Raw genomic sequence first — 213414 nt, forward strand, 5'->3', positions numbered from 1 at the left:
CACACAATATTAAAGTAAAAAAAAAAAAATATTAGTGCAACTTTCATGAAGTTAAATCAATAAAAACCATTCCTTCCGCTAGAAAAAATAGTCCCTGACCATGAACAAAAATGTGTTCCAATGTGTAATATGCATGAAAGCTCAAATAAAAAAAAAACATTGGGTGAATCGGTCATAGCCGTGTTTTATCGTGAATAAAGCTCACCTATTGACCAATCAGAATCAAGGATTGGAACTAACCGTTTTATAATGTATTTTTTTATGGCATTGTGTAGCACCTTTATTTTCAAGAGGGTACTAAGATAATAGGATAAGATCCTCAACACGTTCTTAACTCTTTACCCGCCATTAACAATTTATCTCGTCAATTAAGAGTTTTGTGTGTTTTTTTGCATAAAAAAACGTGTTCCTGATTAGGTTTTATGTTAATCTGTAATACCGTGATTATCCACTAGATCAGTGATTCCCAACCGGGTGTACGCGTACCCCAGGGGGTACTGAAGAGTTTCCAGGCGGTACGCGAAAAGATTTAGATTTTGCTTTGATCTCAATTACTTTTAATAAAAATGTCTTTCGTTTGTCCAGTCATTTACCTAACATTGATTTTTGTGAGGAAAACATTGTAAAAAGGACTACTTTGTAATTTTAATCTTATCATTAAATTATTAGCCGTCGTGAGTAAATGCGCTGCATGCTCCAAAATGCAATAGCAATGTCCAACTCAAGAACGATCTGACTATTTTTAATGAACCTGAAAAGTTTCTAAAGACACAAAGTTTATTAACTATTAATAATCTTCAAATAATGATATTCATTCCCGCTGCCATTGCATTTTCAAATGACGCAAAAAAAAATATATATATATTTTGTCCCGTATGATGTCTTTTGTATTTATAGTGAATGTCTTAACACATGTTGTTTCTCTTTATATTTGAACAGAATAATTTATTATAACTTATTTGCACACTGTAACTTAAATTGAGATTTTAGTAGGGCATTTACTAAAAAGGACGTGAGAGCTCAATTCCAAATAAGCGCCGTAGTGGAACATTTGCGTGTGATTTACTACAAAGGCGCAAATAAAATACACAGGCACAATAATGACATAAGCACATTTCCATAATGACCATTGCAATCTTTAAGTACAGGGTCGCAAATAAGAGACCTCGGCAGGGCATCACAATGAAAATGCGGACTGCGGAGTATGAAATTCCAGCTAAGTAAAAGTATACACTAAGAACCGGAGGACGAAAGATGAAGGGTAAAAGAAGTTTTGAAATACCTGATTTGACTTCTCCTTGTGACTTCTCCTCCTCTTTTCTCCATCAAATTAAACATAGCATGGCTTGGCAAACTATAGATATTTTTTAAAAGTATGTTCCTCTGGCAAAATGTTATACTCCCTCGCATTATTTTAATACTCTCCTCGCATTAATGTTGCTTCTAAAAGGAAAACTTCCACAAATAAGGTTGCAAAAATAACACCTTTTCAGAGCTAAATATCTACTGCGTGTCTTTAGTAAGTTCAGTCGTTATTTAACGCCAAAATGATGGTTTGCGCAAGCTGTTAGCAAATCTGGCCCTTAAAGGGGTCATATGATGAAATTTTTTAATTTGTAAAATAAGTCTTTGGCGTTCCCAGACTCCGTATGTGAAGTTTTATCTCAAAACCACCTACAGATAATTAATTATAGCATGTCAAAATTGCCATTTTGTAGGCCTGAGCCTTTAAAAATGCAAATGAGGTGATAAAATGCAACCACTGATCGCAATGATAGTGGTTTGTTGAAATAAACATGCTTCATCAGTCAATGCTTTTTACTTTAATGTTTAAAATTAATTAATTAATTAATATTACTAATTATTTGTCTTTAAACACAACTTTGGTTTAGTTTTGATAAAAGGGTACTTGAGCCTTACTGATAGGGCTGTGGGGGTACTTAGGGCTAAAAAGGTTGGGAACCACTGCACTAGATGGCAGATACATTTATAAAAAACTTGAATCAAAAAAATTTCTACTAATTTTAAACCCTGTGTATGTTTTGATAATCGTTCTGAATCTGATCTCTAACAAAATTCTATAACAAAAAAATGCAATTATTTCAGCTTTTTCCTAAAAATAATATTTTTTAAGTAAAATACCCATATTAAAGAGTTTATAAGCTGAGAAAAAATATAGTTAGAATTAAAAGTTTTTTTTACCCATTTTGTTTTGTCTGTTTGTTTGAAAGCAGAGAGTCTGTTCTTATATTTTTAGAAAAAAAAACCTGGAAGGCATTTTGGGAAAATCACAAAAAAATGCTGGCGGGCAACATTTTAAAAATTGGCTGACGGGGAATGAGTTCAAAATACTTTCAAATCCGCCTAATCCTGCCCCGCGTCTGATAAAAAATGCTAATTTACACGAAGACATGCCAGACGCACTTAGCAGGTTTTGCATATGAGTTCTTCAGCTTATGCTCCCCATGATTCTTTGCGCAGGTAAACTCTTATGAATACATTAGATCAATAAAATAAACAAAGTTTATTACATTCATGACAACAAATAAATACTTTTGAACTGTATGGACAGGAATCACACATAGTCAAAATATATACATTAAAAAACGAATTTAGCTAAAAAGTTACAAATAATAAAAGGAATATTTATTGGCGACAATATGACAAAAGTGAGTCAGAGCATGTTTTTTAACAGCTACATGTAACAAAGTGCGACAAAGGTGACTTATTGATTGGCTCATTGAGATTATGCAGAAGTGGGTCCCAACATACTGCGTTTCCATTTGACAGCTTTTATCACTTTGAAGCTCTCACTTCAGAGGGAAAATCCTTAGGGCTTAGGATGAGAGCTCTTTCAAATATAATGACTGGTGGGTCTGGTTTAGGTAAGGGGTGGAGTCCCAGTGACCTCCTGGTCGGTTGTGGCTAGAAGGGATACAGCAAAAGCCAAAATCTCATGAAATTTCGCTAGATGGGTGCCAGGGCTCAACCTAAAGCACTGCCCAGCCTGATCTCATTAGAATTCGTACATATTTTACGAGTTGGGTAATTTGTATGAATTAGTACGAAGTTGTTGTGCAAAAACTTACGATTATCATAAAAAACCCTGCCCCTAACCCCACTCCTAACTCCAATGTCACATGCAAATTATTAAAAATGTACAAATGTGGTTGTACAAATGAATACAAATTAGCCACCTTGTAAAATATGTATGAATTGCCAACAGATAGCATTGGAGTGCCTGATTGCCCGGGGCCAGAATGTGAGACGCTTGGGCCAGTAAACATTGATGGGCAAGTGCTTCACCTTCAGTTGCTAAAATATATTTTCTGCCTGTGGCCTTTTGTCTGTATGTATTCTTATGCAATGTTACCTTTGAGACACAGTTTAAGCATTGCGACCGTTAACTTCTCAGCAATAAGGTTTCTCCTTATTGGATGTTGTGACCAGACGCAAATACAGTAGCAAGCATGGTGTCCAAATAGGTTGGCGACAACCCTTCATCGGGTCCACTAAAACTGATAAGACATATCAAAATAGCATATTAATAACACTGTTTTAGTAATATTTTAAATTATTATTTAAAAATGTGAAAAAATTGGTGGGCCAGTGAAATTTTTGGCAGGGCAAGTGAAAACCTGAACCACTATTCGGGCCAGTATAAAAAGTTATTTGTGTTGACCACCGAGTGATGTTTTTATTTTAATCTTACCCTCAAATCTAACCCTAAACCCAACATTTCACAACATTTAGACCGTAGCTACTTTCCAGAACCAGAACCGCTGTTTTCAGCCTAATCTTACACCCAAATCTAACCTATACCCAACATCTTGCGAGATTAAGGCGTTTGCCGTATCCCTTCTAGTCCAAACGCATTTGTGGTGCTTTGTGATTTATTCTGGTTAACTGTTTAAAATCTTCCATTTATCTGTAGACCTCAGGAAACACCCATACTGATATAATGTATACATTAAATGCACTGTAAGTCCCTTTGGATAAAAGTCTCTACCAATTGCATGAATGTAAATGTGAATATCCCCCATAAAGTGCTTATAAAGAGTAACCGACAGTGTTTTACAGTGTGTGTGTGGTACTGTATGCCCAACACTGCTGTGCTATCTTACTGCATAAAATCTCCTCCACTCTCAGCACACTGCAAGATAAGATTAAAGAGTATATTTAATAACCCATCTCATTTTCAGCTGTCTCACTCTGGTGGGACCATAACCCATCAGCAAATCTAAATCGGGATCGCTTCAGCATTTAGAAATGAATGCACTGCACATCATTATTTTCATGATGTGTCCTGGGACAAACAACCAATAAACCTGTGGAAGAATCTCATTGCACAGGAGGAAAAGATGAAAAGATGAGATTGTCTTGCATTATTTTATGCACTCAAGAAATAAAGATGCTAAACAATGCCATAGACATATCATTTTTGACAGAACCTTTAAAGGGACATTTCACAAGACTTTTTTAAGATGTAAAATAATTATTTAGTTTTCACAGAGTACAAATGTAAAATTTCATATAGATAATTTATTATAACATGGTAAAATTGACACTTTCAATTGCAAATTCGTTTTTGGGTGTGTCCTTTTAAATGATCTGATCTCTGCACTAAATGGCAGTGCCGTGATTGGATAGTGCAGATTAAGGGGCTGCATTATTATAACCTAGTGTATGATGTGTGTTTTATGTGTTCAGGAATAAAAAAACAATATTGATTTTAACAGTCAGGAGCTTAGCATTTAAAAGATCCTATTATGCTCTTTTACGAATGTTGATGGAGTTTTTAGCATAACGTTCCCTTGGTAAGTCTTTAGCAATCACCCCCATATGCCCTTATCATCTCTACAAGACCGATTTGAAAGCTACAATTTTTTGTGTAATATACAACGCTAATTACACAAAATAGCTTGTAAAATAAAACACAAACACATGCTTGTGTGATACGGAGGAGTTCACACTGATGGGCAAACTTTCTTTCTATTTCTAGCGTGATGCTCGAGTCTGTCCCAAAATACGACTTTGGTGTGCCCTCGCAAACTTGGATCGAGGGTCCCTAAGGTCTGCAATACATGATGTCATCAAAGTGTGGACTCTGAGGAAGTCCACAAGTCTGAAGTGTGCCATTAGGGACAGGGCCTTTGTTTTCGTGGTGTAAGAGTTCAAGGCCGTTGCATGGCTTTCCCCGCGATGCTGCCAGGGCTAGACTCTGTGGGCGGTTGGTTGACCATCAACTAGCGACACATCAAAGCTTGTTGTTTGTAACAACCATTATTCTCAAAAAAGTTTTGAGAACTGCAGACAGGTGGACTTTGGACATGCTCATTAAGACAGCCTGTGTCTGTGCAAGGATGCTGTCCTTTTCCAGAAGACTTTTCCATTTCCTCAAATGCTACAAGTGTCATTTTAATCATAACACTCTGTCTAAACCACACACAGGCAGTGCAATCCCACTCCACAACCCTTCTTCTCATGGTGTCCACAACTATTTTAATTGCATTTTATAAAATGACAGTGTGGCTGGACGACTGGGGATTCCATGACCCTTAAGCTATAGGAACCCGAAATAAGGATCTTTAACCCCTTAAGTGGGGCAAATACCCTTTGAATGGGGGAAGAGTGAAAATGTGATATACACCTTCAAATTAATATAACTCTGGCATTTTTGGTCTAAAAGCCTAATCTTGGTCTTGTTTTAAAGAAGACACTTTGGTGTCAGCCAGTGAAAATATTAATATAAATAAATTGTTAGAGCAGTTTACATTAATTTAAAAAAAATAAAAATAATTCAATAACATATTAATTGTATAAATAAAATTATAAAACTATAAATTTAGTTCTGATCCAAATTTCAAGTTAAAATCACACAAAAAAAAAATGAGGTTTGTGTCACACTTTTACACAGTTTTTTACCAACAATGGCCACTAGGTGTCAACGGTTTGCTGCATACTCTTGTCACAAATTAATAAATTACTGTCACTGCATTATGATTATTGCAAAATGGTTTTGAAATATGAAAACTACATTTGTTGAGCTTTCCAACAATATATAGTTTGTCAAAATGAAGATTTATAATAGGATATAGTGTTATGAATATATAATAATTAATATGCATTTCTATGGGGGGGTCATGTAACAACAACAACAACAAAAAACTGTCACTACATTATTTCTATCATCAGATGACCTTAAAATATAAAAACTACATTCTGAGAGCTTTCCAGGGATATATAGTTTGTCATGATTTTTTAGGTTTAGAGCAGGGGTTTAGTGTTATAAATATGTAAAACAAATTTGGCCTACCTGTGGCCCCGTGACATTTTAGAAACTGACCCCCACTTCGTAATAATTATCCCACAATGGTTATAAAATATAAAAACTACATACTTAGAGCTTCCCAACAATATGTAGTTTGTCAAGATTGTTTAGGTTTAGAACAGGGTGTTAGTGCTATACATATGTAAAAACAAATTGAGTCCACCTGTGGCCGTGTGACAATTTAGAAACTGACTCTCATTACGTCATAAATTTCCCAAAATGGTGATGCAATATAAAAACTACACTATTAGAGCTTTCCAGTGATAAATAGTTGGTCATGATTGATTAGGTTTGGAACAGGGTATTAGTGTTACAAATATATAATAACAACGTGGGCCCACATGTATACCCATGGTATTTTAGAAAATGGCTCTCAGTATGTCATTCCTTTCCCACAACGGTGATGATAAATGAAAACTACACTCTTAGAGCTTTCAAACAATATATAGTTTGTCATGATTGGATAAAAATTCACATGCAAAACATTGAAGTAAACATAGGCGTCCCGCTGGTGGGACAATGACATTTTGCAGGATATAAATGTTTTGAGAAACACTATCTTTATAATTGAATCAATTTCTCTCCCTACATACTTTATTTTATAAAACACTGTTAATATATATATATATATATATATATATATATATATATATATATATATATATATATATATATATATATATATATATATATATATATATATATATATTCTAGAGGCTTAGACCTTTCCAACAATATATAGTTTGTTGTGATAGACATAAAATTTACATGGAAAATACTGAAGTAAACTTAGGTTTCCCAATCACGGGACAGCACCACTTAAAGGCGTTAACTTCTTCACAAACCAAAACTTTTTGTTTCCAAGTGGTGTTTATTTAAGAAAACATTTTTTTTACAGGACTATAATTGCTCATCTTAGCCCTAAATTGATTTTTACACCCGGTACAAGTCTATACAATTTCCTCTTAGGGACTACAATGTCCGCGTCCTTCCGAGGAGCAAATAATTATGAAATTCCTTGTGTCATCAAAAAAATAAGAAATCCATATTCCGTTTGAAATCATGATAAATAGATAAATACATAACAAAACAGTACAACCTGTCTCAAAAGCCTCACAAATAAATAAATAGGATCATAAATAACATTCAAAAAAATCTTTGGCCAAACAAGGCCTGTGTAGACATTTTCTCCTCAGAAAGTTTTACGCCGAAGTTCAGGATCAAGGTCGGCTACGGTTCGTAACACCGGTCAGCCTGAAGGAGAGTGACAAAAAATTCAAACCATAAACACAAGAATAACAAACCAACTCCATTGAGGCACTTTTATAAGGATGAAAAATGTTGCATCATCTATGTAGTAGTTTGTTTTCGTTTTCTTTCAAAAGCAAAGCTTAATAAATATGACCTAAACCCTCCAACATTCATTTACAGATACGAAAGGCTGCATGTTGATCTGGCTTCCTTTGTCTTTTGTTGTTTCTATCAAGGCAAACGAAAAACCGTGAGGTTCAAAAAGTAAACCAAAGAACTACAAAATAATAAAAACAAATTTGATACGCAAACGCTGAACATCTGTTTTTTTCCAAAGCCAATGTAAAAAAAAAAAACCTAAATCATCAGTGTTTGTTTTCAGGTGTGGTCGTGGATGTTACATCAGACTGGCTCTGTGATTTTTCTCCGAATATCCCTGCGAGGGTTTTAAAGCGAGGTCCCCACTCATTGAGGTAATCGAATTCCTCCTCTGCTTCTCCTTTAACAGATTCTATCGAGCTTAAGCTCTCGGCCACCGAGCCCTCGCCCTCGTATGCGTACGTGGCCAGTGAGTCGTAGGGCGGGGCTGCGGTGTCACCGTCGTGTTCCTGTAGCCTCTGACTTATAAAGTTACTGATGTCTGCGCTATTCTGCGAGGCTATTGGCCGCCGTGGACCCAAGCTCAACTCGGGCTTAACGTCTCGGCGAAAGAGGTTGTCTTTGATGACTTTAGGGTTTCGAAGAGTTCCCATGTCAAAGGCGTGCGTGTCCTCTTCGCCTCCGCCCTCGTCGTCATAATGGATGACGTTGTCGCGGACGTCCTCTTTGGACGTCATGAGTGTCTCTTTCTTTTTCTGTCGCCGTACCCCCACGTACAGCACGACGATTGCTGTGAAAAAAAAATACAGGAAATGAAGTTAAATGGCTTGTTTAAGATGCATACGCTACAGCATGAAAATCTAAGGGGTTAGGATGCTAAAAGAATACGTTACAACAAAGACCCTTTAAAGAAGAGGCTGTACACTGCGTCTCTGACTATAATCAGGCTGGGAGAAAGCCAGCAGAGGCTGGTGAAAACACTCTTCCTTGTTCAATCAAGCAGACAACCCTCTCATTTGTCAGAGGTTTTCATGATTGGCAAACAGCTCCTGGCAAACAGTCATCATTTAGAGACAGATTGAAAGCTGTAGCGGTAATGTGTAGCCTCTCTCTGATGGACTCTCAGCCATCATGTGGGACTATTTCAGAGCCATGTGATGAGACTGCCCATTCCTCTCTTTATGATTCACTTTTTTATTGACTGACCACAAAAGATCCATAACCTTATGCCTACAGCGAGAGAAAGAGAGAGAGAGAGAAATGGTTTGGGTTGGATGTATGGACGGACATATATACACAGACACACATACAGATGAATGGATGAATAGATGAATGGATGGACGAATGGATGGACAGACAAAGACAGACAAACAAACATATTGATAGACTCAGACGGCAGGCAGATGGACAGATAGATAGATAGATAGATAGATAGATAGATAGATAGATAGATAGATAGATAGATAGATAGATAGATAGATAGATAGATAGATAGATAGATAGATAGATAGATAGATAGACTCACACAGACAGATGGATAAATGGATGAATGGATGGACAGACCTAGACAGACAAACAAAGAGATAGATAGACTTAGTTGGACGGGCAGACAGACAAAGGGACAGATAGAAAGACAGATAGATAGACAAAGAGATTGACGGAAAAACAGATAGATGGACTCAGACAGACAGATGGATACATGGATGAATAGATGGACAGCCAGACACATACAGACAAAGAGATAGACTCAGACGGATGGGCAGACAGACAGACGGACAGATGGACAGATGATAGATAGACAGACAAATAGATTGACGGATAAATGTAGAGACTGATACCGACAAAATAACAGATAGATAGACTCAGACAGACGGATAGATGAATAGATGGATTGATTGCTGGACTGACAGACACAGACAAACAAACATATAGATAGACTCAGACAGACAGACAGATGGATAAATAGATGGATGGATGGATAGATGTGCAGACAGACACAGGCGGACAGAAGAATAAATACTTTGGATGGATGGATGGATGGATGGATGGATGAAGGATCGATGGATGGATGGATGGATGGATGGATGGATGGATGGATGAAGGATCGATGGATGGATGGATGGATGGATGGATGGATGCATAGTCGGATGGATGGATGGATGCATAGTCAGAAAGTCAGATGGATGGATGGATGCATAGTTAGATGGATGGATAGATGCATAGTCAGATAGTTGGATGGATGGATGAATGCATAGTCAGATAGTTGGATGGATGGATGGATGGATGCATAGTCGGATGGATGGATGCATAATCAGATAGTCAGATGGATGGATGGATGGATGCATAGTCAGATAGTCGAATGGATGGATGGATGGATGCATAGTCAGATAGTCGGATGGATGGACAGATGAAAACAGATATATAGACACAGACAGTCAGACAGACAAATACTGTAGATGGACGGATGGACGGACGGACAGACAGACAGACAGATATAGATAGAGATGCAGACAGACACAGGCGGACAGAAGAATAAATACTTTGGATGGATGGATGGATGGATGGATGGATGGATGGATGGAAGGATCGATGGATGGATGGATGGATGGATGGATGCATAGTCGGATGGATGGATGGATGCATAGTCAGAAAGTCAGATGGATGGATGGATGTATAGTAAGATGGATGGATAGATGCATAGTCAGATAGTTGGATGTATGGATGAATGCATAGTCAGATAGTTGGATGGATGGATGGATGGATGCATAGTCGGATGGATGGATGGATGCATAATCAGATAGTCGGATGGATGGATGGATGGATGCATAGTCAGATAGTCGAATGGATGGATGGATGGATGCATAGTCAGATAGTCGGATGGATGGACAGATGAAAACAGATATATAGACACAGACAGTCAGACAGACAAATACTGTAGATGGACGGATGGACGGACGGACAGACAGACAGACAGATATAGATAGAGATGCAGACAGACACAGGCGGACAGAAGAATAAATACTGTGGATGGATGGGTGGATGGATGCATAGTCAGATAGATAGACAAATATACCCAGACAGACAGACAAATAGATGGACGGAAAGACGTGCAGACAGACAAATAGATATAAAGATAAACGTACAGACTGACAGAAACAAACAAAAAAAGACGAAAAAATTGATGGATAGATGTATGGATGTATGTATGTGTGTATGGAAAGACACAGACAGACAAACAGACAGATATACCCAGGCAGACAGACTGATAAATAGATGGATAGATGTACAGACAGACAGACACATGAATAGATGGACGAAAAGACTTGCAAACAGACAAATGGATAGACGGATAAACAATCATACTGATACAAACTGATAGATATACCCAGACAGAGAGACTGATAAATAGATGGATGGATAAATGTGCAAACCGACACAGACAGACAGATGGACAAATATAAAAAGACAGAAAGAATGCACAATATATTGACACAGACAGACAGACAGACATACAGAAAGACATAAATAGTCAGACAGATAGTCAGATAAACAGACAGACAAATAGATATATAGATAATGTAGATAAATAAATAGATAGATACTGTAGATAGATAGATAGATAGATAGATAGATAGATAGATACTGTAGATAGATAGATAGATAGATAGATAGATAGATAGATAGATAGATAGATAGATAGATAGATAGATAGATAGATAGATAGATAGAATGAAAGACATTGAACAGCATGATGATTAACACATTAACACATGAACACACAATGTCTCAGTCTGTGCAGTAATGTGTTTGTGGGAGATCTAAAAGGTGGTTTCTACACAGGTTAACACCTGTTGTCTGTTTATTAGTAAGCAGTAAATTAGACAAAACAAACTGCTGTTAAAAATAACAAGGTTATTAATGTACGTATAGATCAGCGGTCTGCACAGCGATGTCTGTGAGATGTCAGTGCCCCCAAGTGACAGTAATTTGCATTACAGCACTCAATATGTCAAATACATCTTTAGTTTGTGTCTGTTCATGTATGGTTGTGATTTGATTTTAGTGACAGGTTATGGAGATGGTGTGAGATTAATAAATCCTTGCCCTCAGCGGACCGTCTGTCATGAGCCGCTTCCCAAGAGCTGGAAACAGACCGAATGGTTTCAGTGCTGTATGTTATGTTGTCTGGTTACTCTTCCAGCATCTCAAAAACATGCTGTCACATGATTAAAGACTAATTGTATTATGTTTCTTATATAATGATAAACATATTTTATTGTCATACATTTTTTAATAAAAGAAAGTGAGTAAAATTCAAGTATTAAAACCTGATGAGACCTTAGATGAGAAGACATTGGATTGTAAAAAGTGGGCAGAGCTAATAAAAATGCAGACAATAGTTTCTTTAACATGACTAACAAATAGAGCAGTTTTAATATATTAAGATATTAATATATCGTATCCAATGTAACTTTCAACTATGAAGGAAACAGCAGGAAATCGCATTGAAGGTTGCATGCTGTCTCTCTCCTTTAGTGAACTCTTCTGCTGTGCCATAATGTCAGAAATAAACAATAGAAATGAACTTTTATTGGGGTATACAGCACATACATCCAACACAGCACGGCAAACAGGAAAAAGTATGGGAATGAAAACAGATTTAGCATCCAACTAAAGTGAACTGTTAGAGCTTATCAACATATTGTGCTTCATAAATTGAAGAGTCAAATGTATAATTTAAGACAATTGAGACTTGCTGTCTCCTGCAGCAGGAAACAACTGCTCCAGAAAACAAATGTGAGGGAGGTGAATATAAATCCTTGTGGTTGTGAATAGCATTAACTCTGGGCTGTAAAAACCCAGCTAAAGTCATTTGTTTGCGATTTACTGTTCACATAAAGCCATTCTAAATAATGTAGAGAACATTCTGTGAAAATATAACCTCGATATTTGGGGATAATTCACACAAAAATGAAAATTCTGTCACCACTTATACCTTTGTTATACAGTATATGAGGTTTTTTTCTGTTGAACACAAACTGAGATATTTTAATACGTAACCATTGACTTCCATCAATGGGTACTGTCGACTGTGTGCTTACTATCATTAACTAAACTTTCTTCTTTTGTGTTTAACATAATTGAAAAATTCATACAGGTTTTAAACAACATAATGTTGCATAAATGATAACAGAATAAAACATTTTGGGTAAACTATCCCTTTAATATAGAATGAGTAAGGTCATGTCAAATTTCATCATTAGATTATGAGACTTTAGTTTGGATTTCACAGACAGGGTCACTAACTGTATCATTTTTTTATCAATTATCAAGTCCCAAATATATCGACAATTGTTGACCTTATCATGAGCTTTTTAACCATACTGATATCTTAGATGTTGATGTTTGGTGGTTTAAATGCAAATTCTTTGTTATAGTTTTTCAAGCATAAATATTTCTCATAGTTAAGTAAATGCTAATTTAGAATTGATACGTCCATAACGGAAAAATGTCACATCAATAACATTGTTTTTCCTCATAAATGCACATACAAAACTTAAAATAAATATATATATATATATATATATATATATATATATATATATATTATTAAAACTCAAATGTGTAGTCAATTTTTTTCTCTCGCTCTCTCCCTGCACTAAATGGCAGTGTTGAGGTTGGATAGTGCAGATTAAGAGGTGGTATTATTATAATAAGATCCCCTTCTGTCATCACAAGGGGAGCCAAAATCTATTTTTTCACATGCTTGCAGAGAATGGTTTACCAAAACTAAGTTCTGGGTTGATTGTTTTCAATTTTTTAGGTTGATAAAAGCACTGGGGACCCAATAATAGCACTTAAAGGGATAGTTCACCCAAAAATGAAAATAATGTTATTAATGACTCACCCTCTTGTCATTCAAAACTCGTAAGACCTCCGTTCATCTTTGGAACACAGTTTAAGATGTTTTATATTTAGTCGGAGAGGTTGTTGACCCTTCATTGAAAATCTACGTATGGTATACTGTCCATGTCCAGAAAGGTAATAAAAACATCATCAAAGTAGTCCATGTGACATCGGTGGGTCATAAAAAAATAATTTCTGTTTTGAAGCGCATACCCGAGACTAAAGTCACGTGAATGCTGTGAAGTGGATGACGTACGACGTGGCTGACGTGTTATTTGGTGCGCCCCAGCAGTTTTTTTTTTGTTTTGTTTTTTTGTGTGCGCCCGGGCTTGGTTTACAGTTTGAGTGAGACACACGCTGTAAGTAAAAAAAAAAAAAAACTTTGCAGACATGTCTGATAATAAAACGTAATCTGCATCACTGCAGTCATGTGACTTTAGTCTCGTGCATGTGCTTCACAACGGACGCAGAAGAGAAGACAATGCTGAATAAAGTCGGATTTTTGGTTATTTTTGGACCAAAATGTATTTTCGATGCTTCAACACATTCTAACTGACCCACTTATGTGACATGGACTACTTTGATGATGTTTAAATTTTTCTGGACATGGATAGTATACCGTACATTAATTTTCAATGAAGGGTCAACAAGCTCTCGGACTAAATATAAAACATCTTAAAACTGTGTTCCGAAGATGAACGGAGGTCTTACGAGTTTGGAACAACATAATTAATGATATTATTTTCATTTTGTAGGTGAACTATCCCTTTAAACATGGAAAAAGTGGATTTTCATGATATGTCCCCTTCAAACATTCCTTGAAGAGGGGTCCCTTCTTCATTTGATGGGTATTATTGCTTCTGGTTTGTGCCTTTTAATTCAAAGTTTTTAGTGCAAATAATCCTGGAATTGCTCATATGTACTGTAGGCTACAGACCTATATGTTAGGCAGGTTAGTTTGCGAACACACAAGCTAACATGTTTTTAATTCATAACACGTAACTGCAATAAATTCTCCAGGTTTTCCTAAAATCTAGCTATACTCAAAATGAATAACATGCACAGATTCAGTGTGGGCCTAATTACCAGCCAATCGAAAATTACAAATTGATTTACACATGAATAAATAAACTGAAGTACTGGTGGGTGGACCACGCTGGGATCAAATGAGGGCTTCAGCGTGATAAGTGTCAATGTGGAGGGCATACGTGTGATTTTCAGAGAGCAAAAACCTGCAGTCCACTGCAGGCTGAGATCCGCATCTCAGGTTCATTCAGGGACGGCTAACCTCATTTTGTTGAGCATGCTCTTACTTAATGACCATCCAGCCCACACAAATTACCATGGAAACGGGGCCATAAAAGTCTCTACCTCAATCCTTACCCCCACTACAGATACTCCTCACACATCCTATATGCAAATGAACCGGATTCATACCTTCAGAGATTCGTTAAGATTTTGGAGGGGTTAAATCAACTCGAGATTTAAGGCTTTTACTTTGGTGTTGGGTAAAGACATTACTCGTTTTAAGCCAAGCTCATTTGCTTTAACAAACAATCTTCCTTCTTACTAGTCTAGATTGGCCAATAAAAAGATGTTTAATTTACACGTGCGTTTTAATTAAACCGTCCCAGAGAGCTTCAGATTAATCCATGTATCACTAATCGAGTAATGCGCAAAGCAGAACCTGCCGCCACAAGTGCCTGAACTTCAACAATTGGCAGACACTTTTATCCAAAGCGACTTATAGTGCATTCAATCTTTGCATTTCAAAATCATCTTACATAATGTAAAGAAGATTCTGTAAAAATAAAACCTTGATATCTTTAATATTAACTGAGTAAGGTCATATCAAAGATAGTTTGTGAAAATCAATGACTATGAGACTATGATAGCCTGGATTTCACGCCTTATTCAGCCTGCCGCCATGTTGATTTCAAACTGAGGCTGTGAGGGATGGACGTCAAGTGCGTTTGCTTTGAACCAATTGTTTTGTAGCCATCAAAACACATAATTTTACAAATTTTCACAAGACAAAGAACCTTAGAAAACTTGGATGTTAAAATTAGAAAGGACGCGGGTCAGTGCCAAAAACAGTTTGGCAAGATGAAAAACCCTTTTTTTAAAGCATGCATCAGGTTTATTTCAATGCACATAGTGTATTTATGTTAATTTTATGCATTAAAAAATTACAGTTTTTTAAAAAGCACAATTTTTATAAAGGTTAAGACTGAATGGACCTGAAAATGTCAAATGGTGTAACCACCAATGGTGCCAAATAATGAGAAAAATTTAATATTTCATCCACCTTGATGGCATGTAAGTGTAATCATCATCATCAAAAAAATAAAAAAATAAATATATAAATAAATAAATAAATAATACTTTTAAAATATCAGTTTCTTAGTTATTTGTAAATGTAAATTTGAATGCGTTTTTGTAATATTTGTTCTGACATATGCTGAAAACAGCTCTGTTTTCTAAATAATCTTTGATAAATGATGTAAAAATGTATGTAAAAAACATATTACACTAAACTAGATGATTATATTTTATTTCACATTTTTTATGAATATATTTATATTTAAAAAAAATTAAATACTAGTTACACCAATTGACACAGACTGGTTACACCACATTGACATTTTTGCAATTTTCCCGCAAATATTCTGTCAAAATGAAATAAAACCAGAAATTTTTTAATTTTATTAAATTTTAGAAAGAGAATGCAAGTAACCTGCAAATTTATTTTGAAATGTTAATAACAAAAAAGATTTTATGTATACATTGCGTTGCTCTAATCTCAAAACTAGGTCATATGTCCGTTCTCATTTTAACCATCAATTGTCCCGTGGAAATTTTTTAAATTATGTATTTTCTGTGTTTTGATGGCTGAATGACCAGCATCCCGGTACAAAACAATAGGTTTAAAGCACACGCTCTGGACGTCCATCCCTCACAGCCTCGTTCTGGAATCAACATAGCGGCAGACTGAATAAGGCGTGTAGTGAGCTGTGTTTTCAGACTGATGCACGCTTGCTTACCCAGCAGTATAATGATGCACACCAGAATAGCGATCAAGGCTCCTGTACTGAGACCCACGGGCAAGAAAACAGCTTCAGCGTTGCAGGTTAATAAAGACCCGTCGGCGTCACAGCCGCATACACGGATGGTCAGGGTGCTGGTGCTGCTCAATGTCTGCAGACCTCCATCTTCAATTACCACTGGAAGGTGATAGATCTCCTGAGAGCGGCGCTTGAAGCCGCTGCGGAGGCTCACAACTCCGGCTGTGTTATCTGGACAGAGCAAAAGAAACCATAGGAATGAATTTGAAGACTGTCATCTGTCCTTAATGTCTTTGGGAGTTTGGGTTTTAATTAACTGTCAGAAGTTAAGGTACAAAAGCTGTCACTAAGTACAACTTTGTACCTATAGAGTGCATGTTAGTATATTTGTACCTAAATGATGCATATTAGGACCGTTTTGAATCGTGCAGTCCCAGTGACAGATTTTGGGATGGTGAATGCTTGGGTTTGGTAATAGGATCAGAATGGGTTTTCATGATGTTATAGATGAGACATGCATGCAATATACAATAGGCAAAAACACATTACATAGTGCGTCTTTCATCAGTACTGTTTTCCATTGATGGATTTCACAATTTTTATATTTTCTGCATTTCGGATTACACTTCATACATTTTATTCTTGGATTGTCTCATCTGGGAAGGATGTGCTGTATGATTTAAATACCTTGTTTTTCCTCTTGGACTTTATGTGCAGTGATCCCAAAAATGTTCTGGACACTTATATAGCATTTACAAATGTACGAAATTCATTCGATAACAAAATATCAAACCAATTGGCATTTGGAAATAAATGCTACCATAACTTTTCTCAACTATCTTGACATTTCTTTGCCATTTTTTAAAATTTCTTTTACATTTTTTTTGTGAATGTAGGAATCACTGGTAACACTGGTGTTCCTAAGACTGACATGACACGTGCTATGAGCATGAAGGAGATTTTATGCATGTTTATGACAACATTCATTTAATTATGTCATTTTTTATGCAAATATGACATTGTTTGAGATGTCTTTGTTATGACAACTTGGCATTAATCAATACATCATAACTTGTCATGACCACTTGACATTACCAAGACAACATAACTGACCACTTTTTACCAGTGATACAAATCAAATTTGTCATTAAAATGTCATTAAGTGTTAATACTCTGTCTTATAGTTTTTTAACAGCGTCATGAATATTTTTCTTGACCTCAACTACAGTGGTACAAATATAATTTGTCATTAAAATATCATTAAGTGTTAATACTCTGTCAAATTGTTTTACAGAATATTTTATATAAATATTCTGCATGTGTTTAAGAAATAAAATAAATGATCCAATAAAAATGATAATTAATATTAATTAAATTATATTTATTGCATTTGGAGACCGATTCACATAAAATTAAATGAAAACAGTACAATATTGCGTAACCATGCAGCGTTGGGTCAATATCATTCGAAACACAGTTAATTACATGAACATAATTAATTTTATTTAATTTAATGTTTTGTTAATTTTTTCTTATGTCAGAAATTTCCAAAACCCTCTGTGTGAGAAAGAACAAGTTCTGTTAGTTGTCAGTTTATTGTGCACATACATAACGTTAATTATAATATTTTGATGTGTCTGTTGCACTTTGTTATGGTATTTAAAAATATTTGACATAGTATTAACACTTAATAATATTTAAATGACAGTTTAATGTAATGTTAACCGATAAAGTCGTTTTATTACGAAAATGTACTGTTATTTTAATAATCTAGTTTTATGTTTCCTATTATTTTCGGGGCATACAGTACAGTATAAACAACAACTAAAATATTTAATATAAAGGGTTTCTGGTTGCAACTTTTATTAAAATATTAGTTTTTTGACAAATTCCCTATCTAATTCACTTAAAAAAAAGAAAACACAGCGCACACATCACTACCGCACGAAGCAGGTGTCCAACTTGACAGCTCCGTCTTCAGCTTATCCCTCGACTGCAAGCGGCAAACCACACCGATCGGTCTGCGCATCGCCGCATGAACTTGAACATTCCTAACACCTTTCTCAGTTGGTGGACTAGCATTTAATAACAACTTTAAAATTAAAATACTGACTTGCTGAGCATATTAAACATTAAATATCTTCTGATTTGTTATAATGTGATTGGATTATGCAGATTCGACATGCATGCAATATATAATTGCACAAACATATTACATAGTGCGTATTTAATCAGGACTATTTTCTATTGATGGATTTCCTTTGTTTAATATTCATTTCCCCTGACATCCTCCATTTCAAGCTTACACTTCACACATTTCATTCTTGGATTGCCTCATCTGGGAAGAAGTGATGTATGATACTAAGACAGTCTAATTTTTCTGCATACTTTCAGAAATGCCTTTATGTCAGAAACCTGCTCATGATGCATAAAAATTAGGCTGTAGTGGCCCAGCGCACTAAATCTTCCCACCTCTCTTTCTATCCAAAAAGCAACGTCAAAGAAAATAGTTTTCACAAGAGTCTTTGCCTTGCAGCAAACTCCCAAACCAGATTTAAAACCAATAAATAATGTAGATGTTCATGTAAAAAAAAAAATTAGCGTGAAGTGCTAGGTGTGTTTAAGTCTAAAGAAATGACATGTTGACAAGGGTTTGTTTGCAACAGCGACTGCATGGTGCTGGCGTGCATGGGCGTAGATTTAGGGTGGGACGCTAGGGACATGTCCCTAGCAATATTCAGGGAAGACTGAATTGTCCCTAGCAATAATTTCGACCAAACAATTAATCTGTATTTATATATAACCACTAATGTCCTTCTTATTCTTGTGTTTTCTATTTTTTACTTATTATATTTTTTTCAGGAATCATTTAAATGAGACTAGAAATCTTTTGCAATCCCGTTCTGTAAAAATGACGCTCTATGTGGTACACAAACGGTTAACAACTTTCGTTCTCTGCAATGCCCGCCTCCGTAACTCACATCGCTAATATGATTGGCTTTGCATTTCTTGAGTCCCGCCTCTCTAATCTTATTGCTAATATGATTGGATTAGCATTTCTTGAGTCCCGCCTCTCTAATTCACATCACTTTATGGGCTTGTCTTTACTCGCTACGTGTGATAGGATGGTTTCACTTTGTACAACGCGCCAAAGTTCACTCAAGACGCGCGTGATTATTCGGGCTACAGGTAAGTGAGGAAGAAAGTATTATTATACCCACTGTAACTGTTTCATTCACAAAATACGGAACAAGTTGTGTCACATAATGATTCAAGGAAAGTATTTTCACCAATACACGACAATCCCATGTTAACCTGAGGAGTTGCAAACTTTTGTCAACCTTTTATAAATGGGGTAGCAAGGTTATTTAGGGGGTCCCTAATCCCTGAAACATCCCCAACATGGTAAAAACATGAATTCATGTCATGATTGCTGAATACTTTACATTACTGCACTGTGGTCATTACTTGCACAGATGTAGACATAATGTAAGGTTGCATTTTAAACTTAAAATTATTTTTTTTCACACTGATTAACTGTCTGTTAATGAAAAGAAGATTTAATGTGAACTACAGAAACGTTAATAAACGTTGTTCAGGAAACAGCATGATATACATACCATCTTCAACACTGGGACTTTTTTGGCAAATTTAAATTAAGAATTAAATATTAATTGCATATTCTTCAATGTTATAAAGTAAATATGGTTATATCTTACAATGTGATTTTCTTTTTTTTTTGACAAAGACTTAAACAGTTACTGTTTATTAGGCTCTAGGACATAACGAATTGTTTATTATAAATTTGGGATGGCCGGGGGTGGAGAGTCAGATGTTACTGAGTAAAGTGCATACTGAGTTGTCTGTTGTTTGTGTCAAGTAAACGGTGATAAACAGTTTTTGCAATGCAACCATTTTATTTATGTCCCCACCAATGCCAGAATCAAACCTACGCCCTTGCTGGCGTGCCTTGACTTCTGTCACTATGAGTTTATGCTGAGAGCATTTTCTTGATGTCCTGAACGTTTTCACCAAAATCTTGCACATTACGGGCTAACCTGTTTTGTTCTGTTTTCGCCCTCAGCAGTAAGTATCACCTTGTCCCAGTAAATCATGTCTTAAGAGAGCATTCGTGCCTGAAGTGAGGACAGAGATTCCCAAAGGCCCAAAAAGTGCATCTATATGTGCTATCTAAAAGGTAAGTGAATAACAGTGTTTCTCATATACTAGCAGAGAAGAATAATGTTAATAAATCTGTATGTTGGGAACCAAAATGGTTCTGCTTTGAGATTGTTTTGAAGAACCTTTCATAGCACCTTTATTTTTAAGAGTGTACTTGCATACCAAATTGCCAAAATCAAAAAGTGTGCCATGCATTAGATTCCCAGCATAAAGCTTTATGAAAAAATGTATTTATGTAAATTAAAACTACTTGTATATTTCTAGTACATTATTTTAAAAAAAGAAATCATTGCAAAAGCTGTGGAGATGATCAAATAAACCTGGACTCACTTCCAAAGTCTCTGATGGTGAAATTTTTGGTCTTCACTCCTTCTTGAGGAGATCTGAAGGAAAATTGCTGGCCAGCTTGAGGGAGGTCTTGATCATTTGCACCGATGACGTGAATCACCTTGATGACACAAAATTATTCGAAACATTACTGACCTGTACAACTTATGAATTTACTTCAATAGTAAACCAATGAACAGACATAAATCAGTGTTTTTTTACCAGTGTAATATACAATTCACGAGGTTGCATTAACATGTAATAAATAGGGAGTGAGATATATCATATTTTGCCTGCTGTCCATGGGGAGGGCTCAGAGCTTGGATTTTAGCCCAAACCCAGAGTTTGCAGGGATGCTGCAAAAACTGTCACGGGATGGATGTGAGGGAAGGCTATATTATATACTGTATATAGACACCTCCTCACACTAATTGGTTGGATTACATGACTATGTTCCTCCTGAACTTAAATAAACTAAGTGTACTAAATGTATTTAAATGTATGCATTTTTAATATGCAGATAAATAAATGTTAACATAATAAATTTACCTAATGTGTATCTATATCTACTGTGTATACTATCTAAGCCCAATTAATCTCTTTTTATGATTATAAATACACAAAAATTACAAACAGATCAATCTTATACAGTATATCTCACACAGGCAATGGCACTGCTTACCCTCCTGCTGTCATCACCTGTTGTAAAGCTGTCATGAGCATCACAGGTGCATGCTGGGTAAGATGATTAGCACTGCGCTAATGCATCACTTACCCACACAAGCTCTTCCTGTCTAATGTATCAATTAAACTGCACAGACAGAAGTATTTCGTATGCAACTTCCCGACAAAAACAGATCCTTGTACAATTAGGATCGATAATTAAATTGCATGCTTACTATAAGTAAAAATCACTCATGCATGCCTCAAGTGTAGCAAAAAACACGTGACCCTGTCTGTGAAATCCAGACTGAAGTCTTACAATTATGAGATTATAAGATTACCCAGTCAATATTAAATATATCAAGTTTATATTTGCACAAAATTACCTTTACATTATATAGGATGTATGTACTATTTCTCATACCCATGCTACGGTTATGGATTTGAACAAACCCTGATACCTCAGATTGAGGTAAGGCAATGATTTTATGCCAAACAATTATTACATTTTCTAAAACATGCTGGGTTATTTTCATCCCATGGTTGGGTCAAAATAGGACAAACCCAATTGTTGGGTTAAATTAACCCATGCAATTTTATATTTGACCCAAACACGGATTAAAACAAAGCAGCATTTTGGGTCAAACCAACCCAACACATGGGTTTGTCCCTTTTTGACTCTATGCTGGGTTAAAATTAACCCATAATGTGAGTGCATGTATATAATATGTATATAAATGTTTTGTGCTTCAACAATATGTGTGAGCTGACAGGACACATTTGCACCTGTATCTAGAACAGGATATAGCTCACTTTGAAGATTTAATGAGTCTGGAGTCTGTCATATATCATCTTAAATGGGTCATTAGAGCAGAATTGGTTTTCGGCATGCAAACATGCACACGCATTTACATCAGCTTACCTGACCGGCTTTGGCGCTCTCGCACACGAAGGTCTCGTACGGCATGGCCAGCTCTGGTGGAAACTCATTAATGTCCAGCACGTGAACTGTTACGGCCACTTTACTGGTCAACACTGGGTTATCTACACACATTACAAAAACATAAGACTGTAAGACGGACAGCAGGAGGACACTTAACTTACTTATGTGACTATGGTAATTTAGACATGTTTTATTAGATTTTAAACATTGTGATTTAAATCTTTTCACCATTTCTAAAACCATTAATAGTCAAATAAATTATAATAAGCTCTTTGTGGATGTAATGCAGTTTATTTTGCATTTAAATGTGACATTTATGTCAAAATTAATATTTTTTCTTTAAGATAGGGTACCTTTCTTGATTCACAAAATGACCGAGTTTATCATTGAATTCACTGACACTTCAAAACTATTGAAGTGTCTATTGATGCTACTCGGCATTTTGCTCAATTTACAGCTAAGGTAATACTGCCACCATGTGGTAAAACACTTTCAAAGGGTGCTGTAAAATGTGTCAATGGACCACAAAACCGTCATAAGAAGCAGATGTATATCAAAAGCCAAAAATACATTGTATGGGTCATAGATGTTTTTTTTTAATGGCAAAATCATTTGTATATTAGGTAAAGATTATGTTCCATGAAGATATTTTGTAAATTTCTTACTTACAAAACTTTATTTTTGTGAGTGGATGCAGTTGTTAAGGATTAATTTGGACAACTTAAAAGGCAATTTTCTCAATATTAAGATTTTTTGCACCCTCAGATTCCAGATTTTTTTATAGTTGTACAATATCTCGGCCAAATATTATCATATCCTAACAAACCATATATCAACGGAAAGCCTATTTATTCATGATTTATAAATTTTAGTGGACTCTTATGACTTGTTTTATTTATTTTTTTATTCTATAATCTGCCTTTATAAAACCATTTTACTAAATTACATTGCAACAAAGAAGGAGTTTTTTATTGCTCCGAGGTTGCTCTTATAATTTAATGGAGTTCAATTTGGGTAAATTTAATGAGAAATGTTTGACTTCGTATAAAAAATATTCAATAATACTGTATAGACTTTTGATTGCAGACTTGACACATCTGAGATCAGTTTGTGACATTGTTGAGATCACTTCTAAAACTCTAATGGAGACATTTGTGAGATTTCTGGGTACAGGAAATATCTGAGACACAGCAGACTTGTGTAAACGTTTCCATTTGATCTCCTTTTAATTCCTTTAATTGAAGTCAGTCAGAAATAATTGAGATATTAAAGTAATCTTATCTGTAATCTGTGATTATCCAGGAAAGTTTTTCCTCTCTTGATCTTCAGACATCTATTGCTAGTGTTGTTGTTTTGTCTGTGTGAGCAGTGTTTATGTAAAGGGGATCGCACACCGGACGCGCAGCTCGGCGCCGCCTATCTGTCCACTGTGATTTAGAACACGGCGCCACAGAGCACCACTTACAAAGTTTCACATTTAATAACATCATATTTGTCCCAAATCGTTAGCGATTAACATTGGCTGCTAAAGTATATTTTGCATTTTAAAGTAGACGCTATCTGACTAAGCTCGCACACTTCCATTGTACGAAACCTCCGAGTTTAGACGCGGCGCTTTGCGGCGCTAAGCGGCGCGTCTGGTGTGCGACCCCCTTAAGGTATAAACTGTATGAGCGGAAGGTAAGATGACAGATCTGAACTCATTGTGGGTGACCTTGATAAGTAACATTCCTAGAGACACAACGTGTGCACATTTTTACTTTAACTACGGGCTTAGGAGTTACTTATTCTAGGTAAGTAAAATATTACTGTCACCACATCCAATCTCAGATCAGAGACATACACATTTATCATTAACACCACTAGCACCATTTCTGCCTATTTTGTGTGTATCCATTATTAGAGTTTTGTAAAAAAGTGTTCTGCCTAGCAAAAAAAGTATTTTACTTATACAAATTTAAAAGGATATTCATAAGGGTAATTATTATTGAATTTGTATAAATGAATATATCATCTGAACAAGCTGAATAAATAAGCTTTCCATTAGGGGTGCTTAACGATTAATCGCGATTAATCGATAGCAGAATAAAAGTTTTTGTTTACATCATATATTTGTGTGAACTGTATATAATAACTTTGTTTAAATAAATGCACACACATACATGTATATATTTAAGAAATGTTTACATGTGTATATACATTTGTACATTTATTTATAATTTATATTATATATAAATATAAATACCTAATATATAAATATTATTTTTTCTTATAATTATACATGCATGTGTGCATATTTATATATACATAATTATTATACACAGTTCACACACATATATGATGTAAACAAAAACTTTTATTCTGCTATCGATTAATCGCGATTAATCGTTAAGCACCCCTTCTTTCTATTGATGCATGGTTTGTTAGCAATATTTGGCTGAGATACAACTGTATGAAAATCTGAAATCTGAGGGTGCAAAAAATCTAAATATTCAGAAAATCGCCTTTAAAGTTGTCCAAACGAAGTCCTTAGCAACACATATTACTAATGATAAATACAATTTTAATAAATTTATGGTATAAAATGTAAAAAATATATCTTCATGAAACATGATCTTTACTTAACATCCTAATGATTTATAATTTTAACCCATACAATGTATGTTTGGCTTTTTTTTTTTCAAAAATCCTGTGCTACTTAAGACTGTTTTGTGGTCCAGGGTCACATATGTCAATAATCTTGACTCGAAAATGTTTTGATCATAACTATGACTTTAACTTGGATTTCACACTGTCACTGGGGTGGTACAGTTTCAAAAAGTACACTTTTGTACCTAAAGAGATGGTTTCCCGGACAGGGCTTATACTAGTCCCAGACTAAAATACATGTTTAAAATATTTAAGAACATCTTGTACTGACATCTTAACATATACCAGTGCCATTGGTTTGTCTCAAGATCATACCAGAGTTGTATTTTTTTTTTTTTAAAGTTTGTTTGTAAAAACTACCCAAATGTCCTAAGGCCTACAGTAGTCCGAGATTAATCTAAACCCTGTCCGGGCAACCGCCCCAAAGAATTTGTATTAGTACCTCAAAGATACACAAATGTACACATATATGTACCTAAATGGTACATATCAGGACCTTTTTAAGAGGTTCTGTCCCACAATTTATTCTGACAGTGCATTCAGAACAGTAAACCTTTCATCATCTCAGCTTAAGACTTTGGATAAGATGTTTCTGTGATACGAACCCTCACAGAAAAAATATGTAATGTCCATCCATTAATGTTAATGTTATTAATAAGAGTTATAATAATGTATTAAAAAATATAATTTACAAAACATTGCTATGCATTGGATACATTCATAGAAAGTACAATTAAAGCTTAAATAAATGTTTGATTATTAAAACACATTACAGAATTCATGATTTCAACACTGAGATTTTTCCACTAGATGGCACAGTGGTTTAAGGAAAGCAATTGCTTATTTCACTCTGCACCAACTGTAGGAGACACTTCCATGAAAAATGTCTTTGTAGGCTTTTGATATGGGCTTACTTTATGTTTATGCTATGGAATGAGTAATGCAATGTGATAATGCTCATTGCTTTCAAACCAATGTAAATGATCCTCTGGTCACATCATGAAAGGCTTTTAACGTTTGAAAGGTGGTCTGATTCATACTGTATATCTGAGCATGAAAACAACATTTTTATTTTAACTTTATAATCATGTCCTCAAACCTGGGTCAGATATTTCAAACGAGGAGTGGATTCTTTATTTTATTTGGTTATCTACTCCTGACGTATTGGTTTTAGGTTCATTGTAGTATTCGGATATCTATATTCACTGTCTCACAGGTAAACATGACTGTGGCATCATCGAAAAAATTGTCTCAGTCGATGATGTGAATTTGGGCAGGATTGTCTGTTGTTTGTCCAACCAATATGAGACAGGGATGGTAACACTTTATTTCAATAGTTCACTTGAGACATTTTACTAATTATAATAAACTTTGCAACTACTTATCAACTATCAATCGTTACATTATTGGTCTGCTTAATATCTATTAACACTTTATTGTAATGATCCCTCAACAAACATTCAACTGGTGCAACTTATTCCACTAACCCTAACCTAGTTCCTAATCCTAACCCTTACAGTCTACTAATACTCTAATGAAAGTTAGTTGACATTAGGTTGCAAAGTTATTTATATAGAATGTCTAAAGTGAATCTAAAAATAAAATGTAACCCTAAAGGGTAACAACTTTTTCTAAGTAAACTGTTTAAAACATTTTTATACCAAGCTGACTGTGTTGTAATTAGGATCACAGTGGGGATTATGTAAATCAAACGAATCCATGCATTTGCTGCCCTAATGGAAACTCGAGAAGTTTTTAGCGTGCGCAACAAGCGTTGCATGTTTTATAGCCGTGCTGACTCACACTTGCCTCAGCAATTTTACATTTAGTACAGTGAGTTATGAAATTCCAGAACATCTGGAAATCCACCTGGCGTGACATTAACATCGCTCACAAACACAAGAGAGGGAGCAGGAAAAACAAGAAGAAACGGTGGAATATGTGTTAGACTAACCTGGGACGCTGTTAAACAACTGTTCCCTACACCTCATAATCAATGTTTCTGATAGTTTTAAAAGCCTCTGAGCACGTTTTACAACACTCGATAAAGATAGTAAGCTTGTTACACATTTCTGGTGAATAAAGAATTACTGATGGCCATTTATGCAAATATATGGCTTGTTAAATAAATTCTGTAATTATGTCATTAACAGCTCCAAATGTTTAAAACGACTAAAAGTTTCAACAAACTAACTTTTATGCATGTGCAAAACTACGAAGTGGTCTGTGGGTTATCCAAGTGACTAGGTTATATGGTTTTAGCTCACATGACCCCTATAATGTGTGACCCCATGGGCGCCACTACCAATTTTGGAACCTATAAAAAGGATATGAGGATGGGTCCTCTACTAGAGGTCTTCACAGGTCTACTTAGATCAGAAAACCTGAGGTCCGACCCAAGACCCGAGTGGGTTCCAGTCGAAAAGTTTTACGTGTGCATCATACATGGTCGGTATAATATTAGCGATATAGGGTCTTGGGTAATACAAAATGAAAGTGTTTTTACGGAACAGACCCGAGAAGACCCGAACTATCTTGTGTGTGTGCGCATCAAATCCTTTTCCAACCCCTCCTCTTTTTGACAAAACAATGTGTGGCTGGCGGTAGGTTAATTTTCATTGAGCCAATACATTTTGAAGGCATATTTAAGAGATTATCTTGGTGTCGCCGTCAGATGAAAAGAAAATAATGGAGCAGTAGGCCAAATTGGTTGCGAGGCCACCAATGTTTCTTTCCGTCTGCACACATATTGGTGCCATTTACATTCGGGTCCAATCGGGTTAAAAGAAATTGCTACTTGGTCGGACTCAAGTCTAATTTTCTCAGGTTTGTCTCGGGTCAGGTCTATCTTTTTAAAAAAAAAAAATTATTTACGTCGGGTTTGGATAAAAAGTGATTCGGGTCATTTCGGGTTGGGTACATTTCTTTGGAACTGAAAAGACCTCTACAATGCCCATGTTATTACTAATAAAATTTATATTTGGGGGTCTCAATAGTGCTTGGGCCCTTGTCTATACCTTCCCCCCCTAGTGACGCCCCTGTGTGACCCTGTCTGTGAAATCCAGACTAATTCCTCATAATCCAATGCAGACGGATCTCACGGATAGTCGTGTTATAGTCACAAAAATTTGAATAATTTATTTGTGTCCATGGCACAAAATTCTACTTTTTCATGCCTTAAGCACGAATGTCTTTTTAGTGTAACTCGCAGGAATTTCTATAAATAGTTTTTCGTGTCTGTGGCACAACTGTCATTTTATGTATTGTTTTATCATTGTTTTTCGTATTTTTTTCCCATTGTCGTTTGGGGTTGGGGTTAGAATCACTTTCTGTTACATTTTTAGATATCCTAACCCAAACTCAAACTACAGGCGAGAATAGTTTTAAAAGCAAAAGAAAAACAAATACATAAAAGTACACCTTAACCCAAACCCTAAATCTAACTCCAACCCTAAGCAACAATGATTTAAAAATAAGGGGGAAAAAAGAAAACGACACATAAAATCACACGAAAAAGAAAGTAGTGCCACGGACACGAAAAACTATTTCTAGAAATTTGTGCGAGTGACACGAAAAATACATCCGTGCTTAAGGCATGAAAAAAGCTAAATTTCGTGCCATGGACATGAATAAATTAATAAAATGTTTTGTGACTATAACACAACTCTCCGTGAGATCACGTTGTCCAATGATGAGAACAGGAGCATCAAAGTTTGATTTTACATTAATTTCAATCTTTGATATGACCTTAAATATTTTTACATAAGTTACTTTATATTATGTACAGTAGGATGCCGGGTTTACAAAGAAAGGGTGACAAATGTGTTTCTCAGAGTGTGTTTACATGACTTTATCTTGCATTGATGGATCACAACAAATCCCAAATCAGGGGTGTCAAAATAACTATTAAAAAGTAATTTGAAATGATTATTTTTGTGCTCAGTATGCTTAAAAAACAAACCGTGCAAGAGAATGTCTTTATGAAAATGCCACATTTCTGGATTTAACAGTGCATATTATTAAACCATGTAAAGTGCTAGACATCTAAAATCTAGGCATAAGAAAGTAGAAAAACATATGAGCAACCACATAGTGGGACATTTCTACTTCAATACTTTTTTTTTGTTCAAAATTCAATGACATCCAGGTATAAGTTATGAGCTCAAACACCCGCTCAGAGTTCAACAGGACTGCCGAAACAGAATGTGTGATAGTGAAAAATACATATTAATAAGTACGAGGAGTCTGACACACGGTGGACAATTCCCACAGCAGAACTGAAGTGAAGTTTAACAGCCCTGACTTCTGCTGGTCTCTCCCAAATTAGCTCCAGAAATCACGATTAGCATTTCACCAGCGTAACCTTGAGAGACAGTAACTAATAAGCGTTACCATGGTGATAGCAGCTCAACTTTTAATGACCCCTCGTCCTCATTCCATCTTAATGAATGGAAGTCGGCACGTTTGTAATTTTGATGGAGTATCACAGAGCCTCCAGGATAATGACATTGGCGACTTCTCAGTGGATCTGATGGCTTGATGACGATGGATTTGCTTGTGGTGATATTATTTACTGTATGGGGGTGGTTTTTTTGTGCATCAACACAATTGAAGAATGACATGTCTGATCATCTTTCAAAAAGCTTGCAATATAAATCTTTTAAAGTATTGATTTTCACTCACAACTTATTTCATTTCTGAAATCTGGTGTATTTTCTGATGAAACAGGATACTGAATAAGAAAAAAAAAACTTTAGAAAGGGGCTTGATTTTATCCATTGATAACTGATTGGATTGTAATAACTGATTACAAAATCAATTGCATATGAACAGAAAAGTGCATAAATTAAAACTGTTTTGATTTAATATGGACAAACCCAACCATTAAGGTTTAAATTACCCAATGCTAGTTGTTTCAACACGTTTGGGTTAAATACTGTATGGACATTTGGTTAACTCTTTCCCCGCCTATGATGAGTTATCTCATCAATTAAGAGAAAACATTTGCATGAAAAAAAAAATGTGTTCCTGATGAGTTTTTATGGTAATCTTTAATACCGCAATTATCCACTAGATGGTGCACTCACACAATTGAACTGAAGCAAAAAAAAATATTTATTAATTTTACACTCCGTGTATGATATGATTATCCTTCCGAATCTGATTTTTATCAAAATTTCTTCACAAAAATGTAATTATTTGAAGAAAAATACCCATATTTAAGAGTTTATAAGCAGAGACATAAATGTAGGATGAAAAAAAATTCCTGTTTTGTTTGTTTGTTTGAAAGCTTTATTGTTTGTTTGAAGTCTGTTGTTTCATTTGATATATTTGAAGAGTTTCGTTGCAAAACTAGATAAATCCGTTTTTAACATTTTGTCAAAACATGTTTATTATTATGTTATCATGTTATTATTTTGTTTTATGGTGCTACTTAGCTGTATTTTTTAAGTTATGAAGGTTTAAATCAAAACAAACCAACTGCAGTTTAATTGATATTAATTGGAATGCACAACCAAAAAAAGAGATTTCTGAAAAATAAAAAAACGGAGTTATCTCGTTTTGCAACGAAACTCTTCATTTGTATGTTTATTTTCAACATAAAAAAAAAAACTTAAAAAAAGGCTGGTGGGGAATGAATTAATTTAAACCTTGGTAACTTTTAACCAACTATGAGTAACAAACAACTCAGCATTGAAAAAACCCAGTCAGAAAAATTGTCTAAATATGTATCTCAGCCGACACTCTTTTAAAACGACACCTTTGCACTGAAGAGTTCATATTAGTACCACGGAGCTACATATTTGTACCAAATGTATACATATATGTACCTAATTTTACATATTAGGAGCTTTTTGAAGGGTACTGCTCCAGTAATCAATTTTTCTAACAGTGTATAGTTCACGATGTTAGGGGGTTTTATAATTCAAGATTAATTTGTTTCTATGAAATTTTCAATGCAATGCAAGCCTCTTCTATAATTGACCAAACTAATGAGAATCAATTAATCTGCCAGCGGTGTTAGAACGTGGGAATACATCAATTGTTAAATTTAGGAGGTCAAGGAGACGGGAAAGTCAGTGTGGTAATGATACATATTTCAGAAGAGTCATCGTATTTTATGAACGCTCATAAAAAAGCCCACAGACTTAATGGAATTTGCCACTGACTGACTGCACCGTGATCGGGTCGTCGTAAATCAGTTAGCGAGAAATACCCACATATTAAAACAATCGTATTTTTATGATTCGCTTCTAAGGTTTACAGCTGTACTTACTAACTTTAGTGGCCACGACAGAAATGTTGTGCTGGGCTATACTCTCCCTGTCCAGAAGCTCATTGGTTGAGATGGTTCCTCTGACGGGATCGATGTCAAAGAAGCTGTCCAGATCACTCTTCCAGTCAATGGAATACCTAAAGAACATAGCAGAAAACAAATTATTTATTTAATACTGTATGTGAACATATGAGACCCTGTCTAATCCAGGATAAAGTCGTATAATCTAATGATGAGATTAGGAGAATCAATGTTTGATTTCAATTATTGATTTCACATTGATTTTAATCTTTCACATGATCTTAGTCAGTCAGTATTAAATATATGAAGGCTATATATTTTACAAAATCTTTTTTTCATTATGTAGTATGGGTTTGCACATACTGAGTCACGTATGAATGGATTGTGGGCTGTGTGACTTACTCATGACCAGTGTTGGGGGTAACACATTACAAGTAACATGAAATTACTTTTCTGAAGTAACGAGTAAAGTAACACATTACTTTATAAATGTACACATTAATATTTAAGTTACTTTTTTAAAAAAGTTATGCAAGTTACTTTTCAGTTTAATAAATACGATGTTTTTTTTTATTATTACTGAAATAAACTAAACGTTGTCACATATACCCCATTCACACAGACCTTTGGTCCGAGAAAATACCCGTAAAATTGCCAGACAAGCTTCTGTGTGAACGCATACACGTCCCGTGAATCTTCTAAGATCGTTGCCGGAAAGAGGACCTAGTAAGATACAGTACACGGAAAATCCTTTGTGTGAACAAGAAGCCGAAACAATGCCGTAATGGGCGTGTTGTAGTGAGGACGCGAGCGTCATCACAACAAAAGTTATGGTTCAGATCCTTACAACGAGATATAACATGCATATAAACATCCACTACGAGAAATGTCGCAAACTAGATTGAAGCAGTTATCAGGAAATGATAAATGAGACGCATAAACAATGACGCACGTGCCATAGTGAGGAGGTGCGTGTCATGGCAACATGAAGTTGGTTCAACTCTTTAAAATGAGAGATTAACAACATTCACGACGAGAAATGTCAGCAAACTTTACTGAATCAGATATCAGGTAAGTTAGCTCGTCATTTACTGCGTTGAAACGGAGATCATTCAGCAGCATAAAAGAATATCTCCTCACGTGCTCATTTGAGCTTATAATAAATAGAAATGCCCGCGTCTCATCCCAACTAGTCTTATCATAAACAAAAAAGCACGCGAGTGAGAGAAATAATAAATAATATGCAAACTTCAGACGCTGCGTAGAAGAGAAGGCAGGACTTTAAACAGATCACGTCTCTTTCCGGGACCTTGCAGATGCCAGCAAATCATGGCAGTGTGAATGAACAAAAAAAATCAAACGATCCCAGAAAATTCCAGGATGCATTTTCCGTTTATTTTCCGGAAAGTCTGTGTGAAAAGGGCTATAGTTTTACACACTCTATGGGTGCGTGCCCAAGCGGGAACAGTTTGAGTTACCCCGGATTTCCACCGACTGCGGAACGGCTGCGGATCCGTTGCGGAACGGCGGCGGAGTCAATCGGTTTCCATTCAAGTCAATGTGTGTATTTCCACTGACTGCGCTCCGAATCCGTCACAGCTCCGGCCATCCGCAGCCCTCCGGCACAAATACGCAGAGCTTCTATTTTTGACGGATGCCGGACAGCTCCGCAGGGCGGAGCTATGACTTTATCGCGTGATCATAACTGAATTCACAAGAACTCGTGTTTTTTTATTAAATCTTTGCAATACAAACATTACAAACACACACAAATAAAGTCATTAATACTGAAACAACAAATAATAGACAGGAACAGAGCCAGGGGCAGTTTCAAATAAATACATTAAAGATAGATCATATATAAATGTTTTAGCAGCCTTCTTATTTTTTGAATTTTGGATGGATTTGATGTACTGCTCTGTCTACGCGAGATCTCGTGTTGTGATCTGGGCTGGTTTGTAAAAACGTCATAATTTAACGGCATAATGGGCAGAGACAGAACTAGGTATCGCGCGATCATCACGTGAATTTGTGAGACCTCATGAGTCCTCGTCACTTCAGCACGCAGCCGCTCTGCAACAAAAACGGAACTGGTGGGTATTGACGGACGGCAGAGTGCGGAGACGTAACGCAGCGGAGCTGATCTGCAGCCGCTCCGCAGTCGGTGGAAGTCCAGTTAGAAATGAAGATGACAGGCCAGAGCTTGACATTTTTGCGATGGAAAATGCCAACTTTTATTCATAAAAAACACCTGCAAGTCCTGAAAGAGATCAAGCCTCAGCCAACTAACTTAACACAAAAGTAACTTAAAAGTAATGTAAGTATTACTTTCAATTTAAAGTAACGCAATTAGTTACTTTTTCTGGGGGGGTAACTTAATATTGACATTCATGACATTCAATTCTGTATGTGTTGGGTCATCACTTGGTCTCCACTGTAAAAGTAAACTGAAGTAAAGTTTAGTACCATAGATGAGGATGAGAATAGTCATTTTATTAACACTGTTTAAAATGTGTTCCTAGCTCAGTGGTAAAGTATTGTGTTAGCAGCGCAAAAGGTCATGGGTTCAAACCCAGGGTTCACCATATGTAATGCATTGTAGTGTAAGTCACCAATAAAAGCATCTTCCATATGCAGAAAGGTGCTATGTGATGTCATAGAAGAACCATTTTTGGTTCTCCAAAGCACCATTCAGTTAAAGGTGCTTAAAAGAAACTTTTTATTTTTACCTTTATATATTAAAACACAGAAAGCATTTAAATGGATGAATGCACATTGGACATTACCAGAAGCAGTTATTATAATTTACAAAGTTTAAAATATGGATATTTTTCCTAAAAAAAAATGCATTGATTGCCTTTAGAAGGCCCACTGGAGCTGTGTGGATTACTTGTGTGAACTTTTTTAGGCTTCTCTAGTCCTGTTTACTACCATTATAAAGCTTAAAATAGCCAAGACATTTTCTAATATGACTCCGATTTTGTTTTTCATATTATGTATCTCGTATGGAATTTATTTTTCAATTAAGTATCCCTTTAACTTTCCCCGCCATTGACAAGTTTTTCCAGCAATCCATATTTCTATTATCCACCAGGTGGCGCTCTTACCCAACCAAACAGTAATAACTCCATGTGTGGTGTCATCCTTGCTCTGAATCTGATCTTTATCAAAAGTCCTTTACAAAAATGCAATTTTCTCGGCTTTTTGCTCAAAATTAATTTTTGAAGAAACCTAACCATATTTGAGAGGTAATAAAAAGAGAACAAATAAAGAGAGCAAATAAAAAAAAAATTAAGCAGAGGGTCTGTAATTTCATTTGATAAATTGTATGTTTATATATTTAAAGAAGCACATTTTCTGAAAGGCATTAAACTTTGTGAAACTTTTTTTGTAAAACACTGGCAGGGAAAGAGTTAAGGGAGTTAAAGGATATTAAATGTAAATGTTTTCCTATGGAAACATACAGCAAAAAAAAAAATGGTTCTTCTATGGCATCGTGTAGCATCTTTATTTTAAAAGTAATGTACAAACTATAAAATGTCACTCTGGATAAAAGCTGACAAATGCATTCAGAAAATCAAGTCAGAAGTTCACAATAAAATGCTTGACAATTCCATATTTTTTCCTTTTGCTTTATAGTTCCATAAATAACCTTTAACCCCCGAAGAGCCTTCAGATATTTGTAAAATATGAAAAGCTTTTTTTAAGAACCTTAATGGTTCTTTAGGGAACCAAAAATTGTTCTTCTGGCATCACTGTGATCCTACTGTGACACAATATGTTTTAAATCGTGTATAATATAACCATTTTCAGTCTATTTTCTCTTCTCTGTGATATCGCACAGTGCTCATTTCATTTGAATCAGTCATGCAGCGGGTTGGCATAAAATATTACGTACTCTAGTGAATTGCTATCTGTGGTCCAGTTTTAACCAGCTGTTATGATAAGCTGTAGTAATAGCCCAGCAACCTTGTTAACAGACCCCATAACCACTCTCAGGGGGTACTTTACAAGTGTCTTGCAGAAGCTAAGCACCACATTATGAATAAATATGAATTTACATTAAGATGGTTAGTTGTCGAGCTTCTTCAGACCTTATAACTGAAGCATCTTGACGTTTCGGACTCGTTGCTTTTTGCAACCTTCTCGACTTTGGATGCACTAATGCAGGTTGTTTATTTATTTGTAAGCTGACCTAGAATTGAGGTAAGAGAAATGTTGCGACGGCTGTTTATTTTCTTCATTTCAGATTCCGGCTCGGTAAATGTACCCGAAAGGTGGTCGACAAAAATACATCTGAGGGTTTATTTGCATTGGACTCTCGACAAAAGCCTTTGATGTTGTGATTTTAAATTGTTAGGGGGAGTCAGCAGCTATAGGAGCAGAATGCATAGAAAACAAATAATCAATTTGTTCTCATTTTAATACAAAATAGATGCAAAAATAGGAAGACTCCAAGGTTCTCATGCGCATGAGAGAGAAAACAGACTGATGCTTTCTGGCATTGGTCATCATAAACTACTTTTTTCTGTCCTTGAAGGCCAAATGCAGATCAAAAGAGATTCAGAGGCAGATCACGCAGTCCTTTTTAAAATATAAAAATGTTCATTATACAATTTTCATGTTTTATTTGATCTTCAATCAGGCCGTTTTTTGCTGCGATGTTTTGGGAATGTGTGTTTTTCCCAGAATCACAGAAATGTTTGCTCATTTCCAGTTAGCAAACATTAACCTTATTTATCCGGGGAAAGCCTTTTCGTGACTTTTTTTACACGGCAAATGCTGTTGCCTCAGGAAATTAACAAAAAACCTTCAAACTGATTTTCAATATGCTGCTCCATTAATCTTTACAAGATTACAAAACAAACACACTGACAAACAAATTATTCATTGTGGAAAGTAGTTAGAGGTCCCTTGTCTATACAGATCGATGAGCCAAAACATTGAATTTGTCTTGTTTTACCAACTAACATAACCCTTTTCTTTTCTTGTACTGTAGGAGGATATCAGTTTGTAATGCAGTCTGTCTGCTAAATAAATGAAACGTTACCTCGTATTCATAAGCACAACAAGACAACAAGGGTCAATATGTAGTCAATACTGTAATAACCAAATGCACATTGGAAAATAAATGTACATTGCAGTGGTTTTAGTGACTTTGTGCTATATTATAAAAATGCTGGTAATATAATTAATAATTATATAAACATTACAACAATTATTGATTTTTAAGTCAATGGAAAATGAGAGCCCATTTCTTAGTGAAACAAGATATTCAATAAGAAGAACCCACAGGGCGGATTTCAGGAACAATTGATCGGCTCAAAAAAGTAGGCTAGGCGTTACATACCAAACTGGAGCCATGTGGTGGGAGAAAAATATATGATTTGTTATTGAATAACATACACAGCATTATAAATAACATTTCTCCTGTATGGATTTTTTTTATCAAACTTGTCGCAATGCATTGTGGGATTGCCCTCTCTGCAAAAGATGCTGGCAAGCAAAGAAATCATCCTAGTATATCAGTACATATTTGTCCTTGTGGGACTGTACGACCTCCTTTGAGTGGTTTAACCTAAGAAATTATTTAGTTTAAGTTCACTTTTTGACAAATTTGTGTCTTTCATAAGTCCATCAATTTCTGCCAGCTATTTTGCAACCCCTGTAGTTCGGAAAAAGCTTTGGAAAAACTGCAAAAACTTTCGAATTACAGGGCACTTTATCTGTTTTGCCTCCTGCATGCAGGCCACATGTGGTGGACGCAGCTTTTAAAAGCTTTGTTTTCCTCGCACGGAGACTCATCAGGGACTATTGTTTCAGATGAGAAAGTGCACATCTCCATTGAACAATGTCAATGTTACAGTACATTGTTTCTAAATAATTAATCAAGAAAGGCAGAACAAAAGGACAATGTTGCACTTTCACACACACAAATCTTTCCTTTGTCCATTTTGCTCACTTATTTTGTTTGTTTATGAATATTTCATCCGGTATAACGTTTGATGTATGAGGCTCTTGGGTAGGTTTGGGACCCCGCAGTGGTGCATCAATGGTCTTTCTTCTTGTGAAACTTTAAAAGCGATGTTTTAAAGTGTAGCTTTATAAAATAATGGACTATAAACCTAAGTTAACTTTTAAACATCCATCTGTTTTACCGCCGTGAGGAAGTTATTGTTTTGTTGGGATAGTGTCTATTTACAGACATATAAATGTACGCTCTCAAAAATAAAGGCACAAAAGCTTTCACTGGGCAGTATATATGGTGTACTTTAGTACCTCAAATGTTGGTACTTTAAAATGTACATATTGGTACCCCAAAGGTATATATCTGTTCTCAAATAGTACATATTAAGACTTTTTAAAGGTACCATTATTTCTGAGAGGATACACACACAGTATTGCAAAAGTCTTACAAGCTACAAAAAATATAAATTAGAAATATTCATATATCCAAATATTTCTTCCCATTAAAGGCGGGGTGCATGATCTCTGAAAACCAATGTTGATATTTGAAATCACTTAAAAAAACACGCCCCTACCCCAATAGAATCTAGACCTTCTTTTGATAGACCCGCCCCACACATACGCAACCCAGGCAAAGATTTCGGTTAGTAGACACGCCCCTTACTGCTGATTGGCTACAAGTGTGTTTTGGTACCCGACTCCCTTTTCCAAAGTGTTTTTTTTTTTTATCATGCACCCCGCCTTTAACTGTTAATCAAGTAAGACTTTTGTATGAACAGAAAAGGATGCCCCCCAAAATGACACAAGCGAAGTGATGCCACTTTCAAGGGCACACTATAATTGCTTGTTATATTAGGAAAAACAGCAATCCTCTGTGTGCTACATTGGCGTACCTGACCGGACTGTTTCCCGCATCCAGATCCTGTGCTGTTACAGCTCCTATAATTGTGCCTTGTGGCGTATCCTCGTAAACATCCATTGTGTAGGAGGATTTGCTGAAGACCGGAGGCTCATCCACATCCAGAACATTTATTTTTACAGTCGCAGTGTCTTTAAACGGTCCGAAACTGTGAAACCGTGGATCCAAGTGTGCGTTTGAAGCCTCCACTTTAAATGTATAGGCTTTCTTTGTCTCATAGTCCAGTGGCTGAGGAAAGAGAAATAACAGAGAAGACAATAAAAAGAAAGTGAATATTTGAACACATCTGTATGTAACAATTATTCATTTCACTACATTAAAAGCCAACGTATCCAGCCAAAAATATATTTTAGTTTATGTACAGAAAAGCAGTGTCATTTTTAGATATTTTAGCTTTTGAAATTGACTTAAAACAAACCCTAGGTTTTATCTCAACGTGTTATTTCTACAAAGCAACCCATTTAGTCATATTTTCCTTAATCTCCAAACAAATTACCCAAACAATAAGATTAGATTGAACTTTATTGTCTTTGTGTACAGTACAGGGTCAATAACGTTGACATAAAAGTGCAAAAGCAATGTGCATATAAAGGAATTTAAATATATGTATATACAATAAAGTTTTAATGGAGTGTAGAGATATGAGGTAGAAAAGCATAGACCAGTGGCCGGTTGCATAAAACTTTAAGACTAGTCTTAAAAGTTAGTCATAATTTTTTTTCTTCAAGATTGATCATAACTGTTTTAAGTATGTTACATAGAAAGGTAGATTAGTCTAATTTAAATCCATATAGTTAGACTGATTGGCCCTAACTAATTGCTAGTTAGTCAGAATCATTCATAAGACGCAGTCTTAATGTCACGGCTATGTTTATGCAACCGGCCACAGGTGACCTAACAGTGCAAATCTAACATTATGTTAGGTCATCATGAGATATGATTTGTTTTTACTAAGTAACTTAGTAAATAGTGAAATTAAAGTAGGAGTAAAATTATAGTTATTAGTTTTAATGGTACTCAAGCAAAGTCAAAATTTCCCATAATAATATTTAATTATAGTAAAGTACAATTCCTGCTGGTGGTGATGTCTCATAGCGAACACAAAGCTCTGAATTCAGTCCTTATAATTTATTTATTTACATTTTTATATTTTGTAGAAATGTCTGCCTTTGATCATTTTGATAATGCAGCTCTTTCTCTGATCTCGTGTGTTGATGTCAGTCTGTCTGGAGTCTGGGGGAGTTTGTCATGATTGCCTTTCAGTCATGTCAGACAAACAACACTCCAAAAATTGTTCTTGTGTGCTCCCTGGCAAATTTTACCCCCCACCCTTATTCAGGGGTATTTATTTATCATCAGTTTCATACTGAAATCCAAGTTCTTCCAAAGCTTGCCTACACTGTCAGGAAAAAATGTCAAAAATTTGACCCAGGCTGTCAATAGGGCAGTGCCCTTTAAAATGTCCTAAGATGTACCAGTGGCAATGCTAGATAAGGGTCAGGGTGGCACTGGCCCACTCATATTGACGGCTGGCCCACCCAGTCAGAAGAGACACAAACTATTTTTTGTGTGGAAAATCACGCATAAATGATAATAATGTATTTAATAATAATTGCATCACAAAATAAAAAAGTAGATGAAAATCATATAATACATAATCATATAAATCTCTCTCTCTCTCCCTCTTTCTCTCTCTCTTTCTCTCTCTCATTTAGTGAAAGATAAAAACAAACACTCCAGGTATAAATGACTGGCACACACAAATCAGTAAATATAAGGGAAACACATTTGATGCTTTTCACATTTGAAGCAAACCTTACATTTCCATAGAATTCCCAAAACAGACAGATATCAAGCCATGTGGAAATACATCGCGTTTGGTTGAGTGGCAACATAAAATCAATTGGGATTCAAAGGTGTCAGATGCCCTTTGCTGAAGTGGCAGAGCCTGAAATCATTTGGGATTTAGGTGTGTCAGGTTTTCAAAATAAATGAAATGAACTGGTGCTAGTTTGATTCCTTATTAAATGAAAGTGAAACTCCAATAACTGCAGTTGCTAATGAACTGAAGTTTATGTGTATGTGAAAAGTGGCATTGTTTGTACTGGAGTCTAAAGTTTCCACTGTTGTAAAAAATATAGACGCTTGTCATGCCTATTTTTATATTGCATAATTGGGCACCAAGTCATGTTATGTGAAAGAGATTCATCTCATTATTTAAACTCGCCTACAAACTAGACTATGGCCTTTCTACAAGTGCTTTGTCCTTAGAGGACAAAAAAGCATTGATATTTAACTACCACAAACCAAATGGCAGACTGGCAATGAAACTTCCTTCGTTTCAGAAAAAAAGATGTATGAAGGTCTTCTGCCTTGTTTTTACCCAAAGCATGAGTAGGAGTTTACAGTATTTCATTCAAATGAACATTAAAGAACTTGTTGCATTTGTCATTCTCAGTTTTAAACAAAAGCTATAAATTGCTCTCTGACTGCTATTTCATGTACTTATTGTCCATTGAGTTCCTCATAAATGAAAGTTTAGTGATGCACGTATTGAATTACGGCTGGATCTTCACTCACGCATTGCATCTGAAAGGATTTACAGATTCTGTGAGGCACAACAGTTTTATTTACATGCCCCCAGAGTCTGTTTTCAAGGTCATGTGGTGGTAAACAACTGCGGCCACACAACAGATTTCATTCTTCATAAATAAACACTCAAAGAGAGAGAGATATTAGGACAAAAATTGAAGCATCTGGCTCACCTCCAGTAAGACCAGTAAGGAGGTCAGCAAAGCAGCAAAAAAGTATCTAAATACACAGATACACATGGCTGACAGAATTGGAGAATGATGTTTTTGTCAAATCATGAAGCTGTACCAGTAGGGGCTGAAGGAATTGCGCAAACAAACCAAACCTTGACTTCTTGGCACTTAGCAAGGTTATAAAATTGGAAATGTGCATTCATGCAAATTTTACGTTGTTTTCTTTGCTAAGGTGGTGCATTCTCATATTACATAATGATACAGCATTTGATAGACTTACAGCCTTGAACCTTACGCACGTGGGCCGGCGGCCCATCAAAATGACAAATAATAAGAAAGAAGACAAATGAATTGCTCCTCTTCTTCTCTTTCGTGTGAGATGAACGTAACCAGAGCGATCATGTGTTCTTTAAGCATGACTGATGGAAAAGAAGCGCACCATTACTTCACACCCACATTCCCGAATAAACACCTGCTCTTATTATGAGGTGCATCAAAATCCCATTTTAGTTGTCGCGACAGGTTGTGATCCAAGGTGGAACCAGACGTGGCGTCTCTCCCTTTGACCGTGTCTGGTATTGATGGCGGATGGACATGAATTAAAATTAAATGTCAGAAGAAGCTGCAGGATTATCGGAGGTGAGGAGGTTTAGCCATAGAAGAATGTCAAGACCATCATTGCCCTTTTGGTATATGCCAATGGCCACATCACCCCAGTAGCCTCGGCTAATGACTTTACAGCAAGACGAGGAATTAAGGGTAAGAGGGAGACCAAAGAGAGAAAAAAAAACATACTGACAGCAACTAATAACTAATTAAATGTTTTTAGTGTTGCCAGTTATGATCAAATTAAATCAAATATGAAGCTTTACTTAGCAACAATCCTTAACCATGAGCATTACTGTTGGACCTTAATATATTAAATACTGTATATGCTCACCTAAAGGATTATTAGGAACACCATACTAATACTATGTTTGACCCCCTTTCGCCTTCAGAACATTCTTAATTCTACGTGGCATTGATTCAACGAGGTGCTTAAAGCATTTTTTTGAAATGTTGGCCCATATTGATAGGATAGCATCTTGCAGTTGGTGGAGATTTGTGGGATGCTCATTGTCATGTTCAAGAAACCAATTTGAAATGATTCGAGCTTTGTGACATGGTGCATTATCCTGCTGGAAGTAACCATCAGATGATGGGTACATGGTGGTCATAAAGAGATGGACATGGTCAGAAACAATGCTCAGGTAGGCCGTGGCATTTAAACACTCCCCAATTGGCACTAAGGGGCCTAAAGTGTGCCAAGAAAACATCCCCCACACCATTACACCACAACCACCAGCCTGCACAGTGGTAATAAGGCACGATGGATCCATGTTCTCATTCTGTTTATGCCAAATTCTGACTCTACCATCTGAATGTCTCAACAGAAATTGAGACTCATCAGATCAGGCAACATTTTTCCAGTCTTTAACTGTTCAATTTTGGTGAGCTCGTGCAAATTGTAGTCTCTTTTTCCTATTTGTAGTATGAGATGAGTGGTACCTGGTGGGGTCTTCTGGTGTTGTAGCCCATCCGCCTCAGGGTTGTGCGTGTTGTGGCTTCACAAATGCTTTGCTGCATACCTCGGTTGTAACGAGTGGTTATTTCAGTCAAAGTTGCTCTTCTATCAGCTTGAATCAGTCGGCCCATTCTCCTCTGACCTCTAGCAAGGCATTTTCGCCCACAGGACTGCCGCATACTGGATGTTTTCCCTTTTCACACCATTCTTTGTAAACCCTAGAAATGGTTGTGCATGAAAATAACTGAGCAGATTGTGAAATACTCAGACCGGCCCGTCTGGCACCAACAACCATGCCACGCTGAAAATAGCTTAAATCACCTTTCTTTCACATTCTGACATTCAGTTTGGAGTTCAGGAGATTGACCAGGACCACACCCCTAAATGCATTGAAGCAACTGTCATGTGATTGGTTGATTAGATAATTGGATTAATGAGAAATTGAACAGGCGTTCCTAATAATCCTTTAGGTGAGTGTATGCTGTATACTTTCTGTTATGATTTATCTTTTATTATGTTAAATTGTTTGTGTCCGAGATTGTATATTAACTAAACATTGTAATGGCATTAACTCATTCCCTGCCAGCCATTTTTTGAAAAGTTGACCGCCAGCTTTTTTTGTGATTTTCACAAAAGTTTTACAAAATGCCTTCCAAGAAAATTTCATCTAAAAATATATAAACATACAAATATATCAAATGAAAAAAAAACAGACCCTCTGCTTTCAAACAAACAATAAAAAAACAAACAAAACTGGGGGGGGGGTTCATCCTGTCTATATTTTTTCTCTGCTTATAGACTCTTAAATAAGGGTATTTTTCTTAAAAAATACATTTTTTAGCAAAAAGCTGAAATAATTTCATTTTTTTTTAAAGGAATTTTGTTAGAGATCAGATTATCAAAACATACACAGAGTGTAAAATTAATAAATAATGTTTTGGCTTCAGTTTCTTTTCATAAATTGGGTAAGAGTGCCATCTATAGTGGATAATAATGGTATTGCAGATAACATAAAAATTCTTTAGAAACACGTTCTTTATGCAAATGTTTTCTCTTAATTGACCAGATAACTCATCAATGGCAAGGAAAGAGATAATAAATGCTAAACAACTATATTGCTCAGTACTGTATTAATTCATGTTAGCTACAACCTTACTGTTGTACAGCTTTATTGTAAAGTCTGATTTATTTGATGCCATTTAATGATAGGCACTTTTATATACACCAGTCTTCCTTTGGCTTTGATTAGTTTGTCAAATATGGTTTCTTATTTTCCCACATGAGACAAATTGGGTGTATGTTGTATGGCTTTATGTATTTGTAACAGATGTCTTTGGTCTGAGAATGTTGCCTAGTTGAAGGCTTTTGGGAACGTTAATCAACACCACAAAGATCAAAGGCCCGAGGAAAGGTGCGAGTAGTTCAGGCGGTACGTGCATGTGTGCGTACGTGAAGGACATACTCATTTCCCTCTCTGTGCGAGCGCACACCCCAACGTTACCGGAACAAAAGACGCTTTAAATTCATCACTTCATGCAGTTGAATCCTTTGATATGGTAATGTGCTCTCTCCTTGCACTGGTGTGAGTTCCAACGGAGAAATCGGAAACGATCGGCGCCCGGGCCATCGACGCCAGTCGTGGGAATTGAATAATTGTGCGGCTGATCCTGGAACAGGCAACATCCATTGTGTAGGTGCAAACGCTCGGAGGCCCTCAATGCGACGTAAATACGTCAGCGGATAGGATCCTCTTCATTATTATTTCCTCAACGCTAAGGGGCTTTTAGAAGAGAGAGTTTTTTTCCGTCGCGACTTCAAGTTCCCCTGGAGAATCTGCGCAAAAGATGTGAGAATGCTTTGATGTGAAGTTCCCTTTATTTCTATTAACGTGTGGCATTTGTGTTCATTCTCAGCAACCAATGGGAGCACCAGACACTTTGCTCACACAGTCAAAAGTTGAATTATTTTTATGTAAGAAGATCTTGGTGAAATCAATAGCTATTATTAAAGTCAGCCCAATAATCCCTAGGGCTTCTCTGCACGATATCAATATAGCAGCCGATTAGTATGCAGAACTCGCTCGAAGCTTTTCATAGTGTAATGCACTGTGCCTTCAACTAAATAAGATTACAATGTGAAGCGCACCAAAAAACGACTTTTCTTGTTGTTACAATCTGCCTGTTAGCCACGTCCTGTGAAATAGCTCAGGGCTTATCAGGGTGTTTCCTTAAGAAGGTTGTTTTATCTGCCGGTGCCCGTCTGACACGTTCCCCTTTCGGAGGTCGAAATAGAAAAATACATTTTTAATAATAGCTGGATTTGTTTGAGTTGGGAACCGTGTTGCACTAACTGCAATTCAGACATTCTTGTGACAGAGGGATTAAAAAGCAAGAAAGGGGCATGGACACGTGGTTTTAAGATTTAGTTTCTGGGGATGTGCACATGTGGCTGTACAGACTTACTAAGCCACGCTTTTTTTATATGTCAAAAGCACCACTAGCTTGATTAATGTATGGAGGATGAATATATATATAGGCTGTTCCCACTATGTACACATCCCTGTTACATTCATCTTAATATAGCGAATGAATATTGAAATTACAGTTTTCAAACATATATCAGATTCATATTCATATTTATTACACTGAATACATTTGGTGTGCATCACAGACTTAAATCATGATTAAAATATGCTTGATAGCCCGACAACATGAGAGGTCATGTAAACATACATTACTCTATATCAGCAAGTCAAAGTCAGGCATCTGCACCCAAAGATTTCTCCCCACTATATAATTGTTTTTAAAATATTTTCATTACTATAGTTTGGTTATTATGTCTCTGTATTTCATAAATAAAAAAATGCCAATGTAATAAAACTGTGGTTCGCTGACCCCAGGTGGTTTGTGAGTTGATGAAAAACAATTAATTAATTACAATCATAAAATGTACTGTATATAAATAATTTTCAAATAAAAAAATCTAAATAAAATACAAAAATATATATATTTTAGTTGTTTATTATGCATGCCATATGACCATCTTAAAAAGTCTCCCAGCCTGGTTTTAACTGGTTAACTCATTCTCTGCCATTGATGAGTTGTCTTGTCAATTAAGAGAAAACATTTGCCTGAAAAAACGTGTTTCTGATGAGTTTTTGGGGTAATCTGTAATACAAAACTTACCCAATTAATAAAAACACCTGAAGCAAAAAAAAAAATTATATATTTATATATATATATATATTAATTTTACACTCCGTGTGTGTTTTGATAATCGTTCTGATTCTGATCTCTAAAAAAATTCCTTCACAAAAATGCAATGATTTCAGCTTTTTGCTCAAAAGTTTGTATTTTTGAAGAAAAATACCCACATTTAAGAGTTTATAACAACATGATCTCACAAAGTTCCGTGGGATAGTCACGGAATTTTGTGCTCATTTTTCTGTGGCATTCTCACGGATTGGTTACTCAACTGCTTTTTCCTATTTTCAAACCATTTTCACTTCGGTTTAGGGTTAGATTTGGTGTTTGCGTTAGTATGTCACTTTAAATATTGGTTTATACTATTTTTTCTGATTTATTCTTTTATATTTTCTAAACTTTAAACAATTGTCGCCTGGCGTTGGGGTTAGAGTTGGGTTTGGGTAAGGATGTCATTTCATGTAAATCTAACCCTAAACCGAAGCGAAAATGGTAAGAAAACAGGACAAAACAGTTGAGTAACCAATCCGTGAGAATGCCACGGAAAAAGACAGTCCGTAGAAGGGCCACGGAAAAATGCGGAGATCCATGAGAATGCTACGGAAAAATGAGCACAAAATTCCGCGAAAATGCCACGGAAATTTGTGAGATTTATAAACAGAGAAAAGATGTTTGTTTGTTTTTTGTTTGAAAGCAAAGGGTCTGTTCTTTCATTTGTTATATTTGTGTGCTTAATTATTTTTAGAAGAACATTAAGGCATTTTGTAAAACTTTTGTGAAAATTAAAAAAAATGCTGGCAGGCAATAAAAAAAAAATGCTCGCGGGAAATGAGTTAAGATGGTGTAGCAGGCTGTTTTAGAGAGGTTTTGGACAAAAGCTGGAAGATCACGGGACCCACCAGCCTAAACCAGCTTGACAATGATGGAAGCTTGGCCAAGTTTGGCTGGTCTTAGCTGGTTTAAAATGGGAGTAGGTGGTTTAAGCCGGTCCTTTAAGCCTGGCAAAGCGGGTCAAGCTGATCTCCCAGCTAAGACCAAAAGTGTCTGCTAAAACTATCCTGCCATACCATCCTAACCAGCTGAAACCAGACTGGGAGACCAGTTAAACCAGCCAACCAGTTTAGGGTGGTTTTAGCTGGACTTTTCATTAGGAACACAACACTACAATATATCAGAAAACTAAGAACTTGTGCAAAACGGACAGTTCCCTTTCAATACGGTTCACTTCGCATTGCGTCAGTTTGCTGACGCTATGGGGGAAACTCCTGTTTACTCCGTGATTGAAGCCTATTGGTTAACGTCTGTAGAAAATACAGACCAATGACGTTTGAGCCCGCGCGGGGGCGTGGCACACGTCCCTATATAAGCCGGTGAAATACGTCAAGAGCTCATTACTTTTCTCCTTCAGCGCGAACCTTCTCGCTGCTCCGAAGAAGAAGCCCTTACTCGCCGTCGATCCAAGCACTGCAGCGGACTACAACACACCAGCGTGTTCCCCTGCCGCTTTCCGGTGAGCCTAAAAGAGAGTATCTAAAAGAGCAGAAGCGCGTTGAGATAATGTCGCTTCGGCATTGCGGCTCCTGCCGAGCCCCTTTGCCTGTGGAGGATTTCCACAAGGAGTGCGTCATCTGTCTGGGTCCTGCCCACGCCGAGGCCGTACTCGCCGAGGCGGGCTGCGCCCACTGCGAGCTCCTTCCTATCGCGGTGCTGCGCTCCCGCCTCGAGATCTTTAAACGGAAGGCTTCCCGTGCTCTCCCGCCTAAACAGCAGCGGAGCCGTGAAGCTGGAAGACGCCCTGAGACCGAGTCCACGCCGGCTCATCCCCCGCGTGCTCTGTCTCCCCGCCGTCACCCTGTCACCTTCGCCCATGAAGACCTGCGCCCCCTGCCGAGTGCTAGCGGCATGGTTTCCTTTGGGTCCGGTGACAACTTGGAAGTGATGTCATCCTCTGAGGAGTTAGAGGATTGGGCGGCTTCGGATGACGACGCCCACGCAGCCGCCGCTGATGAACCTACCGAGTCGCGTCCTCACGACTCTGAGCTCATCCGCATCTTGACGCAAGCTACGGCGGAGCTCAACATCAAGTGGTCGCCGCCGTCAGAGCCTCAACTCAGCCGGTTGGACGAGTGGTTTCTGCAGCCCGGGCGCCGTCAATCGTCCCGCCAACGGCCGGCGCCGTTTTTCCCTGAGGTTCACCAGGAGCTCACCAAATCTTGGCGTGCTCCCCACTCCACCCGAGCTCAGAGCGCCGTCTCCCACGTCCTCTCCGTAGTGGACGGCGCCGACGAACACGGCTACTCCAAGATGCCGCCGCTCGAGGAAACTGTCGCCGCCCATCTCTGCCCGTCTTCAGCCGGCGGATGGAGGGCGAAGTTGAACCATCCATCAAAGCCCTGTCGCCTGACATCGACCCTGGCGTCAAAATCTTACGCCGCTGACGGCCACGCTGCATCCGCTCTCCATACGATGGCGGTGCTGCAGGTATACCAGGCAAAGCTCCTCCGTGACATGGACGAGACAGGTCCGGACCCGTCGACCTTTCAGAACCTGCGCAGCGCGACTGATCTGGCCCTTCGCGCCACTAAAGTCGCCACTCAGGCTGTAGGAAGAGCCATGGCCAGCCTGGTTGTTCTGGAGAGACATCTGTGGCTGAACTTGACGGAGATAAAGGACACGGATCGGGTTGCCCTTCTTGACTCGCCCGTGTCACCGTCGGGGCTCTTCGGCTCCGCTGTGGAGGGGTTCACCCAGCGCTTCACTGAGGCACAGAAATCGTCGCAGGCTATGCGGCATTTTCTACCTAAACGATCTGCCTCAGCGTCTGAGACCGGCCGCCCAAAACCGCCGCCAGCTCAACGCCCTAAGCCAGCACCAGCTCAGCCCCAGCAGAGAGCTGAACCGGAGGTCAAGCGCCAGCGTCCTGCACGACCGACTGGCCCGCCTCGACGCCGCGGTCCCCGTCCTCGGATTACGCTGGACCCGACGCCGGCGCCGCCTCCCTGAAGAGAGTCTGAGGAGGAAAAGAGGCTCTGGTCCCGCTTCGGCCGGCCCGCCCTCGAAAGTTCTGCGTGTTTCAGTCCCCTCGGGCGCTGGACACACCCTCGCTGTAACAGCGAAACACAAATTTTTACCTTTTCACAAAAAGAGCAAATTTCCTCCTCTGTACACACAAACACACACACACGGCTTAACGTCCATAAGCATATCGACGCTCGCCGTCAAATTTCACGTTTGGCAATCCACCCCCGGTATGCCGGGCTGGATTCTAAACGTAATCCAACACGGTTATTCACTCCAATTCGCCCGGAGACCACCCCGGTTTCGCGGCGTTCTCTACACCACTGTCCCAGACGATCGTATGCAGATCCTCAGGGAAGAGGTGCGTTCTTTATTACTAAAAGACGCGATAGAGACGGTCCCGGCGGATCAAAGCGAATCAGGCTTTTACAGTCGTTATTTTCTCGTTCCAAAGAAAGACGGCGGCCTCAGACCGATATTGGATCTACGTGTTTTGAATCGCGCTCTTGCCAAACGGCTGTTCAAAATGCTTACAGCCAGACGAATCATGGCGTTAATTCGACCGGGCGATTGGTTCATATCAGTGGATCTGAAAGACGCTTACTTTCACATTCCGATAGCGCCACGTCACAGGCCGTTCCTAAGATTCGCGCTCGACGGGACAGCATACCAGTACAAAGTTCTGCCCTTCGGATTATCTCTGGCACCACGCACATTTACCAAATGTGCGGATGCGGCTCTCGCCCCTCTCAGACAGAGCGGCATCCGCATATTGAATTACCTCGACGATTGGCTTATTCTAGCACAGTCAGAGAGGGAAATTACTGCGCACAAGACCGTTGTACTCCAGCATTTGGAGAATCTGGGGTTCAAAATCAACCTCCAGAAGAGTTTGCTCACCCCCACGCAGCGAATCGCGTTCTTAGGCACGACGCTCGACTCATTAAAGATGCGGGCATGGCTTACACAGGAACGCGCGCTCACGGTCAGACGCGAGGCGGCATCGTTCAAAGCGGGTTCACATCTCCCTCTCAAACGATTCCAAAAAATGTTGGGTCTGATGGCAGCAGCATCCCCACTAATACCGTTGGGAATGCTGTTCATGAGGCCGCTTCAGTTTTGGTTGAAAGCGAAAGTTCCGCCCCGTTCTTGGTTGTCGGGCCGCTTATTAATCAAAATCACGTACAGCTGCGTGAAAGCGCTTGCGATATGGACATCCCCTCACCTTTTCCTCTCGGGCACGGAGCTCGGCTCCGTGAGCAGGAGGAAAGTGGTGACTACGGATGCGTCTGCGACGGGTTGGGGCGCTCACTGCGACGGCGAGCTCGCCTTCGGTGCGTGGAACAACCAGTTGTCTCAGCTACATATCAACCACCTCGAGATGTGGGCGGTTATCTTGGCGCTACGACACTTTCGACCGAAACTCCAACATCAACACGTTCTAGTGCGGTCGGACAGTATGACGGTGGTTTCGTTCATGAGGGCTGAGATCTCGCTCCCTATCCAGGCTGGCGAAACGGCTTTTATTATGGGCTCACGCGAACGTACGTTCGTTAAAAGCGACTCACGTACCGGGTGTAGCCAATACGGGTGCAGACATTCTCTCGCGCAACGGTCCGCCGCCGGGAGAATGGAGACTGCATCCTCAGACGGTCGAGAGAATATGGACCGTCTTCGGCCGGGCGGAGATCGATCTGTTTGCATCAGACGAGAACGCGCATTGCCCGATCTTCTTCTCGAGACATCACGATGCCCTGTCGCAAGCATGGCCGGCGTGTCTTCTGTATGCTTTTCCTCCGGTGGCCCTGTTACCACAGGTCCTTCAGAGGATAAGAGAGACGAAATGCGCGATAATTCTGGTCGCCCCGTTTTGGCACAATCAACCATGGCTCCCCGACCTATGGCAGCTGAAAACATCAGCACCATGGCCAGTACCGCTGAGGAAAGACCTCCTATCTCAGGCGAGAGGGACGATATGGCATCCACAGCCGGAGCTATGGAATCTACACGTTTGGTCTCTGAACGGCAACCATCACGCCTTTCAGGACGAGTGTTAAATACTCTAACTGAAGCTAGGGCCCCATCTACCAGGCGCCTTTACGCTCAAAAGTGGTCTATTTTTTCTGATTGGTGCACGACGAAAGACTTAAACCCAAACACCTGTGAAGTGGAGCATATTCTCTCCTTTCTGCAGGAAATGCTGGACAGCGGTCGCGCGCCCTCGACGCTTAAAGTGTATGTGGCGGCGATAACGGCGAATCACGCCCTTATCGCCGGTCGCACCGTGGGAAAACATGATCTCATCATTAAATTCCTCAGAGGCGCTCGCAGACTAAACCCACCGCGACCTAACACGGTCCCGTCTTGGGATCTGTCCACGGTCCTGAAAGCGCTGCGCGGTCCCCCTTTCGAGCCCCTCGAACAGGCTGACCTGCGCGCTCTCTCGTTTAAAACCGCTCTCCTCCTGGCGTTGGCATCGGTTAAACGAGTGGGCGATTTACACGCGTTTTCAATTGACCCGTCGTGTCTGGAATTCGGTCCTAACGATAGCAAAGTGATCCTTAGACCGAGAGCGGGATACATTCCTAAAGTTTTGACCACGCCATTTAGAGTTCAGGTGGTTTCACTTCTCGCCCTTCCGACGGCGGACGGCGAACAAACCCCGAACACGCTCTGCCCCGTCAGAGCGTTAAGAATATACACGGACCGTTCTGCCTCATACCGCAAGTCAGATCAGCTGTTCGTAAGCTTCGCTCAACATTCCTTAGGTATGCCGCTCACTAAACAGAGGCTATCTAAATGGATCGTCGAAGCCATTGCTTTGGCTTACGCCTCCCTGAATGAACATTGTCCAGTTGGTTTAAAAGCTCACTCCACGAGGGGTATGGCTTCATCTTGGGCTTGGTCTACGGGGATTTCTATCGTTGACATTTGTAACGCGGCCGGCTGGTCCTCGCCGTCTACGTTTGTCAGATTTTATAGCCTGGATGTCCCTGCCTTACAAGCACAGGTCTTATCGGCTTAATGATTCACGCGACTGCGTTTCTGTATGCCTTCACGGTGCGTTGCTAGCTCACCGTCATGGCTACCTATTAATAATTCACGCACAGCTCGCGGCGCGCTCAGGGAACCCGCCGTCTCGTGCTCTATTGTATATGCATCATGGTGCGTTTAGAAACTTCACTGTATGCGTATTACTGTCTCATATATGGTGCTTACACTTGCGCTCGCTAGAGCTATGTATATGCTGGGTTAGGGCCACATGCAGTGTCTCTCCGGTAAGGGCACCTCAGTCCGTTGTGTATGCACGGCGGGATGGGATTACGTTCCCCCATAGCGTCAGCAAACTGACGCAATGCGAAGTGAACCGTATTGAAAGGGAACGCTTAGGTTACTCACGTAACCCCGGTTCCCTGAAATAACGGGAACGAAGCATTGCGTCGCTGGCCGTGCTACAAACGTCTACGCAGCGAGTGTTATTCGGCTGCGCGCTTCAGTCGAATAATAATGAGCTCTTGACGTATTTCACCGGCTTATATAGGGACGTGTGCCACGCCCCCGCGCGGGCTCAAACGTCATTGGTCTGTATTTTCTACAGACGTTAACCAATAGGCTTCAATCACGGAGTAAACAGGAGTTTCCCCCATAGCGTCAGCAAACTGACGCAATGCTTCGTTCCCGTTATTTCAGGGAACCGGGGTTACGTGAGTAACCTAAGCGATATGTATTGTGTACCAATAAAAGAAAATAGCCAGATGAAAGCCAGAAAAAAACAAATGTTTTTGAAGTTAACCATGCAAACGTGTTATAAAATTATTAAAATATTTACTCAACATCTCAGGAGGTACTTTAAATAAATAATTTAGGTCAAGAGAGTTCGGTTGAAAAAAAGTTTGAAAGCCCCTGTAAGGATTTGGAAGGATTAACATGGCCATCTGTTGCCAGGTTTACACACTACATAGATTTTCACTTATGGTTTCCGTTACATTCATTAACATCTGTCTTTCTCTAATTAAAATGTTTTGAACAAACATTTCCAATTAGGCTGCTTTCTTGGGAGTTATTAGCAATTTAATCAGCTTAGGTTTTTCACTTTTCCGCTTCTGACTGGAAATCACAACAGCCAAAGTACAGTATTTGTTTGTCTCACTTCTGGAACACCACATTCATATCTTATTAAACATGCCGCCCTACATATCATATGCCACCTACTTATTTTAAATGCCAGAATATATGAATGCTAATTTATAAAAACACAATGACACATTTGTGCTGCAGTAGGTCTCACTGGACGCTAATAAAACAATACGACCCAGTTACATCTGCAGGAATCTGTAGTTTGAGTCAGGATCACAAAAGACAGCTGTCTTGGTGATATGAAAGCAAATTTAATCAGCATTTAGTAATGCATTATAGGACCATATTGTTAGCTTGTTGGTGAAGTGGCATTGACAAAACTGCATATTAAATGTAATGCACATACAACTTAAAATGTACTTTAAATCAGTACATATAATTATAATTCAACTATAAATAATAATAAATATTTTTTTTAAATATGCAACCTTCATGCTTCAAATATTACTTGTGTTTGTATTTAACTATGGGATAGTACCACGGTATCCTGCAAAAAGAGAGATGTGAGGAATGTGATGTAACTATTTACAATTTAACATCCTGAAAACGTCCTGTGACAAAGTAGACCCACTAAAATTCTTTATGCAAAGCAAACTCATTGGACTCTGTAAAACATTTTTCGGCTCTGTAAACTTCAGCATCTAATGATGCATAACAAAAACCATTGTAAGTTACTGGAACATGCGTGTCCTGTTCGTTCTGAAAGAAGTGAAGGTTGAGTCAAAGTTATTGTCTGTGGTCATTGGAAGTACACCATAGAAAATAACCTTGAATATTTCGCTAACGCTCTAAGCTGGAAGTACAAAGATTGCAGATTTATATCCATGTATTTACATCAGCAGGGAGGCCTTACGCAGAACTTTAACCTTGAGTTTGTCAGAGCGATTCACAGATTTTACATAACACAAATGATGACCAATCACAAAATGTTTTTGTTTTTTTTTTTATAAAAGAAGTTCAGGAGTTTTCTAATTTTTGATTGTGTTTATGGGATACACTGTAACTTGTTAATGCTTAGGTTTTTTAAACATTATTTTTCATATATTTACCTTAATTCTGCACCGCTGTTTCCATCCTTATAAAAACAGGCTGTTCCTGGGTCTAGAAAGCCTATATACTCAATATGCTCAGATTGGTTACAGTAGCTGTTTCAAAAAGCCCCATTTGCTGCGTGTTCCCAGCTCTTTACATTATGTAGGATGATTTTATATGTTTTTTAAAAAAATACTTCAGATGGGTCTTACAGACAGAGTCACATATAATTTGAATTTGGCCAAAATACAAATAAGTTTGAATGCTCTTTGAAATCAACAACAAAAAATTGCAGCATTTTGCATTTGCTTTGAAGTGAATAATATTTAATTATTTAGCAAAATATTCTGTAATTTAATTTTTTTATAATCTTCCCAATGCTGACCACAACCCAAAATGGACATTAATAAATAAATAAATAAATTATATATATATATTTATTCTTATATGTCTTAAAAAGTCAGATGTCAACACGAACCAGAATAAAACTGCTTAAGAGCTGTATCTAAAAACATCGATACAGTGGATGATATATTCAACTTGTTTTGATTCTGCACGATCGCTGAAAGTAAACAGCAGTGTGTGTTTCGCATTGAATAGAACTTGCCGGAAATAGATGGGAAGGCCTATTCCCTCCACAGCGGGGTTTGGAGAGGCATACAGCCCTTCATTTGAAACCAGTAAAGCATGCAGTGCTCTCTGCTGCTAAAATGAGTTTTCTGTGTCAGTAATTTATGTTGCAGCTGGGCCATTTGATGTCTTCGTTTCCATGAGGTTGTCTCTCCATACTAAAGAGATGAAGTTCGGGCTTACAAAAAGGACATTCTTACACACATACAGAACTGGGGTTAAACATGTTTTACTGTACTCGGCCTGACACATACGGCAGTGAACACACAACTAGTGCCATGATTGTTTTTGGTCTTTGCTGGTTTTTGACATTTAAAGATCAAAAATATCCCCTTTCTCAGTTCACAGCTTTAACACACATACAAAGATACTGACATCTTTTCTCACAGAGACTGCTGCTCAGCTAAAGTTTTTTATATTTTTTCCTTTTCTTACCACATGGCGAGCACAATGATGCACACACACACACACACTGTGAAGTCCTCGGCACACAGTATATCACATAAAATATATGTTATTATCAAGATCTCTGTGGCATATGTCATCTCACATACAATACTTGCCCAAAGGTAAACAACTGTCCTTACTGCTTCCACCTGCCACTTTCACGCCGTTATAATTTGCATGCTATTTTTAAAATAGTTTTGCCGTATAATGTATGCATACTTAGTTTTGAATAAATAATATCTGTGTGCAACACGTAAATTAGTCTGTCTGACATTTGCAATACAGCAAAGCATGCAACATCACACAATGCAATGCTTTGCCTACCGGACTGTCAAGCCTATAACAATGAAAACTATTCTAATGTAATTATAAGTATTACATTATTCTGTACTCTAACGTTGCTTTATCAATTTATTAACTACACCTAACCCATAGGAGGCACTGCACTCCTGTTATCTCATTTATTTCCAGCTCTCAAGTAAAGCACGACGATATAATGTGCACGATAAGTAAATATTGATAAACAAGGGCATCCGAGGTGTTTCGCGTGCCTGCTTCTTTTCTCAACTGTTCTCAGACCAGGTAAGGCTGTCATAAGTTTTTATTTTTATCGCGGAAGTGGTGTGTCATTAGGACTCAGGCAGTTTGAGCTGATTTATAGATGAAACAGCAAATTAATGACACACTTAATGGAGAGAGCAGAAACTGCAGGGATGAGTCATTAGAGTCCTGAGAGCTTCTGACTGACTTAAACCATATTTAACTGAAATGATTCAACTCGTGAAAGACACTCGATCACTAGATGTGTTTTAATAGTATGGATTGTATTTACTGTTATGTGATGTATTACTACCTGCTATTTTAATAAAATATAATAATAATAATAATAATCTGGAAACGCCCCTTTATGTTGAGACCTATACTTGGGGCATTTCATGCCAACCAACATAGTGGGTCATTACAAAAAAGATTAATATAAAAGTTATCCCTTGATTTGTTTGTCCTTGTTTTTTCCTCTTGCATTCTTCTCTGGTATCAGAAATATAACAAATAACTTTGATGCATAATTTAACCCTTATGTGTTTTTTGGCCATTTTTGCAATTTGTTTGTCTTAATTTGGCCACAACTTTTTCTGTGTTTCAGCAGATTTTTGGTGACAAATCTTATATTTACACATATTTTAAGAAAATGCTTTGTCATTTTTCAAAAACTAAACAATATACGGTGGGTAAATTTACTACCCTTACGTGTTGTTAGTGGACAAAAAAGGCCACTAAATTAAACTGCTGTAAAAATTTATTGGATTTTCACTTTTTTTTTGCATAAATCTGTTAATCAACCTTAGTACTGATCAAAACTACCAAATGTTTGCAAAAATTCCATGATTTTAACTCTTTAATTGCCAAGCTCATAAGTGATGCCACTGATTTGAAAAACAAAAAAACAAAATCACTGATTTTCAATATAAAAAGTTATTGTGGACTGGGTTTTTTTCACCCTTTTCACAGTCTTGGGCATGCCAAAAATTTGTAAAAACATTAGCTTTGATGCATTTTTAGTTTTTGTGCAGCATCAGATTAAATTTTTTTCTCCTTCATTTATTGTTTGTGGCCATTTTTCCCCATTGACTTCCATTATAACAACATTTTTTGATTGCAGAGCCATGACACCTTATTACCATGCATTATTGATTCTTTGTGGCTTTTCCTTTTGCAAAGAGGTAAAATTTGTCATTTTTACTGTTGATCACCATGTGGCACCATTAACCCTTTAGTAGCATGTGCAAAAAAACAGAGCTTAATTTCTGGATTTTTGGAAACATTTGGTAGTTTTGATCAGTACTGAGGTTGATTAACAGATTTATGCAAAAAAAAATGAAAAAATATTAATCTGATCCATTTTTACAGCCGTTTAATTTAGTGGCCATTTTTTGGCGCTAACAACACGGAACTGTAGTGAATTGGAATAAGGCACAAAGGTTAAGAAATGATAACTCATCGTTTCTAAATCACCCTTTGTAATTCATCTCCAGCCTGGCTTGTTTTCTTCAGTTTTTGTTTATTTGTTTAAACAAACTTTCTGATAATAATGAGCCATGATCTCTATTGGGTTGGCATCTCTGAGAAAGTGGGAGACTGTGAGATCCAATGGGATCAAACTTCTCTCACCACGCTTTTTTATAATTGTTTTTGTTTACTTACGGGAGAGCATCATTTATTTTTGATGACTTATCATAAGCTGACCCACTTACAGGGATTTTGGGGCCGCTGTAGCTTTACATCACTGCGCAGAATGCTGACTGATGTGAAAAGCATTGCTCCCATAGTGATCACATTATAACTTGAGTTTGTTTGGTTAGCAGTAAAACTGAAAACCAGCACCGGCTGTCATATGGAGAAGTTGTCCCAGGGTAACTTTAAGGTTTTTAAGTAAAAAATAATCACTAATTCTTGATTTTTGGAAATGCTAGTTACAAATGATGAGTTCAAAACTGAGCTGAGTTCTTATATTAGGATGCTTTCGGTAATTGCATCATGCATACTAATATTTTAATATTGTTGTTACATTTTTGTAGTAATTATTTAGTATACAACACTGGCACTGGCCCACATTAGGCAAACAGTTAACCAACCCATGCAAGTAGTTCACATTTAATCTTTTTGCTGTTTATGAATGTGTGTTGTTTAAATTTAGCTATAATTTGCTATTTAATGCCAGTTTGTGACAACCTATCCTTATACAGTGTAGTGTGACAGTGTAACACACAATGGTCACAAAAGACATGCGTACTGTATTCATATCCATTAACTTTTTACTGTTTCATGCATTGAATTTGTGGTTGAAAGCCCCTGCAGTTCTCTAATAGGCAATAATTAAAAAACATTGGTAGGTTGCTGTTGGGGCATGTTGTCACAGATATAATGTGGTTATTGAGTGCTTACTTTTTATTTTATTATAAGTTTTATTTTTCTATAATACTTCCTGTAAAACCCCAGACTGAAAAAAGCACAAATGTCAGTGCATGTCAAAACTTCCCCAGGGCCCTAAAAACCCCTTAGACCCCAGAGGGTTAGGGTATCGTAATGTATTTATGTATGTAAGATATACACAAATTATCGAATTATTGCGAATGTTCAGAATGGTACGCATTAACTGAATTATTTTAATATTTCAAAACGTTATGTATAGTCAAAGTTTTAGGTTGATTCAGATAGCAGAGACACTGGTGAGACAGGGAGAGTTATGCCTTATTTTCCAAAATAAAGCATTGCCGTATTGTATATTATATACTATGTCATTGTGAAAGCAAATTAAGTGCATCCCATTTTATCCAATATCATGATCACAAAACGTTTCTTTTATGCACGCTCACAAAAGCAAAACAATTAATTAACAGTTTTAATAAATCTTTTAAGCAGAAATGAAGATATGTGAGTCTTCGATTTTCCATGCTGCGTGTTTCAGGGTATATGCAAATGCATAAGTGTGTGTATTGTGTTACAGAGTATTTACTTGTTTAATAATTGTAAATAGGGATGTTCTGGTTGCTTGTTGCAGGGATCGGCATGCCCTATTGTTTGCTTTAATCGCTGGTTTAGCCGAGAGGTTGTCTAAACATTTCCATGATCTCTTGTGCCGCCCCATGTTCAGCCTGACAGTAAAGCAGGTAATCACTCAGAATCCTTAAGCCATGATGATCCTCTCTGCACACACACACACGCATACATATTTCATTCGACGGCTGGCGTGAAGCACCATTTATTACCGGTGTAGACGTGTAGTCTTAGATTACCTTTCAGCTCCATATGCTCACTTCTTACAAGCAAAACGGCAACTGTATTTGTTCTAAAGAACATTATTTTTTAAGCATTTTAGACACCTGTTGCCATTAAATCTTGTATATAGCTGGACAAAATGGCAAATATATATGATATATTAGCATACTTATAATGAATTTTACAGGTTCATATAATGTATAAATAAAGAGCCAGATGGATGTTAAAGCTGAAGTGCATTTCTGTGCATCTCTGAAGTAAATTAAAATGAAAAAACTCTTTTCAAATAAGTTTACCAAACTTATCCCATCTAGATGAAGTTGCCAATTTGTGGTGTAAGACTATTCAAACAGCCATTTCTGAATACTGTAGCTTACTAATAGTTACATTGAAACATTTAAATTATATTGTTTTTGTTACATTCTTACACTGGAATTGCGAGGCCAAGTCGAGTGCATTGCATTGTGGGATACAGTACCTCATGCAGCGTACTCCAGCTGTATATTGCATTTTGGCAAATGTTATGTATTCCATGCTTTTGGGAATTTCATGCACTGTGCAGAGTATATATACTGTACTGCTTTATTATAAACAAACCCATTGCAAAAAATTGTTAGTTTGGTTTTGTGTAAACTACAGAAAACACTTCAGCCTGGTCTGCCCACTTTTCACATAACTGGGGCGTCAGCGTGCCCAATTGCTGTTGAACACACAAACATAGTCACATGGGGTAGGGAAACAGATCTCAACTACAGGAAAGGAAATATAACCCTATAGGCCTCTTCACCTCAAAAGATGTGCCTTGTCGAGCATGTAGTTTAGTTCACTCATTGTGGAGCGAGAGAGAGAGAGAGAGAGAGAGATAAAGAGAGAGAGAATGAGAGAGAGAGAGACTGCCAGGATTGGTCCCTGGACCTCCTATAGGGAAGAATGCATCATGTTGTCGTATTGTGGGCACAAAGCACAGTCAAACTGAGGGGTAACAGAGACAACACATGCCTACAATAAATCTCTCAGCTCTACACACACACACACAGGATAAAAACACAAAGTGAAAACCACTGCACTGATTTTTCTAACGTTGTTTACACCTGTAATTGGTGTCAAGATGAATAACACACAGCACTAAAACTAGAAAATTATTTGTCCACGTTAAACCCTCTGAAAAAACAAACATCTTGCTGATGTATTATAGATCCAGTGTTTATTACAAATTTACTCTTTATTATAGATTCAGATTTTATTATAGATTCAGTTTTTATTATAGATTATGCCGTGAGACTGATGCAGAATTTACATTTCTATGGTAACGGTATGGTTAGGCAGATGCATGATGTTTAAGGATGTTTGATGACCTTGAAACATGGTCACAATCAACTTTTGAGCATGCAGTTAAGAGCATATTTTGTATTTAAATATTTTTCTCTGCAGTATATATTTATATAGTTTTAAAAGCCAACAAACAAAGAAATGTATTTATTACTTCAGGTTTTAGAAATAAATTGGGGTATGGAAAGTATGACCAAAATTATATAATGCACACTGTAAAAAGTAAAAGTTCGATCAACTTAAAAATTTACTTCAAATAGTAACCCAAAAAATTAGTTTTTTTTTCAACTAAAATGTAAAAACTTTAAGGTGATTTTTTATTACCTTATTTGGTTACAACTAAAATATTTGAAGGGGACATTTTTCAAGACTTTTTTATATGTCAAATAAATCTTTGGTGTCCCCAGAGTACATACAGTATGTGAAGTTTTAGCTCAAGTACCATATAGATATAGGTTAAAATATTATTATAGCATGTTATTATAGCATGTTAAAATTGCCACTTTGTATGTGTGAGCAGAAATGTGGTGTTTTTGGGTGTGTCCTATTAAATGCAAATAAGTTGATCTCTGCACTAAATGGCAATGCCGTGGTTGGATAGTGCAGAACATGGGGAGCCATTATCCCCTTCTGACATCACAAAAGGAGCCAAATTTCAATGAGATTTTTCCACATGCTTGCAGGGATTGGTTTACCAAACTAAGTTACTGGGTTGATCTTTTCACATTGTTTAGGTTGATAGAAGCACTGGGGACCCAATTATTGCACTTAAACATGGAAAAAGTCAGATTTTCATGATATGTCCCCTTTAAACATTTTCAACTTAAATTCTTCACAAAGTGAGAAAATTGACATTAAAATCATATTTTTTTATACAGTATGTTATCATTTTGTTTAATTTTTTACACTGGATGTTGTTTTACAGTTTCTATTCCTGAAAGTATTATCACAATTCAGCTGTTTTTGCAAAAAATATCAGTGCAAAAATTGTTGTAGGTTATACTTATTGTGAGATAATCAAGTGATTAAAAAATATAACAAACATGACACATTTTATCGAATTTAATTTGTTCTTGATGAATGCAAACTAAGATAATAACAAGATAATTATGTCACATTTTGTTATGTGTAATGTTAAAAAGAGCCAATTAACTATGTTATAAAACAGGTACATATAGTCCAGATATGTCTAACATTGGGTGCTAAAGGTAACTCATTCTCCCCAGCCATTTTTTGAAAAGTTGCTCGCCAGCATTTTTTGTGATTTTCACTAATGTTTCACAAAATGCCTTCCATTTAAATTTTCTTCAAAAAATGTATAAACATACAAATATATCAAATGAAAGAACAAACCCTCTGCTTTCAAACAAACAATAAACAAACGAACAAACAAAATGACAAAAAAAAACTTTAATCTGCTTATAAACTTTTAAATATGTTTTTTTTTATATACAAAAATACAAATGTTTTAGCAAAAAGCTGAAGTAATTGCATTTTTGTGAAGGAATTTTGTTAGAGATTGATTCAGAATGATTATCAAAACATACACGGAGTTTAAAATTAATAAACAACGTTTTGGCTTCAGTTTTTTTTTCATAAATTTGGTAAGTGCGCCATCATGTGGATAATCGCGATTGCAGATTAACATTAAAATTCTTCAGAAACATGTTTTTTTAATGCCACGTTTTCTCTTAATTGACTAGATAAGGTTTGTATCCTGAGATAACTTGTCAATGGCGGGGAAAGAGTTAAACAACAGATTTCAACAATTAAACCTGCATTAAACTTTACCATAACCTACGTATGTGCCCTCAAGAACTTAAATCAAAATCTGAAAATGTACTCATGAGACTGTACAGAGCCCCTGCCCAGAGAATCATCAGTATGTATCAATTAATGATTGGTTCCTTTAAATGGAAGGCGGGACTTCCGTCAACAGAACGACCATATTGAGCATTACATTTTCCCATATTCATAGTAATAGTAATAGGGGTTATATCCAATATATTTGCTAATAGTTCAGACTGTCAGGTGCATTTGAAGTCATTGTATACAAGCATGAAACATACTTAGGCATTGAGTGAATAATGACATTTTATTTAAATCTTTATTGTAATCGATCAAGTGTGAAGTGACATTTGTTTTTCATCAGGGAGTATGGTGTATTTTGTATAAATGCTGAAACTGATGCACAACCACACACAGGCAATAACTGTATATAGACATGACATGAATCTTCTAGCTGTTTTGACAGCATCATTTGAGGCTTGACTGTTGTTGTTTTATGACATTTTTTTAAGCGCTGCTTCTCTGTCTTTTCATGCCCCTTGTGATTCTGTTTGCAGTGTGTTGACAAAGAGAATGTCAGATGATTGTAAAAGCATTTATAGCTCTCGCAATTTAATAAGAGATGTGTTTGCCGTCTAAGTGTGTGTGTGTGCGCGTCACATTTGATGTAAACACTCAGAAATCCTGTAGTGCTTTATTCCTGAAGGTAACCTACGGTCTTTGCTTTCCGGAAAAATAAAATTATTATGTTGTTTATTGCTGTGGTGTTTTGCTGCATACGTTCAATTATTAGTTTCCTTGATGCGATATTGCAACCAAACCAATGGGTCAATGTTTTCTATAAAGAGCCAGACAATATGTCGACATGAAATAACATTGTGATCCCGATCTATTGCTGATCGATACCGAAAAAGCAAGAATATCAAGTCAAAATCTATTTCTGGTTCTTCGGTCATGCACATTGTAGCTTTGCACTGTAAATGTTGTCCCTGCTCTTTGGGGTTTGCTATCCTGTTTTGTACACCAAGATATTTTTGTAAGCAAAATCTAAGACTTTAGTCTCAAAAAATGTAGTGTTTGCTGAATTTATTGTGCATGTACACTCTAAAAAAACAAAAACAAATATCAAATATGTACAAGCCCAGCTGTTGGGTTGAAATAACCCAGAACATGTTTATATTTGACTCAACATAGGGTTAAACAACCCAGCATTTACTCAGCATCTACTCGTCCTTTCTGACCCAACGCTGGATCAAAACATGCATTTTAGATGCAAATAACTTGTATAACTTTAAATATACAGCTAACACAAATCAAGCTCACATCCATCAAGGGCAGTGGTTTTTAATCCTGGTCCAGAAGACCCACAGCAAGGCACATCTTCTAATGTCCGTAACGTAGCACACTTCATTTAAGTTATCAGCTCATTTACAGAGGGCTTCATGAATCAGTCAGATAAGCGGGGCGTAAAAAATGTGCAGGGACCAGGATTAAAAACCACTCTTCTAGGGTGATCCTATCAGATCTGGGCCGTGCTAAATGCAGGTGTCATTTAACTTAATACTCACAATGAGTGCTCGACTTATAATTGATGAGATTTATTATAAATATATTTTTAATAAAATGTATAAATCACATGTATTCATTACTGACTGCAGTCGTCTCTCCCACCGCTCTGCAGGGTACGAGGCGTCTCGCTTGTTGATAGATGTGATGCAGCGTTTATTGTAGAGAGTTCACGTCGATTCCTGCATGTGTTATTGTCATGCATGCTGCGTGCATTTATTGAGCACCATATGGCCACAGTAAGAACTTCCCACCCCGCTAATGCCAACAGTGATCCGGCACTAATATTACAGTACAGTGTTGTCGTGTATACGCAACAACTGCAGTGTTTTTTATTGACAGGGCTCGTCTCATTGCATTAGTCTAAGACACAGCTTAGATATGTACTCGTGGTAATAGGTCCTGTCACTCTGCCAGTATTTAAGTACTTGGCTCATTTTACATTATTGAAGTCACCTTGTGTACTCTCTCCTGCAGAACTGAATGTTCTAGTTAATCTTGAGGGGGCTTGTTAATGCTGGACACAAGTACCCCAAAAGTGCTCTCGACTTAATCCAAGTACACACTTAATGATTGTCAGGCTGATTATGATTTATTGTAGTCATGATGGCTGATCGTGCACAGTGAGACCGGGTTTGTTTCGGTGTCTGTGTTTACAGCAAGCAAATACAGTTGTGCATTGTGAGATTGCCAGTCGAAGATTTTTTTTAAAGGTTTAATATTTGCGACTGACACTGGCGATCGTTAAGTGTTTTGTGTAATGGACTGGTTTAGTCATTAGGGTTGGGCTCCTCTCTGACTGTTAAAGATAGAGTGAGCTCCAGTCGATGAAAACGGTCTTTAAGTGTCTCGAGTCCAGACTTAGAAAGTTGCAGCTAGTCATAAAGTTTGTCTTCAACTTTAATGTGATTTATGGGATAGTTTATCGAAAAATCTATTTCTCACCCTTAAGTTCCAAACACAAAGTTAGATATTTTGAGCAAACAGAATTGGTATTTGTAACCAAACCATAGTATTTTTGCCTATATGGAAGCAAATGGTGCACCTGCTTCCTGCTTGATTTACGTATTTTCCGGACTATAAGTCTTCTTTTTCTTCTTCCTTTATTTCTTAACGCCATTCCAGCATCTACGGCTATATTCATGGCGAGAACCAGGTAATCCATACACAAGTTTATTCAGACAAGTTGATTTATACACAAGTTGGGGGAGGGACAATTTGGTATCTCCAATTTGCCTAACTTGCGTGTTTTTGGCCTGTGGGAGGAAACCGGAGTACCCGGAGTAAACCCACGCTGACACAGGGAGAACATGCAGAAACTCCACACAGAAAGGCCACCTGCCCTAGCCGGGGCTCGAACCGGGAACCTTCTTGCTGTGAGGCAACAGTGGGACTATAAGTCGCTTCGGAGCATAAGTCGCATCAGTCAAAAATGCGTCATGAAATAAAAAATAAGTCGCACTGGACTATAAGTCGCATTTATTTAGAAAATGATTTCACAAAAATCAAGCCCAAGATCAGACATTTAATCTGGAAAGTTATTCAACTAAACAATAGCACAGAACAGCAGCCTGAATAGATGTCCGTACATGTTAAAGTACCATTAACAGTTATTTACATGATACACAATAGCATACAGAACATACCTGGAAGGCTGAATAGGCCAACTTAACATAACAAGCCAAATCAAGTTCACCAACCTCACGAAGTCATTCCAGATCATTGAATGACATTAATACAGGAACAGCATATAGCGGACTCTCGCGGCTATAACAGTAACGTTTTCTCTTGGTTCATATGAATTCATTTTGGTGTATAAGTCACACCTGACTTATAAATTCCTTCCGGTAGCGCCACCATCTTAGTCGCGTCCGCATTTAGGATGAGAGCTTACGCAGCCTACGGAGGCTACTCTGCTGCTGCTCTGTGCCCCCGCCCTCCGAATTTGTCATACTTCACTAAGAAAAGTGCGTACACTACGCTAATACTCTCTCCTGAATACAGAGGAGTCTAAGATGGCGGCGCTACCGGAAGTTATTTATTTTCATTAATAAAGTTTTAAATATGGATATTTCTACAACAACACCGCGCGGATTACCCTCAGAAGACCTTTGTTTATCATCATGGTACCGTTTGGATTTAATTTGTGAAGGATGGACGCACTTTTTTGGACTTGAAGGTCGTGGACTATGGTGGACCCCGTAACATTACATTTAATCAACTGAAAGATCTAAAACATTTTCTAAAATATCCGAAAATGTGTTTGTCTGAAAAACGATGGACATATGCAACCCGGACAGCTTGGGGGTGAGTAAATCATGGGTTTAATATCATTTTTGGCCGAACTATCCCTTTAAAGGGCAAGTGATATGTATGAGTGCCGCGTGCGTGAGCAAATTAGAATAAAGTTATCGTTATCACCCGGTGATGTGGACGCTAATATAGTTATCTTATTAATGTGAACGGCCCTTAATATTGGTTGCTAAAGACTTACTTTTGGCAACGTTAAAGGTGATTTTCTTCATTTTTTTCATCATCAGATTCTAGACTTTCAAATAGTTGTATCTTGGTCAAATATTGTCATATCCTTACAAACCATAAATCAATGTAAACCCAATTTATTTAGCTTTCCAATGCTGTATATATCTTAATAAAAAATGTACCCATATATACTAAAGGTTCCACATGCTAACAAGATGCCATATAATGAATACAACTACTACAGTACAAGCAGTGTGAGTTAGCCGGACAAATCGGACATTTAATTCTGTATAGTCCTTATGGAAAATCTGGTTGGCATGGAAATGTACACTTTTAAAAGATAAAACATTTATGGCTATGAAATTTTTGTTGTAGAACAAAATGTGAAATAATTTCTGATTATGAAAATGGGGAACAAGCATTTTGCGTTGGCCAACAAATTGACGTCACAACTGACCAAGGCTGTTAGGGTAATGTTTGATACGATACACAATACACAACATCGGGCATATTGCCCGTTGTTCATTTAATTTTTTTTGTAAAATGTTGTATTTTACAGTGCTTTGGGGTATTAAACTTACTTGGTATGCTCTATTTAAAGAGCTCACAGAGACAGGTGTGATATTTAAAATCACCTCATTCAGAGACATCTGTCAGGAAATAGGAACATCTTCTGCAGTACCATGATTACTTAGAGAAATGATCAGAGAGCATGTTGTCACTTTTAGCTCTGTAATTTCTCATTGCAGCAATGTTTTCATAGTAATTGTCACAATAAAGAAAAGTTTGTTTGGAACCGATGAGTCATTTTTTATGTAAGCCCCCAAATCCCTCAAAATGTTGTTCACGATCTTATAAACCTTATGATCTGAAGGCATATGCAAAAATGTTTGAAAATACTTTAGTAGACAAAAAATTGTATGTGGGTGCGTGTCATTCGAGAAATTATAATTGCTATCTTACTTTTTTGAGCATGATTATCCCCTCCTGATTGTGTTCATTGGTAGTGATATCAAACATGCTTCCTCCATCTCCAGGAACAATGTTGTATTCCACCTCAGCGTTCTTTCCTGTGTCAAGATCGTGAGCTTTGATTCGGCCGACGGCAGAGCCGACCGCCGAAGACTCCGGTACCCGCAGGTGGAAGATACCTGAAGTTTTAAAACAATACATATTTAAGTTGAGTTTTGAGAAAGCTACTTTGAAACTTAAGCTTGTCAAGATGCAAGATATTCATGTGACAGCATAAGTTGTGTGCATATTCAGTTTACCATAAAAAATGTTTTTTTATGGATCATAAATAGATCATATGTAAGCATAAACGAATTATGCTGATTGCTTAAACTAATGTGTTGGGTGGCCATGCCTGAAAAAGCACAAGAAAAAGAAAACCTCAGCTAATTAAGAAGTCATTAGATGCATTAGTGCATTGCACCAAAAAAGCAAACAAGAGAGAGAGATAGGCAGAGACACGGCCCAGAATGCAGCAGTCATCACTGTAGTCTCCTCTGAGACATTCTGATGGAAATCTGCTTCTCTCTCAGGGTACCATTACCAATATTTAAACTGCGAGAGAATTGCTACTTATAACTACAGCTAAGCATAGTTTCCGTAAAACTAGAAAAAGAGCCTGAATACACTTAACCTAACATAAAATTCAACAGTTATATAAATGCATAAAATATGAGTCTGTTAAATGAGTGTTGTGTAGTTGGCAAAAGCATTTTATTAGCAGTGCAGAAGATACAGATTTAAATCCCAGGGAATACACACAATTATCTTGAATGTAAGTCTCTTTAAATACAACCATCTGCCAAAAGGTGCAGATAGTATTTATAATAAAGGATAAGAGGTGTGCATGCATTTACGTAACTAGAGGACTTCATCCAATATGCCCTGAAATAGTGTCTTACTTTTGGAGAACCGGGGTGGGTTGTCGTTGACGTCACTGAGGGTAATGTTAATGGTGGTGGTCCCTGCCAGACCACCTAACTGGCCCCCCATGTCTTTGGCCTGGATGAGAACTTGATAAAGCTCTTTGACCTCCCGGTCCATGTTGGGTAGAGCCGTCCTGATGACACCTACACCGGGAAATCACATAGGGTGAGAGAGTTAATTGAGAAAAGAAGGATAAAGGAAGATAGTGAGGTTAGAGAGACTGTAGATGAAGCTGTGAATACAGGCAGCCATTGGTGTGTGCAGACAATCGGATTAGAGAAACGCAGGTAAAGCGAGTAGAAGAATAGGGTTTAGCACTAGGAAAGATATTTGACAGAAATCTAAAATTACACACAATGGAGATAAGAAATAGCATTAGAAAGTGAGAAATTTAGTGTGTTTGGTGGAATGGTGCAAATGTGTTTTTTTGATTCATGCACCATTAGCAGCATCAAATGGAATAGGAAAAATAATGACTTTTCACCCCCCACCCAAAAGCTATTGGTTAAGCCAGTTGACATCTCGGATGACATCTGCATGAATTCTTGTCAAAATAAATATGATAAAAACTGTAATTCTTTGTATATGTATACTGCCCTACAAAGGCAAAAGACCTTAACTCCTTAAGAACTGAGAAGAATGACTTTAAAGTTTAGACTTTTTAGTGACTTTGTTATCAGTTATTTTCTTATTGATTTTTATTTTCTCGAAAAAAACAACAAAATTGATTCAAGATACTTATCCATGTGATAAAGGAGGTCTTGAAAGCTCCAAAAATATCAATAACTAAGTTTTGACCAAAAACGAAGTTACTGCCTTTTGGCTTTGTAGGGCATTGTATATATCAGGCTTGCGCATATGTGTGCATGCTTCAGATGTGTCGGTCAATGCAACAGTTTTTGAGTCTTGTCGCTCTTAACAACTCTTTTAACATCAATCCTGCACTTTATTTTCTAGTTCCTGCATGTTTTAAAACCAAAACCAAAGTGCGAAGGCAATGCGCAAGTGACTTAGTGGGCGGATCTTGGGCGCTGTTGCTATTTTCCCGGCGGGAGAAATAACTCTTGCGCCAGGCGCAAATCAATAAGGGATTGGTCTGAAGTAGGTTCATTATTCATAGGTGTGGCTTGGGCGTAACGTCAAATAAACCAATCAGAACGCTATCCAACATTCCCATTCAAACGCAAGGGCGCAAGTTCAATGGCGGGTTGCTATTTTTATGACGGATTTACCAGGCGCACGCCAGGAGCGGTTCACAGCCGAGGAGACCCACTGTAAGAGCAGTCAAAGACAGAGAAGTTGTTTTGTATGGGGATATGAGAAACCCGCCCAAATCAGCGTAGGTTAAACAGGTGTGAGAGCAAATAGCCACAATTGTCTCATCAGCTGGCATCCCCATCATTGCGCCAAGCGCTACAATAATGTCAGGAGACGGGGGAATCCCAAGCTTGCCAGCATAAATCGGGCACGCCGTGTAACGGGAGGTGGATCTGCCTCAGGACCTGACGCCAGCAGAGGACATCGCTGCGTCCACCCTCACCGCTGAAAGGGTTTGGGGGCTTTGAAATCGGACCCAAGAAACGCAAGCAAGGTCCAACCCCAAAGTACTCTTACAAATCAAGTTCATATACATTAAGGTTTCTTATGAAAACATTTTAATCGTTATTTGCATGAGAATTTTTTAACGCAGCCACACAATAAATAAAAATTATCACCACAATGCTCACCACTATGATTCCCCTTATCTCATGTGTTAATATTTTTTATTGTAACAATTTATGATTTGCAAAAATAACTTTTGCATCTGTGTAGATTAGATAAGCACAGTTTGTGTGCGTTGTGCACGCTATACATTATGGTCAAGCATGCGCCCTTAAAATTGCATAATGAACCACACGCAACGCGCCACTGACTTTAGACTACACTGTAAAAAAAATCCGTAGAAATTACAATGTTATTGCAGCTGGGTTGCCGGTAATTTACCGTAGATTTACATTTATGTTATTTACTGGCAAGAGTTTGTTCAAAGTTAAATAAATTTTAAATATTAACAAGTCTTTATCTTTACAGAATAAAAATATACAATAACAGCCTCATGCAAAGCATTCTGGGAACCAGAAATCATCATCAACCTTTTTTTGTTTTTTGCTTCAGATTTTGTTTCCCAGAATGTTTTGCTTAATGCTGTTATTTTAGTTTTACTCTGTAAAGACAATGACTTGTAAATATTTAATGTTCATTTAACTTTGAACAAAATATTGCCAGTAAAAAACATAAATTTAAATCTACGGTAAATTACCGGCAACCCAGCTGCAATTTCTACGGAATTTTTTTACAGTGTAGTTTTTTTTTGGTCAGTGGCGCAATTGTTTTTTGAAACTGCAAAATAGCATCAGGGATGGTTTGCGCCGCAACACGCCTCCTTTTTTGCGCTGAACCGCCCAGGGAGCGCAAGTTTATTCCCTAGTTTGCCGAAGTGCGTCTGTGGAGGGGAAAAACCCGCTGTGCGCCGGTGCAAAATATGAATGATACATGCGTCACTGACAAAGTCAATTGCGCTGGGTGCAAGATAGGGCCAAAATGTCAGACGTGCATTTGGATGCTTGAATAGGTTAAGCATTTAGGATGCTATACCTCTCGAAAAACGTACAAATAAAGATTATTTTAGATGTTTTATGACTATTTAGAGCATTGGGATTGCTAGACGAGGGCTTCATGTACTTTTATGAAAACCTCAATTTCGACCAAAATAGATATTTATACTTTCTTTTGCCTGTAGCTCAAAATTAGACAGTGTGCATTCTGACTCATTTTGTCAGCACGGGTCACATTTTCCATCAGTAATGTTCATCCCATGCCTTATGCAACTCAACCCAAAGGCTTTCCTTTGAATGTACAAGTGCAGTTTATTTTCCAACTCTCCCCAGATTTGCTCGATGGGGGTCGTTCAGAAGGAAAATGATCTGAATCTCCTTTTGATGGCTCTGTTCTATGGTTTATAGAGCATAATGAAGACTTTGTAGATACAGTGATGGCCATCATAAGGAGATTTTTGTCCAGCGATGCCATAGTAAAATCATTTTTGGTTCCTCGAAGCAACATTCAGTCAAAGGTTCTTAAAATACATTTCTTTTTTACCTTTTTATAATCCAAAAAAAGGGCTGCACAATTAATCGAGAAACTAATCGGGATTATAATTACGGGAGAAACAATTAAAAACATAATTTATATTACATAAAACATTTACAAACATCAAGGTAAAGTCTATTATTCAACAATAAATTAAAAAAAAAATAATAACAATAATAACCGCAATTACAATTATGTTTTTTTTTTTTTTTGTCAAAATTGTGTGGCCTTAATCCAAATAACCCTCTTTCACCTTTTTATGAAACAGAAAGGTTTTTCAAGTGTTAAAGTTTTTTATGGAACCATACAGCCAACAATGTCTCTGCTATGGCATTGTAAAGCACCTTTATTTTTAAAAGTGTAGTTTGGGTAGCACTTATTCCATCTATCCATTATAAACACAAACATGAACCACTCCTGGGTACATACTGTAAATGTTTTCCAACAAAACCAAAGAATAAAGGAGCCATCGAGAACCTTTATATGATAATATGCTCATCTTTACCTGAATGTGTGTTTAGCTGAGATGGAGTTAGAGGTCAGTCGTAAAGCATATAATACTCTTAACAAGTTAACAAAGCCTGCATAGTAAGAGTTTTTCTTCTGTATAGCACAACTAATGCATTTTGCTAAGCCATAAAATACTTTTAGCGATCAAGAGAGCACTTCATAGGATGAATACGACATTGTAGTGTGCGGATAGGAAGGTCACAGACCTTCGTACAATGCTCATTTCAGATAAAACTCAAGCAGTATCCACTCAAGTGATTCTCCGACACATGGGTTACGAGCACCATAGAGTTTTTTTTTATTTATTTTATGCTTTACGCTTTTACTTTGTATGTTCACTGTAAGACGCAGAAATATGTGAGGTACTTAAAGCAAACTTCACTTAAACAATGAAAACTCATTTACTCACACTTGTCTCTTTTGTGCAAAAATTAAAGCAATATCTTAGATGGAATGTGTGAAAGTCTTCTAAGAAAATAGATGAGAAATGAATTATATCGCTCTCAAAAGGACAAAACAGCTTTGTGTGAATAAAAAAACAAGGGCCAGATTTACTAAATGGGGCACGAGAGCGCAATTCCAAAAAAGCGCAAATGGGAGTGTTAATATCTATGGGTTATGTATAAAAAAGCGCAAATTAAATAACACAGGAGCAACAGCTGATTTCCATAATGACCAACGCAAGAACCTCGCAAATTCGTTCAGCATCGCAAATAAGCAGAGCTGATCTTGAATTTAGCACCACGGACATCGCAGCGAAAAATTTGGGGTGTTTTTTCCAGCTAACGAAGCCACAGAACACTAAAAAAAACTGGAGGATAAAAAATGAAGGTTGACAAGAAGTTTTGAAACGTCTTCTCCTAGTGACTCTTATTTTATTTACTTCAGTACTTGGCAAACAATATTTCTGAATCATTTGTTCATATGTTAGATGTTAATACAATCCTGCATTGCTTTTTCCTATCCACTGATTTTTTAAGCAATAATTACAGCCATTTCATACGGAGCCCCTAAGGGGACATGGAGCAAAAATTAAATAAAGTTTAGTTTCATGTGCTCACGTGAAACTTTCATGTGCTCATGTGAAACTTTAATGTGCTCACACAAAACCTTCATGTGCAGATTTTTTTTAAAGGATAATTCCGGTATTTAACACTTTGAGTCTCATTTCTGGTTTGTTTTGGATGAACTACAGTGATGGACACAGAAATTTTGACAATGGGTCGTGTCTTGAGATTTTGACTCGTTTAGAAGCGTCTCTTGACTGCTTCAGAATGGAAGTCAATGGCCATGCACAAACATGTCATTAAAACAACACTTAACGTTCATTTTCAAAACTGTGCTACTCACCGAGTGGTGCGTGGTGTTCGTTGATGATTAAAAACAAGTTGTGTAGCGAAATACAGTTTCTGTCGTGTTTTATTTGGCATTTTGTAAAATTCCATTGAGTTTTCTTGGAAGACTCAGTGCTCGCTGATATATCACTCCGCCGCCGGGAAACAGAAAAGGGTCTGTTTATATGTGGTTGTAGTTTTTTCGCTCGGTTTCTCTCAGAATACATTTTTCCCATATTTGTAGGGGTGGACCAGAATATTTAAATATTCGTTACGTGGGTTGACATTCGATTTTCAGTTTTGAGATTCGAATATATATATTAATATTTTACAGCGTTAATGCAGAGCTTTTCCCAAGCAGGAAGTGCGCTTCACGCCCCCGCACGATAGGTGGCGCAGAGAGACCAACATCCATAGCCAACAGCCACCAAACGCCACCAGTAGAAGAGATCGCCTCGAATGGAAAGCGCGCTTCCTGCTTTGGCATTCATGCTAATAGTGTTGTAAATAATGTTCAGTTTCTTGCAAAAACTGATTGATTTGCTTCACAAGACGTCAATATGTCACACGGAGTTATGGGGGATTACTGTTGTATTGGATATATAGCCTATGCTTTAGCTCTTAAAGTGTGCGGATCGGTTGACTTGCATGACGGAGCACTGGGGTTTCTGCAAAATATCTTCTTTATTGTTCTGCTGATGAAAAAAACATATTGGATATTGTAAGTGTTATAAATAAACTTGATTTTGAAAGTATGCTACCGTTTTATTACAGTTTGTTGAACTTCGTTCATTTATTTTCGTTGTTTTATTTAAATAGCCTACCCTTTACGTTGTCAGTAATTACTGTGCTGCTTATTTCTGATACGGGAATGTTTGTTTGTTAGAAAAAATGTTAGGCTACCTTATTAAAAGTATTGCTCTTGTGTTTTGTTTCACTAATGCTGTTCACGCAGGACGCGTGACAGGCACGCCGCTTCCGGCTTGCGCTGTTCTGTAGTATTTTTAAAGTTTATTAATTCTAAACGTGTCGCATGTCCGTATTGCACGAAAAAAATGTACTACACTCCCTTAGGTCCGCAGCAACACATCCGCCACATAATAAAACTGTAGACATACACACACACACACACACAGAGATTCCTGCCTTTATTAAAGAGAAAAATATGTTCAGCCCCTCCTTCCGAAGCTTCAAATATTCAATATGATTTCTACTAGAGCTTCGAAGCTCAAAATTTTTTATTCGGAACAGCCCTACATATTTGATGGCTCAGTGACCAGCTTTAGGTTTGAAGTTGAGCTCGATTGTGACTGTCCATACGCTAGACACCGAGCGTACTTGTACAGCAAAGTGGTGGTTGTCGCCATCAAGTGGTTGGGAGTGTGCTAACGCTTCAGACTCAAATATAGAGCGGAAGTATATACGCGGTTGTGAGGTATCTGAAAAAATAGTTCCACTATAGCAAATAACACGGATTGAAATCATACATTGCGCCAATATATTTGTTTTTAATCATCAACGAACACCACGAACCACTCGGTGAGTAGTACAGTTTTGAAAATTAACGTTAAGTGTTGTTTTAATGACATGTTTGTGCATGGTCATTGACTTCCATTCTGAAGCAGTCAAGAGACCCTTCTAAACGAGTCAAAAACTCAAGACACGACCCATTGTCAAAATTTCTGTGTCCATCACTGTAGTTCATCCAAAACAAACCAGAAATGAGACTCAAAGTGTTAAATACCGGAATTATCCTTTAAAGTTTAGTTTTGTGTGCTCACGTGAAACTATCGCGTGCTCACCTGAAACTATCGCTCGCGCACGTGATAGCGAAAGTTTCATGTGCGCGCGCGATAGTTTCACGCGAGCACCCGATAGTTTCACGCGAGCACGTGAAACGAAACTTAAAAAAAACAAGTTCTGCACATGAAAGTTTCACGTGAGCACATTAAAGTTTCACGTGAGCACATGAAACTAAACTATAGATTTATTTTACTCCAATGTCACCTTAGGGGCTCGGTAATTTCAAGCGCAAAGTAATTAAAAAAAAAGTTTTATAAAAAATGCCCAAATACCAGTCATAACACATGCGCAAAAATTTGTATATTTTGCGTTGCGTGCATCATTTAAATAATCTCCTCCCATAAATTTTGCGTCTGAAAGGTACTCCTAGAAATGCATGGTCAATAGGATAAGTCACAAAAATAACTAGACAACACCTTTTCAGTGCTAATTATCCACTGAACGTCTTTAGAAAAATCCTGATAGTCGATATTTAAAGACACCATAATGGTTTGCACTGGCGCAAGCTGTTAGTAAATCTAGCCTTAAATGTAAGCTGTTATTCTTTTTTACTGCAAGGTTTATGTAAAATTTTAATACATTTTCTGTACATATAATTGCACTTCAGTGCTATTGTATGTGTATTACTATGGTACTACTATTTACTGTATATTTACAGTACTTATGTTTTGCTTTTATTGAATCTCTGTAGCGTAATTCACAATCTACAACTTGCTTAAGTGTTTTCCAGAAGAAAGAGTGTAAAATGAAACAACACGGTGGTGAATATCACCACATGAATTACGGCAATGTTCATTTAACTGTAAACTGTTTCTTCAAGGTGTGTGTTTCCTGAATCCGTTTTCTTTTACACACTTGATTTTCCTTGATTTTACCACCTACTTTGTTTCTCCTTCTCGCCTCTCAGCTTTTGTTTATTGTCGTTTTATGCTGGATTTGTTTTTTATATATGGGTTTAGATTTTTCTTCCATCCTTCTGCACATTTGATTTGTTCAGCTATGAAATGTCACATCCTCAGACCCACTGTCTTTGCTGATATCAGGATGAATGATGTTTTTATTTATGTATTCCTGTATTTGCCATGCTTCAGATTTGTTCAGCAGGGCTATAACCATATTGAAAAGTGAGAAGTCATAGCACATATAGCTCTGTGCGTCAAGTTATCCAACAGCCACATGTTTTACCTCAGTTTTGTCTTTTGCATGTTAAATATTACACTTCATTGAATGCAGAAAAAGCCAATTTGTAGATCTGGTTTTATTTTTCATATTTTGCAAGGGATTATTCAGTTTATGTGGTAATATTATATATAGTTACATACATATAAATGCCAAATTTTCAGCCATATACATAATAAAAATGTGCTTGCTTAAAGCAACACTATGTAGTTTCCATGTAAAAATGACTTACAGCTCCCCCATGTGGTTGAAAAGTGCAACATTGCCTGGTATCAGACACTCTTCTGCAGGCAGGGGGAGGGGCGGGGCTGTGTTTCCTACCCTCCACCGCCACTTTTAGAGTGTGCTTGTAGCAGCTAGGAGGCTGCTCAGGTTGCAGCAATAGTACAATTTGTCCAGTTAAAAGTCGTTCTATCACTGAAATAATTTTAGAGACATTATTTAAAGGTAAAAAAACTACATAGTGTTGCTTTAAAGTAAGTTGACTTTATTTTCTCCTCGGGGTTGGAAATGTTTCACCTGATTGTATAATTATAGATCTTTTCTGGCCTGTTTAGCTTCTCATTGCTTCGACTGTTCAAAATGAATTACGGTTCAGAGTTGGTACTTATTACAAATCTATTTTCCAGGCCCGCCGCATTATTATCAAATCAAACCGCAGAGATTATTTGTCTAATAGGGTCAATGAACGTAATTATGTTGAAACCTGTGTACTGTGAAATAAATGAAACAAATCTGTTGTATTACACAAAGGGTAAGAGCTTGTTTGTTATAGGAATTTCATTTTTTTCTGTGGGTTTATATTTACTGTAAAGTATTCATGAATGTTTACCTGTTTTGGGGTCCACTGAGAAGTATGGCTGCCCGTGAAGTATGCTGTACACCACCCGGGCACTGTTGCCGTAGGTGGGGTCGTCTGCATCTGTCGCTGTGACCTTGGTCACATAGGTTCCTAAAAACAGACAGGAATGCATGTTCACATTAAAGCAGATTGGACATATTTAGAAATACATTTACATTCACTAACTCAAATTGTTATATATTGGTCAGAAACTGAATTCATACATGGGGTGTGTTTAGATTTTATATGAGCATGATTAAAAGCATTGTTAAACAACATTATACTTCTTATATATCCTTATAATTAATGTGAACTTTAGCCATAAATGTTAAAAAATACTATACTTCTCATTATAAGGCAATGCTAACACAAACATTTTTTCTCTTTGACTCCAGCAAACTTTTTTGCTTTATCCAGTAGATGTTACAAACATTCACAGCAGGATTCGCTTCTATATTAAGATACAGTATTAATCTAATCCGACCATTGTCTGCAATGTGCCTTTATTAGCATAGCACCCTGCAGCTAACAGATGGCTAGTGATGGCTTTAAAACATTAGGTGAACCAGATCATGAATTTAATCCCACAAACAAACCTCCACCATATCTGAAAACAAAAATGTGCCATGAGGACAAATGCAGCGACCCTTCAGTGAATATTCATTGAGCACCGCTGACATCACTTGTTTATTTTCTCATATCTTTTTGTTAAAGCAAAGACACATGAGGCCATGGTATTACATTACATAATGTAATGCATAGCAGCACAATATGAAACCGTGGCATAAGATAATACATTTGCATTTTATTGATATTAAAAATCTCAATAAACAATTCTTCAGCCAAGGAGTACAGTTTGTAAGCCTAAGGCTTGTAAGGCTGTTTTCCATCACTATGCAACATAACAATTTGACACATTAATATATACTGTAATGTACGCTCACTGTTGTGTTTATCAGCATATTAAAATGTCTTTGAACACAGATGAGATCTGAAAGTTCAGATTTAGTGGATCTGGAGAGTTTAGGTACATATATTAGTTAATGTCATTATTAATGTTATGGCACTGGTTGGGTCAACAGAATGAAACATTATATAACAAGATGATGATCATTATTGCATTTTTAATCAATATAATAACGCAAAATGTTGAAAAGAAGCATGTTCTTCTTTGGAATTACATGCTGGTTTGAATCGTACACAATAAAGAGGCACATTTATTAAAGAAAGCCCTCGGTCGATTCAGATTTCATGTAAGACAATAATCGCAGTGTGTACTGTTTGTAAAACCTAAAGGCTGTTTTGAGAGAGAAGCAAACTGATTGTAATTGTACAGATATAAATCGAGGCAATGTCCCAGTGGAATCAGCCAAGGTGGAGTCGGGGATTTGGAAAATGTGAACTTTAGCCTGATAACATTTAAGGATTACAATCCCAGACCCTGTAAATCACAGTCCAAAGCCAAGCCTCCTCCAAAACACTTGAATACGCAGCAGACCTGCAGGGACGGATTATGGCGATGATGTGCCTTGGGCACGGATGTCTCAAAGGCCCCCTTTACCAATTTTTTGGGCAACAGCGTTGTACCTGTATGCACAGGGCTCAAGTGTTGGTTCGCATCTGCCTGTATGCCCCATCTTACAGGATTAGGTCTGTACACACCAAAACTTTTAAAAGTGGCTGAAAACGCCTGGACAACGCCGAATGCCAGCTGTTTTTCAGCTGAGTGCCAGCTTTCTTAAGCTAAGGGGTTGTGTACACCAAAACCTTTACGCCCACGGCCGGCGCATGTTTTCAATTGTTTCCAATGGAAGCTCGCCGTTTTTTTAAATAAGCCAGCAGCTAGAGGGTTTTTTCCGCGCTGAAAACCGGCGCTCGGCGAACTTTGGGAGAAAAGCTCCGCTTGTCAATGTCAGTTCTCACATGGCTGCCCAATCACCGTGAGGGAGGGGCGGGACATTACCACAGCAACCAACCGCCTCGCAGCTGAAGTATCACAGCTACCAAAGCGCTCAGCTGAAGAAAGCTGGCACTCAGCTGAAAAACAGCTGGCATTTGGCGTCCTCAAGGCGTTTTCAGCCGCGTTTAAAGGTTTTGGTGTGTCCAGCCCCTAAGCGCTTTGGTATTCTGATACGTCAGCTGTGAGATGGTTGGTTGCTGTGATACTTGTCCCGCCCCTCCTCCACTGTGATTGGACGGCCGCGTGAGAACTGACATTGGACGAGCGGAGCTTTTTACCAAAAGTCGCATATTTTAAACTCTCGGCGCTCGGCGCTCAGCGCTGAGCGCGGAAAAAACGCCGGCCGGGCGCCGGTTATCAGCGTGGAAGAAAACCGCTAATTGCTGGCTTATTTAAAAAACGCCAAGCTTCCATTGGAAACAATTAAAAACATGCACTGGCCGCGGGCATAAAAGCTTTGTTGTGTCCAGCCACTAAATTAAGAAAACGCCGAGTTTTTTACTCTTGCCATTAGAGAAAAAAAAATTAACGTTCTCCTTCACAGTTGCTGACTGGCAGGGTGAGGAAAAGCTGTCCTTTTTGTGTTTTCTTATCATTTATCCAGTTGGTTGTGGTTTTAAACTCATTTTTGTTTTGGTCCTTGAGTAACCATCTTCTACGCATTACTTTTTTAAATTATGCAATGCTTTTTACTCGCCTCTAGATGTCCCTCTCAACAGCGCAACAATACATTAAAATTATTTATTTGATTTATTTAATAGTTAATACTTTGCAACTGAAAAGAAATTCACATTATTCCTCAATAATTAACACACTTTTACTGAAAATAAAATTAAAATATTTATTTGAAAAGAATAGACACAGTAAATTTGACAGGGCCCCCAAGGAGATCAGTGAGTTCATAACGGCTACCATAGTTGCAACACGCATTTGGAAAAGCGAGGCGCTAGAGAGCACTATTCGTTTGAATGCAAAATACAATTTCACCACTAGATGGGGGTAAATCCTACTTACTGTCCCTTTAAAACTGATGCCATTAATCCAAGCACGTCATTAAAGCCCTCTGAAATTCCTTGCGTGCTAGGGAGAAGGAACAACACACTTGCTGGTTATAAACCCCTGAACGCTAAACAAACCTCTCTAGTGTAAGGAAATGTCAGAGCCGAGTGTATTACAGGTTCATGTGAGAGGAAGAGTCTGAGTCATGCACAATAAAGTTCAGGTAGTAGGAGGAGTGCGCTCAGATCCAGGCGTGCAAGAAGGAATCCGTGCACCTTTCATTCGTACAGTTACTTTTGGAGACTCCCAGTAACAAGATGAGCAATGCTGAAAGTGATAGTTGAATGAAAAATGAAAATTACCCCAATGCGCATTATGCGTAGCATACAATGGGTAAGATTTGGTGAGAATAGACCCTCGAGAGAACTGTGCGCTGTGAGTTGTTTTAGCTAACAGAAGCTATTTCTTACAAAATCACATCGATTACCCTCAAAAGGTCTTTGTTAACCTTCTGAAGACATGTGGGTTACTTCTGTAACTTATCTTGGAACAGCCAGGACATTTTTCTAAAATAACTCAAATTGTGTTTTTCTGAAAGATGATGACCATGGGCCCTATTTTAACGATCGCAAGTGCGAAGCGCAATGCGCAAGTGACTTTGTGGGCGGATCTTGGGCGCTGTTGCTATATCCCCGGCGGGAGAAATAACTCTTGCGCCAGGCGCAAATCAATAAGGGGTTTGTCTGAAGTAGGTTCATTATTCATAGGTGTGGTTTGGGTGTAACATCAAACAAACAAATCAGAACGCTATCCAACATCCATTTAAACGCAAGGGCGCAAGTTCCATGGCGGGTTGCTATTATTATGACGGATTTACCAGGCTCACGCCAGGAGCGGTTCACAGCCGAGGAGACCGGTGTTCTTGTAAGAGCAGTCGAAGACAGAGAAGTTGTTTTGTATGGGGATGGGAGAAACCGCCCAAATCAGAGTCGGCTAAACAGGCGTGGGAATAAATAGCCACAATTGTCTCATCAGCTGGCATCCCCATCGTTGCGCCAAGCGCTACAATGATGTCAGGAGACAGGGGAATCCCAATTGCCAGCATAAATCGGGCACGCCGTGTAACGGGAGGTGGATCTGCCTCAGGACCTGACGCCAGCACAGGACATCGCTGCGTCCACCCTCACCGCTGAAAGGGTTTGGGGGCTTTGAAATCGGACCCAAGAAACGCAAGCAAGGTCCAACCCCAAAGTACACTTACAAATCAAGTTCATATACATTAAGGTTTCTTATGAAAATATTTTAATCGTTATTTGCATGATAATTTTTTAACGCAGCCACACAATAAATAAAAACTATCACCACAATGCTCACCACAATGATTCCCCTTATCTCATGTGTTAATATTTTTTATTGTAACAATTTATGATTTGCAAAAATAACTGTTGCATCTGTGTAGATTAGATAAGCAAAGTGTGTGCGCGTTGTGCACGCTATACATTATGGTCAAGCATGCGCCCTTAAAATAGCATAATGAACAACGCGCAAAGCGCCACTGACTTTAAACTAGTTTTTTTTTGGTCAGTGGCACAATTGTTTTTTGAAACTGCAAAATAGCATCAGGGATGGTTTGTGCCAGAACACGCCTCCTTTTTTGCGCTGAACCGCCCAGGGAGCGCAAGTTCATTCCCTAGTTTGCCGACGTGCGTCTGTGGAGGGAAAAAACCCGCTGTGCGCCGGTGCAAAATACGGTAACACTTTACAATAACAGTACATGAATAATCATGTACTAATACATAAATTAATAATCAGTTTAATATGAACTAATGATGAGTTAAGCTATTTACTAATCAATAACTAACTGTAACTATGTTATGAGTCATATGAATTCATGCATGAATTACACCCACCTTAACTACACATTAATACATGTTTGTTAGTTAATGCATTAACTAACACTTTGTGTACTCCATATCAAACAAGCTCTCTAGAAGAACGAAAATAACTTTTGTTAATGCAAAATGTTTAGGTTTGTAATGCAAAACTGTTTATATATTTGCTCCTGCAGGTGAGCTAAAAACATTGAATGGCACTGGATTTCTTGCAACATTTACAGTTAACCTTAATCATTAAATGTGCAATTATGGATTAATAATTAAAATTAGTTCCACTGCTGCCATTAAGAGTGACAGACACTATTCTTTCTAAATTTAAATCAGTGTTAGCATACAGACGATGGTTATTATCGTCTTAATATCAAAATGCACATACAGTATTTGTTTTGTTCTTCTTTTAAGCCATTATTACCCCTTCCAAATGTCTGACTAATTTTCACATTTGCTCCTCTCCTTTAAAACCACCAAAAATTTGGATTTTGATGAGCTGAATTTGTATAGAATGTGTAATTGATAACTTTTTAACAGTGTACCCCTCCAAGAAAAGTCATTGTGTAGGGCCTACACAATAATACATTAACAAGTCATTAATTTATGTTAGTTTATGAGTAGTTAACGATGAGTTAATAATGATGTGCCCCTTCAAGTAAAGTCATGACCTAATCATACATTAACAAATCATGAATTTTTGTTAGTTTATGAGTAGTTAACGATGAGTTAGTAGTGATGTGCCCCCTCAAGTAAAGTCATGACCTAATCATACCATAACAAATCATGAATTTATGTTAGTTTATGAGTAGTTAACGATGAGTTAGTAATGATGTGCCCCCTCAAGTAAAGTCATGACCTAATCATACATTAACAAATCATGAATTTATGTTAGTTTATGAGTAGTTAACGATGAGTTAGTAATGATGTGCCCCCTCAAGTAAAGTCATGACCTAATCATACCATAACAAATCATGAATTTATGTTAGTTTATGAGTAGTTAACGATGAGTTAGTAATGATGTGCCCCCTTAGTAAAGTCATGACCTTATCATACATTAACAAATAAAAATATAAGTTACCCAGAGGCAGAAAGTGTTTTTGATAGGTGGGCATCTATACATCTGCGGGCCAGAAAAATTCACATACTTTTTTTAACTTGCGTTATTTGGGAAGATAAAATGACTGTGTTCTTTCCGTCAGTTTTGTACATTTTAGATGGAATTACGTTATTCAATCTAACTGTATTAGAATCGGCCGTCTCTCAATCAGAAGGCTGCATCCTCCGGAGGTCGGATATGCAGGCTGCATACGTCATTAAGCTTGGTTTATTTCAATTAAATAAGCATAACATTCGCAAGTCATAAGCATATTACAACGATTTACGATGAACTATTTAAGCATTGAGCATTTATTTAATTAAACGCCCGTGGCTTACCTAAGCACTGGTACTGAAATATAGAGGACCCAGAAGCAAAAAATATCAACACTGCTTTATTGAAAATCAACTTAAACAGTCCAGTCGGGCCGTCGAGTCGCGAGCCACCAAGAGCGAGTTAACTTTAGTGTTGCTGGTGTACACCGTTTTTATTTAGAAGTCTTTTCTTTACCGCAGTGATCCACACGTTCACACACGAATCTGCTACTCAGTGCAATCTAACCTACCGCGCTCTCTTCAAACCCGCCTCTTCCGCTCTAGATGACAGCAGCGATTGGTGGACGGAAAGCAAGACATTACCGTAATAAACCATATATTGCCAAAAAGCGCAATTTGTTTTCTTTAGGAGCAATTCTAATTTTTTGATAGTTCAAATGGTTGAAGAATTATGGTTTGAATGAAAAAACATAATGTTTTCCATGAATCTGATTGGGTGGGCAAGCTGTCAATCCACCCGTAGATCTGCACCTGGCTGAACGCTGATCCTGATACAATGCGAAAAATTAATTAAACAATAATTAAAATAACATCAAGATAACATTTTAATAGCTTTCACAAATAAACTGGTATGATTGACGGTTTGATGGTCTTTATATGAACACTACACATTTGGCATTGTGACTTTGGTTAACATGTTTGTCATTTCTGAGGAATAGTCAGAATGATTTTAACTGAAATATTTTGACAGCGCCAAAAGCAGCAGACCACAAGTGTAACGAGCGGACAGCCTGTTGTAGGCCGTAACGTTTACATCCACCTTCCTTTTGATTTTGCAATCTACATTGACAAGCACACAAAAATAGAGAACAATTATCTTACATAATAAAATATTTTAACTACCTGCTATCTTGGTATTGTGAGCACATGAATTTGAAAAATATCTTTTGTTTCTAAAATTATAAGTGGAACATTTTATGCATCTTTATTTGACCTCAAACAAAGCATCAGATCCTGCAAACCGTTGGGAACCACTGTTCTAGAGCATGTTTGATTTCGGTTACCCAAAGTGTTAATTAATGCATTAACTAACAAACATGTATTAATGTGTAGTTAAGGTGGCTGTAATTCATGCATGAATTCGTATGACTCATGACATAGTTATGGTTAGTTATTGATTAGTACATGGCTTAACTTATCATTACTTCATATTAAAGTAATTATTAATTTATGTATTAGTACATGATTATTCATGTACTGTTATTGTAAAGTGTTACCGTCATGGCTCAAAAACCTACTTCTAGCCATACAGAGCTTTTCCCTTTGTTTATTAAATTGCCCTCATGACATGTTCACAGTAAAAATCTCTTTAGCTCATAAGCTTTATGTATAAAAAAATCCTTGGCAGGTTTCTTTGTCTTAGCAGTTGAAAGTAGATTATTAGGTGTTATGTACGGTATGTTGAGGCAAAAGTCATACTGTATCTCTCCTGCAATTTTTCAGTTTTAAAGAATCAGCCGTAAGGTGCAATTATTCTCTCTATGTGCACTGCATTTGAATTGTTTTATCTTCAGTATCATCATGAATTTAAATGTCATGAGGATTATCTAGCAGGTGCGGTTTGAGTCTAGATACTAATTAAATATCTCATTCTCATAATTCACCTGCTTTGTGCAAGACCCTAACTTATTTTTAATTGCCCTATCTGTTTTCTTCTCTTGATGTATTTCCTGTTGAAACAGGAAGTTTGGGTATAAAGAGGATATAAAGAGTTGGCTTTTCTATACTATCCTATTCATATATGGTGGCGTGCATGGTGGCCCAAGAGTTTTGCACAATAATGTCAACTTTCAGAAGCCCATTAGAATGTAGAACAACAGCGGCAAAGCTGCTAGACATGGATTTAAATCCACAAAAGTGTAATTTTCATTTCATGGGATCTTTAACATTTCTAAGCATCACTCTGTGAAACCGCAGGAAGCCGCCCAATAGACAAACCTAATTACACGCTACAAAAGACTACTCGAGAGTCAAGTCAAGTAGTGTAGTATTGCCAATTATACAAAAATATACGGTGAAGACAAATATATAATTATGCAAAATGTTAAGATGACCTCATATTGTTTTCAAGACTTTCTTACAGTGTATGTCCTACTGTTCAACATTGTTATGCAATGGCAACATAGACCTGATTGCTTTCTTTATGACTAAACCTCTGTTGGGTGCTGGGAATTCAGTTTGCAAGCACTTGAAACTAATTGCTGCTTCTTTCCTTTTTTATTTTTTTGTGTACGATTCACCTCGTATAAATTAGCCAACTTGTAAAATACGTTCGGATTCCTGTGAGATCAGGCTGACAGATCTGCTTCCTTGCATTTGTAAAAGCATTTTTTTTTTTCAGAATTATCATTGTTAAAAGTTATCTTCAAATACATTTGGCTGATGCTTTTATCCAAAGCGACTTACAGTGCATTAAAAAGTATAGTTTTTATCCGTATATGCTCCCTGGGTTTAAACCCATGACATTTTGTGCTACTAGCACAATGTTGTAGCATTGCTATACAGGAAATTGTTTTTTCCATGTTTAGTTATAATGGGTCCCCAGTGCTTCTATCAACCTAGAAAATGTGAAAAGAACAACCCAGTAACTAAGTTTTGGTAAACCATTCTCTGCAAGCATTTGAAAAAATAGGTCATTGAAATTTGGCTCCCCTTTGTGATGTCAGAAGGGGATAATACTGCCCCTTAATCTGCACAATCCAACCACGGCACTGCCATTTAGTGCACAATAAGAGAGACAAAAAAAAAATATATTAACAGCACAAATGAGTTTCCATTTCAACAATGTTTGCAATTCATCAACTCATTTGCATTTAAAAGGACACACCCAAAAACGGCCCATTTTTGCTCAGACCTACAAAGTGGCATGCTATTATAAATTATCTGTTGTGTTTGGTATTTTTTTAAATGGTAATTTGAACTAAAACGTCACAACGCCTTCTGGGGACACCAAAGATTTATTTTGCATCTTAAAAAGTCCCCTTTAAATTGGATTATGTGTTAAATTTTGACTTGTAAAACAGTTTGATTGTAAAATGTATCTAAAAAAAAAAAAAACTATGCAACCATTATCCATTTTGACTATAATATGGATACTTTTCAGCTACATGTTTCTCAACATCAAGCGAACAGCAATTCATCGATTGTCAAGTTTGCAAGGAATGTAGCGTCACGTTACATAGTTTCCTAACATGACCTCAGGGATGGATGCCGCTTCTAGAATCATATTTGACATCATGATAAAGATTATTTGTCCAAATAATGGAAGCCATTATGACTTTAACAAGCTTTGCAATATGTTCCATGCTTGCAAGAGGATAGCGTTAAATTGATCTGCAAGTAGTTATGGCGATCGGATTAGGCTGTGTGAAAATCAATAAAACTCTTGGCCGACTTCAGAGATGAGGCTTTATGGAGAGGCGGACACGGTAACGAAATAAGGTGCATCTACCATCATCACCCAGAGAGGAGCGTGATAGCAGATGCCTCGCTGAAATAATCAGTAATACAATCAAGGAATGCACTGTGTGAGATGAGGAATCCTAGTAGGAGTGTGTAATCCATTTTGCTGGGGATTTGGAGCCCATGCACTTCTCATTATCTGACGGCTATCTGGATTAGCTCTTCTCTGCCATACCTACGAATATCTGGCAGGCCTCACGATAGGAGTGATATGGAAATAGGGCCTGGGGATGACACCTTGCAATCATCCTGTAACCTTTAGTCTTCATTTATTGGCTCTCTTTAGATTCTTGAAAACCATTATGGAAAATAAGAAACATGGATGATCTATCATAAACAGGGGATAAACCCATGGGGTCATGGTAAGCTACAGTAGTAAGATTTCCCCCTGCTGATATATGCCAAAATTTTACCATTTTGTATGCATAAAGCTTGTTTCTCCATTGACAGCGTATTTAAAATGTTGTTCTGTATGTTAACAAAAACATCTATATGTAAATGTGTGAAATTTATTTTTTATGCACAGAACTAAGCTGGTTTACTTACAGATTGTATATTAGCACAACAGCTATCTCAGCTTATATAAATCACATAATGTCATACATTTACCTACAAGACACCCCATTTGAGCTGCAAGATATCATATAGCAAACATTTCTATTGCAATGGTTTACAATAACTTAATGATTATAATACTTCAGAAAGTTATGTATAGTCAAAGTTTGAGGTCAATGCAGAGGCTAGCGAATAATGATGCTTTTCTTTCCCCAAACAATTATGTGAAATGCATGTTGATTATTCAGTTTTTTTATTCAAATATAATGAAAATTGATTTACGAACTTAAGGTAAAATAACATGCAGTTATGCATATCACATTGTTTAGCAAGTTATCGCATATCGTATTTTTCTTTGATTACATGCCGCCGTACCATTTATGATATTTTTTACGTAACAATTACGTTAAATTTTTGTTCACGCGTGCAGCACTCACAAAAAGTTAAGTCCATAAGTCCAGACTGAGGTGATTCAGTTGCTGTTAAATTCATTACGTAATAATTTTTTCCTACCACATTGACTATGCCAAAAAGTAAGATATTAGATTTCATAAACTACTAGATTCACAATGCCATTAAAGGCAAGTTCTTTGCGTGTAAGTGAATTAGCATAAAGTTATCATTATCGTCCGCTGATTTGGACGCTAATATAGTTATTGTTATAGTTTACGTTTTAGTTATGGTTATAACGTGAATGGCTCTTTAGTCTTGACTTGGATAAGAGTTGGGTTCGACTACAACACTGCCTCCAGTGATTGTAATTGTTGTGATTGAAGCTTTATGGTGCTTTTCCATTGCATAGTACCGCATGGTTTGGTTCGAATCGGCTTACTTTTGGGGGCTTTCCATTGGGTACATTTCGCAGTTCCCTTTTTTAGTAGCACCTCAGTTGGGGTTCCAAGCAAGGTGAGCTGATACTAAAACGTGACGTGAAAACACTGTAGATTACTGAATGGTCTGAGAGAATCGTGACGAGCGTCATGCTAAACGCAAGATTAGCTTTACCTTCGTGCTTGCGTTGTCTCGAGGAAACCTGTTATCATCTGTGCTTTGTTGTAAATTCCCAAACTCCCTTAAAGTGGTAAAAAACATCCAGAATCAGGAACACCAGTGTTTTCCAGACTTGCGGTTTGTGGCGACACATTTGTGATGCGAATGTCCACATGTACGGCATTTTGCACTTAAAACAAGCTCAGCGGAGCGAGTCGACTGTCATGTGAGACAGAGGTAGTGAAAAACGTGATGTACAAACATCTTTTTTGTGGTGGTCAATTTTGACTTTGTGCCAGACTCAGAAATAAATGAATGTATGGGGATGTATAGCATTCCAACAACGCTCTCACTTGTATGTTGTCACAGCAAGGCAGCACAAATATAACGACACGATTATAATCCCTTACACCCCAAAGTGTTACTAAACATCGGGCCAGCTATTTCAGTCATGCAAGACTAAAGTCCCATCTACTTGAACAGTTTCTTAAGCTTAACAAAAAAAATGTCTTGGTCATTTTAGCTACTGTTCATGCGCACAAGTTGCCAATCACCCCGCGCAACTCTGTTCAGAACTCCTCTCACAGAGAATCATCAGTCTTTATCGATTGATGATTGGTTCTTTTAACTGTAAGGCAGGACTTCCGTTGGCAGAGTGGTCTTATTGAGTGCTGCACTGTCCCTTATTAATACTAAAAGCAGGTAGCCTAGAAATCTAGACGCACCCTACCGGCCGCAAAATATATTTGCTGCCAGGGTTTAGTCTAGGCACTCACAATACACTTAACAGCTCCAAAAACCAAAATTTGGTCAGGCCAATCACATCGTGTGTAGCGTCTGTGGGGCGGGCTTAACATGATGACGACAGAGCTGCGACGGTTCCTACTTGAAAACTTCGTTCTTCGTTGCTCTGATTGGTCATAGCGCTATCCTATTGCGTGCAGAGGCATTTTGAGGGACAACCTTATATCCCGCCCCTTGCATTGAGCCGTTTGTGTGAAGAGTTGCCAGACCTTACATCTTGATGTAGGTCTGGCTAACCAGGCTAAAAAGCAGGGCTATTAAGATATAAAACCTCTTTGCCTAAACGCAATTCTAAGACCAAACTGGGCTTTTGTCTTTTACTCCAACATTCATTCAAACACATAGACTAGCAGATGACTAGCAGAATCTCTTACCGACAGGTGACATCTCTGGTACGCTGGCCGTGTAGGGTCCCTCCAGGAACTTTGGCTCATTGTCGTTGATGTCCTGCACCTTGATGACAAATTCTGACTCGGGTTCCAGTGGCCGGTTAGTCTCGATATCCACAGCTTGGGCTCGTAGCGTGTAGAAAGGCCTCTCCTCGCGGTCCAGACTGCGTAAGGCGTGTATGTCTCCTGTGGTTTGGTCGATGGTGAAGATGGTCCCAGCACCTTCACCTGAGAGAGTGTACTTCACCCCGTTCTCCCCTTTATCCAGGTCAGTGTGTAACTGGAGGATGGAAAGAGAGACCAAATGTGTCAGAGAATAGGAGAGAAAATAAACGCATATCTTTTGCATAGTTCAGTTAAAGGGATAGTTCACCCAAAAATCAAAATTCTGTCATAAATTTCTCATCCTCATGTTGTGCTTAAGCATACAGCTGAGTGTAAACATTGACCCTAATAGTAGAAAAAAACAAATGTGATGGAATTCAGTGGGTAACGTCAACTGTGTGCTTACCATAATTTATCAAAATATCTTCCTCATCAATTATAACAATAATTCCATAATATTTATTTATCCTACTATGGAAGTCAATGGTTAGGATCAGCTGTGTGTTTATCATAATTTATCAAAATATCTTCTTTTCTTGTTAATCAATATAGAAAACTCATACAGGTTTAAAACAATATCAGGGTGAGTAAATGATGACAGGAATTTGATTTTTGGGTGAACTATCCTTTGAACAATACCTCATGTTTAATAGTTTGGTACATTGTATTACATGATGCTCTTTGGTTATTGGATGATGGAACCAGTGTTCTCCACAAATCCTTCATCATGTTTGCTAACTTAATTTAATTTTAGGAATTGAACAACAATTTTATAGGCTTTCTTGATTCACTTTGAACCCTGGTCAAAGTTTGCCTTTGCATGTATTTTAGTTAAAGGGGACATATCACGACAATCTGACTATAATTGGGTCCCCAGTGCTTCTATTAACCTAGAAAATGTGAAAAAAACAACCCAGTAACTTAGTTTTGGTAAACCATTCTCCACTAGCATGTGATAAAACAGGTCATTGCAATTTGGCTCCCCTTGTCAGAAGGGGATAATACAGCCCCTTAACTCTTTCACCGCCATTGACGAGATATCTCGTCGATTAAGAGAAAACGCTTCCCCACCAATGACGAGATTATCCGTCTTTTCGCAATACCGCTATTATCCACCAGGTGGCGCACTTCCGCAACTTATACAACCCGGAAGTAGCGCCTCACGTGAAAGAGAAAGAACTCTGTGTATGTTTAAAGATCGCTCTGCATCTGATCTCTATCAAAAGTCCTTTGCAAAAATGGAATTATCTCAGCTTTTTGCTCAAAATTGGGTGTTTTTGAAGGAACCTACCCATGTTTGAGAGGTGATTACAAGAGAACTAATGAAGGAAGGATGAAACGTTTTTTTTTTTTTTTTTTGTTTGAAAGAAGAGGGTGTGTTCTTTCATCTGATACATTGTTTGTTTATATATTTAAAGAAGAACATTTTCTGGAAGGCATTAAACTTTTGTGAAAATCATGAAAAAGGCTGGCGCTGGCTGGCAACTTTTTTTAAAAATGCTGGCGGGGAAAGAGTTAATCTGCTCTATCCAACCACGGCAATGCCATTTAGTGCAGAGAACAGCTCATTTGCATTTAAAATGACACCCAAAACGGCACATTTTGCTCACACCTACAAAGTGGCAATTTTAACATGCTGTAATAAATTATCTTTATGATATTTGAGCTAAAAATGTACATACGTACTCTGGGGACACCAAAGATTTATTTCAAATCTTCAAAATGTCTTATGATGTACCCTTTAAATAGTGATTAAATACTGTTAAATACTGAATATCAGTGGTTATCATATACTCAAGTCTTTATCAGAGGTAGTAAAGTAATGAAAAGTAGTAAAGTATTTCTACTTTATTCAAGTACATTTTTCAAGTATCTGTAATTTATCAGTGTGTTTTTTTGTTTTTGTTTACTTCACTACATTCTAAACCATACCATTATACTTTTTTTCCACTACATTTCATATTAAACATCATTTATTACTACTAGTCATTATTTATAAAAAAACTAGTACTTAATTAGTTTTACTCAAGTACCTGTACTAAATGTTTAACTTGAGTATAAGAAAGTATTTGATTTATTGTACTTAAAGGTAAAAAAACAACAACAAAGAAGCGAAATCAAAACTACAATAATATGCATTGAAATATGGAGAAAGACTGATACTTGAAAAATTTACTTGCGTTAAGTAAAAATACTTTAGTACTAATTACTTCAGACCTCTGGTTTTTATATACCGAGCCCCTAAGGTGACGTTGGATTAAAAAAAATCTAAACTTTCATGTGCTCACGCGAAACCATGTGCAGAATTTTTTTTTTAAAGTTTAGTTTCACATGCTCATGTGAAACTTTCACGTGCTCACGCGAAACGAAACGTTATTAAATTTTTGCTCCATGTCCCATTAGGGGCTCCGTATTCATAGGTATAATAGTAGCTTGAAACATCGTGAACTTCAAAAAGTTGCTGTTTCCCTGATTTTTTATATCTGAAGCTTTCGAAATTTGATATCAGATGAATAAAGAACATGCGCTTAATTATCAGCTTCATTGTGTCATATCTGCACATTCAAAAAAGAATGAAAGGAAAGAGAATAAAGGCAGAAAGATTTTCCAAAGAGAATAAAACTCAACAATCACTCCAGTAATAACCAGAAGTAGAAAAGTCAGGTGATACTAATTAAAAATTTGATTAGCATAACAATAGCAATCCATTACGTAAGGCCTCCGCGTGAAGCTCCATCTATATGGCATTAAATCTGCTCGGATAAAAATAAATTGTACCAACTTTCCTGCTAAGGTGATTTTTCTCACTTATTTTGGTTACGAGATCATGGAAAAATAAACCAGGGTTGAGCAGAATGAAGTCAAAGTTTAGTAACCTTCCCAGATGCTCATTACCGTCTCTAAAGCACTTGCTCTTTTAGTTTGTCATGGGTATCTCAAATACTAGTCATTCTGCATCATTGATAAAGTAAGAAATCTGTTATTTACTTTTAAATATACTGTAAAAATGTGATATTTTGAAAATTAAAACATGCCAGATCAGAGCAAACAGAAGGAAACAGAATGCATGGAGAGGTTCAGTGATACTGAGATGTATTTCACCTGTTTGATGTGTATTAAAGGGATAGTTCGGCCAAAAAATGATATTAAACCCATGATTTACTCACCCCCAAGCTGTTCGGGTTGCATATGTCCATCGTTTTCAGACAAACACATTTTCGGATATTTTAGAAAATGTTTTAAATCTTTCAGTTGATTAAATGTAATGTTAAGGGGTCCACGACCTTCAAGTCCAAAAAAGTGCGTCCATCCGTCACAAAATAAATCCAAATGGCTCCAGGATGATAAACAAAGGTCTTCTGAGGGTAATCCGCGCGGTGTTGTTGTAGAAATATCCATATTAAAAACTTTATCAACGTAAATAACTACCTTCCGGTAGCGCCGCCATCTTAGTCGCGTCCGCATTCAGGATAAGAGCTTACGCAGCCTACTGAGGCTACTCTGCTGCTGCTCTGTGATTTGTCATACGTCACTAAGAAAAGTGCGTACACTACGCTAATACTCTCTCCTGAATACAGAGGAGTCTAAGATGGCGGCGCTACCAGAAGGTATTTATTTTCGTTAATAAAGTTTTAAATATGGATATTTCTACACTAACACCGCGCGGATTACCCTCAGAAGACCTTTGTTTATCATCCTGGAGCCGTGTGGATTTATTTTGTGAAGGATGGACGCACTTTTTTTGGACTTGAAGGTCGTGGACCCCGTAACATTACATTGAATCAACTGAAAGATCTAAAACATTTTCTAAAATATCCAAAAATGTGTTTGTCTGAAAACCGATGGACATATGCAACTCGGACAGCTTGGGGGTGAGTAAATCATGGGTTTAATATCGTTTTTGGCCGAACTATCCCTTTAAGTCGCATGTGTCCCAGTCATATTTATAATATTTTTTGTTTAGTAAAAATGTTGACCATTTGCTATCCTAAAAAATTCAAAACGTTTATATTTTTCACATTATTTGCTGCACACGTAGACCCTCCTGGTGTTTTAATTCCTCATTCGCTATTTACAGCTTCATTTTTCACAGTAGTCTCACGCACTGCATTTCACAGCATGAGAAAATGATCATTGTTTACAGTTTATCGGATCAGAGCTCTTTTCTCTCTGGACTCAAACCACTTCCTATGCGTTAGTTATGGACAGAATCAACAGGTGCCAAAAGAGCAACAGTGAACTACAGCACATGCCACCTCTTGTAACAAATGCAATTACAGAGCTGCACGACCGCCTGCGGGCTCGATGGGGTCCTAATGTGCTGGGGAAATAATAGCCCCTCAAAACATGTCAAAATGACATCTTCAACAGTATATTTAGTGTTTGTGCTACAAGCTTTCGGTGATTATGAAAGCTGAATAATTTTATGGAAAAAAGCTCAAATGTGTTTGCATGCCACAGTTCAACCCAAAGCACCTGAAAGATTTCCAAGATGTTTATTGCTTATTAAAACGGCATACATTTTCAGTTTTTTTTCCCCACTGTTCCCAGCATGCTCTGCACATTCTCCCCACAGTGGGAATATGATGCTGAGACAGCTTTCCAACCTAAGATAATTAAATGACTCGTACACAACATACTCACAACGTATCACAAACGCCTGCAAGCGAAGCTAATGAGATAACATACAATATTAAAAACATTATAATGCATGTAAACTTGATTTTTTATTTTATATCGTGCCTTATCTCTTAAATTATAATTTTTATGTCAAGCATCTTACAGATTCTGTCAGGGGAAAGTAAATACGAGAACTGATGAAGAACTGGATTTTTCTTACATGGCAAGGTATGGAAATGTAGTGAGGACAAGCATTTCTGTACGTTCATAGCATACTAATACAGTCAGGGTGAACTTTAAACACTCGGCCAATTCAGTTCAATGAAAACATTTCCCTAGTGCTGATACTGCAAGGATGTAAGGAAACAGTACAGAGGGCATTTACTTTTAACTTGCAAGTGTTACAGCATTACGTTCAGTTTACAGATATAAAAAATAATATCTGTGCTATCTGGCTATTTGTTTTTTTTTGCATGAGTATAACTTAATATAAACTGTTTACACTGTTGAAAAGCAGCTTTACAAAAGACAAAATGTAAAAAAGCATACAATTTACACCACACTATTCTGCATCTGGAAAATGTTTTGTCCAATGCAATGCTTATCCAAATTGCTTGTCCCATGCAATGTACAGTTTATTCAAGGTGCACATTTAAATCATTTGTGAATTTTCCAGTGATTCAATTCCATTACCTTTGTGTTGCTCATGCAATGCCCTTTCAATTGAGCTACATGACAACATTTGATTATGTTACACATTAATTTGGAAATTAATTTGAGATTGTGCGTACGTGTGTGCATATGTGTGTGTGTGTGTGCCCTAACAGATGGAGTCAGTCTCAGGTGGATGATCAGATCACAAGCAATTAAACAAAACTACATTCAACTTTCACATCAAAACTACAACAACACATCTAAAGCAAAGGGAAAGGGTAAAGGCTGCGTATAAACAAACAATCAAAGTTTATCAGGCCTAAAAGGGAGACTTTCAAATCTTTGATTGATGAAAACCAGAAGGAAGCAAAGGTTCTTGATTCTTTGTTGCCTTCTCATGAGTGGGTTAGGAGACTTTAGTAAAGTCCAATTTATATTCGTGCGCAAGTCCACCAGAACCCTCCCGTCAGATGAAAAAAACTGCATCATAGATATTTCCGTTTGCGATGGTCAAAACAAAGATGGGCGAAGTTGAGGAGTGATTTAACTCAAACTGTAACAAAAATCGCTGTTTATTTACTTCCATCATTGCTGGTTTTCTCAAATCATACATAAAAAGTTGCTGTTTCTTCTTCGTTAACTTGCCAAGCTGGTTCTTCATTGACGGTCGCATTGCTACTGTAGTTACACGCGTGGATACTGCCTACGGTCTACATGTGTGTTTGCACATCAACGCGGATGACGACACAGTCTAAATGAAAACCGACACGGAACTACGCCATAGGACCTACGCACAACTAGCCGCGGACCGTATTATTATTTATACTGTAGTTTTCAGCAAACAAACACATACTCACATGTTTACTTATAAACAATAAAGATCACCGTCACTGATGCAGTTGCTTTGAGTTTTCAAATGAATACAATAACATGAATTTGAGAAAGATAATTGCACTCTCTACCGGTGCACTTTAGTAATACCAAACCTTGCCTGTGTTCAAAGTACTTATTTTCTAAATTTGTTTGAAAGCTGGATTGAGCCCCCACTGAAATTCTCATCTACTGTTGACCTTGTGGCTGTCAACATCCAGTAGCAGATAAAAATGGATTTTGTGCTGGGAGGCTTATCTTAAACAGGCTTAATCTTTACTTGTGCGTCTCACGACATCATCTGGTGAAAACAAAGAGGTCAGATTTACTGTGTGAATTAACAGGTTTGAGCGTGATTGCAAACATGCACTGATAAGGTCTGTATGATGAACGTTAAATCGAACTGCTTGACGTGGCCCAAGATGTTTTATGTGTGCAACACTGCATTAAAAACAGACAGACGCTGAATACAAAACATGCAAGTACTGCATTCAAGACATGAAAATACTGCACTCGAAACATTCCAACACCATAACATTGTATGAAAATTGTATATTTTACTAATTTATACAGCACTTTGGTCAGCCTAAAAATAAAAAATAAAGAATAAACTTGATATTCAAAAGATATGCAAATCAATATGCAAAAACACATTCATAAAATGCAAACACTGTACAAATTATACAAATTTTTGTTTAACTCTTTATCGCTATCGACAAGGTTTTTTTTTCAATAAACAATTATTTTTGAAGAAAAATACAATTTTTTTTTTTATTCATAAACCCCAAAATTTTGTTTAACTATTTATCGCTATTGACGTGGTTTTTTGCAAAAAAAAAATATATATATATATATATTTATATATATATTTTTTTTTTTTTTTTTTGAGGGGCAAAAAAAAACTCATCAATAGCGATAAAAAGGTAAACAAATTTTTTTTTATTTATGAATATTACAAAATATATTTTTTTCTTCAAAAATAATTGTTTTTTTTTTTTTTTTTGCAAAAAAAAAAAACACACACGTCAATAGCGATAAAAAGTTAAACAAAATTTTTGGGTTTATGAATATAAAAAAATGGGTTTTTTTCTTCAAAAATAATTGTTTATTGCAAAAAAAAAAAAAAACTTGTCGATAGCAATAAAGAGTTAAACAACATTTTAGGGTTTATGAATATTAAAAAAAAAAACTTGTATAATTTGTACAGTGTTTGCTATTGACGAATTTTTTTGCAAAAATCAATAATTTTTGAAGAAAAATACCTATATTTAAGAGTTTTGTTTGTTTGTTTATTGTTTGTAATAAAAACATTTTACTGGAATGCATTTTGTGAAAATTTTGTAAATGCGATCTAATAAGTTGAAAAAATTTTCAACTTCTGCCGCGAGCAATGGGAGTGACGCAGATGGATCCACAATTCAGTTTGGCCAACGCCAATCATTACCCATATAAAGTAAATGAGAAGCGTTAACGCTGGCGCCCAGTGTGAATGTACCTTTAGGCTTGTGTAAGTTGTCTGCATCATTACAATCACTATAAAAACAACTAGTACCTCTGTACTGCAATATTGTCACCCCATCTAAAAATCAATATGCTAAAATGATCAAATATAAGGAATTTTGGTAATGATTGGACACGGAAACCAGAACATAAGATCACCACAATAATCCGACACCCCAAAAACAATCTGGTTATGGTAACCTCAGTCCCAAAGCCTTCCCAAAATCTTGACGCCAAACTAATTTTGCCTCTGCAGATGTCATTTATATGAATTATTCTGTTCCAAATTATGCAAGTGAGACACCGGCAATACAGGGAGCCAATTTGATTGCATTTAGGAAAGACATTTGCAATGGTAACATATGTTACAGATTACCAACACACTGTCACAGATAGGCCACTGCAAAAAAAAAAAAAAAAATGCAATAATGATGTCATTTATCTGCTCTGCCAATGTAATACTTTCCCTTGATATTTTAATCAAGCTTTTATAATAATGGTATTTCTGTACGAAATGCACTAAAGACGTACTTAAAAAATGTTAATGTTGCTGGCAGTATCATTCACTGAGACCAAAGCAATTTAGAGTGAGCTGATATCACTATGGTAAAATTGCTTTTTAATACATTTTCTGTATCATGGCCATATAGCTTATGATTATTTTGAACTATTAAATGGGTGGCATATTTCTTGACTTTTTCATCCGTCAAATACAGAACCATTAAAGCACTAATACTCCACATCAGTTAATTGACTGCATGCTGGTACTTGTTATACATAACACATTATTAATAAATTAATTATCACCATGACAACCAGCCTAATTTGTGTTCTTACAAACCGAGGTCAGCCATCACTGAACAAAGACGATTTTGTGCAAAGAAAGATGTTATTATCATAACATATTTCTCCTGAGAAAGAAGTGAAAAGCTTCTCTGCCAATGACGAGAAGTGCCGTTTTCCACAATACCTCTATTATCCACCAGGTGGCCAGTGAAATGTAGACCCAGAAGTGACTCCTCACATGAAAGAGAAAGAACTCCGTGTATGTTTTAAAGATTGCTCTGCATCTGATCACTATCAAAAGTCGTTCACAAAAATGCAATTATCTCAGTTTTTTGCTCAAAATTTTGTGTTTTTGAAGAAACCTACCCATATTCAAGAGGTGATAAAAGAGAAATAATGAAGGTAGGACGAAACAGTTTTTTTAAGCAAAGGGTCTGTTCTTTCATTTGATATATTGTTTATATATTTAAAAATTACCATTTTCTGGAAGCCATTAAACTTTTCTGAAAATCATGAAAAATTCTGCCGCTGACTGGCAACTTTTTAAAAAAAGGCTGGCGGAGAAAGAGTTAAAATGCAAAATCAGCATCAGGACCACAAGTTTTTTTTTTAGCAAAGCCACTAAAGGCGGATGTGTTTTTTCGTTCCACTGGGCCACATTTTATTCTCTTTCTAAAAATATATATTAAAATCAGATTTTAAATATATTTCAAAATATACAAAACATATATGTACTGAACTGTATTTTGAAATATTTACGACATTTATTTTTCACGCCAGTCACTAATATATTTTTTGCCTATTTTTGTATATTTTGAAATATATTTAAAATTTGATTTTTAAAATATATATATAGTTTAAAAATAAATATATTTTAAAGCATTTATATTCACCTTGCATACAACGTTACTGTAAACATAACATGTTTGAAAAGATAAAAAAATAATAAATTTTCAACTGCAAAAATATATTTATAATTTTATATTTTCTTATACAGGTACATTATGGTGTCTTTTACAGTGTCACTGTACGTTCACACCGCTGCGGGCGAGAGCGTCAAAGTGGCCTAAAGTCAAATTTTTAAATAAAATGTTTCATTTTATTTGACACAAGCAGGATTAAAAAAAACTATTTTTACTAAATGTAAAATCTGGTGTTTACATAAGTAAATAAGAAACGACAAGTAAGGGATAATGTAGAGGCAGCCGGTAGTTATCGGGAAATAAGCCCCGACAGTGTGATCAGGACCCGACTCGAAGCGAAGGGGCTTGTATCGCACTGAAGGGGCTTATTTCGCGATAACTACAGGCTGCCTCTACATTATCCCGCTTATTCACTTGCCACATAAGAAAAAAAACTGGACATGAATATGAATTTGAAAAAATGTATTGGCATATTTGTTTTAAATTAACATTTTTATCCTTCCGCGATACTTTGCACAGATGCATGAAATGATGGTAATACCTTATTAAGATCCTCTGCTTCATACTTGTCTGTCTCCATTTTTTTCTCTTTTAGCCAGTCTTTGAGAAGTTTTAATGCCCATTCTGTATTTTTTTGTGTGTTGGCATCGTAGCTGTCATGCTCTATTTTGTCAAGTTCAGTCTCAGTAAGCTCTCGGTGTCTTGTCGTTGTTCGTTCTTCTATCCACTGTTTAAATGTTTTGTTTTTTTCCGTACATGTCAAAATTTTCCATTCTTAATGGTGGTTGTCCAGTGTTTGTCACAAGATGGTGCCAAACAGTAATCTTTATTGGCGCGGAGCGATTTTAATCGTACAAGTAGTACCGGCTATGCGTTATTACTTTGGAGCGGTTATTATTTGAAAAGAACGAACCTGCAAATGTCTCAACTGACCAATCAGAATCAAGCATTCCAGAGAGCTGTGTAATAAGTAATTTTATGTTTCGCATTTCTTCCCTCTAACTGTACCGAAACTGAACCGAACCGTGATTTATAACTGAGCTTCGTACCGAAGTGCAAATGTTTTGTATATTGTTTCATCCCTAGTGCTTAACCATAAACAACACGTGTCTGATGTCGCTCAGTAGCTCTGTTAATGGTTTAAGCATGCTTGATGAGAAGAGGGAACAGATAATTGCAGCGCGTCTTTCCGGGTCTATGTACATGGTAACCTTGATTAGTGTACAGGTCACTGGAGAGATTCTCTCTGGTCATTTGATGCTGATTATAGCTGAGCGCTGACTGTGATTGCATTATAGAATCTAATGTTCCAGCTGCAGCTTGGTGTATTTATAGAGTTTGTTATACACTTAAAGGTCAGTTTAACCCTTTAGCTTTGAACTATTTTAAACAACAAAACTGTTAAAGGGATAGTTCGCCCAAAAATTAAAATTCTGTTATCATTTGCTCACCCATCATGCTGTTCAAAACCTGTATGCGATTATTTATTATGTTGAACACAAAACAAGATATTTTGAATAATGATGGAAAGCAACAGTTGACAGTAACCATTGACTTAGAAAACAAATTTTTATTATTCGATAAAATATCCCTTTAATGCATACACATTGTTTAAACATTTTGCATCTGCTCAGTAAAGGCTGAGGTAACATGAATTATAATGAACAAATATCTCAATTAATTCTTACTTTAACACTGTATGAAGTAATGCTGAATTAAAGCATGTACTAATCAAACTAATGAAGAGCCATAATTAACTACATAACTCAACACATGAATTCATTGTTAATTAAAACATTAACTAACAACTAAACAAGTCATTGTCATGTGTAGGGAGGACAAAACCCAAATGCAGACAGCTCATGACAAAATACTTAATTAAATAACAGAAAATACCCTTGATGGGGCAAACAAGGACAATAAAATCCAGAAATAAACATGGCAGGGCAAGACATAATACACACAACGATCCAGCACAAAACATCCGACACAATGACATTAAATAGAGGGGAACTAAACTAAGGAACGAGGACATACAGGTGTACACTAAAAATGAATAATTGACAAGGAAACAAGGGGGCGGGGTCAAGACTTAAGACAGGAGAGCACGAGGTACACAAAACAAACACAGGCCATGTGACTCTCCACACAAAACAAGACAACAGGCTTGTTCGAGTTTATGCCACGCTGCAAGAACCGACAGCCAGATGACGTCAAAGTTCTGTGAGAGCGATTTAAAAGCAAACTCATCCGTATGATTTCGCGAATCGCTCTCGCGCTACTATGATGTCATCCGGCTGTCGATTCTTGTGGCGCCGCATAAAGTCAAACAAGCCCCATGATCCTGTCACATTAACAAAGGGAAAGTAAACACAAGGTCATGACAGTCATGTTATATACTAAATGATGATTTTTCATCACTTTATGTTTATATCATTGTTGCATATCTTTACGATAATGTTACTTTTTCAATTGCGTTGTTATTTAATTTAATTGCCGTAAATTTTATAATTACAGCTTTAACTACAGATGGGTATTAGTCTGCATAAATAAAGCTGGCATATTTAGATGATGGACTTAAGTAACTATGCTAATTAATGTGCATTGTCCTTATTAAATAAATAATCAAGCTATTGACATGATTTCAGAAAAGTTGCATTAGTAGCAAAAAAGCAATGTCTGAAAAGATTTGTGGCTATCGGCCAACATTATTATTATGGCAGGCTTGTTGACAACATCAAATATTATGAAAACAAACAATAATGTTTTGCTTTCTGCATAATGCGGACTGATGAACAATGCACACGAAGACCAAAATTTGTATTAAAGTAAATGAGGTAATTTAATGTTGACTAATAAGTGTTAAATTGTGTGAATTGTTCTCTATTCATGCTGAAAGAGTTTAGTTCTGAAAAAAAAAAATGATTTAGTTTTCTGTATTCTGTATGCTAATGCACAAATAATAGAAAGTGCTAAATCAAGTCACTGTATGCTGTTGTTATGACTCTAGGCATACAATATTTTTGTAGTGAAAGGTTATCTGTTATAAAATGCAATGTCTTTTTCCTGTTCTTTTCCTCAGAATAAACCTGTCGATTCCCAAAAGAGTTTCGTGCTAATGATGCGTTGTTTCTAAAAGATGAGATTGGAGAGTCATTGCTGGGAATGAATGTGAGGACAGGGAGCGTCATGGCGGTGAACAATGTAAAAGTGTTAACATGTCAGCTAAAAAGAGTTCACACAAACAAGCTGTATTGTATTCAAATGAGGGAACTTTCAGTGAAAGAACCAAATGCTTATCCGTTATTACTGACTTTTGGTTTAATCACCAGACTTGTTTATACTGTATGTGTGTGTGTGTGTGTGTTTCTGTGTCTGTGTATGTACAGTGTATATATATTTTTTTTTTCTCTGCTTATAAACTCTTAAATATGGGTATTGTTCTTTAAAACTACATTTTTTTTTTAGCAAAAAGTTGAAATAATTGCATTTTTGGGAAGGATTTTTTTAGGGATCCGATTCAGAACAACTATCCAAACATACACAGAGTTTAAAATTAGTAAATAATAGTGATGCACCGATGTATCGGCCGCCGATATTTATCGGCCGATTTTGTTTTTGAAACCATCGGCATATCGGCAATAGCACGAGAAAGGCCGATACTGATTGTTTATTTATTAACTGCATAAAGAAATCCATTATATGTAAAAAAAAAAAAAATGAGTTAATGTTGTTAATGAAATAAATGCTGAATAGCAAAAACCACCTTTGAAGGTTGTCATGCTGTCTTATTATATTTGTTTTAGCTTAATTTGTGCCTCTCTTATTATGATGGTCAGTTGAATGTTAATTAGATCTAATCCATGTTCAGTAAAAATAATTTGATGCAGAAATAAACTAGCTAATAGACCAACTGTATAGTATTGTATACAAGTGTTTAATATCGGTATCGGACAAAAGTTGTCTGTTTAAATCGGTATCGGCCCCCAAAAAAATCCTATCGGTGCATCCCTAGTAAATAACCTTTTGCTTCAGTTTTATTTTTTTATAAATTGAAAAAGTGTTGTATTACAGATTAACATTCAAATTCATCAGGAATTTTTTTTTATGCAAATGTTTTCTTTATTTGGACGAGATAACTCGTCAATGGCGGGGAAAGAGTTAATATCGCCTTTACTGCTTTATCAATACAAGCCGAATCTTTAAATATGAGTCAGAATCAGGAGAAATTATGATAATCAGTCAGTCTTGTCCACGTCCACAGGCAGAGGAAGTAAACTGTAGCCTACAATCTGTGTGTCTGTTGTAGTCCAAAAAAAGAGATTTAATTTGGAGACGGTAAATTATCGTTTACTTTGTAATTTGTACCATTTGCATATCATTAACAAGTTTTAATACACACTTACACACCAAAGGAGATGTGAAATCGTGAATCGGATAATGGGTACTCTTTAGGAAACAAAGGGAGAGTGAGAGCCAAACTAAAAGAGCAAATTTGTTGAAAATAATTTAAGGCTTGATGTTTGCATACAAATCGTACTTGTTCGACAGAGTGTGCTGAAAAAGATAAAAATGTATTTTTCAAAGCATCTTGGAGCAAAATTCTCAGATGCCATTACTGGATCGGATCTGTAAGCACCATTTTTTTCAAGAAAGGCATGTTGTACAGTACACCTCCTTCAGGAGGAGTTATTTCTTCAATTACAGTATCAGGCAAAAATCTTTACTCCCTTTCCTGCGCCTAGAGTTTAGATGTGCCTCAGCAAAGCTTACTGGGTGATGGACACACGCACACATACACAAAAACCCAGTCAGTCGGGTCTTTTGTAAATACAGTATAAACCCTTGATCCGCTTGGCCCTCCTGATGATTCATTCCTGCTCATCTGGGATTGGAACGCTTAGATTTGAGGTCCGGGGCGGTCTGGTTAAAGCTCTCCTTTTTATAGTTTTTGTGAATCTTCTGCTTTAGAATCAATGTGAAATATGCTCAACACATTTCACTACTGTAATCTGACATGTTTCAGGGTGAAACAGGAATGAGAGAAATGTAGAGCAGGGATTTTATTCATCAGGGAGTTTATTAGATGATTGGAAACTAGGGTAAAATGCAGCGTTTGAATTTGGGTAGTCCCCAATCCTTATTTAAGATGTTAGGAAAAGTATATACAGTACAGTATCAGTCAACGTAGACCCTTATTATGTGTAGCCTATATGTATAACAAACATCTAATCTAAAGCAAACTGTGCAATACAACAAAAATATGCATTAAACGGCACATGAATGTAAACATTAAAATAACGTTATTAGTTTATTTGATTAAAAAATCACCTCTGTAATGTATAAAACGTTGGATGCAAGGATTGATGGATGGCACTTTGGCTAATGATATGTTATATGATGTCTTTGAGATTATGTATAGTTTTAAGTCTTAGTATTATATCATAAGCTCAGAAGATGGAGGGAAGAGGTGAATTGTGGGTAGTCAGACAGGAATGAAAGGGTTTAATGGTGACTAAAAGGCTAAACCAGGACATATAGAATGAAGACATGATTAACAACAAGTAAAATGAGTCTGAACAGCCATTGCTCAGCAGTAGGGATTGTAGTGCATTATTTAATTGAGGAAATGTGGCATTATTGCAGTATTCCCAAAGGCTCAATGAGGCCTTTATTTCTGAGTAATAAACAATAAAATGCTGATGTGATGAAATTTGCCCCAGTGTCTGGAGGCCATTGTGTCCTCATGCACAAAGATTGTGCATAAATGCATAAACTTAAAAAAAACTATCCTGCGGTTGCAAATTTTGTCAGTCAATCGACTGACCCGCATTGAATGCAAAATAGTGCTTGCATTAATGTTAAATCATAAAATATGTCTGTTTGGTATTTTACATCCCCCGGTATATCAACAAGGTCATTTATTTTCACTGTACCTGTTAAGTAAAAAGTGGCATTAGTTTTATTCATTTTGTAAAATGTGATGTCTTTAATGCAATGCTATATAGGTGTTTACTAGATGGTTGCCAGGTGTTTATTGCGTTTTTTGTTGCATATTGATGACACAAAAGGCTTTTGTGGTGCATCAGAAAAATAAACAAATACCTGCAAAACCACTGGCATATTATTTGCAAAGCACTAGGCGAATGTAATGGATGCAGATTGTGGACATGACACAGAAACAATACAACATCCCAAGTGTCATTTACGCCTGACTAAGAATCCTAAAGCAACGCCAGCATTGTTCTTTCCTGTTCTTTTTCATCTTGTTTATTCCTTTGACACCGAGCCACACAACCGGCGCACCTCCTCGAATCCTCTCTCTGTCACAGAGCGGTAAACAAACGTTAGGAGAGGCTTGCATTTATTAATCCAAAATAGACAAAAGCCAGTCCCTGGTTCAAGAAAAACAAAGCGAAACAAAACAAAAAAAGCTTCTTCGCATTTCGGCGTACCTCTAAACCCCAGGCGTGGTGTATTTAGGTCTCTGAGCTCATTGAACGAGCATTGTGACATTTCCTTGTTTATTTATTTATTTTGCATTATGATTATTCATTTTGCTGGTATTTTGGCTCATTGTCCCGATTATTAAGACATATTGCGCAAACCGCTTTAAAAGTATGCAAAGCAGACACAGCCGAAAAGGGGAATGCATTCATCTGTGTCACGAATCGTGTCTCTTAGTGTTTTGGCCCTGGGATTTTCTTTATTCTGTTACTTTTTTCTTGCTGTAAATTCACATTTATTTGTTAACATCATAATTTAAAACGTGTAAAAAGTCAATCATGTACACTGATCCGCTATAAGATTATGACCCCCTGCCTAATATTGTGTAGGTCCCCCTTTTGCCACCAAAACAGCCCTGGCCCATCAAGGTATGGACTCCACTAGACCTTTCTATCAGAACCAGCATTCACTTTTTCAGAAATTTCAGCCACAGTAGCTCATCTGTTGGATCGGATCACACGGGCCAGCCTTCGCTCCCCACGTGCATCAATGAGCCTTGGCCGCCCATGACCCTGTCGCTGGATCACTGCTTTTCCTTCCTTGGACCACGTTTGATAGTTCCTGACCATCTCACAAGAGCTGGAGTTTTGAAGATGCTGGACTTACATCAACTTAACTTGTGCTCAAAGTCAGTGTGCAAATTGAGGGGGTCTGGGGTGGTCCCAAACCTCCTATAAGCCTTATGGGACCCCAGGTAAAGCACAAAAATATAAATTAGTTAATTTGGGGTTTCCTTGATTAAAACCAGGATCAGATGATTGTTGATCAAGGACAATCACATCTTACTTTGTGAAATCACAGCGACCCTATAATGATGGGGGTGGAGCTTGACCGGGGGGTGGGGCTTAGCTAGGGGACCCCCCATAAGCTTTGACATAATTCGAACACTGCTCAAAGTTGATGTGTTAGAAGCAGAAAAATGGGCAAGCGTAGGGATCTGAGCAACTTTGACCAGCCAATTTGTGATGGCTAGCCGACTGGGTCAGAGCATCTCCAAAACTGCAGCTCTTGGGGGATGTTCCTCATCTGCAGTGGTCAGTAGCCTACATATCAAACGTGGTCCAATGAACAAAAAGCGGTGAACCGGCGACAGGGTCTTCTGTCGCTGAAAAAAGCTGCTAAAAAAAGTGAATGCTGGTTCTAATAGAAAGGTCTAGTGGAGTCCATATCTCGATGCGTCAGGGCTGTTTTGGTGGGGGACTTACACAATATTAGGCAGTATGGCAGGCTGGAGTACATACTTTATTAAAAGAAAAATCCTCTCTGAATGTTAAATTATAAATAGAGGTGTTCAAATTGTTCTTGCTCAGCGGGGGACAGCACAATCTGTTTTAAGATGAATTTGGCACTAAATGAAGCCCTAATCAGTCTCCCTTTGAGAGTTTGGTTTAGTCTCTTCTTCCTCTCCGAATGTCTACATACAGGGGACAAAATTAACTTTAATGGTGAGCAATTTGGGAAAATTTACTGGCTGTAAATATTTTTTACCAATTAGCTTCTTACTGAAGATATAAACTTTTTAAACGTATGTTACTAAGTATTTTTTCTTCTTAAGGTTTGTGTTTTAGAAGAGGGGAAATAATTATACAGTCTTAAAAAAATGCTCAGTTATTTTTAACCCTGCATTAGGACAAACAACGCTATGTCATGGCAATTCATATGTATTGTACATACGACAACATTCATACATTTTTGCCCCTCCGACATTGTTTTTTATGATAATTGTATGTGTTTGTTCTAATTCATATGAATTAGCCAACTCGTAAAATGCACACAAATGCTTGTAAGATCAGGCTGGGACAAACCAAACCTCTTGGGTAAAATTAACCCAGAACATTTTTATATTTGTCCCAACATTGGGTTAAAACAACCCAGCATGCATCATAGCTCTCAGCATGTTAGAAATAACCCTGCATTTATGATATAGCACCTGATATAAAATTTTTACTGTTAGACGTTAGAAAATGATAGATGTTTTAATAGACAGTTGTGACATTTGCGCAGTCCTATGAGTGTCAGACAAGCTATATTATGAAAAGTTATGAAACCAAATATTCTGTCTCGGTTCTTTAAGGTTAAAGGTCACCTGGCAAGCACTCAGTTTGTTGCCAAAGCCAATTTTTGCCAGTTGTCACTTAGAGGATGTTAATTTCAGACCCTGTCTGCATGCATTTGGACCACCAAGACACAAGTAAGAAAGAGGCAAGACCCGGCAGCTATGAATCTTAAATGAAATACACAGTGAAATGTCTAATTTTACTTGATAAGTATGTGAATAGATCAGGTCACATTACGATCTGCTAAAGGCCATGTGCCGAGAAAATGCAACTTTAATGCATGAATTTTCAATTCCAGCATAATTGTGTTCATACTTCCCAAACTAGCTTGCATGGTGATATTGCTCAACAACGACAGCAGCAATGTTTATGATGGACCTGCAAACTTCCACACAGAGAAAAAAAACGCAGCTAGAAGGCTTGTTCCAAAAGGTAACTTGGATATTATAAATTTAACATGTTACTTCATTGGTTATTTAAATAAATGACAACAACGTGTTGCCCCAACATTGGTTTATATGTGCATGCTCAGCAGTGCAACCTTAAATATAAATGGTTTGTGATTGAAGAAAACTGTCAGTGTGCACCAAATGTGTGGATCAGGCTAAAAGCCAATTTTCACCTGCTGACAGATTTTGTAATACAATAGAAAAATTACATTATTTTCCCTGTCGGCTGTATCATTATTAGAATTAATGGCAAAGTCTCGCTGCTTGTGTTGTCTTGTGGGTGGATTTTATCGCTCATATAAGTGCTGATGTATTCGCAATAGATGCATCAAGTTGTTTTTTGTTTTCATCCTCATCAAGTGAGGACTCCGTGTTTTCATTAGCTTTAAATTGGGCTGAGCCGAAACCACAAGTCTAAAATCTTTATCAGGCTGCTTTAGTTTTGCTCGGTCAACCCAGTTTGCATTAAAACCAGTAGCATACTGCATATGTACACACCAATGGCTACGTAAAAACAACCCACCATGGCAAGGTTCACTTGCAAGTTTCCTTGTTTCATGTCTTGATTTATGGCTTTTAATTAATCTCTTAAGCCACCAAGCATTGCAGACATGCTGCTAGGTGCCCCCATTAAAACATGTCAATGTCAACAATGTCTAATATAAATCTGGATTATTCATGTGCTCATCTTAAGGGACACCGAGAGCCTCCGAATATCTTTAATATTGGACACATTGTGTTAATTTGTTGAGGTTTGGATTAAGGGATTTAAAAGAGGGTCAGACAGATTTCCCATCATCCATAAGCACTGGCACGTGTGCATCGCTTTGGCACAGAAGTAGATAAATCAAAGACAGCATCTTTAGTAAGTCGGCTCTCCGGAGAATCTTATTACTTGTAATAAAACTGCATGGGATGTGGAAATGCTCAAGAAATTTGTTTTCATAAATGTATGAGTTTAAATAAAGGAATTGTTTTTTATTTTCTTAGCTTAACCATATGGATAGACAATAATGTTTGCTGCAATAGCAATGGAAAAATCTGCACAACGTGCTGAAAATAGGAAAATAAGTTAAATAAAATATGTATTTACTTTATGTTTTATTTTCACTTGCATTATTTGACATATAGCCTACTTAGTGCTGAAGTGCCTTGCAGTGCACTTACATAGCAAATGCAGAAACCTTAACTCTTTCCCTGCCAGTTTTTTTTTAAGTCTCTAGCCAGCGCCAGCATTTTTATGATTTTCACAAAAGGCCTTCCAGAAAAAAAACCTTTCATCCTATCTTCATTTGTTCTCTTTTTAACCCCTCTCAACAGTGGTGGCTCGTGACTCAAAATATGTGTTCGGAGTGTCATGTGGGTTGCTCGTGTTTTCAAAAGATGTGTTTGTTGCGTCATGTGAACCATGTGCATCACGTGTTTTGTCAAAATAAGTGCTTGCTGCACACACGTCAAAACCGTTTTTGATAAAAGAGACGCTCTCGTTCACAAAATACTCACAAGACACTCCCTTAACAGTAAACTCTGATTTTGCATGAGATTTTGCGAGTATCTGCAAACGCGAACGTCTCTTTTATCATAAACCCTTTTGGCGCGTCTGCGGGCACTTATTTTGACAAAACACGTGATGTACACAAGTTTGCTCGACATGCCGAACACATATTTTGAAATTACAAACCACGCACATGATGGGCTACATACATGTTGAATACATACATCTCAACATTTTGAGTAAAAATCTGAAATAATAGCATTTTTGTCTAGGATCAGATTCAGAACAATGATTAATGAGGTTTTTTTTACTGTTTTTGGATCAGTGGATGCTTCACTGTTTTATAAGTTGGGTAAGAAGCAACCTAGTGGATAGTTGCGGGTATATGGATTGCCTTAAAAACTCCCCATTGGCAAGAAAACATTTTGTTTTAATTGACGAAATAACTTGTCAATGGTGGGGAAAGAGTTAAAATTTTATATTCAATATTTATGTGGGATATATTTAAATATTTCGTTTTTTTGTATTTTAGTAACAAGAGTTTGCTCAACACTACTGTTGAAATTGAAATGCATCATCCTTTCTGTCCAAACAGTCCTTACCTTTCCAACATACTGTGGGTCCGAGCCCATGTACTCCTCCAGCACAAAGAACTGGTTCCACACCCAGCCCCTCTTGACCCTCTGGAAACCCCTGGAACCCCCATTCCTCCCTCCCGCCAACCGCCCCGCCAGACCGCCGCGGGGCCACTCCTGCCCTGGCCTGCTCTGGAAGGGAGCGCAGGAGCTCTGCTCGAAGAAGAAGCACAGGACCAGCAGAAGACCGTTCCTCCTTAGCATTGGGCGGTCCGTTCCGGTGCTGTTCCCACGTCAAGGTCCAGAGATGATAGACGAGAGATCCAGGGCACACGGTCTGGAGCGTGAAGCCGGTTTGGGTCGAAGAAGGATCAGGGGCTGACCTGGTTTTCCAGGTGAGTCCCTCGACAAAACTGCTCCTCTATGTGTCCCTTCCCTGAAGGTGTGAATCAGGTCACCCGGGTAATATATGCATCACCTTCCACCTGAAAGTAAAATGAGATGAATTGTGTTATTAAAAGAAGTACTTATGAAGTTCTCATGCATATAATGTTTATTCGTTCTGTAAATAAGTGGATTTGATTGGACTTTACTTATTATTATAATGCACAGATGGAGGCCAACACTTTCTTTGTTTTTAGTCAGATTTCACTTCCTGTCATTTTAATTGAACTTACTGTGGGCCAATTTAATTTAAATTCAATTTTGCACAGTGGACCTAATATACGAACTACAGTAACCCTATATTGACTCTCTGAGTAGAGAAAGAGCAGAGACATAAATGACTATTGCATTTCTAAAACGCACAACATCTGCTGTGGAATATTATTTCTTGAATAATACTGCATTTGCATTCATAGTGTCTCTATTCTTCAATGATGTGTAATTGGATGGTGCACAGCTGTCATTAAAGATATGCATTTGATGCTTTTTTCATCTTTCTCATTCAAGACGATGCAGTCGCAAACACAACAGCAGACCTTTGGTCTTTGTATTCATTGCCACATTCAGCTTTACATTAAAGATGTGAGAACAATGTGTATGATTACCGCATCTTACTGTATAATATTCAGAGACACTTTTAGTAGTTGACAAGAAATGACATTCAAGTCAACAGCAATTTAAGAAGCAGTCACCAGGATCAGCTCCAGTTATTGCTCTGATCCATCAAATATTGTGCGAGCTCATGCTAACTACCCCGTCTACGGCTATGAAAGCTTTTACATGTGACAGTTGTCTACTGTAAATTACACTCATTACCGTCATTTAATCAATTAGTTTCCTTAATGGACTGGGATTTATAGTTATCCAAAAACAATAACAGGAAATAAACTTTTCAGCTGCATTTGCCCCGCATGAAGCCGTATTTAAGACAGTGGGGACCATGGCGGGACCAAGGGGCGCGACAAAGCAAACACTGCACAAAGCCATAATTAAGACCGAGATGAGCATGGGCTTTAGACTCATGGACCAGAGACGGCCATATCTTTGGATTTAGCACTGCCTAAGCCTTTTGAGATCCGTTCAGGCAGTTTATGGAAGCGAATATAGATATACTGAATCGCAGGATTTTTATAGCTTTCCATTTGGCAAGGAAAGTTATTTGGAAGGATTTCTAGAGATAAAAAGTGGAAATCAAGTCTTGAGAAAACACTGGAACTAGTTGAAAATCATGTATACTGTATATACATACAACTTAGGAAAAATTGTAGCGCTCCAAATAGAAAATAAGTCTTTTATCTGCAGGTGCGCGGACGAGCAAGAGGATATTTATTGTGCGTGTGAGTTCAATTTGTTTTTTATTCACATGCACCTTGCACGATGCAATTTAAAGAATAAAAATGCTTTTCTAGACTTTTTTTAGTCTTATTTGTATCCAGTGTGCAGCTAGCCAGCTTTTTGTTTGTTTACTGTATATACAGTACATACATATGTTGGTGTGTATATTTTCAGTACATATTTATTTTAAAGCAAAAGAGGGGCTTATCAAATAAATTGATAAGTTTAAGTCCTTCAATTGGTTTTTACTTTATTATGCTGCAACTGTTATTTTTACTATTAAGTATGAAAAGAATCCCCCTCACAAAATACAAAAAACATGGTTTTACTACAGTAAAAAAAACATGATTACTAATAGTTAAACCAAAGTTACCACAAAATAACCATGGTATTCGAACAAAAACCATGGTTAGTGTACTAAAACCATGGTTAATGTTTGTAATGGGCAGTTGTTTTGGGCATGGTATAGTATAAGTATAGTTAAAAAGTCACAGGTTTTCTCAGATTTCCGACATCACTGTACAGTTTAAGACATGCTTTAAGGCTTTTGAGCTATAGTCTAAAACAAAAAAATGCTGTAAAATCAATTATGTGACTAATGCATTGTCAAAAAATTTGACAAGAAACGAATTTGCCAAGAATTAAAGTCAATAAACTTCAATATTTTTGATACACCAGAAAAAATGTGTTATTAACCATCTAGACAAATTTAAATGATAAAAAAACTCTTGGAAAAGAGAGGATGCTCAAATGGTGGGGGCGTGTCCGCTGTCCGTGCTGAAACCACGCCCACTCAGCGCTTTCAACTTTAAAATACCACTACAACCTGAATGGATGCCCGTGTCACAATTGCTTAAGTGGCGTTGTCATGCTCGGTGACTTCAATGCGTTATGGAGCTAACGTTTTAGCCCCGCCCAAATAACACAGAAATGTAAAAAAAAAAAAACGTTTACCGTCTTAACTCCACAATTCAGTACTAGATAGTAGAGGTCTTTTCAGGTGCTAAGAAATGTACCTGACACAAAATGACCCAAATAACCTTTTACCCGTACCAGACATGCATAAAAATATTTTTAAAGGAAGACCAGACCGGAGAAAAAACTGACAAAATTTGATCTGAGTCCGACCCAGTGGCACTTTTAACCCGACTGGACCCAAAAGTAAACGACACTGACGTGTGTGCAGTCAGCAGGCCGCACGCACCAGTCAGACAAAAAAGCAACCACGTTGGCCTCGTAACCAATTTGGCCCGCTGCTGGCTTAACAAAAAATAATTTACTGATGTCGCAAGTGCTCTTGGCAAATAGAGGGGGGGTTGGAAAATGACTTGATGCACACACGTGAGTTATTTTGGGTATTTTCGGGTCCGTTCAGCAAAAACACATTCATTTTAAATGAACCGAGACTCAAGGCCGCAAATATTATTCTAGGCCCGTGTCCGAGGCACACCTGAAACTTTTAGTCCCAAACCCGCTCAGGCCTTGGGTCGGAACTCAGGTTTCTGGATTTGGATGAAGACCTACTCTTGTTTGTAACATGTTTTATCAAAACATTACTAAAACTTTTTACATTACTAACAATACTAGAATGTGTTTATTAAACAATTATCTTAAACATTTTCCTGCAAGCCAAGCATTACTCTTGCTCCAGATGCTGCGTTACACCAGTGATCCAGTACATCACAGCTCTCAGGTTAGCTCTCAGTTATCACCAAACTTTCGATACATAAAGGGCACATATTATGAAAATCTGACATTTCCATGTTTAAGTGCAATAATTGGATCCCCAGTGCTTCTATCAACCTAGAAAATGTGAAAAAAATCAACCCAGTAACTTAGTTTTGGAAAACCATACTCTGCAAACATGTGAAAAAATAGATAATTGAAATTTGGCTTCCTTTGTGATGTCAGAAGGGGATAATACCGCCCTGTGGTAATCTGCACCATCCAACCACTGCACTGTCATTTAGTGCAGAGATCAGCTTATTTGCATTTTAAAATGGCACATTTTTGCTCACACATACAAAGTGGCAATTTTAACATGTTATAATAAATGATCTATATGATATTTTGAGCTAAAACTTCACATACGTACACTGGGGACACCAACGAGTTATTTTACATCTTAAAAAAGTCTTGTGAAATGTCCTCTTTAAAGTCTTCAAGATCATGCTTAAGCATTTTCAGTTTCTTTAGCTTTCACACGTCTTGCCTCATGCTGATGCCAAACCAATAATTCCCTGATATGCCTCAGTGCATCTTGACTATCTTTAGTGGTTCAACAGCTGTGGGATTGATCGCTAGCCGTTTGAATCCAGGTCAATTTGCTTATCGGGGTGCCAGCGTTAAACTCCACCTGCTACCACCCTGTGCTAGATTGGCAGCGTTTATGCCCATTGAGTGTAAATGGTAAGATTAACTTGCCAGGTTTTTCAGAATGTTCACAATAGATTTGAAGGTTCCAGAAAGGCCAAAGTAGAAGGCGTCTTTATGTCTGCCAGACTGGGTGCTCCTGCAGGGGAAGTGTCGATGGAGAAAGCCGTTGACTTCTCCAGTGATGCTTTAGACGAAACAGACTTTTTCAAAGCCAAATGAAATCAAAGAGATACTTGAAACTGGTTCGGAGTATCAACAGGAGTGGTGAAATTTAACCTGTCTGTTTTAATCAAGAAACAAATTTGAGGAGCTGAGATGATTCAGAGTCATAAATTTAAGTGAAGGTTATACAATCTCTGCAGTAGCTTTAGGCTCACAGTATGCAGGTTTTATTTGTGTTGCCTCAATGAAATGTGCTTGCTTAAATCGGTTTAGATTACATATTTACTGTGTAATGTACTATATGCACTGTATGCTTAGTGTTTACAATGCTGTGGGTGAATGATGAAGGCAAACAGAGAAAATTACTTTTATTTTCTTCCTTTTTTTCTACTGGAATGCTGCTACTTATCTTGACAGAAGCACACAAATGTTTAGTATTTAAATGTTCTGTACCTCTGAACGCATGTTTCAAGTTGTAGTATTTTACCCACCTATTTTTATTATCCAAAAAATCACAATGGTACATTCAACCCATAATTAAGAAAGTCTCTATGCCATAAATAGGCCCAACAATCTCACAAATGTCTCCCGAGCTTCAGAAGAGATCACAACAGTTTCAAAACTGAACTCAAACATCTTTAATCAAATCTTAATATTATTAAAGACTTTATTATGCACTGCAAAAAAAAAAAAATGATTTTCAAGAAAAAAAATCTTAGTATTTTTGTCTTGTGTTCAGTAAAAATATCTTAAAATGCTTAAATTAAGATGCTTTTTCTTGGTGAGCAAAACAACCAAAGAAAATAAGTCTAGTTTTAGACCAAAAATATTAAATTTAAGTGATTTTGTGCATAAAACAAGCAAAAAAAATCTGCCAATGGGGTAAACTATTTTTTTCTTGATTTTTTCTTGAATTTAGTGTTTAAGAACTTTTTTTTTTTTTTTTTTGATTTTTTGCTTACCCCATTGGCAGAGTTGTTTGTTTGTTTTATGCACAAAATCACTTAAATTTGATGTTTTTGGTCTTAAAACTGTCGTTTTGCTCATCAAGGAAAAAGCATCTTAACTCTTTCACCGCCAGCGTTTTTAAAAAAGTTGCCAGCCAGCGCCAGCGTTTTTCATGATTTTCACCAAAGTTTAATGTCTTCCAGAAAATGTTCTTCTTTAAATATATAAACATACAATATACCAAATGAAAGAACAGACTCTCTGCTTTCAAAAAAAAAAAAAAAAAAAACGTTTCATCCTACCTTCAGTGGTTCTTTTGTAATCAGCTTTTGAATATGGGTAGGTTTCTGCAAAAACACCACATTTTGAGCAAAAAGCAGAGATAATTCCATTTTTGTGACAGACTTTTCATAGAGATCCCATTCAGAGCGATCTTTAAAACAGACACGGACATGCAGCCGCTTGCCATAGGGCAATACTTCCGGGTTTAAAAAGTTGTGGAATACCTGGTGGATAATAGCGGTATTGCGGAGAGACGGAAAATCTCGTCATTGGCGGGGAAGCGTTTTCTCTTAATTGACGAGATATCTCGTCAATGGCGGTGAAAGAGTTCATTTAAGAATTTTTGATATTTTTACTGAAAACAAGACAAAAATTAAAAAAAAAAAAAATTTATTGAAAATAATTTTGCAGCGTGTACACTGTAAAAAATGACTTTCTTACTTAGTATTTTTTTCTTGTTTTCAGCAGAAATATCTAAAAACTCTTAAATCAAGATGTATTTTCTTGACATAGGACCACTGATGAAGAGCCACAATCACAGAAATCTCGACGATTGTTTCACGTTGGCAATCTTTCGTCTGGGACAGCCAATAATCGTGCAGAGTATCCTGGGCTTAAACACACAAAATTCACATAAATTGTATACTTTTGTCAAAAAAAACTTTTTTTTGCAGTAAGCATTTCTCATCAAAGTGAACCAAAAAATGTCTTTCTTTCTTAGTATTTTTGTCTTGTTTTCAGTACAAAAATCTAGAAATTCCTAAATCAAGATGCATTTTCTTGATGAGCAAAATGACCTTAGAAAATAATTCTAGTTTTTAGACAATATATATATTTAATTTAGAAATATATATTTATTTAAATTAGTCTTAAAACAAGTAAAAAAAAAAAATAATCTGCCGATGGGGTAAGAAATATTTTCTTAAATGTGTCTTGAATTAAGTATCAAATTTTATTTTAGTTTTTTTTACCCAACTGGCAAATGTTTTTGCTTTTTTTAAGCACAAATTCACTTAAATTGTATGTATTTTACTTTCTTAGGTCATTTTGCTTATTAAGAAGATGCATCTAAATTTAAGAATTTTTAAATATTTGTACTGAAAGTAAGAAAGTCATTTTTTGCAGTTTACCGATTATATTACCTATACTTTTTCTTCCAAATTTTACAGCTTCATACCATTTTTGCATTTTCCCAAAAAGTAATCGAATATCTGTATCAGCACAGAAATGTTGTATTGGTTTAACCATACCATAGACTATATAAAACATGGACGTAGTGTCTTTGATGTCACCTTTAGGTTTCTGAAGCCAAAAGTGTATGGGGCCAGCCATTGCCATCTTGGCAGGCAGCACATCACCGTGTGCCACTCATTGATAACCATAAATGGGCAAAGAACTGGAATGTGGGTGGAACTGAAGTGCTTGGTTGCTGAATCCATGCCCGCCTAGCTCAACGGTACTGACATTAGCGGCAATCCACCTGTCATTCAAATGGCCACGACCTTGATAATGCAAAACTTTAAGGCTTCAAATGGATGAATTACAAAAAAATATGTATTATATATTTTTTTGTAAAGTTGGCCATTTTAACATGGAGGGTCTATGCGATTGACTCCTTTTGGACACTTCCTTGTTGGATTCATGAGGGAAGGTTGCCACTTAATCCCTACTAATTATCTAAACTAAAATAATTCTCTAAATTAAACTAAAACCATGAACACAGAACTTTGATGGTGCATAGGTGTCTGTTAAGTTTGCTTGATTTTAAACCTAACCAATGCCCTTGATTATTGTATATAAAAAGGATTACGTCAGCACTTTAGAAACCCTGTCACTCATTTCACTACGGATCGAACTGACCTAAATGTCAAACTCATCTCAGTTCTCCGGTATCCGTAAAACACAAAATTCACTCTGGTAGTGGAATCCTTTCTGTGTAAAAGCTACAAATTTACTCTAAATTTCACTCAATTGCAGAATCACTTCTGCGGTTTCAGATCAGTCATTCAGTCAAACTGAGCACAGTCCAGTCGGCGCTGTGCGTCAGATTCAGAATGAGCAATTTTATTAAAACACAGGCCGTTCATTTGCCGAATGATCTCACAGCAGGAAAATTGAAGAGAGCGGAGAGGAAAACATACTCGCTGCATTTCAAGAAGACGATTGAGGGTGGAGAAGATGAATTCCCACATAGCCCTTGACTGCCAAACTCCATTACATGTTTCTAATCTCCATAACCTGAATGACTTAAACACATCTGGACATTTAGTCTAATTATGGCTCCATGATTGATCCTGTTAAGCAATTAGAGGATTGAATTAAACAAAGTTCAAGGAAAACCAACCCGTCTGCAGTAGTTCATTTGACGATTTGCATTTAATTAGTGTTTGCCGGCCTGAGCAAATTACCCAGCCTGTCAGAGAAGGCGTGGCCCCAACTAAAAATATTGATCCAATCAGAACGCTGCTTTTGTCCTTGGAGATATTCGCTCAATATTTATCTCAGATTTACTCGACTGTCCAAAATATTTACTCTGATTGCTGGAGAAGATTGAATAAGGTCTCTTATGGGTGGTTTCCCGGACAGGGACTAGGTCTCACTTTAATTAGTTAGGAAATATAAATAGTTTTAACAAACATGCCTAACTAAAAACATTACTTGTGTGGATTTTGAGGCAGAACAAAGGGCACTGATGTATTTTAAGATATGTCAGTGCAAGTTGTTTTCAGTTTGGATAGCTCTTACATTTATTTTAGTCTAAGACTAAAAGTTGTAATTCTGCACTGTGAAAAGTTGGAGCGACCTACTTCAATTCTTAACACCTAAAAAATAGTTACTTAATTTAAAATTTCACTTTAGGTAAAAAAAAACATTTGTGTTAACAATTAAAGTATTTATTTTTTTGTAGGTTTATCCAACTTTTGACTTGTGGTAGACTGGCAGGATTGTATTTGTTTATTTCTGAAGTTAACCTATGTTCTGTCTAAATTATTTTTGTTTTATTTTTGGTGTCTTTGAGAACCATTTGATATTTAAATTATATTTATCACGTCAGATATCTCGTCAATGGCGGCAAAGAGTTAATAACTGAATGTACACAAAGTGCCCACACATTAGTAGCCATTTGTGATGTTCTGCATGAATCCCCAAGGAAAACTCTCCCGATACTTAAAGGATTACTCCACTTTCTTTAAAAAAAAAAAAAAAGAAACGATAACATACTCACCCCCATGTCATTCAAAATGTTGATATCTTTGTTCAGTCGAGAAGAAATTAAGTTGTTGTTTTTTTTTTCAGGAAAACATGAAATGTTCCGATGTTGTTGTATGTGGAATGATACTAATTGTCTTTGTGCCAGTTTATTGTTTAATGGTCCGCAATTTTGCGTTTCACATTTGTGACGTGTGACCTTTCCACGTGCTTAAGCAATACGTAATGTCGTGCTGTCGCGACACACGGCTAGTGTAAGGTGAGAAGTTCTTGTCAATCATTTAGCTGGATAAGACCCTTATGCCTCGTTTTGGATTGTTTAGAGCCCTTTGAAGCTGCGGTGAAACTGCAATTTTACACTGCATTATAACGGTAAACTGTGTTTAGGTCAAATAAAGTCTATTAAATTGAGAAAAATCCTGGAATGTTTTTCTGAAAAACTTAATTTCTTCTCGACTGAACAGAGAAAGTCTTGGAGGACATGGGGGTAAGTACATTTTCCACCCATCAAAAATATACAATGTAAGTGAATTTGTGCTTAAAAAAGTAAAAATATCTGCCAGCGGGGTGAGGAAAAAATCTTGAAATAAATGTACTTTTTTCTTAAACACTTAATTCAAGAAACAGAGATATTTTTGCTTGTTTTAAGCACTTAAATTTCACTTAAATTTAAATATATATATATTTTTTGTCTAAAAACTGTTTTAAGTCATTTTCCTATGATCTTGATTTAAGAATTTTTAGAAATTTATACTGAAAACAAGACAAGAATACTATATAAGAAAGTCATTTCGCAGTGTACACTGCAAAAAAAATGATTTTCAAGAAAAAAAATTCTTAGTATTCTTTGTGTTTTCAGTGAAAATATCTAAAAATTCTCAAATTAAGATGCTTTATCTTGATGAACAAAATGACCCAAGAAAATAAGTCTAGTTTTTAGAGCAAAAATATACAATTTCAGTGATTTTGTGCATAAAACATGCAAAAAAAATCTGCCAATGGGGTAAGCAAATTTTTCTTTAATTTTTTTTTTGAATTTAGTGTTTAAGAAAAATGTTCAAATTTTTTTTGCTTACCCCATTGCAGATTTTTTTTGTGCTTGTTTTATCAACCCAGTCTCCTCCCTTGGCGTCAATATTTGACGACACTTGACCATGCGTCAATATTTTTTGACGAACTGGGGACTTCAATACTATTAAGTCCGATGCATTCTCTTTCCTATTTTCTTACCATTTTCGCGTCGGTTTAGGGTTAGATTTACATAATGACATCCCTACCCAAACCAAACTCTAACCCCAACGCCAGGTGACAACTGTTTAATTTCGCGTACCTAACTCTAACCCCAACGCCAGGTGACAACTGTTTAATTTCGCGTACACTGTTTAATTTTGCGTAATCTAACCCTAAACGGACACGAAAATGGTAAGAAAATAGGAAAGAGATTGAAGTCCCCAGTTCGTCAAAAAATGACGTGAAAGGTATACCCTCCGCGTCAACATATTGACGCATGGTCAAGTGTCGTCAAATATTGACGCCATGGGGTGAGACTGTGTTAGTTTTATTCACAAAATCACTTAAATTTGATATTTTAAGTCTAAAACCTAGACTTATTTTCCTGGGTAGTTTTGCTCATCAAGAAAAAGCATCTTCATTTAAGAATTTTTTGATATTTTTACTGAAAACAAGACAAAAATACTAAAAACATTTTTTCTTGAAAATCATTTTTTTGCAGTGTAGGTCCAGATATGTATACATTTGGTACCAATATGTACTTTTGAGGTACTAATATGAACTCTTTAGGTCCAAAGCTGTACTTTTTTAAAGAAGGTACCACCTCAGAGTAGCTGGAATACATTTTTGACCATTTTTATTGACAGTGTACCTTAACATCTGCAGAATAATATGTATAATAAATCTAATAAAATAAAGGGGGTATTCAAACTGCATAGATGTTTCCTCTGTCTGTCTTTCAAAGTCCCAATCTAAATTGATTATAAGTTACATCATTCCATAAGCCAATGTCAGACTAATTTAATTATGCATTCTTACTGACACCCATTGTCTTTGCTAATTCCATAGACCGGAAGCGTTGGCACGGGCGACTCGACTTTATCAAGGTTGTGCAGCATTTCCACTTTAATTTACATCCGCAAGATGCTGCTTAAAGTCAAAACCCATCAGCCGTTTCCTCCCCCCCTTTCTCCACCTGTGCTCTGTATCCCGACAAGCTGTCACTGCGTGGGTCGTCCGTGTGACGGCAAGGGTCAGTGCTTATACTGCGCTGATATAATGGGATATGACTGCTCTCGCAGTTCCTTAGCATCGGGGATGCTCTGCCGATCGCTTTCAAAGCGCCGTACTGAACTGCATGCTTGATGAGCGAGAGCTTCATTAAAATGTGTCAAGCCTTGCGTTTGTAGCCCTGACCCACGTGTCGGCCCCCGATAACACGGAGCCTGAGCCTGACAACGTTCCCTGAGTGTTGCCCGGCCCCGAGCTGAACGTTCTCTGCTCTCATCACCTTCAATAATAAGCGAGCATATGGCTCGACGAGCTGCCTCTACCCATTAAAAACCGGGAGACGAAACTCCCAGGGAAAGTTATTAGTTTGTCAGGACTGTCGTAAACATGATTAACTGATAAGCAGCTGCAACTGTGAAGAACTGGGCTACGAGGTGCGGAGCTCATCTGGAAGTAAGCCTTAATCTGAAATCTTTTTATTGCTCTACGATAGATTCAGGGGTGCCGGCGTTTTTAATTGCGTCACTGGCACAGGTGCGCACAGAAATTTCTATGGTAACCGTATGTTGTATTATGTGTAAAAGCCGTAGATGTTATAATAAGGTTAAAGGGATGCTTGATTGTGTTTTGTTTTTAACTGATGCTGTAGCGCCGTTTTGCATCCCACCTGCATATCATCATTAAATGCATCATTACTACATTTTTTCTTCTCTGAGGACTGCCGCATACCTACGCAGACCGGGAAACCCATCATTTACCAAGTGGGGATTTATTCTGGGAAATAGCTTTAAAGAGAAATTTACTATGCTGTACTCGTAAACATATTACTGAGGAGCATAATTATATTTTTCCTATTTTGCCCTTTAAGAAAGGGTCAGAGATTTATGGGTTAATAAAGGGCCCTAAAGCTAATATAGCATCAAATAGGCGGTAATGAGTAGTAAATGAGTACTTAAATGAGTAGTGGTATTTACATTTGGGATTTCAATTTGATTTTAGATCGTTCAACCTGACTTTAAATGCATTGCATGCAGTACTTTATTCACTTTACACGTTTGAATTGTGGTGCTGTATGTCCAAAAAAATATTTTTTCTGTTTGTTTGCAGGAAAAAATGCAAAGCTAGGTGGAACATATGAGGTCTCAAAATTAATACTGTCCTATTAGCATGTGTTTTTTTTTTTTTTTTTTTTTTTGCTTTACAGCAGCATTAACATAAAGGCTTGTTTGGGATTGTAAAGCATCTAGGGGTTTCAAAAGATTCATTTAAAGATTAATTCAAAAGATTAATCGCGATTAATCGGAAACAAAATAAAAGTTTGTTTGCATAACATATATTTGTGTGTATATTGTGTGAAATTACTATGTATATATATATATACACACATGCATGTATAAATGTAAGAAAAATTTTATTTATGTATTTTTTATTCATATATAATATCATATATATTATATATTAATGTAATTTATTTATTTATATATAATAAACTTTTATATTGTATGCAATTAATCGCTATTAACATTTTATCTGTTTGACAGAAAATTTTTATTTATGTATTTTTTTATTTATATATAATATAAAATATATGAAAATTTTAATATATACAAAATAATATAAAAAATAATTACACACAGTGCACAGACATATAAAATAAAAACTTTTATTTTGTTTGCGATTAGTCGCTATTAACTTTTTAATTTGTTTGGCTTTTTGACAGAAAAAAATATTTATTTATTTTTTATTTATATATAATATAAAATATATAAAAATTTAAATATATACAAAATAATTACACACAGTGCACAGACATGTAATTTCAAAAAAATAAGTATTTTGTATGCGATTATAATTGCTATTAACTTTTTGACAGCCCTAGTAGCATCATTTTTATTTCGATTGTGTCTACAAGTAGGATGAGGTGATGCTTAATGCTTTTAAATGTGACCTAAGTTGTATATTTGCACAGATCTCCTCAGGCTTGCATTTTACAATCTAAACAGCAGATATCGTAAAAAAGATCACTATTAAAATACTATGTGCAGTATAAATGTAAATGTGAAAAAAGTTTTTATCATTGCAGCATTGCCACACATCTTAAAGCCAAGACTGCAGTGGGTCGAAAGATAAAGCGTTGATTTATACACAGACGAGGAAAGAAAACAAAGATCGGAAAATCTATTGCAATAGATTAACTGCGCGTGTGCAAGGGACTCTGCTAAATAAATAATCAAGATAGGGCTCATTAGTTAAACAGAAGGAAAATTAAAAGTTAGTGAACCCGATCACAGCACAGCAGAGAGTCCTGCATTTAGGCCACTCTCGGTTTGATCATTCCAGCTGCGTGCTATTGGATGACACCGCAGAGCCCGGGGCAAAGGCTATCACACCCGAACACACCTGAATCCCAGCCAAGCTTTTCATAAGGCTGTCCATTTGGCCTCAGAGATGCTGAGTCATCTGAAGGTGTTCGGTCAACTCCTCATATTTTGCTCCTTGCTTCTCAGCTGCCAGTTGAGAAACAGTCTGAAACCGAGTGATTGATGTTTGCGTAAATTCTGGTGCAAGTTTGGATTCAAAGGGTCATTAAGCAGTCCGGTTGTTATATTATATCCCTTCAAAGGGCAATCATTGTAACGCTCTACATGATTGTTTGTTCGATACTCAGGAAGTGACAACAATAGCAGAATAAATTAGTTTGTAGCCTTTCAGAGGTTTAGCACAAAATACTGCGTCAGGCTGCACACTGTAAACATTTTTGGCTGCCTGCCTGCTGCGCATTAATATTACTAAAGCATTCATAGGTTACTTGACCGTACCACATACAAAATATCAGAGAGAGGAAAACAACATGTTTACCAATGTCATAATAAGCTTAAAATAAATAAAATATTGGTAAAATATTCCAAATATGCTTTGTATCAGGAGTGGACTTTGATCTTAAATGTGCATAATTTTTGTACCATGCATATCAAACTATTTATTTTACATTTTATTCATGCATATAGTAATTGTCTTATAATACTTTAGATTTAGAGTGAAATGGTAATATAATTAATATTAGTAACAAGAAATAATGATAAGAATCATTATTTTACTGAACACCCGGACATGAAAGCATAGGCACGTTCCAATAAATCCTGCTCTGTGTATAATCAAATTGGCGTTACACATCATTATAATTTAATATTTTATCACTAGTCCTTACTTACAATATACGTTAAAAATACTTGCATAGCCAATTTCCTCAAACTTAAACATTTAAGCAGCTGAAACGTTACAGTGCTCAAATGTGGCGTGGTGTAAGCAGATGTGTCACTTATTTTCTGGCATTTTTTTTTTACAATTCTTGTACATTTTTGTAAGCTTTATACATACTTAATAATTCATTACATGTATATAGCGCTTTTCTGCAGCAGCACTCAAAGTGCTTTATATACAGTTTGAAAGGGGGGATTCTTCAAACCATCCTGGGATTTTTAATAACCACAGAGCGTCAGGTCCTCGGTTTAATGTCTCATCTGCAGGACGGTGCTTTTTGACAGTATAGTGTCCCTATCATAGATATGCATAAAGGCTAGATGTCTCGCCCGCACTGCTGGCAAATTGAGTGGAACGTGTGCATTTGGCGGCCATCTTACTACAGGCAGTTCGCTCACTCATAGCATTGAATTTTAATGGTGCAGGTACTTTTAAATGACCATAACTTGCTTCATTTTTTACCGCTTTTCAAACGGTTTGGTTTGTTATAAACGTCAAAGATGTACCTATGACACTGCATACTTATACTAATATTTTATTATTTATATACTAATGTATATTTGTGTTTACATAGCAGTGATGTCTATTGCATTCTGCTTTGTCTATATTCTGTGGAGAAGAATTTAAGAAAGTTTTCATGGTACTTTGTAAACTGTACTTGGGTATATGACAGAGACTGACTTTGACTTTGAAACGTTGGTGCTGTTGTGAATTCCTGATGATGTTTTTTGTTACTAAACCTATCCAGTTGTGTGTGTTGATACCCCTGCAGATACTCTATGACTTGTAGCTGTCAGATATCTGCATGCACTGTCTCACAGGCAAGTGTGGATGAATGTGGCGCTAATTTGAAGTGATTTTTGATGAAACAAACTGTGTTTGAGTTTGAAGATTATTCGGAAAATGCTTTAATTATTTAGTTGTCACATATGTTTTTATTATTGTATAAATATACAACAGAGTATGAACTGTTTTATAGAACAATCTGGTTATTAAAATATGACTTCATGAAGTTAAAACATTTCGCTAAAAGAAAAATAAACCGACACTGGTATATTACCTGACCTTACATCTGTTTATTTTGTTTATTACTAGTACAGAAACTAGACTATCACCAGATGGTATAGTGTGGTAAAACATGTCTCCGATAGATGACATACCATTTAGGGTAAGATGCCTCTCTAAGTTGCTTTAATACACAATTTGTCTTTTCTTTCATTTTGTCAATAACCTATATCTATGTAAAAACATCAGTATCTTGAACTTTTTTCAATTAAGGATTGTGAAGGTGTACCCACCAGAACTCCAAACTAAGTTTAGTCCATTAACTGCAGCTCCGTGGTTGTGCCCTGAACTTCGTCCCATGCACGTCCTTCATCTCAACCCGGCCCTGGGCGAGAGACAGGGAGGAGGAGAGAAACTAACCCACACGGACAGAGCTTAACCCCCAGAGAGACCTCGGGCAAACTGAATTAAAAACCAATCATATCTGTCAACTAAATCTACCGACTGTCCTGAGGTTTCCAATCCTCTGTTTGTTTGTTCTCATCGTTCCTCCAAACACATGAGAAAAGAGCAAAAAAGTTGTTACTGTAGTAACAACTTAGCCACTGGTGTCAAGTTACAAAGAGTACAGAAAAACACACCACAGTTGCAAATAAAGACACACAAATATATTTAGCTGGTGATTCATAAAAAATCTTCCCCACAGCTGCAACTCCCAAGTATCTTTGTCTCCCACGTAGTTTGGTTACAATTCTTGCGAGAGTTTCGGCATCAATGATGCAAAACCGGGTGCAACCTGCCAACATGCTGTTTTGTAACCCAAATGTGATTTCAATTTGAGCAATGTTGCATGTAGAGAAACATAATTGTGTCTAAAGGTGCTAGATTCTTTTCCTACTTGGCTCCTAAGCTCCGGAATGATTACCCAACAATGTTCGAGAATCAGACACAGTTGATCAAATTAATTCTAACTAAACTAAACACATATCTCTTCAACAAAGCATTCACAAAATTCGTCTGGTAAATACACTTATGCCGCAAGAGTTAGCTTGTCACAATCACACTTTCATCCATTATACTGTACGCAACGCAATCTCACAAATTTACGTGGGATAGTCACAGAATATTTTGCTCATTTATCCGTGTCATTGTCATGGATCTCCGCATTTTTCAGTGTGCGTACCACAGACTTTCTTTTCATTGTAAGTTTTGTAACATGTAAAATTTAATTAAAGCATTGGTTACTTATTTTTTTTTTCCTATTTTTAAACATTGTTGCTTGGGTTTGGGGTTAGATTTGGAGTCTGGGTTAGGATGTCACTTTAACTATCGGTTTATACTATTTTTTTTCCAGATTTTTAAACAATTGTCGCCTGACGTTAGGATTAGAGTTGGGTTTTGGTTAGGATGTCATTTTATGTTGCAGAAAGTCGTTTCTTATCCCAAACCCAAGCGACAATGGTAAGAAAATAGTAAAAAAAATAAGAAGTAACCAATACGTGAAACTGACACAGAAAAAAAAGTCTGTGGTACGGACATGGAAAAATGCAGAGATCCATGACAATAACACGGATAAATGAGCAAAATATGTGACTATAACACAGAAATTCGTGAGATCAGCCTGACTTTATGACACTTGCATTATATGTGAATGGCCCCTATGCTTATAGGATTTTGTTTCTCTTTCCCTGTCTCGTCCTTGAACCCAAGGACACTGAGACAAACAGACCCAGTTCCTGCTATTATGAAGCTCATCCCATCATCGTGATGCCCAGCGATGTCTGACCAGCGATCACTGGCCACTCTTCTATAGGATCTGCTATGTATGGCTCTTTCTCACGTTTTTTTCTCCCTAGGACTTTTATTCCCTAAAGGGTTTTTCTCCTAGGAGTTTGTTAACTCATCAGGAGTCGGCTGACATTGGCTTAACTTAGAACTCTCTTCTATATGTTACATTATTACTCCGCTCACTAGTACAGTTAATCTTAAGCCTGGTATACACTGTGCAATTTTAAATAGTCCTTTAGGATTGTTGCTTGCCACACTGTGCGATCAAGATCATAGTTAAGTCCATGTCACACTGTTTAATCTCAAACAAACACGTCCGCAGTTTTACGTCATCAGTCTACGACGGCTGGGCAAAGTGAAAGCTAACAAACCAAAACAACATCTACCGTTCATTTTAATCATTACTTGCTTCGAGCATAAAAAGAAGAAAAAATGAAGGGGACCAGTACCTGGCATTTGTATTTCCAGCGCGTGGTACAGTGGCAATGACACGTTGTACAAACACTCTTTGGGCCCTATTTTAACGATCTGAAACGCAAGTGCGAAGCGCAATGCGAAAGTGACTTTGTGGGCGGATCTTGGGTGCGGTTGCTATTTTCCCGGCGGGAGAAATAACTCTTGCGCCAGGCGCAAATCAATAAGGGGTTGGTCTAGGTTCATTATTCATAGGTGTGGTTTGGGCGTAACGTCAAATAAACCAATCAGAACGCTATCCAACATTCCCTTTAAAGGCAAGGGCGCAAGTTCCATGGCGGGTTGCTATTATTATGACAGATTTACCAGGCGCACGCCAGGAGCAGTTCACAGCCGAGGAGACCGACGTTCTTGTAAGAGCAGTCAAAGACAGAGAAGTTGTTTTGTATGGGGATGGGAGAAACCCGCCCAAATCAATGTCAGTTAAACAGGCGTGAGAGGAAATAGCCACAATTGTCTCATCAGCTGGCATCCCCATCATTGCGCCAAGCGCTACAATAAAGTCAGGAGACGGGGGAATCCCAAGCTTGCCAGCATAAATCGGGCACGCCGTGTAACGGGAGGTGGATCTGCCTCTACACAAGACCTGATGCCAGCAGAGGACATCCCTGCGTCCACCCTCACCGCTGAAAGGGTTAAATATACATTTAAGGTTTCTTATGAAAACATTTTAATTGTTATTTGCATGAGAATTTTTTAACGCAGCCACACAATAAATAAAAACTATCACCACAATGCTAACCATTATGATTCCCCTTATCTCATGTGTTAATATTTTTTATTGTAACAATTTATGATTTGCAAAAATAACTGTAGCTGTTAATAACCTCCTGCTGTCAAGTCTACCTTGCTCTTTTTGAAATTTTTCTGCATTGATTTGTTGTCGACACTGCACTAATTGCATCATCAGGTTCTGTGCTTCTATTGGTTCTTGATCTGCCGGTTGTCGTAGGGAGATGTCACACAGCAGGATTGTGTCTCAAAATTTCTGACACTGACAGAATTTTGTAGGCGGATAAGTTTGATCGCAACGGTCATTAATCGGCTGTCTGTGAACAAAGATGGCAGATTTTAGCCTAGGATTTCAGGTGGACAGCTAAATCGTGGCTGAAATCTCACAGTGTACACTGGGCTTTAGCCACTGTACTTTGCCACTTTTGTTGTCCTCTGATTTTTCTGTGTTTTCTCTTATTTTTATTCATGTAAAGCTGCTTTGGAACAAAAAGCGCTGTATAAATAAAACTAAATTTAATTACTATGGATGCACAGATACAACATTTCTGTGCCGATTCTGAAGGACATATACTGATAGATGCCGATAGTTTTGGTTTTTACTCCTTGTTTTAAAATATTAAGTTGTGAAATCCTAGAATTGCAGAGCGTACAAACTGCAGTTTTGTTGTCATTGTGACCCAATTCAAAATAATCACATAGTATGAGTTTTGCTGGGATTTTCCATCCATTTTCATTGTCAGGATATACTGTAATCTGCTCTGCCCTAATCTGCTCTACAATGGAAAAGATGCTTTTATCTTCTGATACTGATTATAGGCTGGTATATCGGTGCATCCCTAATAACTATTAAATTACTTTAATTCCATCCTGTTTGTTGTACAAAGCTGTCCTTATTCCTATATATAAAATGGCAGACCATTGCATTAGAAGCACAAGGTCATGGATTCGGTCCCAAGGGAACAAACACACTGATAATATTTATAGCCTGAAATCATTTTGGATAAAATCATTTGGCAAAATGCATAAATGTGAATGTCCTATGTACAAAGTATGTGTCATATAAACTATTTGTATTGTGTTTTTGTCATCAAGCTTGAATTTCTCATTGTTTCATGTAAAAATGGAACACAATGGGACATTTGAGGTTTGAAATAACATGAGTGTGAGCAAACAATGACAGCTTTTCATTTTTGGGTACATTTTTACTTGCTGCATTATTTAGGTAGTTTGCATGCCTTATTTCCAACATGATATAGTCTGCATGTTCTTCTGTCCTTGATCTACTTCTTCCTTCACCTGGCCTGCTTAATAATAATACTGTTCCCATTACATACACAGATATGAACTCTACTTTACCCTCTGAAGACTCTGGGAGTGTGAACGTGCAGACAGAGATGGCCGGAGGCTATAAAGAGTGAAGATACGGAAGTCACTGAGTCAGCAGAGCCCTATGGGAGCTTTCCAGGCTACGCTGCCAAGAATCACGGCCTGTGATGCAAGCACCAAACGAACACAAACGAAACTTCATGTTTAGGGGAGAGAAACATCGTTTGACAGCTCAAAAATGGCTCACAGCATCTGGATTTTATATTTTTATGCCGCCTGACACATATCAGAGTTTGGAGAGGCCGGGCCTTTTTCAAAATACACGTCAAATGAAAGCGAACGTGTACATCCACATGTCAAATTTACAGCTTTGTGTCTTTTAACAAGCAAGAGTGAAACACATGTCAGGTTCACAGCTCTGAAGTCATGGTCAGACATCAGAAGAGGCTTTTGGAGAAAGATGGGAGACCCACACAGCCAACGAGAGAAACAGCAAGAGATCAGTAAGATAATAGCGATGGTAAGAGAAAAGAAATTTGAAAACCCAGCAGCCTCAGCAACACCAGCGGCAATAACGCATCCTTTATGGGTCTGAAACCAGTTTTGTCCTGAACATAAGCCATGAGTCCTTTGATATCAGTTCAAGGGCTGAAACCACAAAGCATTGCAGAAAATATAGCCTGTTTCTACAGCAATGTTGTCTGCTAGGCAATAACAATGAATAGGAGAATAACCAGAAACAGAATTACCAATCTAAGCTACTGCACAATACCTTGCATGATGCATTTGCTTGATAGTGTAGCTTATACCAAAGAAACAGGTATGTCATGTGTACATTTTAAACAGTATGCTTATTCAAAACAAAATGTGCTGCCTTGCACCCTATATAGTCAGCACCCTTAAAAGGAAACTTCTTAGAATCTTAAAGGAACAGTACGTAGGATTGTGGTCAAAACTGGTACTGCAATCACACAGCTGGTGGCCAATACACAAAATGACAACATAAACATCAGTTGAGGGCTGCAACTCCACTTTTTAAATGACATTGCCGGGATTTCACTGTAATTCGTTCAAATTAATTTATTGAAAAAATGCGACTTTACATGATTAATTGCTACAGCCCTATTAACTATAGATCTATAGATCTATAGTAAACTATAGATCGGCCGCGCAACCACTACAACGCATGCACATCTGATGAAACCGTCTGTATGCCTACATAGACAACTCGTTGGGTTTAAAATAAAACTCTTATGTACCTTTGGTTTACATGTCAGGGAAAAAAAACTTTTTCTTGTAACTTTATATCGAAAGCATTAGTTATCAAGGACATTCATGTACAAAACTTTTCTTACTGGCTTTGCCCTTTATGACACTTTAACTTCTGAGGTATTTTTGAACTGAACCATATGTTGACTGGGCAGTTTGAGATGTGTTTTAAATAAGCCATATTAATTAACCACGGTATATATCTCTACTCAGACGCTAGACTCATATTTATGCATGAGTGCATTGTGTAAGTACACAGTGAATATGATAACATTTTATTTTGATGGTTGACATTTTGTTGACTATAAGGAACATGTAAACCAAGACTGTCTGCTAATATTATTTCACTGTGATAATCCCCTAACAAATATTTTACTGACTATAAGTATCTTTGCAAATCCATGTCAATTCACACTACCAATAAAATGGACAGAAAAATAACATCAAAATATGTAGCCCACAGCTGTCACCAGGGCAGTACATTTTAAAAAGGTCTTAATATGCACCATTAGGTATACATTTGGTACCAATATGTACCGCTACAGTACAAATATGAACTCTCTTTAGATGCAAAGCTGTACTTTTTGTAAAGTGGGGTACATATGTTTGACAGTGTAACAAGAATCTACAAATACTCAACTAATAAGAGTTTGTTGATGTACTAAAGGTGAAGCGATACTTAAAAAGTCAACAGAATGTGAAATGGTGACCATCAAAATAAAGCGTGACCATGAACACTGCAGTTCGAGTAAATCTCAACCTTTTATCATTGAAACATCTTTTTGATCAAGTCTCTACCGAGTGCAAGAGCACTTTAATATTCCCGTTTTTTTTTTTCAATAAGAAATGACTTTTCGGCAATAATAACCTAAAGGGTAGATGTTAATGCATGATGTGTGTTTCTGCACATCATACAGTGTAAAGTCAAGTTCATATTAAAAACAATCATATGAAATTGCTGAATACCCAGTAAAGAACAAAGTATAATTTTGAAAAGAGCTCAAGCAATCCATCAGTGTTACCATGGAGATGGGAAATGTACCAAAAGAGCTCAGCATCACCACCCAGTCCCATAGTGCATTGCGATTGATGTAATTGGGTCTCACTACACTTTCATACAATAAATTATGAAAGGGTAGTGTTTTGCAATAAATTCAGTCCAATGTCATGTAGTAATATTGCCACTTCAGAGATGGTTGTTTTGGCACATGACTTCGAAAGTATTCACTGAAATATTCACATAAAAAAAAAATTGTTAAAATTGGGTGATCCCTGTTTGCACTTTCAGGGTAGTTTTTTGATCACCGTTATGGCTGATGGTTTGTTTAGATTTTTTATTTAATATTTCAAATAGGCCTGAATTATGCTTGGCTTTAATTAAATTTGTCCAGTGCATTCAAAGTGAAGAGAACTGCGGTGTCCCTCGTTGAGAACTCGTATTAGAGAAGACAATGAAGTCTTCCGAACCAATAAATCACTGGTATGCCCGATTCTCCCTCCTGCTAAATTTGATTCCGGTTAAACTTGAAGCATCATTAGACCGACAGAATGGTGCTGTTCTCCCCCGCTCTCCCATAAGAGCATTTTCCAAGCAAATGATAATTGTGTTCATTTGAAACGCTTTAGTTAATAGAAACACTCATTCGGAAGCATTGTTTTTCAAAGAACCAAAGTTTTTGGCACACTTGTATAAACACCAAAGTTGGATCGGCCACGCTCCATATGTCTGAAAAACTAATCTGCTAATAGCATTTTAAACTGTCTTACGAGTAAAAACCCTCATTTCTGTGAATCATGTACTTGTTGAGTACTCTTCGCAGACAGACTTGTTCTAAGTCAATCCTGTTGAAGCCTGTCTGAGCAACCATGAGTCATGTAGCACAACTACAGCATCTAAAAAATGATGCCAGTGATATTTTTGAATCCTTTTCAGCAGATTCCCAATGACAACACATTGACATTGAGAGAAAAAGTAAACTTGTATGAGTTATTTGTATAAGTAGTCAGTAAGCAACTGGTAGGTTTACACGTATGAGAGGGTCATATAGTGCACATGTTGCACACTGTACGCAGACTACGTACGCCACGGATTTTTGTAACCATGTGTACTTTGTTTAGGAGTTTGAAGCATGTAGGCCTGTAGAGGTGTTGCAATTTGTCGCAATGCGCATGTGTTGAACGTCTGTGTACACTTACGAGTGAAATTGCAAAGTATACTTTGCATGGCTGTGCGTGCTCTTTGCTAGTACGGTTACATGTAAAAAAAAGGAGGTATATATATACATACATACACACACATATATACACAGAGGCACCACCTGTCTAATATTGTGTAGGTCTCCCTTTTGCCACAGAAACAGCCCAAACCCGTCGGGCATGGAGCAAGCATAAGGATCTGTGCGACTTTGACAAGGGCCAAATTATGATGGCTAGACGACTGGGTCAGAGCATCTCCAAAACTGCAGCTCTTGGGGGTCAGCACCTATCAAAAGTGGTCCAAGGAAGGAAAAGCGGTGAACCAGAGACAGGGTCATGGGTGGCCAAGGCTCATTGATGCACGTGTGGAGCGAAGGCTGGGCCGTGTGGTCCGATCCAACAGACGAGCTAAATTGCTAAAAAATGGTTCTGATAGAAAGGTCGAGTGGAGTCCATGCCTCGATAGGTTAGGGATGTTTTGGTGATAAAAGGGGGGACCTACACAATATTAGGCAGGTTAATGTTATGGCTGATCGTGTACTGTATATATGTATGTATATACATCGATACGTCATGAGTGGCTGTTTCTATGGACCACTATACGCAAGTCGCCAGCCATTTTGTAATGGTCCAATGCAGTAGTAACCAGTGTTGCCAAGTCTGCAAAGATCGCTTTAAAACTGGTGACATGGATTGCTTTTCGTTTGGGTTCAATTTTTAAACCAGGGTTTGGTTTATCCATTGTCAATTATAAATAATAAATTGTTTGTATTTGGCCTGGGGTCATTGGTCTATATTTAATTGGCCATTAAGTTGGTTTTGTTTTTTGCAAATCTGGCAACCCAGCCATGACAGTCCGTAAACACTTAAGAGCAAGCTGATTATGTGTCCACAACCATATAGTTATACCTATGTTTGATCAAATGTCGTAGACCCAAACAATATAATTGTTACTAACATGATACACTATTACAGGTGTTTGCTAACAAGTTTCTATAGTTTAAAAACCTGTAACATTACATTAAAACATATACAAAAACAGCACATTCTAACCTCTAAAAGGTTAGCTTTTTTTCTGGAAAATAAATATTTTCCGGAAAATAAATCTCTACAGGTTTATGGACTAGAGGCTGCGCAATGTCGTGGTATCCTGGAAAACTGCGAGTGACGTCTGGGAAGCGGTCGATTTATATATCTATGTATACATATCTATGTGCGCAATGCCGTTTTTATCTTATAACACACTTAAAATACAGTTTTAAGTACAATAAAAAAAATAAGTGCTTTTTGCAAAATATAGAAAACAAACAGGATGCATTCGACGTCTGTCTCCGTTCACTTGGAGTGCTTCACAAAATATAAATTGTTGTATGTAAATTTTATTTTACTTAAACCATATTTGTTTTACATTTTCAACTAGCTAGCCATAATCAAGCCATATTAATAACAATTATGTATAAATTATTTTCAATGCCACCAACAGCTACTATATAGTACGTGGGTCCTGATTTTTTAATTAATGTTTTCTTCATTTGAATGCTTGCTAATATTTCCATGTAAAGCATAAAGCACAATTCAAAGTGCAATGTTCAGGCATCCGTGTTCAGATTGCACAGTATGTGAAAGTGCATTTATATGCATCCATAAATTTCCAACTGTCACTAAAGCATTAGTAAGCTGCGGTGTGGTTTGATTTTCACTTCAGCCATTTCAATCCCATCCCATGCTATTTCAGAATCTCTCACACAGCATATAATGAGGAGAAAAGCGTTGCCATCGTGTCAAGGAGATATTCAAGACTTGATGCGATGGTTTATTGAAGCGCACTGGGCAAAGATATGAATAGGGAGATAATAATGATAGCCTGTTTATTGCATGACTTGAGGTCATGATATAAATGAAAAGCTTATGAAAACAGCCCCAGATGCCCTCACCCGGGGTCCGTGGAAAGGCCCCATGATACTCTTCAGCATTCACTCAGCCCATATACGATTTGCATGATTATGAATGGAGTACACAGGAATCTATTCCATCCTCATGCAGCAACCATCGCATTTCTGGCCCACCGATAACGGAAACCGATTGAATTTGTATTTTGGAGGCGAGCGAGTAAATAAAGGAACAGAGGCGTCAAATTGAGAGCAGTTAGCAGATGGTCTTAAATAGCGGCCGGTGGAGTGTCGCATACTGCTTTTATACTCGAGGGAATCTGGGGGAATAAAGAGAAGAATCATGTCTTGATCTCCTTTTCACTGCGACTGATGTCTGGTGACAGACGAAAAACGCAGAGGGTGTCGGCGTATAAGAAATACTTGGAAACAGTCATGAAATGCTTATCTATAACTGAGTAAGAGAACAGCGATTGCATTCAGAGACACAGACTTTGTTTCTGTACGTGGCCTTATTGTTTAATAATACAAAATCATCCAGTCCTATTTGTGAGCGTACTTAAAAATGGGCGTTTAATTAACTACCTTTGTTAATCACGGGTCTCTGCTGGTTTGAATGGCAGGATTGAGTTTGAATTGAATAGGAACATCCTGTGCAGACACAAATATTAGAAATATTTCATTGTTTCATCCAATTGACATGACATTGTCTATACAGATTAAGATTTACTTTGTCTAGTGATTGGGACCGCTTAAGCCGAGTCCGAGTCAAGACAGAGTCTGTGAAGGGTCGAGACAGAGTCTGTTGGCTTTCAAATAAAGTCAAGTCCGAATCAAGACTGAGTCTTTGAGGAAGCAAGTCTGAGTCGAGACTGAGTCCTTGACGGCGCATTTACACAGGGCGTAAGCGTTGACGCTTCCCATTCACTTTTAATGGGTGACGTCAAGCGTTGGCGAACTGAATTGTGGATCCGTCGCCGCCGCGTCAGTGCCGTTGCTCGCGGCAGAAGTTGAACATTTCTCAACTTTCAAGCGGCAACGCGTGCGTCAGCCAATCATATCGCCTTATGCAAATAACCTAGGCAGAGCCAGCCAATTACGTTTATGGAAGACCGGAGCTTGTGTTGCGGCCACAGTGATTGGCTGTTGGCCACGCTTCAGACAAGCCTTCCGTTAAGCGTTAACGCTTATGCCCCGTGTGAATGTACCGTTAGGAGTCAAGACCGAGTTGAGACCAAGACCATAAAAACAGTTTTCATATTCATGATTTAATATCACCCCATTTAAGCAATATGACAGGAAATGACAGGAAATTAATTTTGATACAATTAAGTTTTAGTTAATTTTCTGAAATATGAAATTATTTGTGATATTTTTGTAAATAAAAATTGTATTTGATGTCTATAGTAGTGATGTAGTACTTGAGTCTCGAGACCGATTTCTGGTTTCTCAGACTCGTTTCGGACTTGCTACTCATCTCGGACCACAGTGGGAGGAGAAGGACTCGCAATTTCAGACCGAGTCCTCGAGACCAACACATTTTTTTTATGTCCATATAAAAAAAACACACAACACATAACAATAATAATAAAATGCATTGTTGACAGGCATTTTTTGAAAATGGCATCCCAAGATACTGCCATCAAAGCAATCTATATTAAGACGTTAAGACTGCTCCTCTAAACAATTCCCAATCTAGCTTAGTCTGTAGGCCTAACTGTTGATTATTAAAGGTACAGTGCACACAAAATACAAAAAAAAATATTTACTCGCCTTCATGTCATTCTGAAAGTGACAAGCTTGTCAAGTATGCAACGCATACTCGAAATGTGACCTCTGCATTTAACCCATCCCAATACGCAGTGAACACACGCACTGCAAGCCGTGAACACACACACCCGGGCAGCTACCTCAACACCAGGGAGCATGTAGGTTAAGGTGCCTTGCTCAAGGGCACTACAGTCGCAACCCGCCCGCTGTGAGACTCGAACCAGCAAATCTCGGGTTACATATCCGACTCTCTAATCACTTGACACCTCTGAATGTCATACTAAAATAAATAATAAAAGCAATATTTAAAGCAGACATGTATGTATGGTGTTTTTGTGGCTTTAGTTAGTAGAGTATTGCATTAAATTCACTTTAGGGAAGTCGCATGCCAAGACGGCCACGTTTGCAGCGCTTCTGGTGAGTTATTTCAGTCATGCAAAGAAGTCCTATCTACTTGAATAGGGAAATATCTCTAAAATCACATGCTTAAATAAGAATTAAACAAATATTTCTAACCAATAATCAAACATGAATTCATCTGTACCATAACATTTGTTTCTTGTGGTCAATATGGCTACTCTGGTGATGGAAGTCCAGACTTCCAGTTGAAGGAACCAATCATCAATCAATAAAGACTGACGATACTCTGGTGGTAGGGCTTTGTACTTGAGGCGCTTATGTGCACAGATAGAGATAAAGCGATATGGATAAAGGGAATTTGATTGTGGTTGGATGAGAAGTATAAACATATACCATTCCGACTCCCTATTGGTTTGTACGTGATCCATCGCACCTGCACATGACACAAATCACATCATACTCCAGCAGGGAGGACAAAGACAGTGTTGCGGTCGTTACTCAAAAATATTATTTCTTAAAAGTTATTATTTCTCTACTACAGGCTCATTTATCAAACGAATGCTTTCTTTTGTCCTCCTCCAATTAAGCTACAGTAGGTAGTTTGGTAGAGAGACGTTTGAATAAATTAGAGTTTTCGATTGACAACGTGATTGACAACCATACAAGGATAATTGTTATTAGGCCTGCCCTGTGTACACCAATTTTCTTGTCCGTTGCATTCAAAGATTCCTGCAGCTTAGCCTGGATGTAAATTTACATTCCAATAAATGTTATTGATGACATGCCTCTGAAGTTCGACATTTTGCCCCATTACAATATTTATAGGCAACTAGTCATCATATCTTCCGCTCCATGAAACACATGTAAGTACACATATATGGTTCTGTATTTGCATTGTACTAAAATGCATACATTTTCGATGGGCATATATGTGACTGAACAGGTAGCCTAGTGCATCCCAATTTTTTTATGAAACGGAACAGTTCTCGGGTTTGTCTCTGGTCGGGTGTTTCTTTAAAAAAATATTTATACACGTCGAGTTTGGGTAAAATTTGATTTGGGTCATTTCGGTTCGGGGACATTTCTTTGGACCCAAGAAGACCTCTACTGGAGAGTCAGCCTTTAGTACAGTGTGCATGATGCAAATTTTGTCATCAGAATAATACAAGCGCATACAGGAGTATGTAGGCTAGAGGTATTGCAATTTGACCCAACCTGCATGCCTCGAATGTTGTGAACGCTTATAAGTTAAATGAAGTCTACTTTGCAAGGCTGTATGCTCAACTGTGCGGGTATGCATAAAAAACTAAGTATACTCAGGCCTTTACCTAAATGATCTGCACTAATAGATGAATCGCACATGAGTTAGTTTTAATCTAACCAAATGTGAACACACAAATAGAATAAAAGTCCAAAGCTTAAGAATTTCCTCTCTGTGTTTCATGGACTAAAATAACAGCAGACGGGTTTGAATGACATCAAGGTAAGAAACTGATCACAGGTCTGTCAGTGCTCTCTTCTAACATAAGAAAGTTTCCCTTGATCTACAGTAAGTTAAAACATACTTTTCTGTTTGTTTTAACCACACAACTTTATCAGTTAAACACTGCAATAGCTGGTAATCATTGTTCCTCATAAAACAAATTCATCTGCATATATTCCTTCCATTCTTTTCTCTTACAACTCTAATCTAAATGCAAATTTTAATTGGCTCACTTGACTTACAATCCACAGGAACACACAAAACGCAGGCTTTGTGTTTACATCCACCCTCTCCAAATGTGAACATCATTTTTGTAGGTGTAGATCGATTCAATAAAGGATAATAACAGTCTACCGGGTTAACCTTTCATCAGAGTATTAATGAAGCACCTCAGGTCGAGAGCAGGTGTTTACGTTAAATGACCAAAAACACTCAGCGTGAGAGTTTGGAGAGGCGATGGACCCAACCAGTATATCATATCATATCCTCAGGGACATGAACTATCCATTTTTTTCTCTCTCTCTTCCCCCTACTCTCTCTCTCTCACTTGACTCTGAGTGTTTGGGTGCGATCATGTGTGTCCTAATACCATATAACTGGCTTAAAATACATTTGTATTGACAAGCAGACTCAACAGCAGACGCTCTGTTGTCAAGGCACAATTCAGACGGGTGCAGCATTGATCCCAGAGAACTGCCTTTCTCTGGCTCGTAATCACACATGTTCGTCCCTAGCCACACCATTCAGAGTCCAAAATTAACGCAGTGGTTCTCAACAGTCATTGCTCTGTCTTCTGTCATGCTGAAAAATAAGGACTGTGATTCTGGCTCATGTTTTTGTCTGTGCAGAGACTTCTCACAAGCCGCGAGGAAACCGATTCTGACTGAGCCTTTCAGCATTGCACCAGCAGGGCCTGTGGATGAAGATATGGGCCGGTGATGGTTAAAAGCTTCATCAATTCTGCTTCCCAGTGCCCTGGTCATCAATCTTGGCTCTGCCCAGCTGTTAAAGTGAGTGACATGGCATTTAACTACCACTGCCTCTATAACACATTCACACACACGTATTCTGCAGATGGGCAGAGCAACATGATTGTTAAGCAGGATAAGGAAATGAGAATTGGTTTCTTTTTAGAAAAATTTACAAATACATCCCTTATGATTCATATTCATAAGAAGTTGCAGTTAATTTGTGTTTTTATACAGTAGTGGCCAAAATTGATGTCCAGGGGGCATATTGTACAATATTTGCTCCCTCAGAGCACTCCATTTCCGTTCTCCCAAGGGTTTTTCCCTCCTAGGACTTATTTTTCCTCGGATAAAAGCCCGGGGTTTTTTTTCTCCTAGGGGGTTTTTCACCCCGGGGAGGCAGCCTTTTTGGGCTTTACCTAGCTTCCTCTTCTATACGTTGCTTTAGTAATACGTGCAATTATAATATTGAGTCATAGCCGCAGCAAATTTAACTGCTCATGCTATCATGTATTTTGTTGTGCTATCTGTCGTTTTCTGTGCTTTTCACTGCTTCTATTTATGTAAAGCTGCTTTGAAACAATTGACTTTTGTGAAAAGCGCTATATAAAAAAAAAAACAAAAACAAAAAACATGGGGTTTATTGAAGTATACAAAACTGCATAGAACAAAACACAGAAAATGAAGTAGATATTCATTGATTATAATTTTTAAAAGCTTTCAATATTTTGTTGATCCTCTATTGATGAAAAAGTCTGATTACCAAACTTTGCAAATGTGTTGTGTGATTGGCCATTTCTTCTCAAAGCTATGCTTCGGTCAGCCTGTACTCACGAGAATTCGTACATGTTTTAGGAGTTGGCTTATTCGTATGAATTCATACAAAGTTATTTGTGCAAAATCATACGATTCTTATGAAAAAACATACCCCTAACCTCGCACCTAACCCCAGCGTCACATGGGTCAAGGCAAATCTTAAAAAAACGAAGGTGGCTGGTGAATTAATACGAAATTAATACGAATTAGCCAACTCGTAAAATATGTATGAATTCTCATGAGATAGTGTTGGCTTCAAAAAAAACAAATACATTTGTAAAAATATATTCGAAAAATTATGTCAATTGTCAGATGTCAATTACCCAAATTTGGACATCGTTGTTGGCCAGTACTGTATGTGAATCTAATTCCTGACTTTGCATCTACAGTATGCTCTGGGTTATTTTCGATACAGCATTGGGTCAAAAGGGGACAAACACAGCTGCTGGGTTTAATTACCTAAGAAAATCTTTATATTTGACCCAACAATGGCTTAAAACAACCCAGCATAGGTTCAGTTACAACCCAGTGGGTTTGTCCCTTTTTGACCCAACGCCAAATTGAAATTAACTCTGCATGAGTGTTCATATACAGATTCAATCCATAGACTGTATAAAAAGATGGACGACGCAATGACACTTCCTTCCATTGTAATGAACTGAGCATAAAATGTCCAACGATGGGCGCTGGCAGGTTACGCAAAAATGTCAGTTTGGAGCCATGGGGCATGCGCAAAAGGAATCGTCTGTGAAGCACGGAGGTGGAGCCGCGGTATCAAACTTCCACCCAAACGCTCGCGCGCACAATTCAACCACACCCCTTAAATGTCTCATTTGACTGGCTTGCTAAAATAAGAACGTTAAATTCAACTCATTTGTTGTCGGTGTGAAATAACACAGAAATCGAAAATGAACATCTTCAATCTTCCCTCGAAGCAACGAGAGCTCAGAAAAGCTGTCAATCACAAATGTCAATCATAACGACATGCCCATTTCTATAGCATCAAATTACTAGCTAAAATTAAACTAATCACAACAATAAACAATTAACAACTAACTTAAAGGACCAAAACCATCCTTCAGAAAATTTCATTGGAAGTGTAATTTAAATTTATTTTAAGCCGAGTCAGCCAGCCACCAGGGGGCGATCTAAGAGCCAGCAGCTTCACTTTACAAGATGTATGAGGCACACCCGATTCAATCCTGCCTGAATTTCTGCTTCATTTAGCATAATACTTCATTATAGCTGAGTGTAATTCTGTAGTTTTTAAAGGTCGTCTGTTCTTGCTGCTTTTATAGGCAGGTATTGCACTTTTCGTACGGTAAAATATACAGAGCACACACTTAATTGTAAATTCAACGAACTCCTGGTACTCATTTAGCGGTTCACAATAGTCATGTGGTCGATAACAATGATTCATCGCATGTGATTCAGACAGTTTACGGTTTCCTTGAACCGTCGTGTTTTTTACGGGACGGGGTGGTGAGAAGCTAATTAGCATGCCTGACATACACAAGCAGTTAAACTTTCTCTAATGAGCTGATCTCTCATCTTAACATGATGCAGCTCGATGTTTGGGCGCATGCAGTCTTGAGGGGATGATGTCTGACATCACACTGGGATCTGTTTTCCCACTGGTATAGGATGGCTCGGATGTGGGTTTTTAATGGGAACACATGCTATATGCTTAACTGATTATTGATGCTTCTGGAGATGTTAGGTGAGAACATCAGTTGGGTTTGTTTATGTGGGGGGAAGAGTGACATGTAGGAACAGATATCCTAAAAAGTACATTTATCACAATGCCAAAAGATGTTACAGGCCATATTGATATAATATTTTCAATAAACATGTCTTAAATCACTGAAAATCATGATTTCATGTTGTCGAAATTAGTCTGTGTCAATTATGTCACTGTCAAACTCTGTCATCAAGGTAGAGGAACAGTGTTGACAGTATGTACTGTAACAGATCAGTCATACACAGAGAAACACAGATTTGCTCTACCTCCCTCTCTCTCTCTCTCTCTCTCTCTCTCTCTCTCTCTCTCTCTCTCTCTCTCTCTTTCTTTCTCTTTCGAACACACACACACACGTACATCACTGTCAACACTGTTAGTCTACCTTGGTAACAGAGTTTGACAAAAACAGAATTGACACTTGAAACCTGTAATCTGTATAGACCAATGGTCTCAAACTGCCATCCCGCGGGCTATTTGTGGCTCGCCCCCCCCCCCTTTCGGCCCACATCTACTATCAAAATATAACAAAATCCGTCCAGCAGAAAGTTTTTTTGTTTACTTAGTTTAATATTTGTTTCATTATTGATTTAAAGTTTTAAGAGGCTGTTCACGTTGTGTCTAAAAATACGTTTAGTAAAAGGTTTTAGGAAGTTATTTAGGATGAAATGAAAGTAGATATTGTTTTCCCCATCGTGGTGTATATCAAAGTGTCCGGCTTCTGAAATGCAAAAAGGTAGGGCGGGACTTGATTTTGTCCATCGAGAACTGATTGGTTTGTTTGAAGTTGGGCAATTTTGCTAATTGCTAATCCCTGCGATCTTTTCCTGGCCCTCCTCGCCCCATTCCTCGTGACCGGAAGTAAAAAGAGATTGTTTCAAGGAGGGGAGGAGATTTGCGTTTTTTATTAAAGATTATGAGGGCACAGAATTTAAAAAATAAAAAACAATGAAGCTCACAGATAAGTAATTTATAAAAAAAATCCCACAATATTCCATAAACAACTGTTTTAACTTTATTCGATTTTGAATTTAAGAAAATTTTATTTTGGAAAGATAGAAACCGCTGTTTATATATTTAAGTATTTTTATGTTAAATAAACTAATATTTAATGGGACATTTACAGAAATATTGTGCTTTTTGAACTCATTCCCCACCAGCCTTTTTTTAAAGTTGCCCGCCAGCATTTTTTGTGATTTTTACAAGAATGTCTACTGAGCTCCTACTGTAAGGTGACATTGAATGAAAAAAATTAAAGTTTCGTTTCATGTGCTCACGTGAAACCTTCATGTGCAAATTTTTTTTTTAAAGTTTAGTTTTGCGTGCTCACTTGAAACCTTCGCGTACACACGTGAAACTATTAAGTGCGCACAGGAAGTATCACGTGAGCATGCGAAACTAAACGCGATAGTTTCATGTGTGCATGCAAAACTAAACACAATATTTTCACGTGCGCACGCGAAACTAAACTTTATTTAATTTTTTCTCCATGTCCCCTTAAGGGCTCCGTAAGTTTCACAAAATCCCTTCCAGGAAAATTTTCTTCTATAAATATGTAAACTTACAAATATATCAAATGAAATCTCAAACAAACTAACAAACTAAACGGGAAAAAAATCCTATCTTCATTTGTTCTCTTTTTATAACCTCTTAAATATGGGAAGGTTTTATTTTGAACGAAAAGCTGAAATAATTGCAGTTTTGTAAAATAATTTTGTTAGAGATCAGAATCAGAATGATTATCAAAACATACACGGAGTTTGAAATGTTGAAAAATTTGTTTTTGCTTCAGTTTTTTATAAATTGGGTAAGTGGATAATAGCGGAATTATAGAATACCATAAAAACTCACCAGGAAAGCGTTCTCTTAATTGACAAGATAGCTCATCAATGGCAGGGAAAGAGTTCAAATAGCTCTGCGTTCCTCCAACAAGATGTCAATCTCAGAATGTCCTCAAGCCAATATGAGTTTGAGACTCCTGGTATAGACAGTTCTGACATACATAGTTGTTTACTGCATTTAACATGAATTTAAATATTGATTAAGCATCGATTATGTTTTGTAAGCATGATGGAGGGCAGTAGTGTGAAATAGGTAATATTGTACCAGAGGCCAAGGTCAGGACAAAGGCAGACAATTTCAATGACTAGAGAAAACACAATAGGTTGAATAGCTTTTTAGTCCCCAGGATTTGTAAGGAGAGAATGTGTGATATTGGCTCTTGTTCAGGTGATAAAGAAGCACCTCGACCTTTACGTTTTTTTGTTCATTCTTCCAGTTTTTTCTAAAATGGAAGAGTTTACAAATGGGAGTTTTTTATAGTCTACTCTTAATGGTGTGCAAACTAGTGTGAAGTTATAAAAGGCTTTCGTGCATTGTGTTTGAACCGCTACAGCGTGTGAAGTTACACGTTCAGGCTCTTTGGAGAGAATAAACAATATTGTGACTACGTGATCGCCATATCGTACGTTTGTTTTATTAGTTCACGTTCTGTGTCGTTCACAAAATTGGCTGTTTTTGGGGTGGGAGGGTTATAATTCATATAAAGTAAACATGTTAAGGTGCTCCACAAGTAATTACAGAGTGCAGCATACGTGATATGGTCCAATAAGCATTTTGCATAAATAATGAAGGATTTTTAACTTGGAGAAAGGTCTGCTTAATTATTTAAAGCTCTAAATGGATTTACCTCAGATGAATTATGGTATGGCATTACTGTGGGTAAGATAACAGACGCTTGAAGAACATTGACAGACAAAAACACAACAGTAGAATAAACTTTAGACACTAAGATAAAAGTCAGAGATCACATTGAGACCAAATATTGTTTTTTAATGGAAATGTATACAGTAAACAGCAAATGTTAAGATTTTAAAGGAATAGTGAAAAAAAAATTCTGTCATTACTTGTTTTAAAGGAATATTCCATTTTCTTAAAAGAAAAATCCAGATAATTTACTAACCACCATGTCATCCAAAATGTTGATGTCTTTCTTTGTTCAGTCGAGAAGAAATTATGTTTTTTGAGGAAAACATTGCAGGATTTTTCTCATTTTAATGGACTTTAATAGAGCCCAACATTTAATACTTAACTCAACACTTAACAGTTTTTTTTAACGGAGTTTTAACGGACTATAAACAATCCCAAACAAGGCATAAGGGTCTTATCTAGTGAAACGATTGTCATTTTTGACAAGAAAAATAAAAAAATATGCTCTTTTAAACCACAACTTTTCGTCTAGATCCGGTCGTGATACGTCAGTGTGACCCCACGCAATACGTCATGACGTCAAGAGGTCACAGAGGATGAACGTGAAACTCTGCCCCAGTGTTTACAAGTGTGTTGAAAGAGGACCGTTCCTACGTTGTTGTATGTCAACTGATACTAATTAATGTCTTTGTGTCAGTTTATTTTTTAAAATGGTCCGCAAATGTGCGTTTTATATATGTAACACGTGACCTCCCTACGTCACTACGCATTTACGTTGGGTCACGCTGGACCGGACCTAGACCGGACCAAATGATTGTCATTTTTGACAAGAAACATAAAAAATATGCTCTTTTAAACCACAACTTTTCGTCTAGATCCGGTCGTGATACGTCAGCGTGACCCCACGCAATACGTCATGACGTCAAGAGGTCACAGAGGACGAACGCGAAACACCGCCCTAGTGTTTACAAGTGTGTTGAAAGAGGACCGTTCCTACGTTGTTGTATGTCAACTGATACTAATTAATGTCTTTGTGTCAGTTTATTGTTTAAAATGGTCCGCAAATGTGCGTTTTATATATGTAACACGTGACCTCCCTACGTCACTACGCATTTACGTTAGGTCACGCTGGACCGGACCTAGACGAAAAGTTGTGGTTTAAAAGAGCATATTTTTTGTTTTTCTTGTCAAAAATTACAATCGTTTCGCTAGATAAGACCCTTATGCCTCGTTTGGGATCGTTTATAGTCCGTTGTAACTCCGTTGAAAAAAACTGTTAAGTGTTAAGTTAAGTATTATGTTGGGCTCTATTAAAGTCCATTAAAATGAGAAAAATCCTTTTAAGAAGGGACAACCCCAACCGTTGGGTTAAATAAACTCAGAAAATGTTTATATTTGACCCAACAATGGGTTAAAGCAACCCAGCATGTTAAATTACAACCCAATGGGTTGGGTTCATGTCTTTTAGACCCAAAAATTACATTAAAGCAAATACTACATATTCTGATATTTATAGGCTATATTAATTTTAAGCAGCTGGTTTTGCTGTTAATACAATTTTCAGCATCAGTCTCTGAATTTGAACCCCACTTTATATTTCAATACTTTATGGTAGTGTCTGTCTCAAAGTAAAAGAAGACAAATGATGTTTTCAGTGTTTATCATCAGTCTCTAGACGTTTCGTGTTGACTTGCGCCAAACAACCTACAGTAATTCATCATTTCTTTGTTAAAATGCTTGAGAATGGGAATGAAAAATCAATTTCATATGATTAAATTCTCAATATATGCATGACTTCACCATATCAGCAAGATATAGCTTCTCGTTTCACAGCGCACGCACACGTTTCAACAACAAACACACAAGCTGGTACATTCGAAAGGACGAGAATTTAATTTCCCTGCTATGAAAACAGGTCTACACTATGGATAATGAATTACCAAGAGAGATTGTGTGGTTGTTCCATGACTTACTCGAAATAATGAGCTCAACAATTGCACAAAAATAATGAAAATATCGCAACGATTGTAGGGAAATAAAGCGTCTTTTAATACTTATGTACAGTGAGATACATAAGCCTGAATCACCATATAAATACCAAGACACAAATGCACATATTGATTTATTTATGGGCCAGACATATGGGCATAATTTCAAGTAAGCTAAGGCCTTCATTGCCTTCTAAGCATTTGAGATATGCTGCAAAACTCTCTCTTTCTTTCTTTTTTTTATAAACAGAATCAAAGGAGTGGATGACCTCCAGGGTCCATGCCATTAATATATCATTTTCTTCAAGGATGAACTCAAACAGATGAACAAAACAGTCTGGCCGGTGGTGTCAGCTAATGATAAGGATACTCTCTCCACCTGAATGTGGCGATATGTCACCAACAATTTGTCACCAACGCTGCATGACAGGCAAGGGGAGAACAGAATGGATGCCGTACATTATCCCGTTCTCTACGGAAATATCGACCGGTCCCAACTTTCTCGAGTGCTTGATAGTCTTTGCACGCTGTTTATATGGGTCGTGTCGGTCATGGAGAGCGTGGCTGCACATGTGAAGGGTGACAACTTGGCAATGTGATGTCGGGACTGGAAAAATCTTTGTTTAAGATCTAAACTTTGGGTGAAGTTATCTTTCTGTGAATGGACTGTGTTAGGTGTCACCCCAAACCTGTTTTAACACATTTGGATACTTTGCGTATTCGTTAATCAGTTGCACCTTAATCTCCTGAGTCTAGAAATCTTATATTCCACTTTTCGTCTCCGCAAAGGATGCACATCCATTTTCTTAAATGGAGTTTGCTTTACCGTGGTACTAGTATTCTTTTACTGTTTGCATGGGTAGTTCTTCATTGCTGTGTTGGTCTTAAATCCGGTGGCAATGATAAATGAAGGCTCTTTAAGCAAAGCGTTATCTGTTTTAATTAATACTCGACTTGGGTACATATTGTATGAAAGTCTTTTGTGCCGCACTGAGTGTAATAACTAACTTGGAATAGAGTAAATAGCCACATGTCTAGGGTTTGTATATAGTCTGAGCTTTCCGTATCGCTTCCTAACACAGTCTGATCCGCCACTTTGATTGAACCAACCTTTTAGTCTACACGCCTAGTTGATGTATGTCTGTTTCAAGTGGTGTTCTTCTACAAATGTAGTTATTAGGCTTTGTGCATAAAGGTTGTCACATGCGTATCTGTCCCTGAGCACAAATACACAAATGCACGAGTTGATGTATTTGGAATCAAGCACACATTTAGGACACTTTTACAGTTGATTCATTATTGCATTAAAACAACTAGACGAAGCATAATGGAATCGAACAGGCACATTTAAAGTGCATTATCTCTTATATACTGTTGCTAATGCATGTAGTACACTTGAGGAATTTTACAGTGCCCTTATCCGAATGGTCCATTTGTTTTATAACTGACATTGATCCTCTGTGTTGCAGGACAGAAGCTGAACTATCTGTAAAGGTAAAATGTGCTTCTTCTATGGTGCATGTAGGTTGATTTCCCTTGCCCTGTTTGACCCAGACCAGAACCTCAACCTCAACCTTGTTGTCAAGTACTGTGTGTGTACAAGCATATATATAACTTTATTATTGGGAGCAGGAATCAAAACTAAGGTGGGATAACATTGTTATCATGTAGGCCTACCTATTGCGGAGAAGTGCACGGCATAGGTTGCGCTTTGGTTTGGAATGGTGTTGAGGTGCTCACCAGAATTTGTCATCAAAGAGTTATCAGGTATGTTAATGGTTAATAAAGGAATAAGATTGCTTTCACACTTATAGCAAACCGATCCAGGTTTCGTTTGCAATCGAGCCGAGACCACCTCGTTCAGGCGGTCTCAGAGCAGTTGTTTTGGTGTCGAACCAAGCATGATTGCCATGTTCACATATGCCTAAACGAACCAAACCAAGGGGGAAAACGCACCAGGTACAGAAACAAAGACTCAGTTTTAAAAACACCCGAAGGGGGTTTGCACACCAAAGGATTAAATGCAGCTGAATGCGGCAGGTGGATGCCGACTGTAGGCGCTTGCCAGCTTTTTTCAGCTGAGCGCTTTGATTGCTATGATATTTCTGCTTTGTTTATTAGTCGTTGAACAATGCACCGGTTGGTGGTTGTGATATTTGTCCTGTCCCTCCTCCACTGTGATTGGACGGCCTAATGAGAGTGACATTGACGAGCTGAGCTTTTCAACCAAAGTTGAATATTTTTCAGCTAGAATTAAACGCACGGACAAAACCCGCAATATGCTGGCGTTTTTGTAAAGCGCCGCGCTTCCATTGGAAACAAATGAAACATATGCCATCCAGGGTAAACGCTTTGGTGTGCATGCTACCTAAGACAGGACTACCTGTTTTTCTGACCAATGGGAGACGAGAGTGCTGTTTCAAACATTCAAAGCCTTCAGAAATAATGAGAAGCTTTTTGTACAGTCGGTGAAACATTAAACTCCTTTGTGTAAGTCCGCCCTTGAATTATTTTTCATCCCGGTGATCCACCTCGGGTTCAGATTGCATTAAACAGTAGATTTTGCCAACTCAGTGAACCTAAAATGATGCGGTTAACCTTGTGTCTTGCTAGATGTTAAGTGCTATGTGATTCAGCTGTTTTCCACCAGGACGTGTACATGCAGGTCATTACTCGCCTTTGGTCGACTCGCTCGCTTTCTCTCTGTCAGGCCCTTAACTGTTTCTTTCATCATCTGTACTGAGTATTTCCTATTGAGTCCTTTTATAGTTGTGTATCTTTCCCTTTTCATCCATCACCAGACTTTGCGGTTTCACAATATTGTACTGTTTTCGAATGTATCACAATTTTTTATTTGAAGTGAAACTGTAAATATTTCTCGGTGCTTTAAGGGTTGTTTGTCACATCGAGACTCATTTGAAGGATGAGAAGGAGAAAAGCGCACAAGTGTGTGTACAGCTGTGTTTGAAAGATGAAAAGATTGCTGATTGGTCCAGCACTCTTGATCTGAATAGATGAGCAGGAATCTCGATATCATCCATATGAAAACTCTAGCGACAAGGGCGACCACAAGTCATTCATTTTCAATAAGAGCTGGAAATTTGAGGCAGCAAGGGCGACAGTGAGATTTACTGATGTGACAAAGATTTTAAAGTGTCAGCTTTTGGCAGATTAGCATCTGCTGGTAGATGCTGTATCTACACCATCTGCTCCTAAAAAGCCTGTTTCTTTATTGATGGTCATTTAAAGGTTTTGTTCACCATAGATGAACAAAATATGTTTTTTTTCATAGTTTACTCACACTCAAGCCATCCCATATGTGTCCGAGATAGCCCCTTATATCCTTATTTACTAAAATGACTTAAAAGAGTGAATTAATTCGGACGTTAAGCGCCTGAAGCGCTGCAGGTACCATCTTGTGACAAGACAGAGGGGCAACCTTCCGATTTCTCTTATGAAGCCAATACGGAAGTGACTTCCATATGAACTGCAATTTATCAACTGGCCGCTAGAGTCTGGCTCCAAAAGAAAGTCAAATTCCATAGACATCCATGTTAAAAATGCCCAACTTTACTGTGGAAAATATTATGTTTACAGCCTGGTACAAAAAGTGTTTTTGGTCTATATAGCTAATTTTGCCCTTCATGACAACTGTGAGGGGGTGGATTTTTTGTAAACCATCTGTTTAAATTATATTAAGCCTTAAAGTTCTGCATAATTAAGGGCGTTGCCACTTGAGTGATGGGTGAACTGCCACTGCTGTCACTAGAACCGAGCTAGGTGGGCGTGGATTCAGCTTCACCCACTTCCCGCCACTTTACCCATTTTCGGTTCTCCGCGAGTGATGCGCATTGACGCACGGCCAAGATGGCATCTGTTAGCACCGCCTGCTTTAAGCTTCATAAAAGCTCTTCACAAACATATGGGTGACATCATGGACACTACATCCATATTTTTTAATGTCTATATGGACAAGACGCGAAAGTTCATTATGTATGTGCCTCACAAGGGTAGCGGCTAGCCATTGAACGTACATAAGTTGTACACTCGTTATTGTAAAGTACTATGGGATTGAGTAAGTGTTCCATGATAATGGCCACTATAATTTCGGCCACCACAACAAAATGGCTGTCCTCTCAAATAGTGCAATGATTAAGGGTACAGGGGATTATTTTGGACACAGTCAAAGTTTTTATTTCAATAAAAAAGTTAATATTGTATATAGGAGAGAGACAATAATTAATACTTTGAAAAAATGTACGTAAAATCTCATTGGTTCCTGTGTCTCATGACAAAACACACATTTGACAACTAGTCCCAAGACATGTGATAACCAACAAACCAATTAAATTCAGTGTTATCAGTGTGTCAACATATTTTAACGTACCGTGCTGCAATTTTAAAAATGCAGGATGAAGTTAAAACAACTTGGTTTTTGAAGGTCAATTCAACCTAATATTTTAAGTTTTGGCTTGTGATAGGTTGACATCACTTATAAAATCAAGTTAAAGTAACATAAAAATATATGTTGATTTGACTGCTGCGTATTTTTACAGTGTGATCGTTTCCATAGCATATTTTTCAACGTAAATATGGGGGCACGTTAATAACTTCAGATCTCATTGGCTGTCACATCACTGTCTTGTGACTAGTTTTCATACAATATTCATGTTTTCGACTCAATGATATGCTTTCTGCATTTGACTTTTTAACTCAGTCAAAAGTTTAGGACTTGGTACTGTCCACATCCTCCTGGTATCATCAGTCAATCAAGTGTCATGATCTAATTTTCCAGCATCTCCATGGAAATAACCTGGATATGAAACCGAAACCCCATGAGAAAATTTGTCAGATTTTATACAGTTCTTTGGGGTCTTATGCCAGTCAATTGACTGCCAGATGAATGGGAATACTAATGGATTGCTCTCTCCAGGTATTATAGAGCCCCCGGGTATAATCGCCTCTTAAAATTTCTTAACTCATTTCCAACTAATTTACCAATACTACCATAGCAGTTATTTAAAATCCTGCTGACTGGCATTTAATCAAATTATTGTGCACTGTAAATGAGATGGTCTATTTAATAATACGCACAGAGCCCATTATAAGCCGTCATTTGGCTTTTCTGTCCAATTTTCAGTAAATAGCTCTATCAAATTTGATTACAACACATTATCTATCTGTCAGCGCTGTACATTTCTCTGCATCTCGCAGCCTCTGAAGGACATTAACTGAAACGCATAGTCTCATATCGTGAAAATGTATGACTGATCTTTACAGATTTAATTTTGACTAGGCAGAGGTCCGTTGCAATATCATGCAATCCTACATACCCAAAACATTCACCCTGGCAAAGCTGACAGGAAAAGTTAAGCTTTGATAGGGTGATGCAGCTCTTAAAATATTGTCTAAGGTTTTATGCTGTTAACTCCTTCTATGCATAGTGTGGCTTCACTTTGCATCGTTCTTCGCATTTATTTCTCAGTTAAGTCATAAGTGCCCGCAGTGGCTCTCGGTTTACCCGGGAGTCAATTCAACTGCAAGGAGAAAAACAAACCTCTTATCACATTCAACACTTGACCGGGGTTTGCTCATAGATGTTTTCAACCGTTTGTACTTGGTGGCCGTTCCAGCAATCAGCCCATTTGCTGAGTAGCTAATAAAACGCTCTTGAGGACGTGTTGGCGCTCGAGTGGGCAGCCTTTTTGTTTGGCTTACGCAGCTATTTCACATGTGCTGTGTATTACACAAACGTCTGGTGAGTAAGGCCTTGATGGGATATGATATTCAAACAAATGGATGCTTCTTAAGCATGCTAGTGACCGTGAAAAGCAGAGAGCGGAGATAACACTTGCCAGCATTATTTACATCAGCGCTTAAAGTAGGCGGGATTAACTGGTGTGTAAACTTTTTACAGTATTAAGAGTTATCTTTCTCTCCAAACCCAGGAAAAAGGCACAAAACTTTACCTTTTAACTGTCCACAAGTGAACATTCTCTATTCAACAGTCTACAACTCTGTAATGAGATAAGATATGAAAATGTAATGAATACCATGTGCCCAAGACTTCCTTCTTTCATTTGGTATGAGGTTTATAAAATATGGATGGTAAAACCCAAAATGCTAGGTTTTTTTATCCATAGTTGGGTCATTTTCTAGATTAATTTAACCCAACGCTTAGGTTTGTCCATATTAAACCTAACCATGAATTGAAACGACCCAGTGCATTCTTTCTTTTTTGTTTATTTATCCAAAACTTGTCACCAAAACTATTCGTCGTCTTAAATCAGAGGCAGAATTCTTCATTGTCCAACTCGCAAACGTTAATGCATTTTCATTTAATAGCCGTGCCAGAATTAAACGTGAGAGCCCGGCTTGGTCTCATTAGACCACTAAGTGCAGTAATCAAGTAGCAGGAAGATCCACATTAGCCCTGGGCCATGTCACCATAATCCCCACTGCCAGGTATTAAAGCTTGGCTATTTCAGGCAATGAGGTGATATAACTCGCTTAATCAAAGACTTATCATGCTGTGAAGACACACAGAGGCATGCAAATCCCCTAATGAGTGTGAAATACCTCCATCAAGGAATTAGACTCATGCGGTTTGGCATTTAAAATATAGGCAATTTGACTGGAACTCAAATGAACAGCTAATCGTTGTCAACAAAGGGAGTCGAAATCATCTGTACTTCGGTCAATACTTAGATACAAAAAAATACCACTTTAGTATAGGTAGCACAAAGCACTTGGGTATTTTTGTGCCTGAAGGCTGTCTGTCGGCATATTTCCCAGAGAAGACATACAATTTTTTGCAACCTAAATGTTAAAGATGCGATGCGGAGAATGCTTGTAATGCACATACCATGAAGAACAGGATTTCCTTGATTTTTTTTATAAATGAATTTGATGTTTAGATGTGTAGCTCTTCCTATACTATATATTATATCTAAACATTGGTAACAGTTTACAATAAGGTCACTGCAAAAAATAAATGATTTTCAAGAAAAAAAATTCTTAGTTGTCTTGTTTTCAGTAAAAATATCTACAAATTCTTAAATTAAGATGTTTTATCTTGATGAGCAAAACGACCCAAGAAAATATGAAATTTAAGTGATTTTATGTATAAAACAAGCAAAAAATCTGTCAATGGGGTAAGCAAAAAAAATCTTGAAAATTTTTCTTAGACACTTAATTAAAGAAAAAATCAAGAAAAATTTGCTTACCCCATTGGCAGATTTTTTGCTTGTTTTATGCACAAAATAACTTAAATTTGATATTTTTGATCTAAAAACTAGACATATTTTCTTGGGTTGTTTTCCTTATCAAGAAAAAGCATCTTAAGTTAAGAATATTTAGACATATTTACCGAAAACAAGACAAAAACATTAGTAAATGCATGAACATAGTTTTTTTTTTACTTTTATTAATCCTTGTTTATGTTTGCTAATGGCAATACATTTGTTCTTTTTAGTTCAGTGTGCATTAACAAATGTTAATGGATACAACTTTTGATTTTATAAATGTATAAGTAGGGGAGAGCAAGGGCAAAAGTACAATTTTTCAGAAAAAAAATAATTTTTAAATATAATGTTTTATCAAATGTTGTTACATGTAATCCAACGTCAGTATAATTTGACTTTGAGCATAAGTAGGGCATTGTTACTTTTGACCCTGTCCGCTGGGATTAAAGTAACACACAGGTAGGTCGAAAGTAACATAAAAGAACAATATAGATTTTTTGTTACACTTGTTTTTAGTTAATATACATGACTATGACCTTGTTAACTCTTTCCCCGCCATTGACGAGATATCTCGTCAATTAAGAGAAAACGCTTCCCCGCCAATGACGAGATTTTCCGTCTTTCCGCAATACCGCTATTATCCACCAGGTGGCGCCCTTCCGCAACTTTTTAAAACCGGAAGTATAGCCCTATGGCAAGCTGCTGCATGTCCGTGTCTGTTTTAAAGATCGCTCTGAATGGGATCTCTATGAAAAGTCCGTCACAAATATGGAATTATTTTTGCTTTTTGCTCAAAATATGGTGTTTTTGCAAAAACCTACCCATATTCAAAAGCTGATTGCAAAAGAACCACTAAAGGTAGGATGAAACGGTTTTTTTTGTTTGAAAGCAGAGGGTCTGTTCTTTCATTTGGTATATTGTATGTTTATTTATTTAAAGAAGAACATTTTCTGGAAGGCATTAAACTTTGGTGAAATTCATGAAAAACGCTGGCGCTGGCTGGCAACTTTTTTTAAAAACGCTGGCGGTGAAAGAGTTAATATGCAATTGTAAACATATTTTGTCATTTATCTTTGCAAAAAAATAAAAAAAAAATACATTAAATTTCTGTTATGTTTCAAAAGCAATCTGACAGTACAAACCTGAATTGTTTAAATATATATATAACAGTTTGAACACTATAAAATTTAATTTAATCACATTAGAATCATTTACATTTTCAACATAATGCAACAGTACTAAAAGCGGGACAAAAGTAACAAGTGTTATTTTTTTGTCCCGACAGGAACTCCTGACATTTAAACCTGATTTACTTTTATTTTGAAAAACTCTGAGAAGACAAACTTCAGGATTTGTCAGAGCACTACATAACCTGTAGATTGATCAGTACTGTAACACATGAAACCAGAAACACAACGCGTTAGAAGACAAAAAAACCTTTAGGAATTTACTTATCATGGTTAAAAACAGCTTTCTGGACCTACACGTGCAAAACGGTGATGAAATAACACGATATTTGTCAGCTCTGTCAAGGGTTGCGTGATAAAGATGCTGTTATAGTTTGAAATGCAAATATAGTCGTTACTTTCACCCAGGTTCTCCCCTAAATTGATATCAACATGAACTAAGATTAATAAATGCTGTAGAAGTATTGTTCATTTTTAGTTCATGTTAACTAATGCGTTAGCAAATACAACCGTACTGTAAAGTGTTACCGATGTTTAGATATAATCAGCATATTATGGAAACCTTTGGTAAGAAGTCACAATGAAATTTTTTAATTAAAAACTTCAATTTTGAGGGAATTGTGTGTTTTTTTTTTTTTTTTACAAATGACTGATATGTGAGCTTTATTATTTTAAAAAAATTCATGTGACCTTATTTTTTTTATAAAAAATGCAAATCTCCTCCCCTCTTCGAAGCGATCTCTCTTTACCTTAGAAGGGCGGGGCCAGGGAAAAGATCGCAGTGATTAGCAAATATAGCGACATGACCCAACTTTCAACAATCCAATCAGTTTTCAAAGGACCAATTCAAGTCCAATTCTGCATTTTTCTCTTATTACAGAAGCCGTTTCACTCGGATATAGGTCACGACGGGGAACATTAGACAATCACTACTTCCTTTTCATTGACTTAAAAGGTACAGTATAAAAACTTCTGATGGAGTCAAGCCTGTTAGCTTGCTATTGTTTCGGTGTAACCGATGTTATACTAACAATATAACTGGACTGTAGAATAAAACGTACAAAAAATCACAATGATATGTTCATCAATAGAAGTTAGGTGATAATTCAGAAATAGTCTACAATGGAGAGATTGATAGAGAAAAAATCTTTAGTAAGTTGGCCACAATGCATTATCTACAATCCTTTATCAAACCTCATTTTATCTTCTTTCAGTGAGGTAGATCAGCCACTACCAGGTTCTCAGAGGACGACATTATTTTCCCTCAGCTTTTGACTGCAGGCAATGCTATTGAAATATTGAATAGCTCAATTATAACATTCAAAAAAGCTTTGAAATCGCTGGAAGTGATTCTATTTCGGCACAGTCATGCTAATAAAACATCCAGGTACAATAAGTTCCTGAATCCCGGGACGTGAAAATGGATCTGAACCACGTAAAGCCCATCGCACTCTCGAGCGTCAATAATTAAAACCGTGAAAGAGGCAGCAGAGGTAAGCAGCAAAATTTCGAGAGTTTGGAGCACGCAATTGTGAGGTGCAGAAGTGATCGTAAAACGAAAAGCAGATTTCATACGAGCGTGCACTGGCGGGATAAAATGGAGCCTGGGGGAAGATACCTAATTCAGTTCATTTATTTTGATTCAGGCTGTAGATTCTCTGCTTAGCATTCCCGCATACATAAACCCTCGGATGTCAAGTCTGGGCCACGCAAAAAAGCCATTCGCACACCCATCGTGAGGACTAATCAATACTCCTCCTTACCTCTCTCAGGGCCTGTGGAGCAGCGAGTGAACAAACGGCGATCTATCATGTAAAACTCATTTAGGCTGTCAGCATGCTCCAGCGCCTTGTTATGTGCGGATGGTCATGTGTGCAGAGCTAGTGTTGGTTGAGAGACGGATTAAAAACAAGTATTGATGGAAAATAGAGGCAATGAGAGCATGAGAAAAGTATGAGACCTTTCCAAATACGCAGACACAAAACCCGCTATTGATTTCCCCAGGGAAATTAGTCATACGGTGATGCAGCGCCAAGCTAGATCCTGCAGCAAAATACTATTTAGTTTTAATATATTAGTACCACTTGAATGTGACTTATTAGCAGTTTCATATACGTCACTACATTTATATTTTCGTCCTTTTCTGTCATGGTGCATATGCAATAACCAGAAGGAGACTGACTGTGAATATTAAAGCTAATTTTCTTTCGTACGCACCATGTAGTCCAGTCAAACCAGGTTATTGCCCTCTATAGAAATGTACCATGCACTGCTTCATAAACCACAGTTTCATAAACCCATCCTTGGTTTGACCCAAAGTGTAAAGTACCCATCTATCTACACCGGTAGCCTTGGGATGTATTTGTGCAAAAATTAATCACAGGCACCGTCGGACCTAAAAGAATTTACGACGAGAGCTTGTAATTTAAACGGGCGAATACAAGCGTAAAGAGGTTCGGCAAAAATCTTGACTCAGACATTAAAAAGGCCAGGGGATGCTTAACTATCTCATAAGAGTCGGTTGCCTGAATAACTCTCCTGATAGCTCCCTGTAATGATCTATGAAATAGTGTATGGGCTGTGGCAGACTGCAGGTGTTTCGATGGAGGGAAAGTAGGACAGTGTTTGATTGACCCTTTTCGGGGAAGGAGCAAATTGAAGATGCAGGCTACATCTGTTTCAAATCCTGCTGAAATCGTTCTTGCTGTCTCTGTAACAGAATGAATGTTTCCTTGCACTTTGGCTTTAGGTTATTGATGATTCCCTTTGAATGCATGTTGTTAACAAGAGTGTAATGATGTGTCATGAATGTGCAGTTTGCCTAATCCAAAGACGTACTGTAGCATCTTTTCATCTCCTCCAGCCTTAACCCACAGCTCTGTATGATGTTCGCATAATGGTGGATTCTGAATAGTGTCTGCTAAAGTGCCAAGCTGTTTTTAGGCTGGGTGCATTGGGACAAGGTAAAAAAAATTGTTCCTTTGTTCACTGAAGATTTATTTCTAAAGGGAAAGACCGATTAATCGATCAAAAAAATCCATGCCAATAGTTTTCAGAGTGCGTCTGTTGCTTCATATCATTATGACGTAATTAATTTGCTGAATAGATGAGGCATTAGCAAAGAAACAACAGTAGAAACCTATAGTTTGCCGTCAAGGCTGACAGGACACTAATAGTGCTTTTCCATTGCATAGTACCCCACAGATTAGTTTAGTTTTGGTCGGGTCAGCTCACCTCACTTTAGCGTGGTTAGCTTTTCCATCGAGTTTAGTATCACTTCGTAGTAGGAGGGGTTATAGACGTGTCGTTATATTTGCGCTGCCTACTGCTGTGACATCATACAAGTGAGAGCGTCGTTGTACATTCCCATACATTTATTTATTTCTCAGTCTGCCACAAAATTAAAATTGACCACCACACACCCGTGGCGTTAGCTGACGACGCTCAGCTGAGCTTCATTAAAGTTGCATTTAAGCATATATAATGCTGACGTGTTCATCGCGAATGTTTCGCCACAAACTATGGTGTCCCTGATTCTCAACCTGTGGATGTTTTTCATCGCTAAAAGGGAGTTTGGGAACTTATAGCAGAGCACAGATGAGATCATGTTTGCTTGAGACAGCGCAAGCTAACACTAAAGGTAAAGCTTATCTTTTACATTATAGCGGTGACGCTGGTAGTGACGATTCTCTCAGACCAATCAGTGATCTACAGTATTTTCGCGTGGAACCCCAACCCACCGCGGGGTGGTACAAAAAAAAGTATCGGGTACCACGTACTGCACCTAATGGAAAAGCTCCCAAAAGTAAGCTGACCTGACCCAAATCAAACCAAACCGTGGGGTACTATGCAATGGAAAAGTGACATAATATTAGTAGTACCTCAAACAGTTACACAAAATATACGCAGATAAATCCAACCCAAATGTTTAATGTCATGATTATTCTACACCGTCTCACAAAATTATGTACCTATAATAATTTCAAACCATTGTCGCTTCGGTTTAGGGTTAGATTTGGTGTTTGCTTTAGGATATCACTTTAAGTTTGGGTGTATACTATTTTTTCGGATTTATTTTTTATATTTTCTGATTTTTAAACCATTGCCGTCTGGCGTTAGGGTTAGAGCCACTGATATATAAATGACTGGATTGCGCATAGAACGTAACAGCGTGATCTTGGTATACCCAACTGGCAGAGGGCATCATTGACTTCCATTCAAAATCATGATCTTAATTCACCCGCTTTACAGCGTATCAGAATATTTTATTTTATTTTATTTTATTTTTACATGAATGTTAATTTTTCAATTCTGTTTTTCACCTTGACTGTTAAGTAATAAATGTACTTCACACATGAAAATGAATATTGTTCATTTTTAAACATGTAACAATAAACAATACATAAATAAGTAAATTTGTCTATGAACGCTGTTGTTTTCTTTGCCCTGGCCTTTAACTCTTTCCCCGCCAGCATTTTTTAAAAAAAGTTGCCAGCCAGCACCAGCATTTTTCATGATTTTCACAAAAGTTTAATGCCTTCCAGAAAATGTTCTTCTTTAAATATATAAACAAACAATATATCAGATGAAAGAAAAGACCCTCTGCTTTCAAACAAACAAGAAAAAAAAACGTTTAATCCTACCTTCATTAGTTCTCTTGTAATCAACTCTCAAACTTGGGTAGGTTTCTTCAAAAACACCCAATTTTGAGCAAAAAGCTGAGATAATTCCATTTTTGTGAAGGACTTTTGATAGAGATCAGATGCAGAGCGATCTTTAAAACATACATGGAGTTCTTTCTCTTTCACGTGAGGCGCTACTTCCGGGTTGTATAAGTTGAGGAAGCCACCTGGTGGATAATAGCGGTATTGCGGAAAGACGGAAAATCTCGTCATTGGCGGGGAAGCGTTAATTGACGAGATATCTCATCGGAGGCGGCGAAAGAGTTAACTTACATATCTGACTAAAGAACTTATTACCAGATTAGTCAAAAAGTGTTTATACTTATATTGAGAGAAATCCATGTCACTCAGGATGGGTTAGAAACAAAAAAGTTTTTTTTCCTCTTTTCCTACTTCCTCCATCTTTGTAATAGCCAGGAACTACCCGTCCTCAGCAGGGTCGCTGAACTCTCCCTAAATCACTGAAGATCAGAAAGATCAACACTCCAGGCCCAAGTACACTCAGATTGAACCAGCTTGAGTTGTCTGTCTGTAGGATGTTGCCGTATGAAACTCAGACAGTGATGTGGTCAGAGATGTGGCAGTTTAATTACGGCTGTTTCACAAATCAATCACATACAGCAAAGCTCCCAACTGGACTGTCATGTCCACATGTCTGCTAAAATCTCCTGATTAGCTCTCGGTGGGCAGAAGAGCCAAAGTCATTCATTTTAAACAGATGCGGCTTGGCAGATGATTTCGAATGCTGACATTTCTGCTGGTTTTGAATAACAGAATGATTTAGTTTTCATTGATTTCTCCTTCACGAGTTGCTACATTATTAGAAGAATGTCAAATCACAAAAGACAAGAGCGGTTGGCTTAAAGGAACAGTTCATTTAAAGCCCTGAGTATAGTCTGCACAACCCCTTGATACAGCCTTGCAAATCATAATTCATTTTATTCATAAATGTGCACCGATGTTCGATGCATGCACATTGCAACAAATTGCATTTACATACAATATACTACTGTACTGTACGCACATGCGTGACCTACACGTACAATGTACGTGATGTTTCAAAAATCCAACGGTGCACGCTCTATTCTGATGATAAAAATATGCGGATCCTCAAAATGGATTATACTGCGGCCTTAAAGGGGACATGTTTTAGAGATGTCAAATAAATCTTTGGTGTCCCCAGAGTATGTGAAGTTTTAACTCAAAATACCCCACAGATAAATTATTATAACATGTTAAAATTGCCACTTTGTAGGTGTAAGCAAAAATGTGTCGTTTTGGGTGTGTCCTTTAAAATGCAAATGAGCTGATCTCTGCACTAAATGGCAGTGATTGTATAGTTCAGATTAAGGGGCGGTATTATTCCCTTCTGACATCACAAGGCGAGCCAAAATTCAATGACCTATTTTTTCACATGTTTGCAGAGAATGGTTTACCAAAAACTAAGTAACTGGGTTGATCATTTTCACATTTTCTAGGTTGAACAAAGCACTGGGGACCCAATTATAGCTCTTAAACAAGGAAAAAGTCAGATTTTCATGATATGTCCCCTTTAAATATGAAAATTCTAATTGTTTGCTCATCCTAATGCCATCCAAAATGTACATGACTTGCTTTTTTCAACTGACCCTACATAAAACACATAAATCCACATGTGGACAACATTTGAACACCTTTGTAGAGTAAAGATTGTTGAGACCATGATTTGTTACAGTTGTTTTGAACTGTCTTAAAACCTGCCACTGACTTGAGTTCACCATCTATCTCCAGGTTTTGAAATGTGTTTCTACATTTCCTGCTGGTAATGTATTTTTCTTCACCCTGTAGGTCACGACTGATGGAGAGAGTCTGCGAGTATGCATGAGATGAGTAATAACCAACACCACCTTCCTTCACCTGAAGAGCAGCAGGTTCAACCTCACCGCTGTCCGTACCTGACACCCGCGAGCAATGTGACTCCACGGGAAATACGTTTCTTACAGGTTCGCCTTTGACCACTCACTATTTCCATTTATTCTTTTCTTTTTCGTCTTCGTGTCTTGCAGAGTTGCAGAGATAAATTACTTACGGGGCATGTTTAATATCACAAGGGGTACACATTTGTCACTTTAGGCAAAGTGAATGCAAAAGTGATAAAAATAGGTACTGGATTGTGCATTATCGCTGCAGTCTGAAGGACAAAGTGGCTTTGCTAGACCTGCAGATACCAAACATTTTAAATAATTATAAATTTTTAGGAAAATCATAATTTTTCTTTAAAGGGGGCATGGTCCCTGAAGTCCCCCCCCACCAATCTTACAATGTGTACTGTTATCTGCATGTATCAGCATTTTGTGATGATTTATAGGAACAGAAAGTTTGCCGGTAGCCCCTATATGATAACATCGTAATAAGAACAAATAATACCTTAGGTGTCTCTCAGCCGCGTCTCAAAACAAATTGCAGGCTGCCTGATTTGTTATGCGAAATCAATCACGTCTCAGAATTCAAGTTTGATAAAGAGATTTGGCGATATCTTTAATGTTAGTCTTTCTCTTTGAGAGCCCAGTTTGTCCCTCTCTGTCCATCAAACCTCCCAAACTGAATATATTGACCCAAGCAAAAAGGGAAGGCACTTAAACACAGTGACCTTCAGCCTACCTTCTCTCGCCCGCCGTAAAACTCATCTGACCTTAAGACGTTTGCATCTGTCTGGATGATTTCTTGCTCCATTTGGTAGTTGAGGAGCCCTACAGTACTTTAGCAGGGGTTTGTGGTTTATAAAGACCGGCTGTGCTGGCACAGAAGGGGGCCGAGCCCTAATCCAAACTGTAAGCTGTTTAGTCAAAGTATGGTGATGAAATAATGTCCTTATGTGCTGTGATTGTAATTTAAATGGGGGGCTTTGGTAAAACGGCCATTTTTTGTAAATCTGTAGCCTACATAACCATGCAAATAATTGAATAATGTGTCTTCTATTTCTTTAATGTTTGTTTTTACCGGTTTGTTTTTAGACAAGATAAAGAAGCAGGGAAAACTTGTAGTTGTCTCTTGTACTCTTCGCTTTTGCTCTGGTGAACAGGAGGGTTAATCTGCATTGGCCTCCAAGTGTGTCAGAACCGATGAAGCGTGGACGGGATGTTGGGTGTTTTTACTGTTACACGGATCAATCACCATTTTGTTGTTGCCTAAGCATTTAAATTCACCCTGAAATTTGCCCAAGGGGAAAAATACATATTTTAGGGGTTGCCAAGTGTGGCATGATTGACTGTTTTCCAATTCCATTTCTTTTCTACACTTAGGAAAACTATTTTGTCATTTCGCCCTGCTGAAAATAATTTACCCGAGTGGGACATGTTCATAGATCAAAATCCTGGTCCTGGGACATTACTCTTATCAACCAATCAGTGCTGATTTTAAAGGTCATGTAAAGTGCAGGTTTAGGGGTATGTCCTTGAACCACATATCTGTCAACACATTTATGCCATCTGTTTTCAGAAGAAGATTGAGGGTTTGGTTAAGCTATAAGTCAGTGTCAAAAATCTACTTTTTCATTATGAAACTGTACTTGATTTGCCGTGGCATTTTTACCTCTGTAAGATCATCTCATTTATGCCACGAACTTCATGAGAAAGACTTCATTTGCTTACTTCTTTTTGAAAATAGTGTTTTGTTTGATTGAATGTTTCTTAATATTTGGCTTTATTGTTGTGCTGGTGATTTATTGTCTTGCTGTAGATATGAAGTTTGCTTTCAAAATGCAATAAATCCATTTTGACTATATTGGGTTAAAATGTGTTTTCAATACCAAGAAAGTGTCAAGATGAAAACCACTATTTTCTGTTACAAACTTTCACATATAGCATCTTTAGGTTATAATAACATAAAAAATTCAAATCCATAATTAGATTTTCAAAGATTTATTATAAAAACTTTTTTCATGCAAAATGCAATAAAACCATGACAAGTTTTTTTTTTTTAAATGCTATACATTTATTGGATCAATATATAAATGTGCATTCATCTTTGCCATGTTATATTCATTTAATTGATTAGTGGTATACACCGATTAAAAAATAAATATTAATGGCATTAATCAAAACACTTACTTTGTCATATTAAAAACACTGTCATTGCCGTGGCATCCTCAGGACGTCGTCACTGAACCTTTTTGAAAGCGATCAGCTGTAAAATGTTTTGGTCCTGCTCGATTTTCACTGACTTTGAGTAAAATAATATAACGTTTTTCATAAGATCCCCTGGGGTCAATGTGTTGGCATGACAGAAGCTTGATGCTGTAGGGAGAACAACCAACAGCCGTAATTTTTCCGTCTTCCGAGTGCCTCTTGGGTAAATTATTAGATTTTGATGGCTCACGTTTCTTCCCCGCCACAGAAAACCACCACAGTTTTTTCAATGCCATCAAAAGTATTATTTTGTTTCTGTTTGTTTGTTGATCACAAAGATTCCGTGTGTACTTAATCGCCACCATTGTTGTTTACAATGCGTGGAATGGTGCGCTGTGATTTGTTAAGAGGATTTATTGCATACTGCAGAGGAGGAGGACTGGCGTTTGTCATGGTTTGGAGAAAAAGGGAGAAAAGATGACACAAAAACACGGTGGATATTGGATTTTGCGTCAAAATAAGAATTTACTTTTTAATACTGACCTGATACAACACTGATTTTGGCGGTTACTGTTACTAATGAAAAAAAAAATGCGTTTATGGTAGTGTTTTGGAACCAAACAGTGCATATATTTTTTGAGAATGCATTCATACCCTGCCTGTGAAAACCGTGCGGCGTTGTCCAATTTCAGGGCAGTGTAAAGTAGCAGATTCATTTAGAAAGAATCAATAGGGTTGAAAATTCAGGGGCGATTGCTCTGCCTCTGCCCGTCTGAATAGCTAAATGGTTGCCGGTCGCTAATCGGTGACTTCCTGAGATCTGGCAAATGTCAGTGGTATTTACTCTCCCTGAAAAGGAATCAGTGAGAGATGGTCTGACCGTGACCCCGCACGAGAGAACATGAGGAGGGCGTAATGAAAAAGAGAAAGAAATCTCTAAGATTGACGAACAAACACTGAGACTGTTTGCACCTTCCATTGGGCTCAAGGGAGCTAGAGAGACGGACACGAATCTGAGCCGGTGATGTCAACTCTGGTGAGAGATGAGCACAAAGCTCAGGGCTCGAATTTTGGATGTTGGTATACGGTTTGATTTATCTGCCCCAGTGTAACATCCCTGTTACATGCGCGAGACGTGACTGCAATGACGCGGCTGACGTGTTATCCTCAGTTTATTCAAACTTACAGCGTGCGTTTCCCTCGGACTGTAAATGAAGCTCGCACAAAAAACAAAAGCAAAAAAACAACTGGGGCGCACCAGATAACACGTCAGCCACGTTGTATGTCATCCACATCACTGCAGTCACGTGACTTTAGACTCACGCATGCGCTTCACAACAGAACCAGAAGAGAAGACAATGCTGAATAGTCCTCATTTTTGTTAATTTTAAACCAAAATGTATATACAGTACAAAAGTACATGAAGTTGCTTGACAAAATGAGCTTGCAGAGATGTTTGCAGAGATGTAATTGACCTATGGCTATGCCACGCCCCCAAACTCGATGAACCAATCACAGTGCGCTAGCTAACCCAATACACTTTGACATTTCACGTCCATTGAAATGCATTGCAGTTCTTCAGTTTTCACTAGTTTTTTTTTTTATGGTCAAACGGTGTGCATGGGTACATGCAACTCCGACACTAGGTATCCCGATATGCTGTGTATTTTTTACCCATATTTTTTTACCCTTTCCCAAGCCACATCTCAACCAAAATAAGTGTTTGCTCTGGATAAAGTTATGCGGTAGACCACAACACCAACTAAACGTGGATAAATTAAACAATGAGGTCTACATCTGTTCTAAGCTAAGTCAACAACATATTTAAACGTTATCTGTAACATCTCTAACGTAAAATTTGCCTAATATTAGAAAAAGTTAACGTTAGCTTCCGGCTGAATTATACATCATGTCACTTAGCTTCATTATCGTATATGTAAATAACCAAGATAACAAATGAATGATTCATGTTAATACTGTAGCACCAAACTAACGGAGAGGTACTCCTGGAAACGTATGCAACTTAGACCTGTACATATTTAATTTGATCATGATGGCAATGAGATGTGATTTATTGCGTTTACACTGTGACCTGTAAATTTTTGCGTGAAGCTTTTCATCGACCTTCTCAACAATAAAATTATTAATATAACCCTCCAATGCATATTTAATTCAATTTTCGTGACTTCGAGATGATATATAGTCTTTCTGTCTCCAAAAATCATCAATTGCCTCCTGTGAAATGTGTCCTCCTGTGACAGCTGCCATAGCGCCTATCACCGAATGTTGATTGTTTGTCCGAGTGACTAGAGGGGGCGTGGCTTAGCCATAGGTCAATTGATGTGAGGGGTGACTAAATTTGAAATGTCTTTATTTTATTCGGTACCTGTACATTTCCCATAACCTAAATTTTTTGTATTTTTTAACCAGCATTGGGTCAAAAAAGGATCCATTGTTGGGTCAAATAGAAACCTTTTCTGGGTTAATTTTACCGAATGGCTGGGTTTGTCCCTTTTTGACCAAATGCTTGGTTGAAAATAACCCAGCATTTTTTGTGTAATTGGGTTTATGCTTCTAGTTTCGATTTCTTTGCCCATTTTGTAAAGAATAAGTACCGTAGGAGTGTACAAATGTTTGACGTAGTATATACATATTTGTAAAAGGAATATAATCTCATTATACTGACAACAGTGGTGAAATGAGATCAAAGAGATGTAGCAAATACTGCGACAAGAATGATTAACATACCGAAAGAAATTACATTACCCTTTACCTTCTGAGATTTATATAGGCTATATTCTCCATATAGGCTTTATAGTCCAATAATTTTCCTTTGAAATTCTTGACCCATTGGACAAGAAAATGACTTAATCATGGGAAACCCTATTTCCTCTTAATGAAATGAAGATAGATTTTGGCACGCATGGATATAACCTCGAATTTTATGTGACACTCAGCAGCGGATAAAATATTAATTTTAAATAAGCAGGAAGCGGTTCTTGTGAAACTCAACATTTGACAGCGAGACTTATTCCTACTGACAGTCTGCGTATAAACAGAACATTTTCAGTCAGGAACTGTACTTTAAATAGTCTGGACAGTTTAAGTAATGTTGTTAGTTTAGGTAATAATATTTGTGTCTTTCCATTTCCAGATAAAAACCTAAATGCTTCTCTAAATAGTCTATTAGGTTGTGTTTTATAAAGGGTGTTTTGTTGTAGCGGTTTTCATTACTGTGTTATTGCTGTTACAGAATCCTGAATGCATTTGCAGAAATGCCATACCTCGGAAATCTCAAATACTGTATCATATGATTGCACTCAATTTCAACTTTCATTTTATAATATCACACATAATTTCTGAACGCTGTGCTAGCTGGAGGGTTGTTCTTCATGGACAAGATAACACAAATTTGGTCGGATGAGATTTAGTCATTCAACTCTCTTAATACTGTCAACTGTTAACCCATCTTCAATGTTTTTTTAGCTCAACCAGTGCAGCATCAGAGGTTAGATATTTACAAAAATTTCCCTTGAATTCGCTGTAAATTATTGTTTGATGTGTCTCCCGCTCTTCAATCAGGAACCAAAGACATTATAAGGTGCAAAGCTAACATGAGACAGAGCTTAAATTACTTTATCAGATTAATCGTGTCTGTACATTTCAGGGTTTTATTTAGAAAATCAATTCACATGAGAGCCTGTTGACAACGTGCAGGTAGGGTTGCCACCCTTGTCTGATAAAAAACCGGGACATATCGATGACCCGACCAATTGGTTTGCTCACAAGCCCCCTAACATCCCCCCCCCGGCATAATATTTCTATAGACCTATGCAATTTTTGGCAACACTTTACAATTCTTATTTGTTAACATTAGTTAATGTATTAACTAACATGAACTAACCATAAGCCATACATGTGTTACTTTATTTGTTAATCTTTGTTAACATTACTTAACAAAAATACAGCTATTCATGGTTTATTCTTGTTAATTCACAGTGCATTAACTATGTTAAAAAGATTTAAATTATGTATTATTAACATTAACAAAGATTTAAAAAATAGCTTTATAAGTGCAGTTCAGTACTAGTTCATGTTAACTAATGTAGTAAACTAATGTTAACTAATGAACCTTATTGTAAAGTGTTACCCAATTATTTGTTAATTATACTAAAATATGTAAATCACCTTTACAATTTATATAAGCTCCTTATACTATTAATGTAAACTGTTTTATTTATATTCCATTTAAACAGGTCTAAATAGCAACTAGCCTCTCAACATATTTTACAATCATTTTAACCCCCCTGGGCAATGCTGAAGTCACTGTTACAAACTGTACAGCATCAAGATTGTTATTACTTTTAACTCTTTTAAGACAGGGGTACACTTTCGTGTAGTCTGGCGTAAAATGTGTCTTATATTTTTGCTTTTGGGGCGCTGACGGCGCTCCTGTTTCTAGATAATTCGGTTCGGGAGAAGAGATAAATCCCGCCCACACTGACAATTGATTGGTTGATTTACCGAAACAGGCCAATCAGGATTCTCTCTGTCTTACATGCGCTTATTGAGGCACACACATACACAGACGCAAGGTCTCCGTCTCTGCCGTGCGTGCGCTAAATAATATATTCACATAGCTTTCGAAAACCGGGACATTCAGTGTCCCGGGAGAGTTGATAATTTTCCCGGGACAGGTTAGTAAAAAGAAGGACAATCCCGGTAAAACCGGGACAGGTGGCAACCCTACGTGCAGGTTTGGATAAGAGGATATTTGTGTGGATGATATTGATGTGACTTTTTTGGGTTGTATCTCCTGAAAAGAAGCGTCTCTGGAGCTTTGAAGTTGCTTTATTGATTTTGTACAGACATTGGCTGTGGCCTTTTCTCTCTCTTTTCCATCTCACTCTGTATTTTTTATCTTTCTTCTCATCCCAGTTTAGCCCCTTTTCTAGTGCTAAAGCTAACCAGCTTTTAAGATCAACAATTGAATCGCAGATGCAAAAGCTGCTAAATGCCAACTCTATCAAAAATGAGATGATGATGATATTGACTGAATGCTCTTGGCACACATTAAAGGGGTGCGCTGGGCAAAAACTAACGCGATGTTAAGCCCGGAATACACTGCAGGATTTTTGCACTCCTATAAGATCATTACCACATCACACTGTGCGACATGGATTGTTTGAACCCAGGTACTATAGGCATGTAGACTGTACGATGTTGACACGGAAGCTTCGGTGGCTCCGTCACACGTTACCAGCATGCGCTCGTGGTAAACAAATACCAGCACGCAGGTCGTAGCAGCAAACACACTGTGCAGTGATCATGCCGAATTTCTGACACTGTCAGAAAACTATCGTAGGCTATCTTTGGACGCAAGACCAGGAAAACGGCCATCTTTGAACCTCTCTCACTGTACGACATAGGACCACAGATGAAGAGCCACGACAACAGAAATCGCGCCGATTGTTTCACAATGGCAATCTTCCGTCTGGGACAGCCAATTATCGTGCAGTGTGTCCCAGGCTTAAGTTGTAACACATTTTTTTTGTCACGACTGTGCTGCTTTTTCTCACATATTTAGACATTTGTATCCAGTTATAATTGAACTATTGTTAGAAAAGGGCTGGATGAATGAATACAGTGTGGATTCCTGTCTATTATAGACAGATATATAAACAATATCCACTTCAAGTATATAGACAAAATAGTATTGAAATATTTGCCTGCTAACTTAATTTTTAGCAAGTGTTACAACTAACCCCCTGCCTGTTTCAATGAACCCCACCTATGGGGTGAGTTGTAACGTTTGCACTTCTGTCACATTTGGTGTAATTGTCCAAGAATGGTAAGTACTAGAAACAAACTTCAAATGTTCATTTTTAGCAGAGATGTGTGTGTTGCTTGTGTAAAAAAATAATTAATCAAACTCAATTTTTTTTGAATGATTGAGCCAAAACCAAAAACTGTTCTCAAAAACGCTCTCCCCTACATTTATCAAATACTTCTCTTCAAAGCTGCTTAATCCCGACCTCTGGTTATTCAGAAATACTGATTTGTTGAAAGATTCCAGTAAACGCCAAGTACTCTAAGTGCATGGATGAGGAATTGGATGAATAAATGGAAAAAATATTAAAGTAAAGAGAACAAGTGCGGACTATAGATTAATTTAACTGATTTGACAATATGGAGAAATCCATAGTGGATATAGTGTGATAATAGATAAAGCTACAGCATGAGGTGTTTTAAAATATTTTCTCTCTTGTTCAAGCGTGCACAGTCTCGGTCTCTCTCGTGCACTTTGGCTTTTTCTTTTGTGCACACACTGTCTGTAAACTAATACTCATTCACCTGGTTGACAGGAAATCTTTCCCCTGGTGCCAATGGGGGATGGCTTGGTTATGTTTAAGGTTACAAAGCCCCAGAGGAACGATTGGTTCTGCAGACCTCCTCTAGCATCCCCTGATGTGTGAGTGCTTCCACGCAGACTGATGAATGAGACTAAAGATAGAGAGAGATGTGTGTGCGACTAATGTCTTTCTGTCTGCAAGGGTATATAGGAGCGTGCAATGGATAGTTGAAGTGTTTATCTGGAGATTAAATGTTGGATGGACATTAGTCGCAGCCTCGGGCCACACACACATACTGTTTACTGACCAATAGATACATCTCACACACAAAAAATGGCAAACACTGTCTCAAATCGACAAGCTGTGATCTGATCGACTGGCTTTAAACTATTTCTGTGTAAAAAGCTGCAGAACGTTCTTAAAAATTTGTGGAAAAGCGTTGCTTTGTACGACAAGGAAAAAAGACCGCATAAAGATTTTTTTTTTTTTTTGCTAAGGTTTTTGTAAGGTTTGGGGCAGTATTACAAACATATTAAAAGTTATGTCTGGCCAAGTAAAAATGTAGGCTATATAAAATATATAATAACAAATATGTCCTTGAGCATTTAAGTATGCATAATTATATTTGGTTACATATTACAATAAGGTTTTATTTGTTAATATTAATAAATGCATTAGCTAACATAAACTAACAATTAACAATATAGTTCGTTTTTTTAAAAAAATGTTCTTTGTAAATGTTCATTAATTTCAAAACAATTGTCCTTAAATTAATGTTAACAGATACAACTTTTGATTTTAAAAACGTATTAGTAAATGCTGAAATTAAGATTTATAAATTCTGTATTGTTCATTGTTAGTTCATGTTAGCTTATACACTATAACTAATTTCAACCATATGCACAAACCCTGTGTAATAACAGTGTTTAAAAGTTAACCTAGTAAATCCTAAACATCATAAATAAGTGGTTGATCAGTCAGTCAGGCTGTTATAGGTAGAGGTGAACTTAGAAAAAACATTTGCATTCATCATAAATGTGCCAAGGTCATGGTTAAAGGGATAGCTCACCACAAAATGAAAGTTTTGTCATCATTTACTCACGCTCATGTTGTTACAAGCCTGTATACATTTCTTTGTGTGATAAACACAAAGGAAGATATTTTGAGTAATGTTTGTAACCAAACCAATCATAAGCCCCATTTACTTCCATAGTGGAAAAAAAGAATACAATGTAAGTCAATGGTGCTTATGATTTTTATATTAAACCCATGATTTACTCACCCTCAAGCCGTCTGAGATGCATATGTACATCATTTTTAAGACAAAAACATTTTCAGTTATTTTCAGGCATCAAAGATGCAGGCGGGGTTACCGGAAGCTAGTTATTTTCATTTATAAAGTTTTAAATATTGATATTTCTATGCCTTTGTTTATCCCCTGGAGTTGTTTGGATTACTTTTGTGAAGGATGGATGCACATTTTTGGACTTAAATGAGGTGGATCACATATAGATACATTTTCTAAAATAACTGAATATGTGTTTGTCTGAATGGACGGCTTGAGGGTTTTATACAATTTTTGGCCAAACTATCCCTTTAAAATCGATACAAAGCCATGAATTTTGTATTATTGCATTCATTCATAGACTAAATTAACACAGATGAGTGACACATTTCTGTCCTCTGCTGTAGTTGTGGGTTTCTATGCGTGACTGTGGTGGGATTTCAACCAGATCCTTTTCTGTCTATGCTGACACAGTTTTTTACTCCTCTGGAAAATCCATGAATATATTCAAATGTTCCTCCTCCAACATATCAGCCATCCGAACCGCGCTGTCTTTTCACACACATTCATACACGACAGAGAACAATTACATCTCATACAATTCCAATGTGATGGAGTGGAAAAGAAAATGATAGTGGACTGAGCTGCTGGAGAATGCCAATGCACAGATAGTATTGAAGTGGAGAGAGATATACAGTAAAGATATGAAGGTGAAGCATATGATAGAAACTGTGTGGAATTGTTCAGTGTGGAAAGGAAAACTTGTAGACGGAAATGCAAATGATGTGAAAAATATGAAATAGCACAACAACAATTAAAGATGTATTTATGAATAAAACTGAATATTTAGTGGTTAATATTGTAGAGCAGGGCTTAATTTGATCCCTTTGGATTTGATTGGCTTATAAGTGTCGGAATGTAGATTAACTAAAAGCAGCAATGCTGTAAACATTACTTTTTTGAATTGTAAGCAATATTCAGCTGTTTTACATAATACATTTACATTTATTCATTTAGCAGATGCTTTTATCCAAAGCGACAAATAGTAAACATTGGCCAGTAATGTCTAGAGCAAATAAACATTTAATAAAATGCTTTTCAAATTCAATTTCAAATCAGTCTCGCTTGTTTCAATAACATTGGATCAAGCTTAATGCTTTTAGCATAATTATGCTATACAGTAACAGTTCATGATGCACTTAAATGAAAATTCTGTGCAGAAACCGAAAAATCTGGATGCACTTGGCTGAAACCTAAAAAGGATTTTAATATCTTTTAAATATTTCAAGAAAGTTTTTGTATGGCTGTATTAATAATACATCTTTTAATTTTGTACATACTAAAAAATATTGGTTTATTTTCTACCCAGTGCTCGGTCAAAAAGAGACGAACCCAACCTGTTTATTTAACATATGCTGGGATGTTTCTACCCAAAATGCTGTTTTTACCCATTGTTAGGTCAAATATTAACTATTTCCACACCAGCGTTTTTTTTTTTTTAAAGTTGCCAGCCAGCGCCAGCATTTTCATGATTTTCACAAAAGATTAATGCCTTCCAGAAAATGTTTTTCTTTAAATATATAAATAAACAATATATCAAATGAAAGAACAGACCTCTGCTTTCAAAAAAAAAAAAAAAAAAAAAAGTTTAATCCTACCTTCATTAGTTCTCTCTTATCACCTCTCAAATATGGGTAGGTTCCTTAAAAAACACCCATTTTTGAGCAAAAAGCTGAGATAATTGCATTTTTGTGAAGGACTTTTAATAGAGATCAGATATCGAGCGATCTTTAAAACATACACGGAGTTCTTTCTCTTTCACGCGAGGCACTACTTCCGGGTTGTATAAGTTGCGGAAGTGTGTGGATAATAGCGGTATTGCGGAAAGCCGGAAATTCTCGTCATTGGCAGGGAAGCGTTTTTTCTTATTTTTCTTAATAAATGGCGTTGAAAGAGTTAATCAAATAACATTTTCTTGGCCAAATAATTTTTTTTATTTATTTAACCCAATTAAAACGTGATCATGGGATGGAGGAATGGGACAGGTGGAACTTATATTTTCAGTCGTGTCCAGAAGATGAAATTTCTATTTTTAGCCAAATTTTTCAGCAGACGAATTTCGGTGCATTCCTAAAAACAATACATCTCAGATTGTACAAATATAGTACATTATATGATCTATAAATAATATCACATGAAAAAAAATGCTTTAAAGTAACCTTTAGTGAGTCTACCTAATAAAAAAAGGTTTCTGAAATTGATTGTAGTGTCCCTCCTATGAGTTGCATGACAAGCTACAGTTTCAAACTGTTTCTGCAACACTGATCAAGATCAATATTACTGTACTTTCCCCAACTGCACGGCGGTGGTAACATTAGCAGAACAGTCATCTCAGATGCAAGGAAAGTTATTGCATTTTGATGAAAGTTTATGAAAGCCAAAACCCTTAGTCTAACATACATGCACTGATGAATTATATTCATTCAATGAAAACATTAATGAAGAAATTTTGATGTCATATTGTCTTTCAAATTTTTCTTTCTTTGTTCTGTGGCATTGTGTGTTTGCTTTTTGTTCATTTGTTTTCTAGCGTCTCCAAAACCACCCTTGCGTTGGCAAACAATGTCTCTATCTCCCTCTTCCTCTCTTTCTGTCTTTGTCTCAGTGGAAATGTAATAACTTGAGTTTTTCATTGGCTGCAGATTGGAGAAAAGAGTGAAGAATGAGAGAGATTTCTATGAAATACGTGTGGGACGTTGCTGAACGTTGTGGCCCAGCTGAGTTGATCCGACATGAATGTTCGTTTCTGGTATTACACATCAAGAGAACAGAGGTGAATTCTAGTTAGTATGTAGATTTGTTAAAGCGCCGCTGTTCATACTACTGCATGTACGTGCAGATGTTAAAAATGAGCGGAGCGCATAAAAACAAATCAATATAAACGATGGGCAGAAGTGGCTATCATTCAGGGGGAAACAGGTGCAATATCTCTCTCAGATAGGAGGCCATCCATCACAGGCAGGCTTTAATTTGTGGTGTTTAGACCCCCTTCTGCTGATTGTCTCACAGCGAGTGTGTGTGTGTAGGGGTGTCAGGTGGAAGGTGATGGTGGTGGGGGGTTACATCTTTAAAATAAAACAGAAGAGCTTCAGAAGAAATGATATGACATGGATAAATAACAAAAGACAAAAAGGTTGCACTGTACAAAAGTTTGTATTTTTAACCTTAGCAAATGTATTAGCTAACATGAACTATCAATAAGCAATATAGTCTTTGGTGTTTATTTATTAATCTTTGTCAATGTTAATTAATGTCAATCAATACGACTGTTCAAGTTCATTGTGCATTAAAGGGACACTCCACTTTTTTTGAAAATATGCTAATTTTCCAGCTCCCCTTAGAGTTTAACATTTGATTTTTACCGTTTTGGAATCCATTCAGCTGATCTCCAGGTCTGGCGCTAGCACTTTTAGCATAGCTTAGCACAATCAGTTGAATCTGATTAGACCATTAGCATTGCGCTAAAAAATAACCAAAGTTTCGATATTTTTCCTATTTGAGACTTGACTCTTCTGTAGTTACACCACGTACTAAGACCGACGGAAAATTAAAAGTTGTGATTTTCTAGGCCAATATGTCTAGGAACTATACTCTCATTCTGGCGTAGTAATCAAGGACTTTGTTGCTGTAACATGGCTGCAGGAAGCGCATTGATATTACGCAGCAACCGAAAATAGTCCGCTTAGTAACTTTCAAGAGCGGGGGACTATTTTTAGAAAATCACAACTTTTAATTTTCTGTCGGTCTTAGTACACGATGTAACTACATAAGAGTCAAGTTTTAAATAGGAAAAATATCCAAACTCTTTTGTTATTTTTTAGCATGATGCTAATGGACTAATCAGATTCAATGGATTATGCTAAGCTATGCTAAAAGTGGTAGCGCCAGACCCATAGATCAGCTAAATGGATACCAAAAAGGTAAAAATCAAATGTTTAACTCTAGAGGAGCTGGAAAATTAGAATATTTTCAAAAAAGGGGAGTGTCCCTTTAACTAATGTTAACCGTTAAACTTTTGATTTATTAGTAAATGCTGCAATTAACCTATACTAAGATAAATAAATGCTGTAGAAGTGTTAGTTCATGTTAGCTAATGCAATAACTGATATTAGCAAGTACAACCCTTTTACAGTGCTGACTGAAAGAAAATGATCCAAACATATATACAGTTTGTGTCTCCTGTATAAAGTGGCTGTTTTTATGGGCATCACTGTTGCCACATTGGACTAGATTTAATTGGCCATTGGGGTGGTCTTGTTAGGCAAATCTGGCAACCCTGCCAAGCCGGTTCGTAAAAACAGAGAGAGCAAGCTGACTATGAATCCACAAATTTAGTTATACGCATGTATGATTACCACGTTACGTGCTGTTCCGTAGACCCAAACATTATAATTGCTAAACTTACACAATACACCAAGACAAACATATGAACTAAGACAACATTATATACTATAGTTACTACAGTTTAAAAATCTGTAAACAAAACATGTACAAAAACAACACATTTTCACCTGTGAAAGGTTTATACATTTTTGGGAATATTTATCTCTGATGGGTTTACAACCAAAGGCTGTGCAATGTTGTGTTATTTTGGAAAACTGCGATGGATATCTGCAACTGAACTATTCCGGAATTGTGGACGCTCTAAATATAATGTATAAAGTGGTCGAATAAGGCATTTAATATTAATAATTAGCAAGGTAATGTACACACACACATTTTGGGAAAAGCAATAAATCCCAATTGAAATTTTTACAGTATTGAACCGGGTTAAGCGTATTTATAACCTATAAACCTTTCTCTCACTTCTTCATTGAGTTTGTTGGAGTGCATTATGCGATTGTCTACCCATGAAGTACACATGCAGTGCTGCCTTACAATTTGTGCTGCTCACCTTTTGAAAAAGCCTTCATTTATGTACAGCATCTACGTTGGAAAACGGTGGGTTATGGAACCACGTTGGTGATTGTTTTCTTGTTGCCATAACCTTTATTTCCTAACAATAATTTTCCTGCTGTTGAGTTTGCTGTACTATAAATGTACTAAACCCTTTTGAACAGCAACAACAATACCACCGAAGCCTGGGGTATACAGTGTAACCCTATGGTGACATCTCAATTGTGTGCAAGCATCCAGCAGGCAGCTCCCCCCTTGATCAAATGTGCTGAGAAGAGTCCTTTATTGAAGCTTCATACAACATATGACCCAAGGTGAAGAGAGTCCATATAATCTCAATTATTGATCGGCAGTGGGCTCTTCACAGGAGTGAGTGTGGATGGCAGGCATATCTGGATGAGCAATTTGGTCGCATCTCTCGCTCTGGATGAAAATGATAATGGATACCGAGACACACATCAGTTCGATGCCGTAAGCTATCATAGCTGCGGACACGAAGGCGAGTGAGAGACGCTCTGCCCTTCCATTAAAATTACATGGGCATAGAGAAAGAAAATGGGAAGGAAGGGTTTGAGGGAGTGCCAGAAAGATTACGAGTGCCGCAGCCCAGAAAAAAGAAAGGAACTGAGATGAACTTTCTTAGGCCCTGTTGACTCTGCTTTAAAAAGGTTAATGGGGCTGTCGCTACACCTCTGCTGCCCATGCGGTCCGCGGGATATCCGAGGGCCCTCGTCAATCACACGATAAGTAGACAGGATTACTGTGGATCTTTCCCGCAGCGCGGATCTTACAGCACCGTTACGGCATATGAGAGAGGATTTCCTGTACTGCCCAGTCATTCACTTGTACAATCCTCGAGTATTGCATCAGCAATAGCTTCCTATACAGAGGGAGCTCATTCGGTTGAATTATGCATTGAGATTGCTTTAAAAGAGAACCAGATAGGCAGCTCAGGTGAATGAAAGGGGGCATTGGGAGATTGAAACAAACTAGATGCATGGTAAGAGAAAGGAGATGTGGAGTGGCTGAGATTGCGTAAAGGGTTTTGTTGATGGAAAGCATCTTTAATTGATTTGGTAGCTACTATTATTTCGCTATAATAATTACAATAATTCAGTTCCACATGAGCATTTTTCAAGCATTATGCGTAATTGAGTAACGCGTTGTCAAATGAGTAACAAAGCTTATAGTTTACAGGTTTGCTGTAGGGTCGAATATAGTTGGATCTGCTCTATCCTCTCTGCAAAGCTTGCATTTTATTCCTTGCTGATATTTTCTGTGCAAACTTTTAAAGCCGGACTGATGTGATGCGAGACCTTGGTAAAAGTATAGAGCAATCTGGACTCTATAGATGCTACATGTGCTATACTGTAGCATCTTCTGGTATTTAGGGGTAACAGTATCTATCCTAATACGTTGATATGCTAATATGCTAATAATTCTGGCTGATGACCCATTTTGGTGATTTATAATGGTTTGGAAGCACTGGAGATGGAGCTTTGCAGTGATTCAAGTTCGATATGTCTGCATAACCAAGCACCTTTACTTCAAACATGCAAGGACAATTCTGTTTTTTATATTATGGCTTTGATTGTGGTTGCATTGTATACATAATATTTGATGGTAATAGCATAGGGGTTAGATAAGATACGTGTGGCTATAGTACACACACAACACTCAAAATATATCAGTCTGTCCGGCTGTGACTGTTTAGTGTTCCCGTCACTGGTCCCATGTCACCTGATGTCATCATTCTTTTTTCCAATTGAATTTTGATGAAAAGCAGAGAGGGACATGTCAAATCTTGTGCCCTTCGGTTTCAGGGTTCCCATCTGCTTTAAGCTGATTAGACCTCATTTAGCTCCCCCTCACTCCCCCCTCTCTCTCTTAGAGCTGTCTCGCCTTTTAAAAGCTGTCTTTCCTAAAGAGCTGTCTCTCTCTCAGATCTTTCTCAGGGCCGCCTCACTTGGTCAGAGCTGTCTTGTCTATCTAAGAGCTGTCTCGCCCATACAGAGCTGTCTTTCTTTTTATAGCTGTCTCTCAGATCTTTCTTAGAGCCGTCTTACCCTTTCAGAACTGTCTCACCCCTACAGAGCTGTCTGTCTATTACAGCTCTCTCCCTCTTTTTCAGAACAGTCTCACCCTCTTAGAGCTATCCCTTCAAGCTGTCTCACCTCATCAAAGCATTCCAGTCTGTCTAAGAGCTGTCTTTTCCCTACAGAGCTGTCTGTCTTTTGAATCTTTTTCTCAGAACAGTCTCACCGTCTCAGAGCTCTCCCTTAAAGCGGTCTCACCTCCTGAAAGCTGTCTGTCCTTAAGAACTGTCTCTCTCTCAGATCTTTCTCCCCCTTTCAGAGCTGTCTAGTCTGTCTAATAGCTATCTTACCCCTACAGAGCTGTCTGTCCTTTGTAGCTGTCTCTCTCTTTCTCAGAACAGTCTCCCCCTCTCAGACCTCTCCCTTACCCCTCGTTCAGACAGACAGCGACGTTATCGCTGTGTGTCGCTTGTCTCTTTCAATGAGGCGTTTCTAAATCTGCTTGTCATAAACAAATGAGTACCATCCACGCCAGTAACTGACGAGAGAAGGATGACGTGAACTCCACTGCTTTGTTCTCATTGGTAGTCGCTCCCGAAAGTCGCTCGACATTTGCTTAAAGTTAAACTTTTCTTAACTTTCTCGTGTCGCTGGACACGCCCATACGGTCGCCAACGGTCACTGTCGCTCGTGTCGCCGGAAGTCGCCAGATTTCCATTGAAATTAATGAGATCGCGTCGCTCTGCTACTGCTTGTCGTTGGCTGTCTGAACGAGGGGTTAGAGCTGTCTCATCTCTTCAAAGCTGTCTGTCTTTTTAGAGCTGTCTCTCAGATCTTTCTCAGAGCAGTCTTACCCTTTTCAGAAATGTATATCTAAGAGCTGTTTCCCCTCCTACAGAGCTCTCTGTCCTTTGCGACTGTCTCTCTCTTTCTCAGAACAGTCTCCCCCCTCTCAGAGCTCTCCCTTAACGCTGTCTCACCTCCTCAAAGCTGTCTGTACTTTAGAGTTGTTTCTCTCTCAGATCTTTCTCAAAGCTGTCTTACCCTTTCAGAGCTGTCTATCTAAGAACTGTCTCGCCGCCATCTCTCTCTTTCTTTCACAGATAAGACTCACTCTCCTAGAGCTCTGCTTTATAGAGCTGTCTTGTCTTTTTAAAGGTGTCTGTCATTAAAAGCTGTCTCTCTCTCTCAGATCTTTCTCAGAGCCCTTTCAAAGCTGTCTATTTAAGAACTGTCTTGTCCCTACAGAGCTGTCTGTCTTTCGAATTTCTCTCTTTTTCTTTCTCAGAAAAGACTCACCCTCTTAGAGCTCTCCCTTAGAGCTGTCTCACCTCTTCAAAGCTGACGGTCGTTTTAGAGATGTCTCTCTCCCAAATCTCTCTCAGAGCCATCTTACCCTTTCAGAGGTGTCTATCTAAGAGCAGTCTCGCCCCTACAGAGCTGTCTGTCTTTTAGAGCTGTCTCTCTCTCAGAACTTTCTCAGAGCCATCTCACTCTTTCAGAGCTGTCCATCTAAGAGCAGTCTTGCCTCTAAAGAGCTGTCTGTCTTTCATAGCTTCCTCTTCCCCTCAGTGCTGATTGTTTGTCTCTGTGCTGTCTTTCTCTCTTCCTTTACCAACCGGTCAAATGAGGATTCCTCATTAAACCCAATGCTAGTGCATCTGCTTGCTCACTCTAGGGAACTGGACTCTTGTTGGGGCACGGCTTTGTTTTCAACAGCAGCTCAGATCACTAGGAACAATAAACTGGAGATCTGTTTCTTTCACTGTGTACTCTGATCTCTATCACAAATGCACACCCAAGACAAGCCAACTTGAGGTTTCTATGGTGAGTTCAGGAGGGATCTTTGCATTGTCCCTGACTACTGATTTCAGACAGTGATTGAAGCCCAGCACTCGTCGCTTTTGTAAAAGCGGGCCTGATCCGGAAGAAAGATAGGATGCGCTCTGCTTCATCTGCGAGTTGAATTCCGGCCACCGACTGTTCGGCTTTTTTATTCTAGAGCGTCCCACAAATCCATGCAACCTTTAACAGATGGATGAGGTCGGCTTTTTACCATAGGACACTCGCAATGCTGCCACGGATCAACTGAGGATAGGTGGTTGATGCAGTTAAAGATGGGCTGATATCATCTCATATTCCTGGCACACACATCCTTTGATTTATGAAAGCCAGGGATGGAGCCTATATGAATTTAAACTGATGTCACGGCTCACCTTCTATCGCTTTTATTTTTTTACTCTGTGGTTTATTCTAGGAATGCTGAATCTGAATTTTACTGTGCAGATGGGATTACATTACGCCTCCTCTGGCACCTGCAAATAACAGCTGGCACAATGCAGTAGTAAAAACTACCACTGAAAATCATAGATATGTTGTCTTGGGGAGGGTTTGGGGGGGATAGAACATCATTCTAAATTTGGTTCGGTGGACATTATAATGTGTAGTTCTGACAGGTACAATAAAATGCTTTAAAGCAGATGTCTAAGATAACCAGCTTGCAGACTCTATTCTTGTGCACGCTTAGAAATAAAGGTACAAAAGCTGTCACTGGGACAGTACCCTTTAAAAGGTCCTAATATGTAGCCTTTGGGTACGGATAGCTGTACCTTTGAGGTACTAATATTCACCCTTAAGGTACAAAGATGTACTGCACCCCAGTAACAGGTTTTATACCTTTATTTCTGACACTGTGGATCTTGAGGGTTATTATGCGAATTTGTATTTTTCGATTGTATATTAAGAAATAGAAATCCAGGTTTTGAACTTAATCACCCGAATGATAAATGCATTTGTATGCATATAAAATGCTGTCATTTAGTTTCTGGGCATAGCATTTATTTGTTCTGTATTTTTTTAACCCTTAAATTATTTATATATATATATATATATACACACTTCAAGTTTATTTTAAGCAACTCCGTAAGTCATTCTTGAATAAATTTATCCAGCATGAAATATCTGTCTCATTAGATACAGTAAACAGGGAACTGCATGTGAGTGTGAACCCACCTACACCTGTTAACATGCCTTAATGAGCATGTGTGATGTATATCTCAGCAAATACCACAATATTAGTATAGTCATTTGTACAAATAATCCCTCTCACATAACACTAAATCTGTAATCTCTCTGAAATTATATTATTATGTATGTAAACCCCAGACCACAGTGGTACAGTAATATATATATCTGTTTACATATTGTACATACTGTCTGTCTGGACAATCATGTGTGGCCAGCAAAGACAAGATGCCTATAATCTTAATAAATACTGTACATTGTGTGGCTTAAATCCCATAGCATTTCATACTTCACAACATGCAAGTGTTGTTTTTACGTGTGAGGCTCAGAAACATTTCATTTAAGAACCATTTGAGATAACCATCACTTTTGCTACTGCAGTTTGTCTTTTCTGCGTCAGCAAAAGCACTTGTAACAGGTTCTTGATGTTGCTCAGATGTCTCAGCCTTTCCTCTGTTTTACCAATATTGTTCTAGTAAATAAAAAAAACTATTGTGTTTACTCTGGTTTGTATTTTTCTATAGCTCAATTGGTAGAGCATTGCGTTAGCAGCGCAGAGGTTATGGTTTTGACTCCCTGGGAACACACATGCTGTATAGGTACAGAACATATATAGGTATAATTAGGTGCTTTGGATAAAGGTGTCTGCTTAATACATGAATGAGCAACAAAGCACCTTTACATGCACATTTTGGCAGTTGCAAATAACACACATACACATTCTGGTTTCCATGTTTTGTGAGGCCATTACATAGACGTAATGCATTTTATACTGTACAAAATGTTTTTTCTATTCCCTTCACCTAACACAAACCCTAACGCCAACCATCACTAAAAAGTTTCGGCTACTTCACATTTTCAATAAACATCATTCTGTTTGATTTATAAGCTTGTTTCCTCATATGGACCTAAAAAAAAGACTGGTATTCCTATCTTTGTGGGGACAATTGGTCCTAACAACGTAATAATTACCAGGTACACACACGCACGCACACACCGTATGAATGCTTTCTCTGCTGCGCAATAATCACTTACAGATACAATCACTGCGCGCAAACCTGTATCTCGCCTCCGAAGTGCCAGCCAGCAAAACAATCTGACGTAAAAGGAAGTACTGTACTTTATTCAGTCATGTCTATCTCCACAGACTGTTTAGCTTTCTGAATGGTACTTCTAAGGACGCAGAGATTAATAATTTCTTCGTTTCCTCCCGGAGTGTTAGCGCATAAAAGTATTACGGCTTACACGGCAGTGCAATTGGGGATAAGACGCGCAAATTTGAGGATGCCTTTTGATCAGTGCTTTAGTGGGGGCTTGAGAAAATCCGAAAGCGACATAACTATCGTCCCTAGAGTTATCAGCACTCGTCTGCGCCCTGCGCGCTCTCCAACAGTCTGTGCATTACTGCCCCGGTGAGAAAGTCCACATCAGCAAAATACAACACCAAACACACATACGCACATGCACAGAAAAGATTCGCGCTCGAGAAACTGTCCTACCTTAACTGATTCCTTTTCCACCGATGGAAGGAGACGTCGTAGATGGAGAGGTTTAAAATGATTAAAATCCAAATGCTCCCCAAACTATCTTCATTCAGTCTTCCTTATTTTCCTCCTCGATTAACCTCGCTTTCCTCCTTTAATTCCTTGTTTTTTTTTCATTTACTCATTCTTTTCTTTCTGTGGAGTCTGTGGTGCTTGTTCATCCTGCACTGTACGGGAGCCAGAGCGCAGACGGAGACGCGTGCCGCCAGTGAGAAAAGAGGAAACGCGGCGTTGATAAAGAGCGAGAGTGCGCGCGCGTAATAAGAGAGAAAGAGAGAGAGAGTTCTGAAGTGCGCGTCCCTGCGGTTTTACAATGAACAGAGCTCTCGTGTGTGTGTGTGTGAGAGTGAGTGAGAGAGGGAGAGACAGTGTGACAGTGAGTGAGCTCGTAGAGAAATGGAATAAAGGAGGCTTTGCTGACTTGCTCGTGCCGAGCGTGATTGGAGAGAGTGCGACCCCTGTCAGGTCTCCGGAGTGAGGGATCTTCATCAAGCAGATTAGAGAGATGGAACAGAACCCCCCCCCCCCCCCGTCTAGTCCCTTATTCCCTCCTCCGCTCCTCCCTCTGTCAGTGTGCAGACAGGCAGTGCGCGTTGGCGCGGTCATCACGAGCCTCACGGGAACGGCGTCTTTTCCCGCATATGCACCTGCATTCATATGGTTTGTTTGTGCGCGCTTTTAGTTAGTGTCAATGCGATGGTGTGCATAATTTGGCACAGTTTGTGTTGTGTTATCGGGTGGTCATTGTCAAGTGATTTGCTCTTTTTTTAAACACTTCAACAAGAAAAGGAAAACAATTATGGGTGTGATTGGCTGAGTGAAAACACAAGTCGAGTGATTTCAGCCTGATAAAGCCTCACTTTTGGATTTATTTATTTATTCAACTTTCTAAAATATGTATTAAAACCTCAATTGCTTATTACAAGTGCCATGCTTCATAAGCTGGCCTATTTTTGTGAAATCCTGCTGCTTGGCAGAGTATAAGAACAAGGGTGTTTTTGGGTGCACACACATACCCGCACCCACAAACAATCTCTCTGGAGAGCTGAATGACAGTTGTTTGGCATGACAAATTTTGCAGCATCGACACTGTTATTGAACTGAATTTAATCCACATTTTACTGATTTGATCTGAATACCAACAGCATCGTCTGCTGTCTTTTAATAAACCTGTGACCATTGAGTGCATAAACTGTCCAACATTTATACTTTCTCTTTATAACCAAAGCATTGCAGTTTGAGACTAATACCACTAGGGAAAATCCTTAAATTTGCATTTTTCCAATTTAATTCCTGTCCCAGTGCAAATTATATTGTCAGCATATTCATTTACACCTATCGCTGATTTAAAGAAATGCACATACATTTCAGTATTTGTCTTCATTTTCCTTTACTGGCTGCTTCCATGTACTCATAATAACATGATAAAAAACCTTTAATAGCAGCTTATTTTTTAGGAGTGTACCCATCTCTGAATGTTTGAATGTGGGCTTACCTTGCACTCACTTGTGTCAGGCAAAGACAAGTCTATAAAATAGAGTTTTGTCATGAAGAGCTGTGTGTTCCCCAGACGGCCATCACTCATGGTAAAGGTTAACTTCTCTCTTCTGTCACAAATAGCCACTCTTTAAATTTAAGATGATTATTTTTCAAAGTGTCTTGCAAGATCATATTCTTCTCATAACCTTGTGCAGTTTTTACAAGCAAAAAGTGATGATGTCATAGACACATAATGTTTTTCTATGGAGTGTCCTTCAATTTTACAAGGACTTCTGGGAAGAGAAGGCAAGATTTTATTGTCCATCACCGTCCTCTGCTATGTTGGCCATCTACTTTAAAAAAATGCTTGGTTATTTTTACTCTAAAACACTCTAAAAACAAACGGTGCTAAATGGCACTAAAAGTGGTTCATTGGGTCGTAATCATATGGGAAACATTTGAAGTGCCATATAGCACCTACTGTATGTAGCACCTGTGTTGTTGTTACAAAACCATGGTTTAAAATAACCCATTGGGGCACTTTTTAACCCTTCAGTGTGTTTTCACACTCAGCTTTTTTTTTGAGAGATAATAAAAGAGAACAAATGAAGATAGGATGAATTGTTTATTTATGTATAGTTTTTTTTTTTTGTTGTTGTTTAAAGCAGAGGGTCTGTTTTTATATGATATATTGTATGTTTATATGTTTAAAGAAGTACATGTTCTAGTAATCGTTAAACTTTTGTGAAAATCATAAAAAAGCTGGCGCTGACTGGCAACTTTGTTTTTTAAAATGCTGGCAGGGAAAGAGTTTTTGGGAGAATTTCCCCCCAAAAAAATATAATGACAAATTCACCTGTAAATTCAGTGATTTAGGATTAAACACATTTCTTTATCACTTTTCAGTTGCAGTAAGATGAGCTGAGCTGTTTATTTTTGTGTGTGCCGTAGTATCAGCTCAGCAATCAATGTGAATGAATGTCTTGAAAATCTGATGCCAGGAGCCATTAGAAAAACCCTAAAATTATATCCAAGTCATTTAGCAGATGCTCTCATACAGAATGACTTCAGCCACAAAAGTTATTTACCATCTATGAAACCATCATGATCAACAGATGGCACACATTCAATCTGAAGCAGTCTGCTAGGAAATAAGCGCTTACTGTTCAAGTACAAGCAAAGTGCTTTTGGTGCGGGTCACCTAATACAGACACATTACAAGCTAGTGCAATTAAACAAGTCAACACAAGATTATTTATTTCTAAAAGAGTAGGTCTTCAACAGCAAAAGAAAAAAAAAAGTTATTGTATAACTTGTTATAATTTGAACCAGGAAACACATTGATAAATGATGTATACATTGAATGCAGCACAATGTTATAAATGCATAAAAGTAATGTAGCCTACAAATATAACTTTGATATTAACAAAGTAAAAGAAGTAGTGAAGAGGTATAATGAGGGGAGATTGAACATCAGCCGGGCTTCAACATTATTGTTGAGCAGGCAGACGTGGATGTCCTAATTGTGGGCGGTATGCGGCATGCAAATGTCACTGATGGTCGATACCAAAGTATCAAAGTTCAGTGTGAGTGAGATGGTTGTCTGTTGCAATAAACAAGGTCTTAGCAAAGGTATCTCCTCTCCCTTGATAATATTTATTTTCAAGTACTTTATAGTTGCCTGAAGCAAATCGCTGGGCAAACCAGTACTGCTCTGCTAACCAGCAGAGAAATAGCGCTGTTGTTTTTAGTTATAAGTTCGGACAGCTTCCCTTCTGCTGGAGATCCGAGTGATCCGAGATTAATTAATCAGATGTACAGCTGTGACATTCCAACATATGCGCATAAATAGAGCAAGAAGGAAACGGTCACATGCTGTAAAGCAAGGCAATATCTTCCTCTCTCCCTGAGCGATTAAGTAGATTGTTTATTTTAGATATAGAGGGACCAAAGAGGTGCTTGAGTTTGTATCCATCAAATAATAGCATTATTGGACAGTATTGTTGGATTAGCGGATGCACACACCATTCAGTGTCCTAACTGTTGCAGACGTGCTCCCTCCCCATTCAGGGTCACCTCCTATCCAGATGGTGCGTAACCCACAGTGGGGCATGGAGAAGATAATCCTCTCGGAAAAGACATACAAATATAAGACACATGCTGTGGAGGGATAAGGTAGAGATAAACGCTTAACCCTTTTGATTAAGTTTGCTTTTATAAGCACTCCATTGTAGGCGGACACAAACAGCATTTAAAAAAGCAGAATGCAGTATTCTACACGTTCGGACAGTTATTGTATGTTTGTTATTTAATATTTTGGCTGCCAATATGAGTCCTGTGTTTAACTACTGGTGAAGGTTTCTTTCATTTAAGGCTGCAGCCTATACATTTGCCTCTCAAAATGTAATGCATTAAATTTTAGGTTACTTTATGTGCATACATTCACGTTGCATGCCTGTCAACATTGGGATTTGAAAATAAGGGACATTTCCTGGACCCTAACAAACTCCAACCCTGGTTTTCATTACTACACTGCAAAAAATTATTTTCAAGAAAAAAAATCTTAGTATTTTTGTTTTGTTTTCAGTAAAAAATATCTACAAATTCTTAAGATGCTTTTCTTGATGAGCAAAATGACCCAAGAAAATAAGTCTAGGTTTTAGACCAAAAATATCACATTTAAGTGATTTTGTGCATAAAACAAGCAAAAAAATCTGCCAATGGGGTAAGCTAATTTTTCTTGAATTTAGTGTTTAAGAAAAATGTTCAAGATTGTTTTTGCTTACCCCATTGGCAGATTTTTTTGTTTGTTTGTTTTTTGCTTGTTTTATGCACAAAATCACTTAAATGTGATTATTTTTGGTCTAAAAACTAGACTTATTTTCTTGGGTCGTTTTGCTCATCAAGAAAAAGCATCTTATTTTAAGAATTTGTAGATATTTTTACTGAAAACAAGACAAAAATACTAAGAAATTGTTTATTTGAAAATATTTTTTTTTTTTTTTGCAAAAATTGACTTTTTTTACTTAGTATTGTTTTCTTGTTTTCAGTACAAATATTATACAGTTTTTAAATCAATATATAAAATGATTTTCAAGAAAAAGTTTTCTTAGTATTTTTGTTTTGTTTTCAGTAAAAATATCTACACATTTCTAAATTAAGATGCTTTTTCTTGATGAGCAAAATGACCCAAGCAAATAAGTCTAGTTTTAAGACCAAAAATATCACGTTTAAGTGATTTTGTGCATAAAACAAGCAACAAAATCTACCAATGGGGTAAGCAAAATAAATCTTGAACATTTTTCTAAAAAAATAAATTCAAGAAAAATATGCTTACCCCATTGGCAGATTTTTTTTGCTTGTTTTATGCACAAAATCACTTAAATTTTATATTTTTGTCCTAAAAACTAGACTTATTTTCTTGGGTCGTTTTGCTTATCAAGAAAAAACTTCTTAATTTAAGAATTTTTTGATATTTTTACTGAAAACAAGACAAAAATACAAAGAAAACTTTTTCTTGAAAATCATTTTTTCCAGTGTATTTCTTGATGAGCAAAATGACCTAGTTTTTAGAAATAAAAAAATTAAGTGAATTTGTACTTAAAACAAGAAATTAAAAATAACAAATAAATAAACTGCCAGAGGAGTCAGAAAAAAAGTCTTGAAATAAGTTAACAACAAAACACTCAATTCAATAAAACTTCATGTAAAAATGTCCTACCCATTGGCCTTTTTTCACAAAAAATGTAATCACAAATTCTCTTAGATTTGATGTTTTTGTCGCTTTGGGTGTGGCTCGTCATCCTCCACTCTAAAGTTTCTAACAACAATAGCAAACATGTTAAGATGCTACCCATTCTCACGGAGGTTCGTGATATAGTCACGTAATTTTTTTATTCTTTTTTTCGTGATCATAAAATACATTTCTGTTTTCGTGTGATTATCATGTATTGGTTACTCAACTGCTTTTTTCTATTTTCAAACTATTGTCGCTTCAGTTTAGGGTTAGATGTGAAGTTTGCATTAGAATTAGAATTTTTTCTGATTTATTTTTTTTATATGTCGCCTGGCCTTAGTGTTAGAGTTGGGTAAGGATGTCATTTTATGTAAATCTAACCCTAAACCGAGGCGTCAATGGTAAGAAAATAGGACAAAACAGTTGAGTAACCAATACGAGATAATCACACGAAAACAGAAATTCATTATACAATTATGAAAAAACGTGGAAATTCGTGATAATATCACGAAAAATAATCAAAAATGCATGTGGGCCTGAGGCTGAGACCAACATGTTCCAGCTGTAAATAAGGAATAGTTTGGTTATTAAGATAAAGTTATTTGTTATGGAATGTTTGTTATGAATCCTGACCTTTGATTTGTCATTAGTCTGAATTTTCTAAATATCAACACTAAATTTTCACTGCAGCATGAAAGTGCTAATATAATAAAAATGTATTCTGCAGAAGGTATTGGTAGGCGAATCTGCAACCTGCTGAATGATCTGTGTATCTAATATCTGTCTGTGTAGCTCTATAAAACTCCCTTGGGTGATCTACAGGAGGTTTCACCATCTAAGCTTGTCTTTCAACCCATCTATCTTTTTGTCTGCCTTGCTCGCCATTTTCCACATTTCTGAACCTGTTGAGCCCGGCGAGTGTTGCGAGTACTTTATTCCTAGAATATCTGCTACTGTCTGACAGAAAACTGCATTAGGGCATCGCGCCCGCCGGCAAAGTGACTCAGTGCATGTGAAATTGCCTTTAATAACACGCTTGTCAAACAGCGAGGCTTGACAGGAGAATGAGCAAATGAACGTATTGCCATTCATAGACAATGTGGAGATAAATTGTTTGTTTCTTTCCTATTGAATAAAGTGGCCGGAGCGTGATGCCGATTATGTTAGAAAAGGACAAAAGTAAAAGTACATCAACAAACATCCAATCCTGAATTTGCGTAGATGTATAAAAATGCAGGCCGAATTATTTTTAAGTGTATCTTAAAAAAACACAAGGCTATTTCAAAGCACCAGCACCCATGCATATGATCAGTATGTGTGGAATCAAACCCACAAACTTTTTCTGCTAGAGCAATTCTCTATCAATGGAGCTACATGAATGTTTGTGTACATTTGTATTTGTCATCTGGCACAGATTCATCAAATGTTAAAATAAGGTCAATAACAATGTAAGGGCTTGCAGTATAGATGGCATTTTAAATACATAGGCAAATAAATAAACATGTATGTGACACAAACCTTGGGTAGCAAAGGTATATTTGTTGTAACAATAACCAAAAAAAAAATTGTATGGGTCAAATTTGTTGATTTTTTATGGCAAAAAAAATCATTAGGATATTAAGTAAAGATCATGTTCCATTGGTAATTTGTGTTGCTAAGGACTTCATTTGGACAAAGGCGATTTTATCAATATTTAGATTTTTTTTATCTATTATTTAATCTTCTTTCAGGGGATGTATAAATCTCATTTTAAAAAATCCCTTATAATTGGTTTTGTGGTCCAGGCTCACATTTGTACATTGGGCTAGGATAGTTATTTAAATCTTATTATTTAAAGGAAAACACCACCGTTTTTTAATATTTTGCTATGTTCTTACCTCAAATTAGATGAATTAATACATACTTTTTTTTCAATGTGTGCACTTAATCTTTGTACAGCACGTCGTGAATGTGTTAGCGTTTAGCCTAGCCCCATTCATTCCTTAGGATCCAAACAGGGATGAATTTAGAAGCCACCGAACACTTCCATGTTTTCCCTATTTAAAGACTGTTACATGAGTAGTTACACGAGTAAGTATGGTTACACAAAATAAAATGTGGCTATTTTTTAGCAGATATAAAATGAGAATTATATTGTATGGCGGAAGAGCACTTAGTTTGCAGCACTTCGACCTCGGCGCGTAGTAACATTATGGCTGTGTCCCAATTCAAAGGCTGCGACCTTCTACGGACGTATTTTAAGACCGATTGCGTCGCAGCAGCGCGACTTGAGGCTAGTAAGGCCTTCCCAATTCAAAGGATACTTAGAATTAAGCCTCAAAATGCGTCCTCATTTCTCCACGCTGTTAAGGATAGAACGAATGGATCCTTAACAGCCTAGGCCTAGGGTATCCCAAGATTCATTGCGCGCTGTAACAGTAGCTGGATATTTTAAAATAAACAATTAAAACATTTATTAAATAAAAGTGTATTAATCAGATTTTTTTTTTCTTGTCACTGTTTCAATATTATAAGTAATGTTTTATGTTAATATTATTCTTTCTATGTTGCGTATATTTCTAAGGTTGACTGATTTATGTGACCCGTCACGGAAACCAGGGACACAAGTCGGCAGCACAAGTTTCGAGAAAATGAGAATCAAAGTTTTTTTTTCCAAAATTTGTGATTTTCGTTTTATTGCAGAATCTGTTAGTTGAGATCACGAAGAAGCCTCTCCATGTTTGAGATAGCAGTTTCTGTATATTTAAAAGATTACACTTTGCAGTTGAAATAGGCTTGTTTTTCCGGAGATTCTAGCGTGCAGCGGGGGGCGTCATTGTCTGTGTGTATATTTACATACTGGATAAGCTTTTGTTTTCGCCTCTGCCCCCAAAGGGAACCGTGTGACTACTGAATAAGGATAGTTTGCTCAAAACTGAAAAAAATGTCATTAATGACTTACCCATATGTCGTTCTAAACTCGGAAGACTTCCGTTCATCTTCGGAACACAGTTTAAGATGTTTTAACTTTAGATTTAGTCCGAGAGCTTTCTGTTTCCTTTATTGAAAATCTATGTACGGTTTCCATGTCCAGAAAGGTAATAAAAACATCATCAAAGTAGTCCAAGCCGCAGTCGGATGACGTCAAAGTACTGCTAGAGCTTTTCAAGAAATCTTACGGAGTAGTTTAATTTCGACTCCCTTTCGCGGTACTTAATAACTCAAAATGCCCCAGATCCGACTTGTGTCCCTACTTTCCGTGACTGGTCACATATACTGTTGAATAGTTTAATCTACATCAACTTGTCATATTTTCGAAAATAAATTAATAATTTTCTGATTTCACATTTAAAGTCAGAAACACCTCCGCTGTGTCCTGCTGACAGGCGCAGTGTGCACGTGCAGCAGGTGACGCCAATTATAGGTCCTTCGAAGGTTAAACTGTCTCTTTTCACTTCTCTTCGCAAACTTCTTAGGCTTCCACCTTGAAAGACCGAGTGCTCACCTTTTAATCTCGCATGCTTATAAGGTTGCAGCCCTTGAATTGGGACACACACTGTAAAAAAATTCCGTAGAAATTGCAGCTGGGTTGCCGGTAATTTACCGTAGATTTACATTTATGTTATTTACTGGCAAGAGTTTGTTCAAAGTTAAATGAACATTAAACATTTACAAGTCTTTGTCTTTACAGAGTAAAACTAAAAAAACAGCATCAACCAAAACATTCTGGGAAACAAAATCTGAAGCAAAAAACAGAAAAAGGTTGATGATGATTTCTGGTTCCCAGAATGCTTTGCATGAGGCTGTTATTGTATAGTTTTATTCTGTAAAGATAAAGACTTGTTAATATTTAAAATTTATTTAACTTTGAACAAACTCTTGCCAGTAAATAACATAAATGTAAATCTACGGTAAATTACCGGCAACCCAGCTGCAATAACATTGTAATTTCTACGGAATTTTTTTACAGTGCAGCTCATCACTCCTGACTACTCCCCCTCTCGCTCAAACTTCCAACAATATTACTGCGCCCGAGGGTGAAGTGCTGCAAAAAGTGCTCTTCCGCCATACAGTATAGTTCTCATTTATATCCGCTAAAATAGCCACGGTTTATTTTGTGCCACCATACCTACTCGTGTAACTACTCATGTAGTCTTTATATAGGCAAGGCAAGTTTATTTGTATAGCACATGTCATACACAGAGGTCATTCAAAGTGCTTTACATAGAACTGAGAGAACAATATATAAAAGAGAAAAAAAAACATGTAAAAATAAGAGACACACAATAAAATCACAATTAAAACAAAGATACATATATAGGGAAAACATGGAAGTGTTTGATGGCTTCTAAATTCATCCCTGTTTGGATCCTATTGAATGAATGGGGCTAGGCTAAATGCTAACACACTCACCACACGCTGTACAAAGATTAAGTGCACGCATTGAATAAAGACAGGTATGTATTTATTCGTCTAAATTGAGGTAAGAACATAGTAAAATATTGAAAAACCGCGGCGTTTTCCTTTAAGCTTTTCGTACACAAGATGTGCCTTTCTGATAAACATTTTGACATTCGCTTGAATTTCCTGAAGAGATTGTTGGCCTGCTTATCTTGCTCAAAGACATGAAGGCTTACCCACAAACACACTGTTGTGATCGATGCAGGATAGGTTTGTGTTGTTCGGTGTGTTTTGACTGCAGTCATTTCTGAGCGGTTTATCAGGTAAAACACGGAGGTGTCGTGATCGCTAGCTGTTTGTGTCTTCGGGAAGCCTAAACAGAGGATGAGTCACGCCGATTCGACTCATCCTGACTGCTGTGCCATTTTATGCACAAAAAACAATTATTCTGACTCGAGTGTTTTAAAAGACGGCTATCAGCGAGCTCCATTCTCTTACTCAGATTGACAAATCGACCTTGAGACTGAGTGGCCACTGACTCCATTATGCAAAGATGCCATCTGCAGGATACAGCAACCACACCTCCTTTGTGTTCTTTAAGGTTTATTTTAGTCAAAAATGCCGCTTTGTTTTCACTCAGTATGCATTCACACATTATTATGCAGTGCTTCTTCATACACATTATCTACAACAAGAGCGTCTGTGATGTGGTTTTATGCATTCACACTGTGGTCTATATTTGTAGTTTAAACTGTTTAGTTAAAGAACTTGTTCATACTGTACTTTAATCTACTGGTCTTTGGTTAAAATCCACACAAAGAAGCATTTTATGATCCAAAGTATTTTACTGCAAGAACTTCCTCTGGTCTCTTTTACAGTTTGTTTTAGTCTAAATCCATCCCCTTTATCATGAAAGGCTAAACAACCATCTACTGATTTTTACTGTGTACATAATATTTACAGGTAGGTGCAAGTAAATCTGAAATCGATGATACAACAGTTTGTCAAGCAATAAAGTTGCCATCTCATTCAAGTAATGACACAGCAGTCTTTATGAAACCACACGAAAGTCGCTTGTTTTGCCAGGGTTGAGGTTTTGTTCCATTGAATCTTTAAAATGATTTTTTGAGGCATTCAAAAGTTACGAGGATATCCTTGAGCAAACCTGAATTCCACTTGGTTTTGTTGAGTTATACAGTAAAATAATTGGTACTGATGCATAAAAACTCTGCTCTCTTTCCTTCATTTTTCTCCAAGAATACTGATAGTACATCCCATTGAGTTGCCAATAAATGCCTCAATCAAAATCAATAAAAGTTTTCAACGCTTCAATGCCATAAACTTTGACAAAGCCAACGATGACTTTTTATATAGAAGTATTCACAGTAAAAGCCTGATACCTTACAAAAAACGCAACTCCTCCGCCTGCATGATGCACTTATACCGCACTCGAAATTGCACAGCAGCCAACCAATAAGATCGAAACTTGACATTTTGGTGTGCATCAGGCAGTCTCCGAATGGTTTGTGGGCATGTTTCATAAGAATAAGACTACTACAGATGGGAACAAATATTTATAAATGCATTGTTGTAAGTGCTTTTGTTAAAGGTACAGAGAGAATCTTTCATCTTATCAGAATCGCTATGCACTTATACCAAGCCTTGGCGTTATCTGCCGTAACGTTGTGTTAAGCGGCACAGCTACTCGGATCTTCCATGAATCTGTTAAGTTGGTTTCCTTCACCGATTTCAAATATCTTTTGACTGACAAGTGAGCCTCTTTGGGGAGCTCCGACTGCGACAAATCAGCTGAGTTTGACTGCTTCGGCAGTGCAGGCCTGTTTAACAAGCCCTTGGTTTGCGATCGCGCTCGGAGAGCAGAACGTATGAGAAACCTCAGGGTGAAAATGTTACAGTCATTATTAAGCCTAGGGGAGTTTGCAGTGCAACGTTCTGCTAAACGGTTTAGGCTGTGGTAAACATCCACACAACTTTGCTATGTTCAAATGTGCATGTGTGCATAAACTGGCTGGCTGTTCAATCTAAACCGATTTTAAAATATTGTACTGTTTTGCTCTTAACTCTTTCCCCGCCATTGACGAGTTAACCCGACAATTTAAAGAAAACGCTTCCCTGTCAATGATGAGAATTTCCGGCTTTCCGCAATACAGCACGTCTGCAACTTATACAACCCGGAAGTAACGCCTCACGTGAAAGAGGAAGAACTCTGTGTATGTTTTAAAGATCGGTCTGAATCTGATCTCTATCGAAAGTCCTTCACAAAAATGGAATTATCTCAGCTTTTTGCTCAAAATTGGGTGTTTGTGAAGAAACCTACCCATATTTGAGAGGTGATAAAAAGAAAACTATTGAAGGTAGGATGAAACTTTTTCTTTTTATTTACAGCAGAATATCTGTTCTGTCATTTGATATATTGTATGTTTTTATATTTAAAGAAGAACATTTTCTGGAAGACATTAAACTTTTGTGAAAATCATGAAAAATGCTGGCGCTGGCTGGCAACTTAAAAAAAAAAAAAACGATGGCGGGGAAAGAGTTAACTAAACAAAAACTACTTTTACTAATTTTTTTTTTTGTAAATCCGGTTCCTAATTTGAAAGTTATTCATAATAAATGTTATTCATGTGACCCACATAAAGGATTATTCCAATTTCAAAAAAAAAAAAAAAAAAAAATACCTGATGATTTTTTACCGATAATCGTTATCTCAGATGTTTGTGTCTTTCTTTGTTCAGTCAAAATGAAATGAAGTTTTTTGTTAGGAAAATATTCTAGGATTTTTCTACATATAGAACCGATGGTTTGAAGCTCCAAATTACAGTTTCAATGCAGCTTCCAAGGTCTCTAAAAGATCAAGTAACACTTTACAATAAGGTTGTATTTGTTAAAGGGCACCTATTATTCAAAATCCACTTTTACAAGGGTTTCTGGACATAATATGTGTCGGCAGTGTGTGAACACAACCACCCTACCCTTTTTTCGCTGCTTTTTTAAATCCCCATTAAACGAAAGCAGTCTCATTAGACATGCCGTTTTGATTCACTTATCAATGTGAGGTCACATTGACAAATCCCCGCCTACTTACAGTCCTGCATTCCGCCTTCAGCAAGTTGTACTCTGTCCATCTCAGGCTGTATTAATCAGATCTATTTATACCAAACACTAGCCATGTGATGCACATCCGCGACTTTACGTATTACATAATCACGTGGAAAGGTCTCATGTGACGTATGCAAAACTATCGCTCCAGTGTGTACAAGTGTGGAGAAGAAGGAACCATTAGAGGTTGTATGTAGAATGATACCAATTAATGTCTTTGTGTCAGTATGTTGTTTTAAAGGGTCCGCAAGTGTGGGTTTCGCATACGTCAGGGGTCTCCAACGTGGTAAAACATATCAACAAGTTAAATAAAATAAAATAAAATAAAATAAACAAGTAAAACAAAAAAGTTTTGAGTAGACTATATCAAAATGTATCTGTCCAGATTGTTTTATCCATTGTGGTAGCCCTTAGAAAGAGGTTGGAGACCCCTGGCATACGTCATGCATGACCTTTCAGTGGGATTACGTAGTACGTAAGGTCACGGAGGCGCATCACAGGGTTAGTGCAACATAAAAAGTATTTTTTTTAGCAAAAGTGACATTGTTTCGCTAGATAACACTCTTATGCCTCAGTTGTGATTGTTTAGAGCACTTTGAAGCTCCATTGACCTCCATTGACCTGTTCGGACCTTTAAATCTTTGTGTTCAATTGATATCCACTGTATGGAGAAAAATCCTGAAAAAAAAACGTAATTTCCTTTCAAATAAAGAAAGACATCAACATCTTGGAAGACATTGGGGTGAGTAAATTATCAGGATATTTTATTTTTAAAGTGAACTACTCCTTTAAGGTATATTCAGGACACACATACAGGATTTTGAGCTGGATTTAATTACGTCTTTCCCCTTCTGTGGTTGAAGGCTCCTGTTTCTCATTTCTTGTTTCTTCAAGTGTAAAGGCACATGGGGTCCAGATTTAAGCCTGTGCATTGGTTTGAGATTGTCCACCAGTGTGTCCTTTGTGTTTATCTGTCTGTGCGTTTCTCTCTAGGGAATGAAGGACATTGTGGACTCAGGTGTGTTGGTGTCATTAGTGAGTGAGCTAATCGAAAGGCCCTGCTGTCTGCTGCGGACCACGGCTCTCTTATAACAAGACTATTTAGCTCTCTCAGGACCAGCTGCGTTGTCTGTCAGTGTGAGACCGTGAGTTTCAACAATCTGTGCTTTCTTTGTTCCCGTCTCATTATGTTGGACGATCTCATCCCTTAATTTAAATCTGTTTATATGAATTATCTCATTCGCAGAGTCTTTAATGAAGGTGACACGGTGTTCCCTTTTATCTTTTAACAATAGCGTGCACGACTTATTAGAAGCAGGTGCAAAACACACGTTTTTATAAGCTCACAACCGCACAAGCTGGACCACTTCAAATGTATTTGTGACACTGTCTGTGCAATTTAGTCTAAAGTCTTCGACACGAATTATGAGATTTGGAGCATTTATGGACATCACTCAGCCAATATTAAATATATCAAGATTATAATTTCACAGAATGGTCTTACTAGAAAACAGTAAATCACCCCAAAAAAGACTAGCTGGGTTATCACAGACTGCACCACACAACCAATCATATACTGTATAAAAATGTATGCCTTAATTTGTTTTGTTTAATCAATTTACAAGTCATGTCAACTTACTATCATTTGACAAGGGATGAGTTGCTACTTTTTACAACTATTTTATAAGTTATAACAACTTATCTGCAGTTATAACAACTCATCTCTAGTCAAGATAAATAATATTAAGTTGATTCAACAAAAAAATCAAGACAGCAAATATTTTTTACAGTGGGTAGAACAGGTTTTGTAGCATAAGCCAACAATAAATTGTGTAGGTCAAATTATAGACATTTTAAAGCCAAAAATCATTAGGATATTATGTAAAGATCATGTTCCATGAAGATATTTTGTAATATTTTTCCTACCATAAATATACTGTAAATGTATTTATCATTAGTAATATGTGTTGCTAAGGACTATATTTGGACTTTCTTTTAAGAAGATTTTTTCAATGTTTAGATATTTTGCACTCTCTGATTCCAGATTTTGGCTCAAACATTGTCATACACTGTAAAAAAACAATTGCTGTAGTTATGTAGCTGTTTGCCAGTAACTTAGGGGAGAGCGGGGACGAAAGTACAATTTTTCAGAAAAACTTAATTTTAAGATAACGTTTTGGATAGAGATATATTTTTTTGCTGTGTCAAAAACTAACACAAAACATTTTTCAACTGTATAAACACTATGAAAATGAAATTAAATCAAATAAGCATAAAATCCATTTTCAACATAAAGCAACAGTATTAGCAACGGGACAAAAGTAACAAGTGTTTCTTTCGTCCCGACAGGATCTCCTCACATTGAAATCAAATTGACTTTTATTTTGAAAAATTCTGAGAAGCCAAACTTCAGGATGTGTTACAGCATTAAATAACATGTAGATTGATTATTACTGTAATGCATGAAACCAGAAACACAATGCGTTATAAGAAAAAAATGATTGCTTTAGGAATGTACTTCTTTAAAAACAGCTTTCTGGACCTACACACGCAAAACGGTGAGTAAATAACGCGATATTTGTCACCTCTGTCAAGGGTTGTGTGGGTTCTCCCCCACTGTAGATTAAGATTTAAATTTGTTATTTATTGGCAACGGTTTGTTCAATAAACATTAAACATCTACAAGTCTTGGTCTTTACAGAATAAAACTATAAAATAATAGCCCCATGCAAAGCATTCTGGGAACCAGAAATCCTCATCTGTCACAGTTCTCCATACATAATGAATGACAAAAGGCAAGATTACAAAATGTACAGGACTTTATTCACGTTGGACAGCATAACACAACGGCAGTGTGGTAAACAGACAAGATCAGACAAAGGACAGGCACATTAGGCCAGACTATAAAGGGTAAATGATAATGGCAAACAGCTGTAACTAATAATGAGTGATTAACTAAACACAGGTTTGACTAACTAAAGGTAACAAACACAATGGGCCCTATCTTGCACCCAGCGCAGTTGACTTTGTCAGTGACGCATGTATCATTTGTATTTTGCACCGGCGCACAGCGGGTTTTTCCCTTCACAGACGCACATCGGCAAACTAGGGAATGAACTTGCGCTCCCTGGGCGGTTCAGCGCAAAAAAGGAGGCGTGTTGCGGCGCAAACCATCCCTGATGCTATTTTCCAGTTTCAAAAAACAATTGCGCCACTGACCAAAAAAAACTAGTCTAAAGTCAGTGGCGCGTTGCGCGTTGTTCATTATGCTATTTTAAGGGAGCATGCTTGATCATAATGTATAGCGTGCACAACGCGGATACACTTTGCATCTAATCTACACAGATGCAACAGTTATTTTTGCAAATCATAAATTGTTACAATAAAAAATATTAACACATGAGATAAGGGAAATCATTGTGGTGAGCATTGTGGTGATAGTTTTTATTTATTGTGTGGCTGCCTAAAAAAATTCTCATGCAAATAACGATTAAAATATTTTCATAAGTTTGTTGTGTGGCTGTATTACATTTATTTTATGTAAATAATAATTAAAATGTTTTCATAATAAACCTTAATGTATGTTAACTGGATTTGTAAGTGCACTTTGGGGTTGGACTGCTTGCGTTTCTTGGGTCCGATTTCAAAGCCCCCAAACCGCCTTCAACACTTTCAGCGGTGAGGGTGGACGCAGCGATGTCCTCTGCTGGCGTCAGGTCATGTGGGGAGGCAGATCCACCTCCAGTTACACGGCGTGCCCGATTTATGCTGGCAAGCTTGGGATTCCCCCGTCTCCTGACATCACTGTAGCGCTTGCGGCGCAACGTCCTGGGGATGCCAGCTGATGAGACAATTGTGACTCTTTCTTTCCACACCTTTTTAACCAACGCTGATTTGGGCGGGTTTCTCCCATCCCCATACAAAACAACTTCTATGTCTTTGACTGCTCTTACAAGAACGTCGGTCTCCTCGGCTGTGAACCGCTCCTGGCGTGCACCTGGTAAATCCGCCATAATAATAACAACCCGCCATGGAACTTGCGCACTTGCGTTTAAAGGGAATGTTGGATAGCGTTCTGATTGGTTTATTTGACGTTATGCCCAAACCACACCTATGAATAATGAACCTACTTCAGACCAACCCCTTATTGATTTGCGCCTGGCACAAGAGTTATTTCTCCCGCCGGGAAAATAGCAACAGCGCCCAAGATCCGCCCACAAAGTCACTTGCGTTTTGCGCTTCACACTTGCATTTCAGATCGTTAAAATAGGGCCCAAAGAGTATCTATGAAAATTTTTTAACAGTGGTAACAAACCATACATCAATGGAAAGCTTATTATTCAAATTAAAGATGGCATATACATCTCAATTGTCCCTTGTGACTCATTTTGTGCTCCAGGCTCACATTTATAGCTTGCATAATCAAAATGACAATCAAGATTCTTCATTGATGCTGTTTTTATTAATGTGAACATTGCAATATTGTTATTACTTATTCACTTCTGTAATCCATATGTGTGCGGTAGGTAAAATGTGTCTACATTTCAAGTGTATGTAAGTACATTTACCATTGTTCTTGCAGCAACAACAAGAACAACCAAGGGCGTGCAAGGTTTCTTACATGTATAGTACAAGCTGTAAAATGAGCTCAGTCCTCGAAGATATTCTTGTCCTAAAATATAGTTGCTAAGGGTTTTTCCTTTGGTTTATAGAATGCATGGGTTTAGTAGTGTGTGTTGAGTTCATGAATTGCTTGGGGAAGAGAAAGAGAATCATACAGAGAGACAGAAAATATCTGTAGAGACAAACATTCACAGATTCAAGATTTGTATTTGTCCCATACACATGCATAAACAGCACAACCTGTGGTGAGATATCGATCTGGTATACTCTGTAGACTGTGCAACAAAAAATGTAGTTTAATCCTGCCATTGCCTACTGTATAATAATCTTCACAGACAACCTCAATCAGACTTGAATGAGCTCTAATTCTGAAATAATATCAGACACAATTGTCTTATTTTGACAAAGTTGTTATTAACAATCAGACGCTTATGTGATATATAAAGTGCAGTGATTGCTCAAAGAAAATGCCCACTGTCTGTCTTCACTGTCTGTCAGCGCACTGCTGGAACAAAAATGCCCTTAGGGACACAGATGTAGGTTTTATTTGTGTGTGTGTGTTTGAGAAAGACAGAAGTACCGTAGTGCAGTAATATTGTAGCCTGCGGCCACATTCAGCCCACCAAGACGTTAGACCACCATCTCAATCCTTACATCTGTTGAGAATTCAGTTTGCACCTCCATGTCTACACAGCAAGTGAGTTTTTATTGGGTGCATGTGGAAGGGCAGAACAGTATTTTTGACAATTTGTGCGAGCGGGCCCGGGAGGTCGGGAAAGAGAGCGAGTTGGATAAAAACTGTCGTGTATGTTGAGTGACAGTGTGCACAGAAGCTGACAGATTGAAATGCATAGATTGCCAGAGATGGGTCTAATGCTGCCACCGCAACCCGACCTGCCCTACACTAGATTATATTGCTGTGGTGTGTGTGTCAGTCCTTCCTATAAACTGATATCGCTACAGCAAAGAAATGAAAAACAAATCCAAACACACATATACACAAGCACATATATAACATATATATATATATATATATATATATATATATATATATATATATATATGTATATATATATGTAATGTAAGCCCTCATTATAGTTCTGCATATAACCTACGGCGTAGCTTCGACGCCTGAGGCTCCGCGTCAGTTTTCATTCATACTTCTACATCGTTGTTCGCGTCGACGCATGCAAATCGCTAGTAGGCAATGTCCACACTGGGCATGTCATGGTGTATACACAGCATCAAGGCAAAGCCAAAGAAGAAGCAAATTGATGTTGGTGAAGCATCAGCAGTGATGGAGGTAAATAGACAGTGACTTTTGTTGCAGCTTGGGTTAAATATCACTCCTCAACTTGGCCCATCTTTGTTTTTATTGTCTAAGCCAGTGGTTCTCAAACTTTTTTCGCGTGCGGCCCCCCTTGTGTACGGTGCATTCCTTCGCGGCCCCCCCAAAGAAAATGTATGACAAAAACTGTTCTAAAATGTAACATTTTAATTAAACAAAACATATTAAGTTATACAAAGTAGTGCTGTTGGTTAGTAGCCTTATTTTTTTTTAGGTTTAATTACACAGAATTCATGATAAATGAATGTATTTTATAAAATGTCATAAAACTGGGGCCCCCCTGGCCCCATCTTGCGGCCCCCCTGGGGGCCCCGGACCCCAGTTTGAGAACCACTGGTCTAAGCGGAAATGTGTATGATGCAACACAGATTTTTTTGACCTGACAGAAGGAGCTCTAGCAGACCAATCACAGCACTTGCGGTCTGCATAGAACGACTTTCACACGCTCACAAAATGAAACAAAACTGAAAAATGTGGTCGAGAGTGGACAAGCTCAAACGCTTTTACACCCCGTTTACACCTGTACTCAGCATCATCCACTTGTGATCCAAATGACCAAAACACTTTTTTTGCACCAGGTGTAAACAGGACCTTAGATCTTCCCTGCACAGAAAGCAGGCTTAAAACAAAGTGTGGAAACGAGCTGGACTTCTCTTAAATAAAGACCTATATGAACGGGCAATGTTTCAGTTGGAGTCCATCCACATATTCATTGATTTCTGGGCTGGAATCCGTGAGAATTTTGTGTGCAGAATTATACAGAGATGATTCAATCACCGGATAAATGCCACATCTCAGAACACTGCAGAGAGTTCAAGTTTAAATAACAAACTAAATAAATTAGAAAAGTAACTTGAACATTTTGAAAAGAAAATGGCTGTGCCTCTTATCTACAAGTCTTCACTATTAAGCTGGTATTGTGGATTGTTGCCAGTTGTTACTCCTAAGTGCTTCTTGTGGCTGTTAGGGGATTTTAAGTGTTTGCTGGGTAGTCATTTACTAGTCAAAATAAAAGTAGCCCACCTGAAATGTCTTTTTATGCTCCACACACTCTAAAAATGCTGGCTTATTTTGAAACTTTGGTTGGGTCATGTTGCGTAAATCAAGATTATTTGATATATTTGGTGTAATACAATGTGTTGGCTTGGTTTATGGTTAAAAACACATTATTTCCCACATACCGTACATTATTGTTGCTCCTCTATGCCCTGAAACACGTTGATTTTGTACAAAGCTCATTGTTCTGAAAAGCGCAGTGTCCTCCGATTGACCAGCTAACCAGAACGTTGCGATTGGCCTGAATACTTCTGACGTCAGCTGTAAATGTGACCCTCCTCGCCATATTCTGAAGATTACTTAATATCGTCTTTACTAACTTATTAATAGGATCCGAATCTGATCCAGAAAATGCAGATGACCAAGCTGTTCGATTAACTTTGCCAGCGCGGTGTGAACAGAACTTTACAGATTGGTGTAAGGATACTAAAACATAAAACCATGTCTGTATTTGTGATCTTAGAAACGACAAACAACAAGCGCTACTCTACACTGCTCAAGACTTATGTTTGAATCATGGTTTAGTAAATTCTTTAAATATGAAAACATAAACTACAGGCTGTGAGTCAGAAGCAGAAGGAATTATAATAATGTCTGTCTTGTCTACGTCAACAGGCCCAGGAAGTAAACTGTTGCCTACAATCCGTGTGTTTGTTGTAGTCCAAGAAAAGAGATTAAAGTTGGAAACCACTTTCCAGTTCAGGCGGCCCGCCTAAGCTGGGAAACCCTACCGCCTTAACTTTTGCTTCACAAAAGGCTGTCAAGTGCATCTCTGAGAGTAGCGCGGACGCGCTTCACACTGCAAGCGGGCACGTGCGCCACACGGCCGAAATGAGAAAGACGTGGTCCGAACCATCACTGTCTGGAGAATAACTAGCCAGTTGATAAAACAATTCGGAGAATAGCTTGGACACGTGTCTGTTAAAACTGTAATTGGACTTGTGTTTTTTTTTTTTTTTTTTTTTACTTTGGGGTTTGGAGCTTTTGCATATCGTTAACATGTACTAATACACACTTATACACCAAAGGAATGTAATATCTTGAATCAGATAATTGATACTCTTTGATAATCTCTCTCTCTCTCTCTCTCTCTCTCTCTCGCACACACACTATTTCTTTCGCTTGTTGTGACTCTCTCTTTACTCTGACTCTCACTTTTATTCAATTTCATAGTCTTGCTCTGCCTACCTGCTTACTCAAATGTAGCACGTTGTCATATTGACATGTGTTGATTGATGTCTGTGTTATATTTAAAAATAGAAACTGTGTGTGTTGCAGTGGTTTATCTCAGTGAGTTACAGTTACCTTTACAGATAATCAGATTGCCTTTGCTATATTTACAAATAAGTCTCTAGTTAATGATAATTCAACTTACTATTGCTCGTTCATTAATTGGTTTCAATGATGTAATGAATTGCAAATCATAGGAGAGACTCAGAGCTGCAGTGTAAAGGTTAAACATATGTTGACTGTACATACAGAAACATAAAGCGTCCATGTGCTAATTTGTGTATAATTAAGCACTTAAATTAAATGATGGTTGATTTTCCTTTATAAAGAAGTGTGCGTTTTGTTGGAGGAGTGGATTTGTTTCCATACTGAAGAAAAATGTTTTACTTAAAGTAATAGTATTAGCAAACCATTTGCTACATTATTGTGACATATTTTCATTTAAAACTAAATATTCAGCAAAAAAATTTGTTTTTATGTAATATGGTCCTCGATTCCCTTATCAAACAGGTCTGAATTTTAAAAACAGGTAAAAGTTAGAATACAGCGAAGCCATTTGGTTGAAAGAGAGGGACTGGTGGGAAAGACATTTTGATCAATATTTCTCATAATTGATTATTTGTATACAGAATCTTTTAGCACAACTCCACAAAACATGAGCCTTTTTCTCTGTGCCCTTTTCTTTTACACAAACAGGCTGGACACTTGTGGGATTCGATCACGTGGTTGGTTGAACAGACAAACCTCTATCCTCTCTCTCCTCTCATCTCCACTGCTACAGATTGTACTCATATAGAGGTCACATTGATTTTGACTGTCTGGATACTGTAATCCTGTTTTATATGGTTTGGGAAAGTCGGGCTATAAATTGTCCTTGTAGAGACATTTGTCTTCTAGGGCTGTTAAAGTGAACACATTCACTTATACGATCAAATGCATTCAATGTTGTTACATTTTGAAATGAATTGATCTATAATTTGTGTGCTGAGGTTTTATCATTGTCATTGAAGGTAAGCATGTCTGAAATGTCACCTAGCATTTCTTTTCTTTGGTAAAAATGAATGCGTTTAATATAAAGTAAAAACTATTGATTGGTATGTACAGTAAATAGATGAGCTGTTACCAGCAATGGCCATTGGGCTAACCAATAATATATTTACAGTAGATGATTCAGCAATGAAAACAAAATAAATTGTTAATTAAAATAAAACTATGTAGATATTTAAAACCTTTAACAGTCATAAACTACAGGTATAAGGGGTATCAGATGCAACACTAACTTTGTTTTATTGTTATTTATTTTCAAGAGGAGATTAAAGTTTAAATTAATAATATAATGCCATCTCTGAATATCTTGACTTTAGTAAGAATGCGTGTTTTTTTATCCTGCCAGTAATATTTGACCTTATGAACGATATGACCTGTGTGACTGTGCTTTAAAACAGTCCAGGGCATGATGTAGCTTATTTTGAACAGTTATGATCCCGAAGTCATTCGTGTGTCGGAATAAGCGCATTTCATGTCCCCTGAAAATTAGGTCAGTAAATTGATGTGGACAGTGCCAAGCAATTTATTTTTATAGTGACTCACTGTCAATAGAGCCAGAAACATCATTGTGTCATAGTGCAGAAAAATGCTTGTTTTGGCAGATGTGCCCAGATGAATATTAATTTAATGAAAAGTAAACTTTTAGATGAAGTTGTTTTATGATTGGTGGGTGGTGCTGACTCACAATGTGTTTTGTGCCTGCCCCCTAGGTGGCGGCACTCATTATTCAGCTTGACCTTTTTATCTTTCACCATTGAGTCTAAGAATCTCTTAAATGTTGGTGCATAGCATCATGAGACGCACAAATTGTTAAGAAGCACAGAAATGAAATGAAAATTGCAGCAGCCGAGGTTTTGTGTAATAAAAGCGTATCTGGGCATGGAAATTAAAGCTTAATTCTAATTAGACACTGCATTTTATCGGCGACAGGGAAATTGCCACTTTATCCCTCTCAGTATAAAGAGGCTGTAAGACTCTTAATTTGCAAATTTATGACACAATTCATTTAGTTTAAGTAAAAAAATTATAGACTGTATAAAACATGGATGCAGTGTCCGTGACATTTTGAAGCCCAAAAATGGGCGGAGCCGACCAATGATCACTCCCGGATAACCAAAAGTAAGCAAAAAGGTGGGAAGTGGGTGAAGCTGAGGTGCCTGGTTGCTGAAACCACGCCCACCTAACTCGACAGGAGTAACAGCATCGCAATCCACCTGTCAATCAAGTGGCCACGCCCTTAACTCATTCCCCGCCAGCCTTTTTTTTGAAAAATTGCCCACCAGCATTTTTTGTGATTTTCACAAAAGTTTCACAAAATGGCTTCCAGGAAAATTTTATTCTAAAAATATACAAACATAAAAAATAAATAAAATGAAAGAACAGACCCTCTGCTTTCAAACAAACTAAAAAACAAACAAACAAAAAGGGTAAAAAAATCATCCTATCTATCTATATTTTTTTCTCTGCTTATAAACTCTTAAATATTGGTATTTTTCTTCAAAAATATATTTTTTTTAAGCAAAAAGCTGAAATAATCACATTTTTGTGAAGGAATTTTGTTAGAGATCAGATTCAGAACAATTATTAAAACACACACGGAGTGTAAATGTAATAAATAAAAAAATTGCTTCAGTTTTTTATAAATTGGGTAAGTCCATCTAGTGGATAATTGCGGTATTACTGATAACCATAAAAACTCATCAGAAAACATGTTTTTTCATGCTAATGTTTTCTCTTAATTTACAAGATAACTTGTCAATGAGTTAAATATGCAAAACTTTAAAGCTTAATATAATTTAAGCAGATGACTTACAAAAATGTACCCCCTTCGTTGTTATCATGGAGGGCAAAATTTGCTAAATATCAAAAACACTTTTCACAGGCAGTAAACATATTTATTTCTGCTGTAAAGATGGGCATTTTAACATGGGGGTTTATGGGATTGACTGCCTTTTGGAGACAGCCTCTAGCGGCCAGTCGATGAATTGCAGTTTTAGTCACTTCTGATTGTTCCTTGATTTGATAATGTATTTTTCTGAAATATTAATGTTCTATACCAGTACAAGTGGCCACTGGGTCGCAAGAACGTCCTGAACAATGCGTATAATAGCTACGTAATAGTTTAATCTTTTGTCCTTTAAAGCAACACTATGTAGTTTTTTTACCTTTAAATAATGTCTCTAAAATTATATCAGTGATAGAACAACTTTTAACTGGACAAACTGTACTGTTGCTGCAACCTGAGCAGCCTCCTAGCTGCTACAAGCACACTCTGAAAGTGGCGGTGGAGGGTAGGAAACACAGCCCCGCCCCTCCCCCTGCCTGCAGAAGAGTGTCTGATACCAGGCACTGTTGCGCTTTTCAACCACATGGGGGAGCTGTAAGTCATTTTTACATGGAAACTACATAGTGTTGCTTTAAGCTTCAACTTTTCTACCGGGCCGCTCTCCATCTTTCTTTCTTTCTCTCTACCAGCGCATCGGCGATTAGAGTTTGAGCATACTTCTAAAACACAATCAATCAAATAATTGCAGAGGTATGACTTCATGAATCATTTGCAAATTTACCTCGCAAATCATGTCAATGCATGAAGACGTTCAACTCCTTGACGTTGCAAATGAGTGAAAAGTAATTGCAGGCTTTTAGAAGCAATTACAAAAATATGATAAAAATTAAACTCTGTTACTGCAGTAATATTTTTAATGAATACACTTGAAAGGAAACAGTCATGTGTCAATCATTATTAAAAGCATATGGTAAACGAGAGTCTCCTTGCCTCCGCACATGGCTGCAATTCTTCTGGCATCCCTCCTCCTTCTCAACATATCAGTAATTTCAACTTCTTAGTACTCTTACAGTACTTTATCGTCTCATTTATATTCTTGTCTCCCAACAAATTCTAGATAATGAAACATCTACTGTAAGATAAACTTCCATACCTTCACAAATTCACAAAAACACTCTTTAGAGAATATCTTAAAAATGTTTTAAGAAATGCACTTTATCTCTTTAATTACCGAGTATCCTGTCAAAACATTTCTTAGTCATACCAGCCAGAGTCGGATTAAAACAGCCTGGCATCTAGCTTTTACTAAGTCGCATGTCAATGGTGGATCAAAGCTCATTGTTTACCCTGTAAGGATGAAATCCCAGTGCGCATCTCTTTGCCGGATATTGTTAGAATTATTAAAGCAATGGCAGATGACTGTGATGCTGGGAGAGACCGGTGCTGTACCACGGACTGATGCACAAAGCATAATATTGGATCAAATCCAAATTTTTATGTGTTCAAAGGCATGAGGATACAGTATTCTCTATTAGTTTTGTTCTTTTTGTTTTTTCCCTCTTTGGACACCAAGGGAAATCAAACCTTCAGATTTATGGACTTGGGTCGGTGTGGGTGTGTATAAACCGCAGAGGGCTGACTGTTCATATACAAAAACTATCTGCTTCAGCAGCAGAGGACCGCTGTCATTATCAGCTTTTGATGAGACAGCCACCCACTACGGGAATGAAAATAAAACATCTTAAACGTTTTTTGTTTTTTGTATATGGGTTGTGTGGAGAAACTCCGATAGTACTCCGATATTTAAGAAGCAGGATTGTTCAGTGATATTAAACAGACGACTTACTCTGTCAATATTAAAGATATCAATGTTATACTTTCACAAAATGTTCTTATTGTACAAAACGATAACAAAAAATTACTTTTGTTCGGTTTTCACAGTTTGGGTCACATCAAAAAAAAATTTAATTCTTTTAATTCCCATGTGGTTCTATGGGGGGCAAATTGTGCTTTGCATTTCTTACATGGAAACTTAAGATAAATAGTTGTGCATGTCATGTTTCCATGCCCCAAAGTCTGTGTAAATTAAAATAATAATAATAATAATGTGAACTCAATTGAAAGGTGTAAGCTTCAAATTGGGAAACTTTCAAATTAAACACCTACAGTCTGCTAACCAAAACTTTTGTGTTTGTAATTTATGCATATTATTAATATTTCTTTAAATATCTAATCCACTGCATTGAATAAAACTTTGCCTATGAAGTGTGAGGAGTATGAAGAGTGTTAATTGAATTTGTAAATTAATGACATTATCGCACGGAAATATTTAAAGAGACGTTAGAAAAGTGCTTACGTTTCTTGTTGTTGCAGTTGGGTCTGTGCAGATTCACTAAAACATGAAAGTTGTGCTTTAACATGAAGTTACAAAATCAGGGGACAAGTTAACCCATTACGTTGTTACAGTAGTAGTTAACCGTAATAAACAACAACAACACTGAAGAGGAATTTGATTTCCATTTACCAGTTTTGTACCTTTTATTTTTCTAGTGTAAATAAATCGTATCACAGGTGTAGTTTCTCATGCTGAAGTGGTTACGCCTTTTTGTGATGGAAAAGAGGGAATCGACTCGCTTCAACGTCAAAAAGAGCAACGAGGCAGAAATGAGCGCAGAATAGTTGAAAATTACACCGTGGGACTGGAGTGGCAGCTCCTATTGAGAGGAACCTGGAAGCAGGCAAACTGAGCTCTCCACCCAGGAAATGATGATTAAATAATGGACACTTGTGTCCTTGGTGAATTCTGGAGCTGTCAGCAGATTTCCCTTCGTCAGAGCCGGCGTAACGATCAATAGATGGCGCGTAGCCAAGCCACCTTACAACACCAAACTGCAGTATTTACCTTCCTGACACACTATTGGGGTAATTCAATTGCTTTGTTTCATTGAACAAAGTTTTTTTCACAGTTTAAAATGTTTATAAATTGTTTTACATTTATATTAACTGTACGATGGTAAAGCAGTAAAGTAACAACACTTAAATATTTGTTATTAATATGTTGTGTTATGTTTTTTGGTCAGTTGAATGAGTTTCTCATTGTTTATGTCATCTGAAAAGATGTTGCATCCTTAAATTGCTCTTAAAGCTTTAATCTATTTTTTTTGCATGAAAATAAACATGAAGTAGTAATAAAGCATTTGCCAATAAAACGTAAATACTTTCTTATTTTATAATAATGATTCATAAATTGACCTGTTATGGACAATTTTGTAGGAAATGTCAGTTTGATGCAATTTGACTTCAACCCATGCACATAAGTTTAGCATGTAAAGTAATATTATGTTTGAAAAGAGATGGCAATAGTTACCACAGTCACGTACATACCCGTTATTTCGGTATCCCTGTGTCTCAATTCGTTCCCTAGCTCCTGAGGACATGAATCATCTCGTGAATGCAGTTTTGGGCACTGATAAGGACTCTAGCTCACTTGACATTGGGAAACTGTTCACTTATTATCCTGTGACGTTGCTGGTTAAAGGGACACACCAGTTTTTTTGAAAATATGTGACCCGTCACAGAAACCAGTGACACAAGTCGGCAGCACATTTTTTTTTCAACATTTGTGATTTTCGTTTTATTGCAGAATCTATTAGTTGAGATCACGAAGAAGCCTCTCCATGTTTTAGATAGCAGTTTTTGTATATTTAAAAGCGTACATTTTGCAGTTGAAATCTGCTTGTTTTTCCGGAGATTCTAGCGTGTATAGTATATAGTATATACAGTGTGTATATTTACATACTGTATAAGCAGCTTTTGTTTTCGCCCCCGCCCCCAAAGGGAACAACCTGACTACTGAATAAGGATAGTTCGCCAAAAAATGAAAATAATGTCATTAACTCTTTCCCCGCCATTGACGAGATATCTCGTCAATTAAGAGAAAACGCTTCCCCGCCAATGACGAGATTTTCCGTCTTTCCGCAATACCGCTATTATCCACCAGGTGGCGCCCTTCCGCAACTTTTCAAAACCGGAAGTATTGCCATATGGCAAGCTGGTGCATGTCCGTGTCTGTTTTAAAGATCGCTCTGAATGGGATCTCTTTGAAAAGTCCGTCACAAAAATGGAATTATCTCTGCTTTTTGCTCAAAATATGGTGTTTTTGCTAAAACCTACCCATATTCAAAAGCTGATTGCAAAAGAACCACTAAAGGTAATATGAAACGGTTTTTTTTTTTTTGCTTGAAAGCAGAGGGTCTGTTCTTTCATTTGGTATATTGTAGTTTATATATTTAAAGAAGAACATTTTCTGGAAGGCATTAAACTTTGGTGAAAATCATGAAAAACGCTGGCGCTGGCTCGCAACTTTTTTTTAAAAATGCTGGCGGTGAAAGAGTTAATGACTTACCCTTATGTCATTCTAAACTCGGAAGACCTCCGTTCATCTTCGGAACACAGTTTAAGATGTTTTAACGTTAGATTTAGTCCGAGAGCTTTCTCTCCCCTTCATTAAAAATCTATGTACGGTTTCCATGTCCAAAAAGGTAATAAAAACATCATCAAAGTAGTCCATGTGACACCAGTGGGTCAGTAAGAATGTGTTGAAGCATCGAAAATACATTTTGGTCCAAAAATAGCAAGAATTACGACTTTATTCTGTCTTCTCTTTTGGTTCTGTTGTGAACCGCATGAAGTCACGTGACTGTAGTGACGTGGCTGACCTGTCCCTCAGACATGTTTGCTACCTTTTTTTTTTCAAACTTCTCCCCAGACTGTATACGAACTCACACATCTGAAACAGACTAGATTCGACTTCACCACAAAGGTAAAAAGTCCTGTTTATTTTTGCATGTTGTCATCCGGCCTCCTGTCACAAAATACTACATATGATGCTAGAACATCTGTAACTCAAAACGGCTTTACAGGGGGTATGGCTTAGCTAAATGAGATGTAAATGAGCCATATTGTCTCTCCGGGCAGGGAAAAGGGAAAGTGTTAACTTTTCTTTCTCAAATTTCTCGGCATTCTCTTTCTTGAATGTGTTATATTCAAATGGCCACAACTTCTCCAAATCTTATCCCATTATTTCCATGTGTTACACATCGTTGGAAAGCTTAGAAACTGCACTTTCAGGATCTGTGAATAACTCAAAATGCCCCAGACTTGTGTCCCTACTTTCCGTGACTGGTCACATATGCTCATTTTCCAGCTGCCCTAGAGTTAAACATTTTATTCTTACCGTTTTGGAATCCATTCAGCTGATCTCCGGGTCTGGCACTACCACTTTTAGCATAGCTTAGCATAATCCATTGAATCTCATTAGACCATGAGCATTGCGCTAAAAATAACCAAAAGTATCAATATTTTTTAATGATATTACGCAGCAGCCAAAAATAGTCCCCTTAGTATCTTTCAATAGCAGAGGACTACTTACAAGCACTGCGTCATATCATTGTGCCTCCTGTAGACATGTTATGGCAGCAAAATCCTTGATTATTACGTCAGAATGAGAGTATAGTTCCTAGCCATATCTGCCTAGAAAATCGCACCTTTTAATTTTCCGTCTGTCTTAGTACACAATGTAACTACAGAAGAGTCAAGTCTTAAATATGAAAAATATTGAAACTCTTTGGTTATTTTTTAGCGTGATGCTAATGGTTTAATCAGGTTTAATGGATTGTGCTAAGCTATGCTAAAAGTGGTACAGCCAGACTCGGAGATCATCTGAATGGATACCAAAACGGTAAAAATTAAATATTTAACTCTAGGGGAGCTGGAAAATTAGCATATTTAAAAAAAAAAGTGGAGTGTGCCTTTAAGCGCATTGTTATCATTCACAGCTGTTACTCATCAAAAACAGGCAAAACCAAGATCTCTCTTACTTAATTTTTAAACAGTACATTGCAAAAAAGTACTTTGTGTCATTATTCTCTTAAATATCTGTGCACATAATTTGAGGAATACTGTATAATTACATTTTAAATATAAAAATATTTTACAATTTTAAATAAATATTATTAGAAAATTGCTCTGTTACTTTCGTCCTGCGTTACTTTCCCCCCGATTCTCGCATTCACATAAATGAGTTCAAGTTAAAAAAAAAAATAGTTTTAATTTTATTTTATAAGCTACTATACATTGTTGCAATGTGCTAAATAAATATTTGCATACTTTGTAATTGATTTATTATTTGAAACTTTAATATTAATTTATGCAATTGCAATGCCTTGATTTTAGTAAGTTATTACACCGTCATAGCCATAAATGCAATGGTACTAATAATTGGCATAATTTATTTTGGTGTTTCGGTTTTCGGTCTTGATTTCCTCTTTT

General features: G+C 37.4%; 1 protein-coding gene across 1 annotated transcript; it reads right to left on the reverse strand.

Annotated features, from left to right (window-relative positions):
- Positions 1-7197: 7197 nt before the first annotated feature.
- On the reverse strand, positions 7198-183752 carry cdh12b (cadherin 12b). Its single transcript, XM_073815067.1, has 12 exons — positions 183235-183752; positions 110117-110574; positions 89534-89828; positions 77064-77183; positions 68252-68419; positions 67302-67489; positions 38576-38829; positions 31695-31831; positions 22748-22869; positions 21166-21283; positions 16633-16884; positions 7198-8471 (listed from the first exon to the last, which is right to left on the reverse strand). The coding sequence occupies exons 2-12, from the start codon at positions 110351-110353 to the stop codon at positions 7948-7950; spliced, it is 2415 nt and encodes an 804-aa protein (XP_073671168.1). The 5' UTR covers positions 110354-110574; positions 183235-183752; the 3' UTR covers positions 7198-7947.
- Between the last annotated feature and the right edge of the window lie 29662 nt (positions 183753-213414).

This window comes from Paramisgurnus dabryanus, chromosome 1 (genome assembly GCF_030506205.2).
Source record: "Paramisgurnus dabryanus chromosome 1, PD_genome_1.1, whole genome shotgun sequence".
Lineage (NCBI taxonomy): Eukaryota > Metazoa > Chordata > Actinopteri > Cypriniformes > Cobitidae > Paramisgurnus > Paramisgurnus dabryanus.

What these genes read in the sequence shown, in the direction of transcription:
- cdh12b (XM_073815067.1), bottom strand. Translation starts at nt 110,353, where the DNA reads ATGCTAAGGAGGAACGGTCTTCTGCTGGTCCTGTGCTTCTTCTTCGAG. An exon ending in CTCAGTGGACCCCAAAACAG is followed by an intron (nt 68,420 to 77,063) that starts GTAAACATTCAT and finishes TTCCCGGTGTAG; the next exon opens with GTGTCATCAGGACGGCTCTA. An exon ending in TGTCGTGGCCACTAAAGTTA is followed by an intron (nt 22,870 to 31,694) that starts GTAAGTACAGCT and finishes TAATGTGTGTAG; the next exon opens with ATAACCCAGTGTTGACCAGT.